The following is a 288,358-nucleotide window of genomic DNA, read 5'->3' as shown; positions in this document are numbered from 1 at the left end:
TACAGATAAAAGCATGCCATGTTTATATTCTGTTTTATATAAATAATGTAGAATTAAAATTCTTCCTTCTTCAGAAAAGGTTTAGAAGATTAACCATAGATTTCAGAATGAGACAATTGTATTTGATTGCAGAAAATCTTTGTTCAGTTTAACAGCAAGAAAAGAGTTGACACTCAGTGCCAAGGAGATAATTTTAATTACTGTGAGTTCTTGAATTGTATGTATTTGGTTGGGGGTGGGGTTGTAATTCTTATACTTCAGTATTCTGTAACTGATATTATGTCAAATCCTCTTCACAAACAACAATCTTTGACATGTCTTGGTAAAATGATTTAGTAGTTGATTTAAATGATGGAACAAAACCAAACAGCAAGGGTGTAAGATTTATATGTTGTTCTAAATCCTGAAACATGCACATTTGTTTATCTATTTATAAATTGTGCTTTTTGCCTACCAGGTGCCTGGAGAAAATAGGACAATTTCAGAATAAATTATAATACAACCAAGAAATGCATGATGAAATCCTCATCACAAATAAGAAAATGAAAAACAGGATTAAATTTGTCAAGTTACATACTGGAGGCATTTCACACATTAAAGTAAACAAGAAAACAATCTTATTTTCTTTCTTTCTGGTCCCAAGTCCCTCCAGCCCGATCCCGAAGGGGCCACCGGGAGAGGCTGCCCAAGGCAGTGATAGCGCTCACCTGTCCGCAGACAGGGAGGGAGGCAACGGCAGTGCTGCTTCCCTGGCCGGCAGGTCCAGTGGAAAGAGCCCAAAGCCTCCCGTGGCCCCTTCAGGGTCGGGCTGGAGGGACTTGGGAAGGAAGCCAAGCTCGGGTTGGCCCAGCTCTTTCACTTGGCAGGTGGCCACGCACCCATGACTCGCTTTCCCGGCTCTGCCCAGCCTGCCCAGCTCCGGTGTGGCCCTGGCGGGATGAGTGGAGGGCCCAGCAGGGAGGCGCTCGCTGCCTTGGTCAGAGCTCCACCACCAGGTGGGAGGGCCCGCCTGTCTGCTGCACTGGCCTCTTTGCGCTTTGCCCGGCTCCAGGCAGGGATGAGTGCTTCTCCTGGGGTGAGCCAATCCTGTGCTGTGGCCCTAAGAGATTCACCTCCCCACATGGGGTTGGGCTGCCCTCTTGGGCAGGGGAGGCTTTGCCATACTGGTAGTAGGGCGTCATTTTTAAAAGAATGGGCTTTGCCTTCGAACAATGCCCGGGAAGGCGGCAACAGGAGCGCCTGAAGCCGAGTGTCTCCACTGGGTTCCAGTTGCAGGGAGGAGCCCTGGCTGGCCCTGCATGACTGCGCCAAATGCTGCATGGCTGTGCCAAATGCCACGGCATTGCTCCAAATGCTGCAGCAGCATGGGGAGAAGGGAAAGCAACGGTGGTGGAAGGTCTCCTGATACAAAGTGCCCCACCAACGCCGAGGTCAATACAGGCAGCACCATATCCAGGTGTGCAACAAAAGTACTTCCTAACAGTAAGCCCCCTGCCATTCCACCCCCATTTCGCATGTTTTAATATAGGCCTTAATTTGGGAGGAGGGGCTTAATTTCATTTCATGCCTATAAAACATGCTGGGACTTCCTATTGGGGAGTCCGTATTGTTGGAGAAACATGGTATATGTGTGTGTGTGTGTGTGTGTGTGTGTGTGTGTATACACACACACACACACACACACACATATATGAACACCAAACTGAACACCACAGCAGCAGAATAATCAGAGAAGCCATAGAGATAGAAAAACGCCCACACAGCATGAATAAAAGAGATGACACCTCCGCTTACCAGCCATTTGGAAACCCGCCCTCATGAACAGACGAGTACCCAACATGATAAATGACACCAGACCCACACCCATGAGGGCCACACAAGATGCCACCACCACACTTCCACGTAAAAATCAGACTCACACCCACACAGAAGATGAGACACGACCACAGACCAGAAGCCGCACTGCAGCTGCATCACTACCCACTTCAAACTCCTCTGAACCATACATGAAGCGAACTGACCCCCACCATGAAGATGTGGCACGACCACGAACTCGAAGCCAAACGAACACAGACCCAGACCCCAAACTCAAAGCCATATTAAAAACCCAAAATGCTACATCACAGCCACCCGCTCAGGACATCACATCAGAAAACTCAAGAAATTACACCTCAAGAACTCAAGAAGTCACAACACAGCAAATGACCCAGGATATCACAGCACAAGACCAAGGATACCACAGCAATAAATCTCACAAGGTCATCACACAACCCATTACCCAAGCTGTTACTACACAGGAGGCTAATCGAAAGAGATCAAAACACAAACGACCCAGGAGATTACAACGCAAGACCCAGGATACCACAACAAAAGAACTCACAAGCCCATCACACAACCCATTACCCAAGCCGTTAAAACACAAGAGGCTAACGACCCAGGAGATGACAGCACAAGATCCAGGATATCTCTACAACAAAAGGCCATTACACAGCCCATTATACCAACATCAACTCCATCAACCAATCAAGAGGCTGCAGCACAGCCAACCAGCCCAGCACACCATCCCCACCACTTGTATATAAAGAGAGATGGCAGCTCCAGTCACACACTGCTTGCACTGGCACTAAGCCGAAAGCACCAGCCTGAAGATGGCGAGTGAGACCTCGCCGAAACGTTGCCTAGATACTTTGAATCTTACGCGGAGAAAACCCGAATAACCAAAGATATATATATATATATATATATATATATATATATATATATATATATATATATATATATATATATATATATATATATATATATATGGTGTTCGGCTTAGTTGAGTATTTTCCACGTCATTGTAGTTGTTCTTTTAAAGTTGTAGCAACGTTTCAGCAGAATCTCATCAGAATCTCATCAGCTGAAACGTTGCTACAACTTTAAAAGAACAACTACAATGACGTGGAAAATACCCGAACCAAGCCGAACACCATACATGTAAGTACCTAAAACTTAAGAAAACAAATATATATATATATATATATATATATATATATATATATATATATATATATATATATATATATATATATATATCCAGTATATTATTTATAATTGATGGATTGGAAATAATTTTTCAAGAATGTATTCATGAAGATCAATAGGTTTTTATATAAAATACAATTAAACAACAATCTTAGAAATGGACTAGACATTTTGGAATATTTGGAGCAACATAATGAAAAAACTAGCCACACTGATTTTCTTAGACACAGAGATTATCTTTGACAATTTGAACTTGGCTTTCTGATTCAAAGTTTTAGAAGATAAAACTTTATAAAGTAGGTAAGATCAATTTGTACTTCATAGATTAAACCAAAAGTGTTTACAAATAAATATATTTGATATTTTATTTCTGAACCAAAATAAGCTGAATATTAATGAATAGAGAAAAAATCTTTAAATAGAAATTATTAGTGATCCTTTTTATTTTTATGTTATGCCTGCATTATTTATTGAAATAACAAAATTTGTTATCTCAGTATGCATTGAGCAATATAATATACTTACTGATTGATGGAATGTGGACTTGCTTTATTCCTGCCTGCACAAATACTAAAAATTTTTTAAAAAGCGCTATTACCAAAGGCCATCAATCAGAAATAAATCAGGATAATTTCCAGTGGGTAATTTCATAAATTGAATATCTACCTGGATACAAGCCTCTCCATATTAAGATTAAAGGACCAAGAAAGACCAAGAAAAACTAGTTTCTTTCATATGAAACCATCATGAGATACAAATATGAACAAATGATTTTTTTTTATGTACAATAGATTATAAATTGTTTGGATTTTTGAATGGATCTGTCTTACAGAGTTCTCCTTAAAAGACAAAAAATATGATTAAACTGATGAGCTTCTCCAGGATTCCAAGCTAAATGCATAATATTTTCTTCTGGTTTTATGCTCCTAACACAGTCCTCTGAAAATATTGGAGAGACAATGACTGCCCCAAAATTGTCCTGAGCTTCCATGACCAAAGTTGAATTTGAGCCTAATTAACCTTAGCCACCTTTGTAATTCTCCCTGCTCAAAGATATTTAGGAGCATGAGAGAGAATATGAAGGTAAATTATTGAGACTACAGATGGTGGCCCTTTCTTGAAAACTGCAGAGAATTCTTATTTTCTTTACTTTTATTAGTAATGTCAGTAAGTGTTACTGAAGGTAATCAGGTACAGATATTAAGCTGAATGCACAAGCCAACTTGAATGCAACAGTAATACTGATTTGCTTTACCTGATGGGAAAACCTATTCCAGTGTGAGACTAAAGACATGTAGGGTCTCACGATCAGATATAACATGACAATCATGTGGCACCAGATTTGAATTTTTATGCATTATATTAGTGCAGAAGTGACAGAACTATATACTGAAATTGTGAAGTTTTTCTTGCTCCTTCCTACAAACAATCCTGTTTTCTTTCATTTAAGAAAGAAAAGAATTTTAGGAGTAAAGATAGACGGGGGAAAAGAATATTTCTTAGGAACCTTTATCTGAATACCTTGTGATTTGTTAGAAAATGTTTTCTTAGCTTATTATGTTTCCTTTTTTCCACAATAGTAACAACCTTGTTCACTCTCCATCAGCCAACTTCTGATGGCCCACTGTCACTCCAAATGCTTCTTTTTAATGAATTTACATTTTTTCTCATATTAAGAAAGGCCAGAGATTACCTGTGCTTCATGGTTTACCTTCAGAGTTATCTCTTCTTCCCTAGAAATTTGCCCTGGAATTAGCTATCATATCATATTATAAAAGGAGTTGTTAGGTTATTTTGTCTGTGAGAGGTTAGCTCCAATAGTCTTATCATGCATTCCCTTCGTCAGACAAAATTCCCACTGACATCAAAAGACCAAAGCGTGCATGATTAAGCTGTATATATAACTAAAGTCCAAATTCACCTTGGTTCCCAGCTTCATTTACACACAAGATGAAAGTAAGCAAGTGATTATATGTTCTCAGATAATTGCACACATTATTACTCTTCAGTGTGAAACAAAGCTTCTTTATAAACAGAAGGTTTATCACTGCCAAAGGTCTCCTTTAAAGCTTTCAGCTGACCAATTTCACAGGCTGCTTTTAAAAAAGTTGTCTTTTTGCTGACCCAAAACTCCTTCACTCAAATTTAATTACCCTCAACTGAAAAGCTACACAATCAAATAATTTATGATGCAGAAATAATTATATATATAATGATTTCATAAAAATACTGATTTATTTAGTTTTTTGCCTTTCCTCTCTGCATATTTGCAGTCTACCAATGTCACAGATCATTGAATTCAGAGATGGAATAAATAGTCAGCCACTCAGTAATATACATATCAGTTTGAACATTGGCATTGCTTTTGTTTGTTTATTTTTTTCTTTGAGGAAGGTAAAATCTTTCAACATTCTTTGGACTTCACAATGTGTGTTCATGTTATATTTGTTAGGCTTTGTTTATGGGTCATGCCCTCAGGGGCCAGGTTGCCATGAAGGATTTGGGTTTGCATCATTATTATGTGTATTCCAAGTTCCACATCATTCCATGATCCTTTTTCACTGCAAGTAATTCCATATCTGTTTTCCCAACCACTTGCCTCAACATAGACATTCAGCTTTCTTTCATGTATGTATTTTATGCAATTTTTGAACTGAAAAATATTTTGAAAGTGATGCTAGACTAGAGCAATGTTTGCAAAAAACACCCATGTTCATAATGCCTGAAGGTTTTCTAGTAACTGGTCCTATGTTCCAGGAAAAGGTTCTGTGGGATTTGTTTCCATTCAGATTCACTAACAACTACCTATCTATGAATGAAGTGGGGATGTTGGCAAATCTCTGTTCAGACATTTTATCACACTGAAACACTGGAGACAGTGGTGATCAGAAATCACCACTAGAAGACTTTGGGTGATCAAAGAACATGACAGAGAATATAAGTCCTACTATTTTATCCCTCAACATCAGCTTGCAAAAGTGAATTGTAAAGCCTTTCTACAACTATGAACAAATTTTGTGATAGGCTAGATATTACATCAACTCCATGACTTTCTTTAGCATGTCTAGTCCAGAAACTGATGATATATGCCATCATTTGCTAGTACATACATCTCATGAAAAATAACAATTGCTGTCCTCAATGGTCATCTAGTGCCTGTTCAAAGTTACAACAGCATTGAAAAAAATGACTTTGACAATTTTTCACACTCGTGACCATTCCTGTGGTCACATGATCAAAATTTGGATGCTTGACAACAGACTCATATTTATGATGGTTGCAGTGTTCTGGGGTCATGTGGTCACCTTTTGTAACCTCCTGGCAAGTCAGTGGGGAAGTGAGATTCACTTAACAATCATATTACTAACTTAACAACTGCATTGATTCACTTAACAGCTGTGGCAAGAAAGGTCATAACATGGGACAAAGCTCACTTAATAAATGTCTCATTTAGCCACAGAAATTTTGGGCTCAAAAGTGAATTAAGTACTGACTCACAGTACATAATACGGCAGCATATGCAATAAAGCAATTTGAAATAAAATATATTTTAATAATTTTAATAATGGTCCTCATTCTCTTTAAATAAGGAGCATTATCAAAATTGTTAAAACATATTCAATTACAATAAAAATTTCAATTTGTTTTATTGTTTATGTTGCTGTATTATGTACCAACTCACAGTACATAATAAACCGATGTATGTGTTAAATACATAAATAATATTTTCTTTTACCTTTTTTTAAAGTATAGGTTTACTTTTTGTTATCTTGAGTAACTCTGTAAATTATGAGTCAGTTGATGCTGTGCTAGATTTCATTCTAGTGGTTCACAGTTTTTTACTTGAAAATAAATTCAAACTACTGTAAGTTTCTTCAATATCTTTTGTATTCATTCATTGCTTCTACCATGATTGTGTTGATAAAATCAGTAGTTAAAATTGGAGGGCAGAGTACTCTGTTGTGAACTTAAGTTCCTCCTGGGAGAAATATTTCAAATAAATGTAGTTAATCATCTTTATTATTGTCATTATCATCACCATCATGAATAGTAGAGTGCATTGACAGCTATCCATGACAATTGATTGCTTGCCAATATTAACTTTGGCAAATGTTAACTTTCATCTCGTTATCACCATTCAGTCTCTGCAACAAATTCATTTTATGCACCTAACTGAGAAACTGTCTAACACACATAAGATTAATCCTGACATTAGATTTTGAGACCTGAGTTCCCCTATTTGCTGCTTGACAAAAAACAGGGGGGAGGTTGTTTCAGAGATCCCTAAATAATTTGACCTGGTATTAGTTGCTATTCCACCCAGATAACAAAATATAAATACCACCCTGAATCAGAAATCTACACAACAGTCTCATTTTCCCATACTTTACCTTCCAGTAGACAGAGAACCAGAACAGAAGATAATTATATTGGCTTCAAACACTATCTTTACAAGTTGCATTAAATATTTTTAGACTACACTCCAATCATAAGCAACCCTATAATAGATCTCCTTAAGTCTTCAATAGAATCTCAGTGGTCTCATCTCATGCTCACTTTTCTTCTAAGTGGAAAACAGTTTGAAGAAGCATTGTACTAATTAGAAGAATGGGAATGGTTTCATGGATATGCTTCATGTTGACAGGAACAAAGATGGATGCTCAATGCATATTCAAGGAGAGAAAAAGTATTACAATTTACCTCATATTAACTGGACCCTTAACAAATGTACAACTGAACAAACACATGCAACCTTATACAATGCTGTTACAAATCTGGGACTAGAACAACTAGTAACCAACAACACTAGACTTAACAACTGCCTCGATCTGCAATAGTTTGAATTCAATTTATGGAATACAAATTACAGAACCCTTTTCCAACAGTGACCACAACATGATAGACTTTTGCTTCAACATACATCCACACAAAAATCATCACAATGATGTAATCCCCAATTATAACTTCAAAATAGGCAACTATGGTCTTATAAACAACGATCTCTCATCCCTTGATTGGCAATTTCTATTCACTGGATGCAATAGTGTAGAAGACCATTACAACATATTTTTACTTGAAGTCAAAAGAGTCATCAAACTATATGTACCATTAACAACTCCCAAAATCAGAAAAAACAAATTACCCATAACAATAAGGAAGCTTCAATCCAAAAAGAAATCACTTTGGTGGAAAAACAAATCTGGTCACATTGCCAACTTCAAAAGCCAATACAAAAATTTATGCCACCAGATAAAAACTGAATGCACCAATCATCACATTAAACAAGAAGAAAACCTTCTATGCACCAATTCCACCCGTGCTTTCTACAATTTTGTAAACAACAAACTAAAAGACTCGAGATCCATCCCATCCCTGAAAGGACCTAATGGTAAAGACTGTAAGTGCAGTAATATCAACAAACCAGGGCATGTATCATAAATCATTCTATTATAAGAGAAGGATGATAAAGAACAATGAAATCTGGAATTTCCTAGCCGAACCACAGACAACTACAATGATCTAATACATATCGATTTTACAGAAGACAATGTTGAAAAAGCACTACGCAATCTAAAACCATCTCTATCTATTGGACCGGATGGAATATGTGCCTACTTCTTAAAAAAGCTATCCACTGCCATAGCCTAAGCATAATCTTTGAAAAATCTTTCAGGACCAGCTCCTTGTTTAACCTATGGTCACAAGCCACGGTCATCCCCATATTCAATAAGGGAGACCCCAGCCTAGTTGAAAATTACAGACCAATCTCCTTATGCTGCGTCACCTGTAAAGTCATGGAATCAATTATTAACCAATCCATCATCCTCCACTTAGAGACTAACAACCTACTTTCCAATAAACAATTTGGTTCCAGAAAAAAAACTATCCTGTAATCTGCAACTCTTACACTGCAAAAACATATAGACTACACAACTCGATCAGGGCAAAGCAATAGACGCAATCTACATAGACTTCTGTAAAGCCTTTGATTCAGTGGTACACAACAAACTACTCCTAAAAATAAAATCTTATGGTATCTCTGGACACCGGCCTAACTGGGTAGAAGCATTCCTGTCAAACAGACAACAAATGGTCAAAATTGGGAGTGTCCTATCAAATTCTATACCTGTCAACAGTGGTGTCCCCCAAGGCAGTGTTCTAGGACCAACTCTCTTCATACTCTACATAAATGACCTCTGTGATCATATTAAGAGCAACTGTGTGCTCTTCACTGATGATGTAAAGCTATTCAACACCACTGCTACCCTTCAAAAAGACCTTGACTATGTATCAGAATGGTCAAGCAAATGGAAACTTCAAATCTCAACAAATAAATGCTCTGTCCTACATATTGGCAAAAAAAATCAGAAAATAAAATACAGGCTGAATAGTCAAGACCTTGTTGATGATCCAAACTCTGTCAAGGATCTTGGAGTACTCATCTCTAATGATCTAAGTGCTGGAGCCCACTGTAACTACATAGCCAAAAAGGTGTTAAGAGTTGTTAACCTAATCTTACATAGCTTTTTCTCTGGTAATATTACACTAATAACTATCCATCCAAAACATTTGCTAGACCAATACTCGAATACAGCTCATCAGTCTGGAACCCACATTACGTATCTGATATTAACACAGTTGAGAAAGTCCAGAAATATTTAACAAGAAGAGTTATCCACTCCTCTACTCATTGCAGAATACCTTATGCCACCAGACTTGAAATTCTAGACCTAGAAAACCTAGAACTATGCTGCCTTCAGTCCGATCTAAGTATAGTATATAAAATCATACATTGCAATGTCCTACCTGTCAATGAATACTTCAGTTTCAACCATAACAATACAAGAGCAAACAATAGATACAAACTCAAGATTAATTGCACCAAACTTGATTGTAGGAAATACGACTTCAGCAACAGAGTGGTCAATGTCTGGTATACTCTACCTTACTCTGTGGTTTCTTCCCCAAACCCCAAAAACTTTAACCTTAGACTGTCTACTATTGACCTCACCCCTTTCCTAAGAGGTCTGTAGGGGGCGTGCATAAGCGCACCAATGTGCCTACCGTCCCTGTCCTATTGTTTCTTTTATTTTTTATTTTTCTTATATGTATCCATGTTTTCATAACTATGTTTTTACTTATACCTATTAACTTGTAAGCAATTGACAAAAATAAATAAAAAATAAATAAATTAGAATGCTATTGTTTTCAAAAACTATGATAGTATAGCATTAATGATTCACAGATTGCTCAGTACCATATGCCCTGCAAATCAGCTACAAATAATGCTTTAAATATTCATTCAAGAAGGGATTTATTTATTTATGTGCCTTTTTGTTTGATTAGTCCTTGCAGTTTTCTTGGGCTTGGTTTTTCAGAAGTGGTTTACCATTGCCTCATTCCTAGGGCTGAGAGAAAAGTACTGGCCGAGGATCACTTAGGCTTCATAGTTTCTAGCCTGATGCCTTAACCATTGCACCAAACTAGGTTTGAACTAGTTATACTCCTTCAATAATGTTGCATGAGACCATTAACATATTTTTCTGTAATCAACTTGGATTGTGGTCAAATTAATGAATACAGACAGATAGATATTAATAAAAGAGAATATTTGTAGCTCAGGGTTGAAATGAGGTCCTTGGTATCTTCTGAACTTGGTTGTTTTCTTGCAAGCATTTCATTGCTCAAACTAGGTTGCATTATCAGCATTAGTGATGTTAGTACTAACACTGATGATATGTTACCAGGTTTGGATAATCTCAAGAAAACAACTAGATACACATACACACATGCACACACATATTCAAAGGCCTGATAAACAAATGCTAGACTCAATGCAGGTATTTAAATGATTTTGTTACTAATGTGTTGCAAGGGTGAATATTGTACTGCTTTCAGTGATCTGGTTGTATGTATTTGGCTCTGGTTCAAGAAACCAGAATTTGAGGATTCCAATCAGAAACATCTATTAAGAATCCAACTGTATTGTTCACCCAAAACCCAAGAGGAATTGCTGTGTATAAAAATGGATCTCAAACTGTGGGGGCAGATCCTTTTTGGAGCTAATATGCATCTGCATCCCATTCTTTAGGGTGGAGATGCTGTGGAGACCTGGAAAGCATTTTATATGCTTTCAGATGTGTAACCAAATTTATATTATGTTCTGGCATATATGAGGTTAGGCGATCTTTTCAAGATGTCTGTCACGTATTGCAGACCAGCTCAGCAAATCACAAAGACAACAACTGATTCTGAAGAGAAGCAACATATTCTAAAAGAGGCTCATCAAACCATATAGAATAAACTCAGGAGGGTTATTACCAAACAAGTTTTAATATAAACTTAATAACAAATTTGTAAGGAACAGTCAAGATACAAAGGTGATATCACTTATTACTTAAGAGTATGAATGAGAATTACTTAAAAGTTAACAGTCCAAGCCATGATTACTTTGCTTGAAGTTTGTTGTGGTCAGAATGCTGAAATAGACATCAAGTTATATTGATCATACTAAAGGAGGCAATCTCCATTATCCTATGCCTCACTTAGGTGTATTATGTGCTTGTTTGTTTGTTTTCAAAAATAAAGGGAGGGAATAGAAGGAGATCTTTAGAAAGTAAACCTCTCTCTATACCATCTTTAATGTTATTGTATCTCCAAAATAATCTTTCAGAACATCACTCTGAAAATTGATAATGTCATTTCTTGGAGCAGTTGAGGATTTAAAGTAAGGGATAGAAAAGATTATACAGTATATATTATATTGAAAAAAAGATCTGATATGAGAAATAATACAGATCTACCAGTAGCAATAGCACTTGGACTTATATACCACTTTACAGCGCTTTAGCTCTATTTTTCCTTAGCTGTCAACATAAAATATTCTTTTTGGTTGATAACTCTTAGATCTTACAACATCTTGTAAGTCCCTCATGGTAGAAGAAATGTTGTTACTAAAAATAATAGTTTTATGACAGAGCTGACATTTTTCACTGAATCCTGGCCTATTATTTAGTTATAGCATTACATGAAATGGATTTAATCATTTCATCTTGATTTTTAAAGCACAAGAGTCTGTTGTATTAGCTAATAATAACAATCTCTGATATGCTTCTGATGCAATATTGAATATGAACAAATACATTGACAGCTTCTGTTTACCTGCACCCCTACATCCAATTTTGCAAGTTGTGATTGGCCAATATATTATAGTAAATCTCATAGTAGCTCCCTCTGAAATAATCTATCTAGCTGATGAATCATTAATTGATTGATTGATTGATTGATTGATTCATTCATTCATTAACTATAGCCACCCATCTCAGCCAAGTGATTGTCTGATTGTCTATAATTAGATAATACATTAGATATTTCTTTTTTTAAAAAAAAATCCGCACATCTTAAATCTATCAAAATTGAGAAACAGTTCTCTAAAATTTTAGATAACTTTCCATGTAGGATAACTTTTAGCTATTTTTAGCTATCTGCTCTATTTTGAATTAGCCAGGAAAACTGCAGCCCATGATTTGTACAAACATGAACTCCCAGAATTTCTACATATTATGGAGAAAAGCCCAAGCATGCATACTAATTTAATGTGTATAAATTCTTTTAAAGATGAAACACAGACCTGGTTATTTTGTAACAAAAAAAACCATCTGTATACAAAGAACTGCCTTCTGAGTTGGTTTTGGATGCCTTTTAAACTGTTGGGAAGATTTCAAACAGGAAGGTTTCAACAGTCACCGTCTATTCTACTCACATCCCAGTTTGTTACACTTGGTAGTTGCGAGAGGGACAACATAGCATGCTGAGTTGAGGTGATAAAATTCTACTTTTTAAGTTGGGCTTTATTGAGTAACATCTAGAGCGGATTGTATACACCAAAAGGGGGTATATGTTCATGTTTAGAATGCAATTAGGATGTGTTTATCATTTCATGTGACTAGCAGTGTGGCTGGTATTAATTATGCAGCCCTTCTTGCATTTCCATAGGCAAACCTCAACAATCATAGAAAAAGGGCATTGTCTACTTGTTAGTGAAATAATTAGAACAGAATTTGGCACGCCCAGTTCCCCAGGGATGGGATGGGGAGGGGAGAAAACTCATGGCTCACGCTCTGTCATAACTCCATGCCAACCAAATGCCAAAACACAGACAAATATACAAAATGTTCCATAGGGGGGAATTTGAAACCCTTTGTTGGAATGGTGCACATTAGCTGATTAACAGCAAAGTTCTGTGAAAACAGCATCTTTGTCCAAGCTGCAGGCTGTCTCTTTCTTTTCTTTTTCTTTTTTGCTTTCTTTGAAAATGTTCAGGATCTTGTAAAATGAGCCACAACCGACCATTATGAGCAAGTGAAATTGACAGACATCTGGATCTCCCACAAGAAGGAATCCAGGCCTGCATTCTCAAGGTTATCCTATTTGGGAAGAAAATGCTTTGTTTTGACTGAGTTAGATTTACCCAAGTTGGATAACTTCTAGAATCGACAGGCAGTAACAGAAGATTTGCAGTTCAACACATTGGGAATGGAACGCCAGATTGTGGAGAGAGGCTGATTGACGTTAGTCCTTGAGATTGAAATGGCACCTGTTGTTAAAGGTAGAATTAGAGATCCTAAAATTTAAGTAGTCACAGTCCATATCAGAATCCTTTCTTCTCATCATTTTTTCCCTCCAAGTGGCTACCACTGATGACATCATCAATATTAAATTTCTTTTTTCAAAACTGTGGAATAGCTCACTCATTTCACTTAAAACAAAAATAGTAAGCTGATGGTTTCCAAGATATTCCTGAATAACACACTGGATACAGGGGTGGGTTTCAAATTTTTTAGCAACGGGCTCTCTGCCCTAATGACTGGCTCAGTGGGCATGGCTGTGTGGGCATGGCTAGGTGGTCATGTGATCAGGTGGTCATGTGATCCAGTGGGCACGACTAGGTGGTCATGTGACTGGATGGGTGTGGCCAACTCAACGTCGCTTCTTTACCCTAATTACCCCAAAAAGATATATACCAAAAAGTTGTCTATTATTTTGTGCATTTAAGACTTCTATAAAAGACTGGGTGAAACCAGGCTTAATAGCAGTGACTGTGAGAGGGATCTTGGGGATTTAGTGGAGTTTCTGGTGAGTTACATGATTCTTATTATTTGGGAATTAATCCACTCGGAGGCTATTGGCTATGTTATCTGATTTTCTCAATGGCTCTCCCTCGCAAGGGTTGAGTGGATTGTTTATCTAGCTTGCAATATTTTTACAAGGTGTGAAATGCTCTTGGATGAATGCCTATTAAGCCTGTTAAGAGCTTTCCCTTGCTACTTGTCTTCCTCTGGTTATAGGGGTCTCTCTGAGTCCCGCAGAGTCTTAGCTAGGGGCTCTCCCAAGCCACACCCACCCAGTTGGACACATCCACCCAGTCAGCCATGCCTGTCCAGCCCCACAAGGTCAACCATAGTCCTGATGTGGCCCTCAATGAAATTGAGTTTGACACCCCTGAACTATAAGAACAATGCATATTCCCTGTCTTTTCCTGCATTCAATGCTAATTACTAACATACCACAGTTATGAAAGAAACAATCTAATCTACAAAACCAACTGTAACCATTGCAACCCATTCTACATGGGACAAATATCACATCAATTAAAAACCAGAAGCCACGAACACCGGTTGACAGTCAAAACACCACAATCCCAAATCCTTAATCTCTATCCACACTGACACCAAACATCACTAGTTTGACTGAAGCAACGCAAAAATAATCTGCCACACTACCATCCACCAGACTCCCACATTCATCAAAGCCTGGCATTCCACAAGCAATTCCATCAAAAACACATTGATCTACAACCAGCCTACAAACCCCTTAGAATCCAAATCAATCACACAGCCAACCAGAGAAGCACCGACCCTCAACCAACCCACGCAACCCCCTTCCCACCAGTTTACCTCCCAATGACCTTGACCTGATGTAACCTCCCTATCATAACTCCCATCCTAAGACTTTTTGATGACTCACACCTGATCCATCACAAGACCATTACTTGACATACCCATACCTGAAGCCCTTATAAACAGAAGAACACTGACATCCCCTAAACTCTACTGAAGATGTTACCTAGCCTGGTAACAAAATGTTTGGAAACCAACCCATAAGCTCGGAGAATGAACCTTCATTTTCAGTTATGGTATAAGTTAATCTTATGGTGATCGTATTATTCTATATTATCTGGTTATACATCAGTGCTGGTATAATGCAACAACATGTATGGGGGGTTTCAAATCACATTTGCCACATATTAGAAAGCAAACCCCACTCCCTTTTAGCCCTGATTATGTTATTTAGTTGGGTAATGAAGTGTTTGCAAGAAAAAAAGAATCAAGCTCAGAGAGCAGCAAGAACACTGCAATTCAACCCTGAGTCTTTTATTGACAATACATATTGTTTGATGGTGCAACATTTTTTAAATAACTGATAGAGAAAGAGGAAATTATCAAGTTCTGGAGAACAAATTGGAGTAATAAAAAAGTCAGCAGAAGTATTTGTCTTTGTAACAATCATCCCACAATACAATTTTCCTTATAAGGATTTTTACAGGCCATGACCCATTTAAATTTAACATTTTGTATATTTTAGCTGACAAGAAACTAGAGCAAGGTATAAAATAACAAAACTACATTTTGTCTATAATAAATGGTGCTTTTATTGGAAAGAAAGTACCGTTTCTTCTGCTAGCATTTATATATTTAGTATGAATGTATGTATAATTTTTGCATTAAACTTATGACTAGCCTTTAATTATTTCCCATCACTTTACTCAGTAAATCCGGTGACATTAGGTCAAAATGTTAAAAGTCTCTTCTATTATTCTTTCTGATATTTATATTTTCAGAAGCTTCCATATTTCTGTGTAGAGTATGTTAATGTAAAACCATAGGACTGAATCCAAAGTTGAGCACATGGAAAATGTCACCATTTAATTTTGGTTGATTCTATATTTCCACATCTAATTACCATTTGATCTGGACTGTGTATACGGCATGAAAGAGTGGTGAAGTTTTTCAGATGGTGAAGAGCCCACAGGAACTGGACGTAGAGAAGAAAATATATATATATCCATGGTCTCTTGGCAAAACTTTGGATGCAATCTGTAATAATGAATTTTGTGGGGGGGTGGGTTTCAACGTGCAGATTGTCTAGTATAGCTTATGCTGACAGATTTTTGATATGATGCTGTGGATATGATTCTAGATTTTACTACAGCTTTACAGAAGTTGTAGTAGAAAACTTCCAGTATCTCCAGACATGAAATATCAATGTTTTCTTATCTCAGGAAATATCTAGAATCTAGAAATCTAGAAATAGACCCACAGAAGATGAAATACAACTTTTACTTAGAGTGGCTATAATAACATAATCTTGACCAACTGATTTTTTATTTTTTTTTTGCTTTTTGATCCTTTTTATAACCATGTGAATGAGGGATGTCTCTGTCTGAAACATTTATGTCCTAGACTTAATCTATGTTTTCCTTCTTATTTTATTATTTATTTTATTTATTTATTTGATTTGTCAATCGCTTACAAGGTAATAGATATAAGTATAAACATGAGTAAGAATACAGGAAGTAGGTAAGAATAAATGGGGACAATAGTACAGGAACGGTAGGCATGATGGTGAACTTATGCATGCTTCTTAGGAATGGGGTAAGGTCAAGAGTGGTTAGTTTGAGGTTAAAGGAGTGAGGGTTAGGGGATGTAACTACAGAGTCAGGTAGTGCATTTCAGGTGTTGACCACTCTGTTGCTGGAGTCATACTTTCTGCAATCAAGTTTGAAGCGGTTTACATTGAGTTTGTATCTGTTGTGTGCTCTTGTATTGTTGTGATTGAAGCTGAAGTAGTCATTGACTGGTAGGACTTTGTAGCAGATAATTTTGTGTACTACGCTTAAGTCTAACCATAGGCGGCGTAGTTCAAAGTTGTCCAAGCCCAAAATCTCAAGCCTGGTGATATAAGGTATTCTGTTGCGAGCAGAGGAGTGTAGTACTCTTCTCGTGAAATACTTCTGGACTCGCTCAATTGTATTAATGTCTGATATGCAGTGCAGATTCCAAACTGATGAGCTGTATTCTTATCAGCCTCCATCCCCCTCCTTTTTTATATAAATAAATGTTTTTTATACTTTGCAATTTTGAAGATGAGTGGACTTCAACTCTCAAAAGGTTAAGAAACACTGGTCTATAAGATCTCTCTGATACAAGGTAATAATCCAATGACAGAAATCTTCCAGTTTTTTAATCCACAGTAATGCTCCTTATCCACTTACCATCATTCCAGTTGCTAAATTGCAGTTGGTATCGAGGGAAAACACATTCCCAGGACAATAAATGGAAGCACCTCTAGATTCATTATATGATGGTGTTAGAATGATGTATATGCTGCCTTGATGGCCAGGTGATTTTGGATTATTCTTTTTTACAGCAAGATCTCCAAGTAAATTATAAAAGTTTCAGAGGTTATGAACTAGAGGAACTGAAAAGTCATTTGCCTCATTTTCTTATGATTGACTCATTTACTCCAATTGTTTTTACAATGGCTGTTTTTAAAATTTTGAGCCTTTAAAAAACTCATAAGATACAATTATTTCCTAAGTTCGCAAATTATAGAAATGGCATTATGGTCCTGAAACTGATAATAGTCATGGTAAGAAAAATCAATTGGAAATTTTATTTTGCCTATGTATGATGAATAACAGTGTCACTTCTTAAGTATTAATAAAAAGATGCCAAGTTCTTATAACTGAACTTCTAACTATCACCTTCAATGTCTATTAATCACATATGACCAATAGCCTGAACACTCAGTAAACCAAACATATTATGCTTATGAAGCATGCAGGCTAAAAGTTTAACTCAACTACAACCAGATTATTTTTATGGATCCCTCAACTGATGAAGTCAATCATGGAACTATCAACCAATGACCATTAGACTTCCTAGTTTAAGTTCTATTGGAAACAGTGTGTGGTTGTTTACTATTTACCTTTTTCAGAATCCAGACTACAAGATTCAATATGTCTAACACAATGTGTTTTATTAAATGGAATGTTATATAAACCAACCATTATAATATGGTCATTCAAAAGAATTGTATCTAGCCTAGTAGATCCATGCTAATGTGTAATGAAGAGAAGAGTTATGCAATTCCACTTCATCAATTCAATTAGCATAGAGTTCAATTATAAGTTTGTTAAGAGGCTTATAAATCTGGTCCAGTCTGAGTGGGTGATTGAGGATATATTTAATTGTATAACATCTACATAATCATATGTGGATTCAAACTTTCCCTATACGCAGTGCTTTTTTTTCTTTCATTCCCATTCTCAGTTAGTCTCACTATTGATATTAGAATCAAATCAAGGAATAATGACATCAAGAGATAATTTGCATTATCATCAAATGCACCCTCAAACTTCTTTTGCTATTCAAATAGGATTCTGTTACATTATGAGCATGATGGGAGCAGACACATATTTAAATGAATAGATTCCTATCCTTTATTATGTATTAATTCAACTAAATTTCTTTGAATAAGTTAGTTGGTGTAATTTTTGAGGTTTATAGAATGATACAAATGGTTAAAGAGATAATTACTTTAATAAAATGTCTTGAAGAACATACTGTGGGAAGCTCCTTTGTAAATATTAGAAAAGATCATATCAAAAAGTCTCATTACTTGAGACTTTCAAGAAGATATTGGACTGTCATTTGACAGAAATGGTGTAGCGTCTCCCTCTTGGTGGGCAGGTTGGACAAGATGACCTACAAGATCCCTTCCAACTCTGATTATCTGTTATCTGTTAGATATATTTATGCAGAACTGAAGACCTGTTTTGCTTTAATTTTATGCATGTGATATCAGTTAAAAGTGCAGGGTTTAGAATATGATATGTTTTTACTTCAATGCAAATAGACCTCCATTTGAGAATTTTATCAGAAAATTTTAACTCTTGTCCAATGCTACTATATCCACATGTGGATAAACTACGTGCCTTTCTGTGCAAAAATGTGTTTCCTTAGATCAGCCTTCGCTAAGATCAATATACGGTGGAGGGGGAGTAAACCTTCATTCTACACTTTGCAATCATAAAATAAACCAAAAGTCATCAAAGTTGAAAAAGACTGAAAACTGAGGTAGAAAACTTTTTCCAGATTCAAGAAAACTTTGGAAATTGGAAGTCATCTGGCACCACAGCATTTATATCAACATCAGTGGTGTTCTGTTGGCAGATTCTAATCCATTTTGTCAATCCTGTAATAAGAGATGCTATATAAACGGAGAACCCATGATGAAAATTCCATGCACAAGAGATTCTCTTAAAGAGTATATACTAGTACATTAAAGTAACCTTTCTTTACTTCACTGTAAGTGAAGAGGGAAAGAAATACTGACATTTGTCCTAAATGCCTGCTTTTCTAGATTTGATTATGCAATTATGGTTAGAATTCTGCTTCATAACACATTAAGCAAATTTACGTTTTGTTGGAAACCATGGAGCTTAGAAGTGGTTTAGAAGAGAGTAAACAGACTAGGTTTTCACAAGGAATGGGTATTTCTAAGTAACAGGAGAGGAACCACATTCTGATGGAAACTCACTCCTCCAACATTTTTTATTATGAAGCCACATAAAATTAGGGCCGAAACACTAACAAATTTACAAAGTGCTCTTCATTGAGAAACTTGAAACTCTTCGTTGTTATGTAGTGTGCTGTTTCAAAGTAAGAAACAGACATGACAAAAAGCCTCTTCTAAGCTGTTTGTCTCAATTTCTATACCACCTTTTGATGATTAATCACACATAAACTAGCTGATGTAGTATCTGTATGTTCCAATAAATGTACAGGAAACAACAATAAAATGAACAGTGTGTGTGTTTGTATGTGTGTTGTATATGTGTATGGATGTCTTCATTTGTATGTATCAGTCATACATACACAAATGAAGACATCCATACACAGATACATATACACTACATAGAAAATAAAACATACTGGGTCTGAATTAAAAAAATGAACCCGAGAAGAAAATAAATGAACCTGAGAAGAAAATATTCTTAAAAGTCCATTTGAACTTCCTTAGGAACTATTCCCTGCATTAGGAGCACCGCGGTTATTATTTTTATTTCTCTTTTTCTCACCCACTTCTGTGATTCTTTGCTAGTCTTTGGCTAATTTGAATACAGTATGTGGTACGTTTTAGGGGGCGTGCATAAGCGCACAAACGTGCCTACCGTCCCTGTCCTATTGTTTCTCTTTTTTTTCTTATTTGTATCCATTTCATGTATTTATAACCATGTTTATACTTATACCTGTTATCTAATAATCGTTTAACAAAATACATAAATAAAATGTTTTAGCTATTCTTCGCAGTAAGTCTCTTGATATGTCCTGATGTTCTTTGTAATAAGTCTCTTCATGTATCCTGAACTTAGAAGCAAACGACACGTTACACTCACTATGCACTATTACATGATATCTAAAATCTTGGACTTGAACCAGGAAAGGCCAAATTTAAATCTGTTCTCAGCTACAAAAACTCACTGGGGTGATTTTGGATCAGTCATGCTTATAGTGCTTACAAATTTGTGGGATATCCATATGTATGTCACCTTAACTTCTCCCCCAAAAAAAGCTTATTAAAACTTTTGTTTAGTTTCTTATTTATGATCAAAGATCAACATTGCTGTATGGTAAAAATAAATACAACATTAAATACTGTAGGATAAAAATAGACTAGTTAATAATATCATAATTAATACAATAGTTTTAGCCTTGGTCGGCCACACTTCTGTTGTTTCAGCCTGATTAGTAAGTCCTGAAAAAGGCAGCTATAAAACATTGTCATCCTGGAGTACCTAGGTCTTCTTTGTAGTTGTAGAATGGCCTTTCACCTAAAGTCCATATAGTGTAAAAAAAAATCTGGCTCTTAGATCTATGTGGAGATGATCTGCTCCCTGATAGTATCATTTGATCTTTGATTATGATGAACGAGTTTCCTCCTCATGATGCACTGCATTTACATATTATTGCTATTTGGTGCTTGTTCTTTCTTTTTTATTCTTATGCTGTTATTTAACCTTGATGCATAACTTGCTTAGAGTTACTTCAAGGAATAAATGATTAAAAAATAAAGTTCAGTAAACTGGAACTAACAATTTTGGCATTACAGCCAGCTTCTCCTTGCAACAGTTATCAGCGGGCAGTACTCATCAGACTTCTTGGATATTCCAGGAAAGCATGACATTAGCAGGAAATAAATATTATCCTCACAGGCTGATCCAGCTGGATAGCTAATGGCGGCTGTATTATACCAGAAGAGCCAATGGAAGAATGCAACATATGGAACTGAGACTGTTGGTCCTTTCAAACTAGAAAAGAGTTGGTCTTACAGAGAGATATTCTATGTTCCCACAGAACTCTAGATGTATCTAGGCCAGGGCTGTCAAACTCCTGGCCCGCAGGCTGGATGTGTAATGTGCTGGCCATGCCCACACCCGGTTTAACAAAGGGGGAAAACGTACTGATACATCACATGATGCCACCGTGATGATGTGAGTTTGACACCCCTGATGTAGACCATGAAAGCTTATTAAAATCTGACCTTCTTGACAAATGTTTTAATTAGAAGAAAAAAATTCTGAAGAAAGACTTTCCTGAAGCACATAGGACATTTAAAAATGTCTTTATTTTATTTATTATATTGTTATATTTTGGCTTCTCTTACACACACATAAAATTTCTTTTCTTGAAAATGAAATTTGGTGCATTAATATCCTGATCCAATGTCAAATCTATCCATGCAATTATTTCAGATATGGATACTCATTTGTTGACAGTAAGGATACTCATTGAATGAAATAATTGGAAGGTACCTTGCAGATCATGTAGTTTAACTCCCTACACAGCAGTGCTGGAATTGATTACTACAGCATTCCCAAAATATGAACACCCCCCGATACTAGCAGTTGTAGAGTAAGGAAAATGTCTGATCTGTTAGTGATAAAGGGAGAAAACACGCCTAAACCCCATAACAAGAATAAGACATGTTCAAACAAAATGTTCAAATGTTCAGGCAAAAACATCCATAATTCACATCAGTATAAAGGGGGTGGGGAGGAGGTAAAGCATTGTCAGAGTCACTTACTATAGCCAATATTAATAAAAAATAGTTTCAGCCTTTATGTGGAGCTGATTTCTTGATTTGGTGTATATCATAGATGTCAAACTCGCCATGACACATTGCGTTGTTTTTTCCCTTTGTGGAGCTGGGGTGAGCGTGGCCTGCACATGATACATTTAGTCTGTGAGCTGCCAGTCTGATACCCCTGATGTATATAATACCACTGACAGGTGAGAACGAGGCCCCCACATTAGCTAACAAAATGGCCTGTTCAATTATTAAAAATTATGTTTAAAACTGTTAAGATTCTCCCTTGAAAATACACAAACACATAAAGTATATCATGATATTTTTCTAAGGGCTTACTAATTGTTCTGTGATTATTTTTGTTCTAAATCTGTCTGCCATCATCCCATTATTTCTCTTTTTATTAGGGATTTTAGTATTTTTAATTTGGTAAATAATATTCCCTTTTTTCTTGTACACCCAGACTCCTGTGCGAATTGGTCCTCTAGTGCCTGCCTTTTCCTTAACCTTTTAGGGATTTTTCTTCTTCATTTGGCCCCAGGCCTTTCCTTCGCTTTCCTAGATGTTTGCATACATGGGTGCCTTTCACCTCCTCCCCTTTGATATTGGCACAGCCCCCACATTTTTCTTTGTCTCTCCTTCATAGTACTCGATGATGCTGCAATAATCAGAGAACAGGTTGTTCTTTGATAGTTCAGCTTCACAAAAATACCAAACAGTAACATTCCTACATTTTAACTTAGCAATGTCAAAAATGATAGAAAGGGAAGAGAAGCTTCTGTACTGTAGATTTGGTGGTAGAAGATCAAAGGGACCATGTCTTATCCTGCCTATGCAGAAGCTAAAGGAGTGCCAGGGTCAAGGCTGAATGAAGCAAAAGCTTCTATGGTTAAGGTTTTTTCATTTACTTAAGGGTTCATGTTGGATCACCTGCAAGATTATTAAACGAAAGAGCAGTAACTGCCAACTAGCAGTGAACAAAGTAGTTCAACGGGAAATGGCTGGTAGTTCAGCAGGAAACAGCTGTACAGCATAATGGGCAGCCAGAGGAAGGAGCAGACCATTGTAGGTACTGCAGTCAATCAGAGTTCAAAGAAGAACAAGGTGCACAAGATCATCTATTCTGAAGACCTTCAGATGGGTCAAGTCAGAAAACAGCCATTTAATTTGAAAGCTGAAAAAGATGGTTTTGGGGTACTTTTGCATTGAGCTCAGAGTAGAAAGACAATGTATAGTTCTTCCTACACTCAGGAACTGATGAGCATCTTGTTCTAAATCTATCCCACTTTTGGCTGGGGTTGAAATGTCATTGTCTATAAATTCACACAACTTCACAGATGTCACAGATAAATTTATGTTGATCACAAAATTCCTGGGTGTTCCATGGAAAGCAACTTACAAATTACCAAGAATATCTTAAATGGAACCAACAGTCTATGCTTTTTAAAGTGAAATAGTACAATTTTAGACTTTGTATTACTCTGTACTCTCATTCAGTTGAAAACAAACACAGAAAAAGACAATGATATATGATTATTTTGTAACTAAGGTTAATGGTACTTTTTCAGCACTTTCACTACAAAGAAAGTTAATTAAAAATACAAAGCACTTTTTCTGCCTTCTTTTTCTCTCCAATACAATCAGACTTTTTCCCAAAAAAATAATTAATAGATTCTGCCTATTTATATATTTTCTCCATTGGTTAGGAGACTAGGACATGAAGCAAATACAGCTCTACTACAGAGACTGTACTTTAACTCAGCAATCCCTCATCTTTCTGACTCAGCGGACTGGCAGATGCCGTGGGGTTAGAGGGGATAGTTTTGCGCACACATTTGTGCCGCTTTAACAAATGCAGCTTTGTGTGCATGCATGCACACACTCATCCACCACTTCCATGGCCCAGTTCCAAATGGGCTGAAGACAGGCACTGGGCCACAGAACAGGGGCTGGGGACCTCTGTTTTAACATTACTTTTACTGTCATCAGTGAAAAGAATTCATTGATGTGATGATTTCAAAATTGCTCCATGTGCAATTAACTGTCTCACTCTTTTTAAAAGGCCCAATCACTGTTTAAGCACAGTAGTTAGCCTATATAAGTGCTTTGATTTATTGTTCAAAGTGGTAAAAATCTTTATTCAACACATTATCAACTCTACACTTGACCTATCAAATGGTATCTAATCTTTTACACTGTTAAGCAATAGTATGGAAATCCTGTTCATATTTCACATTGTTTTAAAAGGATCTAGATTGAAGCCTCCAATCTTATGTACATCTGAAGATAAATGTTGTGGCAGTGTCCCAAACATCAGAGAAACAAAAAATGAAACCTTTTAGAACAAATATTGATATGATTTTAGGGTATTGTTCAACTGTTTGGAATCTCCACCATATATCTGACATCAATACAATTGTGAGGGTTCAGAAGTACTTCGCAAAAAAAGTCTTGTACTCTTCTGTACACGTTAGAATTCCTTATGCTACTAGGCTCAAAATTCTTGCTTTGGATAACTTAAAACTGTGTCACTTGCAGTCAGACCTAAGTATTGCATTCAAAATTATACATAGTAATATTTTACCTGTAAATGACTTTTTCTTTTAATTGCAATAATATGCACGTGAACAATTGCTTTAAATTCAATTTAATTTGTTCTAAACTTGACTGTAAAAATATGATTTCTGTAATAGAGTTGTCAATTTGGTTTCAGAAAAAACTATCCTGCAATCTGCAACTCTTACACTGCAAAAACGTATGGACTACACAACTCGATCAGGGCAAGGCAATAGATGCAATCTACATAGACTTCTGTAAAGCCTTTGATTCATGACAAACTACTCATAAAACTAAAATCTTATGGTATCTCTGGACACCTGCATAACTGGATAGAAGCATTCCCATCAAACAGACAACAAATGGTCAAAATTGGGAGTGTCCTATCAAATTCTGTACCTGTCAACAGTGATGTCTCCCAAGGCAGTGTTCTAAGCCCAACTCTCTTCATACTCTACATAAATGACCTCTGTGATCATATTAAGAGTATCGTCCTCTTCGCTGACGATGTAAAGCTATCCAACACCACAGACAATACTGCTATCCTTCAAAAAGACCTCGACTATGTATCAGAATGGTCAAACAAATGGCAATTTCAAATCTCAACAAACAAATGCTCTGTCTTACATATTGGCAAAAAAAATCAGAAAATATAATACAGGCTGAATAGTCAAGACTTTGTTAATGATCCAAACTCTGTCAAGGACCTTGGAGTACTCATCTCTAATAATCTAAGTGCTAGAGCCCACTGTAACTACATAGCCAAAAAGGCATTAAGAGTTGTTAACCTAATCTTACGTAGCTTTTTCTCTGGTAATATTACACTACTAACTAGAGCATACAAAACATTTGCTAAACCAATACTCGAATACAGCTCATCCGTCTGAAACCCACATTATGTATCTGATATTAACACAGTAGAGAAAGTCCAGAAATATTTAACAAGAAGAGTTATCCACTCCTCTACTCGTTGCAGAATACCTTATGCCACCAGACTTGAAATTCTAGACCTAGAAAACCTAGAACCACGCTGCCTTCTGTCCGATCTAAGTATAGTGTATAAAATCATACATTACAATATCCTACCTATCAATGAATACTTCAGCTTCAACCATAACAATACAAGAGAAAACAATAGATACAAACTCAAGATTAATTGCACCAAACTTGATTGCAGGAAATACGACTTCAGCAACAGAATGATCAATGTCTGGAACATTGATCAATGTCTGGAACACTCTACCTGACTCTGTGGTTTCTTCCTCAAACCCCCAAAACTTTAACTTTAGACTGTCTACTATTGACCTCACCCCTTTCCTAAGAGGTCTGTAGCGGGTGTGCATAAGTGCACCAACGTGCCTACCGTCCCTGTCCTATTGTTTCTTTTATTTTTCTTTTATGTATCCATGTATTCATAACTATGTTTTACTTATACCTATTATCTTGTAAGCAATTGACAAACCAAATAAATAATAAATAAATAAATAAATAAGTCTGAAATGCTATACCTGATTCAGTTGTCTCAGCAACAAATTTTCAGTTTCAGTCACAAGTGGACTTCTGTGATCCTTACTTCATACTTAAGTGCTCAGTAGAGGGGGCGTGCATGAGTGCACTAATGTGCTTATCATCCTTGTCATTGTATTTTTATTCTCTTATTCTCTTTCTCATTTTCGTTTGACATATTCTAATAAATAATGATCACCAGACTTTCCTCAGACAGTTGGATTTCTTCAGCACCAATGTATTTTTATAAGCTTATCTTTATTTTCATACAAAATATTGGGGGAGGGGGGTTAGTTAGAACAGAGAGTGAAATCTAACTCTTGATTTAGAACATCTTTGACAGTATAGCTAGGAGGGGTTCTATAGAATATACATATACCTGTATTTCAAACTACTTGGTCCAGCTGAACCCAATGAAACTATTGTAGGGGTAGACATAAGCCCAATTTCAGTATAAAGCAGAGAAAATGTTTTAAGAGCATATTTTATGAGTATATTTTACAGGCTGCTTTTTTCTTTCTCTTTTGATCCATACTTGCTGTTTTGTGTCAGTGGCATTACATTATAGGATAGTCTCCATGAATAGTCCCCAGCCCCAAACCCCCCCAACCCCCCCAAAAAGCCCCCCCCCCCCCCCCCCCCCCCCCCCCCCCCCCCCCCCCCCCCCCCCCCCCCCGCCCCGCCCCCCCCCCCCCCCCCCCCCCCCCCCCCCCCCCCCCCCCCCCCCCCCCCCCCCCCCCCCCCCCCCCCCCCCCCCCCCCCCCCCCCCCCCCCCCCCCCCCCCCCCCCCCCCCCCCCCCCCCCCCCCCCCCCCCCCCCCCCCTAATCATTCTTCAGTACAGAAACTAAATGGGCATGTAATAGAAAACAATGGCTCTGTAGGTTTCAAAGAACACTGCATTTGTAATAAATATTTCTGAGTCGCTTCAGTAGCACAGAGTACATTCTAGTGTTCCATCTACTGACCCATAACAATGACTTTGAAGCTCATGGAAAATGGTAGCAATGAATCAAAAGTATTTGTATATTATCGTCATACTGGATCTAGTCATGCTGCTTTCTCCCCCTTCAGACATTAATGTGCATTACTCAGTTACTGTATAAATGGTAAGTATTCTGGTTTATTCTAATCCATTAGCATGTGTAGTGTTGCATTTTAAAGGTGGCAACAACAACAACAACAAATACTTAGGAGAACCATCTGTTGATATTGTTGTTATTCTATTTGAAGACAGCAATCCTTACTTCAGAACATCACAAAGATTTCCACAGGATAAAACATTCTCCAGCTTAATTACTGGAATCTTCAAAGAACATTAAAAGTGCCCAACAAAAGCAGACACACCCTTTTGAAAAGACACAGATGTCTCCTTAAAGTAAAAGCACATTATTAACTTAGAAGTACAAATTCTGAAATAAAAAAAAAGAATAGACAAGATGGGCATGTAATAGAAAACAATGGCTCTGTAAGTTTCAAAGAACACTGCCTTGAAATACTTCCTTGAAAAAATATTGCTAACGTGCACACATACTCTTCTCTCTATAATTTCCACAGAGATCAATGATGAATACGCTAGCCATGCACAGTAGTTTCACTGTTAAAGTAGACATAACTATTAAAAGTAGATGTACAATAATTTTCTGAAACTATCAATAGAAAAGTTTTCTGAGGAAGCTACTCCTCATATCTCAGGGCTGTCAAACCCATGTCCAGTTTAGCGAGGGAAAAAAAATCCAGATATATCAGATGATGTTGGCAGAATGATGTGAGTTTGACACCCATGCTCTATCTGATCATTTTTGGATCTCTTTGGCATATTAACTTTATATATCTTTGTGCAGAGAGTAAAGAATATCACTTTGTCAAAAATTGTAGGAAATGAGCAGGCAGAACTGGGGGCATAGTAAAGAAATTTAGTGTTGAAATTCAAGTCAGCAGATTCATGTCGGGCACAAAGAATCAGGACTTTTCATAAGGTTTCAGCGTAGAAAATTTATTTAAGCCTGGTCACAAGAATCTGGTCAATAAAGTTCAATGCTAAATTGGTATCAGATAAGGGTCAATGGAATTCCGGAGAAATTGGACTTGGAGCACCTATGGGAATGCAATAACTCTAAACCAATGGCATGCTAAACTCCACCACCACCACCACCACAAGTCTGCCTGCTCTTCTCCTACAGAAAAACTTCACTTAAGTTCTAGGAAACAAGATAATATTTGGAAGATAATAGGCTCAAGCTTTTGAGTTAAAAGATAGATAGATAGATCAGACTTTTAAGATTCTTTCTCAATTAAATATAGTTCTTGTCTTCCTGCAGAGATTTAATCTACCTAAAGATGTAATCTACCTAGGCTAACACTTTGGCAGATGACCATGTATCAATATAATTATTTGTGGATATGTTTATAAGAGAAATTTAAGAAAAAATATTACTTTATCCATCATTCCAAAAGAATTATCTGAAGTTGGAACTCTCATTTAAAAAAAACACACAAAAAAACCTTAAATGAATATTTTTTTCAAGTTGAGTTTAATTCCTTAAAATAGCCATAGAATTTTCTTGGATATGTTACAGAGATGGTTGAGTGTTGCCTTCTTCAAGTGAAATGTAGTCACTTTTTCATTTGTATGGAAAACATTTATTCATAAAACTTAATTTTAATTATGTAAACTTGAATTCTAAATATGTAATTAAGTTCAAGCTAATCATAAAATAAGCTTCATATTTGTTTGCAGTATCCCATCATCTTTAGCTTATATTAAAAGATCATTTGGGTTAGCCTTTAAATTAAATGTCAACAGTTACCCAGCAAGTTGTGTAACAGTTCAATTCCATATTATATAGCAACTAACCACTAACTTCTAAATAGAATAAAAGTATTTCTATGTGGACTGCCAATATATATAAAGCATTTGGCAAGACGGTCACATACATATTTAATTTTGTATAAAAAGATTGTCACTCAGTCTTAGCACTTTTGGTACAATTCTTTACAACCTAACCTCTTGCCATCACACAATATTTATTCTTTAAGCACTGGATTTTCAATTTATGCTGCTAGAGAAGGACTTTATCTTAATGTGCACTGATAATAACTTTATTGCACCATGGATTTCAAGGTTAGTTCCAGCCCAGGCCTTTAAAAAAATTAAATGAAATTCCAATCTTTTTTCTAAACTTCAAATTTTTGTATTTGGTTCCTATCCAGGTGGTATGCCTATCAGTGTTCCAAAAAATGCACCCAATGAAAGCAGAAATCTGAGGCTGGTAGGTTCCTCAAAGAACAAATTATTGGATACATCATATTGGCACAACTGGTGAAAACCGACTCTGAAAGTTCACGCAGTTTTCACCTAAATAAAAAGTGAAAATTCCCCCTTACCCCCAGGTCATCAGTCACATTGTCCAATAGTGGGGCTGGCAGGTTGCTTAGTTACTCCACTCCTCTTCTCTGCCACCTGTTGGAATGACCTTAGTTACCACAAGAAAACTTTTTATTTTGACGGCAAAGCTGAGCTATCTAATTTCCCCCCTCCCTTTCTCCCCCTCTGCCTTGTGGTAACCATGAAGTTTCAAAGATGGCCTCAGCCAGGTACACTTCCGGGTTGACAATATAATGTAAGCAAAGCTAGGAGATCACCATTGGCAGAACTGCTTTTCTATAGTTCATCTTTTCTATAGTTTTCTCTTGAAAAATCTAAGGGCATGTGAATAATGAATTATATATTACTTGTCATTAAAAATGCAAGAACATTGTTGTTTCATGGTGGCTATCCTGATATATCTGAAGAGCTATACAAGATGAAGAAGTCATCAGCATTCTTCCAGGGTCCTAGATTTAAAAAAATGGTTTAGACTAGAAGGATGTAGACTTTAGCTGGATATCACCCCCTGGGGTAGATTAGATGATTTCTAGAATCTCTTCACACACTTATATTTTAGGATTCTATGATTCCTTCCTATGGTCTCACCTGACACATGAAAGGCCCTGAAACATATACAACCAAGTTTTCATAGTTAATTTCAGACAAGCATTTCAAATGTTAAGTGCAATCTCAGACTCAGATAATCAGAGTTGGAAGAGACCTTGTAGGTCATCTAGTCCAACCCCCCGTCCAAGCGGGAGACGCTACACCATTTCTGACAAATGGCAGTCCAATCTCTTCTTGAAAGTCTCAAGTGATGGCGCTCCCACAACTTCTGAGGGCAAGCTGTTCCATTGGTTGATTGTTCTTACTGTCAGAAAGTTTCTTCTTATTTTCAGGTTAAATCTCTCCTTGTTCAGTTTCCAGTTTCATAAGACAGATTCTAACATCTGTCTTTGATGGCCTTGGATAGCCTTCCTTAAGGAAGTATTCTTTCCCTTTACATTTTTTTTTCAGAATGTTCATACTGTGTAATAATTCCAACAAATATAGTAAATTACTAAATTTAGAAATACTAGTGATGTAGGGCACACCATCTTGGACAACCCCTACACTTTTCATAGACCCAGTTGAATCCATGTTTTATCCCAGTTCACATACTACCTGGATCAATGCTCCATGAGCCCCACTATATTAAGACTGTGCTTAAGAAAATTGGTAGAAATGAATGGTCATTGGAATGGGATGAATCACAAAATTAAAGAGACCTAAGAAGTCATCAAGTCCAACTTCCTGTACACTGCAGGATTCATTTTCCCATAGTCAGTAAATGAAAGCTTTGGGCTACATTGGAGTAACTTATTTTCAAGACATGGAAAATAATTTTGAGAGAGTTACTTTCTCTCAGTTGTATGGGGATAAAATTGGCAAAAGTGGTTAGAGTGACACTATAGCCTTTATTGGAGGTGATATTTTATACATGTTGTTATAAACTCTGTCTTCTCTATTACAATAATGTTTTTATATTTTTAATATTGTAGTGTTTTAAATGAAGCTAACCCCTTAAAATCTATCTGAAAAAGATCTGATTCCTTTGGTGAGTCTCCTCTACAATCTCACTCAGCCACTTCCATGAACCTGATTCTGGCCCCTCCTTGAACCAGAAAGTAGCATTAAAAAACCAACACCAGATAGATCCATCTTGGTTTGCCAACTAGTCTTTTTACTTATTTATATTTCAGTTTTCTTAACCGCTCATTTTCCTCAGAGATGTCTTTGACATTCTCAACAAAGTCTTTCAAATATGTTAAAAAGTACAGTTGCTATTAATTGCAGATAAGACTACAGCTAGATAGCAGTTTCCAGCTAGCATTAACATGGATTGTACTATCTGAGGATTTCAGATACATATGAAAGAGAAGTTGACAAAACTTACATTCCTAGAAGGTCCTTCAATTAAATCAACTGCTTGCTTCTCTATACCCCAATATATGCGAGTACAAGAAAACTGTAACATGAGACTTAGAAAGGTTAAGAAACTGTGAAACACTGAAAGAGCTAAATAACCATCAGTCCTGTTCTTTTCAAATGGTTCCACAGATTTATTGTTTGTGTATTTAATGTATCCAGTAGTGCATAAGCTCACACAGTCTTTGGTACTAGAAACAGATAAGTGAATGGATAGTTTATATTGCTAGTGACTCAGACTACCCTCCTACTGTTCAAAATTCAAGAAAAAACACTTTTCAGTAGAATTATGGCTTTGTATTCACGCAGTGACTATGCATTATAGATTTTATGTGTCAGCGAAGTCTACTGTTGAATCCCGTTGACTTCCTTGTAGTTAACAGTACTACCAGGCAGTGAAGTCCTGCCAAAAGATTCAACAGCTTTTTTTCTTCTTTCAATAGTGAAATATCAAGAAGCATCCCAAGATGAAACCAATAAAAAGATTCCTAGTAAAGAAATGCAAAGTAAGAGAAGGCATTAGAAGTCTAGGCTAAGGGCAGAGAAACAATTCAACAATTCCTGACCCAGACCAAATAATTTTTTAGCAAACAATGTCAATTTACAAAATAATTCACTTTACAACTGCCATGATTTGCTTAACAGCCATGACGAAAAAAATTGTAAAATCAGGCATGACTGACTTAACATCACCTTGCTGGGCAATGATTATGGTCATAGGTCAAAGACTATCTGTACTGTATAGTTCAGCGATATGCTACTGTGTCTAATATTTGAAAGATGTGTGCATATTTCTTTATCAACATTCCTTCACTAATTTAAAGATAAACACGCCCAGTCTTGAGACTGTAATTCTTACCTCTTTGCTTATTTCTAAAATTGAGTAGTAAATTCAAGAGGATAAGCATTGTCAGAGGACATATATTTCTGAATCTGCATAAAAACTATAGAACTTTTGCGGGGAACTCTGAAGTATAGTTGGGGATTTCAATATTACAAGACTAGGTTTGGCTTAGGATGTAACATAGAAAAGATTGTGTGATTTTGTTTTGGATGCACAGTGATAATTCCAGTGGGTTTGGACATAGATTTCACTAGATGGTGCTATTAAAAAGATTTTTTCCCAAAGTGAAAAAACAGTTCTGGAAGATCTTTTTTCAAAAAAACAAAAAAACAGAATTAGAATTTTTTTAAAAAATATTTAAAAGAGTCTTCCATGTTTCTTCACATGGCAGTTAGAAGATATAGATATATTCATATATATATGAAGCCAAAGACCCAGAGTGTTTCCATTGTTATTTTCTTTGGGTTTTAATTAAAATATATCTACATTTTTTCATTCTTTCTACTATAGCACATTTTTCAAATCGTTGTTGAAAGACTGCCCTTCCTTTATTCAGAAAGGTTTTCTATTTACTTAACCTTTTAGGGTATTACTTTAAATAATCTTTCAAAGACAAGTATTAAATCAGAAGAATATTTTTTTTCGCAATGGTCTGTCTAGTAATGTACTATGGTCCTTCTGTGCTCTTCCTATGGGCCATTCTACCTACACTTTAGGGAAAGAAATCATGGCAAATAGTTAAAGCTCTCATTCACAAACCATCTATCATTACAACAGGCCTTGTTGGAGCCCATGGGACTATATTCCATGCCATGTGGTTATAGATGTCTGTGTTGCTCTCACACTCCTCACCTTTTAATTAAAGTCTCTCTGTCAGAAAGAGAGAAATAAAAGGGGTCCTATTTGTCACAGGAAATTTTACAGCACTAACAAAGGGATTCCCAGTCACAAACTGCCAAGAAAGAAACCCAATCTTGGTTACATTTTATTAAAGTAACTTTACCCTGTTGACATTCGCTTTTGTCCTTATAAAACTTCCCAAATGCCTTCAAGACTGAAGAAAGTAGAAAAGCTAAGCATGGAAATATCTGGGGAGATGGAATGCGGTTTGCCACTTTGCTATAAATGCAGCTTCAGGTCAGATTCTAATAAAGCTAATCCTAGTGACCAATACATTTAAACTAGCTGGAATGTGACAACTATAAGACATTAAAGCCACAATATGCATGACATCATCCAAATAAAAGCTGCTTCTAGTTATAACATAAAAGGCTGAACGTATCTCAGTGTGCTATCCAGATATGTTTACAGTCTACCTCCTGGCGTTTTATAGAATATTTTGAGGTACAAAATTGGTGTTAAATATATCAGCCAGGCTTTTCTCCTTTCCCTGAATGGAAAAAAACCACGGAAAATATTACGCTGCAGGCATAGTGACTGTAACTTAAATTTGCATTTATTCTTACTGATTTCAAAAGTAAATGTGTGCATGGCAGTACATGTAGTGTTTTTCCACATATATGCATGCCTGTGTATCTTTATGTCACGTAGTGGAACCAGTCTTGGAATCTTGTTTAATCTGAGTATAATTCCAGTCCAGAATCAGAATCCTTCAATCTCAGCAGAAAAACACAACAGCCCCAGAAAAGTCATGAAATATAATAAACCTCCTCACTTCAGACCTTCAGACTCGGCTTTCATGCTACATTTGGAATCACATTAATAAAAATATGAAGTACTCGGGCGCTCCATTGGAAACCTGAGTGGCTTTTAATTTAAAACAAGAACCCCCACAGTCTATGATGACAGAAAAGTCTTAAAATGGAATATGGTGAATTCCACATGAAACATACTGAAGTCATTTGCATTAGAAAACTAAAGTTCCAATCTCCAGATTATTTTGCAGGGCGTTGTTGAATACCATCTTTTTCCACCCTCCTTCTTGCCTTGTTTAAAATATTTCCATTATTTTCTGTAAAGATGGTTAGCCTTTGAATTAACTGTCCTAATTCCTGAATGAATCTAAAGAGTTGTGCTTTTTAGTCTTGTCTTCAATAATTTCAGCAGCTTCAGGATAGGATTGTCTGTTCCATGTTTTTATATATACAAAGCTGGTTTGCTTTTCTGGATTACTATGTAAATCAGCATGCCATTACCATTTCATTTTGGTACTTTATCATGTTTTTGTATTGACTCAAAACTTACCAGAAGTATATAAAATATGTATTTTAAAACACCCTTAAAATATATCTTTATAGTACAATATGCTTAAAAGGTTTACTTTTAGTGTCAAAGATATAAAATCGGTGCTTTTTAAAACACTATGTTATTATTGACATATAAATCAGACAAAATAGACTAAGAAATACAGAACTGGTTCAAATTATTTGCCCTTTCTGTACAAATATTACAAGAAGAATTTGAAAGCATTGGTTCTTACCCAAAAACCAGGTATTCAGCAATTCACTTTTGAAAACAGAAGAAAATAGTCTAAATTCTAAAGAGCTTCAAAAGAGTTTCAGAAATGTTTGAAAGGTGTCAACCAGCTACAAAAAGCAATAATTTCAAACTGAATATACATCCCAAAGATTAAAACCCCATAAATAAAATTAGACCTAGTCATATCAGTTTTTGTGGGTCGGTTGATTTGCTGAAAGACATAAGTCAATGCAACTCCAACTCAAGCTCTATCTAATCAGGAAATATTTCATAAGATAAACTAAGAAACCTGGGTCACAAATAATAGATGCCAAATAGATTTATCATCCAAGTTATCTTTTCAAAATTTAATATATCTCACTCATAAGTTGCAATAATGAAAAATGTGTATTCTACAATTGGGAATACAAAGAGAATGAGATTGTGTGTGAAAGAGTGAGTGTATGTGTGTGAGAGAGAAAGAGTGAGTGAGAGAGAGAAGAGGGAAGGGAGGGGGAGCAAGAGAAGGAGAAAGAGGGGAAGAGACAGAGAGAGATGGATGCCAGCAGTAAGCTGTTTTTGAACCAATGCATAAAAAAAGAAGGAAAAAATATATATTTTCCCAAAATATATGAACTTTTGGTCTGTTATTCTGCTTAACTCTTTTCAAGGAGAAGCAAGGGAATACAACAGGGAGTGGCGAGAATTGTAGAGAAAAGGAATATATGAATCAATGAATGTTTGGTCTTCACTATTCAGTTTGGTCGCTTATTTGCTCCTTTTTGCTTGGCTAGATGCCACTAGGTTAGATTTAATTCTTGTGACCATAAGAATCAATCATACTGTGGTGTCTCCATGGCATATATTTTGAATTTGTGTTGAGATACAAATCAAATAAACAAACAATATGTAGTTGGAAAAAAAGAGAAAGAACAAAAGCAAGCCATATTTTGCTTCATATTTTAGATCAAACTGTTGATACCTTAAAAAATTAATACATGCCTACACAAACACTTTGGGCATTTCAGTAACATTTATGAATTTCCTTGATGGATAGCAGGCTGCCTGTCATTAAGTTATTTGCTCTGTTTTAAGTGGTTCTGCACTTATTTCAACAAGCATCAAATGGTGGCTTATTAAAATGTGTTATTACACATAACAATAACACATGTATTCCTTTTATATTGTATTTAATAATTTTTCTTTATTTCTACTTTATTTTATATTGTTATATAATCCCAGTATATTAGAAGAAAAACCAACAAGGCTGGAACAAATTTCAAAAACTGTGAATATTGTTCTCTGTCTGGATTTGTAACTTTCCACATAATAAAAGGAATTTTTAAAATGAGGAAAAAAATTGTAGTATACAAATATCAAAGGAAAAATTTTTGTATAGTTCTCCAAATAACCAACATTGCATGTTACTTTCCGACCCAATTCATTTTTGTTTTTCCATTCAGTGAATTAAATATTTAACAATTCATCTACAAATTTATATTATTCTTTTATATCACCTATTTCTTCCTGTGTCAGCTATTCCTTTTAAAATTAAAAACATTTTAAACATCTGTAAAATGAATAGGAATGAGAAAAGAAAGACTAATTTTATTTTCTGAGTTCTCATTTGTGGTAACAATTAAATTAAAACAAAGAATGGGGTATTAACTATTAAAAGTAAAAACAATTCATCACTAATGCAACAGAACTTTGCAATAAACTGCTTTTAAAAGTGAATAAAGTCCAGCATAGAAAAGTAAAATAAAAAAGAAACAAAGTATCTCTGCATCTATTATGTATTTTTGTTGCTCAGTATAAATATAAGGTTTTTAGCTCAGAATTAATAGCAGCATATAGTCAGTGTACATTTAAAAAACAATTTCTGTGACCCAAACAGACTACAAAGCCAAGCTTTATTTCCAAGTGAAGTTTTATTTAGTGTCAAAAAGAGGCAATTGATTGTTTACTGCTTTGATTTTGTTATTAGGGTTTAAAGCTCTAGAGTAACATTGCTTCCAATTAAATGACAAAATTGTGCACAAAACAGGCCTCTCAGCAAAAATTCTGGACTGTGCAGGCAATTTCTAAGAAGCAATTGAAACAGTTCATTTCAACCATGCTGCTTCTGTGTATGCTGTACAGGCAACACAAATCCTGTCCAGAAAAAGAAAAAGACAAGACTCAGCTACAGATAACTAAGTAGGGTTAATTTATATTTAGCCTTTATTGGTTGCTGATTATTTAAGTGATAGCAAAGCATGAAATAGATCCAATTACTGAACAGCCAACCTGCTTCCCAACTTCCTTCTCCAATACAGGATACCCTGGAATGAATGCAGGAATTGAATTATCTAGTAACAGAAGCTTCTTCTGTCATTTGGAATGTCACGGTCTACCTGGTGTCACATTTCCAAGAAATAAATGGAAGTGAACAATTATCCTTTCCAAATTGCTTCCCAAAATCTTTCCTTGCCATGAGAACCAGCCAAGGCCATCCATCTATAGCACAGCCATCTTAGTTAGGTATCTCCCAATGCAAAAATCTTCATTTTCAACCATCTAATTCTTGGCAGGCAAAGGATATTTAGGGAAGAGGTGGTATTCAGCAGGTTCTGACCAGTTCTGGAGAACCAGTAGAGGAAATTTTGAGTAGTTCGGAGAACCAGCAAATACCATCTCTGACCGGCCCCGCCACATCTATTCTCTACCTCCCGAGTCCCAGCTGATTGGCTGGGTCTTCTTTTGTTGGCCTGCACAGAAGTATGGAGCTGGAAAGCAGGTTAATGGGGTGGGAATGGAGATTTTACAGTATCCTTCCCCTGCCACGCCCACCAAGCCATGCCATGCCCACCAAGGCATGCCCACAGAACCAGTAGTAAAAAAAAATTGAATCCCACCACTGATTTGGCACAGGTAAGCTGAAACCCAGAACATCTTGCTCTATAGAGGAGATGGTACTGTGGACAGCATAAGAAGGGAATTTTCAGCTCCAACTGGGTACTGGAGTATCTCGCTAATAAATCACTCTACTCACAATTGATATGGTGAAGTTTATTATAGCAATTCCAGTGCTGATAAGCAAAAATGGTATTTCCCGATTAAAGTCAGCGCTGAGAGTGTCTGCCTCTCAGTGTCTTTTATGCTGTGCTCTAATCCCTCCCAGCTAACAACCTAACATCCGCTGCTGCATTATCTACTCCCGTGCCTCTTCTCCATGCCTATTTGTCACCGCCTAATCTTTATTTACAGTCCTTTGTCTCCCCGTGCTATCTATCCCTTCTGTATCCTTACCTACCTCCCATTTCCTTCCCATCTATCTAAATCAGGATCATAACCCCAAATCCCCACATTGTGGTTTACATCAACACGCGTCCCGGAAATAAGCCTGATGACTGATTAGCATCCATGTGCTTCTCAGCTGTCTAGCAAGGCTAATGTCCATGGCATTACAACGAACATAGTTCCGGGCGGCTCCCATCTCAACAATTCAGCATAAATGACAGTCTTCCACACGTCCATCAGTCCCGCAGTCCCAGTGATATGTCGGGTTCTGAGTGAATGCCAGACGTGAATAATTTCCCAGAGCCCAACAGGAATGACGTTTGTGCACATGAAAAAGGTCTTCAAAGGAACAAGACTGCAGCCTGAAACTTTGTTTCCTTTTGCATTCAGCCTTTTAAAAAATACAAATTGTTACCATAATTCAAATAATGAACCAAACCCATCACAACTTTAAGAACTTCTTAAAAGTTATAATGAAGGTACAAAAGTAAAGAATAAAGAATCCAGAGTCTATTCTATTGTTAAGTTAAAGAAAGGAAAGGATAAATATTAAAAAGTCAAGTGTCCCTTCAGATGAGCTGGATTCCTTATGATTGAACATTTGTGTAATCTGCATCATGACAATGTGGAAGTGGTTTTCCACTGATCTTTGATCTTTGTTTTACTGCTCAGACTAGCACACAGGCCATGGATTTCTTGTCCCATACAGGTATTAAGAGTCAAGTGCCAGGTTGGTGTAATCATTAAGGCATCAGACCAGAGAGAATGTCAATTCTAGTCCTGCCTTAAGCACAGATCTAATCATTAGTCAGCCCTAGAAAGAGACAATGGCAAACCACTTTGGAAATCCTATCAAGAAAACTGCATGGATTTTTTCAGGCAATCGCCAGAAAATAACACTGGCTCGAAGGCACCTCTCCCCCCCAAAAAGGAGATTATTCTCCCATCTAAGTATTAAGTGCAGCATAACCTACTTAGCTTTTCTGAATCCAGCCAAGGTTAATTACGCATCTCTGAAACAATGGAGTTTTATTTTCCTCAGGTTGAAATTCTGAAATAATATGGATTCAGATTTTTGCATGTCTTTTTTTCTGATCCAGTTTATTTGGGTTGGTCCGCTCATTCTTCACCTTGGAACAATCTAAAAAGATTAGAATAAGGAACCAGGCTTGCTTCCTTCAAGTCACTGTAAATGCTCCTTGGAGAAGAAGGCCTTGTCTGGGTTCAGAAATTAGGAAGCCAAAAATCATCCTGGCAGAGGACCATGGGAAACAATTTTAGAAATGCTGCCTGGGAAACTACATAAATATCTCTATAAAGCTTAGCTCAAAAGAAACCTTACCTTCTCCTGTCAGCAACTTTCCATTGCTATTATATCATTACATCTCATGTTGTAGCAGGATCTACTGTGTTTCCCTGATAATAAAACTGAGTCTTGTGTTGATTTTTTGCTTCAAAATGCATTAGGGTTTACTTCCCAGTTAGGTCTTATTTTCACATTTTGGTACTAAATGCATCCATCTGGCTGACAATCAGGGGTGGGATTCTACCAGTTTGCACCTATTCACTAGAACTGGTTGTTAACATTCTAAGCAGTTTGGAGAACTGGTTGTTAGAAGAAATTACTGGCCTGATCCTGTAAGGAAAGCAGGAAGGAAACATTCTGGTGTTGCTTACAGAAACTGCCTCTCCATTAAACCTTATGACATTCTTGGTAGGACTAGACTTCCTGTCTCAGGAACGTCTCTGGAGTTTTTCCCCCTCCTTTGCTGGTACTTTGCTTGTGTGGAGTGACCATTCAAAGTTACAATGACACTGAAAAAAGTGGCTTATGGCTTATTTTCACACTTACGACTGTTGCAGCATCCCCACAGTCATGAGAGGCCAGGCGAGGAGATGCGTGCCTCAATGTGAGTGATATTGAGTTGGCCAAGCCCAGCCAGTAACATGACCACCAAGCCATGTCCACCCAGTCACGACCACCAAGCCACGCCCACCAACTAAGCCATGCTTACAGAACTGGCTGTTTAAAATTTTGAATCCCACCCCTGCTGACGATCTTAATTGGGTCTTATTTTCAGGAAAATACAGTACTTCAGTCATAATTCATCTGTATGAAAAGTAGTTACTTTACACCATTTTTCAGCTAGGAAATTCTGGTGGAACACATTGTTTGCCCAATCACTAGTCAAAGAACAATCCAAAAATAGTGAAGAAAGAAGTTGAAGAGTACCAGTCAATTCCATAAAATTTTCTCGTTTCCCTTCATGCAGCTTCAGTGACTTTCAGTCAAGTGAACCCAGGATTCTCCCCAGATTACAACTGTGCATTTAGCTATAGCAATTTTTCAATTCTCCTTTTTCACACTTCTCTGCTACTCAAATGATTCTCTTACATTGAGCAGTGTGCACACTACTTTCTGCTGTTTCATTCAGGTATGCCTTTTTTTAAAGCCATCATTGTATTTCTCCTTCAGTTGGTTTTTATCCTGTCTCTCTCTTTCAACCAACCGGTTTTTACTGAGCTACTTTGGGTTTTCTCATTTAGCTTTTCTTAATAGTCTTTTCTTCTTGCAAACCTCAGGATTTTCCCAAACGTGTTGATTTATCTGTTGAGGTGAATGAGACTGTTAAATTTACTATCAAAAACATGCATAGGAATAATTCTATTATGCTACAATTCTACTCTGGATTGTCCTGGATCTAACTGGTCCCTCTGTATTGTCTTTAGCTTTCTACTACCAGGCTTTAGATAAAGTTTGTTTTTATTAGCAATGGCTTCCCTTTCAAAATAATTTGCTACCTTTGGCTTCTTGTCCTGAGAAAGCTGGGAAATCAGCAGATCTTAAATCTTAATGCTAAGAATTATATTCTAAGCATTGCGATTTGCATCCTTTACACAAACAACATGTTCTTTCTTTTAAAGATGGAGATAGAAATAGATCGTTTATGCTTATCTGTTCTTTACAAATAGGCCATGAAATGTTCAAAGCATAAAAAAGGAAATATGACTTTGCCTTTAGCTGTTTAGAATGAGCCCAACTGCCATGAAATCTGAAACTCTCCAGAGTACCTTACATGTGCAAGCTACTATCTTATTAGCTATTTCATGGTGAAAATAAAAAGTTGCCTTCAGACACATTGTTGTATTAAAGGCAGGTCATTTGGATAATCTGTAAACCCCATTTAGCAGAATACACAGGAAGGTCCCCAAAAGGAGCCTAATTTGCTTGCTACATTTGGAATGCAGTGAGGTGACTCCAATTAACTTCTGAAGAAAAAGGGAATGCCTTTAAGCAGGATCTGAACCCAGCAGCATCTGCAGGTGGAATTAAAAAAAAAACAAGATGTGGATTCTGGCATCTTTCTGTCCCTTTCTAGAGCATAAAATAGGTGAGCTTTGTTTAAGGATGGTGGACAGCTTTAGCTTTTCTTTACCTTTGTTGCTTTTCCCACTGGGACTTTAAGGCAACCAAAGGAACATTGGACCAATTACAAAGGGAAAGCACTGATAGCATCTGAATGGAAGAAGTTGCAGCCAAGAGAATGAAGCAACTTTCAGGATAAAGTGCAATTTAGCAAGTGACTGGTTGGAAGACCAGGCATGGAGTCTAGCAAAGCTAGAGCAGAAGAAATGAAAGAGAAAACAGAGCTCAGAAACTTCTCTACTCCAGTATATCATATATGTTAAGTAGTAAGTTAAGGAATAAGTACATTTGTTAAGCTTTTGGTATAATAAAAGCCTCCAGAGAAACATAGAGAAGTAGCAATAGCATTTTTGTTAGTGGTCAATGCCGTTGTCCAAAAGAACTTTGATTACAGTGCCCACATTGCCATCTTGGCCATTTCTCCAGTGGTGGGATTCAAAAAAATTTACTATTGGTTCAGTGGGCGTGGCTTGGTGTGCATGGCTTGGCTTGATGGGCATGGCTCGGTGGGATATGGAAGAGGAAGGAAACTGCAAAATCTCTATTCCCACTCCACTCCAGGGGAAAGATACTGTAAAATCTTAATTCTCTCTCCTCTCCTGGGAGAAGGTTACTGCAAAATCCCATTCCCTCCCCACCCCACTAACCTGATTTCCAGCTCTGTTCTCCTGTGCAGAGCAACAAAAGAAAACCCAGCTGATCAGCTGGGACTCAGGAGGCAGAGAAAGATGGGGGCATGGTCAGTCAGAGGTGGTATTTGCCAGTGCTCCAAACTACTCAAAATTCTCACTATCAGTTCTCCAGATCTGTTCAGAAGCTGCTGAATACCACTTCTGGATTCCTCCCATAGATAACATGACTGGATTTCAGGGCTGACATCTACAACTCACAAATAAGGAAGTATAAATGCCATTCAAGAGCAAAATATAATGACGATTAAACAAGTGGAGATAATAATATGATAAAATATGACAAGGTCTTACACGGTCATTAAAAAAATAAAACCTCTGTTCACTCATTGTATGAAGTCACTGTACAGCTTTTGCTCACACTTCATACAGCATGTATGAACACAGGTATAATATAATAACCCTGTAATTAATAAGAATTAACTAGGTTAATGGGAATTATGTATTTGGGACCACTATAAAGATGTCACCTGACCTAGTAAATTTATCAATTTCTCCCACAGAAGTCCACTCTTGCCCATGGTTAAATGAAGTCTACTGGTGAGTCTTGACATTCCCACCTAAACCCAGTCAAAATTTAGACATTATGTTTTTTTCATTCAGTGTTTTCAAACTTATCAACTTCAAAATGTGTGAGCTTCAACTCTCATAATTTTCCAGTTAAACCTGGGAATAGAAGTCAACACAAAGTTGTCTTAAGTTGAAGTCTTAAAGTTGTCAAGTTTGAAAAAGAAGAGACACAATGCACATCACTTGGTTTAATCAACCCCTTCTCTGAAGAGCACACAGACATGCTCTTGCCCATCAAGTGTCACCTAAATCAGCACATACACACTTCTACACAAGTACAAACTCCCCTATAAAACAACCCAACTCTACCCTATTGCAGGCAGTAATCATTGTAGTCAGTAGCAGACAGCAGACTCTTTGTCTGCTTGGCCAGTGGGAAAGAGGTGGTCCTGTTATGTCATGAAAACTTACCAATATTGAATAGATATAAGAGTTCATTAGCTACAAGTCATTTTAAGAGGATCAAGATTCTGTATTCCTAAAATGGTAGTGTCTGTGGTTCCATACAGGTAAGGAAATATAAATAATTCAGGGTTAAACTTGTATGAAAAGCCAAAGTGTTTCATTCCAGGAAGCATGACTCACAGGAAGAACTGGTCACACTTCCTGGAATGACTTGGGAGAGCATTGTATTGTCATACGTGCAAAAATATATATATATACAGGTTTCTCTTCTTTGTTCCTCTTAGAAACATCCATTTGGGTGTCATTCTTCACGTTTTTCCTATTCCTTAACAGATGCAATTATCCTGAAGCAACATAATTACTTCTGGATCCTCATCAAACACATAATATATGTTAATAATTCTGTGCTTATTTAGAAATAACTCCAGGGAACTTACCCTGAAGTAAGTATGTACAAGATTTCAACCAAAATCATTTTGAATCACTGTAATTTCATAGAAAGGTTCTTCCCACATCCATTAGGCCCATGCAAACACATTCTTGTAATATTAGAATTCCTAGGTTTGTGGTTTAGCTTTCAGGTCGTGCTTTGCTCCAAAATTGCTTGATATTTTTTTTAACATTACAGTGTTGTTGAAAGATTTGTGGAACAGGATCATGTTATTCAAAGCCTGTTTGAACAAACCTTTTTTATTACTCTACTACCTTATTGTTAAGAACCAAGTAATTTTCTTTTTTAAAAAAAATGCTTGTGTATGTAAGATTCAGTGCCTTTGGTAGGCTTGTACAGTCTTGTCAGTTCATTTCATGCTGGATGAGAGAAACTACTTCATATGCTACATTATTGATTTGTGATTTTCCTTAACAGCTATACTTAAATTCTACCCTTATTGGCATATTTGATTCTGTATCAGTGGAATAATTGTTTTCCTCTCAATTTTAGAGGCTTAGAGAGCTGAAGTTGCAAGTTCCTGGAGTTAATTCATAATCTCCTAATTCACTTTATCATTGCTGGTGCTGCTGTTAAACAATACATTTTTAAAAAAGATTAAGGGGGCTCAATAGATGAGCAATACATCTTAACTGCTGCTCTTTTGGACAAGCAAACCATAAATTTCCACTACTATCAAGTATATCCAGTAGTATCCTCAATGTATTGCATATATCCCCAGCTTGCTGGGATATGGACAGGAGGGCCAGAGAGGCTAACATGTACAGAATAGTGTGAGAATTTGGGATTAAGTTGGGCTTTAGTGGCACTTGTTATTGACAAAATTCACTTGTACCATCCTTAACAACTGTATATGGCACAGAAATAAGAAACAAAAAGCAAAGGAATATCAAGTACACCTTTGCATGTGCTTCATTGACTACACACAAGCCTTCAACGGTGTTGACCATAACAAGTTCTGAAACTGCTGGAAAAATCACCACACCACATCCAGCTCATTAGTCATTGCATTCTTATCAGTCAGCTACTGTAAGAATGGAATATGGAAACATAAAAAGGTTCAGAATTGAAAAAGGCACTTGACAAGGTTCTGTTCTGTCACATACTATTCAACATGTATACAGAAATAGTCATAAGAAATGCACATTTGGAGGTATCTACTATTGGGGCAGTGGTGCAATTCAACTGGTGTTAACAATCGGTTTAGTGAATGCATGCTTTGCGCGCTCTATGTTTAAAAAAGTCAATTTTCAACTGAAACCTTCTACTGCAGCCCAGGTGACTGAAACAGCTGAGGTACAGAAAACTGCTCTGCTGCATGAATCAGCTGTGCTAAAAAAACAAAGAAATAAAGCACAGCAAAGAGCAGGGGAAGGTGGCAAAGCCAAACATTCAATGGAACTACTGGTTCGCCCGAACCAGTCCAAGCCAGTAGAATCCCACCCCTGCATTGGGGTTAAAATCGGTGGTAGGAATATCAACAACCTCCAATATGCAAATGATATAACATTACTCACAGAAAGTAAGAAGGCTCTGGAGTGGTTAATCCTGAGAGGCAAACTTGGACTGCACTTTAACATCAAGAAAACAAAGATAATGACAACTGCCAAGAACACACAGGTTAGAGTGGAGGTCGACAATGAGACCATCAAAACAGTAAAGAAATTCATCTTCCTGGGCTCTAAAATCAACCAAAATGGTGAATGTTGTTGTGAGATCAGAAGGCGTATATCACTTGGAAGAACTGAATGAATAACATCTGGAAGAGTAAAGACATCAGAAATCATATGATGAAAGGGTTTAGTGATAGACACAAGTGCTAGGGTTGTCCAGCTTCATGTGCTAGATGAAGTCTCTGAATGATTTCCAATGCTTCTTCCCATATTTCTTTCAACCTGGGCAAAATTACCCTTATGAATTAAGTTTTCTCTTGACTTATTGGCTTTTTCCAGCTTGCTTGCTTGCTTGCTTGCTTGCTTGTTTGTTTATCTATCTCCTTCTCTTTCATTCTTTCTCAGCTTCTCTATAAATTCTCTTAACAGTAGCCAAGTAGAAACTTATAGGAAAACTACAAATATAGGACCTTGTATTCTGCAAAAGTTGGCACTAGAGGCACACTGCCTTAATACTAGAGCTGGTATCCAGTCATCCTGACTAGATATTCATCAGACATTTGAAAATAATCAAAATAATCTGTAATCTTTATCCAAGCTAATAGCTACCCTTCTTTCAAAGGTAATACATTCTGTCTTTTTAATATATTATAAATGAAGGGATATTACTAGAAATACAACTTTTTGTATATCATGAATTATTGTATATATTTTCCCATTCCTTCTTACTTCTGGTGAAGCAAAAATTCCCAGAGGTTATAAACTTTTCTTATCAGGCCTTTGTCAGCATAATAGATTCGAGTGGTCTTTCTATAAAATAACTGTTGCTTCATAAGAGTATTCTATAGAAACATATTCAGAAAGAGACAGGTGATTACACCTTTACTTCATACAATTTTGCCTAACTGTCAGAAATAGTTAAATTGATTTTGTGTTACTTTCCCACCAAAATGAAATCAACACTTTTCTTTAAAAGTTGTACACATACTGTATAGTTATTTCTCTGGATCCAAAAAAGGACATGGAGTATGTCCTAATGGTTTTGGACTCCCCAAAGTCCTTGCTGCATCCTATGCTGGTTGATGAATATTGAAATGTTAAACCGGTTGTATATTTATTATTATTTTTGCTTTTGGTGTAGCAGCCCTCATCCAGCCACTGTACTGGAACCTTGTTAACTGTGCCAAATGAAATGGAGAACATCATTTTTATTTTTTTTAAACCTTCTAAATTAACTTTGCTTTTCAACATATATGTTAAATTACACTTCAGGAAGCTTATTTCAGCTTTTTAGATGAATATTTATAAGGATTTCTACGGGGTATAAAACCCATTTATCAGATATAATATTGAGGTACCCTGTATAGCTTAGGGATAATGCCACCTTTGTAATATACTAGTAAGCTCAAGGGTTTAATTTCTATATTGCATTGGATAAAGTATTTTCTTTTTTATTGGTCAATTAGCTGATTAAAGATACAGACCAAACATTCAATCTATCTTTATGGAATGCATAGTATTTAATTTCATTAGCATGATCCCTCCATTTGGAGAGAGAGGCAGTTAACAAAACCTTTTTCACATTAATTTCTGCATGAAAAATACACTAGTTTTTGCTAGAGATACCATATATTTGAAGAAGTTACTCCTGGTGAAAGGAATTTTGATTTCTGCTGCCCTTCTTGCTGGCCAAGGATTAATCTACATAACATATTTCCATTTCTTTTACCTGGATATAGTTTAGTATTTATTTGAAACGGAAGTAATTCTTTTCAACAAACTAGGAACCACTGAGATAGTGAAGGCCTCCAGGAATTCTTGTTTTTCAGATTCTAATGTGTCTCTCTTTCCTGCTTTGACATGTTATTTCTGCAGTGTTAAAATCTCAATGACTTAATCATGTAGACTTTTATAGATAAGGGAAATAGAAGCCATAGAAAATCAGTTGCAATGCATAGAAGTTGATGGTTTTTTTTTTTTAAAAAAAAATGAGCTTGTTGCCTTAGCCATTAGATAAACTGCTACCCAAATCTCATGTGTCCTAAATTTCTATAACACAAACCAGGTTGCCTAGTAAAATAGGGTTTAACCCAGTGCCCCTCATTTCTTAATGGCCCCTTAGGGAACAACAAATTGAAGCTACATAATTTTGAGCAAGGGAGTTCTATGGCATTGCAAACATGTTGGAAAATTCACTTGGGACTAAAAAGACTGGATGGAACTGAATGAGAGAATTGACTGCTATTTTGCCAAATTACATTTCTGTTATTTACCTGGCTTTCAGATTGAAGTAACCAAGCAGATTTTTTTTAAAAAAAGAGGCACAACATGCAAAATGATTTTCATCCTCTTATTCCTTTAAAAAAATAGAATGATGCTCATTATGATAATGAGTAATAAAACTAATCCTTTTGTTCAGCCACTAGATGCATGCTTTAAAAATAAATAAATTCAGAAAACAGATTTTTGAGGAATATAAACATTTTATTTGCTGAATTAAGTTTTTATATATTCAGCCTTGAAGTAGGATTTAAGCTTTTATACACTTTTGGAGGGGTAGTAACTGCTGTTCTTCTTGCTTCCACTTCTTCATTTATAAGTCAAAATCTTATTCTTTCTCAGCATTGTGTACCTTAAGCTTTAGCTTTGTGCTCTTTGAACTATGCCAAAACAAGTGTTTCATAATACAATACCTTTTAAAAATGTGAAGTTATTTTTTTTTTGTTTACTTTAATATGCTGTTAAGAAGGAACAAGAGCTGACCTTCTAGCCACAAGGAAGTAGTTCTTCTTCCTGTAATCTTAATACAATAAAAGGAACAATGTGTGACTATTTTCCACATGCATTAGATGCAAATCATTATAATTTCAAACAATAAACTACCTCTATGTTTTGAGGTTGCCTATTAAATTAGTCACTAGAGGCAACTTAGTTTGTTTCCCTCTGTAGCACTGGGGAATCTAATAGCTTAGGTCCTGGCAATTGGGAACATGTAGATGATTATATCCTGGTACGTACTTAAGGTTAAAGTCCAAAAACCAGTAAAACAAAAAACTGTTTTCTATTCATATTTAGCTAGAAACACCCAAACAGAGGTGGACCACCCACAGACTGACACTTAAAAGACTGCAAAGTGTTGAATTTGCTGAAAGTCAGTTATGGAAATCAAGTTGTCAACAATCTGTTCAAAACTAAAAATACACACGTTATATATGTACCTAACTGATGCTAAAAAAAAAAGTAACCAGTGACCAAGACAGAGATATATGGTCAGTGCAACTTAGTTCTGTGTATCCTTTTCTTCATCCTATTTCAAAACTTCCCCTCAGAGCAGCATACACTATTCTTCTACTAGGGAGGTTTCAAACCCCTAAATAAGAAGCAAAAATTGGATTTGAAGAACATTTGTTATGCATGTACAATTCTGTGCAAAAGTGTAGGCTGTTGGGCAAAAATGCTGTAAATTAAGAATATTGTCAGAAATAGAAGTGTTAATAATTCATCCTATCAATTAATAGACCCTTAAAATGGAAGGTAAATGAACAGAAGAGAAATTTAAACTAAATCAATATTTGGTGTGACCACCCTTTGCAGAGTTTTTGAAGGAACTTGGCAAGGTTCCTTCAAGGTTGTTCCAAACATCTTGGAAAATTAACCACAGGTTTTTAGTGGATGTAGGTGCCTCAAATCCTTCTGTCTCTTCTTTTAACACCAAACAGTCTTGATGATGTTGATATTAGGGCTCTGTGGGGGACCAAACTATCACTTCCAGGACTTCTTCTTGTTCTTTATGCTGAAGATAGTTCTTAATGACATTGACTGTATGTTTGGGGATGCTGTGCTGCTGCAGAATACATTTGGGGACAATCACACACTTCCCTGATGGTAAGACAAGATGGGTAAGTCTCTGCCTGTATTTCTCAGCATTGAGGACACCAGTGATCCTGACCAGATCTGACCATTTGCAGAAATGCAGCCCCAAATTTGCAAGTAACCTCCACTATGCTTCACTGTTGCCTGCAGACACTCATTATTGTACCTTTCTCCATCCCTTCAGCAAACAAACTACCTCCTGCTATAACCAAATATTTCAAATTTTGACTCGTCAGTCCAGAGCACCTGCTGTCATTTCTCTGCACCCAAATTCCTATGTTTTCATGCATATTTGTGTCGTTTAGTCTTGTTTTAATGTCAGAGGTACGGCTTTTTGGTTATAATTCTTTCATGAAGACCATTTCTGGCCAGACTTCTCTGGACAGTAGATCAGTGTTCTTGGTTTCTGCAGTTTGTGCTTATGGCACTGCAGGACATCTTCCAGTGTCGAAGGGAAGTAGGCATGATGTGTCTCTCATCTGCTACAAGTTTCCTCTGTTGATCACTGCATCAACCATATTGCTCATTTTTGTTTTTGTTTTGCTTCTTCAAAAGAGCTTGACCAGCATATCTTGAAACCTCAATCTCCTTTGAAATCTTTGCCTGGTTGAGACCTCATTGATGCAGTATAACTATCCTATTGTTCCTGTTCTCAATTCTTCCTGTTCTCAGTGACCTGTGACATGAAATTGTATTCTACAACCTCACCTAGCAGAGCTGTTTCCCAGTTTTAAGTCTCCCACACAATTGTGTCTTTTTCAGTCAATGATTGTGTTTCAACCTATATATGAAATTGACAATCATTCGCACCTGTTTGGTATAATTGATTAATAATACACCTGACTCTGATCCTACAAAATCTCTGACTTTGTGCATTAATTAATTATAAGAATTATAATTATATAAGAATTAATGCAGTTTTGAAGGCAAAGGATGGTTACAACTAATATTGATTTTATTTGGAATTCTCTTCTGTTCATTTACATTCCATTTTGTTAATTGATGAAAATAAATTATTAACACCTCTATTTCTGAAAATGTTCTTAATTTACAGCATTTTTGCACAACTGCTTATTCCTTTTGCACAAACTGTACAACTGCTTAACACTTTTAACACTTTTACATACAACACAAAAGAGAGTGTTGTACAATACATAAAGTACAGACTAAGTGCCCCTTGGCATCAGGTTACATCTTGAAACATGGAAATGAAAATAGGGAGATTTCCTTGACTTTACAAGTCTATGCCATAATTTGAAAAGAGGCACCAAAACCAGAATGAGTTATGCTAAATTTATCCCAACCAGAACTTTCCTGAATCATCAGGAGTTTAGAGGTAGATCAAAAATAAACAAACATGGAAGCAGAGAGAAAATAAAACACATGCAGACTTCCAAATTATATTTTAAAAAAAATGTTTCAAAAAAAATTGATGGCAGAAGAAAATCATCATAGTATTTATATTTTTCTCTCGTTTTGTGGAAAGATTGAATGAAAATATGGGGCAGGAAAAAAGACTGTCCTCTTCAAGTATATACAATAATGTTAACATTCTTTATGACTGCTTAGCAGGAAAACTGAAAGCAGTCTATTACTCAAATCACAGATTTCCTACAAACCTTTAGATAGGAATTTTCTATCAAAAGGTTTGAATAGATTCAATAGATGTACAGGTGCACAGTGATTTAAACATGAGATATCTACCTTCAGGCACTTCATTTTTAATTTTTAATTTTTTTTTTTGTTCTTAATGATTTGTAGTGCTATAGTGTGAATCCGATTTCCTCTTATATTTCTCCTTCCTGTTCTGGAAAATGTATGTCCATTTATAGCATATGTCGCCACTTCTCATTTTATAAACAACTAGGGAGTGAATTCTTCAGAGGAAGATAAACACAAGGCAATTTCAGAATTGTGTGATTCTACAACTGAAACTCTTGGTAGAGAGTTTGTTTTGCCTTAGGTTGAGACATTGGCAAATGCTCCATGAGTTCTGTTCCTTAGCTACTTTTCCCTTCAAGGGCCCATAGATTATGTGAAAGTAGCATTCAAAACTTCAGGGCTTTGGGAGATAGGTTCCATGGATATGATATGGGTTATCCAAAGAATATTGTGAATATACTGCAGCCCCTATTGAGATTCATTTGCTTATATTAGAGTAACTTTAAAGTAAACTAGGCAGAGAAATCCTCCTGCATTAATCTGATACAAGACAACTTGTTTTAGAGTATCTTTCAAATGAGACACTATTTTCAGAAAATTGTTAAATATGGACAGTGGTTTATTTGAGTTATGATACACTCAAGTGTATATGTGTATCTGGGAAAGTCTCTCACACATACATATATAGAGCCATGGTGGTGCAGTGGTTAGAACGCAATATGATAGTCTAACTCTGCCAACTCCCAGCAATTCAATCCTGACTGGCTCAAGATTGATTCATGCTTCAATCCTTCAAAAGATTCAGATTGTTGGAGGCAATATGCTGACGCTTTAAACCACTTAGAGATGACTGTAAAGCACCATGAAGTGGTATATAAATCTAAGTGCTATTGCTATTCTTATATTTGTCTATAGATTGGTCTACAGATTCCTTGGCTTGTCAAGCTTCCTTCTGATCCTTCCCTTGGAAATTTTCAATAAGCACTTTACTCTTAGCCATTACTTGAGAAACTATTGAAAAATTATTTCTTCTCCCGGAGAACTTTAAACAAAATATTCACCCAATTTGTATCCCACAATTTTTTGAAGAGAGTTTAAGAATAATTGTTATTGTTATTATTTATTTATTTAAATTGGTTGCAGCTGCCCACTCCTAATACCCTGGATGGCTTACAAATATGAAAAGACATTTGAACCCTTATTTAGTTTATATATAATTCTAGCAGTTTTGGTAAAAAAAAAAAAAAACCTGTAAGGTAAGTTGTATTTAGTTATTTACTATCTATTTCTAGATTTTGTATTTTAATTTATTTTAGTTTGGCCTCAAAATAAAATAATAACTTTACAAATAAGTTATTATTCTCATGCTTTCAAAATACAATCACTCTAAATCCAATTTTATGTAACTTCCCTTTTAGAAAAAGCAGAATGCCATAATGTCAGGATAGAAATGAAATCTATGGAACCACAAGCAGGAAGATTTTTCTACACTAAAAGCTGTATTGCCCTTTGGGTAGTGAGTTAGTTGGGGTTACACATAAAAAGAAAAGACTCAAGACAAAATTGAATTTAACCAAACACAATCTTTAAATTTAACTGAATTATATATGATTATTCTTCATGATTTTTCAACTTTGCTGTTTTAGGCAGCAATTTTGGGGGTGGTGCTGGGAGCTGCCCCCATATATTTTGTTCATTTCTGTGTTGCACTCAGGTTGGTGGTCCATTGCTTCTACTAAAACAAATTGCAAAGAAAGCAGGCAAAAACAAATAAGAGTTGACATTTTCAAAAATATTCCTGGTGCTTCCTTGGTTGGGCTCGTCCAGTTTCTTCCAAGAAAAGGTTGTACCAGTTGTACCATAGAAATAATAGATAGTTTGGCTCTAAATCTGGATTTTACCACTCTTCTACATTTAAACTGAAGCTTTTTCTCCAATTTTCACCAATTCTGGAGAAATGAAGGAGAGCTGTCTTTCTTTTGTTGGCTTGAAAACATTTTTCCATGCGATCTGGTTCTAATAAATCAAAATCCCTAATTATGTGCACCAATATAAATGTCAGCAAATGCAAGCACAATCTGAGATGTTTCTGAAAGCTCAGAAAGTAATGGGGGGATTCTTAGACATAAACAACCAAAAGATAGGAAAGCTTAATTAATAGCTTAATTTATAAATGGCATTGTAGCATAGGCTGCAAAAAGCTTGCCAACAGTATACAAGTGTTCAAGATTCTATAGTACTCTTTTCCTCACAACAATATCCCTGTGAGGTGAGTTGGGCTGACAAAGTGATCGGCCCAAATCATCTAAAGGAATAAAGACTAGGAGAAGGCAACTAATTTTGCTTCTTTTTTCCCCAAAATAGCAAGGAAATGTAATTATCTGGTTTCTCTGTCATGGCCCCCCTCTCTAACAGCAGTCCACCAGAACAGTTCTCGTTAAAAGTGTTCCCACTTTTGGGTTTCATCCCACACCTGGCATTTTGTTTTGTTTTATATGTTTTAATATAGCATTATATTTTATAAGCCAGTGATCTCCAACCTTTTGGGCACCAAGGACCAATGAAGAGAGGTTCTTCCATGGACAGGAGGGGATGTGGTTTTGCATGCTGGATGGGGCTTCGCTATTTTGTGTAGCCTGGTTTCTGGTATCCTGAAGACAAGTGCTGATCCAGGGACCAGGGGTTGGGGACACCTGTTGTAAGCCATATTCAGACTGTATTAAATTCAATAGATCCTTAGAAAAGACTCGATGGACAAAATGCAAATGCAGGTTAAACATCTGGGTGACTGTGCAACCAACAATAATAAGTCTAAATGTCGAAACAGAAAGGTACGCACTATATTTTCAGGATAGGATACCATCTTCAAACCTTGGGCCAAGCCGCAATGGGATAATGTTTAATGTAATGGGAAATGGAACTATGAGTTTATGTATGGCGTGACTTAAAGTTCTATTAAAATGATGTTGTTGTGCTTAAATCTGGAAGGCTAATTGTATATGTCCGGCTTTAGAAAATTGATGGCAACCATCTCAGGGATTAGATGACAGAAAACTATTAGAAAACAGAGGGTTCAGGGTGGGATTCTACCAGTTCGCATCTATTCTCTAGAACTGGTTGTTAACATTCTAAGAAGTTTGGAGAACTGGTTGTTAGAAGAAATTACTGGCCTAATCCTGTAAGGAAGACAGGAAGGAAACATTCTGGTGTTGCTTTACAGAAACTTCCTCTCCATTAACCCTTTTTACATTCTTGGCAGGACTAGACTTCCTGTCTCAGGAACGCCTCTGGAATTGTTCCCCCCTCCTTTGCTGGTACTTTGCTTGTATGGAGTGACCATTCAAAGTTACAATGGCACTGAAAAAAGTGACTTATGACCATTTTTCACATTTACGACTATTGCAGCATCCCCACAGTCATGACAGGCCAGGTGAGGAGATGTGTGCCTCGATGTGAGTGATATTGAGTTGGCCACACCCAGCCAATAACATTACCACCAAGCCATGTCCACCCAGTCACATGACTACCAAGCCACGCCCACCACCTAAGCCATGCTCACAGAACCGGTTGTTAAAAAAATTGAATCACATCCCTGGGTATGTGTCATGGGCCCAACCTGAGGCAGGTATCATTCCCACTAAATTTGGCCCTAAAAGAATACTCTATCCTAAAATAATAAGTTTGGAAAATAAATATTGTTTTTGCCTATGAATGAGATCAATGGTGGAAGAGCAACATTGCAGGCAGAAATCTTAGGGCCACTTTACCTTTACCTTTTTTTTTTTTACATATATAATATTGCAGATGATGGTTCTTTGCATATAGTACTTTGGGCTATAATAGTACAGCTCATTGTTTTAGCTACACAGCTAAACTACATTAATAGATTTGGGCTATTATAAATCATACAGCATTGAAATTTTATCCAAAAGGTAGGTATATAAAAATAAAAATAAAAAGAGCAATCTTAAGACTACTCCAGCTTCTCTGAATTCCTGTGCTGATTCATCTAGATCTAATTACTGAGCAGGAAACCATTTCTAAAATAAAATATTTTTCATTAAAATAGGATTATAGGAAGGATAAAATTGAACAGTTAATGCTAAAAATACATTTAAAGCTTTGTGTTATGATTTCATGGTGGCTTTTGAATGATATATAAGGTTAGATATGACACTCTGTACAGCTTTATAATATCCATCTGGCAATCATTTGTCCCGAAAGTACCCATTCCCCGCTCCTTATAGAGAGACATAAAAAGGAATAATAAAACTAAAATTATTAGGGAGGTGGCTGCTGTTAATTAGCTCACATGTCTGTTATGCATACTTCCTAGCCATTCTCCAAGAAGGAGCTTTGCTTTGCTTTTTAAAATATTTTTAAAATTATACAAATATAAATAGCATCCTCCTTTAGTATATTTTCACAGCTATTAAACCTTAGGAGCCTGAAATTTTCAATAGTCTTTCATTACAAAGCCTGGTTTTATTTATTTATTTTTATCCCACCTTTATTCTTCTTCTAAATAACTCGAGGTGGCAAATACACCTAATATTCCTTCCTCCTCTAATTTTCTCCACAATGACAGACCTGTGAGCTGGGCTGAGCTGAGAGAGAATGACTGGCCCAAGATCACACACCTGGCTTTCACAGGTAAGTGAATCTAGCACTCACAGTCTCCTGGTTTTCCATGTTCAGATCTTAAGTAGGTTACAATTTTAACCAGATCATTGAGTTTCTGTTTCACAGGTTACAGAAATTCAACTTTTCCAATCTTATAAATCTTAGATGCCCTGCAAATATATTGAATTTCAGTCCCAGTTTGTCAATAACTCTGGTAGCAGAAGATATTAGGTTCACAGTCAAATACCTGTAGGAGATAACAATTTGGAAAGGCTGGTTTTCTTTGTCATTCAGAGGCATTGATGTTATTAATACATTTTCCCCTTAAAAGTTGGCATCTTACAAAACTGCCCTGTTCTTGAAGCCCATGTCTCTGATTCTCCCCAACCAGCCATATTATTGAATTGGGTAGGGAAGATGTTATCTCTCAACTTAATAGCCTGTTAACAATGACATGCAAATTTCAAGGGACAGAGAATAAAACCTGGCCAGAATGCAATGTACTCCTAGACAAACCAATCAAGATGTATTGGAAAGTCAACATTTTACAAAGCACATTTTGTTTTAGAATTCATATAGACTGAGGAATTGCATATAATGTATGTGCTTCTGTAAATATAGTTGAAAGGGTTGAAAGAAAAATAATGCCTTTGATTTCTAAAATCAAAACTGAACATCTTTTGAGTGCTGAATTAGTAGTGCTGAATTTAGTCACATAATTTAGCATCCCATTGGATTGCCTGATACTATTATACTTTAGGTCATTTTGCCCTGGATAGCTGCCATGTATAAAGTTGGTTTTTTTCTTCTGTATTTCAACTTTGATAATACTCATGATTCTTAAATTCATTACACATTGTGCTTTTCCTAAAATTTTCCTGGCTGAAGTAGATATTCTTTCTCTGCATAAAATAGCAAGTCTTCCAACTAAATTTTCTTTGTGAATGAACAACTGCAAGTAGTAAAGGCAATCGAAAAATAATGAAAGAATATGTCCACAGGAATCTAGCCTGCCCAAAATAAAATCAAGCCAATACTCTATCTAGTGGAATACAGGTAGTCCTCAATTTACGAGCACAATTGAGATTAAACAAGACATTTGTTAAGTGAATTTTGCTCTATTTTATTACCTTTCTTACCACAGTTGTTAAAGGAATCACTGCAGTTGTTAAATTAGTAACACAGATGTTAAGTGAATCTGGCTTCCCCATTGACTTTGCTTGTCAGAAGATCACATGATCCCAAGACAGTGCAACGTCATAAATGCATGACCGTTGCCAAGCATCTGAATTTTGATTATATGACCACGGGGATGCTACAACAGTCATGTGAAAAATGGTCATAAGTTCAGTGCCGTGGTACCTTTCAACCTAGTTGATACCTGAATGGTTTTAAGTCGATATACCTCTATATAGATAAACTGGAAGAAATGATGCAAAATCAGTTAAAGCTAGAGAAGAAAAAAAATCAATTCTGAAAGGAGAAGACACAAGAAAGAAACTCAAAATAACCCTGCCCTAGTCTGTTTGGTATAAAACAGAACAGAGTGAAATTCTGGCAGGCTTTCAATATTCTGTGATTATACCATACAGCAGTAAAATAGTCTTTCTGCTCTGTCTGTTTCTGACACAATGGTTCAGTAACTTCTGGATGGCCACAGATTTTCCTTTTCCTGTGCTAAAAGCTTTAATCTATCCCTCAATTGAAAGCAAAAAGGTAGAATTGACCCATAAGATCAGTTGAATGTAATAGCCAAGGTTAACTGGCTTTACTATTGAACTTCAGTTAACTGGGGGGAAAGTCATTCAAAAGTTTTTATACTTTCTTTTCCATTCCTGCTTCCAAAAGACTGTGGTGGATATAAAAGAGGGGATCATGCTGCGAAGCAATGTGTTTCTCTTATATAAATGCTACAGAAGGGTTGCTGAGTATATGAAGTGGAAAGCTGGAGGTTTTCAGAAGCTCTCTGGGTCTGTCCCCAAATCTTGCTTTGGGCTGGTGGCTGAATAATTTTCACTCTCATCTAAATTCCAGGCACATCTCACTTGGACTCCTCCTTTTCTCAGTTTGGTGCCTGAGACAGATAAGAGTTCTTTGCTGCATTTCTGATAATTAAAAGTAAATAATGGACATAATTACAATGAGGGTATCTCCTGGCTGAATAGCCCAAACTTGTGTGGCTAAAGGTTTTTGCCCATTTTCACAGAGGTGGTATTCAGCAGGTTCTGACCAGTTCTGGAGAACCAGTAGCAGAAATTTTGAATAGTTCAGAGAACCAGCAAACACCAACCTCTGACTGGCCCCACCCCCATGTATTCTCTGCCTCTTGAGTCCCAGCTGATTGGCTGGGTCTTCCTTTGTTGCCCTGCACAGGAGAATGGAGCTGGAAAGCAGGTTAGTGGGGTGGGGAGGGAATGGCGATTTTACAGTAACCTTCCCCAGGAGTGGGGAAGGAATGAGAATTTTGCAGTTAACTTCCTCTGGAATGGGGAGGAAATAGAGATTTTACACTATTCTTCCCCTGGAGTGGGGTGGGAATGGAGTTTTTGCAGTCTCCTTCCCCTGCCACGCCCACCAAGCTACAGCCACCAAGCCATGGCACACCCACCAAACCATGCCCACAGAACCGGTAGTAAAAAAAAATTGCATCCCACCACTGCACTTTCACTCTTTGGAGATAGATCAATCTCACCAGATATAAACAAAATCAAAATTAGAAATGATCAAGAAAAAAAAAAGAAAAAAGAAAATGTAAAAACATCTTTTGAATGTGAAATATTCAAAAGGCAAAAGAAAATGCAATAACGTGAGTACAGTAAATCACATAATGTATTTTGGCTGGTACAAACAGACCTGGCCATAAACAGAAACAAGGTAGAAAGTTCCAAATTTATTTTACAGATTAGGAGATTTCTCTGATGATAAATGTTTTCTTGAAAAAAAATTAGAATAGGGAGCTGAAATTTAAGCATCCACTTCTTTAAATTATGCAATAGCTCAGGCACATACACAGAAATATAAATCAAGAGCCTAGCAAAAGATTTTTACTTTTCTACTGAAATAGCATTTTTCAAAGCACTTCTTCTACTTCATTTACCTGGAACTTTTCCAAGTTCCTGTTTAATTAGAGGCCATTTAGGAGATGGTGAAGTCACATTTTTGTTCAGATTTCTCTTTGGGCTTCTTTCCAATTCATTTAACTTTTGTTTCCTACTAAACCAAGTGTATTTATTATTTATTTATTCAGTTTCTATATCTGCCTATCTCAAACCAAGTTATTCAATATTTTCTATCTATAGCATGGAAATTTAACTCAGTATGTTACCAAGAGCTATATCCTCACTTGCTAAAGCAGCCTGTTCTCTAATATCAAAGTTGGTAAGGAGGCATTAATTATAATGAAACAATGGACCAGCCTATGCTTCAAAATATTCCATAAAGTACCCATTAATACAAACTAACATCTCTTACATCATAGATATTTGTTATTAAGGGTTGGTAGATCATTGTAACAATGTTCTGTTATAATTTGACAATGCAGAAATCTTACATAATTTGAATATATATATATATATATATATTCTGAGGTTCTCTGTGATCCTCCTGTTTGGCTTCGTGTTCGTGGTCGTGCCGCATCTTCATGGTGGGCGTCAGTTAGCTTCATGTATGGGTTGGAGGGGTTTGAAGTGGGTAGTGATGTAGAAGCCACACCGCAGCTGCATGATGCGGCACGACCACGAACGCGAAGCCAAACAGGAGGATCACAGCTTACCAGCTCAAATCCCCCAGCAACTAACCTGAGCACAACCAAGCCCCCACCTGAACAGAACACACCCCCAGCCAATCAGAACACAGCCAAACCCCCAACCAATCAGAACACAGCCAAACCCCCAACCAATGAGAACACACCCCCAGCCAATCAGAACACAGCCAAGCCCCCACCCAATCAAGTCACACCCCCACTAGCAGTTAAAAGGAAGAAGCAGCTTCAAGCTCACATTACTCTGAGAAGCACAGAGCCAAAGACACAAGCCTGAAGATGATGAATGAGACTTCATCGAAATGTCGCCTAGATACTTCCAATTTTACGCGGGAGAAAACCCGAATAACCAAAGATATATATATATTCTGAGGTTTTCATGGGTATTTGTATGTGGATCTTTGGTTATTCGGGTTTTCTCCCGCGTAAAATTGGAAGTATTTTGCCGACGTTTCGATGAAATCTCATTCGTCATCTTCAGGCTTGTGTCTTTGGGTTTGTGCTTCTTGGAGTAATGTGAGCTTGCAGCTGTTTTTTCCTTTGAACTGATGAACACTATACAGAAGCCTGATGATGGCAGATGAGATTCTGCCGAAACGTTGCTACAACTTTAAAAGCACAACTACAATGACGTGGGAAAATACAGTTTTAATTGAACTTTTATACATTTGATATCATATTTCCTTATTTTTTAAAAAAGGCAAATAAATACCTAATAGAAGGGTAGCTACTTAAGAAACTATGTATATCAGTGGATATAAATGCATGAAAATATAAAAATGCATATGAATATATATGCATGTTTGTCAATTTCACACGCTGATGAGGAAATTGGTCTAAATAAATTTACAAAAATTAGAAACAGTGCAAAACTAAAATGGACAGACTTACCCATCCTAAAATAGTATACAATGTGTTAAGCATTTTATAGTCTGATGCAAATAATTATCCAGATTTTTTATCAATATCAATTGATTTTCCCTCTTCTACTTTTATTTTTCCTTTTAGTAAACTCAGAAAACAATACCATTGTTTTCAATACTATTGAAAACAATCAGAACATTCCAGAAAGCCTCATGCCAAAATCCATTCTTTAAGTATGTGCTTTAAGGACCTGATTTTCAAACATGGCAATTTTAAGATGTGTGGAGTTCAGCTCCCAGAATTCCCCAGCCTAAAGTTCACATATCTTTGTCAGTGTTCCAATGAATGACATCTTAAAGTTGCCAAGTTTGAAAAAAACTGACTTTAAAGCATTGAAAATGCTGATACCAATGTAGTGAAACACAAAAAAAGGACCTTCCCAATGTGTAGTTATATAAAAAGGTCTTCTGGGCATCCAGGTCCAAAGTTCAAATTGGCTAAGACCAAGCAAAACTCTAAAGGGATGGGGATTAATTAGGTTGTTTTCATACCCAGGCAACTTTTCAGTGAGTTATTTGCCAAGCTTTTTCTGTATTCTCTTTTGTCACATTACTTTGGTTGTCTGCTTTCTCCATTACTGGACAAATCAAGCCTGTGTCTTTGATGGCTTACTTTGCTGAAGGTTTAAAAGGAATTACAGACTGAAGGAGGGCTGAGCTCCATTTGAAATCCACAGAGAAAAGACGCCAAATGTTTATATAACCACAGAGTCTTAAACAAATTTGTAGTTCAGCCATAGTACAATCATTGCTTATACAAACAGTGTTATTATTTTGTCAGATAAACCGCCCCTCTAATAGTGTACTTAATCTGTTCACATTACATGCTCTGAGACAATTAGAGTCTGTTCTTCTGTCAGTCCCCAGAATAATGTATAGTTGAATGGTTAATTATTCCTACTCCAGTCAGAGAGTCTTCAAAAATAAGGCACAGTCTTAATAGAAGCCATTTCCTCCTTATTATATTACCAAAGGTCAGGAAAATGGAGCAATGCTGGCCAAATTCCAGGATATGGGGTACATTTTGACTATGTACACCGAATGAGACAAGACATGATGGCAATAACAATAAATCAGAACTACTTCAACAGATCTTACTTTTCTGGGAATGGGGCTTATTTCCTGGTACATGTACTCAGGATAATATTAATACCAAATAACACACTGCCTATATACTTGAAGCCCTCATTTAATATTATTTTCTGACTTATCTCTCAAAGGTAATTCACTTTTATTATCCCAATCTTACAGATGGGAGCACAGAAATATCCATACAGATGTGTCAGAGCAATTCCCAATGCATGTCCCTGGCTTACATAATATATAGTGTAAGCCACATACTGCATATCAATTGCTTCAGATGCCTCCAGTTCTGTTCAATTGATAATTTGATAATGTTTTTTAATAGGAACTTGACTTATGATTCCAGATATAAATGTTATCCCTACATTTTCATTAAGCAAATTGTTTAAATTTAAGGGCAAATAAGATGAATGAACGCCAAAAGAACTGAAAGATGAAGAAAAATTACTGAGAAAAATGTCACGGCTATCAATATGCTTAGGTGAACTCTGAAGGAGTACAGAAGTTCTGTTTTATCCTATTCAAATCTTCACTTGAATGTGTCAGACTCCCACTGGGGGGATAATGGAACACATACTAGACTTGCCCCTCTCTCTTTTTGACCTCCCCACCTTCACTGAAGAGGTCTGAGAGAGAGTATTTACTTGACAATAGGCAGTTTTTGCACAATATGGAATCTGGCATTATTAGAATCTTAGAGCTCAAGCCCTATTCTCTGCCCAGTTTGAAGTCTTCCATGCATTCAGAAGAATGTCCCAACAAGGTTTTTATAAAGGCAGGAAAAGGGGGAGATGAAAACAGACTAATGAAAATGATGTATGATTAGCAGTCTCCATGAAATGCTAACTATTCATTGGAAAAAGAACAATGGTAAAATAAGAAGCAGGAGTGAATGAGTTTCTTAAACCACTTATATTTTGCTTATCTTGGAAATGTAGAAGCTGGCTGGCCGGTGGGCTGAAACTTTGGGCATGAATACTTCTGTAAGACAATAAACATACTGTATACTACAACATGCTGTAGTTCTGTATTAAACTACTATACTACAAAAATATGTTTCATTACAAATTTAACACATGAGGAATTATGCCCTTGTGACTTCCTTCCTTCCTTCCTTCCTTCCTTCCTTCCTTCCTTCCTTCCTTCCTTCCTTCCTTCCAATGAATATGCAGACTTATGCCTTTAACAATGTCTGATTTAATTAGAGTGGGCCCTGCCCTGCCCTGCCCCAGGCAAGTATAACTTATATTAAGCTGGCCAAGTTAAAGGAAGTCCTTATTTTCTTCAGTGAAAATGCAGGAGTACAGGATATCTCCAAAACTGACTTTTGAGTTACATAAAGCATATGCCGTTCCCACAAATGAATGTTTAAAAAAACAGATGTCAAATCTATACAAGGGAATTCTTAGTCAAATTTAATTCAAACATAGCCAATTTATCAAATATTGAATGAGAGGCTTATACAGTATTTTGCTTAGAACACTTTTCTATGTGCCTTTTTAAAAAAGTGTTTCTGAATCATCCAGAATTTTGCTTCCTTGGAGTTGCTTGGCATCAAATACTCCCTTCCTCTGCTGATCTGATTAGGTCAAATTACACGCTTCTTACTGCCCCTACAAGAAAATGCAGTTAGCCTACAATTAAATGTAAGATGGTTAAAATGCTAAGATCTGCCTTCCCGTAAAAGTCTTACTTTTTTTTTCCTTTCCCCTTTTAAATTGCTATTTTTTTAGGCTCCTTTCCAGCAACTAGGCCCCTGTAACAAGTCAAGACAGTGAACCTACCTTCCAGTTAGAATTGCTCTCTGGCCATTTTTAGCATTTTTGACAGCTTGCTGAATGTACAATATTGGCCCTTGTAAGGAGACTGAATGGGAAATGGCTGTGATGTCATTCAAATTTATATAATACTAGCATTAATAAGCAAAGTTTTGATGCAGCCAGTAGCAAGCGATACCGCAACTAGATTATGATTTAGTGAACATAGATCATAGGCTAGTTGCAAAAAAAAAGGCAAAGAAATTGAAAATTTTAGTTGAAAGTTGAACCTCTTTATTATCCTGAAGCTAGAAAAAGTAAAGGACTAGACTTTTGGGGAAAAGATCTCTTTGTTCAATATGATTAGATTTAATGTATTCAGTTATCAGTTACAGGAAGAACAGCTCATAGGGAACTGCTTTTAATGTCAGATAATATTCCAGAACTGGTGTTTTTTGTGGAATGTATAGCATGACTATATGTCAGAATTACTGCTTTTGTCTTGAAGGAAGAAGATCAAGATAGAAGTGCAACAAGATACACATGAAAAAAAAACAGGGCTTTGATCATATTGTCACACTTGCCATCTTGGTCTTTCTCCACCCACCTGCCCTCATTACATACCCTGAAGTAAACAGTCCAGCTAATGTGGAATATGTCTGTTGGAATTTATGACATTTTTTTCATTAGCATTAGCTCTCCCTGGTATTAAATATCAGCAGATGCAAAGCAAAATCTCATTAAAATTCAAACTGGTTCACTTTCTCAAAACTATATGACTATCTATAGGGTACCACTGCAGAGTTTTCATTAAAAGTTATATAAAAGGGGAGGAAAGTTAAAAAATAAGTTTGAAATTAGATTGCGTAAATAAAATTGCAAATAAGATTGCTATATAGACTTTGCTGATGTTTTGAGACTTCGGATGAAGCCTTCTAAACTTAATTCAGTATCAAGGTTTTAATCATGTGTTTTTTCCAGAGTACATGGAAAGTAACAGAACATCAAGTTTGAAGAGAATTATAAAGGATGTGTCATATCGCAGATTTTAAACATCATACTACAAACCTATAGCCAAATTTTAAGTTGATACAAACCTACACAAATTATCACATCCCTATATGTTACTTCTCCTAAGCGCTGGTGGTCTCCTTTTCTAATACGATTCTAATTTTCACCCCATTTTTCCTTGTCCTTCCTATTCAGATCATACATCCCATTTCAAAATACTAACCATATTTCTCTGAATCTATTTTTCTCCCTCTTCCCTCATTGTAAAGCAAAACACAATCTCAATACAGTATAAAATATAAGAAGGGATAATGTTCTGTAATTTTTCCTTCCTTTAATCTTTACACATGCATTTCAATCTGGTGTTTTTTCCAAACCAAAGAATATTTGATACAGCAGTGTGGTCTTGTGGTGAAGAAAACATTGGTGCTGTTGTTGATTGTTCCAGAAAATAGTAAGTTATTGTGACAATTCTCAGTTGGATACTATATCTCCTTGCTATGAAGCTAAGCAGACCGATTTAGACATATTCAGTGGGTGAATATCTTCCTTTTGAACCATTCTCTCTCTCACTATCTCTATCTCTCTATGTATCTATCATCTATCTCTCTCTATATCATCTATCTCTCTAATGTGTGTGTGTGTGTGTGTGTGTGTGTGTGTGTATGTATGTCTTCAAAATATATGTATATATGTATGCCTTCAAATATGTATATATGTATGCCTTCAAAACAGACAGAAAAATAGCAGCCATCCTCAGAAACCCCAAAGACAAAATTGACCTGGAAAACCAAGGCATATACAAAGTCCCCTGTGCATCATGCCCGGCCACATACATTGGACAGACCAATAGAAGAATAAGCACCAGCCTGGATGAACACAAAAATGCAGTCAAAAAGCTGGAACACACTTCCTCACTAGTCCAACACATGGAAGCCACAGGTCATAGAATCAACTTCAATGGCACCAAAACCCTAGCCACTATAGAAAATCCCAGCCACAGAATCATCAGAGAAGCCATAGAGATTGAAAAAAGACCAGAAAGCATGAACAGAAGAGATGATTCCACCAGGCTGTCAATCATTTGGAAGCCTGCACTCACAAACAAAAAAATCTCCACACCACAAGCCAGGCAAACACCTGGGCACAAACAGATCCCCCCCTGATACCTCCAGCTCAAACACACCCCAACCAGGCACCCAGATGAAACCCAGCTTCCTAACTAATGATAGCCGTCCATTTACCCGAAGCCAAGCTGCACTAAAGACCTCCATTAAAGTAACACAATGCTGCCAGCCAATCAAGATACAAAAAGAGCCAAAAAAACAGACAGAAGATATTAGAAGCAGAACACAGCAAACTCCAAGACCAATAAACACAGACCAAGACTCTCAACCAATCAGGATGAAGAAAAAACCATTCTGGCACAGCAATAGGCTGCCCCAAATTTAAATCTGAAACCACTGTAAAAGTCTAACTCACAGACGAACACTATACAAAAGCCTGATGATGGCAGATGAGATTCTGCTGAAACGTTGCTACAACTTTAAAAGCACCACTACTATGACGTGGGAAAATACCCGAACAAAGCTGAATGCCATACATGTAAGTACCCGCGAAAACTTAAAAAAACAAATATCAAACCTCTACGGGGAGGGATTAAACAGCCAGATCAAAACCTATGAGAAACTGGAAATTAAAAGAGCAGGAATACTATGTGACCTCCAATTCCTACGCAGCAATACTACACCAACCTGCTTCAAATTAACATTTCATCAAAGCACAGCAGCCACTAAACGTATCCTGAAAAAAACTGAAATGGCTCTACTAAGGAACGAGCTCCACAGTAAGAGATTCCAATTAGATCAGTTAAACAAAGATTTGCTAGCACTACACCTGGAATTGAGCAGCAAAATCCACCCTCTACTTTGGGACAAGATAAAACAACTCACAACTTGGAGAGCTGAATCTGCAAGCACTTACAAACAGGAAAAGCTCTTGAAAAAATTAAAGAAATTAGAACATGACAAGAAAACCCCCAACAACTCACAACAACACCTGAAACAATTAGTGTACAATGTTTCCAACAGAGAACTCACCAAAACAGAAACAGAAGTCCTAACCAAAGGATTCAACTATGCTATAGCACCCAAAAAAATCCCCACAGAATCCATCATATGTGCAGTAGAATCCAGCCTAACTAAATTAAATACAGATGAAGCTGATAAAATAAGACACCAAGTTACCAACATCCTATGCACAAGCAAACCACCCAAAAGCAACTTGCAGCAAAATGAAATTAAAGCGCTACAAACCCTGAAAAGAGACAGCAGCATAATCATCCTCCCAGCAGATAAAGGGAATGCCACTGTAGTAATGGACAGAAAAGACTATGAAACAAAATTGACAGACCTACTCCAAGACTCCACATACAAACCCATAAACACAGACCCAACCACATATCTGGAAAAATTAACCAAGAAGAAAATTATAACCAGCCACATAAGCAAAGAGATCCAACACACGATCATACCCAGAGAGAAATCTTCCAGATGCCCCAAACTATACGGCCTCCCAAAAATACACAAAGAAGGGATACCTCTCAGACCCATAGTCAGCTCCGGAGGAGCACCACTACAAAACCTAGCTAAACACCTAGCAAAAGAGCTACAGCCCCATGCTGAAACAGCAGCTTCTCATGTACAAAACTCATACCACTTCTTGGAAATGATCAAAGATCTACACGTGGAGCAAGAAGATCTGCTTGTAAGTTTTGACGTGGTTTCACTATTCACTCAAGTCCCGATAAAAGAGACCCTTGAAATCATCAAAAATAAATACCAACCAGCTGAACACCTCATGGAACTAACAGAACACTGCTTAACCAACACATATTTCATATACAAAGGACAAAGATACAAACAAATAGAAGGAGCCCCCATGGGATCACCACTGTCACCTGTCATTGCAAACCTGTTCATGGAAGAATTCGAATCCAGAGCCCTGGCCAATGCCATCCTCAAACCCAAACTATGGTTAAGATACATCGATGACACATTCGTGATTTGGCCCCATGGACAAGAAAACCTAAACAATTTCCTAACACACCTCAACAGCGCACACCCCAAAATCAAGTTCACCATGGAAACAGAAACAAACAAACAACTACCATTCCTAGATGTACTAATCTACAAAAAACAGATGGCACACTAGGACACACCATATACCAGAAGAAAACACACACCAACCGCTACCTCAACGCCCAATCCCACCACCACCCAGCACAGATAAACTCCGTGGCTAAAACACTAATTACTAGAACCAAACGCCTGGCAGACAAGACACACATTAAGACTGAACTATGCACCCTGACTAAAATATTGACAGCCAACGGCTTCCACAAAAGCAAAATCACCAACTTGATCCACAAAAACACACTGAGACATAATAGAGACCCAGAAGATGAATAGACCCATGCAACAGCTGTCCTGCCCTACATAAGAGGCACTACAGACAAAATTAGTAAGATACTATACAGACACCACATCAAGACTGCCTTCAAAACAGACAGAAAAATAGCAGCCATCCTCAGAAACCCCAAAGACAAAATTGACCTGGAAAACCAAGGCATATACAAAGTCCCCTGTGCATCATGCCCGGCCACATACATTGGACAGACCAATAGAAGAATAAACACCCGCCTGGATGAACACAAAAATGCAGTCAAAAAGCTGGAACACACTTCCTCACTAGTCCAACACATGGAAGCCACAGGTCATAGAATCAACTTCAATGGCACCAAAACCCTAGCCACTATAGAAAATCCCAGCCACAGAATCATCAGAGGAGCCATAGAGATTGAAAAAAGGACAGAAAGCATGAATAGAAGAGATGATTCCACCAGGCTGTCAATCATTTGGAAGCCTGCACTCACAAACAAAAAAATCTCCACACCACAAGCCAGGCAAACACCTGGGCACAGACAGATCCCCCCTGATACCTCCAGCTCAAACACACCCCAACCAGGCACCCAGATGAAACCCAGCTTCCTAACTAATGATAGCCGTCCATTTACCCGAAGCCAAGCTGCACTAAAGGCCTCCAATAAAGTAACACAATGTTGCCAGCCAATCAAGATACAAAAAGAGCCAAAAAAACAGACAGAAGATATTAGAAGCAGAACACAGCAAACTCCAAGACCAATAAACACAGACCAAGACTCTCAACCAATCAGGATGAAGAAAAAACCATTCTGGCACAGCAATAGGCTGCCCCAAATTTAAATCTGAAACCACTGTAAAAGTCTAACTCACAGACGAACACTATACAAAAGCCTGATGATGGCAGATGAGATTCTGCTGAAACGTTGCTACAACTTTAAAAGCACCACTACTATGACGTGGGAAAATACCCGAACAAACTGAGGTTCTCGCAGGTATTTGTATGTGGATCTTTGGTTATTTGGGTTTTCTCCCACGTAAGATTGGAAGTATCTAGACAACGTTTCGATGAAGTCTCATTCATCATCTTCAGGCTTCGGCTCTGTGCTTGAGAAGCACAGAGTCAAAGACACAAGCCTGAAGATGATGAATGAGACTTCATCGAAACGTTGCCTAGATATTTCCAATCTTACACGGGAGAAAACCCGAATAACCAAAGATCCATATATATACCTCTATGGGGTGGCTTAGCCCCCAAACCAGCCGGCTCGGGGAGCTCCAGCGGCGAGCACGGATCGAAGCCTCGGAGAGACGAGGTTTCGGTCTGTCACCGAAGAAGCTCAAACCGGAAGTTCAAGTTTTTTAGTTACTTTTTCATCACTACCTGTCACAATTTTATATAAGTTGGTCAACTTATCATAGATGCCTTCTGTTTTAATATCTTTATCAAATCTAGATTGTATTTGCAAATATGAAAACCAATTCATTTTTACACCTTGTTCTTCCAACGCTTGCATAGATTTAAGTTCACCCTTTTCATTCAATATCTCACCATATCTAACTGTTTGTTCCTTTTTATAGATTATTGGATAAGAAAAAGCTTCAGTAGTAGATAACCATAGTGGAATTTTTAGATAATATTGCTTTTTTATCTTCTCCCAGTTTAAAAACAATGCTTCTTGAATATAATGTCTTCTAAAATACCTCTGTGTTTTAGTTCCCTTATACCAGAGGAAAGCATCTCACCCTAACAGCAAGTCATGTCCTTCTAAATTCAAAAGTCTAGTATTCCTTAGTGATATCCACTCCTTTACCCACATCAAACTCGTCGCCTGGTAATATAATTCCCAATTGGGCAAAGCAAATCCTCCTCCTATAGTATTTTAAGGACAGAATATTTGGATTGGGTATTCTTTAATAATGTCATACTTGGACCCATATTGTTTTCCTTATTCTCTTCATATTTTATTGCTCAAAGTAAATAACTACAATTTTATTGCAATAACTATTTGTGACCCAATACTCATTAACTATGAACCAGAACTATTACTTTAATGTGATTTACTCCCAAATAATAGGACAAACCTATTTATATATGCAAAGAACCCTGGGATGGTAATTAAAACATGGAGTGATACTTTTTGATGGAGTATTTTTGTGAGTTTCAAGAAATCAATACCTGCCTTTGCAGATCTAAGTTTCTTTGGCAGCTCTTGCTGTCACCTACTGATCTATTCCTCCTTCACTTTTTCAAACACTGAAAGGTAAATAAGATCTACAAGAGGTCCTGCAAAGGTAGGAATTGCAAAGGTTGTTAGATTCTGACACTTTCTTCAGCTGGCTACTGGAAGTGTTTTATGACATTTTGTATTATGTCATAAAATGCTTTATGATAATTATGTCACAAAATATTTTATAAAATTTGCCAAATTTCAATTCTACAGGAGTCGTGGGTCCCAGATTTTAGACACATTCTGTAAGTCAGCCCATTTGAAATACCTTGACTTAAAGGTTTTTCCCTATGATGATGAGTTTTAGTAGTATATATATTGCATTCTTTTCATTCCCTGCCATGCTGCCCTGAGATATCTCAGAATATGGATACCAAACTATGGTATCCAACTCCAATTCAGTTCTCATTTCAAAAATAGATTTCATTTCTGTGCTTATCATTTTTAAACATGTGGATATATGAAGAAAGCCAGTCCTTGGAGAAGTGGGAATGAGTTAGCAAGATAGAAACATATCAGTTACATTGCCATAGCAGTTTTGATAACAGAACTGAAAGCATATTGAAAACCGAGAACTCCAAGGTTGTCTTGATTGGAACGCATTCCTTCTCCAATATGTTTCTATCTTGCAAACATGTTCCACTCCTCCAAGAAATTGTTTTCTTCACAGAGAGAAGGGGACTTCTTTTGACATTAAGGAGAAGTTTCAATAACTGAGGCAGGGGTGAAGCATTATCCTATCATGGGGAAAAGCAAGAATTCTTCCATGTATTGCTCAGTCTCAATCCTGATTTCCATCCTTAACCACACTTGCTATTTACTTTTTTTAAAAAAAAAACAGTGATTTTTTTTTGTTAAATTTGTCTTGTTGTATAGTATATCATTCCTTCACTGAATCATTTAGAAAAAGCAATGGAGGAAGGCTATTGAGTATGGCCAACATACATGATTGAAAGAGGAAGCATCAGGGATGTCTTTTTTTGCATTCTTTCATCTAGATTGTTTTCTTAAAGTGATTGTTTTTATATGTATTAATGCCAAGTTGTTTTCGTTCTTCTAAATATACTTTAAAATGGATGTTGTAACTTAACCGTTGCTTTGCATTACAAGTGCAATGTCTGCAAAACATCTACTGGGTTTTTTTTCCTATTATTGTTATTATTTTCTGTGTTTCGGCACCAGTGTGTCTGTGCTGAATGTTGTATCTGTTTGCCAGATTTGAAAATGACTTAAAGTGATTAGTTTATTTTGCATTGCGTCTGCAAAAAATTAATTGGCCTTATGGAACTGCTGAAGAAAATGTGCATATATATATATGTGTGTGTGTGTGTGTGTGTGTGTGTGTGTGTATGTATATGTATATGTATATGTATATGTGTGTATGTGTGTATACATATGTATATGTATGTATATGTATAAGTATATATATATATGTATGTATATATATGTGTATGAATGTATGTATGTGTGTGTGTGTGTGTGTATATATATATATATATATATTTGTTTTCTTAGGTTTTCGCGGGTACTTACCTGTATGGCCTTCAGCTTTGTTCGGGTATTTTCCCACGTCATTATAGTTGTGCTTTTAAAGTTGTAGCAACGTTTCAGCAGAATCTCATCTGCCATCATCAGGCTTCTGTATTGTGTCCGTTTGTGAGTCAGACTTTTACAGTGGTTTCAGATTTAAATTTGGGGCAGCCTATTGCTGTGCAATAGGCAAACACCTGGGCACAAACAGATCCCCCCTGATACCTCCAGCTCAAACACATCCCAACCAGGCACCCAGATGAAACCCAGCTTCCTAACTAATGATAGCCATCCATTTACCCGAAGCCAAGCTGCACTAAAGACCTCCAATAAAGTAACACAATGCTGCCAGCCAATCAAGATACAACAAGAGCCAAAAAACAGACAGAAGATATTAGAGACACCAATCAAGCAGAACACAGCAAACTCCGAGACCAATAAACACAGACCAAGACTCCCAACCAATCAGGATGAAGAAAAAACCATTATGGCACAGCAATAGGCTGCCCCAAATTTAAATCTGAAACCACTGTAAAAGTCTGACTCACAGACGGACACAATAGAGAAGCCTGATGATGGCAGATGAGATTCTGCTGAAACGTTGCTACAACTTTAAAAGCACAACTATAATGACGTGGGAAAATACCCGAACAAAGCTGAAGGCCATATATATGTATATGTATATGTATATGTATATGTATATGTGTATATGTGTATATATGTGTGTGTGTGTGTGTGTGTGCATATGTATTGTACATAACCATCAAGTATTTTCTTTTGGGTATAAGCTTATTTATGTGGAATAGAAAGACAAAAGAAGCAATGGTAAACCAAAGAAATAAAAGGTTTGCAATAATAGAAAGTGGGGGACCTAATTGACAGCATCATTACCAATTATAATTTTTCATGTCTTTCTAACCATATAAGATCTTACTTCTATTACCTCCAGAGGTGGGATTGTACCACTTTGGACCAGTTCAGTCGAACTGGTAGTTCTGGTGATCATTTGGCCCTGCCCTTTTCCTGTGCTTTATTTCCTTGTTTTTGAGCATAGCTGATTCGTGCGGCAGAGCAGTTTGCTGCACATCAGCTGTTTTACTAATTGGGGCTGCAGCAGAAGTTTAGTGTTACAGTTAAAAATGGTCTTTTCTAAATGCTGTGCACAAAGCATGTGGTTTTTGAACTGGTTGTTACACCGGTTGAATCGCACCACTGACTACCTCCATAGATCACTTCATAGATTGACATTTGTTGCTTAATCCTCTTATCTCTATGTCTGAGAATCTCATTAATTCCATCAATTGACCATTTTCTCAATTATCCCATTCTTCTCAATCCAATCACTCTCATATAACTGTTTTACAGGTTGATCCTCATTCATTCATTCATTCATTCATTCATTCATTCTGTAAAGCCAACCATATCAACACATTTCTTTCATACTGGTTACTTCATTTTTTGTATTCAATCCACATTTTTTTTATCACTCATTTATTCTTGACCCTAACACATATACGGAGTATTAACATTTAATATTTCAGTGCAAGTTTTTGCATCCTTTCAGTTAGAATTTTGCAAACACCTTCTCGAACACAAATCTGTAGTTTTTCATTCAGTATTGCTCTCTGCTCTTTTGCATAGGGCAATAATAACAATTATCTTTCAGTGACAGACATAGATGCAGTCTTCATAGATGTTAAACCTATTCCATTATAAAAACACACATACATGCAATATTAATATTTTTCCAGTTGCAGCATTTATAGTCAGCTCTGTTTTTCAGCATTTATTTACTTAATATTTTTCTAACCCAGCATAACCCCCCCCACCCACCCCCACCCCAAAAAAACACCACTGTGATTGTGGGAAGTTATACAAAGCAATACAAACATAAAAACCAAAATATAAATAATAGAAAACTTAATTATAAACCTGAAATAAGATTCCGAATGAATTCCTGTAACACATGACATAATACAAACACTGGAGCTGAAAACATGCTGAAGCAAAAGCACATTAATTTGTTTCTAAAAGAGTGACAACTTTAAGGTTTTATGTATCTTTGAGGAAAGAGAAGATCTGCCACCTAATCCACAGCCATGTTCTTCTCTCAGTTGTATCCTTAGAGGCTCTCTCTAAATGGTGAAATTGGATGGGTAGCTACATTCTGTACAGCATTGATTGATATAGTGTAATGTTGCACTGTTATACAAGGTATATAACTTTTCATATTTTTTATTTGGATGTTAACGTTTGCAGTATTTCAATTCCACTCTTTCACAAATCATTATAATATCATAGAGGTCTCTAAAATACTGCTAGCACTCCTGTGCTTCCATTTCTTTCCAAATATTTTTATTTTTAATTCTATTCAGTCTGCTGGAGGCACATTCTTTAGTCTTTTCTCCCTACCATCAAAACATCTTTAAAAAAAACCATTAAAATCACTCCACATTTTCTTGTCCTTTTTAATGTTAACTAATTCTTGATATTTTTACTACATTCTTCACAGTTATTTTCATCTCTGTAAATATTATACAATATTTTTCAGTCTCATTCTTTGCAGAAATAATTTCTCTTACATATATTTTCCACATCCACAGCCATTTTATTGTTCTACCAAGAACAATTTTTCATATTCCCCATTAGCAAAATTCTTCACAATTCCATGACACTTGTTAACATAATTATTTTCCCCCCTGTTCCAAGCAGTTTACACATTTACTTTCTATTCCATCCATTAAAGATCAATCTGCCTTCTAATATTTTTCTTATATAACATTCCATATTCAGAACATGTACAATGCTTATATATTTTACTAATTGTTTCAGTCTTTCATTATAAACAATAAAATCAATAATCTTCCTAGATTTATGTTCAAATACTGTATTTAAAACAACGAAGCATTTGGTAAACAGATATTCACCAATCATAATTGTCATTTATTCTTGGGTCTTCAAATGGTCCATGCATACACACGTTTGCACTTTCTCATCTTGTTTTCACCCATTTGTTCATGTCACCTAATGGAACTCCATCCCCACCCCCAGACACATACAAACTACATGCCTTTAGAATGTTGCACTTTTTTGCCATTAACTGGAGTTTAACATGGAACTGTCACCAACTAAGAATTGCTACTTCATAAGCACCCCTAATACTGAAATGATGCAATTTATTCATTTGACATAATTCAACTTATATCTTCATTCTCTACATGTATTCATAAACAACACCCCTCAAAATTACAACCAACAAGTTATTTTCATCCTTATAACAAGAGTTTGATAATTTCTTGTTAGATTTTAATAAATTTAACCAAAGTTTAATATATTCTATACGTATTTAATTTTAATTTTGAAAGAAAAAGCAGCTTGTTGGGCTGGATGAGAAATTTATTAGTGTAAGTATGACTGCTGGGAATTAGGAAATACCTAACATACTAGGAAATTAAAAAAAGACAAAAAAACCCACTAGATGGTAATAACAAACTAATACCATTCTTTCACCAAGAAATGTATATATATATATATATATATTCGTAGATTTTCATGGGTACAGGTATGTAGGTCTAGGTGTGTTCGGGTCTTTTTCCATGTAAGATTAAGAGTATCTTGGCGATGTTTTGGCGAGGTCCCACTCGCCATCCTCAGGCTGGTGCTTTCGGCTTCGTACCAGTGCAAGCAGTGTGTGATTGGAGCTGCTGTCTCTCTATAAATACTGGTGGAGGGGTGGGACTGGTGTGCTGGGCTGGTTGGCTGCACTGCTGCCTCTTGATTAGTTGATGGAGTTGATGTTGGTATAATGGGCTGTGTGATGGCCTTGTGAGTTTTGTTGTGGAGATATCCTAGATCTTGTGCTGTAATCTCCTGGGTCGTTTGTTTTGTAGTGATCCTCTGAGACTAATGGAAAAGAGATCAAAATACAAATGACCCAGGAGATTACAACACAGGACCCAGGATACCACAACAAAAGAACTTGAAAGCCCATCACGCAACCCATTACCCAAGCCGTTAAAACATGAGAGGCTAATGGAAAAAAGATCACTACAAAACAAAACGAGACATATATACATATGTATATATATATACATACATATATATATACAGAAGCCTGATGATGGCAGATGAGATTCTGCTGAAACGTTGCTACAACTTTAAAAGAACTACAATGACGTGGGAAAATACCCGAACCAAGCCGAACACCATACATGTAAGTACCCGCGAAAACTTAAGAAAACATATATATACACACATATACATATACATACACACACACACACACACACACACACACACGTGTGTGTGTGTGTGTGTGTGTGGTATTCAGCTTTGCTCAGGTATTTTCCTACGTCATTATAGTAGTGCTTTTAAAGTTGTAGCAACGTTTCAGCAGAATCTCATCTGACATCATCAATAGAAGAATAAGTACCCACCTGGATGAGCACAAAAATGCAGTAAAAAACCTGGAACACACTTCCTCACTAGTCCAACACATGAAATCTACAGGTTATAGCATTGACTTCAATGGCACCAAAACCCTAGCCACTATAGAAAACCCCAGCTACAGAATTATCAGAGAAGCCATAGATATTGAAAAAAGACCTGAAAGCATGAATAGAAGAGATGACTCCACCAGACTGTCAATTATCTGGAAGCCTGCACTCACAAACAAAAAAATCTCCACACCACAAGCCAGGCAAACACCTGGACCCCCCCCCGATACCTCCAGCTCAAACACACCCCAACCAGACACCCAGATGAAACCTAGTTTCCTAATAAATGATAGCCGTCCATTTACTCGGAGCCAAGCCACACTAAAAGCCTCCAATACAGGAAACACAATGTTGCAGCCAATCAAGACCAAACAAAGCTACAAAACAGACAGAAGATATTAGAAACACCAATCAAGCAGGACACAGCAAACTCCAAGACCAATAAACACAGACCAAGACTTCCAACCAATCAGGATGAAGAAAAAACCATTCTGGCACAGCAGTAGGCTAGCACCAAATTTAAAAAAGAAACGGCTGTGAAAGTCTGACTCACAGACAAACACAATACAGAAGCCTGATGATGGCAGATGAGATTCTGCCGAAACATTTATTTATTTATTTATTTGATTTGTCAATTGTTTACAAGATAATAAGTACAAGTGTATACATAGTTGTGAATATATGAAATGGGTACATATAAGAAAAATAAAAGAATAAGAGAAACAATAGGACAGGGACGGTAGGCACGTTGGTGCGCTTATGCACGCCCCTACAGACCTCTTAGGAAAGGGGTGAGGTCAATAGTAGACAGTCTAAGGTTAAAGTTTTTGGGGTTTGGGGAAGAGACTACAGAGTCGGGTAGAGTATTCCAGACATTGACCACTCTATTGCTGAAGTCGTATTTCCTGCAATCAAGTTTGGTGCGGTTTACTTTGAGTTTGTATCTGTTGTGTGCTCTTGTGTTGTTATGGTTAAAGCTGAAGTATTCATTGACAGGTAGGACATTGCAATGTATGATTTTATATACCATGCTTAAGTCGGACCGAAGACGGCGTAATTCGAGGTTTTTCTAGTTTTAGAATTTCGAGTCTGGTGGCATAAGGTATTCTACAACGGGTAGAAGAGTGGAGAACTCTTCTTGTGAAATACTTCTGGACTTTCTCAATTGTGTTAATATCACATATGTGATAAGGATTCCAGACTGCTACAACTTTAAAAGCACAACTATAATGACATGGGAAAATACCCGAACAAAGCTGAATACCATATATTTTTATATGGTATATATATACTGTATATATATGGTTTCAAATATGAACAAATATGAACAAAGTTGAATACCATACATACATACATACATATATACATATATACATATACGTGAACAAAGCTGAATGTCATATCAGTGGGTACATAAGTATATATATATAAAACTTAAGAATGAATATATATATATATATTCTTAAGTTTTCAGCGGTACTTACATGTATGGCCTTCATTGTTAGATATTTCCCACGTCATAGTAGTGGTGCTTTTAAAGTTGTAGCACAGCGTTTCAGCAGAATCTCATCTGCCATTATCAGGCAATACAAAAGCCTGATGATGGCAGATGAGATTCTGCTGAAACATTGCTACAACTTTAAAAGCACCACTACTATGACGTGGGAAAATACCCGAACAAAGCTGAATTGAAAATCTCAATCTATGTATTTTATTAAGTTTGGTACTTTCTCTAGTTGGATTACAATGTCTTCAAGAATAACAAGCATCTTTTTAATTATTTTTGATCAAGGCATGAAGAAAATGCTATGGCTACATATTGTATTTAGCTACCTTTTGTCTAATGTATTTCTACAGCTCTATTAACTAGCAGCAATTGTCCATAGTACTGTAAATTACATAAATTAGTTAATCCTTACTAGCTAATTTCTGACTTTATTTTTAAACAGAGCAGATGAGATACTAGGACTTCTCCAGCCTTCAGCTTCCCAAATGTTTAAAAAGCAGACCTCTGTTAACATATGAAAGGTCATACTGTCCAGAAAAGATAGGATGTATTTTTCAATATTTTCTGATTGTGTGGGCTCCTTCTACATATGTGAAGACACTTTGATTGTTTGATTGATTTTTATTCATTTTAGAAAATTTATATAGCCGCCTACTTGCTCACAACAACTTTAAGCAGCTTACAGAAGATAAAAACATAATGTAGAAAAAATAAAATAATAATAATAAAATAATAATTTCTCACCCCTAACTCTTTGGCCACAGCACACACTCAAACCAGCCATTTAATGGGTTCCATCCCATTTCTGGGTTCCCCAAACCCGCTGACAAAACCACATCTTCAGGACTTACAAAAAAGTGTCAGAGTGGATCTCAGTCTAATTTCTAGAAGGATAATGTTTCTTTTTAGTTTTAATCTTTATGTGCTTTGTCTCTAAACTAATGATGTATCTCAAAATACTGTATAGTATTGGGTCAAAATGTTTATGAAGTATTTTTGACTAAGATTTCTAACAAAACTCAGTCCTGACTATTTCTATCCTTGATCATCATTTCAATCCCTATTAATCATGTGGAATATATCTGAGGTATGGATCTGGCCACTGAGTGTAATTGAAGAAATCAATTTTCTTTTGATGTTAACTAAAGAATATTTACTATAAAGTGTTACAGAATTAATTTCTTTTCTAAACGTTAACATTTAGTTACTAATGATGAACCTGGAAAAATGACAAATTTTATAACAAAATCTTAATATTAGTTGTGCAATCAATGCAACAATATTAAAAATGGGGTAAATTTTTTTCAGGGATATTTTTGCCTATTTTCCACCAGTCCTAACTTTTGGATTATGCAAGCATTAAAGATGCTTCACTAGATCAGTATAAATTTAGCCTTTGACACAATTAGCCTCTTTGGTAGATAGACTAATTAGACTCAGGGCATTGTCCTAGCTGCCAATTCACTTTGCTGTTGGTGAGGATCTACACCTGGGGGGATTTTTTTGAGGTTGTTCAACCAAGCAGATTACATTCATCAAAAAGAAAGAAAGAAAGAAAAAGGAAAGGAACATAAATTGTTCACTCATACTGTTAAGCCAACCATATCCTTGCTAAAACAAGAACAATGGGTACTAGTGTTAATGTACTCTTTACTTTTTCCATCCCCTCTATTTTCATCTTATTTCTAAATCTATAAGGATAATTGATTTTAAAAATATGGCATTCACAATCGTTGGAATCAGTTCACATCTTGATAGATGTTAACTCTTCAATGATGGTGAAAAGTTTTATTTTATTTTTTATGTATTTATTTTTGTCATATTAGATAACAGATGTAGGTATAATCATGATTATTAATACATGAAATGGCAATGAAAATGAATATTTTGTTGTTCCTTTTTTTTTCATTTTCACAGGAAATTTGTCCTCTGTCCTGCGCAGTTACTTCTTTCCAAGAGCAAGCAGCATGATTTAAATAAAGGTGAGTGCACAGGGAATGCAGAGAGAGTTAAACAAAAACCACTTTTATTATTTCTTCTGAAAGCCCAATCCTGCTCACTAGCTCAGAAGATCTGTCCATTGATCCTGTTCACTTCTGGTGGTCTTCTCCTGCAGATTCTTCCTCCACCTATTTCTTCATATACACTAAATCTTCAGGCCATCCTATCCCATAACAACTTCAGGAACTCCAAACTATTTCTTTGTCCAGTGTTTAACACTTCTACCCTTTTTTCTTTTTTGTGATGCAAATGGGGTTGATCCAGATGTTTTAATCAGACATAAAGTTTCTTTTTGGTCTAAGACAGTGACACTCAGCTACTTTTGACACACAGGGGAAAAAAAACTCTTTAAGACCATTATATCTTTCTAGGTTCCTAAGACAACTCTCCAGCATAGGATATAGTGATCATATATAATTTCAGTAGTTTTAGAGGGATATTAGACAAATGCATGAGGATGAAGACTAATAATAGAAAGAATAGATGAATAAATCTACTAAGCAGTGCTGCTGCCTTGTTTGATAATATCAAGCCAAACTGAAAATCAAAGCCACAAACTATGCCTTTCTTAAAATTATGTATTCTTATTTATTTAAACAGTTAAAATGCAGAACAGGCATTTTAGAAAGTTACATAATAGAGTTGGAAAATAAACCCACCTTTCCAAGTAGTACAATCATAGCCTTGGGTCCCCATGTGAATATATCAATGTTTATTCCAAAGGGTGTTGCAGTTGAAGATGCTAGCCTCTTACTAAAAATAAAATATAATAAGATTTCCCCCTTTTTAGCCAAGTAGCACACACCTATATAAGCATCTGCCTGCAGCAATGTATATATATATTATATAAAAAAACCCTGCCAGGAACATGTTAATGGATATGGAAGAAATAAATGATCTGTCACAGGCGAAGATGAAAGGAATGGAAAGAGTGAATTTCTAAAATCATCACTAAAATACTTTTGATGGAGTTCAGTTCTCAACTTTCCCAATCCCTTCCTTCAGTTTCCCCTCCTGAGCCCATTCTATCTTTTGAAACAATTGTACAATTCAAAATTAATGTGTACATTAATATGCACATAATTCAGAGATCTCTTGCTCATGAATATGTGTAGCAATGCTTTCTTTCTGTGCCAGGATGTATTACAGCCAGGTATATTGTTTTGGATTTATTTGGAATGAGAACAAACAGAACCAATAATGTGAGTCATTGAAAGAAAATTTTCAGACATGAAAACAAATATCTGCTTCTTAATTACTATGTTCTAGTCATTTTTTTAAACATTTGTATTATTACTTGTATTACTGTTTCATAAACATCTACAAAACATGACTATGCAGGTGGTTTCATTGTTGTGTAACTATGATAAATGCAGCTTTGTTTAGCAGATTTTAATCTAAACTAGACGATGAAAGGTCAAAGAAAATTTCAGCCATAGATTTATTGGATGGGAAAAATCACTTTCCTGAGAATAAGCAGTACTTGAGGATATTGTGAAGGAAATTTTCTTGAAATTAAGTCCAGTTGCATTCAATGGAATATATTTCTGAGTTCAGACATGCATCAGATTTCTTTATTTAGTTCACAATTGATGGGGCCATTTGCATGATATGACTGCCTTGAGAAGATTATCATCACCTTGACATGGTAGGAAAGAGTCATTATGAGGATTATGCCATCAGAATTGTGAACCATTGGTAGGAATACCATTGTCAATATAGTCTACAAGGAACACCTTTATTAATCACTAAAGTTCCCTTATAAACTTCTTACTGAAAAAGTGTGGTTGTTATTTATGGTTTGATAAGTAGAAAGGATAGATTATGGAGAGAAGGAAATAATGTTGTAACTTTAGAGAAACAGAGTAAAATATAGATATACCTGTTACTGTTGTTAAGATTGGAAGCCACTTTGTTGTATTTTCTTTTCTTTTCTTCTCTATTTATTTCTTTGCACTTTTCTTCTCATTACATTTCTTTATTTCCTTCTGTAGTGGAGGGGGGAGACAATAAGAGGAAGAGGTTTTTGCAGGAAGAGGGGGAGACAGAGGGAGTGCAAGAGGAGGAAGGAGAGGTTTTTCTGGGGGAAAAGTCGGAAGGTAAGGAGAGGAAGGGGTACCTGGAAAAAAGGAGGCCTGAGAGGATCGGAAAAGACGCTTAAGGGGCAAATGGAGAAAGAAGCCTGGGGAAATGGAGAGGGAGTGAAGGCAAAGGGAGAATAAGAGAGGCTTCTGTGGAGCAAGCAGAGGAATCTACAAAGGAGCAGGGGTAGTGAAAGGAGAGCCCAGCAGGCAATTCAAGAAAGAGAGAGAGGGGGGAGAGAGAGAGAGAGGAGAGAGGGGGAACGAGGGAGGGAGGGAAGAAAGGACGACCAGCCATATGAATACCATTTCATCATGTGAGCCAACTGCTGGGAAAAGACTGACCATCGCAACACTACAAGACCCAGGCCAGTAGAGGTGCCTGACTGAGGGACCAGTGTGGACCGGCAACCATACCAAGAGGTCCTGGAGAACCCAGACTCCAGCAACCTTTCGGGGGGTAGCACTGCACTTCTTTCAAAATGTGTGTTTTTATTTTATTTTATTAATATTACAGCAAAGGAAGAGGAAGTCAAGACACGTGCTAGTAGTACTTGGTAGAGCAGCCACAGAAACCTTGCAAAAAATATTAAGATGCTGTGATGTATTTATATCTACACAGTTTAGAATAATTGAAAGGAGCAGTATTCCCTGTGACACTCTATGGAGGTGAAAGTTGGACTTTGAGGAAGGATAGGAAGAATATTGATGCTTGTAAACTTTGATATTTAAGAAGATTCTTCCGAATATTATTGACAGCCAAGAAAACAACAAATGGATCAGCAAACAAATCAACTTAGAGTTCTCATTCAAGGCACAAATTAAGGCTTAGATTTATGCTTGTGGAAACAGCTGCCTGACAGATAGCTGATTAACTGGGGTCACCAAAGGCACATTTCCAGATGACCATGAAAAGGTAGCAAACAGATACAGAAAACTCAAACTCTTTGCTGACAATGGTAACTGAATGATTGCAGTCCAAATCTGATAGCTCTAAATTAAGACTGCCTTCCTAGAATGTGTTTGGAAGCTATGTAATGAAACTCGGTGAAGTTATCCATCACTGTATTGAATCATGTTCTTCAGAAGAGAATTAAGAGTTCCAATGTGACTTAAAATGTATGTTTCACAGAAAGGAGAGATTTAGTAAATAACTTTGATATAAACACTCATATGCACATGCAACTACAGTGATGTAGAATTTAATTTGTTCAAGAAACTCAGACTGAAAACTCAATATTTTAATGATTTTTAAAACTGTGGATAGTTGAATGCTATAAGAAATAACCCCATAATTTACAGTTTACATCTGGAGAAAGAAATTCCAATTGTTTCCTTCTTTAGTTTTACAGGGGGGATGAAAATTAATTTGATCTTCATGACAGAAGTGAAATACTAATTCAGATATGCCATTTGAAAGCTGTACTCCAAATATAGTTTAAGGGATTAAATATCTTGTCTAGATATAAATGACTGAGTAATAAAAACTTGATTAATATTCAGTTGTTTGCACATTTACACAAATGAGGTCAGAGTTCTTCAGTTTGCACTTTTAGAATTTTTATGCATTAGAATAAAATGCTAAATTAATACTTTATTACTTAAATTCAATCAGGATGGGTCCTGGCTTTACCATTTGCCATTTCTCAATAATTCATATATCTTTTCTATATTTCCCCCTAACCCTCCCCACCTATCACTGATTTAAAGCAAGCCAAAGTGATTGATGCCAAAATAGAAACAAAATTCTTACACAAATCCGCAAATTGCATGACCATATGGTACCTAATTGTTTTTTGCTTTAGATTGCTACTTGCAAATTTGCAGCTGCTGTTATAAATGAAAGAATGGTGTACAAGAATGGTTGTTGGTACAAAAAATATTGCTTCACAAAAAATGATGGCTCCTGAAGAAACAAAATGCAACAAAAAATGAACATTCATTTATTTGTCTTACTGCTAATTACCCTTTATTTCACTCTTATCTGGAAGGTTTGCATCTAGTGTCGGGACACTGGATCACTTTATACTGAAGACATTCTCCACAAATTTAAAAGAAAAATTTATCTAGCCAAGACATGGAACAATATAGAAATTCTGGACTGAAAATACATCTGATTTCATCTTGTTTTTCTAGCTGCAATTTATACTCCCAGGAAGGAAATTAAAAATATACGAGCTTAACTAATCACTCGAAAACAAAGTGCTCCTTTCTTATTTGTTCCTTTCTTGCAATTGCAATGAACAAGGCATTGGAAAAGCTCACATCCTTCATTCACACTTGCAGCCAAAATAATGTGTTTTGTTCTAATGTTACCTGTTGGGAAAGTAATTGGGTTTTCCCTTTTTAAAATTTATGATCTCTTGGAAAGAGAGATTTAGATTGTGGAAATGATAATCATGCTCATGTATGTTTTCCAGCTCCTGTTTTCTCCTCTTATGTTTGAAAGCATGGCATCTATCCAGCAACACCTGTACTTCATTCTTTCCTAGGAACAATCCAATCTGGGTACAAGCCATGACCTGGGAATTCTTCCATGTTCTCCCATGTGTTGCCCCTAAGTATGAAATCCTAAGTAACAAAGAATGCACTGTTGGAAGGGGTTCAAATGGGAAAGTCTTATTTTTCTACATCTACATTTTTTTTCTACATCTACATCTTCCTATATTCTGTATCTTCCTGCCAGCAGAGCAGAAGAGGATGATGTCTGAACTGCTAAAAAAGAGGCAGGGAAGGTGAGAGGAGGCAGTTTACAACCCATCTCAGCCACACCCAGGTTAAGGAGATGGGCCAGAATGCTATCGGTGCTCACAGTGTGATCAGACTAAGGATAGTTCCAAGTCAATTTGAAAGCATTAGCGTGGTTCACACATAATGTAGTTTGTTTGCTTTGGTCTTAGTATAGTGTGAACCCAACCACTATGTTTGTACATTATGATTTAGTGTGTTGTATGAAGCAAACCAACTATGACTAGACAATGCGTGAACCAGCGTGAACCAGCAACCCTAATCCAAAAGAAATTCAAAAAGTAATTCTTGTGATTTTGAGGTAGCACAGATAAATCTAGTCTCATGTTAGCTCAGGTGAGTCACAGCTGTTTCAGTTATTCACATCTCAGAAAATATCACCACTTCAAGCTCCAAACAAATCTAAATAAGCTTCTTTATAACTACACTGGTAGATTTTACTACCTTATTTACTTAAGTAATCTTCTCTGTACTTTGGGTGTCTTATCCCACATCATCATACAAGCTTTGTACTCAGGGGTGGGATTCAAATTTTTTAACAACCGGTTCTGTGGGCATGGCTTAGGTGGTGGGCGTGGCTTGGTGGTCATGTGACTGGGTGGACATGGCTTGGTGTCATGTTATTGTCTGGGTGTGGCCAACTCAATATCACTCACATCAAGGCACGCATCTCCTCGCCTGGCCTCTCATGACTGTGGGGATATTGCAACAGCCGTAAGTGTGAAAAATGGTCATAAGTCACTTTTTTCAGTGTAATTGTAACTTTGAATGGTCACTCCACACAAGCAAAGTACCAGCAAAGGAGGGGAAAAAACTCCAGAGACGTTCCTGAGACAGGAAGTCTAGCCCTGCCAAGAATGTAATAAGGGTTAACTGAAAGGCAGTTTCTGTAAGCAACACCAGAATGTTTTCTGCCTGTCTTCCTTACAAGATTAGGCCAGTAATTTCTTCTAACAACCGGTTCTCCAAACTGCTTAGAATGTTAACAACCGGTTCTAGCGAATAGGTGCGAACTGGTAGAATCCCACCCCTGTTTGTACTAGAGAAAAAAGACAGTATTCTAAAGTTTAAACATATGCTTCGGTAGACATCATGTCTATTCTAATTTTGTACTTTATATAGATTTAGAGATGAGTAGGAATAAACTGGTTGACAGGTCAGTCTATCTGTCTGCCTGCCTGTCTGTCTGTCCGTCCATCTGTCTACTAATGTAATACGCTGCTCTAAGTTTGATAAAAAAAATTGATTAAAAAATTGATTCCCTGAAATTTTAAGAAATTGCAAGGAAGAAAAGAAAACCCATTAGCAGCCCCACCCCCTCACTTTTGGACATTTCATATAGAACTGTCTGGCTTCTCTGGAGCATGTAGAGAAATCTGATGAATGTTACAGTTGTTTTGCAGACTGGAAGTGATTGCGTTATTAATATTATCCAGGAGTGAGCAGTGATAAACTTTGGCATGGCTACAAACAGAAAAGCTGGGAAGAATGACACAGTTCTATAGAATATATCTGCCGCTCAAGAAAACCCACATGAACTTACAAAGCACTTTGATCAAATAAACTTCACCCTTTGCAGACTAAAAATATGTTTGAGACCACATGTGCGTGTGCACACAATACATACATACATACATACATACATACATACATACATACATACCATACACACACATTGTGCATATGTATTATATGGCAAAATGATAAAATGAAATAGTTTTGCTGAATAAATCTCTATTTGAAGTTTAATCCATCTTAATAAATGAGTTGCAGTTACCATCTTGAATTTATCTTCATATAATTTCCTGCCATTATTATCTCAAGATTTTGACAATTTATTTGAACAACATAGAACATAGAAGTAAAACAAAGAGGGTGGCCTTTTAGGTGTTATTTTACTTTAACCTGAAATGTGATAGGAATACATTATTTTCTGTGTTTCCCATGGTGCAAATTAGTATGTAAAATGAATAATTACCGACATCCTGTTGTTTTTTTAAAAAATTAAAAAGTAGTATAATTTTTTTGTATTTTAACTTTTTTTTCAAATAAAATAAAAATCTAATAAATTCTTTGGTTTATGAAATTCTTTGGTTTTACCTCACCGAAATGACCCACCTATTTCCCCCCCCCCAATCAAATGGATGCAGAAGCAGATAAAGATAGTATGATTTAATCTATCAATTATTAAATTGGGGGGTTGGTTCTTGATATGGAATTTAGCATCATAGCCGATCTTGGTAATATATATAGGAACTTAAATTCTCTTTGCCTTAAGATATATTTTCTCCAAATTGGGTCAGCAGAGTCAGAATATTTGATTTGGCATTTTCAATATTTTTGCTTCTTAAATTTAGCCCATCCAGGGATAATCAACATCAGGAGATGTCATTAAATTTCTCCCATATTCCTCAGTCAGCAAGTTAGCTAGCCATATGCAGCCTTAAGTAAACTCCATGCATTAGCTTATGTAATTCAGACAATTTTGGTAAGAATAACCAAACTGGACAACTGTTACACAATACATATGAAATCTGTTACTGGTGGAATCTGTGCACATTTATTTTGGGGGAGAAAAGTTCAATAGGATTCCAACATACAGATTTTTTTTTAAAATCTCCAATTGAAACTTCTTGCTGGTCCACAAAAATGTGTGCGTGTGGAAGAAAAACTTCTTAATCAGGCACCTAATTTCTGGAATATCACTCTGAAGTAGTGTGGTTTTTTTTTTACATTTTAATAAGCATGGGCAGGCTTCTGGGAAAATATAAATGGCTAGGAATAAGAAAGACTTGTATGCATTGAAGGAAAGGATTCTATGCTTCCAAGGAGCTAAATCAGGAATAAGAATGCTATAAAAGCAACAAAGCAGTATAGCAGCACATAGATCAGGGGTGTCAAACTCAATTTCATTGAAGGCTGTATCGGGGTTGCGTTTGACCTTGGACAATCAGGGTGACTGTAGCCAGGGTGGGTGTGGCCAACTCTATGTTGGGGTTTTCCCCAAACCCCAAAAACTTTAACCTTAGACTGTCTACAATTGACCTCACCCCTTTCCTAAGAGGTCTGTAGGGGGCGTGCATAAGCACACCAACGTGCCTACCGTCCCTGTCCTATTGTTTCTTTTTATTTTTCTTAGATGTATCCATGTATTCATAACTATGTTTTTACTTATACCTATTATCTTGTAAGCAATTGACAAATAAATAAAACATAAACATGTCACTTGTATCAGGGTTGCCTGAGGTAGCCCAAGCACTCTGCCAGCGAAAACAGGCTCCCAAGCTTCATTTTCAGCTGTGATGGCTTCCTGCAACCCTGTGCCAGTGAAAACAGAGCTTGGGAGGCCACCACCTCCATTTTCATTGGCAGAGGTACCATCGTAAGTCCTTCGCTATTTCTAGGGCAGCCTGATGGGCCAGATTTAAGCACCCCATGGGCCAGATCCAGGCCGCGGGCCTTGAGTTTGACACCCCGACATAGATTAACATTTATAAAACGAATATATTTTAATAAACAATCCTAATTGGCCTGTTCATTTAAGCCAGTGTAAGTCCATCATGGCTCAAGTGGTTAAGATGCTGACAGTCTGGGTTCACGATTCAAGCACCATGCAGTGGAGTGAGTTACCGTTACTTTTCCAGCTCCTACCCACCTAGCAGTTTGAAGGCATGCAAATGTGAGCAGATAAATAAGTACCACTTTGGTGGGAAAAGTAACATGACCACAGAAATGTCTATGGACAACTTGACTAAAACAGAAATGAGCGCCAGCCCTTAAAGCTACACACAACTGAGCAGGGGAACCTTTTATCTCTACCTTTAAGTTCTAATGAATGCACTGATTCAATGTTGTGAAACAATATGAATAACATTTTTTTTTATTAAGTTATGAAACATTAACATATAAGATCAGGTCACCAAGTACATGAATTTCAGGAGTTTCAGGAAGACTCACACTTGATACAATAAGTCTGAATTAGCTGTCCAGGAAACAAGAAGCAGACAAACCTCTTAATCTTACTGAAATAAGTCAAATCATATTAGCTTCCCCCAAAAGTATACACTAAGAATATTGATGTAAGCAAAGAGAAACATTGGGACAAATTAAGTTGGATGTATATCAAACTCTTGTTGACCCATTGTCCATTTCAGGTGAAACCAGAAACTCATACAGCTGCACATATTAAAGTCTTTCCCCCTCAGCTGTCTAGTTTTGTGCACATTCTGTGGAAACCAATGTCATTTATTTGTTTATTTCTTAAATTTATTTGAGGAGCACCAGTGCTAGATACGGACTCTTGACATATGTCTGGCTGTGACCTTTCTATGTCATACAACTAAAACAAGATGAATACTGATAGGAAAGAAGTCCAGTTAGTGTTTGTCTTTTCCAGTCTGAAAAGGAAGTTACCAAAGAATTCATATTTTAGGATTATTTTATGGCAAAATGATCTGGATTCTTGGTCATTCCAGATATGCTACTTCAGAGGAAAGTCTTGTATTGCTAACAAAGTTATAGGAGAGAGCTTACAGCTACTTTGCACATTTCCAAAAGCAATCCCATTTAAAAAACCATTAACCAGACCAGACATATATCTGCCAAAGCAACAATGCAAAGAAAAAAAGGATTTTCATCAATCTGTGCATCCTTCACAAAAGAGGGCACTTATCAGAAAAACTTGAATGAGCTTTTGACACCTGAAAAAGCTTCAAGGCAACTGAAAGATTCAAATTATTTTTTATAAATACTATATTTAGTGGGATGTTAGTTGTGTCTAAACTCAGTTCCACCCATTTTAAAGTCTGTCCTGAATTTGGATGTATGACTAAGTGTGTAATCAAGTACTGCTATCCATTCACTTATTAGTTATTATTTTAACCTACAGTCATTTTGCAGGTAGTCCTCATTTCATGTTGATTTGTTCAGTGACCATTCAAAGTTATGACAATGCTGAATGACAGAGAGTAATAACAGATCCTTGTATTTGTGGCTTTGCAGTAACCCCATGGTCACACAATTGTGATTTGTGTGTTTGGCAATCAACTCGCAATTATGATGGTGCAGTATCCATGGTGATATGATCGCCATTTGCAACCTTCACTCAATAACTCTGAGCAGGGTGCAAATTTAATAAATAATAACATGTGACAAGAAAACATTGTCAAAAGGTCTTTCACCATCAGACAGTTTTTAAGTAAAGATAGCATTGTCTTTCTTCACAACAACACAAAGGAATGCATACCCATATAGGTTCTCTTCACATTTAATGTCTGGTGATTCAGAAAGCTAAAACTAGATCTGAGAAAGAGTTTTGCAATTTCAAAGAAAAACACATTTTAGCCTATGAACAGTATAAGGTCTACAGCAGGAGGGTGTTTGCTTCCTTTTGTGTTTATTGCATAAGCTATAAAACACAACCTGTCAGACTAAATGAAGGTCTCCCATTGTCCTGGGGAAACATTCTTTTGCTGCTTTCCGGCTTAAAGAAAGCATGATATAGATTAAAGCATACACTGTAAGAAAAGCTGGATTCATAAAACAAATTGGAGAAGTGCAATGACTACTACATGAAATTAAAGCCTACATTAGATAATATTTTATTTCAAATTACAGTCACCCATTGTGAACATTTGTCAGTCCTGCAGTCACACACTTTGTGTACCATTATATCTAGACAGAGGTTCATTTGGCTGGGACACTGTAGGGGAATTTACAACTCTATCTAACCCCAGCCTGTCTTTCGATCTTCCCTTGTTCCATCATAATATTTATCTTAATTTGCACATATGCTTTATTTCCTTTGTGAGGTTCCTTGTGTGCCTTTTTAAAAATATATTAAATTTAATTGTTGCAGGAAACGCTTTAGGCCTGTCTTTCAGAACCAGGATGGTTTCTGCATCAATAAGTCACCACTGGCTCATTAAAAACAAAGGCATTTATAATATGATTGCCTAAAAAATAAGAGGCACTAAGCAGATCAAAGGAGAAGGTAGCAGTCTGTTTTAAAAGGGCTCCTGTGGATACATTCTGTCAATTTGTTTTGCGGAAACAATTCTGATCAGAGCATTTTTAGAAAGCATCACGCAGAAGCAAGTGACTGAGCACATGACAGGATCTTAAACAAGGTGAATAACTATTGCAGGAATGAAAACCACCAGACCACAGGCCATTGGGAACTGGATATTTAGTGATACCGAAAACACAGAGACCAGAATCCACATTTCTAATAGTAATAATACTCCACCCTCCACCCCAAAAAAGAGAGAGGTATGTTTGATGTATTTACTGTCTACAGCAGGAATAGGGAATTACAATCTGTGAACTTCAACTCTCAAAATTCATGAGGCAGCATGGCTGACTCAGGAATTCTGGGAATTGAAGTCCATGGGTCATTAAAGGGGCCATAGTTCCCCATCCTTGGTCTACAGAGAACCCCTATGCACCCAAGAAGTTAAAATGTGTATATCTGTCTATAGCAGTGTTTCTCAACTTTAGCAGCTTGTAGAGGTGTGGACTTCAAGTCCCAGAAGTCCTTCGAAGTATTCTGGGAGTTAAAATCCACAAAACTTAATGTTGCCAAATTGAGAAACATTGTTGACTCATATCAATTGAACTTCTTTTACTTTTTGATATGAAATATTTTGCTGTGCCTAGAGCCTTTTTTGCACTCCTTCTGAAAAAGAAAACTGGTATAGACTTCACTTGTGTTTTGGGCACATTTTTTCTTCATTCTCTCCAGTGGTGGAATTCAAATTATTTTACTTCCGGTTCTGTGGGCATGGCTTGGTGGGCATGGCAGGGGAAGGATACTGTAAAATCTCCAGTCAGAGGTGGTATTTGGCGGTTCTCCAAACTACTCAAAATTTCCACTACCAGTTCTCCAGAACTGGTCAGAACCTGCTGAATACCACCTCTGATTGTCTCTGTCTCTTCTAGCTTCATCTTACATGAAGAATTTTTTTTGAAAGATTTGAAAGATTGAAAGTTCTGTAAACTTTCAATTGGCCTAATAACAATATTTACCATGCAGGTGCTATCATTCTGCATTTATTTCACACATTTATGTGGATTATTCTTTCTGTAGTAGAAATAGAATCTCCACAATTCAGCTGTATAATATTGAGCTGGACATCTTTGCAAGAGTTTTGAGATTTGTTTTTCTTTTAAAGGAAAAAGCAATTTAGAAATGTTGAAATAAATAAATAACCCTGAAAGACTTGGAGGGCTGCTTATTTTCAAGCTATAGTGCTGTTCTTCATGAGCCTGAAGGTGTAAATAATCTGAAGCTGAGTTTACTCAATTGCTTCTGTTGACGTTTATTTGAAAGATCAAACGTGGTTGTGATCTTGATCTATCCCTCATTAATAATATCCTACACTACATGAAAAAGTCCTGCCACTTGAAGCCTATTTTTGTACAATGGTGTCTGCTAAAAAAAGGATAGGATAAAACTATATGAGCAGCATGGCCTGAATGCCATATAGTACTATCATTATGTTTGATAATGCTCTTCTCAATTTATATGATCTAAACTTGAAAAATCTGTAAGCTATGATCAGCATATACTCTGTAACACTGGTAGAAAAAGCCTCTGCTATTTCAAAAACCTTTGGTCAAGGTTCCTTTTAAGATAAAATATTTGACGAGGAGATTTCCTTAGTCTAATCTTTTCCAAAAGTACATTTTCATAGTACACTTTCTTTCCTATCCTTGATTCTGGCTAGGATTAATTGAAGCTGTACTCTTCAATATCTAAAGGGCAAAAGTTGAGGAAAAACTCTTGAAGCAGACGTAGTAGGAGCTTAAAAGCAACCTTTAAAGTGTTGTTTCTTTAAAAATAATAATCCAGTGAGTTCATGCTGTTGGACACTTTGGAGAATCCTGCTCACTTTCTCATACCTAGGATTAACTAAAGCAAAATAACATTTTGCTGTAGTGTAGCAATAATAAATGTTTTAGAATAAACCATATTTCATACTGAATAAATTACCCATCCCACAGCAAAGTAAGCCATAAATCATTTTGCCATGATTTAAAGCAAGTAGAAAATACTTCATGAATTTGGAGTTGTTCAAAATTAGGGCAAGAGATCAGAAAACTGAAAGCTCTGCAGACTGAGCAGTAGCTGTCATCTAGCGTCAGTCAATGAACGTTACTGTTGACAGGCATCTTACTGTCTGATTTTGAATTTTTTTAACTTTTTTAAAGATAACATACAGATCACTTCTGATGTTCTCATTTGTCTGGAAAGTCCACATTGGTTGCAGCACTTAGAGAGGCCTCTTTGTGGGTTCGGCATTTACCACACTGAAATTTTTATTTTCTGTGTGGTCAGAAAAGGAAGGGAACCAATCCTCTAAGATTCCCCTATGTGCTTCCTTTTAAAATGATGCTTCTCCACAGAAAATATTTTCAGTGTGGGCGAAACCATCTCCATTGCACATAAGCAATTCCAAACAACCTTGAACTTTGTTTTTCAAAAGGGTGCCACCGTGAAAGATCTTTCACTCCTATTCCAGTGACAGGAGCTTACGCCTCATGCAAACTCTGGTTTCAGTGTCTCTTAAGTATTTGTCTTTAGCTAACCACAAAGGCTCATGGAATTCCTGTAATTTTCCATGTTCCTGGAGCTCAATATGCTTTCAATTATTTTTCTGGCAGAGTTGAAGAAAGGGGTTTTTGATAGTCTAAGGTCCTTATGTCAGGAACATATAAATGTGTCTTTTAGATTGATAGGACTGCCTCATTCTTACTGACAGCTTGTAGTCATTTTAAAATAGAAAGTCAGGCCTTCTTCTGACAGTATGCCACTTATTCTGGTATGCACGCTCAATATTTCTGAGATCCTTTTTCCATCTTCCATGGAGGGAGTCAACATGAGTTAAAATGGGACTAAATCTTATTTATTCTTGAGCCATAGGATATAAGACAAAGGAGATCATATAATAATGAGAAAAGTCACAAAAGAGTTGAGTGATATTCTTATGAACTCCAATTAAGTGAAGGATGAGCCTATTGAAACCAATATCAGGAAGAACATTTAAAATATATATGTAAGCTGCTAGTCTGATAATTGTGATACAAGATTAAAGGCTGTTTCTTTCAGAATATAATATACTCTATACATTGCATAGATGCTTGAATATTCTAGCCTTTTGGTTCCTATTAAATTTCTGATTTGAAACTTTTATGTCTAGCATTTGGTCAGCTTTTAGATCACACATGCCTCACAATTTATTTTTAGATAAATATAACATAAAGGCTATATATTCACCATCATTTAAAGTCAAAGTATTTGATAAACCTGGATTCTGATGTTCCAGAATCAATCAATTCTCTTTCCAGTTGACCAATAAGGGAATTCAAAATTATTATTCCCAACTTCTATAGCTCCCAGAGTTTAATAAATAAATAAATAAATAATAAAAAAAACCTTGCCCTCACTCCATACAATAGAGAAATATTGATTTTCAAATGTACCCGCATAACAGAGATAGGCACGTCCTGGGCTGATCCATCCTTGGTAAAAGTGTAGGAAGTCCAAGGGAATGCCAGTGTGATGGGTGTGAAGACTTCCTCTGTATTTATGTGTGAAAGTCTACACAGTGTGAGAGAGAGAGAGAGAGACAGAGATACACATACACACACACACACACACGTGTGTGTGTGTGTGAGTGTGTGGTGTGTGTCCCACATTATTTTAAAGAATAAGCCTGAGAACAGCATCCATACATTGTATTTTTCTGTGACAAACCACCACAAACTGCCTATAACCTTAATGTTGTACATTCTGTCCCAAATGCTGAAGAACAAGAAGCCTCTGTGTGAAACATCCTTCAGATATTTATCAAAGATCACATTAAAAAAGAAAAATCAACAAAGGCATTAAATAAAGCCAATCCTACGTCCTCTCACTTCTCTCAGAACTATTCCTCCCTTTCAGCCTCTTTCATTTCCCTTATTTTGTCCTGCTATGCAAAAAAGAGAATTTCAGTATCCACATTAGTAGAAAAGCAGAATCTCTATGAAAACACTGAAAGTAAAGAATATCTTAGAAATAAAAAGCACCTTGATTGGTTTGCAATCTTATGCTCAAGGAAGAATCAGAGCAGCTGACGTAAGGGACTTCCGAGACTTAACACAAAAAAGAAGGAACTGCAAAGTGGATTAAAAAAATAATCTAACTGTTTGGATTATTATGCTCCCAAATACAAAAAAAGAGCTTGAAGAATTGCTTTCAGGTATCATGTTTACTAAAATTGCTTTCCTGTATCATGTTTACTGAAATGCGCAGTTATTATCACCTACTCTAGGTAACTGGAGATAGACTGAGGAGTCTGTAACATTAGAATTATTGATGGAACAGTGAGTGAAATGCAGAACATAGATGTGTTCTGATACACAGGTGCATGCAGGCATCCATCCTGCAGACTGATTATACTCTTAAGTGCACAATGTGGATGTCTCTGCCTTAAGTATCAAGATTAGAGTAGTTTGTTAAGCATAAAAACAAGTCAATGCTACATCTATTTTATTTTCCATTTGAGGAGTCTCAGGTCTATTTCCATTTAAAAAAAACCAATTTAATAATACCAATTTCGTAACATCTGTTTTGCTCATCTATAAAGAACAAAAAGGGTATTTGATTCAAACATCTTCTAAGCCAAATATGGGAGCTTTTTAATTATCATTATGTTTTTCGGAGGAGGAGGAGGAGGAGGAGGAGGAGGAGGAGGAGGAGGAGAAGTAGGAGAAGGAAGAGGAGGAGGAACAAGAGGAGGAGGAAGAGAAGGAGGAGGAGGAGGAGGTGGTGGTGGTGGTGGAGGAGGAGGAGGAGGAGGAGGAGGAGGAGGAGGAGAAATGATTCCATATCTTGCATATATTTTTCCTTATGCATTCCTAATTTAGCTTACTTAATCAAAGATGTTACTCAGTGATACAAATACAGAATTTGGATCATATGTGCAGAAAGATAATTGGTCCTAAACCTTTGCAACCTATCTCTAATAAGGTCATCTAGTTACTTCATCACTACAGCCAAACTAGAAATATCCAAGTGATTGAATACTATAGTTTGAGTCCTTTTTAAAGCTTCTTATAATTTTCTATTTTATGACAAACTCAGAGCTGTTTTTTGCATTATAAATGCCAAATCCTGTATTACTATGTCAGACAAAATTAACTGAATTTGACCATGCTTTCTTTGTCTACTTGCAATTCCCCCTTCACAAAAATGCATTGTTTTTACTGTATCCAGATCATTCTCAACAATTTAGACTTAACTACAATTATAAATTTATAATGTGACTCAATTTGACACAACACAGAAGTTCTATCAAAGTATGAGGATGGCTCAATCTCCGACCACTTTTGAATGTGCTCCTACATTGTGCACGATTGAAAAAGGCCAGTTTTTTTTATCCCATGTGATACTTGTGAATATGCTCGGAATTGTCATTTAAACTCTGGAATTGGTTGGACCAGCTGGCTTACCCAAAAAATATATTGAGCTACCTCTCTTATACATGATCACAGTTTTTCTTTGGAACAATAAAGTGATCAATGCAAAGAAGAGAAGGAAACAGCATGGTGAGAGTAGGCTCTGTATGAAATTTTATTTTGTTTCTATTGTAAAAGTAACAAAAGTATTTATTTATTTAATTTATACTCAGTTTCAATATCGGGATGCTTGACAATATAAGAGTTATGAAAAGAAAACAAATAAACAAGGCATTTATGGTAACATTAATACAAAACAACCTAAAGAATAAAAATATGCAACATAAAATGGCCACCGAAATACCCCAGAACAGCAAAAATAAAAAGCAAAAGATGGTGGAATTAGCAAAAATTACAAGTGTGCAGGGGTGGGCTGCTGGGGGTTTGCAGGGGTTCGGGAGAACCCCTAGTTAAGATTCTGTGCAGTTTGGAGAATCCCCAAATCCCACTCCTGGCTGGTCCCGCCCATCCAACCTTCCCCTCCCAGAGTCCCTACATGGCCTGTTTTGGATGCAGGTAAGTGCAGGACTCAGGGAGGGCAAAAAATGGATTTCTTGGAAGTTCAGAAAGGGCAGAAATATTCTCGTTTCTGGTTTCCAGAGAGCCTCCGGAGGAAGGGCAAAAATGCTCCCTCACCATGGTGCAGATGGCCAACTAGGCCACACTCACCATTGCTACTCCCACCCAGCAACTGGGCAGAGAATCCTTTGCTAAAATTTTTGTAGCCCATCCCTGTCCAGATGCCAAGCCCAAAAGGGCTTTATAGGTTAAAAAAACAGCCCTTGTACCCAGAACTGCAATAGAGGGACTGGCCCAATGTCCCCCCGCCTCCCAGTTGGCTTTCACTCCTGGGCAAGCATAATAGTGGAATGTAAATTGCAACCCACAACTCTTTCATTCCAATGGCTGCAAAATATCCAAATAGGTTTTTAGTGTTAAGGAAATTTAAAGAACAGGGACAGATTGTTACTGTTTCTCAACTAATTTTGAAAAAGATTGGGCACAAGCCCTTGAAACGAATGAGGCATCAATAGAACATTGCTTCTGATAAGAAATTGTGCCTCTTCCAAGTGATATATTATGTTTCCATTTGCTACTCAATCATTCCAGCCTATCAGTTAATTCAGATGCTTTCTTAAAGGAATATTCACTGGCATTTCAAAGTTGAAAGACTGTTTAATTATTCACGCTCCAATTTGGAAGCTGGCTCACCTATATCCAATGTAGCTAATGGAGTGGTTGAAATCACTGAAATTATAAATGTACCTCTGAGAGAAACCTGAGCCAAGCAAAGGATATGATCCTAGAAGGATAAGGAATAAAAACCATTCTTGGTTTCAAATATGTCTTGGATAAAAAAAAAATCATGCCACACTAGCCTTCTACATTTTTTGGAGAGTATTAATATGGATGTGGAAGGAGGTTTATTTATGACAGATTTGTTAAAAAAAAATTAGACAGATTTAGGAGATATCAAATCTGCCTTCAACGTTGTTGAAGCAAACTAAACAATGGGGGATAACAGGCAAAGAGACAAGACTAGTTAAAGAGCAGAAAACAGACCCCTAGAATAAATAAATGGGACTTGCACTGGAGAATTTTACAAAGTGTACAAATGGAATTTTACGAAGTGTACAAAGTGTACAAATGGAATTGTGTACAAACTGGAATTAAGGAGAAACTTCCTAACAGTGAGGACAATTAACCAAAGGAACAGCTTGCCTTCAGAAGTTGTAGGTGCTTCATCACTGGAGGTTTTTAAGAAGAGACTGGGCAGTCACTTGTCTGAAATGGTATAGGATCTCCTGCTTCAGCAGGGGGCTGGACTAGAAGACCTCCAAGGTCCCTTCCTTCCAGCTCTATTCTGATTCTGATTCTATGGTCCATTCCACAGAACTGTCTTGAGCTATGAGTTTGAGATAAAAATTACATGTGTGAATTAAAACAAGAAGTAACAGAAAAGAGCTTTTAAAAAAAATTCTAAGAGTTGTTCAACATGAACATACCTAACTGATGCCCAGTGGGGTAAACACTTCAACACTACATATGTGCTGATGGGGACTCTCTGGTTGACGCATATTTTATTGATCAGGAAAAAAGACAATTAGGGTGGGACCAAAGAAAACAATCAATTTTTTTTTAAATCAAGATGGCAAAGTTCATTCAACTGGTTTGTTTGCCACTGAACATCCTTTTTTGTTTCTTCACAGGCTGTGTGATGCAAGCTTTCCAACCGTCTATCTCAGGGGTGTCAAGGTTGATTTCACTGAGGCCACATCAGGGTAGTGTTTGACCTCAGGAGGCTGGAGTCGGGGTGGGCAGGGTGGGGTGGCCAACTCGACATCATTTGTCTTGAGATGCCTGTGGTGGCCTGAGAAGGAGAAAATGGGCTCCCGAGCTCCATTTTCAGCTGCAACGGTCTCCTGCAACCCTCTGCCAGCAAAAACAAAGCTCGGAAGGGACCGCAAGTCAGTCCTTTGCTGTTTGAGAGTGGCCCAGTGGCCCAGATCTAAGCGCCCTACAGACTGGACCTGGCCCATGGGCCTTGAGTTTGACACCCCTGATCTATCTGTATGACTCAATGTGACTGTATGACTATGTGACCTTTGCTTTCCTCTCTTTCCTGTCATCTTTAAGTTACACAATAGGCACATTTCTAATGTGTTTCTATGTAGTTGAAGGATCCACAGTTATGAACAATATGGGGCAATCTATCCCATATTGCATTGCATAGTAGTCTGTTTATATGTTGTGAGTTTAATACATAAGTCTTCATTGTATCATCTAATGGTTAGTTGGTATTCATGGATGCACTTTGCTAGTATTTTGTCTGTCTAAGTAGCGGCTACATAGTGTTTTCACTGAAGAAAACAATACCCCTAATCAAGGAATTACCAAGGAGAAAACCATAACCTCCCCCCCCCAAATGTGACAAAGCAAGCTGCCATATAGAAACAAGGAGAATTCACATTCACTTGTACTGATGATGATATCTAGTTGGGTAATGAAATATCTGCAAGCAAACAACCAAGTACAAAGAGCACTAAAGACTCCACAGTTTAACCCTGAGTTACTTATACATTCTTCTAAGAATCTAGTAAGCCTTAACAGCTGTTAAGAGTGTGTAGCTATTTGTTAGTCTGGAAGTTAAAAGTTGGAGAAGACATTTCATCACTAAGTGAAGTGCCATGCTTCACTGGTTACCACTGATTCTTTTTTGTATGATGCACTGAAATTAATTACATGGCCTGTACAGGGAATTAAACTAGAAAAATAATTTAAAAGACATGTTTTGGAACACAGTGAAGAACTATGTGCCCAAAAATGACAGACAAAGAAAGAGACAATGCTTGGGTGGGGAGCTATGTTGTACAGAACTTCAGAATCCTGGAAGACTAACAAAAAAAATTAAAGATGTGAGACATCAAGCCAAAATGAACTTTTTAAAAGAGAATTCTCCACTGGGGATATGCAGTGTTGCACATTTAAAGATAAAAGGTGCTTCAGGACACAAGAGGTGCTCATATAGCAGCTGTAGGTAATTTCTCAAAGCAGAACTTTCTTTTCTAAGGAATCTAAAATTGTGTTACATTTCTGTTTCTGACAGGAACAGTATTTTACGAAAGGGAATAGCTCAACAATTGAAGCTAGTAGAAGTAAAAAAAATATATAGAATGGGAGTAATAGGCACTCAAACCCTATTGCTTTGTTCTCAGATGAAAATGACACTGAGAAAGGAAGGATGGGAAAAGTTAACTTGCTAGTTTCATCTGTTTTGGATAAAATTAACATGTCCATTTCCCCCATTATTTCTTTCTCGATGTACCTCTCCTCTGAGAACACCTATTGGGCATCTTACTTAGATAAAAAATAATTAAAATTAATTAAATAACAAAATAACAGCATTGGAAGGGACCTTGGAGGTCTTCTAATCCAATCTCCTGATCAAGCAGGACACTATACCATTCAGACAAAGGGTTGTCCAATCTCTTCTTTAAAACATCCAGTGTTGGAGCATTCACAACTTCTGGAGGCAAGTTGTTCCACTGTAATTGTTCTAACTATCAGGACATTTATCCTTAGTTCTAGGTTGGTTCTCTCCTTGATTAGTTTCCATCCACTGTTTCTTGTCCTTTCTTGTCCTTAAAGTCCTTTCATATATATTTAGGTATTATTCAGTTCTGCATGCCAACTTGCAGAAATGAATAATACCTATACAATAGGTTAGCTACATAGATACTATATTATACCAAGCAACATTGTTTAGCTATCCTCTGGGGGAGGGGGAAGGAGTCTGCCTATTGAGATGGGGTGGACCGGTTGCTTTTGTGATGTGGAGACAACTGGTCCTTAACTCCAATAAGATCAAGGAGCTTATAGTGGACGATAGAAGGAATAGATCAGGCATCCAGCCCTTGCTTATCAATGGAGACCAAGTGGAGCAAGTAGACAGTTTTAAGTTTCCGGGTGTTATCATAAAAGAGGACCTGCCCTGGGGCACTCACAATGCCTCACTGGTCAAAAGAGCCCAGCAGAAATTATACTACCTGAGACTTCTCATTTTTAAAAAGTAATTATCTTTCCTAAGAGGTCTGTAGGGGGGCGTGCATAAGCGCACCAACGTGCCTACCGTCCCTGTCCTATTGTTTCTCTTATTCTTTTATTTTTCTTATATGTACCCATTTCATGTATCCACAACTATGTATACACTTATACTTACTATCTTGTAAACAATTGGCAAATCAAATAAATAAATAAAATAAAATAAAAATAACAACTGAATGAAAAACTGCTGACCTTCTACTGCTGCACCATAGAGAGTATTTTAACTTACTGCACTTGTGTATGATTTGCCAATTGCACAGTGGCAGGTAGGACAGCACCCCATAGGGTTAATGTCATTGCCCAGAAGATCATTGGCTGCCCTCTCCCCTCTTTGGAAGAGCTTTATAGCTCCCGCTGCCTTAAGAAAGCTCAAAACATTCTTAAAGATCCATCTCATCCTGGGAACCCTTTTTTTGAACTCTTACCATCTGCCTGATGGTACAGGATAATAAAAACAAGGACAAATAGGCTGCAAAACAGCTTCTATCCCAGGGCAGTAACTGTGTTGAATTGTACTGTATAGTGCAATATTAATGCAATATTGGGTTTTCAATTAAATTGTATAGTATGTGAAGGATGTCTTTGTGTTTTATTTTTATAGTTATAATGTACACTGAAGATGGCATTTTATTTCATTGTACGAGGTGCAATGACAATAAAGTAAACTAAACACTGAATACGAAATACTATATTTATGGAGATTCTCAGTCATCCAGGTCATGGTTGTTCCAAAGGTGTTTTTTCAATATAGCTAAACAATCCAAAAAGTGTTTTTTCAAGAGGCAACTGGACTTTCTGGTTTTCTTTGAAGATGTTTCACTTCTCATCTAAGAAGCTTCTTGAGCTGAAGAAGCTTCTTGGATAAGAAGCAAAATGTCTTCAAAGAAAAACCAGAAAGTCCAGTTGCCTCTTGAAAAAACACCTTTGGGATTGTTTAGCTATATTGTTCAACAGTATCTGCACTGACGCTTAAGCTTCTTATAGCTTCCTGTTAGATGATTTCTGGGTTCAGAAATCCATTGCTATTGCTTGAAATCTAGACATCATCCAAATAATCAGGCTATAGAAGAATGTTATTGAAGAAAGGAAAATTAAGTAAAAATGAATCCACATTGATTCAGTGATTTTTCTTTTTCTTCTTTTTTTAAGGGAATGAAAAGTTCTATTGATTCTTAAAACAGTAGTAGCAAAAGACCTTTCATAATGAAACTATTCGAAATTACAACAGCAGAAAGCAACTCTCCAGCTTATGTATAAACATAATAGTTTAGTTTGGAGTTGGGAGGTTTTTGTTCCTCCAACCCTGATATTTTCAAACAGCATACCCCCTGCCAAGATGTTACATTTTTTCCTCTTTTTAAAATAAGCAGTGAGGGCAACGGCATGATGAACAAATTTCATTTCTTCTGAGCAGTTTTTTCCATCTTTAATAGTGCTTCCAGCAGGCCAGATGGCACCAGCACAATTGCTAGTAAGTCAATACATCTGGCCACATTCCTGAAATGACAAATCTGATGGATAGAACTCCCGCTCCTATACAAAGCCTCTTTTCAGCATGCTCTCCCTGGTACACGCCTGCTCAAAGCAAAACCTAATGTATGAAAAACAAAATAAAAACTGGATTATTTCACCAGCCACTGCTAGCATTTAATTTATTCTTGTTGTTATTATTATTATTATATTTCTGTATTGCAGTACAGATTAGTCAACGCTAAATGCAAAAAAAATATCTCCAAATGACTCCAAACTGGCCTTTATAATAAGGATTGCTTTCATTAACTAAAAGGAAATCATCTGTGAAATAGGAGCGGTGAGAAATTCATTTTACCTTTCAGCCTTGATGATTTTCACCACACAAATTATGAATTAGACTTCATACAGACATATGGGGACTAAGCTTTCAGGCAGTATAACAGGGGTTTATGCTGGTAAGGATTAGATAAATGCCTGCAGAGACATAAGGAATCCATTGATTAATAAGCATCATTTGCATTTTTAGGGCATATGATTTGTATTCATAAAAAGGTTGGCACTAACAGTTACTGACCTGGATTTTGAGAATTGCTTTCATCCATAAGGATCTTTCTAAACTTTAAGACTTTCTTTTTGACCATTTGCTACAGAAAATATATTGTGGGCAGGCCCTATTCATAATTAGCGCATTCACAAAGGAGACACACGACATCATAAGGCAAGTTTTGCCCCCCTTGTAAGTGGATGTAATATGCATAATTTGTATTATTACAAAGCACATCCCAACAGCTTGTAATACATTCCTCTGGCTGGGTTCTCTTTTTAGAGGGTCTACAAAGTGACTATGAATATCCCATGCTTATGTAGTTTATGTTAAGAGAGAGTTATTTGATGTTGTATTGATGTTACCATTGACCTTGTTTTGCATTATTATTGCTGCATTATATAAACTTTATAATAAGATTGTATTGTTTAAATAAATATTTATCTGTTGCAAGTTACTTTGAATGATGTAGAAAAGTCGTATCTGCATAAACACACACACAGCTTGATAACATCCTTATGTTCTTCCCATTTGTAAGAAATGTTCACATTGTACTCCTTGTGATCTCAAGACAGCTTTTGGTATAGGGTGAATTCCTTTACAAATATGTAAAGGAATATGTAAAGGAAATATGTAACAAAGTTTATTATATAGAAGCAGGCATTTCATAGAGATTTCTCCATTTAATATAATGTCAATTTAGGGCTTTAAATTTTTCCCTTTAAAAAATATGAATTGTCATTGTCATCAGAACAGCCCTAAAAACATGCCAGGAAAGTCTACTGAAACTCAAGTATCAGTTCAAGCTCTTACAGAGCAAAATAATAGAATTTCCACAAACATACTTCAAAGCTAAACTGCAGCATTTTTTTCCACCATGTTTATTACCTAACAGTGCCTTTGGGGCTTATATTTCGTTTTGCAGCATGCCAGTTTCCTCTTTCCTAATTTCCCATTTATTTACTTTTTTATTAGATTTCTTTTTAAATCAGCTTGAATAAAAAGCATGGCTGATACCAAGGAAAGTATCCAGAAATTTGTTGATTAGCCATGGGCTCCAGGTTGCCTGTCTCCAATCCAGTCCAGGAGTACATTGACCAATTCTATTCAAACTATTGAACAATTATCTTACAAACTTACAAATGCTGGGCATTTTTAAATAAAATGCAGCAATTGGAACCCACAAACACACACACAAATACATGATCCACCTGTAATTTTTCTGTTGGTGCCAGACAATATCATTTTTAAAAATTTTAGGCCAGTAAATTGCAGTGGATGCAATACTGTTGAAGACCATTACAACATATTTTTACTTGAAGTCAAAAGAGTCATCAAACTATATGTACCAACAACAACTCCCAAAACAAAACAAAAAGCAGATTACCCATAACAATAAGGAAACTTCAATCCAAAAGAGATCACTCTGGCGGAAAAACAAATCTGGTCACGTTGCCAATTTCAAAAGCGATACAAAAATTTATGCCACCAGATAAAGACCCAATGCACCAATTATCACATTAAACAAGAGGAAAACCTTCTAAGCACCAATTTCACCGATGCTTTTTACAATTTTGTAAACAACAAACTAAAAGACTCAAGGTCTATCCCACCCTTGATAGGACCTGATGGTAAAGACTGCAACGACGACACCACTAAAGCCAACATCTTTAACACATTCTTCAGCTCAGTATTTGTAAACAGCAATGGATCATGCCCAGTATTTTCTAGCCGTACCACAGATAACAACAATGATCTAATACATAGCGATTTTACAGAAGACAATGTTGAAAAAGCACTACGCAATCTAAAACCATCTCTATCTATTGGACCTGATGGAATATGTGCCTACTTCTTAAAAAAGCTATCCACTGCCATAGCCAAACCTCTAAGCATAATCTTTGAAAATCTTTGGGACCAGCTCCTTGCCTAACCTATGGTCACAAGCCACAGTCATCCCCATCTTCAAAAAGGGAGACCCAAGCCTAGTTGAAAATTACAGACCAATCTCCTTATGCTGCGTCACCTGTAAAGTCATGGAATCAATTATTAACCAATCCATCATCCTCCACTTAGAGACAAATAACCTACTCTCCAATAAACAATTTGGTTTCAGAAAAAAACTATCCTGTAATCTGCAACTCTTACACTGCAAAAACATATGGACGACACAACTCGACCAGGGCAAAGCAATAGACGCAATCTACATAGACTTCTGTAAAGCCTTTGATTCAGTGGTACACGACAAACTACTCCTAAAAATAAAATCCTATGGTATCTCTGGACAACTGAATAACTGGATAGAAGCATTCCTGTCAAACAGACAACAAATGGTCAAAATTGGGAGCGTCCTATCAAATTCTGTACCTGTCAATAGTGGTGTCCCCAAGGCAGTGTTCTAGGACCAACTCTCTTCATACTCTACATAAATGACCTCTGTGATCATATTAAGAGCAATTGCGTTCTTTTCGCTGATGATGTAAAGCTGTTCAATACCACAGACAATACTGCTACCCTACAAAAGATCTTGACTATGTATCAGAATGGTCAAACAAATGGCAACTTCAAATCTCAACAAATAAATGCTCTGTCTTACATATTGGCAAAAAAATCAGAAAATAAAATACAAGCTGAATAGTCAAGATCTTGTTGATGACCCAAGCTCTGTAAAGGACCTTGGAATACTCACCTCTAATGATCTAAGTGCTAGAGCCCACTGCAACTACATAGCCAAAAAGGCATTAAGAGTTGTTAACCTAATCCTACGTAGCTTTTTTCTCTGGTAATATCACACTACTAACCAGAGCATACAAAACATTTGCTAGACCAATACTCGAATACAGTTCATCAGTCTAGAACCCACATTACGTATCTGATATTAGCACAATTGAGAAAGTCCAGAAATATTTCACAAGAAGAGTTCTCCACTCCTCTACTCGTTGTAGAATACCTTATGCCACCAGACTTGAAATTCTAGAACTAGAAAACCTTGAATTATGCCGTCTTCGGTCTGATTTAAGCATGGTATATAAAATCATACATTGCAATGTCCTACCTGTCAATGAATACTTCAGCTTCAACCATAACAACACAAGAGCACACAATAGATACAAACTCAAAGTTAACCGCACCAAACTTGATTGCAGGAAATACGACTTCAGCAATAGAGTGGTCAATGTCTGGAATACTCTACCCGATTCTGTAGTTTTTTCCCCAAACTCCAAAAACTTTAACCTTAGACTGTCTACTATTGACCTCACCCCTTTCCTAAGAGGTCTGTAGGGGGCGTGCATAAGCGCACCAACGTGCCTACCGTCCCTGTCCTATTGTTTCTCTTATTCTTCTTTTATTTTTCTTATATGTACCCATTTCATGTATTCACAACTATGTATACACTTATACTTATTATCTTGTAAACAATTGGCAAATCAAATAAATAAATAAATAAAAAAAATTGACTGTTAATTTCCTAACACATACTTTGTTACACATAGTAGAAGTGCATATTAACAACAAGTGAAATACATAATGTGCACACACAATGTGTTTACACTGACAAGTACTTGAATGGATAATTATAAAATTTCAAGCAGAGAAAAGTGTGCTCTTAAATTTACCCCCCAAATGGTTTTATTCCAGAATATTTCTCTCTATTGAATTATTGACAAACTGAGACACAAAACTTGCCAATTTAATATTAATCAAACAAATTGTATTGTAGACCACTTAGAGTCATCTCAAACAGCAAGTTGGACAGCATATAAATTTAATAAATATTCAACTCAATAAATAATTGAATTATTTAATAATAAAAATGCAAACTAATATCCTACATGTGCCTTAAAGGAAAAAACATTTCTGAAAAAATATAGACATATAGATAGAGATAGATAGATAGATAGAGATAGATATAGACAATATTAAGAACCACCAGCTCTTGAATTCTTTAGTAACATGGTTATCAAATAACCTATCAAGAAGATAAATAATGAGAATACAAATGGATCCAATTTTACCCTTCTCAGTTTCTTACTATCTTACCAGGTAGTATTAAATCTTTGACTTGTTGTACTTCGCAACCTTTTAATGAATGACATTTAATTTTGCAATATAACATTTTTGGGCACTTAATAAGGACCATCCTGACAATTTTTCTGCTTATCTCTAGCTGTCATCCCGTTCACTTCCTTACTCTGGGCAACCAAGGGAATACTGTAGTATGAAAAAAAAAAGGGTTAATATTAATCCATGAGAAGAGAATGGTGCTGAAAAGCAATAGTGACCATTGCAATGGCTGTCTCAATTCATTGAGTATTCCTTTAGTTAGGAGTTCAACAATATAACATATTGTTTCCTGAAAAACAATGCAGGAAATTATCTAAGTACTTTCAGAAATTCACATAGTTCCTGGGTTGGACCATTTTGATCTGTCCTTGGCAGACATCAGCCTAAGAGTGATCAAATGTGTCTGTAATAAGAAAGCCACATAGGGTTTTTCCACTTTCAACTCATCAATTCTTTGCCTCTAGAACCCAAAGACTAGCATGTGGTTTGTAGCATTTCTGAGGTCAAAAACTAGCTGAGACAGGTCTCTGGAGAACACAAAATCTTAAGCTTCTCAAACTAGTGCAACCTCAGAAGCTTTTAAATATTGGAATTGTAACAAGGCAGCTGGATGCTTACAACTGATGACCTTAGGTATAATTTTCTATTGTCATAATAATGAGTGGAGTGAGAGTAAGAACATTAGAGATTAACAATTGTTTGGGAAGTTGGGAACAAATTAATCACCAATATTTGCATTCTCCCATTGATCCCTTGGCAAAGGTTTATGGTGATCTTTTTGTGTTCTCAGTGTTTCAAGAATGGAAGAAATAAAAAGTTGTTCTCCAATTGATTTGGAGGGATTAGGGAGTAGAAAGGGTGATGATGTGGGAATATTTCTGGACAATTTCCCCATGATTTCAAGGAAGATAAATAATATATTTAAAATAACAAAAAAAAAAATCAAGAATGGATAGAGAGCTCAGAGAATTGATCCAGTTCTAAATTTGTATTCCCCGAGGAGTTCTAGTGGTTAAGGCACCAGGCTAGAAATCTAGAGACTGAGTTCTAGTTCCACCTTAGCCATGAAAGACAGGTGAGTGACCTTGGACCAGTGAACTCACCTCACACTGGTTGTTGTGAGAAAAAGAAAAAGAGGAAGGTATATTGTATATTTTCACCACCTTAAGTTATTTGTAAAAATAATAAACATGAGATACAAATAAATAAATAAATAAATAAAAGGTGAAGGTGAAGTCAATAAATGTAAGATCATCAAGTCCTTGATGTAAATTCAGGGATGGATCCATAGCAGTGTTTCTCAACTTTTGTAGCTTGAAGATGTGTGGACTTCAACTCCTATAATTCCTCAGCTGGCCTGAGAAATACTGGTCTGTACTATAGAGCAAGGGTCTTCAAACTTGGCAAGTTTAAGACTTGTGGACTTCAACTTCCAGAATTCCTGAGCTAACATGACTGGAGGAGGAATTCTGGGAGTTGAAGTCCACAAGTCTTAAAACTGTCAAGTTTGAAGACCCCTGCTATAGAGTGAAGACTGGTGCTTTCAAACTTTGGCCTTAGAAACCATCAGTTTTTCTATCTTTTCTATCTTAGCCAGCCTTCTTAGTAATTACTGTGCCCCCATTCATCTTCTAGAGAGATTGTTGTCTTTCACCTTATGTTGTTCAAATACAGATTGGTATTGGTAATTGGTAAAATTTATCATTCCTTTTTTAAAAAGAAAATGTTGGAGATGTAATAAACAGGATGTACCGTTGTTCCATGTTCAATGGCAATTGTTGCAAACCCCAGCAATTTTGGAAAAATTATATACATTGGAATGAAAGAAACTCTAAAAACTGAATTTTTTTCCATTTGCCATCTTTCCATTAATTATAATCACATCTCACATTTCTACAAAATACACCAAGTTAGTGTATATTTAAAAAAGCTGCATTAACACTTAACACTTGGATAATCTGTTAAACAAAGATAAATTACTTATTGATTAGATAGAAATTACTGGCTTTTTTCCACTTTGTACCTCATACTACTGTGCTGATTGCTGCCATTGATATTTGTACATTCATTTGATTTTAACAATGCTCTACAGTTCTAAAATGATTTACGATATTTAACTATGTAAACCGATACTGCAGTTTTACATACTTTATTCCATTTTATCCAACTAGATGATACTTGTAAATCTCATGTCATGCGTGGCTTTATGTTTCTCCTTGTTTTTTGTCTGTGTGTGTTTCTTTTTGAATGTTTAATTCAAACAAACAGAATTAAAGAGAGAAATGCAGGATCCAGACACAGCACTCTGCATTCTATTTATATATTTGTTCTTAAGGGGCTGTGCATATACTTTTTTTCTTTTCCTAAAACTGCTGCACACAGCATTAAAAAATGAAGAAAGAAACCAAACCAATTGAAAATAATATCATTCTGAAGAAGGATATGCTTCCTCCTGTCTTCCCCACATCTCCCCTTACAATTAAAGAGACATTACTATGAAACTGTGCCAGAAAGCCAGCAGACAGAATTTGGATCTATTTATGCACTTCCCTGGAAAAATCTGTTCAGACCACATGAATTTTAACAGTTAATTGACCTCATCGAAGAACACCAGTGAGGAACAGATGCAGTATTCCTATTTATTTCATTTGCTTGTTTGCTGAATGTGCTAGATTTCCATTCCACTGCTTAAAAAAGATGGAAGAAAATGGGTGACTTACAGTATTTCTATCTGGTCCTTCTTCTTTTTCCCTGTTCATAAAGAAAGTGTCATGTGTGATGACATTTCTACCTACACTGAGAATTATATTAAAACATTAGAATCAGCCAAGGTCCAATGCCAGTAATGTAATACTGTCCTCGTGCAAGAAAAAGTTTGTATTTTTCTGTAGCTTTCTTGTAGGAAGATGGGCACAAAGGAGAAAATGGTGATTATGCATGGATTTTGTCACTTGGTTTTTCCATCACTTTCTCAAATTCTGGTGTGAGAAATATCAAGAAATAAAGTCTTTATGGAACACATTTTCATAAGGTCGCTTTTTGGATATTGACTATATTTTATAGCCCCTTATAATGCTGGCATAAGTGCTCTGGTAGATAATTTAAAAAGAAAAGATCTAAAAGGTATGATGATATGGGTAACCATCCCCCTGCCTTACATACACACACACACACACCACACATACCCCAACGAACAAAGTTCCATGCATATAATTATTTTTAATGTTTGGCGACATTCCATCTTCATTTATAGGATGGTCATGTTGATGTCACACACACACACACACACACTGAAAAAAAACCTTGGATCAATCTACTCAAAGAACAAAAGACCACATTGGGTTTACATATCTATTTTCAAGGACTAAGCTATATATTTAGATGCATATTTTGACATAAGTACAGAGATATTTCTACTGGAGAACTTTCTACAATGATTAGATATGGAAAAGTACATTTAATTCAGTGCAAATGGGGAATTTCAAAGTTCTTTGTCTTCCTATGTGGGAATTCTTAAAGCAGATTTGCAATGTATAATTGTTCATTAAATGACCATTGTCTATAGACTAATCCTAGACGAACTGCTGTCCTCCATAAACTATACTGATTGTATTTAAAATGTTATATGAACATTTGCTATTTGCTGAATGCTATCTTTCCAATGAAAATCATTTTTGGGGATTCCCATTAAATGGATTTGCTCTCTTAAAATCTTATTTTACCTTCCTTAGCTCTTTATGTGTCACTGCTATCCCTTCACATAAATATAAATGAAAATCTAACAGATTTTGCACACCTTAAATTGGCCTTGAATAATGTTGAAGTAACAATTTAACATCTGTACAGTTGTGACAGGGTAGGGATGACATGAAGGCACTGTCGTGGGCATATTGCAGAAAAACATTGCCATAGAATGTGCAGTTAAGATAATGATGCCACAAGAACAACATGCACACAATAATTTAATCACACAGAAAACCACCCGCACTTATTTTTGCATCTGATGCAAGTACACAAGTGCAGACATTTGAATTAGGTGTTATCATCACATAAGTGCCACCATTCGCTGTCACTCTATCCACCACTTTTAAACATATAAACATGTTTATGCTTTGAGTAGATACAATCTAATCAAAGAGAAATCATACTTCCTGTATCTTTGTTCATTCAAAATGGTTTTAAAGCATGAAGCATATTAAAGACGAATATTAGATGTAAGGAAAGAAGGAGGAAGTACCTTAACGTGGGCAAAACATAACTCTGTATTTACTAGTATTTATTGCTTGATTTGCAATAAATAATAGAGATTGTTCAATAAAATCAGAAACAGAATCCTCCTGCCCATATTGATTGTATTAGGAAATTGAATTATGCAGAAGAAATTAAGAATTCTGTTTAATTTTTCTATTTACATATTCTTCTGAATTGGAAATTCTTGAATTTTTAAATCATTTTTAAATCATACACTGGGCTTTGGGTCATGAATTTGAGAAATAAAATAAAGCAAAGCTGATCTTCCAAAGCTAAAAATATCTTCACCCCAATCTAATACACATCTAATAACTTTTGTTTTTTTTTTCCTTTAAATAGTTCTCCTTTCATTCTTTCCTTACTCCCAGTTGTCAGACAAGTGACTTTTTGCACCCCACAGATAGGGTTCAAAAGATATATTTGACAAGTTGCTTGTTTTGGGTAGGGAGGGGTAGACAGCCCCCAGTTACACAGATGTAACAACCAATCATATGATTTTGAATGTGGGCTACTAGGGCTCCTCATTCACAACTGCGAAGATAAAAACACCACCATTGATTTTAAAGGCTTTGGTTTATTTGTAATAGAAGGTGTTACTGCCCTTAGAGAGACATTCATCAAATAAAGGCAACATATAACTTTCCCATTACCTAGGTGCGGCTTAAAACCAACACTATATAGTTTGCAATAACAACAACAACAAAAAAGCTACCACACAGCTTGCAACCTGGCTCTCATGCCCATTAAAACTCAATCTAAATACAATGTAGGTTATCATTCCAGCATTTATAATGCACCATTCAATTTTTCATGAACTCATAAATGATTTTTGCGGCACATGGCAAGAGAAACCTGAAAAGGGGCAATGTGTTGCCTTAAGATAGTTCTGTGCTTCAAGATAAGCTAAGTAGCAAACAAAGAGCACTTTAAGAACAGGCTGGCTTACTGATAACTGACTTGAATGAGAATATGAGTTTGGATATTTATAACAAGTGTCTTTCTTGATTTATCTCAGTAGTGTGCAGGTTCTAACTGATTTTGTTCATAAAGCAGGAATTCATCAGACAGAAGAGAGTATATTTAGATAGGAAAATGGGGGAGGGATGAAGCATTCACAGTTAAAGCATTTTGCAGTGAAAGGGATCGTTAGATGGAAAATCTGAGTTATCAGATCATTTCTATAGTCCTGTATCTAGTTACATGTGAAGCAAAATGTATAGTACATAAAGCTATAGCAAGAGTGCTGAATAACACCTATGAGCATCTCTTTTCATTTTGGTTGTGCTTTTGTAATGCAAAGATGTTGTAATGTATTAAAATCAGGATGGTTGCAGATTCCTCACCCTTCTGCACAGGACTGTAGGAAAGCAAGAAATCAATTATCCTTGACAATCATAAGTTTTTCCAGTTTAAAGAGTTTAAGAAGGTAACAGACTAGCTCAATAACTATGTATTTTTAATCACACTAGCAGGTTTTTAATAAGCATTTACTGCAAAATACTTTTTAAAAGACCAATAAGCAAGCTCCTGAAGTCTATACATGTTTAGTTAGGATAGATAATTGCTTGAATGGAGCGTTGGATTTCAGAGCATGTACAGAGTCACTACCAAGAAAATTGATCTGAAATTAAGTATCCTTGGCTTGATGCTTGGAAGCTATTGATATTCTGAGATGAAAAGTTATACAAAATACTTTACAAAGCTAGTTAAGTTAAAATAATATTTAAAAAAATACTGGTGTGGTGCTTTACCAATTCATAGAAAATTGTATTTATTAAAACTGGATAGCTGAGTCAGATAACAGTTCCAAAATTTAAAAAGGCCTTATTCTTGCCCTGATTTAATGCCCTCCCAATAGCTGTTACTGAAGGAATATACTGAAAAATTCATTTTGAACAGAGACAGTGTCCAATGAATGAAGGAATAATTGAAACAATGATACATCTTGTTTTGTATTGTTCCCTATGAGCAGACACTTGCCAGAAATTATGATCACTATTCCTTTCTAAGTAAGCATCCTGGTTGTCCATGGGTGTTTATCTTTTATTATCAGATCAATCTGGTTTAACTTCTTTGACCATAGCCAAGTCCTATAGTTCTATAGTCTGTTGTAATACTGCATATTTCTAATCCTTCTTAGATATTTTAGAACAATGTTTTTTTCTTTCTATCTTAATCAGTTGTGATATTCTTGTTTTATTTGCTAGTCAAGGAACAAATAAAATGTGTTAAAATTTAATAAGTGATTTTCTGATATGAAAATTAATACTTTTATTAATCTGTATTGTGAGGGGATAAAACAGACAATCAAAAATTTATTTGCTTCCATTTTTTATTTATTTTATTTATTTATTTTGATTTGTCAATTACTTACAAGATAATAGGTATAAGTATAAACATAGATATGAATACATGGATACATATAAGAAAGATAAAAGAAACAATAGGACAGGGACGGTAGGCACATTGGTGCACTTATGCACACCCCCTTACAGACCTCTTAGGAAAGGGGTTAGGTCAATAGTAGACAGTCTAAGGTTAAAGTTTTTGGGGTTTGGGGAAGAAACCACAGAGTCAGGTAGAGTATTCCAGACATTGACCACTCTGTTGCTGAAGTCATATTTCCTGCAATCAAGTTTGGTGCAGTTAACCATGAGTTTGTATCTATTGTATGCTCTTGTATTGTTATGGTTGAAGCTGAAGTGTTCATTGACAGGTAGGACATTGCAATATTTTATATACTATACTTAGATCGGACCGAAGGCAGCGTAGTTCTAGCTTTTCTGGGTCTAGAATTTCAAGTCTGGTGGCATAAGGTATTCTGCAATGAGTAGAGGAGTGGAAAACTCTTCTTGTGTAATATTTCTGGACTTTCTCAACTGTGCTAATATCAGATACGTAATGTGGGTTCCAGACTGATGAGCTGTATTCGAGTACTGGTCTAGCAAATGTTTTTTATGCTCTAGTTAGTAGAGTGATATTACCAGAGAAAAAGCTACACAGGATTAGGTTTACAACTCTTAATGCCTTTTTGGCTATGTAATTACAGTGGGCTCTAGCACTTAGATCATTAGAGATGAGTATTCCAAGGTCCTTGACAAAGTTTGGGTCATCAACAAGGTCTTGACTATTCAGCTTGTATTTTATTTTCTGATTTTTTTTGCCAATATGTAAGACAGAGCGTTTATTTGTTGAGATTTGAAGTTGCCATTTGTTTGACCATTCTGATACATAGTTGAAGTCTTTTTGAAGGGTAGCAGAATTATCTGTGGTGTTGAATAGCTTTACATCATCAGCGAAGAGAACACAATTGCTCTTAATATGAGGTCATTTATGTAGAGTATGTACCATTCTTGAGTTCTATGATTCCAGGAACTGCATGAAAATGGATTTAATTTAGTGCATAGCAATATAAGAGAAGCCCTTTAATTACGTAATTACAACAATATTGTTTTTTAAAGCTGTATCTTAAAGATTTCTCCAGGAGTTGTATTCTTCATGCATTTACATGTTCTTTGGGACTACAGATAGTACTACAGATGAAATTAAAGAAATTAGTCCCCTAGCCAACTTCCAGAAAATTGAACCTTCTAATGAATATTTGGAAAATTTTGCAATAAATTCCATATAAAGAGATATAAAAAATGGAAGAATAATCCATCTCAAAGCATTGAAGAAGCACACAAGAAAATTATATTCATTACACTTCCAGCAGTCATAAATCGGATAGAAAAATATATGAGACTATTTTAATAAAGTAAAATGAAATTAGGGATATCACGTAGAAAAATTTGATTAGATAACAAGCAAGACTTAAAAGGAATGTCATACTTCAGAAGGCTGGTGGAACTCATGGATGAGATCCAGCAGCTATGGGAAAAGACTTTTGATCCATTCAACAAAATGAATCTAAATTCAGTTTGTCCCCAAAGTTTAAGAGTAAGCAAAAGTCCCACCCCCCATTTTACCACTCTGACATGTTCATGGTACAATTCTGCTAGCTTCCCCTGGGTTTAATAAGACTGACAATCAGGTAAATAAATGTAAGGTTACAGGATTAACTACCAGTAGTCAAAGACAGCCTTTGTTTAGAACAAGAAGATATAATTACATGCAGGTTTTCAAGAATTATTCCATCAATCTCCATATATTTTTGTTGCAATACAAGTAGAGTATCTAAATGAAATAATTCCTTCTTAATTTTAGCCAGTTGACTATTAAGCACAAAAACAAACAAGTATTAGCAATGTGCTGATGGACTTTTTCCCCATCTCTTGCAAATTATTTGGGCTTTTTCAAGCAATGTTAAATGCTACTGGAAATCTCCCTTGCCTGAAACATGTGCATTCTTTTTCTATCTTTATTTTTTTTAATTTTAATTTTAAAAGTCTATTCGGATAATAGTCAAAATCTTTTCTTTATTACTTGTGCACCAAATGGATTCACAATTATTTAGATAAGCATGTTAAAGTTTTACTTTCACTCCTACCACTGTTTCCTATATTTTCTTCTACTTTGGTCCAAGTATAAGAATTGGACTTGCAGTCACTCCAGTTTTATAGGTTATCTTTGCATATGCAATGTTTACATATTAAACATGTATTCTCAAAGATCATTAGCTCAGCAATAGTTAAAAGTGAACCATACTTAAATTCTTTTTAAGAAGGAGGGAAATTATTTCATGCAGTCTAAGAACTAGACATAATAAAATATATCTGAACATTCATGCAGCTATTTCATAATACCATTGCCATCATAACATTTAATGTTTTTTCCAATATTTATAGCCTCCTTGCTAGAAGGATCTCAGGGTATGTAATAATTTATAAGCTACCCCAGATAAAAACTAGAATAAAATAAAAATAAATATTACTTTGAATATTAACATAGCAGTAAGACAACACAATAATGAACACATTCTTATGAGAGACAAAATATTAACCATTCTGAGCTTGTTAAATTTCACCTTGCATCCAAAGCAAAAGTGTTGGTGCCAACCCGTTGTTCAAAAGCTAGGATGATATTGTATAGAGACACTTTCACAAATTCAATGGATTTCCTTTTTCTTTTCAAATCCAACAAATGAATGCATATAAAACAAAGTATTAATTACAGGTAGTGTCAACCGTCCCATTCATTGATACAGCAAAGGAGACTCCCGGAACATCTTTTACCAAGAATATAACTTTACTGAAAATCCTCATGTGGGGACAGAAGTAGAAAAGCCAATTCTAACTTTTACATAAACTTTGCCCTTTATCCTAGTCCTCCCACTGTCCACTGTCTAGCCCACGGCTGTCCAACTCCCGGCCCACGTCACATGCTGGCCATGCCCAGTTTAGCAAAGGGGAAAAAAGTCCTGATATGTCATGTGACGCCTTCATGACGACATGAATTTGACATCCCTAATCTAGCCAATCGGTTACACTCGCGTTGTTTTGGGAATGGTCTCCTCAAACTTTTCCAGCCAATGACCTTGGGAAACTGGATCGGTCTCAGGCTCCAGGTCAGCACATTTTCATTCCTTTAATTTCCCCCTTACATTCCAATGCCTTCCATACCTCCTCCCATTGCTAATGTCTGGTTGCAAGCAGGGTTTGCATAGCAAGCTGATTATAATAGGTAGTCTTTGGAGTTCAGGGACCATTCAAAATTATGATTGTGCTGGATGTGGGCAACTAATGACCATTCCTCCTAGTTGCAGCTGTTGCAATGTCCTCATGATCATTCGATCCTGATTTCAGTCCGTGGTGTTCAAGTGGTGCTCTAGTTCTTTTGGGATTGTACTCAAGATGCTTATTGGTATTACCTTTGCTTTCTTACCCTGCAATCAATGTACATCTGTTTGCAGATCTTTGTATTTTGATATCTTCCCCAGTTCTTTCTCTTCTATTATGCTGTTTTCAGATTGTTAAATGTGAGGTGATTAATTGTTTGAATTTTAAAATCCCATAGCACTTTAACTTCCTAATTTTCTATTTGTTTATTTTGCGGTCCTATCAATTCTTGTTTGCAAGCAAATGGTATTTCTCAAAGATATATTCCAATGCACCATTGTCGCTACTTTGCTGTTTGTAATCAGTCTTTGTGATCTTCTTGGAGGAGCTAACCAGGTGGTCCACTTTTTTGCAGAAGTACCATTTGTTCTTAAGGCCTAGTCTTATGCAGGCATAATTATCCCCTCTCTTCTGTTCTTCAATTTTCATGATCTTAGCCATTGCCAGGTCTTGATGTTATCTGCTTTGCCTGATATTTTTTTTAATGTACTGGCCATGTAATACTTTGCTTTGCTCAGTCCCCTTTCTGTTCTTGGTTTCATCTTTCTCATAGGTCAGCTTAGTCTTCTTTAGTCTTCTTTTGTAAGAATTCATTATACACTAGCTTTGGTGCATCTTCTTCACCATCCTTCAGATATTCTTCCAGTGCCCCTTTTTTTCTTCATGTGTCCAGTGCAGTTGCAACATTCCATCCACCTATTTTCATTGGTAAGTAGCATTTGTCAACATTGCTGCATGGATGAACAGCATGATTCATTGTCATTATTTTCTTGGTCTTCCTATCCAGGAATTTTAGATCTGCTTCAAAAAGCCACCAAGTTCTATGTTTTTTTTCGGCAATGAATCAACAAAGCTACCTGGATGGAAATAATTTCCCTGCCATTTGAACAGACAAAAAACATATTGAGGGTGAAAGTACACACATTTTTTTTTAAAAAAAAAAAATCATCATCAGCAAATAAAAACCTACATGTCTTCTAAACTGACCAATGTCTTTGACATGCATGCACATTCCTTAAATGGATTAGAACTATTCCACATTCCTGAGCAGATAACTGATATGATCAGGCTGACATACATACTTATTTCCTTTATACAAGTAAATGCATTTTGCATATTAGTTAACTAGTGGTTTAGGAAAATAATAGACTATTGTTAGTGGAACTTGACTATTAAGATATAGTCCCTATCTACTTACTAGTGACTAAGTGTATTGATTTTAAATGGGTATACTTTGATTACAAGTATAAATAAAATCAATGTTCCTAAATAGTAGCATGGAAGGGAATTCTGTACGATGTTTGGTACTCATTTTTAAACTTATGATTTTGAGGCCTTTTGGTTAACCAGGCTTAGCTATTATTTGTTGGAAAAGGAACTAAAAATAAAACAACTTTTCTTCCTCTACCTTTTGTCTAGAAATGCCAAATAAATCTGTCCAAGTCCTATCAGAATCAAAATTTTAAAAATACAGGGCTTTTTGTGTTTTTTAGCTTGCTCATTATCTGAGTCTGGGTCAAAGAATTTAGGGCATGCATTCTTCTGCAGCTCCCATAGTACCCTATTGCTTGTTTATGGTATCTGTCAGATTGGTGTTCAAGATATTCTCTATTGAAGACTATTTGCCAGCTACCACCAATACAATGGACACACATGAGAATAATTGAAGGTGTAAAGGTCCTTATTTTCATCTCTCCAGGGCTATGATTACTTCCTATTAGCCATGTCACTAGAATGAGCAATAGAATAATTGTAATACTCTCTGTTCCCTGGGCAGGAGGAGGCTACAGTGAGTTACAAATGACATATGCAAAAATTTCTAGGTTTAATTTATGAATAAGCAATTAAATGTGTTAGCTAAACTGAAATCCCTCCAATTCTCCAGAGGTGTAAGTGCCAATAAAGTCACTTGGGATTGTGGTTGCATGAGAAGCCAATTTAAAATACGGCATGTGCGGTCTCAGCTTTCTCCCAGCTCATTACAGCCCCATAGTTGCCAAAATAGCATTTTATATGTAAATTTATATGTCGGTTTAGTTAAAACATCTCTGGTCATCTAAAAATAAAACCTTTCCTTCATTTGCACTTGTATATGTTGTTTAATAATGTCCAACTCTTGGGACACATCCTGTGGTATACAATTTTATGTTTCCAATAATTCACTAAGTTTTTAAGGCTGGGAATCTTGATGAAGAATTGTAAGCAGATTGTCCAAATTATAGTGTGATAATCTGAGCATTCAAAGCTTTTCAGAGTATTTTGTCAGTAATTTTCAAGTTTGCATAAGGAAACAATGAACAGCAATAGAAAAGTTAACCCTTTTAACTCTACAGTTATTGGAGAAATATGGACACATTTTAATTACAGAAACTTTTATATAGAAACCATTTTCCAACCACCTGCAAAAATGAAGGTGTGGCTATCTTAGTGAAGAATGCCAGTCTGGGATTAACAGATAGGAGATTTTCCAAGTTTTTATAAAGGGCCAATTTGAATCTCTTGACATGTTTGACTCTTTTTGTGTTTTAAATGTGACAATTTAATAGAGGTTATCAATGGCTCCCAAGTAGTCCAACTGTTTACAGAGTCTGTAGTTATGATGTTTTTTTAGAGGGCAGGGAACAAGGAATTTGAAAGGGAGAAAAATTATGGGTGATGCTCAGGAATAAAACTAACCTCATTTCCTGCCAAAGCTTCGCCAAGCTCTTCTGCCTCTTAGTAGACTGCTTTTACTGACTATTTTAATACCCTGTTTCTCCAACAATACGGCCTCCCCCAATAGGAAGCCCCAGCATGTTTTATAGGCATGAAATGAAATTAAGCCCCTCCTCCCAAATTAAGGCCTATATTAAAACATGCGAAATGGGGGGAATGGTGGGGGGGCTTGCCGTTAGGAAGTACTTTTGTTGCACACCCGGATATGGTGCTGCCTGCGTTGACCCCGATACGAAGTGCCCCACCAACGCCGAGGTCAACATCCAAGCCATTGCCACTTGCCCACCCAAAGATGCAAGGGGGGGAATTAAGTCACCCCGAAAAGACAGCCTAGCCATTTTTCAGGGCTCAAAAAAATAAGACCCGGCCTTATTATATGAGAAAATAGGTATCAATTTAATAGGTATTATGTCAACAATGATGCACTTGGCCAAGCTCCTTGGAAATCATTACTATTAAGGAGGCTACCAAGTAATAAATAGAGTTGGTATTGTGAAACAACAGCCATGTTTGCTTCTGATATTTGGCTTTTTAAACTTTCTGTGAAAATTGTACAATGGAATGCTATGCACATTTACTTGAAAGTAACTCTCACTTGGTCACTACAATTTAATGTCAGCATGCAATGGTTGCTGTATCAAATTTTCAGTATTATTTACGTTGTCCATGGTTCACCTAATATCAAACACAAAAAAGATATCAGTTTACATAAACTCAGGTCTGCAGAAATGACCATGAAGAAACCAGAAGACAAAATAATCTCATGTGTCATGCTGAAAAATAAGAATATAAACACACACCAACACACTCAAACACTTAAAAGGGATGTGCAGTGCTGCAGATCTAAAAACAAAAATGAATCTGGAGAATGTGAAAGCTTGAATTCTCTGTCTGCCAGTTGAACCAAATGCATCCAGTACAATCTGAGGTACTTTTTGCTTCAAATCCAATCTTGATTTAATATTTAAAGTTTAATATTCAGATCTTCCTTTCTTTCACTGTAAGCTTCTCTCACTTTCTGTATGTAGAAATACTTCTCTTTTCTTTGGCCTTTAAAAATATTTTTCCAAGCAGTCAGGCATGCTATGAAGGAAACTACATTTTCATATCTCTGGTTGATCTCAAAGCAGTCAACAAAGCATTTATAGATACTTGGAGAAATTGGGATGCTGGATACAACTACAATTTTGCCCTACAGCACACAGAGGGTTTTTTTGTTTAATGTTTGAAGGGAATGGAAAAGAAAGAACAGCTTTGCAAGCAAGAAGGACTGAAAAAGGCAAAGAGGATGGAGAGAAAAGACAACACAAGAGAAAAGCAGAGAAATAATTTGTCACAATGACCACAAGAGACTGTTGATACTAGGATGATGAATTCCAGGAGTGTATACAATATTATTAATTTTCAAGAGCATTACATTTGTGTGATGATTTCTACATTTTAAATGCTTTTATGCATTTAATAAATTGCATCACAATTTATTTCTCATGGTGTTGCACAAGTTGAAAATAAACTTTATACATTTAAAAGTAAACAAAATATATTGAGTAATTAAATATGAACAGTTATTGAGTAAAGTGAAAACATATTAAAATCAATGACACAGGATAGTGGAACGGTATGTCCAGTTAAATCATGATATTAACCTAATATTAACTTGTACCTAAACAGATATAAGAATCAAAAAGACTTTATGTCTAAAATGCCATTCATCTCTAATGACAAAGTGCTCAGAGTAGGCACCACTACAGAAAAGAAATACTCCAGGCTGAAGTCAAAGGATGATGGCACAGATTGGCAGAGTTCTATGGGGAATAGCTCATAGCTATTCTGGTTTCACGTTGTTGATATGAACACTTGGTAATATCAAAACCTTACAGAAGGCCCAATAACAAATCAACCAATTCAGTTTTTTCAACCATAATGTTATGTGCCAATGGCTATCCCAGTGTTTTTCAAACTTGGCAACTTTAAGATGTGTGAACCTCAACTTTCAGAATTTTAGGAGTTGAAGGCCACATATCTTAAAGTTGTCAAGCTTGCAGAACACTAAACAAACAGTGAATTGCAGTAATAAGTACCAAACATGGTTTACCACTCACAAACTATGCATACTCAGGAATGGCCAAATCTAACATATTGACAATTATGGCTTTATGAGCATCCCTAGCCTCATTTTCTTTCATATTGGAATAACAACAATATTTGAGACTAATAAACTGTTTTCTACTTCTGGGACTCACCCCGTCTTATAATGAACTGCAAATAAGATAAATCTAGCCATTTTAAGGGGTAGCAGCAATTATCTGGGTAATGCACTTGCCTTTAAGGACAAATGTTATGCCACTGTATATGTTTATACAATTCAAAATGGTGGATAAAACTTTCACACAGCATCTTAGTCTAATATTGCCATGTCAATACACTGGCATCTAATGCCATTCATGAGTGATTCAAGTTCGATTATTTAGTAAATATTATAGATTTTTCTTGCATATCATGACCAACGTGTATCTATACACAAACACAAACACAAACACACACACACACACACACACACACACACACACACCATTGGAGATGAAAGCACATTTAGAATTTTAAGGGCACAAGGTAGAATAGCTGCCATGTGGGAGACGTGCCTAGTCACAAAATACTTTGCTTTGCAGCATGCCAAACCCATTTGCCTGTTGACAGCAGCCTTCCTTTCACTAATCTGCTTTGAACAATTCCTTGTACGATTGTGTCTAGAAGCTTGCTCACCAGGTCTGAGTGTGCCTTGGCATACACTAGTATGTTATGGTTATGAAGTTCAAAAGAACAACAGCTGGTATTCATATAGTGGAAAAATTGGTAGAGTTTTCTTCAGTTTTATTGCCCACATCTGGGTCAGCCAGAGAAATCTTTTCAGGCAATTAGATAGCAGTTTCACCTATCTGGGTCAGAGAGAGAAATTGGTCTTTGAAAATTGCTATGCTTCAAGGGGCCAAAATATTTTGCAAAGGAAATTATTTGTACAGAATATATCTACAGCACCTGTTGCTCTTGAACAGAATTCTTGTTCATAATCAGCAACTAGCATAATTCAAATTTTAATGTAGCATCATCAACTTGCTGATCACCTGACTTATTTTTTCTTCTATGATATTCCCCCATATTATTTTCTACAAAAATAAAAGTTACAGGTTATCCCTGCCATCCACTAGAAAGTTAAACAATTCAGACTGTGCGGTATAAACTATATTTCTAGCTATTGAGACTTAACAGAAGTTAGCATCCAAGGAACTAGGCAAATACCGTGTTTCTCCAACAATACGGCCTCCACCAATAGGAAGACCCAGCATGTTTTCTAGGCATAAAATCAAATTAAGCCCCTCCCCCCAAATTTAGGCCTAGTTTAAAACATGCAAAATAGGGGGAAGGGTGGGGGGACTTGCCATTTGGAGTGCCGTTGGAGCTACCACCGCCATTTGGAGTGCCCTTGGAGCTGCCTCTGCCGTTTGGAGCTGCCTCTGCCGTTTGGAGCCACCGGCGCCATTTGGAGCTGCCTCTGCCATTTGGAGCCGCCGCCGCCGTTTGGAGCTGCCTCTGCCGTTTGGAGCTGCTGCCGCCGTTTGGAGCCGCCGCCGCCGTTTGAAGCTGCCGCTTCCGCGTTTGGAGCACTACCGCTGTTTGGAGCACCACCGCCACTCCAAACACGGCGGCAGCTCCAAACACGGAAGCAGCAGCTCCAAACATGACGGCGGCACTCCAAACGGCGCCGGCGGCTCCAACGGCAGAGGCAGCTCCAAACACGGAAGCGGAGCCACCGCCGCCGTTTGGAGCTGCCGCCGCTGTTTGGAGTACCATTGGAGCTGCCTCTGCCGTTTGGAGCTGCCTCTGCCGTTTGAAGCTGCCGCTTCCGCGTTTGGAGCACTACCGCTGTTTGGAGCACCACCGCCACTCCAAACACGGCAGCAGCTCCAAACACGGAAGCAGCAGCTCCAAACGTGACGGCGGCAGCTCCAAACGGCGGCGGTGGCTCCGCTTCCGTGTTTGGAGCTGCCTCTGCCGTTTGGAGCTGCCGGCGCCGTTTGGAGTGCCGCCGTCACGTTTGGAGCTGCTGCTTCCGTGTTTGGAGCTGCCGCCGTGTTTGGAGTGGCGGTGGTGCTCCAAACAGCGATAGTGCTCCAAACGCGGAAGCGGCAGCTTCAAACGGCGGCGGTGGCTCCAAACGGCGGCAGCAGCTCCAAACGGCAGAGGCAGCTCCAAACGGCAGAGGCAGCTCCAATGGTACTCCAAACAGCGGCGGCAGCTCCAAATGGCGGCGGTGGCTCCGCTTCCGTGTTTGGAGCTGCCTCTGCCGTTTGGAGCCGCCGCCGCGTTGGAGTGCGCCGTCACGTTGGAGCTGCCGCTCCGTGTTTGGAGTGGCGGTGGTGCTTCAAACAGCGGTAGTGCTCCAAACGCGGAAGCGGCAGCTTCAACGGCGGTGGCGGCTCCAAACGGCAGAGGCAGCTCCAAACGGCAGAGGCAGCTCCAAACGGCGGCAGCAGCTCCAACGGCACTCCAAACGGCAGCGGAATGGGCAGAAGGGAAAGCAACAGAGGCAGGTGCCAAAGGTCTTGGGTCTGCAGCAAAGGTGTTTGGTGGGAGTAGGGAGCTCTCTGCGCTTCACCATGATCGCCCCTTAGGAGCAGCTGGTGGCGAGGCTGCCCGCGGGGCGCTCTAGATGAGGATGAAAGGGAGGAAATTAAGTTACCCCCGAAAAGACGGCCTAGCCGTTTTTTCGGGGCTCAAAAAAAAATAAGGCCCGGCCTTATTATGTGAGAAACACGGTAGTTCCAATGCCTTAAATGCAAAGTTTGCTTCTTCGTTCACCAATTCTAAAAATCATTTTCTTAAGACGTTCCAAAGGTTATTTTTTCAAGAGGCAACTGGACTTTTTGTTTTTTCTTTGAATACATTTTGCTTCTCATCCAAGAAGACATTTTGCTTCTCATCTTCGTTGAAGAAGCTTCTTCAATGTACCAAGCAACAGTGTTTAGCTATGTCTATGGAGTTTCTCAGTCATCCAGGTCATGGTTGTCCCAAAGGTGCCTTTCTCAAAATGCAACTGGACTTTCTGGTTTTTCTTTGAAGTCATTTTTATTCTCATCCAAGAAGCTTCTTCAGCTCTGACTAAATGGTGGGAATGGAAGGATTTATATAAGGAGTATGAATCATTCCATTTCCCACCATCCAGTCAGAGATGAAAAGCTTCTTGGAAGAAGCAAGCATGTGGAGAATAAAGTGGAAGACTGTCTGCTTTCATGTTGTTTATTGAATTTATTTAATAGACTTCTACCTGCACCAGAAAGTTACTGTAAGATTTAAAACTCAATTTAAACACTTACAGTGCAAAAACAGAACCATAAAAAAACTTTAAAGTACCAAACATAATATATTGGACGGAAAAGCCAAAGAATTTAGGGGGTAAAATGTTCCAGATTTGTGAACTGACATTCTTATTTATTCCTTCATAGATTCCAAACAAATGGGCATATCGTCATCTCTGACAAAACTTTTCCCTGACTACTACATCCATTACACTTGAAGAGAATATGGTCCCCACCATCTAGAAGCTGAATGATATTGCCACACATAGTGTGATGCTACCTTTCATAAAGAATAAGATGGCTTGCCTGTTTTCAATGGGGTTGCTGACAGAAAAAAGTATATGCTTTTCTACATTTGGCTTAACTGTATCATTTTTATTTCCTTCTCAAGTACTGAAATTTATCCTTCAGAGTTAAGCCCCTTCATACTTTTCTAAACCCACAATAGTTTGAGAGAAATCTGATTATTCTTTGAGCCATTTCTTGTTTATTGTGGAGATATTTGAGTACTGCCTTACAATTATTTAGAAGTAAATTAAAATCAAGCTTTTTTAGTAAAGTATCTTGTTGTTAGTTACAAGAAAGTTATTTCTGGATCTCATTTTGCTGCTGGAATTTTGTGGAACATGTCCTGGCTGACCATTTGTTTAAACAAGTTTATGAAATGGGTTTTTTATTTTAGTTATTGGTTTTAAAATGGTTTCATTGCTACTGAAATTTCTGATCGTCTGAAATTCCATCAATGGACAGAAAACTTGCAAGCTAGGAAGTAATCAATATATGTAGTCATAAACTTACAACCATAATTGTGACCATAATTTCCTTTTCTAAGGCAGTTGTTAAATGAGTTCCGCCTGATTTTATGACTTTTTTTGCCATGGTTGTTAAATGAATCATTATCACATAGTCATTCAGCAAATCTAGCTTCTCCCATTGACTTTGCTTGTTAAAAGCCAGTTGAGAAGGTCACAAATAAGGGGCTCCATAATGAGTCAGTGAAATATGCTTTCCTTGAACACCAGTTCTGATTTCTTTTTAAATAAATGAAATATATATTTTTAATGCTTTCAAACCATCATGGGGAAAAAAGATAATTTTTTGCCTAAGGCATTTCTGGAATCTTGGGCCATAATTGAAACAAGCTCTAACTTAAAAGAATATCCCAAAGTTCCTTTAAAAATAAATAACTTTTCCTTTTGCACTTTTTGCAGTATCACCACCTTCTCTTCTTTCTTTCTTTTTATCCAAGAACTATGGTAACAGTAATAGTTCAGTCATATTAAATTTCTCTATTGCTTTATATAGCTTTCTAAGGGCTCCACATTTAAAACTTATCAAACCAACCATCAACTACCTTCTCTTACTTTCTTCTTAGTTACAGCTCATTTATGCCAGGTATGTAGCAGATCTGGCCAAATCCTGCTTTGGAGATATTCTGTGTTTTTTAAGTAGGTGGAGGTGAATTTGGACATCAATTTTGTGAATGAGTTGGCCCGTCACTGAGTAGAGAAATAAGCTGTACAAACAAACAATGTACATAAGCTATTATTTCTGTTTTCAAGGATGTCACTTTTTGAAGTGTTGCCATCAAAGCTAAATATTGTCAGTCCAGATAGTTTATGTATAATTAAACACATTAAAGAGTTAATACTGTGCATATTAATTGTACACACCATTGACAGAACATACCTCAGCCTATGAAGCAATTAAAAAAAATAGGAAAGAAATGGTGGGGACTTTTTTTAGCCACTTATAGTGGCTTTTTTCTAATATGTCAAAGTGGCCAATTTATTATTTATTTTTATATTGTTGCTTTATTATTTTTCACAAATAACTCAAAGATAACTAACATATCCAACATACCTTTCTTCTATTATCCCAACAGCAACCTTGTGAAGTTGGTTGGGCTGAAAGAGAATGTCTGGCCCAAAGTCTCTCAGCTGCCTTTCATGGCTGAAGTGGGGCTTCAACTCATGGTCTCTTGCTTTCTAGCTCAGTACCTTAACCACTTGACCAAACTTGTCTTCCAGTCTGCCTCAAATGTTTTGTAAGATAGGTTGGAGAGAGAGGGAGGAGAGGGAGGTCTTAAAGTCACTCCTATTGGAGCAACCTCCCAGTCTAGTACCATAACCACTGCACCACACAGTCAGTCTTCACCCATATTGATGCTGAAAATAGACTGTTCAGCTACAGGAATTCAAGGATGCAACTCTTGAGATAATTGTTCTATTACCAATATCAGAAAACTCTTTTAAAAGAAGAAAAACAATTGAACTGTGTCAATCATTGCTCTTTGTTCCATTGTGTTACTTTTCTTCCTCTCTCTCTCTCTCTCTTAAATCCAGAAATAGTGCTGAGTGTTCTCTAACCATTGCTTTTTTCTTGTTAATTGTGGCTTTGTAGTTATAAATTAGTGGATGTTTTTGTGGGGGTAGCAATCTACCTGGACAAGTTGTGCTTTAAAAGTACATCTCTCAAACCAAATCTGTTCTCAGGACAAGATAATGCTAAATCATTTGACAGTCTTAAGTATATTTACTCCAACACCCGTGTGGTCATTTCACGGGCTGGCATTGAGCTTACATTCCCAAATGTAATATTTACTTTCCAGTTTATACATCTCTGTGGCAACAAAGTGTGTGGAAGACGTACTATATTCTACCGAATATAGATATAAAATATTAAACTATGCCAGAAATAAATGTCTAGACAAAATAGTCCATCTCGGTCACTGGCTTCTCCAAAATATAAAAGTGGTTCTTGGCAGCTTAAAGTCTTTCTGTAAGATTTTTCTTTTTCTTTTAATGCCACCACACTTTCCAAAAGTAGGGGCATCTGTAAAAAAAAAAAAAAAAAAAAACCTTCCAGCTCTTTCATAAATCCATCAATATAAAATAATAATAGTTATTTCTGGAGTAACATGGTATGAAATATCACATCACATATAGCACTTAAGATGGCATTGTATTATTTTGATATACTATGCCAAATAAAGCTTGATTTTTGCCAATTCCATAATTTACCACTAACATTTTCATTACATTAATTTCCATAACCAATTCATTTCCTTATTATGCAAAAGTCACCCAAAATAGCTTGCCAACAGCCAGCACTCTGCCTATTGTGTCCAGGTTTTTAACATTCTAATCAATTACCCAGTAACCATGGGTAATAAAATATTATAGCCAATTTATAATAACTAATCAGGGAGTAGATGTATTCTGGGAAAAGCGGGTTCCCTTTCCCCCCATTTTTTTAAAGCATACATTTCTGTGAGGTAATCTAAAAAAAAGAATAATTTATAGAAATTGTAAGTGTGGTGGAACTTTTAAGATTGTTATGGTAGTTAGTAAATATACTGCGCAAGACTTAGAAACATTACAAGAATGCCAAATTTAGCTACTGTATAGCAAGCCACTAGAGAATGGGCACATTAAATCTTACTCATAGCTATTATTTCCTAATCATAGTTATAGACCACTCATAATTAGCATTTCTTAATGATAGTTAAACTATATAGAGACCTCCAGTGAATTCTACCTAGCTTACTTAATTTTCTGCTTGTTGTTTGTTTCCTAATACTGTACAATAATGAAAATATATCCAAAACATAAAAGAATATTCTAATGGTGGGTATCTTGGGGAAAGATTTTGATATATATTTGTGTTATGGAAGAATCTGGAAGTGGAGAAAGATGTTCAGGAAATATCAACACACATGCTGATGTTCTATGAATCTAAATCAAATCATAAAAATATATAATGTCCATTCTGCAGACACTGTAGGGTTGCATTGTATTGGCACTGTTGGTTAGAAAGCACCAACCACGTGTGTTGCAATTAAAGAACTTTAAAATATAAGAAAAGATTGTGGTACCCAATGCAGACATCCACCAACCACCATAAATGGACTTGCTGATGCAATCTAACATAGTTTGGAGTTTATTTGTGCATCCCATAAAATAATCCAAATTTGAAATCACTGTTTAAAATATAAGTTAAAAAAAACCTAAAGTGAATGAAATATATTTTGTAATGTTAACATTAATGCCTGTGGAAAACTTCTAATTGTTAATGCAAAAGGAAATAACCTTTTATATATCCCTGTCCCTCCTTTGTTAAACAAGTCAGTTTGAATTTCATTCATATTACACGGTTATACCCATCTAAAATTGTCTCAAGTGTGAAAACATAATGTTTTAATTCTGAAAAGCATGTTACAGGAATCTAATATTTCTGGCTAGACACCAATGTTTAAGACTGGATAAGTGGAATTATTTGTAATGATTTGTAATAAATAGATATAAAATAACCGTCCAGAAAGATATTCCAATGAAGTTCCAAAATTGCCATTTGCAACTTTCTCAATTTTGTTACTTTAATATGAAGATACTAGCTGGATGCCCGTGCTTTGCAATGAAACTATGTGATCGGGTATGCAGGAGCCCAGGCTTTCCTTCTTCCCTTCCTCCTTTCCTTTCCTCCAGGCAACTGGCAGTTGGAACAGAGTTCTTTTTCAGGTGGGGAAGGGAGAGTAGAACTCCTTAGCATCAGAGCATGTTAATTACTGTATTAAGAAATACTAATGATCTAATGGTCATTTCGAAAAATCCTTTCTTAGCGAGCACCTAGAAGCCAACACATGCCAAATTTCGAGTTTGTAGGCTTTACGGTTCTGGAGATTTTGTAAGGCTGCGTGAGTTGTCTTTTGCTTTTATATATATAGATTTTAAAAAAACAGTGCTACATCAAAACAGCCAGAAACCAGTGTTAGATATTTAGTGCAGGTAGTCCTCGACTTACAACAGTTCATTCGAAGTTACAACAGCACAGAAAAAGTGACTGATGACAATTTTTCACACTTATGACTGTTGCAGCATCCCCAGTCATGTGACCAAATTCTAATGCTTGGCAACTGACTCATATTTATGAGGTTACAGAGTCCCCGGGATGCCCTTTTGCGACTTTCTGACAACCAAAGTCAGAACCAGATTCATCATGTTACTACTTAACAACTGCAGTGATTCACTTAACAACTGTGGCAAGAAAGGTCATAAAACAGGGTAAATTTCATTTAACAAATGTCTCACTTGACAACAGAAATTTTGGGCTCAATTGTGGTCGTAAGTCAAGGACTACCAGTAGTTTCTAGTCAAATGCATGACTTGAGGACACTTTAAAATTGTAGCACATTTTAGACAAGTTAGAATACATTCTTATTTTAAGTATTTCTAAATTTTGTTCGGTGCCTGTATGTGTTCATCCCATTAAACAATTACCTAGATATAAATTGGGAAAACTTGTGAAGAATGCTTTTCTAAATGGTTATGTTTCTGCCTTGTTCTTTAGGAGTTATGATGTGTAGGAGTCACAATCTTGAAAGGTAACAATGCAGGAACTCAAGAAAGAAAAAGATACTTTGTTGATAAAGGACACATTTTTATTTTTGAGAGTTTTGGTTTTAGTTAAAGCAAGAGACTCTCATTCAACATTTGAAACCCAAGTTAATCAGAACTTCAATTTCCAGAATTAGTTATATACTGTAAATATTTCTCTCTTTTAAAAAATTGACAACTAGTAACTTTTGAGCAATATATCTACTAGTTCTTTGTGCTGTCTGCATAGAAATGCCATTTAAATTACAACATAACACAACCCTATAAAAGATTAATTGTTTTGTACATTACCAATTAATTAATAAATTAATGATATACCATTTTCCCTGAAAGTAAAATATTTTTTCACCTTTGGATTTGAAGGAAAGAGGATGGAGCAGGGAGGAGGAGGAGGTGGTGTGGAGAAGGATTGGAAAGAATATGCAAGAAAAGTAGTTACAAATAGCTGTTTCTTAAAAAAAAAAAAAAAAGATTCATTTCCTTGAAGTGGGAGATGCATTTTTAAATCAATACAAAAAATAGTTCATTGTAAATATATAATATATATTTGTACATATTTGATTATATTTACATACATCCAGCACTTATATATTGCATTTGTGCTCTGTAAGTGTGTGTCAACATATATTTTCTCAAAATATTACAAAATAAACAAAGAAGGCTGGTCTGAAGTTTGCCTCAAGTCCAACTTGTCCTTTGACTTTAGAAAGGCTGTTTTGGCTTCAGGGCCAAAGAGCTAACTTGCTAATGGGTTTCCACAAATGACCCATGAAAATTCTTCTCTTCATAATATTGGGTGACGTCCCAAGCTATTGCTTTTTTTTTCTCCAATAATTGGGCCACTTTTTCCCAATTTTGGTTTTTCTTTGGTCCTTATATTTCTTATGTACAAGAAAATCTTGTGTGTCTAAAGCAAGAGACTCTTTCTCACATGGTAGATAGACGTTCTGGTTTCATTCCTTTGTGGAACAGCAGAAGTTCTTTTCATGTTTTGATACTTCCATTTATATGTTGGTACTTAGGGAGGCAAGGTTCATAAGACATGGGATCGGAAGAAAAAACAGAATCGTCCCCTGAAGAACAGGAACTCCTGGTATCTGGATAGCTAGGTGAATACTGTTCCAGTGGTCCACTAAGGTCTAGGTATTCCTGAAATGAAAAATAAACAAGCAAGTCAATCTGTATTGCCTGAAGATGGTACCATGCTTCATACAGTTTAATAGACACATGCAAAGTAAAAACAAGCAAGTGGAGACCTTTCACATGATACTAGTCACAAGTGTCTCTTCTTTACAATGTACATCCCCTTTATGAAAATTACTGGATGACCTGCTTATTATCTCAAGGCTTAGGCTGGTAGAGACTACCTAAACCTACATAAAGCTGCTTAAGCCCAAAAAGACGGCTACATGAGCTTTGCAAAAGTATTCACCATTAAGTTCAAATTAGTTGGGAAGAAGAAAAGAAGGAGATCCTTCTTTGCAGAAATCCATCCTACAAAATGTGCTGTAAACTGTCACCCTCATTAACTTTTAAGTGAGTTTAAACAGCTTTTTAAGCTGTTCTTACATAGATACTATATTAGAGGGTTTTAATTTTATGTTGATTTTTTAAAAAATGTAACAGGGAATTGCTTAGGTGGGCTTTGGTCTTAATAAGCTTTTATTAAATGCATTTATAAATAAACAATACACTGGTCTCACAGGAACAGTATGGAGGTAAGAGAACGGCGAAGGAGAAAGGTTCCATTCTCAATTACCATTGGAAGAATGGGATAAAAATAAAATAGCAACTCCTCATAAAGCCAAGTATTTTCAGGGAGATATGAAAAAGGAAAACCAAAACAACAGCAAAAGGACTTCTGAGGCATATGTACTGTATATGTTCCAACATCAACTTCAACCATGCTATTTGAAACACATACACTAACCACATCAAACAAAACCTTTTGCCATGATAAAAAAAATAAAACAAATTTTCACCCTACAGAGAACTATTTTTGTCCAACACATGGAAATGATTTACAGAAAGAAAGATCATTTCATTCAATTAAACTGACTGTTTTATAATACCTTGACATTTCAATGAGGGTAAATGAGCTGCAGTACAATGTACTTTTTTGTGTGTTTTGTTTTTGCTACATGAATAATTGTGAGACCCAATCAACTGAGCCATTCTTTTAAGCAAGCATCAATGAAATCAGCCAAAATCACGCAAAGAATTGAGCGTTCCTCGAAAAAGCCATTTAAAAAAAAGGATGCAAAGGAACATCTTACTGCAAGAATAGTGCCCACTGCATTTCTATGAAAGCAAAACCAGCCATTGGATCAACCAAACTGAAAGCTAGATTAAAACATTTCTAGAAATAACAGTTCTGGCAGGAGAATAAAGTTATTTTTCTCCTTGAATTGCTTCTTCTCTTTCAACTTCTGCAGAACAGCTGTTTTCATTTAAATGCAATCGTTTCATTTGCTAAAACATATTTTGGTTCTGGGATGAGAAAAAAACAATTGTATAAAGCTAGGTTTTCAAGCACTTTTCCTATCCACCATTAGAAAAGTCAAAATAGTTAAGACGGTAATGATAAATTCACTGTAAAATAAATAAGACCAAAACTCATAGCAAAAAAGAAATTGTACTGAACTTTTGATTACTTCCGTATCTTATAAGCATTTTTTTTTTTCATGTCTGGTGTCTGTTATCTCTATGTTATCCAGAGACAAGATGCATCTCATCAGAACATGCAGCATGGTTAAACTGTGGCGCCTCTTGCCATCAATGGCAAAGCTCTCATTGACTTCAAAGAAGTCATAATTTTCTCATATAAATTGGAATGACGGCTTTGAGAAATAAGATGGAGCAGGACACCTTTGGCACAAATGGAAGGAGGAGGAAGCTATTAGAAGAAGATTGCATGCATGTGATTTCAGCAGATTCAACGGATTTATGCGGTCAATACAGGGCTAGAGCTAATTTATGCAATAACTCTTACTCAGTTTCAACACTTGAGGTAGCCATTGGCATAGGCTCGAAGATGTAATTTTTACTGTCACATTCCAGAATATCTTTCCCTTGTTATTATCCAAATGTATTCTACTTTCAAATAGCTTCCAAAAACTCTTGGAAAAAAACCATACTTCAAATTAAATGTAAGTTTCAGAACTTGTATATCTTAGCCATAACATATCCCTCCCTATTTTTTTCCCATTTAAAATTCTGGTACAATATTCAGACTCCTAGGTATATTATGTACAAATACTAAATTTCTAGTGTATCATCCTGTGTTAGCAAAACTAAAGAAGTAGAGCAGAACTAATAAGATTAGGTTTGATTCTAGATTATTTGTTTGTATGTCCATGTGCATGTGTGTACATATACTTGTCTGGGAAAGAGGTTTAGGGTTAGGGCTAAGATTAGCAAATAGACATTGACATGCTTTCTAGATTATACACATCAGTCAATGTTGATAGTATTCCAAAATTAGAAGATCCAGATTATTGCAGCATAACCATCTAGACGCTAGAGTCAAGTTTTATTATCATTATCATTAGGCAAGGATTCTTCAATGTGTCTATTTGACTCTGCAAAGTTTAGAAAGCACAGTAAAAGATAAAAGGGTTCCTTTAACTCATCATCAATGCATTATTTGAGTGATATAAGAGACAGCTCAATTAATTTTATTGGGACCTTGAAAGAGAATGTATTTGCAATTTAAATGAATCCATTCTGTCTGCCATTTATACAACCCTGCTGTTTCCCATTTGTATAAGAAACAAATTAAAATAGTAAACTTGGGAAGAAGTTACAAATAAGCCTTTAAAGGTCCATCATTCCATCCCCAAATATATGTCTTGGCCAATTATCTTATCTTACACCTTGTAGGTTACTTTATTCTACTCAGGGATGGAGAACCATGCCCCTTTTATGACTGCTAGCTCAGGAATTCTGGGAGCTGAAGTCCACAAGTCTTAAAGTTGCCAAGTTTGGGGACCCCCGAAGATTACCTCAACAACTCATATTGTCATTCTTTACTTAATGTTTAAGGAGCAACTATTTTACTCACCTCATTAGTTGTAAGTGTGAGGATACGATCTAAATCTTCCACAAGCTGTTTAAAAGTAGGTCTCTGTGAAGGCACTGCATGCCAACAATCTCTCATCATCATGTAGCTGTGGAAACCAGCATTTTATGAAGTTAATTAATGTCACTATGGCAAATTCATAATATCTCACTGCTGTTCAGCAAGAAGTCAGGATGTATTCACATTTTACATGTCTTTAAATATTTTGCTCTTTAAGAAAACATGTTTGTGGTCCAGAGGATTGGAGATGAATTTATAACTAGGCAACATAATTCAGTATGTTTAAATATCATTTTTAGACAATTAGTTGAATTTGCAATTAGAAATTCTATCAGAAGAAAATATATTTGTGGACCACTTTTAAGGGTGAATGTGATGTTTTTGTAATTTGATGCCATGATTTTTCCGCTTACATTAAAAACAAGGTAAAAGAACAGCAGGAAACTCTTCTTTCCAATGCTCATTTAACAACTATGAGAGCATCCTGTCCTTCAGAAACCAGTGCAGAATTTTAAAAATGTATTCCCCTAAATTCCTAACTCACAGATTTGATGGAGAATTTAATCTGATGGAGAATAGATGGAGAAAACCCATTTGTGCTCAGTTCCAGGTAAGTTATACTGGCTCTCATTCCCTATTTATGTTTGTCCTTACTGGTGTTATTATTAGACTCTAGAACAGTGATCCCCAACCTTTTTTATGCCGCGGCCTGGTACCGGCATCAGCTGGCGCCGCGTGCCCGGCACCGGCATCAACTGGGCGCCGCCATCTTTTTGCGAAAAAGTGCTTCCGGTGACCTCACCGGAAGCACTTTTTCGTCAAAAGATGGCGGGCGCAGCTTTCGGTGAGCTTTTTTCGGTAGAAATGGCTTTCTACCGGAAAGCTCACCGAGCAAGCGCTATGCCGCCATCTTTTTGATGAAAAAGTGCTTCCGGTGAGCTTTCTGCCCGGAAAGCTCACCGGAAGCACTTTTTATCAAAAGATGGCGGCCCAGCAACCAGCAGCCCAGTAAGACTTGTTCCGCGGACCGGTACCGGTCCGAGGACCGGCGGTTGGGGACCCCTGCTCTAGAGCAATGATTTGTATAGGGAAAAAAAGATGGATCTCCAATTGTTGTTGAATTACAAGTTCCATTATATCTGTTGCTTGGCTACAGAAGCTGGAGCTATTGGGAATTGGATCCCTCCCTGGCTGTCAAAATCTTCCTTTGCCTAAAATAAATATTATGCAAAAAAATCATTAGACTTGAAAGAGGTGAGCCTTACTGAACAAGTCTTTCTAATTCATACTCTCCTGTTTAATGTTTATATTTTAAAAAGAAATTATAAAAAGAAGTGAGGTTATCAACACTGATCCCATCAATTCCAAACCCCGAATTGTGTATTAGTACGGGGGAACGGAACAGTAAATCGTCTAACTTTGCTCTCTGCTCCTCGTGTGTGATCATTATTTCCACCCTCTAGATAAATGAAAATTAAATTAAATGGGCATTGAATATCCCATTAATGGCATTCCACTGGAGGTAATCCTAATGCTGCACTAAAGAGAAAAGGCTATTCTAATTGTCTGGAAATCTGTCCAGATTGTACTATAATTCCAACATAAGTAGAAGATAGAAAGCTTATTGCTGATTATATGAGAAATCTGCGAACCATATGCTAGGACTGCAGAGGTTCAAGGAAAGCAATCTGAGGGGGTTATATCCATGTGAGTTAGGTAAAAGCTTTAAATGCTTTTCAAATGCTTTTCTGGTCCTGAACAATTATTTATTTAAACAAAATAAACTCTTGCCTAATTCAAGCTAGATAATGATTTCTGATTGTTTTTTCCTTCCTAAAAAGACTTTGCTTTCATGTACAGAGCAATCTCAATTTAGTGGGTGTTAATGCAACGGACTTCAGATGCAACAGATAACATTCCCATTAATGTTTTATCTCATTTCTGTAAAGACATCTTTTATACAAATGACTTAAAATAGCACAAATGGTATCACTCTGGGTGATGTTTTCAAATTTAAGATCTTGGAGGATCTTGGAAATAAAGGACAGACTTCTTCCAAATGTGTTAAATTAAGGTTTTGCTCTATCAAAAAAGTGGAGCCAGAGAAAAAAGCAACAAAAGAAAGCAACATAAACCTACTCCATGACAGTTAGTCCTCGGTTTACAACCATAATGGAGCCCAAGATTTCTGTTCCTAAGCGAGGCATTTGTTAAGTGAGTGTTGCCCCATTTTGAGACCTTTCTTGCCACAGTTGTTAAGTGAATCACTTATGAGTTAGTCATCAAGTGTCCTGAATATTGATCACATGACCATAGAATGCTGCAATGATTGTAAGTGTGAAAAATAGCAATAGCATTTAGACTTATATATCACTTCATAGGGCTTTACAGCCCTCTCTAAGCGGTTTTCTTAGACTTATATACTGCTTCATATTTATGATGATTGCAGTGTCCAGGGGTGAGGTGACCCCCTTTTGCGACTTTATGATAAGCAAAGCCAATTGAGAAACCAGATTCACTTAACAACCATGTTACTAACAACAGCAATGATCCACTTAACAACTGTGGCAAGAAAGTTTGAAAAAAAAAGGGGGGGGGGGGAAACTCACTTAAGAAATGTCTCACTTAAAAACAGTGCTGTTGGGTTAACTTCTGGTCATAAGTTGAAGACTACTTATATTTCCTGCATTAATAGTGAAGTGCACAACTGGATGCTGTTTGGATGACAATCCCCATTTGAGAATTATAAACAAATATTTTTATAGTCATGATGAAATAGTTATTAATACTTCCTATCAACTATTGCTAGTTACGTTTTTAATCCATTTGAGTAATTGCAGGAGAGAATGTGAATTGTGTCCTGGTATTCCAGACACTGTTTTCATGACGCATTTACTTAAGGAATAAAAGGACAAAAAGTGAATGAAATCACAAATGCATGTTAATCCATTCTATGTATATATGTCCAAAGAGCTCTTACAGTTCATTGGTGCAATTGGCAGGTTTGTCCATTCTGTGTCCTTCTTTAAGCAATTTGAAAAGCTCTTCCACTGGAATTCCTGGGTATGGTGACCCACCTAAAGTGAAGATCTCCCACATTAGGACACCAAATGACCACCTGAAAAAATTAAAAAAGGGAATAAAACTGGTGGCCCGCAGGCCAGAGGTGTCACATGCAGGCCACGCCCACCCCAGCTCCGCAAAGGGGAAAAACTTCATGAAATGTCACATGACAACGTGATGTGGCAAATTTGACACCCATGTAATAAAGTGTGTGTGAATCAGACCAGTGCAGAATTTTACCCTATAATTAAATCTCCACATGTAATCAAACATGCAGTATAGCCTGAACATAACCAAATTTAGAAACACAATTAAAATGTAGAATGTATAGTGTTCCTAAAATAATGTAATACGTAATCCAGCCTATGCAATAGATGTGCCTAAACCCTACAAAATTATTTACAGTTGAAAATTAAAGAGTTACAATTTAAAAAACAACAACAAAGGAATGGTTTTGTTGAGATTGGTTCAAAATATTAAACTGTGCAGAAGTTTTTATCATGGTCCAACCAGAATGGGAGAAGTTCTCCTGCCTAAATGAAACCCAGAACAGTTTTTTGTTGACCTGGAACCTCTATAACTACAGTATAACTCAGACTCATGTACTCCATTCTTTGAGGATTGTTGAGAAAGGGGTGGTCTTCCAGCTCGAGGTGGATGCATTTGAATAAAATTGATAATCAGGTTCCATTTTGGTTGGGATTTCGTCTGGAGTATGGATTAGCTGACATTCTTGATGGGATTGTATTATCAACTGGGTGGTCTTGAGTGCACTATTTATTTCACATGTTGATGACACCCAAATCTATTTCTCCTATTGAATAATACAATTGGTATCCATGAACATTATCTAAATGTAATGGATGAGAATGGATGAGACAGAACAAGCTGAAATTAGATTAAAAAAGAACAGGTTTGCAGATTGAAAATGCTCCTGGATTTCTGTCCTGGATTTCAGGTGTCAGCTGTGATGAGGAATGTGTTTACCTAAGTAAAGCTAATATGCTAACTAAAGCTCTTTCTGAGCTGGTTGGGCCAGAGCATTGGCTAACCATATCTTGCTACAATCCAACTCAACTATTGCAGTGTATTTTACATGTGGCTATCCCTGAAAAGTATAGTTGCAACTGGTAACAAATTCCAGAGACAGAGTGTTATCCAGTGCAAGGACAAAGATCACATTATGTTTACATTAAAAAATCCTGCCAATTATCTCTTAGATAAAATCTAAGACATTGATAGTGAATTTAAATAGCTTGGGGATCTGATTATCTGCACTTTTTGTTATGAATTTGCCAGTTTACTTCAATGATCAGGAGATCAATTTTTGAAGATGCTGCCGTTGCCAGAAGCTCAGCTGTCTGGAGCATGCGAGAAGGCTGTCTCCAGTAGAATTCTAATATTATGGAACACTCCTCCATATGTTCACCTTTCTCTCCATTCATCTTTCCCTCTTCCAGTATTTAGGAAATTGTTTTTATTATTTTAAACTGTCATGAAAGTTTCTATAAAGAGAAATCTGGGATATAAGCTTAATAATAATAATATGAAAAAATGACCAGGATGAAAAAGAATAATTAGTTATATGGATCAGATGCTTAGGCTATGGCCTCATCCCATAGTTCTTTTGGCAATCCTTAGAGAAATATATAAAAATATTGTTTTCTGACAAATGTCATCTTGTACTGCACAATTCAAGATATAGGACGCCCAAAATTACTTAGTTGAGAATATACTGCAAGTCAAACAATTTAAAACAATGCCTGGGCAGTGTGCACTAAAAAGTGGTTTAGTGGAAGAAACCTGTACTTCTGAGAAGAAGTCAGATCATTCATATGCTCTGAAGCTAACCAAATTAGTAACAGAGCAATGTCTAAGACCATTTTTTTTAAAAAAAATACTTGGGAAATGAAACAGCAATCAAGAGTTTCAGAAAAGCCAGGAAGGAGAAACCTACTTAGAATAATATTGCTGAAAGAAAGAGTCCACACATCAGGAATGAAATTGAAAATATTCATTGTTTTCTTTGGCTTTTCAGTCTAATGCGTTAAAGCCTTTTCTTATTCATTAAAGACAGGGAAAAAAACCTTACTAAATTTCCCCAAGTATAGTATAAATATGTCCAACTTGTGCTATAGTAATTAATTTCCCATGATAGTCTGAAAGTTGAAAGGAAAAGTTATATGAGATATAATTAAATCAGTTTAATGTGTGTTTTATTATATGTAATTCCATTTCATTGGAGGAAGCTGTAAATTCATTTGAAGAAGATAAAAGAAGATAAGATAAGATATAAGATAAAATTACTTACACATCACTTTGATGTGTGTAAACTCTATCAAATAGTGCTTCTGGTGCCATCCACTTTACAGGCAGTCGACCCTGGGCATTTAATAAGAAAAAAAAGATTAACAAATGAATTAACAAATAGTGCCGCACATGGTGAATGTCAGCAGGTTGGCAAAGATTCATTTAAACTACACCAAAAAGAAGGGAGATGCCAAAGCAACTTTGTATGCAACTTTGTATGCAAAAATAAAGTCTCTCTTTACTAAATCTTGTGACTCATTCATAGTTTTGTGAACAGAGTTGTAAAGAATTCACATCTGAAACAGACAATAGAGCTTCAGATTCAACAGCAACTACAAAATATCTGCATCTTTCCTTGTAGAGATGGGTGGGCTCAGGAATATACTCTTCTGTGCTCAGGAGGTGTCATGGAAGTGATAACAGGATATCAGGAAACAGGACAACTCCTTTAAGAAGCTGAGGACAGGTACAGAGAAAGTGCTTGTGCTGGGTCCAAAATAGTTTTGCCAGCTTTGGATCTGAGCACTGCACATCTTTATCTTATGATTGTTAATTTCTATGGACCTGGAATTCAACACTAAAACACCCAGGATTGAAAAGAAGAGAAGATAAAAGCTCATTATCTTTTATTATCTCTTGTATAATATTCTAAACTTTCCAAAGAATTCATACAATCCAGAAGGATTTTATTTGACCATATATCCAGAAATAAGTAAAATGGACTGCAGGCATTTGCAAATGTTTTTTCACTGACAGAATCTTCTCTTATTTAATTATTGAAATTATAAAAAACCCAAATGACTCCAGATCTAGCCAATGTCACTCATTCACAGCAGTCCTAGAGCTGAAGACAGTCCATAGATGGATAACCACCCACAGGGAAAATGTAAATGATTCGGAGTATTCATTCAGAGATTTCTCTAGAAAAATACAGTAATTTTCTAATATTATTCATACAGACAGTTTTCATACCGTCAACCTCGATGGCTTTAGGAATGTAGCTTTAATCAAATATATCTTTAAAAAAGGCTCATATAAGCAGCTGTCTGTGATAAGGACAGCTTATCGTATTCATAAAGCTAAAGAGGTTGACAGTATGAAAACTGTCTGTATGAATTCGATATAAATGAAGACGTTGTATACTTTAACCAGGAGAATGACTAGAACAATACCAAGATTCCAGGAAGCCCAACTGAAACATGGCTAATCAGAAATATTTACAGTACTAAAATCAAATGTTACATAAAGAATGTGTCCCACAAAATCATCCACTGAATGACCTCCACAAAGTATGTGTGTATAAGTCCACAATTCTCTCTATCTCAAACAGACCCACAAACTGAGAGTGAAATAATGTTCTACAGTTTTAACAGATACTATAAAAAAAGAGCGACTAAAATTTATCCCTTATAAAGCATCGTGTAACATGTACTCTTTCAGGCTATGTAAGCAGATAACCTTCCCTTCCTAGTAAAAAGGAGTTAGGAATCTTTACACACTTGCCTATTATTTTCATTCTTTGATTAAAAGTTAGGCTGCTGTACAAAAAGCCCATTAAGAATGCATTTGCCTTACTTAAATGCACTGGAAAAAGATAGTGGATCAAGTGATAAGACTGCCATTCACTTACATTAGTAGTCTTTTTATAATAATCTATATTGTTGATGTCTCTAGCTAACCCAAAGTCAGCTATCTTCATGACATTATTTTCAGTAACCAAAACATTCCTCGCTGCTAAATCTCGATGGATGCACTGCAAAAGAATACAATAAAATGAGATACGAAGAAATGAGAAACCCATCTGTAACATGATTCTCAGTTGTTTTTTTTAAATGTCATTGTTTGAAACAGATACTTACATGAGACATTTACACCAATGTAAAAAAACCATTTCAGGTAATTAAAATACAAGATATTCCACATGATTCAAAAGATTGAGGACACATTAATTTATATATACTTATATTTGCTTTTTGCCCAACCCATCCACAAACAATAAGGATTGTCTTGATGGAGCAAACAAATAAACATCAGTAATACACTGGGAAAAGAGAAAGATCTTTAGGAAACTCTGTTTTAAGAGATTGCTAGAAAAATAAAATTAAATATGGGGAAATAGAAGATATACTGATGTTTATTCCTGGGTTCTACATTCAAGAAATCATTTAGAAACTAGGTTTACATTTATCTATTTTTATTCAACCTTTTTTTTACTTGTGATTATCTAAATTTTATATTTACAAAAATTAATTTAAGATTTTGACAATCTTGTTCCAAACGTCTTCCAGATCTTTGACACTTGATTGCAAAGCAAATGGAACCTACAGATTACTACTCTGCTCGTCTGTTAGTTTGCAGGTTAACAGAACTACACAATTATGTATGCTGTGATTCTTTTTAATGTATGTCAAAATGTTCAATTTAAATAAATACAAAATGAAGTTTATAATATTTGAAACTAGCCTAGCTATTTGGGTGAAGAAAAGCCACTCTTGACTTAATTTATTTTTCTCTACTACATGTAGAGCTACAATATATCTTATGTAACTGGAACGGAAATTAAGAGTTTTTAAAATACAGAATAAGCAAAGAATCAAATGTTAACCATTTAAAATATAGGGAGCCTGATTTTTTTTTTAAAAAAAAAAATCAGTATTAACAGGATATAAAAAATGAATTCAGTCTTAATTTTGCCATGAATCCAGATTTCTCTGTGTTACGTAGCTTGCAGTTCTTGGCCTTTTAAAATTAAGCTGACCTACTATTTTTATACATTATGCTTTGCATTTTCAGGTTTCCAAACCACGATAAACTATTCATTTGTTCTATTCATCTCCAGGGCTTATTGTTGAGCATAGAACAAATGAATCCTAATAAAGCATCTTTAGAATATAATGGCAAGAGCTGAATTCAGAACCAAGAAGCAAAAATGTATGGCCATGTGGCCAGGTGTAAGGAATAATGTAATGGTCCAATATCTACTCCCAGTAATTGTTTGAAACTGAAACACACTCTTATGCCAATAAAGCTGTTGTGAGTTGAAATTCAATTGCAAAATTATACTGTCACTAAAATAAGCAGTTTAAAAAAGAGGTTTATAAACTTATCCGATCTAACTCTCAGATTGAGGCAAAGTTTCTTTTATACTTAAACAATATCTTCCAGGAGGTATTTTAATCATTTCAAAGCTTCCCAGTAAAATATTTATATCCTTAAAAGTATTCCAATCATATACGTCAAATGTTCTGAAAGCAGTTTTCTTAAAAGTCAGTCTAAATTCTTTGGCTACTTAAAACCTGTTGATTTTATCTTCTGCCACTGAAACGCAGTACTATTGTACATGGAGATATAACATAATTAGTTTCTGTTGTTGTAATGTGAGCATTAAAAAAAAAGCGACCAAACTCTTCCTGGGGGAAGAAAATTTTGCTGGATTGATACATGCTATACTAAGAAATTCAAGAAATCTGTACTGTAAGAGAAGAAACTACTTCTAAGCCAGGGGTGTCAAACTCGATTTCATTGAGGGCCACATCAGGGTTATGTCTGACCTCATGGGGCCGGGGTGGGCATGGCCAGAGTGGGCATGGCCAGCTCGACATCACTTGTGTCAGGGGCGCCTATGGTGGCCCAAGCACTCTGCCAGTGAAAACGGGCTTCACAAGCTCCATTTTAGGCTGCAACGGCCTCCTGTAACCCTTTGCCAGTGAAAATGGAGCTAGCAAGAGCTGTGTGTGGCCCTTCCAAGCACTGTTTTCATTGGCAGAGATACCAGGGGCTGGTCCTTCGCTGTTTCCAGGGCAACCCTGCGGGCCAGATCTAAGCAACCTGTGGACCTGATCTGGCCCATGGGCCTTGAGTTTGACACCCCTGACATAGATTAACACCTATAAAAATGTTGAGAATATCGTGGGCAGCTAAAACAAGCTGAAGGATCATCAAACAAAGAACCCAGAATTCTCACTCAAGGTACAAGGGACTAAGCTCAAATTATCCTAATTCAGACACAATATGCTCTCGGGGAAAAGCTCCAATGCTGGAAAAGGTGGGAGGAAAGGAAGGAAAGGATGACCAGCAACAAGATGGATGGACACAGTTATGGTTGGGAGACTTGAAAGGACAGATTAGGAACAGGTCATCTTGGAGAAAATCTATTTATGTGGTCACTAAGAATCCAAAAGCAACTTGATGGTATATAATCAATCCATACATACATCAATCAATTGCATAAAGATAAGAATTACTGAAACAATTAAACAAAGTGCTTGGACAGCAGAAGATAAATGTTAGCCCTGCTGTTTCAATTATTGTTACTTATAATAATGGGACACAACCCCTTTCTAAGCATGTCTCCAGAATTTAGAAGCAAACAGCTTTATTATCACTATATTTCTTACATTTCCGGATATTTTCAAATTCATAGTCATATCTTAATTCATTTATAGTATAGTCTTTAATTTTCAAACGTGGATAATCTAATGCCTCAAAATGGAAATTAATCTTTATATAATATTTATTACAATAGTTATAAGCTTCTAGCAAGTTCTAAAAATAAATTGAAACATAAAATCACCGAACTGGTAGTTACACTGGTTGGATCCCACTCCTGGAGAGCATGCTAGAAACCAGGAGACTGTGTGAAAGCTATCTTTGGGCCAATGACTCTGTCTCAGCCCAAGGAAGCAGGCAATGGCAAACCACTTCTGACATATTTGAGGCGAGGGGTATGGATATGGGCATGTTTTTAAAATAGTATTGGATTGCTAAATGTCCAAAAGTAATAGAATGAACAAATACACAGACATCTTAATGTATGAAGTACCAGCATGATCAGTCTTTCATTCTCATTTTGGAGATTTATTGTGATTATATACTGTGATTATGTTCTCACAGACCTATCGCAACCGCATAAATATAATCAGTTCTTTTGTTACATATAAGTTTTGTATAAGAAAGGGCTGGGACTCTTTTGTATCATATGCTGATCTTGTTCTTTAAATGTAAAAGAGTGCTCTTTCAGGCTGGAAAATAACATCCTTACGTGACAGTACCAAACTGCAACGGAAAAACTTTTTTTAAAAAAAAACAGCACTGGCTTACCTTTTGTGATGCTAAATATTCCATTCCTCTTGCCAACTGGTATGTACACGAGACTAAGTCTTTGAATGTCATCTGTTCTTCAGGAACCCTGTTAATATCAAATGAATATTCCATTCCTGGTGGACGCCGGGCTCGCAAATATTCTCGCAAATTCCCTTTGGAAGCATATTCGACAAGCACATATAGAGGTCCTTTAGAATAAGCAAATGTACAGCATGAGGAGATATTGTTGTGATTCATACTCAGAATATCAATTCAAAATATTTATAATACAACCACCCCAACATACACAAAAAAGGCAAACCAGTTCTATTAAAAAAATATTTTTTTGTGCTTCACTATTATATCATCTAGATCACGGGGTTCAAACTCACGGTGTCACGTTGCCATCACGTGACGTATTGTGACATTTCCCCCCTTCGCAGAACTGGGGTGGGTATGGCCTGCCCGTGACACATCCAGCCTGCAGGCCACCAGTTTGACACCCCTGATCTAGATCATGATATACATAGTGAAAGATATACATTTATCATTAGGATTCAAGTGTTATTGAAAAATTGGGGGGAAATGTAATCCTTGCATTTTCTTCTCATGGAAAGTAGAGGTTAAGATATTGGAAAATGAATCGAAAAGCAAAGCAAAGCAAAATTATTCCCCTGTGTATCTCTCTTCCTCTTCCCCCCTCTCTCTCTTAAAACAGAGTCTTTATGCAAACTATCCATACTAGTTGTACAGTTCAGAATACCACATAAGTACTGTGCTTGCTCTCCTGCAACTTTCCCACAGACTCTAGAAAACTAGAATAGGAAAATCCATCAATGGAGTGAGAGCAGTTAATAATCTTTCCAACTTCTGAATTGGAGGGAATTAAATTGCAAAGGCAGCAAAAGAAGGGTGGAGAGATGTAATAATATCCCTAATACTGTAATACAGTTATGCAGCAGAATTAATGATGTGAAAAGCGACATCTATGTCCAAGCACACTATTTCTGAGTTTTGTTTTACTTTTCAAGTAAAGTATAAGTATGCTATTCATTGGAGTCTCTCTACTGGCCTTTGGACTGACATTTTCATTTAGCCTATGCGGAATGAAAATAAAAAAAGTTGCATGTTGCACAATCAAATGATATTGTTTCAGCACTTTTAGATTGCAAGATCCAAATGACACTCACCATCCTGAGTGCATGCCCCCAGAAGATTGATGATATTTTTGTGTTTCCCAATCATCTTCATCATCTCCATCTCAGACACCAGGTCAGACAAATCTTTCTCTGTGGCGTCATCTATGCAAGACAGAACAAGTGCCATGCAGTTTTAAACAATGCATGAACTCAACTCACTTTTCCATTAACTGATATATTGAACGGATCATCCAGCTAATAAAATGGCAGTTCTGCAGTGATTTATACTGGCCAACCTCTTAGATGAGCTAAAAGTAGCTTGTTTTCTTTCCAAGGAAATTAAACTATGTTCTAGTAGGTATTCTTTCTCCTTTGATTTGTTTTTGCTCCAAAGATCCAGGAGGGAAATCCAAGCAATCTTCTTTCATATTATAAGAGTAACCAGACATACATTTAGATTACAAATAGCTGATTGTGTATCTGTATAGTCATAAATGCATAATAACAGAGTAAGATTTAAATGCATTTCTATGAGCCATAAGAATGGATTCTATTAAACCATAGTAACTTATTGTAAAGTTGCCTTGGCTTTGAAAGGATCTCCTTTACTGTATATCTTATTTTATATATCTAATTAGAAGTAAACTCAACTGAGATCAGAGAAACTGTGGATGGGATTGTAATCTTGGTGTTATACAAGAAACATACCAGATATCATTAGCAATAAATCCATTTTATTATCTTCAGTGTTTAAAGCTTTGTATAAGCATATCACACACACACACACACACACACACACACACACACTGTTTTAGAAAACTTGTATCTGAGAAAGTATGGGCCTATCATCCATGTTTGTAGAGGAGTGTCATTCATCAGTAAAGCTTCACATATATTAAGACGAAATCTGAGGATCTCTCATCACCACACTTTTATGTGCTTTCTTTATAAACTTTTGTTCTTTTTGTTTGTTTGTTTCAAAAAGTGTTGGATAATGTCAAAAATGCATTTTGCTATGGATTAATAAACTTAATGTTCAATAAACCAATGACAGCATACAGCAATGGGATTAATTAGCCATGAATGTTTTTGTTTTGTTTGTGATTTGTGTGTGTGTGTGTGTGTGTGTGTGTGTGTGTGTGTGTGTGCCTTTGAATTAGTCTTTTAAGATTTTCTTGGCAGCATTTTCCAGAAGCGGTTTGCCATTGCTTTCTTCTTAAGGCTGAAAGAGAGTAGAACTCACTGTTTCCTGCTTTCCAGCCAGGTGTCTTGATTACTACACCAATAGGCTCTCTTTGTAAATAGCCACTACTAAAATTAAATATGTTGCCAAATACACTGATTTATTAGGAAAACTGCTGAAGTCTACAGTGAATTAAATGAATTTTGGGCTTCAGAGACGATGAAAGAAACATGATTTGCAGAACTTGTCACTTGATTCTTTACCTTTCAACATTTTCACTGCAACAGTAACTGCTTCTTTTGGCCGGTCTTTGTCGATGCCCATTGCTTCTGCCATGACAACTTGACCAAAGCATCCTTCCCCAAGAGGCTTCCCTAGCGTCAACCTGGGATGTAAATCAAGGATTAGCATAAAGCATCTGATGAACAGTTGAAATCGGTGAAATACAAGAGTGAAACATAAAAGAACCTTTCAGCAAATCATTTTGACTTGGACATTTTTTACAAAGAACTAACAAGGGTATTAAAATACATCCAGACGTTTGGGCACGTTCCTCCATTCAGCTTTTGAAGTACTGATTCTGTGTGTAATTAATACTTATTGGCAACACTTTCTCATACACTTGGAAGTACCAAAACAGGATTTTATAGCTTGCTTGAATGCTGAAAAATGTCACTGTGATTCCGTACCTTAAAGCACAGAACGTTTTGTCCCAAACTCAGGAATATAACTATGGGTTATGGAATGTCAATAGATCAAATGACTATTCAAAGCTTGAAATATTTTTTTATATATTCTTATGGAACAGACAATAATACCAACTGTTGGTATGTTTTCCAATCAGTGTGAATGCACAATGTTTCCTTTCATATAAAATTAAATGTCCATGGCATAAAACCACAGTTAAGGTAAACGTTCTTTAAAAAGAAAGTTTTAACTGAAAAAGCTTTTAATTTAATCATGTTAATATTAATGAACACTTTAATATATCTGTTAGGAAATGTTTGCTACTTCGACAATAGACAAAGACTAAAGGGTTGTATGCTTAGCTGAGATCATGCTGTGCTTGTTCTGAAACTAAAATTGAATTTAAGATCTTGGCAGAAAGCAAACATTTGCATTGGAAAATGACTAATTTATGTGTTCTTGTACTTCTTATATGAGTTTAAACAATGTTGTCTTTGTGCGCCTACAGCCCCCCTATCTAATAAACCTCAGTTTAAAGAGCTTCTTTCATTACAAATCTGGTCCACCCGTATTTATGCTGAATGCTGTTTTAAGTGTTTAATGCTTTAAGATTTTCCGCATTAATGTTTCCCCTCAGGGAAAGGCTGACAGAGTTATGCATACAACCCCCACTATTGACTAGAATCTTGCAGGTGGCAAGTGAAATGTATGGCACTAGCTTTCATTCACCTAATTACGAGTGTTTCCATAAATATACATGAAATACAAAAAAGCAAACTATTCAGGGATAAATTTTAAAAACAAGTTTGAAGTTTTTTAAAAAATAAGGTGGATTATAAAAACTGGATTACGTAAATCCAAAAGGTTTAACTTTGGTTAAGAATGAGGGCCAACCAGGGTTTGGTTTGAGGTCAGGACTGCAGTTTCTTCATTTATAATATACAACAGAAAAAGGGGGGAAATCCCTGTGTCAGTGTTCCAATTAACAAACTCCAAACCAATAAACTCCGACAGGCATTTTCTCAAAAGTTCCATTTTATTGGAGTAGTCATATTGGTACATCTGGGAAAACCTGAATCTGAGAGTCCTGGGTTTTTCCTTCCCAATAGAAATTCAAAGATCCATCCCCTGCACCCATCAGTCCATCATATGGTCCAATCATCATCTGTCCCAACTGGAGACATCCCTCCAACCACTCCTTTCCCAGGTGCAGGCTTGTCCTTGACTCTGAAGAATGTTATATCTAAACTTCCATCTCTTTCTAAAACCCCTCCTCCCAAATTCCCAGGCACTAAAATGTGGCAGTGTGGAAGATTCTAAGTAAAATATGGCTTCCAAAGCTGACACCCTCTATACCAGGGGTTGTCAACCTTTTTATACCTACCGCCCACTTTTGTATCTCTGTTAGTAGCAAAATTTTCTCTAACGCCCACTGATTCCACAGTAATGGTGATTTATAAAGTAGGAGACAAAACCCCTACCGCCCACCATGAAAGCTGGAACGCCCACTAGTGGGCGGTAGGGACCAGGTTGACTACCACTGCTGTATACTGTGACCAGTTTATTGGCCTGCTGTACTATAGCATTAGGAAATAAAATTATTCTGAATGAAGGATGCTAGAACTGAAAGAGTGAAAGATCATTTTCTTTCATAATGACTTACTTATCTCTTGGGAACTCCCATTTTGGATCTTCTGGTAGTTCATATTCAGAAACTCCAGCCAACATGGGAGCATCAGCATTGGAAGAAAGACGGGTAGTAATTCTCACCAATGGTGTATTGGAGTTCATCGAAGAGCTTGATTCTGCAGAGACCTGTTATTTGAATACAAGATGCAAAAAGGAGATGTAATCTGGGCCCAACTGTTGCAAACTGGCACTAAAAAGGAGGACAGCCAGCTCACAAGTACTAGTTGGTTTCTGAAAAGGAGTAGATGCACTCCACCCAATTGTAATGTCCTGGTGGGAATCTTACTGTTAAAATACTACTTTTAATTAACTTCCTATTAAATTAATCATAGATCCGGACTTCCCTTACTGAATTCTGAATGGATGTTCATATTATTTACTAACTATATTTGTAACAATCCTTCTTCCTTATTGTCCCAAAATGTATTTTTAAAAGATGCTGTGATTATCCTCCTCCTCCCCTCTTCCTGGTACTCCTTCTTCTTTTTTAAAAGAGAAAATAAAAGTTCAGCAGACTAACTTTTCTATCCATTCATACCATTTTAAAAATTTGTTCACACTTACTAAATTTGAACAAGAGATTTGTCAATAATTTACAAGAGAGTTACACTTTATGAATGTGACATGGATAAATTAATCCATTTCCATATTATCAGATGTAAATAATTAATTTTGTATTTATTTATTTAGGATTATTTTATTTTTACAAATCACTTAAGACTGCAAACATATCCAACACACCTTTCTCCTCCTATTGTGCCCACAACAACAACCCTGTGGGATAGGTTGAGCTGAGATAGAGTGATTGGGCCAAGTCACCCAGCTAAGCGGACTAGAATTCATGGTTTCCCACTTTATAGCCTAGTGCCTCTATCACGATGTAACTTCAGTTGGATCATCTATTTATATTTGTGATTATATGCAGATGCATACTTATTCATTCTTACTCTCATGCACACAAAAATAAGTGGGGGGAAAAGTTCAGACCATCCCTGCCTCCATTATTCAATATGAAACATTCAACCAAAGCCAAAGAAAGAAAAAAGAGTTTTCTTAAGCATTATTGGATTATGACCCTGCAAAGCTGCCATTCAAAATATGGGGGGGGGGGGGAATCATTTTTTTTACAATATAATTTGAGAATTATTCTGGAATATAAAGCTTCACTGAATGTTTTATATTTCTGATCTGATATGACTGTTAGATGAACAGATTTTTTTATTCCCAAAATTTAGTGTTCATTTACGAGCTGTTTAACTAACAGTATTTATTTTATAAACATGTAATATAGTTTGAAACCGAAGCTGAAAGCATCAGCCTGAAGATGGTGAGTGGGACCTCATCAAAACATTGCCAAGATACTCTCAATCGTACACGGGAAAAGACCCAAACACGCCAAGACCTGCATACCTCTACCCATGAAAATCTATGAGAAAATATATATAGCCTGATGATAGCAGATGAGATTCTGCTGAAATGTTGCTACAACTTTAAAAGCACAACTATAATGACATGGGAAAATACCTGAACAAAGCTGAATACCATACATATAAATTCCCGCGAAAACTTAAGAAAACATATATATATATATGTTTATTATATGTAATTATTAAAAGAACAGAGCAAAGATAACCTGTAGGAACCCATGTCCCCCAAATACCTCTTCTGGTGTCTCAGTTTCCTTATTCCAGCTGACACGATACTAAGTGAAACTAGAACATGCTGTTAAATACAGCAGTGGTTTCTAGTTTGATCCTGCTTGACAAGAATCTCTCTGGGGCCCACAGAGATTCCATAGAAATTCAAAGATATATGAAAAAGATAAGAGTTCAGTACTTTATTTTGAATAGTGCCATCTGCCTAGAAGAAAAATGATTGGTATATCTGCCCAGAGTCAACCTGTTGAGGTGACTGGCCATAGAATTCAAATAAAAACAAACAAATATACACATAAATAAAGAAGACCTGGGGCAAGACAGGACAGTCTCAAGAGACATCAGGGAAACCTCACCTGATGCTTTGTGCTTTAGAATCAATAACTAATTGTTCCCCTATCCACACATATTTAAGTATGTTAATCACACATTTATTTGATTAGCTCATCATGCATGTGTTATGTATCCCTGCTTGCCAGTGGCAAATGCTGTGCTTTGTGAGATGGTTTTGTCCACCATTCTTTCTTTTTTGGGAAGAAGGAGGGAGGGGGAATAAATAGCTCTTCCAAGGCTGCTATTTAGTTAGATGTCTTAGATGTTGAAATATTTATAATTGCTCATCATTTCTAATTATTGTGGAATCATGGAGGGGAGGGTGAGAGAAAAAGCAGATTGTGATGGAAACTGGTAGTAAAGTTAAAACAAATTTAGCCTAGGGTCATGTGAGAAATGATAGAAGACAGCTTGATGTAAAATATGCTGTTACTAAACAACAGGGATAATCAAATAAGAAAACAAAGGGGAGATTATTTTAATATGAATCCAAACTTGCCAAAAAGTTATGCTCACATTAATTTGACCAAAACAAGACCAGTGCTACCCTCAGTGAAATGACAGAACAGTTGTTCAGGCTACTACAGAAAAACATTTAAATTTTTAAAAAATATTTTCTTGCATAAATAAAAAACAAGGACGTGGGAAATTAGCCACCAATTATTTTGGTAAAGCTGCAACACAATTTTAAATGTTTATTAGATCTGCTGTGTTGTCTTCCATGTACAAATGTGTGAGATATGATAAAAGCAAAGCATTGTGTTGCAAAAGAAAAGGTAAAAAAGATGAAAAAGCAAATCAATAGTTTGGGATAACTGGTGTTGAGAAGGATTAAGCTTCTGGTGAACCATGGCCTAACTATAATATAATATTTTCTCCGTTATCTAGGTTAGGTCATCTAGATGTTTTTGTTTGAGTCCATTGAGTCCATTCCAATGATTTCCTTGTATCCAGGATTCAGATTACTATCTTTAAGAAGGCTGAAAAGGAAAGTTTTGTTTAACTGAAAGCAAGACATTCAATTTTTCATGTGTTTGCTTATATACACAAATATGAGTAAAGATAAAGTGGTACCTCATTACTCATCATTTATTGGTTCCAGGAGGTAGTGGTACCTCATAAAGTGGTACCTCATTACTCATCATTTATTGGTTCCATTACATTATTTCCATAAGAAATAATGTAATGAGTCACAAGGCAGCCAACACTGACAAGTTGTGGCTTCTGTATTGAGTACCAAACAAATGATGATGTTCTGACCAAGGCTTCCTAAACCGTAATTACGCACACACTTATTTTAAAAACAAGACTTATTTTATTGCAACGCTGGGAATTGTTTTCATTCCCAGCTGGAATTAATCTCAAACAGTCCCCCAAGATAAGCACCCACCTTTCTTTTCTGTGAAGCGCTGCCAATAACAGAAGTATCAAATGAACAGAAGTATCAAATGAACTAGAAAAAAAGCCAATAAAAGAACAAAGATCTTCAAGAATGAATCTGAACCGAATAAACTACTTTGCTTCCTGCAAAGGTTTCGTCATCTTTGCCTGAGCTTTATACCTTATGTGAGGGGCAATCATTCCCGAGTCGCCCCTTTTGCTTCAACTGCTCTTGCCTTCTAGCAGCTCTGCGCACACGCGCACTGGGAACAGGGTCCCCTGGGTCCTCCATCTTGCTGCTGCCAAACTCTGAAGGCTCCGGAAGCAGTAGCCCACTCCCAGATGGTCCTGGCCCCATCTCTGGATTGGACACAGGACCCTCATCCGAGTCCTCTCCAGACTCCCTGATTGGTCCCCATTCTTCCCCACTGTCCTATTCTGCTGCCGTCTGCACCAGCTGACGGCGAACCACAACAGGTGAGTACCAGGACAAATTTGTGAGTCAAAATGCACTGAATACCAAATTCTATGAGCTTCAAAACAGTTGAAACAATGGGTGAATACAAGAAGGTCTGGTTATTTAAAAGGTGCCATAATCCTTCTATTGAAACTTTAACATTTAAAAGTAGGATTCATGCATATAAAGAAATAACACATTCAATTAAAATATTTAAAATATTATGTTAATTTTTTATTTCATATTAGTTTCAATGGCAAGATGATGATCATGTAAATGAGAAGTGATTTAATCATAATAGTTAATAAAGATTTTGATAAACTGATTTCCACTGATGAGTTAATGCTACATGTAAAATCATAAATGATGGATATCCCTAAATATCGTATGGGAAATGTAATTTAATATCACAAACATGACATGATCTGGCACTTCAAAAATGCCATTTATAGTAACAGCATAAAATAGCATTAGAATCTATATCAACACACACATCATAAATTTCTATTTCTTTTAAAGATTCTTCTTTATCAGCGCACAAACACACACACACACAAAACACACACACACAAAGACACAATTTCACATTTGCAAATCTCTTTATCTCTCTATAGTATAACTCAGACATAAGGAACAAAAACATTTTCAGGAAGCAGAAACCACATTCCATCATGTGGGACATACTACTATATCGAGATGCTTTAGCAAAGCATAATTATTCCTGTTCAGATGAAGACTCTTCCCCCTCTCTTTGTTCTGTTCCTCTGGAATTTGTATCCAAAATAAAAAATAAAAAAATCTAAATTTATGCTGATTTTCTTCTCCTCCTGAGCTAAATCTTTTCTATTTACTGTAGTTCAGTAAATATTTCTTTTTCCCCTAGAAACTTAATCTCTCTTTCTCAACATCACTCATTTCTGTCCTGACATTAAATAACTTACAACACTGAAAATCAGTTCTCTTAATTGAATTTATGGACTCAAAATGGGTTTCTGAAAATTATTCACTTCCTCAATGTAAATTCCTTGGTTCAAAGTTTTAAGCAAAACAACTTTCCTTTATGTTTATATCCTGGATGAACCCTGTCTCAGAGCTTATGCAAAGAAATGACCTATTATCCTAAATCACGACTACATTTTTGTGATTTAAACATGATTTAAATGTTTGGAATCAGACTTTGCTGTGACTTCCCCAGAAACTTTGAATTTATAGAACTACTGGATTTTTAGCCAATAAATACTTCCAGAATTGGAATTCTTTTGACGCCAAACAATCTGCTGGCTTAAGGGAAGGGAAATAGGTTTTCATAGCTCTTTATCTACTTTCTGTTACCTGTCTGCGCAAAGGAATGCGCTTTGTCAGTTTGTGCACTGCGGGTTGACTGCTGAAGTCTGATTTCTTGGTTGTAGATCTCATGCGGCACACAACGACGACCACCACCATACAGACAATGATGAAAACTCCTGAGCAGTAGATGGATATCTCCACGTAGTCTGGGTATGTTGGATAGGGTCTGTTTGTGACTGAAGCTACAGTGCAAGTGTGAAGGGGGAACAGGTGGGATAACAAATTAGGAGGCAGCAAAAGGTCAAGCTGAAGAGAAAATGAGCATTTACATAGATGGACCTCAAGTACAGGTTGTCCTCGACTTACAATGATTCATTTAGTGACCGTTCAATGTTACAACAGCCCTGGAAAAAGTGGTTGATGACCGTTTTTCAGAACTACAACCTTTGCAACATCCCCATGGTCACATGATCAACATTCAGATGCTTGGCAACTGGTTCATATTTAATGACCATTGCTATGTCCTAAGGTCATGTGATCATCTTTGTGGCCTTCTGAGAAGCAAAATCAATGGGGAAGTCAGATTCATTTAACAACCGGGTTACTAACTTAACAGTCGAAGTGATTTGCTTAACAACTGAGGCAAGAAAGGTCATAAAATGTGGCAAAACACACTTAACAAATGTCTCACTTAACAACAGAAATTTTGCGCTCAATTGCAGTTGTAAGTCGAGAACTACCTGTACTACTGCACCAAGTTTATAGGACACCAAATGCCTAATATTTCCACAGTGTGGACCCAACTTAAAGGAGAGGACATTTTAACATTTCAGGGCTTAGGACATCTAATATTTTACAATGTGACTGAAGCTGATTTTTCTTTATTAAATGACCGTTTCAAGATAACTTGTGAATATGATCACTGTCGGGGTTATTAGCCAGCCTATTTATCTTTGAAATTAAGACTACATATTATTGGAATTATGTGTGTGATCACCTTTTCTTCTTACTCTATTAAAGGCAAGCAAGCACATAATTCATTCCAGATGAATCAACATTTATCCCCATCTCCCAGTATTTGGCCTGCAGCAAATGACAGGTTCAGTAAAATAATTTTAAGGAACATTGTAGTTAACTCTGTGGGCCACCTGAACACACAATGAAAGCCAAACAAGGACTGAAAGCTAGTGGAAAAGGAAGGCTTGTGAGAGAACAAAGCATAACAAAGATTAGGCATCAACTAGCTTGGACTTCTGTACTTCTATTGAAAGTTGGCAGGAACTGTATATCAAGTATTTTGAATTAAGTTTTTCTCATTCAGGAATACTGCCAAATTGTGTTCAATACCAAACATTCATCAATTTTATCTTCCTATGCATCTCACATGGGAGTAAGTCCAGTTAACAAGGTGATATAAATCCCTAAGAGATAAACATAGGATCATAGCTTTTAATGTCAGAAGGAACAGAGCATACAATTTTTAGATCCTTTGAAAACTATAGCTATTAAAGCATTGCCATGAAAATCCAATAAAGTTATTCGCTTTAATGGCATTTAAGAGAATGTTAAGAGCACCTAAAATACAGTATTATATTCAAACATTTTGGCAGAGCAACTCATAAAATCTAATATAAGGCCAACAGAACCAGCTGAACAAATTATTATTTTAATAATTATTTTTTAAAAAACATATCTTTTATTCCCGAAGCTTCTGTTTTCTATAATTTTTACAAGTACGATCTATTGTCCCATCTGAATAATGATAAGAGTATACCGTGAACATAGTTGGATATATTTGCCCAAGTAACAAATGCAGCAAATATAAAGCTTTTAAATTTGTAATGATTGACAATTTCAAAAAATGATTTCAGCACTTGTCTCCAATTAGCTCACAATCTTTGAATTGTGCATAGATATATAGATTCAGCATAAATATACATATCTAGGTAGGCAAGTATATAAGTAAGTTTATCAAGGGGAGATTGTGCTCATATTACTGGACAATTACAATTCTAGTTTATAGTTACCATTTACCAATGTTTATTTTGCAGATCAAACTTTTCCAAACAGGTATATTTGTGATGTGTTTAATAGCAACTTTCAATATTCCCAGCTATCACTGGCTACACTTCCAAGGGATAACCAATTTTATATCCAATTGTTTTGGATAGAATAATGATTTGCTGATATCTATGTGATTAAAATAAATTATGCAAGATTAAAAATAAATAAATTCCTGAGAATGCAGTGACTTTTGAGTTTATAAATTTTTGGATATTTTTTCCCCCACTTTTTATTTGCATCTGTGAAAAAAACACTATTGGGATACATCAGTTTATGTTATATGTACCTAATCTCTTTTTTGGTAAAACAGTAGTAACTGCAAGTACAACTGGTCAGTATAAAAGCAATGCATATTAGAAGCTAATCTTCCATATCATCTTATGTTAATGTTCCTTCATATAAATTGATCAAGTTGTGCTTGAGCAGTTGCAAATAGGGAAGTAATCTGGCAAACAGAAGCAACAGCCACTTTAAATCATAACCACCTGTTTAGTAATGGATGCAGCTTGGAGCTTCAAAAGGTAATAAGTTAAAAATATAGCAATGTGGGCTTTTCTTACATTAAGAGGAGATAAAAAACCTGGAAATCTTGAGAAAAAATTACAGCTATGTACAGTACAAGTGTAAACTATATGCTTTAGCAATGCATGCATGCAGATATCTTTATATAAAACTTTAAACAAAAACGCACACAAACACACAGAGCAGCAAATTATAAACTACAAGTTTCAACAATTTAATATATGGTTCTGTAATAATAACAAAATAAGGAAATAGGTTAAAGGGTTACAAAGCAAGCAGTTTTTATTCATCTAAATGTCCATTATTTTCTAATGGACATTTTCAGCTAGAAAAGCAAATTACTGTGCACTTCTGTTCAAAACAGAAGCAACATCATTGCAAGCAAGACAAGACACATTTTTCAAACAAGCAAATTACAGATAGTCCTCGACTTAAAACAGTTCATTTAGTGACTGTTCAAAGTTACAACGGCACTGAAAAGAGTGACTTATGACCATTTTTCACACTTATGACCACTGCAGCACCCCAATAGTTATGTCATTTACATTTAGATGCTTGACAATTGACTCATATTTATGATGGTTTCAGTGTTCAGGAGTCATTTTACGACCTTCTGAACAAGTAAAGCCAATGGTATTCAATTGCAATAAGATTCCCTTAACAATCACGCTACTAATTTAACAACTGCAATGATTCACATAACAAATATGGCAAGAAAAATCAATGGAACAAATTCACTTAACAATTTTTTCACTTAACAACATAAATTTTGGGCCTCTATTGTGATCTTAAATTGAGGACTACCTGTAGTAGCCCATTTGCTTAGAGGATGCAGCATTTCAACAGCACACCAAATCGATTATAAAGTTATAAAAACACCGCTTCTGTGTTCGCTCTCCAGTACATCAAATTCTCATGGATACATATCCCAATTCATTGGCATTAACTGCTTTTCAAAAGTGGTCCTTCAAATTTCCCCTCTGACTTGCTTTTAAAATCTAAACTTCGCAAAGAACCATAAACTAGAAACGTTTATGATTGTCCATAAAGTATTCGTCCTTTTTTTAATGGGAAGTGGAGTAAAATAGTTAGCATTATTGAAATAAATTCCAAAAGCACCCCAGTCCATAATTTTGGAGTCATTGAATTTTATTTTATTTTAATTGTTTTTGGAAAGGAATTGTTTTTGAAAAGCCCTTGTTGAGACAGAAGCCGTGTTATTTAGTAGCAATCAACCATGAAGCAGGAAAAGAAAGAAAACCATGGGAAGATAGCAGTATATACCTGGCAGGACGGTCAACCATGCAGAATGAAAGGATATCCCAATAGAATTACCCGCCAAGCATGTATATTCCCCAGCATCCTCAAAAGTTACATTCCGTATATAGAGAACCTCAATTTCTTTGTCCGTGGTGTTAACACCGGCAGCCTAGGAAAAAAATGGAGGCAAGAGAAAAGCTAGACATTTTAGGAAATTGTTGTGGATGGGAAATGGGACCACGGGAACTTGGCACTTCCAAAGAAGCAAAATTTCACTGCCGTGGGGAGATCCCATCCACAAATCCTCAACCAAAAGGCAATTACCAACAGATCCCAGCACACCTTAGAGAGGAATAAATCATGGATACCCTTCACCAAACCTACAGTCACCACCTAAGTATGCATGCAATCAAAGAAACATGGAAAAATTTGACCACAAACCATTTTGAGCTTTTAAAAATGACACAGAAACATAAAATGCACAAAAGAAAAATACTTTTTTAAAAAAGATTCTCCTTCAAATTAAAGAGGAATATCAGAAACATAGACAGAAGAGTTGAAAATTAAGAGATAATAGTATCAAAAGGAAGTATGTTCATTATACTTTTGATAGAGGCCAAATAGTTATTTTAAAAAAATTTCTCAGGCAAAATCATTAAATGTTATGCTAGTAGATAACAGAACAGAGCAACAATGTCTCAAATAATCATGAGAAGCCAATCTAAGACTGTTTGGTGTGCCTACACTATGTCCATTATTATAGTAAACATGTACAAATCAGTGGTCACTAAAATGATCTTACTGATACGGACACCAAGTACAGTGAAATACAATGCCATTTTTCATACTAAATCTACTCTATTGTTCAATGTTTCAAGGTAAACAATAGGATTATTTAAAGAGCAAAATAAAGTATCTCAAAATAAACAATGTTCTAAAACAGTCAACACAGTAGCTTTACTGTTATATTGTACATATGGCATGAACAATGGAATTAACAATGGAGGATTAATGTCCATTGACCACCAGAAAAAGATGCTTTTACATAGCTACCAAGTATGTCACTTTATTAAGAAGAGCCACATGATAATATACAGCTCAAGTATTGAAGTGTGATAATAAAGATTATAGTCACCACTAGATTTCCAGGAAAATAGTTTACACAGAACTGAATCTACAGGAATTAAGATCTGACCTGATACCATGGAGAAAAAGTCTGTTGTATGCTACCCACATGATTACTCTTTAGTCTTTAAGTTTATCCCAAATACTAATTGTGACCAATACTATAGTTATAGTCACCATATATTCTTGGAAAAGATAAAGGACAAATCTGAAAAAAAATGGGAAATATGAAAGAGATTTGTGAGGATAAAAAAGGTTTGTGTTTATAATGTTGCTTTACAAAGAAAAATTCAAGAGCAAAACCAAGAAAATAAATAATTAAATTAAAGAAATCTGAGGGACAGCTTCCTGAAACAAAGTTCTGTCCCTTTAAAATAAAGGACATACGGTCCCTGTAAATATAGGAGGTGTGCTAGACGCACAGTGAAAGAATGAAACTAAGGGAAAGTGAAAGGTTAGAATACTTCAGAGCAAGCTGAGAAAAATATATATGGACAAAAATATTCAAACGCTTCAAAGAAAAATACAAAAGGGTTCAGAAGCAGACACAATTAAAAATACATGTATACTGTTTGTGGGAATTTTTCCATGGCTACTGGAGTAAAACCAGTTGCATCTTCAAGACAGGATTATAAATGCACCAAGGTCATAGAAGTTATCCTAGAAGCTGCCTGCAGAATCCCAAAGCACCACTTTTTCCAGCTTCTACATCCAGCTTTCTTTAACAGACATTTTTTACCTTTATCCAACTGAACCATAAGCCAGGCAGACTGGTTGGCCTCCCCTATATAATTGGAGACCTTACAAATATATTCTCCAGCATCCTCCTCTGTCACATTGTACAGTTTCAGCACTTCAGCATTGGAACTATTTATCCCCGAATGCTAGAACAGACCAATAACACAGGAGAACAATGTAACTGCTACCCCAAATGTAGACACCATCATGGTCCCGCCACCAAAATACTGAAGATGTCTTCAATTAGCATATGAGTAGATAAATATTATACTTATTTTATTTTTTTAAAAAACAAGAATGGAATGGAAAAACTCCTGAGTAGACCAACTATTGAGTGGTGCCAACTCCTTAGATTCCAGGATCTTATTATTTCATAGCAGAACAATATTTTGTAAGGAAATCAGTGGCTGCCAACTTCAAAGTTCATTGCCCAGTAGAAGTTTCACAACTGGGTGGTGAAAAATTGACATTTCAGCATCTCTGACATTCGGTAAAACCAGCACTGCCAACATTCTTTGGCAACAAATATGACCATTTCAGAAGGCCCTTCGGCTTGAATATTAAAGGCAAAGTATAGTTTTATTTATTTATTTTGAATATTCTTTGCAAAAAAAATAATCATACCAAGAAAAGGATATGGCAATTCTCTTAATAAATAATGAGATCTGAAAAATAAATCATTTTGCTAGTAAACAAAAGGATTTCTAGATCAGTGTTTTTCAATCTTGGCAACTTTAAGTTGTATGGACTTCAGTTCCCAGAATTTCCTAACCAGTATGCCTGTCCATACATCTTAAAGTTGTTGAGGTTGAAAAACAGTGTTGTGTAGAGCAGGGGTCCCCAACCACTGGGCCACGGACCGGTACCGGTCCGTGGAGCACTCTGTACCGGGCCACAAAGAAAATAAAAATAAAAATAAATGGTGGCTTTCTTCGCCTTCGGTGAATGCTGCTGGGATCAGGGATCAAGGACACAAATGAAAGAAGGGGAGGGAGGAAGCAACCAAAGCCTGTCCTGCTCTCTGGCTCAGCGGCTTCGGTTTCCTCCCGCCTCGTTCCTCTCTCAGTCGCTCTCTCGCTCCTCCACCAGCCCAGGAAGAAACTGCTTCAAAGAAGCCGGGGGTGGCTTTTCCTGTCGGCGCAGCTCCTCCGAAGCGCCCGTTCACCCCCACCCCGCCCGCCCGCGGTTCAATCCAGTGCTCCGTTCTGCCTGCCTTCGTTTGTTTCGGAGCAGCTTCGGCTGAGAATAATAACTATTCGCCTCTTTTTATCAGCCGAAGCTTCTCCGAAACAACCAGAAATGAAGGCAGGCAGGCAGGCATGCAGAACGGAGCACTGGATTGAACCGCGTGCGGGCGGGTGGGGTGGGGGTGAACGGGCGCTTCGGAGGAGCTGCGGCGACAGGAAAAGCCACCACCCCCCGGCTTCTTTGAAGCAGTTTCTTCCTGGGCTGGATGTTAGAGGTCCATCGTAGCTCTGAATGATCCCTAAACAAGGACTACAGGAGCTTCCTAGGGAAAACACACTGACTAAATGCTCCTCATTCAATTCCTGTTTTCACCAAACAGAGATAAGAGAAACATCTGCATGAAATTTTGTAGCTACACAGCTGGGCAAGACCTAGAACTAGAAAGACTGCAGTCAGGTGTCTTTAATGCTAGTTGTAGGGTAAACATAAAGTTTTGGGAATGGAAAATAGAATCTCTCCCCCCCCCGGTCCTTGAAAAAGTGTTTCTGCTTGAAACTGGTCCCTGGTACAAAAAAGGTTGGGGACCACTGGTGTAGAGGATAAATTGCCAAACAAATGTTTGGTTTTATTTCTGTCAAGAGTATTGTAAATCACCAGATTACGTCGAACGATAACTCTGTGGGCACCAGCTTATTTTCACACCAGCAAAATGAAAAGGTTCTAGTTCATTCAAATGAATTTGATCCCTTGGTTCCATTTCATGATAACGTTTGTAAAATAATTGTCTCAAACATGTACAATAAAGATAATAATAAACTTACCTTTAAAACTTCCAAATGTGGTAGTCCATCTGGTCCATATTTACTTCCATTCTTTTCTACATGTTTTATCCATTGGATATGAGGCTGGGCATCACTGTAGACTTTGCAGACAAACTCAGCATCACTCCCAACAACTGCAGAGGTATTGGCTGGTAGACCAGCTTGCAGGATAGGCCTGTGTGGTGATCGCTCTATCAAGAATGGGATGAGTGGAGGGGAGATACAAAAGAAAGAAACAAGCATACAAAGATGTAGAATTAATCAATGTTGCCAAGATAAGTGTTAGTGAACATGATACAACTTTTGACTGACTTCATATCACAACCAAATAGAGCAAAAGCGGGTATTCAACAGGGTATTCAAAAATTACAGTTAGACTACTATCGAAACATTATCCTTAAAGCAGAGGTGGTATTCAGCAGGTTCTGATCACTTCTGGAGAACCAGTAATGGAAATTTTGAATAGTTCGGAGAACCGGCAAATACCACCTCTGACTGCCCCCACCCCCCACATATATTTCTGCCTCCTGAGTCCCAGCTGATCAGCTGGGTCTTCTTTGTTATCTGCACAGGAGAACGGAGCTGGAAAGCAGGTTAGTGGGGTGGGGAAGATATGGGATTTTGCAGTAACCTTCCCCTGGAGTGGGATCGGAATGGAGATTTTATAGTATCCTTCCTATGTCATGCCCACCAAGCCACACCACACTCACCAAGCCACTCCCACAGAACAAGTAGTAAAAACTTTTGAATCCCACAACTACCTTAAAGGATAATGTAGAGCAAAAATGTATAGCAAAATTCATCAATTACAAAATTTTTAGTGACTGAGACTTGCTTTAATGCCCTTTACCAATGATAATATATTTACCACTTATTAAATAAAAATGAAAGATTTTAATATGCATTAAGTAGTATTTAACTTATCTAAAGTTCTACATTTGAAATCAATGCAGACATTGATAAATGCATCAATACAACATATAAAATGATAGATGGATGGAAGGATGGATGGAAGGATGGATGGAATGGATGGATGGAAGGAAGGAAGGAAGGAAGGAAGGAAGGAAGGAAGGAAGGAAGGAAGGAAGGAAGGAAGACTAATGTCAATATGTTAATAGTTTTAAGGTAAATATGATGAATTAATGGTAATCAAGGATCCTGCTGAGTACAGAATAGACAAGTATAGGATCATTTCAAATCTATCACAATAAAACAAAATTATCTGTATAGTCCATGCTAGTTTTAGTCAATCTGGGATAATTCTGCATTGCAGAATTCTGCATGTTTCAGTTTCAGAACTAAAAGACATCAGGTTACGGAAATCTTTTCTTTTTTCCATTTCTTGTTATGATGTAGTTATAAACCTTGATACATCACTTCAATATAGTGATGCTTATAAATATTAATTGGATATTATTAACATTCTATTATTTTATTTATTTATTTATTACATTTATATTTAGATTATTGAAAATAAAATGTTCTATCAATATTAACTACAATTTAGAATGTCAACATTATAAGCATAAAATTGACTTTTTCATCCAAAGTTGAGTTAACACTGTAGAACTGCTGCAAAATGCATCAAAATATTTTATAAACACACACATAGACACACAAAATTTAACAAGGATCAAAATGCTCAAAAATAAAAAATTCATGTTTTACAATTTAAAATGTTAGTTTAGAAAAATCTTTTCTAAGAATCTTGGGTATTCTTCAGTTAGACTGCTTTCGCAAGGCAGCTGCACAAAAGTCATTACATGCCCTTAACTTATTGTACAATACAGTATTCTAAGTCATGGAGGAGTGCTATTATTCCAAAAAAACCCAAATATTCTTATTATTACTTCTTTGTGGTATTATCAGGCCAGCATATGGTTTTGCAAATCTCAAAACACATGACATCATCCTGTGGTTTGGAGCTACAAAGACTTGGTACCTAAGGTAAAAGGAATAGATTATTCACACCCATCTTCTAGTGTCACAATATGATATATGTTGGTGTTTTTCCAAGACACTTTTTTGGGAGAACACCAAACTCCTTTTTTGAATCTAGATTTCTCTTTTCTTTTCTTTCTTTCTTTCTTTCTTTCTTTCTTTCTTTCTTTCTTTCTTTCTTTCTTTCTTTCTTTCTTTCTTTCTTTCTTTCTTTCTTTCTTTCTTTCTTTCTTCTTGTTATCTAGCTATCTTTCTTTTCCTTCCTTCCTTAGCAACAAAAATTTGGGACTCATTTGTTGTCGAAAGTTGGGACTACCACTAGTCAAAACAATATGCCAAAACTGCCAAATAGTAAATATGTTCTTTCAGAGAGGACCCTCTTGTTCATTGGGAAGAAAAATGATTCCATATATATTTAATTCTCTAAATACACACACACACACACACACACACACCAGGGATTTTTTTAATGGAAACAATTATGCCTAAAACTTTTGACTGCGAAGTACACCTCGTAAGTTGAAATTGTAATATTCTTACAATAAAAGATCCCGTCCTAGTTTTTTTTCTAAAAATCTGATTGTGGCAGTCTGTAAAAATGAAAATATTTATTAACGGTACACGTATTTAACAGAAAAATTTAAATAGTGTACAAATGCCAAATGTTATAAAATCTTCGGGGAAGTCCCTCAAAAGTAGAATCTTGAGTTTAAATAGAAAGCAACAGTGCTGCCAAACAATGAAATCTTTCATATAGTGGGCTCATCACGAATGCCCTCCCGGGAATGTATTTGCTGATACAGCAGCAATGGCACTGCAGTACAAAGCAGCTGTCTTCTTTAACTTGTGCCCCTTGCAAAGCTTGTTTTTAAATGATTTCACAGCTATATGTGGAATTGTGCTTAGGTCTTAACTCTGTGGAAGCAGAATTTCATGCCGGGCATGAAATTCATGACTTCTTAAAAGAATCCCCATTAAATATTAAGCTCGGTTCTTGCCCTCAAGGATTCAAAGGCAAATCCTAAAGCCCATAAGCAATGAGTGTGAAATCTCAGATACAATTGGAAAGAAGACAGGAGCAGGGAATGGAAGACAAAATGGGCTAATCCTGCTGTTTCATATGTAATGTATTAATGCATTTTGTATCTGTTGGTTTTCAGTAGGTATTTCCAGGATAGACTGAATTTGTTTAGGGAGAGGACAAGGAGCATTAAAAGAAGCTGCACAAAACATTCCATGCTTATTTGCAACATTTCTGCCTTTCTTAATCAGCAAGCTGTCCTAAACACAAAGCAGGTTCAATAATATCCATAGAATACAATGGGGTGAAAAGAAATAGATAAAATCAAAACCATGTAAGGGTGAGAGATTAAACCAGAGACCAGTCAGGAAACAATTAATCCTTTAGCAACTATAATTGAGACTGGCATTTGGTCAATAAGCAAAGCGGTCACTACTAACTCTTGACTATGCTTAGGATTTTACTTCAGGCCCGCAAAGATCATAAATGCAAGGACTGATCAAAAAGTTACTTTTTTCATGATTGCAATGACTGTGAACGATCACTAAATTGGCGATTGCTAAATGAGGACTCCCAGTAGGTCCAAAACAGGAGTCAAATCACACAACTCCTGCATGAAATGATACATGAGAAGAGCTCCTAGATCTACTTCCACTGTTGGCTTTGAACAAATACCAGAAATGGAAAGGCATACTTCCAAATTTTGCAGATATAATTCATGTTTTACCTTTCTAATGTTCTGCTTCATCAGCTGTAGAAGTAGATGATATAAAAACAGAGTGGAAATTGCAGTGTAAGGTATACATTACTATTTCTACAGTGGTGGAAATAATGTATAAAATTTCCCAACTTTTATAAATAAGCTCCAATTTCATAACTCTTATCCTTCTTTGGTTAGAAAAACAACAAGCCTGACCCTTCTTTAACAGCATTCCACCTTCCCAAAAATATTACAATTGTCTACAGTACAAAAATGAAACCCTAGAGAATATTATTTAAAGGGTTCTTAGAAAGTCAGCAGGCCTCATGTTTCATTTACCCACATCAGGGTTTGATTCTTTTAGTGACCTTACTTCTTGCCCTTAAATAAAGAAGAAAAATAAAGAAGGGGGGGTGGGAATCTTCCCGTATCTTAAGGATACCCTCCCCAACCTTTGTGTTAACTTTGACATAGACTTAACTTTTAGTTACACATACCAATATAACTGAAATATTACAGCTGATTTAATGTTGAGTTCTTTGAATCTAAACTGTATTAATCACAAAAATATTTACATAAATGAAGCACTGGGTGTGCATGGCTAAAAGTAAACACAAATCTTTAGCATGCAAATTGTTAAGTTCTTCGAAATATTCACCTAACAATAACTAACTCCAATCTGACTAAAGAATAACTCTTTCATGCTCACCTGCTACAATACAAGAAGTGTCAGGTTTTCTTCATAATGTTCCCAAATATAGGTTTACTTAGCTATCATCAAGCATTAAATGCACATGACAATGTGATAATGTGACAACAAATGGTAATGACCAACATGAAACCAATCAATACTTGTTATAGATAGCTTCTTAAAAAGGTGATCTCAACATACTCAGCAACAGTATGTTTGCTGTTATTTCTTTTCAGATGATTCTCAACATGCCATGAAAGCTGGGACATCATAGAATGATAGGCTCCTAGCAAAACCTCTTGGTCACATACAATATCAAGCTCAGAAAATCAGGAGTCCAGGAAGATCAAATGAATATAGTGTATGCTAAAGTTGTCTGTAAAACTCTGAACAACAAACGATCAAAGCAAATTGGCAGCAGATAAGAATCAACTAATCTAGATGGCTGGCCATTGATGTCCTGTGGCCATAAAGGGATTCGAGACTTGTGACACGTTTGACCCTTCACTCAGGCTCAGTCTGATCAACTCCTACATACAATTCAATTGGATTGAATGGACTGTGTAAATTGAACATTTAGGATACATTAGAAAAAAATAGAGAGACAAAAGAATTTCTCAACATAAGAAGGGACCCTGTCAAAGCAAGGACTCTAAGCATACACAGGAGCTCTGTGAACATGAACACATAAAAACACACATACACACACATACTCATGCATGTGAGTCGATGCATACACAATGTTTTCACGCATTTCAAAAAGATAGCAAAGATCTGTGGTAGATCTAAGGTAGAGGTATGCCAGGCAATCCACTTCACACTTTCTTTCAATGTGTACAGTTAGTTTCTTAACTTGTCCCCACATAAGTGTCTTTCTTCCTTGGGTTTCCCAGAGTTTTGGAAAGTTTTCACACATAAGCAACACATTCTTTGTAGTGCAAAAAAAGTCTATACTGTATACCACTGGTGTGCTATATGACTAGTTTCGTCCAGCACATTTTTTTATGTAAGACACTACAGACTTGATGCTTACCCATGTTTAATTGTTTCTCTTTTGCCTTCATGCACAATATGGCAGCAGCATATCTCTTCTAATAAAGAAAATGGCTGTTTGGTTTGTTTTGAACAAGGATAACAGCAAAATACAATATACAAACTAAAATGCCATACTACTAATTACTCTACGGATATAATCTAGCAGTCATTGATTAATGTAGTGGTGTTTATTAGAACTGGTGTGTGTGTGTGTGTGTGTGTATACAAACACATATACACAAAAATGGTGATAGAATCAACAGTCTCTGTTTAAGTAAGAAAAATGACTAGGAATCAAATTTTACATTTCTTTAATGTATTACTAGTTGATTCCTGAGTACTACAACATCTGCATATGAACATTTTTCTAATCCTAATATTGGCCATAGGATCAAAACTGTTGGTTTAATTGGTAGCCGTGAATATTTGCCAATAATCCAAAATTCTCAAGATGCTTGTATCCATATATATCATTAACACAGAGAAATTTAACAATGATTTATGAACATCAGTACTATGTTAAAATAAATTCAAATAAATAAAATAGTAAATAGTAATTCAACTTGCTCAATAATAGCAATTGCATTTATACTTATATACTGCTTCACAGTGCTTTATAGCGGTTACAGAGTCAACATACTGCCCCAACAGTCTGGGTCCTATGAATATGAATATGAATAGGTAAAGTTGATTTTTCAAATGCTTCTTTGGTAGTAAACAAGTATAAGCAATACGTTCATGCTAATAAAATATGCTTGGGGCTGTATCAGGAAATAAATGAAAAATTAGTAAAACAGGCTTTAATTTTACATAATATAAGTCTAAAATATCTCCAATATAAATACTGTATAACTAATGAAACTTTTGGCTTTATTATGCACAAAAAAATAGTATAGTATAATAAAATAAAATTTAAATCATATTTCAACCAATATTCTGAGAACCATATCATAAATCAAAATGTTAAAGGTAAAATGCTATTTCCCTTATAATCAGTTCCTTAAAACACATTTTTCTTGTTACGGCAAGAAAATAGGAGTTAAATTCTTACTAGATTGCAGACCAAGGGGCAGTTCCAATCTTTTTGTTAATAGCTTTTAAGAATCATGTCAACATTAAACATACCATATCTGGACTTTGAGCAACTGGACACCTTTTCTATATGGCAGCAAAGTTGATCAAAGTTACTGCAGTGATATCTGGTATGCCTAGTTAAGATATTGTGAAAAGACTGGCTCTACTTAAGACAGAATAGCAAAAGACCACAGCTGTTAACATTTGAGGCCACGTATCTCATTGTAGGTCCTTCTTATTAACAAAACCAAGAAGAAACTGAGTTAAAATATACAGCCAAGGCTGGCTCCTTGCATTGGTTTATCTCACAATTTTAAGGGAAGAAACACTGGACAAGAACTGATAGAGAACTTATTAATTTGCAGCATGACCTTTCCCCAGAAAAAGGAAAGCTCCTTCCTTCATGACTTATGGCATATGATTTCTTCAACAAGGAGCTTAAATTCAAATTAACTCAATTGCCAAACCTTTGATAATTAGTTGAGCTTTCTGTCCACATTATTTAAAGGGTAAATTAAGTGTAGTGAATAGAGTCAATCATGGCACTAAATCATGGTTTGTTTTAACTATACATTTGTTAAATAAATTACAATTGTATGGTCCAAAGCATGACGACTTATTTAAAAAAAAGACAGCTCACTTCATCAGATGCCTGGTTGATTTATTCAAGTGCTATGCTAATAAATTACATTCTGATTTGCAGTAATATATGAATTAGTATGTTACTTATCTAGAGAAAAATATAGTTCCCACACAGTGAAGGATTGTCAATTTTTATAGTAATAACTTACTTCTTGTACTTTATAACAGAAGATAACAAAAACAAATTTTCCAGTAATCCCAGCAGTCTAATAGTAACAATAAATTTTTTATGCCCATATATAAGAATGATGGCTAATATGGGGCCCTTTCAGTTCTTATTCCATTAACATGGCCAAGTTGATTGGGTACCTGAATTCAACAATATCATGAGGACCACACATTTCCACATCCTATTTAAAGGATTATCTGGCTTTTAATTGTATCTTTGACTGTCCACCTTTTTGGGCAATTCCATCAAGAACACTTTTTCTATCTGGTTTTTCCATGCAAATAAGAGCTGCACATTAGACTCTAAGTTATTTCCTAAAATGTAGCTAAATCGTTAATAGTCAACCAATATCCTCACTACTCAACATTCTTTCCAGCTAGCAAATGGATTCATCACCAAACAGAATGTACTTTATTAAAAAATAATGGTTATAGCACAAAATTAAGTATGACAATCAATTGTAAAAATATTCAACTTCATCCAGGACAACAATGTTAGCATTACTTAGTCATTAAAGAAACTTCTGTGCAATTCAATTCATACATTTATTGGTTTCATCACTTGTACAATTCTTGGCAGCATTCAGGAATCTGTACCTTTGCAAAACAGTCAGTTATGTTAACTATGGTCTTAATTATTGTCTTTAAATCTACCAAATTATTTTATTTTATTTTCATCAGCCATTAACCTAAATCCACATTCATTTTAAAATGACTGAATTTAAAGGAACCCATATCCATGACTTGTGACAGCATTTTACCTTTAACATTTTGATTTAGATATGGTTCTCAGAATATGGGTTGAAATATGATTTAAATTTTATTTTATTATACTATACTATTTTTGTGCAGAATAAAGCCAAAAGTTTCATTAGTTATACAGTATTTATATTGGAGATATTTTAGACTTCTATTATGTAAAATTAAAGCCTGTCTTACTAATTTTTCATTTATTTCCTGATACAGTCCCAATTCTCATTTTTGAAGCACAGACTAAGGCAACATACCTAAATCAGGGGTAGGCATTTTTAATAAAACATTTATTGCAATCCACTATGATACAATCTTTAAGGATGGTGAAACACTATAGCTTTGTTTTAACACTGATGAAAAATTATTGCAAGGAGCTGATTGACAACAACCGTTTTATAGTTCAGAAGGTTTATGAGCTAGTACTTCAGTCAAATGTGCAACAGATATTTTATAGAAGCACTTGCTGTATCTGCAAAGATTTTAATAATAACATAATTCCAATTTAGTAAAGCAATACAGAAGTGGAGTTTTAAATAGAGCTTCCTTTTCCCCATTTTAGTCTAAGATCATTATGAATGTGGGAAGTGAAAGTAGTTCTAAACCTAATCTAGACAACCTTTTATGATGTTCTATTAAAAGACTATGTGATTTGGACACTGGATTCAGTTCCTTAGCCTATATGTTGTCACAATTACATTAATTAACTGAATTAAAAGTTGCCTTTGCCTATGGTGCTTATTTTACAAGGATGTAGGGGGAAAGGCAACTTGTTGTACCTAAAATTACATTTAGAATTTAAGAGCATATGATGGATGCAAATACAGGATAGATGCAATGCAAGACTTCTATTTTTAAAATGGCTTCCAAAGTGGGCATATCTAATGACAAAACATCCATTTATCAGAAGACAAAGTAGCTTAACTGGATGTTCTCTAACATCCCAGTGGGATCTTCCTGGGCCCAAACATCCTGTCACAATAAACTTGATGATAAAAAGATGGTGTTTGGTTTTCATCATGCGTTTTCTAAAATTAAAATCAATAGGTCAGATTTCTGCAGGTATCAAATGAGTCTTCAATGGGCATATTGTTACAGATAGCCCTCAAAATACAACACACATTTAGTGTCCATTCAAGGTTACAATGACACTGAAAAACTTATCACTGTTTTTCATACTTACAACCATTGCAGCAGTAAATGGACACATGATCAATATTTAGACCAGGGGTGTCAAACTCGCATCATCACAGTGGTGTCACATGATGTATCACAACTTTTTTCCCCTTTGCTAAACAGGGCGTGTGCGTGGCCAGCCCATCACATATCCAGACCGCAGGCCATGAGTTTGACAGCCCCGATTTAGACAATTGGCAAGTGACTCATATTTATGACATTTGTCATATGTCCTAGAGTTGTGTGGTTATCTTTTGCAATCTTCTGACAAGCAAAGTCAATGGAGAAGCCAGATTTACCGGTACTTAACAACTGTGTGTTGCAGTCATATCTCTAAGCACAATCATGCCTGTTCCTATCTTTGACCATCATTGCTATAGATGTGCAAGTTAGGACTTTTTCTTTTTGTTCTGTTTCATATTTCACATGAAGTAAAACGTGTAATACTTTTAAATATGGAAAATATAACTTGGAAGAAAACCCATATTACACCATAGTCATGCAGATAAGTAAGGACCTTGTTGGTACTGCTTAAAGCACCTAAGGTTTTCAGAAATCAAATGAGCTTTTTATGAGTATTTTTCTTGTGTATCTATTATTATCTGCCTAGTAATAGCTTTCCACAAATGCAAAATACAGGTAATCTTTGACTTACATCCAGTTGTTTAGCAACTGCTCAAAGTTAGGACGGACTTTTAAAAAGCACAGACAGAAGGACAACTCCAGCACTTGGCTAGAGAATGGAAGTTAAGTCGTGTAAATCTGAGCTCCTTTTTTTCCAGCACACCATTGAATTTCCCTTCCATGCATGGAAAAGGCAACTCCTCAGTAGACTAGAGAATGAAAACTTAGATCACAAAAATCTATGCTTCCTTGGACTTCCCTTCTATGCAGGAAGAGGAGCTGCCTGTCATCCTTCGGCAGGCAGCTCTTTCACTTAAGCCTGCTTACAACTGCATAGCCAGTTAACAACTGCAACTTGAAGAGCCAGGGTTGTGGTTGTTGACCAAAGCAGTCATGTAGGTATCTTTCTTACTAACCACTTTGTTCAATGACTCAAATTCAGGTCTCAGTTGTAGTTATAAGTTGAAGACAACTTGTATGTTGCAAATTTACTTTCCAATTTTTCAAAAACAAGGTCAAAAGTAAGGCTAAATTGGTCATATTAGAAAGGCACCATATTTGAGAAGATTGATCTACCATGTCACCAAGCCAGCACTATATCAAAAAACCAGCAAGAATGTATGAAGTAAACATGAGAATATTCCCACCGAAAGGGTATAACTAAATTTTTAACAACTCAGATTCCTTTAAAGACAAATTCTGTATGCAAAAGTGATGCATTAAACAAAGGTCAAGATTTCCCACCAATCATTATTATTCAGATGGAGTTGTAATAAGCTGGTAAAGCAAAGACTAATTTCCACAATATATTCTGAATAGCAGTTCACCAAATAAACATCAAAATGCATTCCTTATTAGTGAGCGCATTAAAGAGATTTAAGAAATAGAATTAATCACCAGCCAGTCAGAAACTGGCAGAAGATGACAGGAATGTTCTTGTTTTAAAGTGCTTGCTTGTCATATCTGGCTGATGCTCTTAATACCAATCTGCCCTTTGTGAAGCGGGTGGCGGAGAAAAAGCCCAATACCAAAGCTATCGTTATACTGCCATGGTATGCATTTTATCAGCTAGAGGAAAAAGGGATTTCTTGCTGGGGAAAAAGAAGTTGTAACGTCTATCCTACTAATCTTCAAGTTAACCAATGGGATCCCTAATATGGCACAGGCAAAACCAAAGCTTTAGAACTTCTGAGGGAGCAAAAATCTTCATCCTTTTGGGTGAGGAAAATGTGAAACAAAACAATGAATAGTGTGACTTAAGCTTTTTGAAGATCAGGTTTTTGAAAAAGGATAAAACAGAACTAGTCTGGAATGTAAAATGAAAGACCGAATTTCTCCCATACAAAGCTGAAACTTAGGAGAAAAAAGTAAATATCACAACTTGCTTGCTTAGAAGACCGGCTATTGGGAATGTTCAGACATGAACATCAGGCAACTCAACTCAAAGAAAACCTAGGCTTTGCATAGTATCACTGAATCAGCTTCCGACTGCATCAGAATCGATAATGCTAAAATACCAGGTCTGTTAAAATAATCAGATTGTGCCATGATGTAGCACTAGGTGAAATCATAGCCTGAAATACATTTTTGGTTTTATATAGCTGGCATTTACGGATAGTCCTAATTATGTTGTGCCAGTCCCAATTATGATAATTGGGACTGGCACAACACAGTCATAAAGCATTTTGTCATATGACGATGACAACTTAACAATATCCATTCATACAATTCCAGTTGTGGTCATTAGGGAAATCTTGTGTGGTCATTAGACATACTGTCATGTAATCATTATTTGCCACCTACTACTGGCTTCCCCTTTGACTTTGCTTCTGGGAAGCCAGCAGTGAAGTTCGCAAAAAGCTATTCCATGACCATGGGAGGCTGCAACTATCATAAATGAAAGCTGGTAGCTAAACAACCAAATTGTGATCATGTGACTGCAGGGATGTTGTGACAACCACAATTCTGAAAACTGGTTGAAAGTCGCCTCATTCACCACTGTCTTACTTTGAATGGTCACTGAACAAATGATCATTAATCAAGGACTATCTACATTCCCAGGCTGATACATGAACATTTCTTCTCTAGAGCTTTAATCTGTATTAAAATATATAAAACAAACTAAATGAATACATGCTAAGTATTTGAGCAGTGCCATGAAGAAAAGGGGGTTAGCCCACTCTCCAATGCACCTGAAGACAGGAGAAGAAGCAATGGAGAGTAATTAATCAAGGAGAGATTCAATTTAGAACTAAGAAATTAATTTCTTGACAGTTAATCATACAATTAATCAGAGGAATGGCTTGCCTTCAGAAGTTGTGGGTGTTCTGTCACTTGAGATTTTTAAGAAGATATTGGATAGTCATTTGTCTGAAATTGTATAAAGTCTCCCGTTTGATCAGGAGGTTGGAATAGAAGACCTCCAAGGTCCCTTCCAACTCTGTTATTCTGTTCTGTTATTACAAGAACCATTTATTATACTAAATTAAATAATTTAGAACCATTTATTATACTAAATTAAATAATAAGTCCAACTAATTCTTGTTTACTGGGATTGTCTGAACAACTTCCCTAAGTTTTCAGACAGAAATCTCAGTCCTGCCTAATCACCAGGATACCACAAGTTGACGCTGAATTCAAATTCCCATTATGTTTTATTAAGGTTTTTTTTTAAGAGTGGTGCCAATAAATTCTAATATCAGAGTATCAGGATATCCTTTTGCTATCTCAACATTTTTACAAAAACCTGGAAAATTCACAACTCCTCCCCATATGCTCAACTTTGCACACAAGCTTTGCACAGTTCTTAATCCCTAAAGTACACATTTTTAAATGTTCTCAGCTTCCAAGAAAAAGTCATAAAGTAATAATACACTGGAAAGTATAAATGAGTACCAGACCGTTTCATATTCACTTCAGCATTCAAGCAGGGAGCAGCAGCACTTCACTCTCCAAGATGAGTTGGTGATATTAAGCAAGAAAAAAAAATTGGCCTTACAGCTGATTGTCAGCTCTGTACAGAGTTGCTGCCATGTTGGCTAGAACTCTGCAGTAGGCAATTGTGCTGTGATCATCTCTTTGCTTAAGTCATCAGCGCAATCAGATGTGAGAGGCCACTCAGCTCTCCTCACATGATAGGCTGAGAAAGCAAAAGAAACCTGAACAAAGCTACAAGGCTCTTTCCTTCTGCAGAAAAAAGCAAGGGCATTTCTACACATGAGAATCTGCGCCAATTCAAAAGCAGTTCCAGACCTGACTGATTTCACAATATTGGCTGAGTTTGCAGCTCGGCTAGTTTCTGCTTCAGTTGCAGTGCGCAACCCAAATTGCACAGATCCATTGTTGTTGTACCAACAAAGTCCCGCAAAGCTCAACAAGGAATTTTTGCTTTACTTTGTGTGTGGAATAAGCAGGAGGAAACTCTGGAATGGAAATTGTAACTACATGGAAGTGTTTATATGACACATTATTGTTCCTCAAAAGTATGCATTTTATTTAGAAGTAGAAGTCTCAAATTCATGGATTAGAGACCGACAGGCGTGCAGGCAGCACTGCGGGAGAGGAATAGCAGGGTGCCCCAATATAGCAGGGTCCCTAGCATGATTTCCTAGGTTTTGCTCTTGGACAAGTCCTCATAGTTTTCTTGGCAAGATTTCATAAGTGGTTTGCCATTGCTGCCTTCCTGGGGCTGACAAAAGTGACTGGCCCAAGATCACCCGGATGTCTTCATTCATCTCCCTTTTTCTGGCCTGATTTCTTAACCACTGCACCAAACCTCCTCTCAATATTTATGTAGTTGGATACATGTGCAAAATACATTAATACATTTTTAATGAACTCTGGATTTAGGGGTTTGGGCAAGAAGGGAAAGTAGGAGATACTGGTGAGAGAAGAAATTGGTTATTAGAAAAATAGAGAAAATTTACGAGAAACTGGAGCGTAAGAGCTAAATTAGAGACCCTGTGATCCAAAAGTGTAATCTTAAAAATGTCAAACCACTATTCCTCCAACAAATAAAAACACCTGGATTCCCCACCTTCAGTTTAGACAAGCCTTTGATAAACTATGACATGCAGCAAAGCCACAGCCTCTGCTTCTAATTATTTGTCTACATTCTCTCTCTCTCTCTCTGTCTCTCTCTCTCTCTCTCTCTCTCAGCATTTTAATGTGCGTTGTCAAAAGCCTATGCCAGGTGTGAAGTCCACAGTCAGGCTTTGAAAGAAAGAACATTTCTTCGTTCTCCCATTATCCAAACACCTAGAGGCAAGCGCCAATGTGGATGGATAGATAAATGCCTGGATACCTGCCTGCTTTCTCTGCCAGCCCAACCCCCTGTCTCAGCATGTCCACCTTTCCAGTAAGGTAAGTATGTCAGGTTTATTCTTGCTTCTGTAAAGAGTTAGTCAACAAGAGCAAATCACTCTGCCAGAAGTCAAGTCTCAACAGGCTAGACTGTATGTAACTCTTTAACCCAAGCTGCTTTTACATTTTTGGATCAACAAAGATACATTTCTATCCTGCAACCAATATTTCTTTTAAAAACCCAAGTCAGATCAAATTAGACTAACATTTTGTGAAAGCCCCAAATTAATATAATGAATAATAGAAATCTAAATAAGGAACAGAATTAGGGGAAGGGTTTACTGTAAAGAACCAGGCAATTAATACCAAGAAGTATATTTAAAGGAAGTAAATAGTTTCATTTCAAAAAATAAGTAGAAGTACGCATCTAATTATTAAGCCTCCATTCATGTGCAGTTTGGAAGAAATGTTTCGGACCCACGCAAATGCAAATAGAGTATATGTCTCTAGCATTCATTAAACAGAATACATTTCTTTTTTTTAAGCAAGACTGAAAAAAAAGGTGTTGGCATTTTAACACAAGAAATATCTTTCAGGTTTGCATGGAAATCTTTAAAAAGTGAGCAACTTCAAAAAAAAATACAGGAAAATGTTGTACTTGTATGCAGTTCAAAGCAATTTTTGCAAATTGTTTTTGAAATATGTGTACTTCTACCAGGTAGGTATTTTAAATTAACTTTAATATGATCTTGCTCCATTCACTCATTTCCACAGAACAGGAACATTACAGTTTTATTTAAAGGATACATTACATTTCTACATCCCCCACACAAATATTTCCATCTAAGTTGAAAAGCAGCTTGTGTTTTGGAAACTCAGGGTTCAGCAGCCAATGCTGCAGGCTCCCCTTTCTCCTTCCCACTGTTCAATATTCAGCTAACCGGAATCTCCTGTTCTATCCTGAGTTTGCTCCGATTCCTTTTTATCTTCTCTTCACCAGTTTCTCTGCTTTTTCTTTGCTAAACTAGGCTTATAAGATATCTGAACAGGCAAAGGAGGGCTTGGACAATTGGAAAGGAGGGCAAATGGGAGGAAAAGCGGGATACACTGACTGTTTAAATTTCTTGGAAGCCATGACAAGCTTTACAACAGAACAACTGCTCTCTCTCTCTCTCTCTCTCACACACACACACACACACACACACCCCTAGGCCTACAAGTATATAAAATTACTTTTTTCCAGCAGCAGGATTGTTTTTTTCAACTGAAATATTTTCCAACAAATCTTTTATTTTGAAGAGCATGTGCTAGCAAAGATGTAGAATTGATGCTGACACATTTTTCAACTTTCACCATAGAAACATATGATAAGTTATGTGATCAATAGACCACACAATCACAAATTTGAAATGGTTGGATTGAAGCCAAGTGCTGGAAATAGGAAATAAAAAATGTAAATATAGATAGTTGAGTACGTTGATAGACAAGGGGAGGGGAGAAGCAAACAATTTACAATTGTCATAATACACAAAAGTTTGAATGACTACTCTTGTAATAACAATCCAAAGAAAAAATCTCAAGACACTCCAAACTCCAGACATTATTTGTTTTTAAGGTTATGCCTGATGAATACAGGACAATAGAACAAAAAGGAGACCATGTCTTCCTTTTGCCTGATGTCTGGTAACCCCATGCTATATCTAGAACAACCAGGCTTGTTTTCAGCAAAGGCAGCCCCACATATATTCCGAGTAAACTTCTTGGAATGGATTTGGTGTGTGTCCTTTGTTCTTCTATATTTTTAATATAACATTTTTCTCCATTTCCTTGATGGTTTTCTACTGAATCCTCATTCTGGTATGCATATTCCTGTTCTTTCTTATTCATTAATACATTATGTTCATAAGAAGGTTCTATGAATATTTAACAACAAAAACAAAATTTTAGAAGTGAACTATAACCATGGAGCATCTCAAGGTTTCACCAGGCTCCTGGAACCTCTGGGCCTGATGACATAGCCCGGTCTTGAGGGACTTCCAAAACATTAACAAAGATGGAGCTAACTTCAGTTTAGAAGGGAGAATATTCCAGAGGTCAGATGCCATGGCAGAGTAGGAACATCTTCTGTGACCTGCCAACTATAGTTGCATAGCCCACAGGACCCAGAGCATCCCTTCTTTGCCAGATCTGATAGGCAGATCTTTTAGGGAAGAGATGGTCCCTCAGATATCTTACCATGCTCTTATTGGTATGCCATGCTTTTAAAAAAAATATTGGAAAAATCAGCAACAGAAGTGCTTGTCCCTCCCTGTGGTCTTTCAAATACTAACATAGTCAAAGATAAATAATGTTAGAGTAGATGTTTAGCAACACCTAAGGGGGGCAAGGGGCAAAATTACTTGCTTGCTTACATAAAGAGAATCCTGCATTCTTGCTGATTAAAAGAGCTGTGGGCTATCGTGCAGAAGAAAACATTGGAACACTGGCCCTAAATGTTCTAAAAACAGAACATTTAATGGTTTGTAAGAGATATTAAATGTTCCGTTTTTAGAGCAGACTGGAGTAATTTATCCATATAAACTTCTGTCTTACATGCCACTGTACTCTGTGGTGAAATGAACCATAATATCAAAATCAAGCAACCATCAAGTTATCATAGCTTTCCCACGAAGTTGAATAAGAACTGAACATCCCATTTTTGTCCAGTCATTATAACAAACTATGGTTACCAAAGAGTGTGGGAAGTAATTTACTCCTGACTGATTTTTCAGGATCTTTCCAAGAGATAAATGATACAGAGTTTATAAAGACTAATCCAAGCTATATAGAATGTCTAATTAAAACAAATACATCAAACTATTCTCATAAACTCAATTTCCTGAATTATTTCCATTCCAACAAAATGTGGATTCAGGCAAAGTTTCATGTGATGTACATAAAATGGGGGTTGGCAGGGAAAACAATGAAGTAAAACAAATATGTATTCAGCAGATCTGGTAGCATGTGTCTTATTCAATGAAGAAATGGTATCATGAGGAAAATTCATTACATCTTTTTGGAAAAGTACTAACTGCAATAAAATTCATCAAGCAAAGTTTGTCATGCAGGTTAGCAACAAGAAGACATTTATATGGTCCAATTTTTTTGAAGAAAGGAATTTTTCCCACTAGTTAGAAATCATGTTTTTATTAATCTTTTCTTTCAAAATGTGTATATGTTTTAACAAATTCACCAGCTGATTCTTTTAGTTTCATCTCTTATGGTACTACTTTAAAAAATAAATCAGAGTGGTTGTATGCATATTTAACTTATTTGACATTTCTCAAAATCTCAGGGTAAATAATTCTTTGGACAGCCTTTTTGTCTCCAAAGACAGTATTTGGTAAGTCACATAGTTAGGTGAGGTTAAATCAACTCACATTAACATAAGTTTTCAAATTCTAAGTATACATTTTCACATAGTACTTTCTTTAGCCTGCAAAATGAAATGGGAACATCTATTGCATAGAAATCTTCAGTATTTGCAACAGATTGGCCATTGGGGCCTACATGACTCTATAAAAATCTGTGGCAATGCTCATCTGACAGGATACAAAATGGCCAAATTAAAGTGGAAACTGGATCAAATTATTTGGACGTGCATAGCAAAGCAAGCTGACATGTAAACCTTGGCATGTCATAACTTCCATTACTGCAGTCCCACCTTGAAAGTTAAACTGGTGCCAGAACTTTAGTTGAACAACAAATATATGCAACATGAAATGAACTGGTAAAGGTAAACAAGAAGCAAATGTTAGCAATACTCTATGTATCCAATATATCAAACCAAGACAAATTTTAAAACAAGACTTCCTCCAAAAGCAAAGTTGGTACCTCCAGGTGTTTTGGATCAAGCCCAACACTTTACATCAGGCTCTAAACAAAATATTTTTTCTAACTGGAAATAACGATGACTGGCAACAACACAGTTTTGTCTAGCAAGAACCAGACTTTTTTTAAAACAGAATCCACCTCTACTCTTGAGATAGCCAGAATAGAAAGAATTAATGCCTACACATCTCTAAATGTTTTTAAATGCCAGAATAGCTCCAAGTGAAACATACTCTAGTAAAGCTGGGTAAATACAAAAGTTTATACAAAAAAAGGAACTGAGATTCTGGACTACACAGATCTCATTTTTTTTCTAAATTACATTGCATGCGTTGGCTAAAATTTGCTTCTTATTTCTGTAACCACAACAAAAGATTACCACAAATTTGTTGGATTTTTAATTGCTAGGCAAATTCAGCTGATTTATGCCTCTCAAATAATGTGCAAATTGGAACACAGTTCTGTGGATGAAGTTTTACCACAGAGAATTCTGTATGTTGATCTATATTAAGGATTGCTTTTTTAAATATTTGCCTTCTTTTTTTACAAAAATTAAGAACTTCAAGCAGCACCTGCCACACAAATTGTAGAGACCCAAGGCTCAACCCAACAGCTTATAACAGGAAATGATCCTACTCCACTATTGTACCAAACAATGCACCACATTTGATGGGGCGTGGAGGGAAGGATAGTTGTATAATTTGTTAATAAAATCCCTACTCATAAAGTACACTGATGCCAGTTAGGTTGATATCTTTGCTCTCAGTAATATTTACAGGACTTTCAACTTTGCATGCAACATGCAACAAAAGTGCAGGTAGTCCATGACTTACAACCACAATCAAGACTGGAACTGCGAAGTCATGCAGTCATTATTTGAGTTATGTCCTTTTTGTCAGGGCCATTAAGCAAATAAAAATATCCGGCTTCCCCCATTGACTTTGCTTGTTGAAGTAAGTTGGAAAAAAAATCACAAATGGCAATCACATGACTTCAGGATGCTGCAATCAATTTCTTTGTATGCCAGGTGTTAAACACCAACATTTTGAACATGTGACCTTAAGAAAGCTATGGCAGTTGTGAAAGGATCAGTTGTACGTCACTTTTTTCAGCATTACTGGAACTTTGAATGATTGTTAAATAAATGGTGAATACTCAATACTCAAGGACTACCTGTAGTGTTGAGTTTTACTTCACTGAACACTTCTATAAGGATTCTGCCCCGTCATGCCCCTGTCAGAATCTGATTCCGAGAGGGAGGCCAAGCAGCTGACAGTGAGTTGGGAGTATGGCTCCGTTGACTGTGGAATAAACTGGGGAAGGGCACAGTCCAGCTGGGCAGAGCAGGGGAGAGGTAGAGCAAGACAGAGGGAGTTCGGAGGAAGACCCAGGCCCACCCCTTCTTCATCCTAGAGCATGCAGGGAGGAATAGAGAAGGGATCAACATGACTTGCATGGCTTATGGGGGAAGAAAGGACCCTGATTCCTTTCATTAGCTGCAGCTGGGAACACAAGAGTTTAAAAAGGAAAACTGCACAGCAACTTGTTGGAAGCAAATCGCGAGTTATCTGTTATTGTCGAGGCTTATCAATTCCTTATCCTGCCCTGTCATATTAATTGCCGCAGCATGGTTTGTGTGGATTTTTATTTACAGTTTGTATGTACTTTGTTTTTGGACTGAATTTCCACCACTTAAAGACTGTTCTCAGGACTGTTCTTCCCCAGCCGAAGGTAACCTGGACGTTGGGGGCAAAGTTGGAAGTATTAAAAGGACTCTTTTTACATATGTGACTGTGTTGCCTTTGTGCCATGCCCCGGGTCATCACAGCCCCCTTCCTGAGACTAGAACCCAAAGTCCTCCACCCTGATCTTCATATGTACTCCCAATGAAACTTTATGTTAATTATTGGTATACACAGAAGATGAAAGAGTGAAGCTTTCAAAAGTTACTACAAAATAATAATGTCTACTGTCAACTTAGCCCTTGGTCTATATCTGGCAAGAGAATGGCTGGAAAAAAATTCAGATTCTCTGATATCATAAGGGATTTTGCTGTAGCAAGAAGCAATAAGAAAAAATAGAATTATACACTGCCGTATTTGAATACTGTTCTTTATTCTTAATATCAAAGAGGTTTGTTCTGAAAAGCAGCTAATTCATTTGAAAAATAAAACAAAATAAAAATAAAAAAGAGGCACTATTCAGCTGTTGAATATTTTTAATAGAAACAGCTTAACCAGAAACAAAACCAAAAAATGTATCAGAAGCAACATAAATGTGGTGTGTATGTCATTTGATGCTCATCTGACAGTCATTATAAATAAATAAAAAGGCATGTAGAAGGAAGATGAAAGTGTAACTAAACAATAGCAACAGTATAAGCTTTAAGCTAAACCATGTAGCAACAGTATAAGCTTTAAGCTAAACCATGTAACATAGATCATCAACCCCTAAACTAGTGGGTTGCTAAGATATGATTTTTGCAAATTAATTAAATTGTCTGTTCATTTCCAAAAGTAAAATTGTTGCAGTATTTGAAATGGATGCTAGTTACTGTGTTTTGGCATAATATTCTATAATTTCTCTGTCTATTTGGTTGCAAAGCTATGCCAAAATCCACCAAATGACCAGTTGGATATATCTCCCTTTCTGGAAAAGTTTAGCATATAGTATTACAAATAATAATGATGATTTTAACCACATATTGCATGCTGTTCTATGCTAAAGGTAAAATTATCAGCCGCATGACCTTTACATTAAACTAAAACTTTGACGATAAAAAGAAAGCTGTTTCAGATGATTACAAAGAAGAATGACACCTCAATATGTATCAAAATATGGTTTTTATTCCATAATCCATAAAATATTTGCAAGGCCAAGGCCAGCCTCTAGTGTATTTATTTCTGACTGTAGGCCAATTTTTGAGTAATATATAATCACCACACAGCAACCCATAATTATATTGTTGGTTGTTTAGTATGTATGATGGAAAATTCACCCAAAAAAACCTCTACACACTTTTCCCTGAATCTATTACCTAAGTACTATCTACACATGTGTTTAGTTAATTTTTGTAACATTAAATTAATTTTATAATCTATGTCAGTCTGGATTTAGTTAACAGTATACACACTGGCGGGATAGCAGTAGGAAGGCCATTTTTAAAAAAGAATTGCTAGGCCTATGGATGTTTATGGTGGGAAGGAAAGATATCTAGACATTACAGAATGTTAGGTTTGTGAAATTATATTCAGTGGCTTAAAAACCTACTTTCAATGTAACTCTATACATTGAAAATATCTGATTAAAAAATTCTGATTTTACCATGTTAGTTTAGCAGGTAATGCCAGATTTTTTACAATGTTTATAACCATAACATCATTTCAGAGTGTTATGGTAATGTCATATAATACATAAATGTAACCAGATAGCATGGTTCATAAGACAGGTCTGTCATAAAGTAAAGTAAAAAATAGGTTCAGGATTAGGTAATACCCTAGGAGAGCTTAGACAGATGCACATTGGTTCCTGGTACTTGATGATGGAACAGGATGATGGAACCTGGGGAATTCTGGGAGTTGCCCACATGTCTTCAAGTGGCCAAGATTGAAAAACATTGATATAATTGAAACCAAACAAAAAGAGACATGTCTAGTTTTGCAGGATAGAAATTGTATGATGGAGAGGAACTATGTTCCTGTGCCCACATTATTTATTTACTTATTTATATCCCTCCTTTATTATTTCTATAAATACTTCATAGTCCTTTCTTCTCCTATTTTCCCCACAACAACAACCCTATCAAGTGCGTTGGGCTCTGGCCTTCAAAAGACACACAAGGTTTGCAAATGAAAATAAGTCAATTTCTGGATAGAGAAAGGAAGGGAAAGGGACAAGAGCAACAACACAGACCTTGTGATGCCAGCTTCACATACATCGACCAGTGATCATGATGGAAAATCCTCTCTTTACTGTTTACTTTTATTATTTTATATTAAAGCAACAGACATAGCAATAAATGACATCACTCTCATTACCATTCCACTCATTCACTCGATTCACTGAAATTTTTTTGCCAAGAAAAATAAGAGGCCAAATATTCTTGAATGCAAGGCATTGAAAAACCTCAAAGACCAAGAAGAGGCAAGGGGCTTCACATAAATATTTACCTGAGTTACACTAAATAAGTGAAAAGTTTTAAAAAGTAAAACAGGACACTCTGTAACATCTTTAGAAATAGTTTTATCTCTTTCATATGTATACCTACACTCTTCTTAAAGTGTTCCCCAAAAGAGGAAAACCATTCTTTGGAAACAGTTGTATATATTCCATGTGTTTCCTTCTCCCCTAGCTTTTGGAAACACACCTGGCCATATAATGAATATAATTTAGCTGTGCTTTCTCAACAGCTGGTATGTTCAGTACAGAGTCACATGGAATGCCATTTACCATAATTCCTGGAAGCCACTGGAACTGCACCTTCAATAAACATTGTTAAACAGGTGCTCAAACAACAATGATCAAGTTATCTTAATTTTTAAAAAAAACTGAGGGGAAAAAAAGAGTACTGAAATTTCTACAAAATCCTATACTTCCTTAGAATACTTATTCTGGTCCTCCCTCCAGAATAAGCAAATTGATTAAAATGAATTTTGCATTCTGGCAGAGAAATATTAGTAAAATATCCACCGTATATATGTTGAATGCTAATTGTGTTTTATATCCACCGTTTGGGTATCGCAGTAGGAGTATGCCAAGGAAAGCAGATTGGCAGATTAGCATTTTACAGAGTATATGTAGAATAAAATCAAGAGAGGAAGGAACTTTAGCCAATATTTGTGACCTAAATGGCCTAAAATATTATGTAACTAAGAAGAAAAATCTGGCAACTGAAGAAAAAGAACTGTCTAGATTGTCTAGGAGGAAGGTATACATTAGGTTTATAGGTATAGTGTTTTATATTGCTATTTCCTATACCCATGTGTAGAAAAAATAGATATAATAAAGTCAGAAAACTATAAACAAAGTATAGAATCAATAATGACCAGGGGTTTAATATTCTGATTCTCATAATAAAGTAATTTCTAAATATCTCCTGGAGTAAAAGTTTCACAATAATCAATTTTAAAATGTTATTGTAGGCTAGGATTCAGAGACCATGGTGCCTACTGCTACACTGAAGTAATCAGGCCAGGGTGCCATATGGAGATGTTGTTGCAAGATGCAGGCAGCCTGAAAGAACAAGGAACTGCACCGATGGCACACAGCCTGAGAGGAGAGGCCACTACAAAAGGGAAACACCGCTGGAGCACAGAAAAAGGGAAGTTACAAATGGGACAGAGTGGAAAACAAGTGACTCAATTGTGCTCATATGTGTGAAAGGACATGAAGGCCATAAAGATGCAACACAAGTATAAAACAAGGAAAAAGACCTTCAGTTGCAGGGTGTGGGTTGCAGGGCTCCATTTAAAAGAAGTAGAACCAGGAAGAAAGTGGCAGAAGTGGAGATCCAGACCTGACTTCTTTCAACACCTAGACTCTCTATACCCAACAGTAGCCATAGAGGCATGGTGCTTATGATGTGTGTTTGTCTGTCTGTCTGTCTGTGTCTTGATATTTGTTGGAAATTGCTTAGTTTGTTTTACAATTTACATAAAAGCTCATGAGTACTCTGAATGAAAGAATGCATCTTTCCCCCAAAATAGGCACTTGAAGTAGAAAATAATTATATAATAATAATAATTTGGTAATTATAATTCTTTTTAAAATGTTATATTTAATTCAGCTAAGGCTAATAACAATTTTAAGAAATAAGAATTCCAGTTTACAAGATGATAAAGTGAGAACAGTGAATTATAGAGCTATGACAGACGTGGGCCTGGTCCATTTATTAGTTTTATTGTGGATTAACTGTGCTGAAATTATGACAGAAAAGTGCTTATTCTTCAGATGGTTTTTAATTTAGCCCAGAATTATATATATATAGCTTTTAAATGATTGATATCTTGTTTTCCAGGCATTAGTAAGCTGCTTTTAATTAAAATGATGTTAATTAAAATGATGGAGTTAAACAATTCTACTATTTCCAAAGTGTTCTCATTACTATTTTTATATTTACTTCTATCTAAGTACTTATGAGGGACTATGTTCCAGTCTTGTCTTCACATTTTCTAAATTCAAAATTACTAAGAATTTTTTTTTTTTTGAAAACATTAATCCTTCTTAGTACTATAAATATATCCAGAAATAATACATCAACTTCTAGGGCATCTTTAATAAACATGTGATATATTTCAGCCTAATTTAAAACTTCTTTCATATTAAACTCATAATTTTGTAGTACTAAATGTTAACTCTTCTAAATCCAAAACCTGGTTTCTTATCCAAGAATCTTTTATGAATTTACTCTTAAAATGTGTTGTATCTCCCACAAAAAATTAGAGCTGTGTTTCCTGTATTAAATTGATATTTTGTTCGGCTTATATAATTTTCAGAAAAAAATGTGTTTTAATAAAATTAATATTTTTACCCAAAATGATAAATCTTAATAAAATGCTGGGGGACAAAACCCACATGTAAACAAAAAGGGACAGATTCTCCTTAGGTGAAAGGATTGTGAACCCCAAATTCTATTTCCTTTATTATAGAAAGTACAAGCAACTGAATTTGGTAAACCTGTTAAGCAATTAACTACTTAATTACCTAGTTGGAGACTACCTGAACAAGTCCCTGCAGTTTTTCTGGCAAGGTTTTTCAGAAGTGATTTGCCATTGCCTCCTTCCTAGAGCTGAGGAAAAGTGATTATCTCAAAGTTACTCAACTGGCTTTGTGCCTAAAGCAGGACTAAAAGTCATGGTCCCCTAGTTTCTAGTCTGATGCTTTAATGACTGTATCAAAGTACATAATCAATGACAGATGGAGGGAGGGAGAGAGGGGGGGGGGAGAGAGAGCGCATTGTTAGTCAATTAAAGCCTTTATAGATTTTGTGCTACACATTAACAAAATTAGATTCCAAAAGTAAACCATTTTAAGATATATTATAGCCACTGTACATTACTTACCAACAACATCAAGGTGATATGTGTGATTGATGGATCCATGGATATTCTCAACAATACAAGTATAATTTCCTTTGTCTGATGGGACAACACTCTCCATTATAAGACTCCAGTGCTGATTCCGTACCTAACAGAATTTTTTAAAAAAGAAAAATATTTTAAAGAACATCAATTTTCGATTTCTGCTTATTAAGAAGAAGACTATGCTTGCCTACTGCAAGGCCATTAAAAAGTCTTTTTTTAATCAACTCTGGGGTTAGGGTTACAAATTCATGCTACTGATAAAAATGATGTATATTGTGGAACAGTACTATTATTCAAATGGCACAATTTCATACTTAACCAACATTCAGCAATAATACACATTCCTTCCTACCAATTAATCCATTAAATTGGCATTTACTGTAATAATTATGACTAGATCTTCCTCTATACAGAAAACAAAGCAGCATATAAAAAATCTTGCATTTCTGGAAAATAACTGATCCAGAATCCAGTTTCTCAACATCTAATTTTCTCTGGAACAAGTTTTGGGGGGTTATTTCTGTTTTGAATAAAACAGCCATCAGTCAAGTAATCTCCAATGCATAAAGGGTTCCCAAAAGTGCTCATAAAAAATCATGGATCATCCTCCAGTGTGTACTGACTTCAATATAAGGTCAAGATTCAGAGCAAACACAAATATTAAATTTCTGCTTCTTTTCCAACCCAAGTTATTTCTATTAGCCACTATTTTTCCTGTAATATAATTTTTAAAACCGTCTTCTTTTACATATATGCCGCTGGAACTTAGTTATAATATAATTCTAAGCATAAAATCTTTGAAGCTTGAAGATTCTGAAAAGAGATGTTCTATTTTATTTTCATATCTTTTTTTCACACTTATGAATATAATAATGACCCTTTACTCAGACACTGAATAAAAGTTCATGATTGTTTTCATAACAAAATCCTGGGTTTACTTTATACATTTTAGCTTCTTATTAAGCACCAGGAAATAGTCAGTGAGCAATCAAAGGTTTGGTTTTTAATAAGCACTGTTGCTGCAGTATGTCTATCTTTCCTTCTATGACTCAGATTGTACAAATGTAAAGTAAATAGTTAGAGTATACATACAGTCAAGTAAGAAAGATATAAGATATAAGGAGCTCATAAACCATGCATATCTTCTTTCTATATGAAATTTAAGCCAAGTCACTTCAGGGGAATTCTCTTGTGCAGTGTAGTGCATTCACTATGTATAGTGAATCTGGATGGAGTAGGTGAATTGGATACATGCAGCATTATACATAGGATGAAACACTAGTGACAGAACTTGATACACTCAACTCCCTGCTGCAGCAACTGAGAATAATGAAGGAATAGGCAAGGCTATGCTTTCAAAAGCAAGAAAAGAAATAAGCACTAACAATAGCAGATCAGGGGTGTCAAACTTGATCCCATTGTGGGCCATATCAGAATTTTGTTTGCCCTTGGGGACGGGAGAAGGCATGGCCTAGCTGTCATAGTGGATTCCTCAATGGGTCATTCCTTGCCGTCTCTGGGATGGAACTGTGGGACAACTCTGGGCCTATTGTGGGTCAAATCTGGCCCACGAGCTGTATGTTTGATACGTCTGACTTAGATTTGTGTCACATTACTTTACATCCCTCTTTAAGCGGGTTACAGAATCAGCATATTGCTCCAAACAATCTGGGTCCTCATTTCACCAACTTCAGAAGGATGGAAGGCTGAGTCAACCTTGAGCTGCTCAGGATTGAACTCCTGACAGTGAGCTGAATTAGCCTGCAATATTGCAGTCTAACCACTGCACCACCACACTCCTCAAGCTTACTCTATGCACTAAATCCAAATATCCTGCCACAAAAGCTATAGCGGCATAAGTATACTTGAAAATATTTCAGGTGAGTGCCAACTATTTCAAACTACGTTTTCAAGTTATTGGTAGTTTTTACATACTGGGATGCCATACATTATACTTTCATAATCAGTGTGCATAATCAGTCTAAGAGGCAGGTTTGATGCAATCTGACACCATTATTATTGCTTCCATGCACACTCCAAAAAGCCAAAATTTACAAGAAGCGAATACAATCATGATACTTAACAGAAAAACAGAATAACAGAGATGGAAGGACTTTGGCGGTCTTCTAATCTATCCCCTGCTCAGGCAAGAAACCCTGACACAATTAATATGAGTGCATATTAATGAATACTCATGAACTTCATTGTTTTCCTCATTTATCCAATGTTACCAGATTCATTTGTTCAAACTATATATGTTAAAAATCTTATTTTGCATAAGTATTTTTAAAACCTCTCTACCACTTTGTCCAAAAATTAAGCTTTATATTTAAGAATTTGGAAGCTTTAACCCCAGGAAATTCCAAAATTATATTGATCACTTATGCAAGTCAATAAGAGTAAGATATGCAATTTTTATAGAAATTTTTGAAAGCTAGTACAGTATATTCATTTCATACTTTAATGTAATATTCTTTGCATTTCAATGTATGCTTGCAAGAAAATTAACAGATATACCTTTATATATATATCATAATAACTTCTAATAATATTCATTCTATAATTTTGGTTGCATATGTGTATCCTTGCCCACATCACTGCATGTTGTATAAACCAAATGCAAATTAATTTAAGTTTCACAGATCTAATATTTTCACAAAGCTTGTTGCTCAATATCTATAAATCTTCTTTCAATATAGTAATGTTTGATTTGATGTATGAAGCATTTCTAAAGCATTCTCACTGGTTCTATTTCCATAATACATTTAGTCTTTATAACTAAAACAAAAGAGTTTGATTATATGAAATTCCTTCTGAGTAGCTTAAGTTTCTCCCTATTTTAATTGAGCACATCAAGGGAGTTGTTGACTGCAATGCTGATTATTTCCTACTTCTCCCAATATAAATATGAAGCCATAGACAGACCTCATGAAACAGAGCCTTGCTCTTCATCTTTAAGACTGTTTCAAGAAGTACAGTTTGACCAGGAATGCTACATAAATGCTCTACATAAATAAGTTACTAATCAGAAAGTCATTCATAAATTATAATACATGTCCCATCAGAATAAGGAAGTAAAAATTAATAACTTCAGAAAAAAAATCATAATTCAAATGTTATATAAGTTTGTTTTCCCTGGCCTTGATATGGAATTTACAATTTAGTGCCCTCCAGTTGTTTTCAATAATTCAATTTTGAGCTGTTGTCCATATTACTAAAATAGACAAAGTTCACCTAGGCATCCCAAAATTTCTATGGTTGGATTACTCAAAATATATATGACTAAAGAGAGATCTGAATTGTGATCCAAACACAATATTTTATCAGCAGCAGCTAAACATATCTAGTCACATTTTGCACACCTACTTCAGGGACTACAGAATAGTGCCAAAATGCATTTTCTCCTGTAGGTTAGTTTTTAAATAACTAACACCCAAGACAAATCTGATTTCTTTGCTGTATCTAGTATAAAAATAAGAAAACACAGGCTGGGGCCTGTGCAAGAGAATATTCCAAGGTTTGGAAGGATAATGTTATTGCTTCCCTTGTGCATAACATGGATTTCTGGTTGAGGGAGAAAACTGAGAGTGCTCAGTAAGATTGATACTTTATCTCTACTTTGATTCACAACTTAAACCTACCTCTAATGTACCTGATATTCATTTTCCTTCAAAATGTGTATGATGCCCGTAAAGAAATTACATTTATAATTTTCCAAGTTAGTCATCTTATTGTCAAGATAAAACCTTAACAAGATATATCTTTTTTTTTTCACTGACAGGAATGTTAGTACAGAGCCAAGCTGTTAATCAGTTAATCAATCCTCAACTATAACAAGGTCAGCCTTTCACTAAGATTAAACAGCATTAATTCTACTTTTAATCCTTCTGCACTACTTTCTTTTTAAAAGTTCAGTTTATTAAATGCTTTGTGATATTAGAGTGGAAGTCAAAATAGTCTGGTGCTCATAGAAAATATGGGTGTCATTGACTAGGAGTTCAATCTCTCCTTAGCATAAATACTAAATGTGGATGGTACAAACTGCAATCTGAAAAAAAATCCTCAAAATGTGATAGATGATTGATGAGATAGAGAGGGAGAGAGAGGGAAAGAAAGAGAATTTTCATACATTGTTGAAAACAATAGACTCAGTGTCATGTGCTGATCACAGGTGTCAAATTTGATCACGTCACATGACATATTGAGACGTATCAAGCCTTTTTTTTTTTTTTTTGACTTTGCAGAGCCGGGGTAGGCGTGGCCTGTGCGTGATGCATCTGGCCCGTGGGCCGCCAGTTTTACACTCCTGTTGTAGACACTCCTCATTTAGCAATCTTCTTTAGCAACTATTCACAAATACAATAGAATAATAATTATTTATGACCAATGGGTTTATTTACAACCAAATTTATTGTGCCTGATAACAAAAGCCTTCATTGTGAAACTAATTAAAGTCTGGTTAGTTTCAGGTAGTAACACCAACTGGCTAGAGGGTTCTAAATCAACTAATTAAGGTCAGGGAATTTTTAGGGACTCCATATGTTGGGAAGAGAAGCAGTCAGGAAGTGATAGCAAACTATCCACCTGTGAAGAAGGAAAAAAAACCTAAGGGGACAGATCAGGCATAGGACACTATATGAGAAAACTTATTTCAATGACATGGCAGCAACTAATGATCTGTCTCTGTCTCCCTCCCTCCCTCTGTTATGTATTCACTTATTGCTTCCAATTTAAGGAACAGATTGCAATAGCTAAGAAAGCTTAATCCAAAAGGTGGGGGACCAAATTATCCATTATTTATATCACAAAAGTTTATTTATCAATGTGTTTTAAAAAGACAAGGGACCTGTTTTCAAATTCAAATATATAGGCTCCAAAAAATACCTTTTATAGTTAGACATTGCTTCACCAAATGTTAAGGAAATGTTTCGGATGTTTCAGACAAGAATGAAGAGCTTGACCAAAGGAAGGAAGCCTCAGAGGAAGAATACCAGCAGCACACCAGATAGGTGTGTAAGACAGAGAAAATAAGGCAGATAGCTGGACATAACCTGGTCATGTTAGGGTCTTCATAAATGCTGTGAGGTTTTAAGAAGTCTTATAAACTAAATTCTGTTTTAATATTTACATATAACCCATTTCAATATTCTGTTCCTGGGATCTAACATTAATATCATCCTCTTCATTATTCTTTTGTAGTACTCTAATACATGCCTATTAAATAAAAAAATTATAGTGTGTATAGAATTAAGAATACATACATATTATAAAAAGAGGAATGAAATCTTTTAAGGCTGAGAGATGTATATGAATCAGCTGGAGACAAGACTATGAGCAGCAGGACAATTAGCCTATTTACAAAGCCAACAATATTGTATCACACTGTGACATTTGCCCTCTGCCTGACAGACTGGAAGAATAGACAAATGTTTTAATTAACAGAGGAAAAGGTGGGAGGGAGAGGAGGATACTCTGATCCCCTTATCTGATTTTGACAAGTCCTGAGTTCAGTACATCTTGGTATACTGAGCAAGATTATGTTAGAATAACTACAACTTCAGACAATACAACTTGTTCAGCTAGCTAGAATACATACATTTTTCATTTGTCAAATATTGCATCGTATTGCCAGGGAACTTCTCAACATTCCTCCTTATTATTCGCCTTTATCTGACTCCAAGATATGCCAGAGCTTAATAATTAGGATAAAGTCAGCCCAGTTTTCCTAGAAAAGTGCATATTACAGTTGCACAAAACAGACCAAACAAGATTTGCAAGGTCAATTTTAACTAGACTTTCTAAAAAAAAAAAAAAAAATCCTAGTTCTAATTTCAATCCTTGTTTTCAATTTCTAATTTAAACCTAATCTTGAAAAAGTGACATTAGGTAAAGTACAGATAGTCTTCGACTTACAACAGTTCATTGAGCAACCATTCAAAGTTACAATGGCATTAAAATACATGACATACGGACGTTTTTCACATTTATGACCATTGCAGCATCCCCATTATCATGTAATCCAAGTTCAGTCACTTGGCAACTGAGTCATATTTATGACGGTTGCAATATCCCGGGGTTATGTGATCTCCTTTTGTGACCTTCTGACAAGCAAAGTCCATGGGGAAGCTAGATTCACTTAACAATCATGTTACTAATTTAACAACTGCAGTGATTCACTTAACAACTGTGGCAAGAAAGAATGGGACAAGACTCACTTAACAAATGTCTCACTTAATAGAAATTTGGGGCTCAATTGTGTTCGTAAATTGAGGACTTTTTGTAATGCTATATCATGGTAAGAATCAGGAAAACTGTGGAGTTGGCACATTCTTCTCCTATCTCTCTACCTAGATCAGGGGTGTCAAACTGGCAGCCCGCGGGCCGGATGTCTCACGTGCAGGCCACGCCCACCCCAGCTCCACGAACGGGAAAAACATTACAAAACATCACGTGATGGCAACGTGACGTGGTGAGTTTGACACCCGTGACCAAGATTAAGATCAAACTAGGTTACATAGCATTGTCATGAGGATTGATCAAAGCAAACAAAGATAAAATTTTACTCCTGGTAAAGTGATGTTTTGTACTATTGTGAGCACAGGCTTGTGTGTGTGATTGTAGCGATGAAACTTCAGAATGAGATATATTTTTTTACACAGAGAACTGTTTGAATAAAAGGGTCTTACAGGTATACTGTAGATAGGCTAAAATGATGTTAGGTTCTCCCTCTCTCCACTAATAAATCCAACTGAATTTAAGGAGACTTAGTGACAATATATAGGATTATACTATTTGTCACATATATTGTATACACATTTTTATCACGTTTCATCTCTTTGTCTTGGATTTAATAAGTAACTTTTTGCCCAGGAACAACATGAAAGATTACTAGAACTACAATCAAGCAGTGCAGTATACATAAAAAGAATCTTCTGCAAAGGCTGACTGTGGGAATATTATTCCTTTCTACAAAGTAAGATCAATTACTATGTGGCTCTTACAAATATTTATCTACATATTGAAAACTATCAGGTTATTTATCCAAGCTAAAGTTTAGCAGGCAAAAAGGATTGTGGTAATGTAACTTATCGAAACACAGCTGTGGAAACAAACACCCTTTTTAATACCTCAGTAGAAACTGATAGACCGAATTTACTTTCTTGGAGGTGAGAAAGTAGAAAGATTAGTTCACTTTTAGTTCTGTATATTATCTTGTTAAGTAGATTGGGGGGAGGGGGAGGGAGAGGAAGGAGCCTAGAAATTCTCCAACAGACATGCGATGGTGTGGGCAGAACTGCACACTTCAACTTGGGGGGAAAAAAGAAAGCAACAGTTCAATTCCTTTGAAATACGACCTCAGCATGTATTCTTGGAAAACTTAAGAGTTTCCAAATGTTTAAAGAACAGGCAGTCACTCTCTGCAGAAAAATTAATACTTCCCTGTAGCAGTCATTTATATTTTTCATTCTGAAATAGCAAAGTAATCAAACAAACAACAAACAAAAAACCAAATAAATAAAGATATCGTTATGAGGCCACCGTATTTTAAAGGATGGTGCCTTTTAGAGGGACTTTCACAACTAAACTAAACAAGGGAATTATAAGAAAGTTTTCCTATAGCTTATTTGACAAAACAAAAAGCTGAATATGCAAGAGAAGAATAGGGGGAAATAATGAAGTAGCAAACACAAGAGTAAGTAGATTGTAATATCAATAAATCATTGTAACTTCAGATGCACTGTATCTTTTTATAGGCATTATAAATACATGGTTTATATGGTTTATAAATACATTTCTAGAAAAGTCACACACCTATAAAACATGGAGTACTCATTACCTTTTCTTTCCATAATTCCTTGTTTTGTTGACTATGCCCCAGAAAAATATTGTTCATTCTTTACATGCTTATACATATGGAAATGTATATAAGCATATATAGCTAAATTTTGTATAACATACAGCTCCTAAGAATTGAGGCAATTTATAAGTTAAAAATAAAATGCATATAGTTAAAACATAGTATGATGTTTCCACATTATTCAGAAGAATGTTATCTTCTAAAGTTTAAGAATATTCATATCCATTTGAAAGCAATATATATATATATGACTGTAATCAACTTTTGCTGATAAGAATCAATCAAGGGGCACATTCAGTATATATTGTATATCATTGCATCCCCCTTCTTGAAGAAAAACATCTGCTCAATTTTCTTTCTTAAAAATGAAACATTCATTAGAAGTAAGGATCAATAAGTCTAACTCCCTTAATTGTTTGCATTTAGCCTGTTATCTCCAAGACAAGTGGCTAACAATGAATGGTAAACAATTCATTTATGCTTTGAAAACACAGAAGCTGTTGCCAGGTGCCCTCTCACACTTTATGATGTAAGCAAATGTAAACAGATAAATTTCTATTTCATTAATTCACATTCATGTGGAACATTTGCACACCTTGGAAAAGCTGTAGAAAATCTGGCCATGGTGGGGGGTGGGGGGAAGGATGGCTAAGCCTATCTTCTTTTACATTTGCAACTGGCAAATTTGAGAGTTTCTTCATATATTGTAGGAGCCTATGCTTTAATATGGAAACCATGGAAGTCACTAAATAACTGAAATGACTAGCTATTGTAAGTTTATCAACTGATACAATATATTTATGTACTTGGCATATAATGAGAATCCTTAAGCAGTTGAGTTTCAAAAATCCTTTACCAGATCTATGGATTTTCACAACTTCTGCTCTTATTAATATCTGCATGTGAAAGGATAAGGAAATAATTATACCCTGACAATGCAGGAAAAAAAGGTAGAGATTTCTTGGCAGTTAACCAAAAGAAACCAAGCTTCAGGACAAGGCAAATTAAAAGGACAAAGCATAAGAGCAATGAAACCATACTCAAGGAAAAGGCTAAATGATGTAACTTAGTAGTTTAGTACAGGGGTCCTGAACCCCTGGTCCATGGACCAGAACTGTTTTGCCGTATGCTAGAAACCGGACTGTGCAAACAAGTGATGCACCATCCGTGGAATGCAGGCAGCACACAAAACCATTCCCCCTTCGGTCTGCAGAAAAATCTCTCTCCACGGAACCAGTCCCTGGTGTTCAAAAGGTTGGGTGCCAGTGGTTTAGCAACTGAACAACCAGAGCAACAGAATCGAACAAAAAGCTGATATGTATATCTTAGGAAGCAAGCTAAACTGAAATTAGATTATTTGTCTTGGTATAAGTCAGGTAAAAATATGCCTTAGAGAGCAGGGTCCCCAATGACTTTGGACCGGTACCGGCCGTGGAGCACTCTTTTACCGGCCGCAAAGAAAAAAAAAAAAAAAATGGCGTTTCTTCGCCTTCGTTGAATGCTGCTGGGATTGGGGATCAAGGACACAAATGAAAGAAGGGGAGGGAGGAAGCAACCGAAGCCTGTCCTGCTCTCTGGCTCAGCTCTCTCAGTCGCTTTCTCGCTCCTCCACCAGCCCAGGAAGAAACTGCTTCAAAGAAGCGGGGGGTGCTTTTCCTGTCACGCAGCTTCCCGAAGCGCCCCGTTCCTCCCCACCGTCGCCTGTTCCCACAGTGCTCGTTCTGCCTGCCTGCCTGTCTGGTTGTTTGGGAGCAGCTTCGGCTGAGAATAATAACTATTAGCCTTTTATCAGCCGAAGCTGCTCCCAAAAACAAGAAGGCAGGCAGGCAGGCAGGTAGAACGGAGCACTGTGGGATTGAACGCGAGCGGCGGGCGGGCGGGTGGGGGTGAACGGGCGCTCGGGAAGCTGTGGCGACAGGAAAAGCCACCCCCCGGCTTCTTGGGCTGCTGGAGGAGCGATAGAGTGACTGAGAGAGGAACGAGGCAGACACCTGAGGGAGGGAGGGAGGTAGACACCTGAGGGATGGGGCTGAGGGAGGCAGGGCCGAGGCACTCCCTGAACTTGGTGGTTTGCTGGCAGACGTTTATTACCCGACTAGGTAACAACATCAGATGTTACCTAGTCAGGTAATGAAACGTCTGCAAGCAAACTACCAAACTCGGATTCTCTCCCCCCGTCCTTGAAAAATGTTTCTGCTTGAAACCGGTCCCTGGTACAAAAAAGGTTGGGGACCACTGCCTTAGAGAGCATATGTCATGAATGACTATTTATTTATTTGCTTGCTAGTTTTGGCCACAGACCAAACAGTAGACTTTGTCCAATCCCCTTTCAAACTTCTGACATAGTTGCCCTATCCCCAGCATAGATGAAGAACTTATATGTGGTCCAGATTTAGCTGCCTTCCTCTCTTCACTGTCACAATCCACATCTCCTATGATACACACAAACTTATAGTTTCAAGACATCTATGTGTCCTTATGGACCACCACTTAAGTGTGAATCAGCAGTGTGGTGCAACTGCCAAAAAAGCCAACACAATCCTGTGTTGCATCATCATAGGGATAGTATCAAGATCAAGGGAAGTGATAGTACCACACTTTCTCATACTGGTGAGGCCGCAAATGGAGTTCTGGATCCAGTTCTGTCACCACAATAGAAAAAAGGTGGTGAGGTCCTAGAAAGAGGGCAGAGAAGAACAGCAAAGATGATAAGAGGTATGGAGTCTAAATCACATGATGAACAACGAAAGGAACTAGGTATATCTATGGAAATTCTCAGTCATCCAGGTCATAGTTGTCCCAAAGGAGCTTTTTCAAGAGGCAACTGGATTTTCTTGTTTTATTTTGAAGATGTTTCACTTCTCAACCAAGAAGCTTCTTCAGATCTAGGTATGTTTATTTTAGCACAGAGAAGACAAACATGAGGAAGACATAATAGCAATATAGACGGTTGGACTAAAAGACCTGTAAGGTCCATTCCAACCATATAATTCTATATCATTCCAAGCACAAAAGATCCAGGCAGACGAATAAACTAAGTTAGCAACTCTTCCATACCTACAGGTTCAACTAAATTCTCAACTCCAACCCCAATTTCAGCTCAGGAACACACCCAGTTATCACCCCCAAATAGGGCTTCTTCTAAGATATAGCATGCCTCATCGTTACCCTTTCCAATAACAGTTCATTGCCTAAGACTCCATCAAGCCATTTACAGGAACCAGACATTTCTTCTAATATCAGAAGAACAAAAAGAGCTTCCAAATCAGTTTCAGGCTCTGTTCACAATTCCGTTCCTCTGCAGAAGCAGCCAGCAGACTAATTTCAGCAGGTATCACATGAAACTGTCCTGCAAACATACAGCCAACATCAGCCAGCCAAGACGCATAGTATTGAGTCAATTTGGTAGTTGGTTCTCCTGAGCATTGATTAGTTAGCAAGGAAGCAATTGTTTCATTTTCAATCATTTTCAATCATGTCATAGGTATGTATAGTATCACAACATGCATACAAGAGGTTTGGGCTTCCATTGAAATAATACAAAGCTGTTTTCATCCTTTGCCTCCCTCTTGACCCCATGCACAGCCTGTGTAACTAAAAAAGATTTCTAGGCACATTCTTTGCTTTTTTTTCCCCTTTATGCAGGCAATATGAAAGCAGTGGAAGAAAAGCAATTTCACTAAATACTTTTTTAAAATCCTGACCTCAGTTTAACCCTGCATTTTCTTGACAGTGTAGCTAATTTTTCTAATCAGTAACTCAGAAATTAAAGAGAGACGACTAATCTGATGGTATGAAAATTTCAGGCAAGTATTTTAAGTAATTGTGATTACTTTCCCTTAAAAACTTTGTTTCCCTCATCTATTTCACAGACCATAAAATTCATTAAAATAGTTTTCCTGCTCTTTTATTGTGTGCTATAATCACCAAACTCTACATTTTTGCTCTACTCCAAATTGAAATATTCCTGGTTGCCATACTCAAAAGTACAAACTGTTAACAACACTTTCTTGAATGCTACTGCCAAGTTCTATTTTATTTCCTTTTTGCTTTATCACTAAACTCTTAAAAAACAGAAAGTCACTAGTTACAATCGATTTAGAATTTTGATAGTTTGGCTTTACAAAATCTGTAAACAGAAAACAAGAACAACACTCCAGGTGAAGGCACACAACATCTATTACATAAATGACAACTCCCCAAAATGTAACTACAAATGTAACTACATTAGCAGCCAAGAGAGACTAGTCAACAATGAAATGTGAGATCTGAGTTCAATTACAAGCACAACAAAAAGAAATACAGTGAACAAATTCAGCCATTTACTGAATCAAAATTATGGTCCATCTAACTGCCTGCACTGACTGGCAATAACTCTTATATTTTAAAATTGGTCATTCCTATTCCTGCTACCAGGATTAATATTAGCAGGAACATTAGTATTTATTAAATTTACATGCTGCTCAATCCCCAGAAGCTCTGGGGGAGGTTACACATGATCAGAAATCAATACACATACACAATATGCACGGACATGCGCACGCGCACACACACACTGGCATAAGATACAACAGATTCTATGTGAATAACACAGGAGAGACAATATATCAGCCAATATATTCCTTTTCTTCTACCAGACACTCTGTCCTATTTCCAGATAACCATCTGCAAAACAAATTATCTACTCCAAGGACAAGCTGAATTTCCAACAAATTTATCTGAGCTTCACAGAGATCCCAGACATAGTCATTAAAAGTAAAGTGATTGGTGGTTGCAGTGCATTGTGTGGCTGCTCATATGGTTCTATGGTTCTCATGTGGTTCTATGATTGGCCAGAAGAATTATAGCAGCCATTTTGTAAATACTCATAATAGGCTCTCTATATTCCAACATGCCCCCCAAAAGTGGAGATGCCATGTACTAGGACAATACAGAGCGAAAGTGGAGATGCCATGTACTAGGACAATACAGAGCATGTATGTGATCACTGGATATTGCCCTTCTTTCAAGGACAGCTAAATACCAATGGGTGTACCATAGATAATTTCTTTGGAACACACAGAGGCAACCCTGACTGCTCTTTAGAAGGCCAGATCCTGAACTTGGAACTCAAATACTTTGGCCACCTAATGAGAAGGAAGGACTCACTGGAGAAGAGCCTAATGCTGGGAAAGATTGAGGGCAATAGAAGAAGGAGACGATAGAGAATGAGGTGGCTGGATGGAGTCACTGAAGCAGTAGGCATGAGCTTAAATGGACTCCAGAAGATGGTAGAGGACAGGAAGGCCTGGAGGAATGTTGTCCATGGGGTCGTTATGTGTCGGACATGACTTCGCAACCAACAACAACAATCAATCAATCAATAGGTATGCAGAACATAAAATAATAACATTTGATCAGGTTACATGGTATGGAATTTGAGTTTCCATCAAACTGCAATGTTTTATGCATCAATATTTCACTTCATATATTTCATGAGACATAAACAGGTGAAAATCCCCCTTGAGAACACCCAAAATTGCCAGGCTTCATCAGACAGACTTAAAGGCAGACCAAAAATTTAGGATTTGCATATATATGATGAGCCAGTTCAGTTGTGAATTATGCAAATTACACAAAGCCAACACAAGAGGAAACAATAAAAATTTCCTGGCCATCATATTCTCATTATTCTCTTCTATAGCTATGAAAAGTGTCTTAAAAACTACTGTCATAAACAAACCTCTTACCTTATATCCACCAATCCGGTGCTCTTGCTTAAATTCTTTCCCATTTTTTAACCATCTCATGGTTGGTAGGGGATTTCCTGCAGCTGGACAACGGAATTTGACTGTGTTAGCTGCTGGAACAGCATGTAAGCGCTTCTCCATTTTGTCAGTGTGTGTCCAGATAGGTCCTTCTGCTTTAAAAAATGAAGAGTAGAGAGAAAAGAGAAAAAAATTACTCAATTTCTATAAGAATGTAAATTCCAGGCCAGAAACTTCCCAAATAGGTGACATTCCAATGAGACCCCACATGATACTTTAAGAAGTCACACTGATGTTTTACCCTGTTAATTTATGTTATCTCTGACAACTCATATAAGATATTGAATACCTCAGAAATTTCAGTGTGTACCTAGACAAAAATCTAGCCAATGTCAGGTAAATTATTACTTATGATTCATGCCTTAGGGCACTTAAAACACAGTTCAAGAATGAAACTTTTTAAAAATCTATCATATTTAAACTTAAATTAAACAAAAATTCCCTTAAAACCAGGATATTACATTAAAACAGAATCTACAACATTTCTTTTGAAACATTGGCCTTAATTGTTATTGAATCCATCATCTTCTGAATAACCACATTGTAGATTGTTCTGCAAAGCTGTTATTTAATTAACTAGTTTTGATTGCCAAAGTTCTGTATGACTTGGTACCCAGCTGCCTGTGAGACTGTTTATTTTAAACCGATCCTACTCATATAGTGGACTCATGCTGAATGAGCATAGTGTAGAATTCTTATTTCCAAGAGATTCAGGAGAGAGCAATAGAGAAGTGTTTTTCTGTTACTACACCCACCCTCTTGGAGTATGTTTCTACTGGAAATCTGGGTGGCACCATTATGCCTAAATTTTAGAAAGACCTTGAAAATAAAAACATTTGGAAAGGTGTTCAAAAGGTATTATTTACATTAGAATGTATATGTATATTAGTTATATGATTATTCAATTCTATGGTTTGATATAGGACTTACACAATTGTAATAGTTTTACATTGATACATTATTCATTATTATTTTAATTGTACACACACAATGAAGCATGATAGTACAGAATTATATAAACACATGCATACAATATGTTACTTCAGATAATGTATTTTTAAAAGTGCCATAGTAAAAAAGAATTGTATGACTAAAGTTCTTAATTTTTAAAAAATAATCTGAGCCTTTTTTTCAGACCAACACAAGGCAACCCAATCCAACCCCTTCCTGGTTAGCTGTAACTTCACAGTGTACAGAGATGGTCTTTCCACTTCCTACACAATCTAGTCAGAACTAATTCTGAGCCAGAGTTTGTGGACTGTAGAGAAGAAACAAACATATCCTATTATAAAGCTTCTTAAACACCACAACTTAATCCTAGGAAAAATAATTACTGTAGTAATTAATTACTAAGTAATGTTTACTCCATGGTAGTCCCCAAATTAAAGTATGCTCTCTTAGCAGCTTCTTTCATGTCACTTTGGTTCCTGATGAAGCTTCTTTAAAATTCCATATTTTCAATATCTTGTTTTGGTCTTTGTATATTTATATTGCTTTTTCTGATTCTGCATCATTATAGGTAGCTCTAAATTGCAATAAGATTTTTTTTTTAGTTTTACCCCGCCTTTCTAAGTAACCCAACGTGGAATGTTATTTGATACTTCAAAAACAATTCTGAGAATATCACTAAGAATTTGAGCAATCTAGGCAGTATGAAAGAAAGGAAGAGATAGGAAAGAACTTGTTTTCCATTTTATATATGATTTCTGTCAACATAATTTCAGGAATGAACTTAATGAGCTTCATTTAATGTTCCTGTTTTTACAAAATAAATTCAATTAACTCAGATAAATACTAGGATGTACCCGAAAACTACATTCATGCCTGGTAAAAATGACTTTTGTCCTATACTGCCCTTTATTACGTTTGGGTGGGGTGGGGTAAGAATGTATATGCAAATTTAATTAATACAGGGAAAGTTAACATGCCAAGGAGTTGGAAAGTCTTATCCCAGAATATTTATCCACCCACATAGCAATTTTCCCTTGTGCTTACTTATTTTCAATGCCATGCTCAATATCGTTATTTGAAAGAGTGGATCTCTCTCCCTCTCTCTCTCTGCATATGTGTGCACATAAAGCAATTATACACTTTTCAAAGGAGTTACATTATTCCAAGTAATAAGGGCGTAGGATACCTAAATGAATCGTATCTTGTCTTACCTTACTACTTATTTTTCAAATCAGAACCAAAAGCATTTGTATGTATCTTATGGTGGAAACATGTTTGGGATGTCAAAGCCTCTCAAGATCCCTTCATTATTGTAATTTTTCCATTCATCAATTTTAATTAGTTTATCAGAATATAAAATTCAAAGGAAAATTAAAATAAATTAAAATATATGGAAATGAAAAGAGAAGGAGAGAAAGTGTAAGGGAAAAGGGAAAAAAGAGAGAAAAGCGTTGACTTCTAACTCCTTTCTGTGTAGTAGAATAAAATAACATTACAACTACAACTTTTTACTTTTATATAATAATACGGACTAGCAATTTATTGTAACAACAAACCTATCTAACAGGAAAAAACTAAAGTAGTATTATAACTTTTGACAAAGTTATATTATTAAATGTCAAGACATTGATGGTGGACTGCAAATGCAAACAGCCTCAGAATTAGAGACTTTAATATATGTGGGAGGGAAGTGCAAAGAATCTACGCATTGACAAAATTTCCATTTTCCATTTATAAAACACACTTGTTGGATCTACATGTATACTAAGTCAATACATTACAACATCCTAGGCTCTTGAGAAGAACTCAGTGCGAATGGCAGCCAAAACCAGCTAAAGCTAAACTGGCAGCTGTGATTTCACATTGTTGTGCAAATAGTAATTTAACTCAATCATAATTACTACTAATTTTCATTATCTTTCCTGGGCTGTTATTACTATATTCTTAGTCTTTTCCTCCAGATAAGAGAAATCTGATTAGCTATATATTAATGCCATGACTATAATTAGTTCTATTCATTCGTTTCACTATTGAAAAAAATAAAACTAAAATGTGTTTAACAGCAGATCTATTTAATTATTTTACAATAGATGCTTCCGGAAATAAATCAATTGACATGGAATTTCTTAAGACGAGAGGGGCTCAGAAACATAACCATTCTTCTTTCAATTTCCCCCCCCCCCAGCTTCCTTTATTAGCATAGAAGAACATAACAACTAAATCTTTCCAACCCTCAGTTACAGCTGTTTCTGAATCCACTAACACACATTGGGAATCTTCCCTTCAGCCACAAAGCAAAATAAAAACACAGCTGGTGAAGTGTTCACAGCTACAAACTCTTTAACAAGCTGACCAATCAAAGAAAACATCTAAAAAAAAATTAAGCACTCTAAACATTGTGCGTGATTGCTTTTGTTTCAGGGTAGAGCCTTTAGAACTAATTAGTTAGAAAAATCAGTCAGCATTTCATCGTGCTGTTCTGTGCTGTTCCTCCTTAAAACCGCAAACTTAAGAAAATACTTCATTAATTTGAAAGGCGTATAAAAGAAAGAAACCTTAAAATAGACATTACAACTAAATTGCAATATTGCTGCAAAGAAATTTAGGCAACCAAAATAAATCAGTTAAGTCTGTAACATACACAAAACAAACAACCTCACTCATCCAGCAACAATCTTACAGAATACCTATCCATAATGAATACATATTTTGGCCCTGAAAACAGTATGTTCCACAAAACAGTTTAAACAAATAACATTGTTGGAGGAAAGTCCAAAATCTGGATAAAGGATAAATTGTTCCTAAAGAGAATCAGCATTAAGTACAGGAACTCATACGGCTGCTAGGTTCACTTTGGCCTTGAAATGGACATGATTTATTAACTGCTATGCAATACTGTACAATATTAGCAATCTATATTTTATCGACAACAAGTATGGTGTACTCTTGTCTCCCAAGTTCTAGTTAGCCTTGAAACATATTGGCATCATGATTTCTAGACTTCTTTCATAACTATAGTAAATGTATTTGTCTAGTGTAGGTAAGTAAATGACTTGGGTAGCATTAGATAACTTTTGGAAAAATGACCATCACTAAAACTGATTTCTTCTAGCCACAAGAAGATTATGAGTTTTCAAGGTAAAACATGAAGCGTTTGATATGCATTGCAAATTTTCAATAATTAGTACCATTGCATTATAATATCATCTATCACAATTACCCTCAACCTAGTCCCTATTAGCTGTGATCAAATTACTAATAATACTGGTGAGATTTATTGCATCTTACATAAAATGCCTGTCAAAGCATATACAGTATAAAATCCAATAATGTACCTATGTTTGACATTCAAATTCAAATTTGATATGGATTTGAACGAACAGCAAATGTTCCTATTAGCTGCATTGAATAGCCAAGACATGTATTTGCCTTTATGTTTCTTAATAAAAAGCATTTTGTCAAAATAGAAAAGTTATAAAAATCATATGCAGGATAATGGTTGGCTTAACCCACCTATTCTTCTCTCATAGGTAAGAAACAGCTCATATACGCAAACCCAGACTGACATTCTGTACACATGGCTATCTAACAAATATTTTCAAAAGTGATATTTGAAATCACCTTTGTTCGTGTTTATGTTTATACCTATACTTGTTAACTTGTACATGTTTGACATGAGAGACTGACATTCTGTACACATGGCTATCTAACAAATATTTTCAAAAGTGATATTTGAAATCACCTTTGTTCGTGTTTATGTTTATACCTATACTTGTTATCTTGTACATGTTTGACAAACAAATAAAATAAAAAATAAATCTATCCAGTTATCTATCCACACATATGCACACACAAGTACACATATGTAAATGTATACTAAAATAGCGATTGCAGTTAGATTTATATAGTGCTTTACAGCCCTCTCTTGAATGGCTTACAAATGTCAGCATATTGTCCCCACAATCTGGCTCCTCATTTTATCAACCTTGGAAGGATGTAAGGCTGATTCAACCTTCAACCAGTTCAACTCAAACTCCTGGTGTGTGGGCAGAGTTAGCCTACAATACTGCTAACCACTGTGCCACTATGTTTTAAATATACTTTATCTATGTTTATACTCACACATACTCACTAAACTGTCCCAGGTTAATGTAACAGAACAAATGTTATATATTATGTAGGATAATGCTATATGATTTCCCTCCCCAGGAAAAAGACCGTATTTTATCTTGGACTGAAATTGCATGTCCATTCTCCAAAAAGTAGTTGCTGAAGTTGAACTAAAACTAGATTGGATTCATTCATTTAAATTTACCTTTAATTAAATATAGCCACTATATTTATGATTATTATATAGTTTCTCTTTTGATTTATTAAAAATACAATCTGATAGCAATGTTTAGTTTCAAATTGTTTTGATACTGTTCTGTGTTGACAGATAAGGTAATCATTCTCTGTCTGGACTGTCAACTTTCTTGTTAAAGTTGTTGCCATTAGGCCAAACAGTCATTAGGAAAAATATAGCTTTTTGTTCATAATACTTTATCCTTTAAAGATGTTTGCTTTTATTATAAGTTATTGCCATGTTATAAGAAATAAATAGGTAGATATTCAAATAAATGTACAGGGAGAAATATGCTAACTTATATCCATGCCACAAATACTAGAAATATTTTTAAAATAAGAGGGATAAACTGTTGCTAATTAAAGCTCATGCATTTTACAGCCACAGAGTAAGGAAACTACTGTAAAACAAAACCTCATCTTCACAAAATTCGAGTTGGGAACTTTGGATACAAGAATGAATAAAGGTAGCCAGAACATAGTATTTCAACACGTATCTTCCAAACTTTAACTATTGAATTTACTTACTGATTGGGTTGCTGTCATTCACAAAATCCTCAGAAGCATCATTGTCATCTTCATCATCTCCAGATGAAAGAACATCTGAAGTTTAAAAATTATTTTTAAAATCATTCATCTGCTAGATACTGTAAGCAAGCATGTATTTTTCTGCAGTCTGGATATTAAGAACAATATATATGTGAGAGATATTTCTGAAAAAAGCAATAACACTTAGACTTATATATTGCTTCATATTGCTTTACAGCTGTCTCGAAGCAGCATATTGCCCCCAACAATCTGGGTCCTCATTTTACTGACCTCCAAAGGATGGAAAGCTGAGTCAACCTTGAGCGAGTGAAAAATAGCTAAAGCAAGTCTTACTTAATCAACATTATCATCATCATCCTTGGGAAGGATTGGATAAGTAGATCAAAATGTCAAATCCAGGCTAAACATCTGGCTGACTATGCAACCAACCATAATAATGCAGGTTGTAAGTCAGTGAAGCTAAGTTTGTGCTTCAGAACATCCATAAGTATGCACCATTGTCCTCTCCATGTACAGACTGCATACACATAGATCATGAATCAAAATCTTAAACAAAATATTACCTTGTTTATTCTTTTTTTAATACAAACAAAATAAAATGGATTTAAGAAACTCATATATTTTAAAGAGTAGATCTCTACTACATACTGAATATAAAATAACATAAAATAGTTTTATTATTACTGAAAACACAAAAGCATACATTCAAATAGTTTGTGTTATTACTATAATACACATATACTCTATGTATGTATATCTATGTATATCTATTTGTTAATGGAACATCAACTGATTTAAACATCCAACTTTCTTTTGATGTGACTTTAGGACTGTTTCTGGGATGAGCCCCACTGAATATAATTCTGCATAGATAGATGTATACATCTTAGGTGGCTCTATTAATCACTATTTTTAATTTCCAGTTTATATTCCAGATCTATAGAAACCCTTTTTGAAAAAAAAGTGACTCAGAACACAAAGGAATGCATATAAAAGGCTTCGCTGTGAATCATTAAGGCAGCTGTGTCACTTTTTTAGACTTCAAAATATACTCCTGGATATTTCTGCATGCAGAGAAAGAGATGGGTGTGAAAACACACGTGAGGAGACAGCAGAAATAGTATGCCTCTGAAATGAGTCATGGTTGCTCTGAAAAAGTGATGCTGTGTACACACTAACACACATTTTAAGTACCTCTTTTGAAGGATTTCATAGTTTCAATTTAAACAGACAAGCTGCTAAGTAATAAACACATACATACAAGCTGCTTATGCAGGTAATCCTTCAGCTATGGCCATAATCGAACCTAGCAATTACAATTGTAAGTCGGCTACCATGTGATTGAATCCAATTTTATGATCTTTTTCATGGCAATTGTTAAGAAAATGTGGCCATCATTAATTGAACACAGCAGTCATTAAGCAAACCTATTTTTATTATGCACCAATATCTGCTAGAAACCAGAAGTATATGCCTGTTTCTGACAAAAACCATCATAAAACATGGTCATGATGGAATGCTGCAAACAGTCATAAATTCAGGCCAGTTGCCAAACAAAATGCAGTCATATGACTAGGAAGGCAACTTTGGAACTTTGAAACCTGGTTATAAATCACTTTGGGGAAGAATACTCCCTTGTAACTTCCAATGGTCAATAAGTAACTGTCATAAGTTGAGAACTATCTGTATTTCCCAGAGTAATCAGTAATTTTATACTTTCTGTGTAGTGGCAACTCAGCAGTCAATGAAACATTCCTCAATTTACTCCAATATTGAAGAAATATCTTTTTAATTTTAGTTCCTTGAATACCTCATGCTGCCATCTTTCATCAAAACTGACGCTAAGCCAGGTTGGTTTGAGAAGTTAAAAAAATTACATAACACCACAACCACCATTTTTGGGTACAAAAGAAAAAACATCATTGTCATCAGATGAATATTTGGGGGAGGACAGTTGAAAATCCCCTGTCATGTTAAAGCCTATTTGATTTTCACATTGAAGGGATACAGAAAAGGCCATCAAGGAAATCACCCAAAAAGCTAGATCAGGTGGATAATGAAAGAGTGACTAGAATGTTATGTGGCCTGTTTTATTTTACCCTAGAAAAAAATAAAGTTGTTATCTCCATACCTAATTAATTTAGACAAGCTGTTTGAATACATTGGAAAATGTCTCTCAAGAAGCTTACCTGTGACATTTATAATGAAGTAGAAAGTTTCACTGTCTGCAATCCTAACAGTGCAAGCATAAAGGCCAGAATCTCTGGGTGTCGTATCTTTAATCCACAGAGTTTCCCCAGTAATGACTGTTCGATTATTGGGCACCAAACGTTTTCCATCTTTAGTCCAAGTGATGGTGGTGGCCTCTTTCACTTGACAGCGCAATGTCAACGTTTCTCCCGGAAGTACAGAACGTACATCAGGCTGAGATATTTGATATTTGGTGGGTGGCTCTGCTAAAGTGAAATATAGGCAGGCACAGAAGGGAAGGGAAGCAACAGAAGTGGGAAACAAAATGTCCAACAATGATCAGTGAAGGAATTTGATCCAGTATGTGCAGATTCTAAAACAATCATCATCATCATCATTTCTGTCAGCTGCCATTTTAATAATATTGAGCCAAGCTAGAAACACTGATAAAATGTGCTTTATCATTGATAGTTGATAAGAAGAGCAACATGCCATCCTAAAAGGTCTGGGATAAAATTAGATTTGAAAGAGAAGTGGATACACTTCTCAGGGTTGGCCAGGACAATTAAAGGGCAGGCTGTGATGAAAAGAGGACGACTCTTTCTCACACAAGCATCCTAGTAAAAGAACTTTCAAAATTTAAGATTTTGCCATTCAGTTAAAGATACTGTAAGATGCTGAATGTAGATACATTCAGCATCAAGTAGAACCAAGAGCTTTCTTGGTTCTATGTCTAATTGACTATAAGATTTATTTCTATAGATCTCTTTAGTATATCTAATTGATTACAAGATCTGTAGCATGATATGGAAATAGGAAAGATCTCTTACAACTTCTTCTGAAGCACAAGCCTACAGCCAAGATACATTTTCTCTAACTCTTAAATATTGTAGTTTGCATGACCTATGGATTTCATCTACAGTATTTCTCAGGCATGTGTGCGTTTGCAGGGGAGATAGGAAGGTCAGGTAGGGCTGTGACCAGCAATGCCATGCATATCATGACATCCTCACAAAAATGATGCAAATTCTGCAAAGTGCACAAATAACATTATCTGGATTGTTTACATCATGACACCATGACACATGCACACAATGGCACAGTGGCGTCTATCAGATGTTTGTGGTCACAGCTCTGAGCCATATTATTGAAGTTGTCCTGTATGCATGATTTAGCTTGTTTCAGCAACATTAGCGCTTTAATGAGACTTTTGAGAATAGGCAGCAGCTAAATGTTGGTTAATAAATACCGTAAATGTTTCTTTATGTATTACTTAATTCTATTTATTTATTTTGTGACATTATCTAATGCTCACAGCCAGCCCACATAGCAGCATATTCGGTTGGCCAAAAATACAATGTGGGAAAGCAGGAATAAGTCTGTTGGCTCACTAACTTCATCATGAACTGAAAACAAATGGTCACAATGGGGAACCTCCTCTGTTCGAGATGTATGAAATCATTTCTCTAAATCACTGGATGCCTCCCTAACTTGTGATTAGGACTACTGCTGTTCACTGAGATAGGCAGAACCAATTCACTCGTCTTTATTCTCCTTCATGTTATAACTGATCTGAATGGCTGAGCTCCAGTCATCGCTTTCCACCAATCACTAATAAAACAACACAGCTGTAAACTGTCTGCAGGTGTAAAGATGATGTAGAAGAACATAATAAATGTCCAAGCCCACAAAACTAGTGGCTAACCCTGATCCACAATCTCCGTAAATTAGCACTGTAAAAAACAATGATTATTTTTCTATGGCAAAAATATCTTCTTTTAGCTGCTCCTCACTAAAGCAATACAATTCTTTTACTTTCAAGTCATAAGATGGGTGGCTGATATTACTAAATACTTTGCAACTTAATCTAAATAATCTTGCTATACAAAGAGCAATAGTTTCCACATATGGTTTTAAAAAATGATTCTCAATATTCAATAGCTCAAAAATTTTTGACTAAAAAGTCCTCAATGAATGTTAATATATTGCATTAACTAATGTGGAGAGGCAATTATAGATTCCATTAATCTATTATGACATTTTGCTTTAATAGGATTAGGAAGGAAGGAAGGAAGGAAGGAAGGAAGGAAGGAAAAGGGAATGAGAAGGAGGAAGAGAAGGAAACAGGAAGAAGGAAGGAAGGAAGGAAGGAAGGAAGGAAGGAAGGAAGGAAGGAAGGAAGGAAGGAAGGAAGGAAGGAAAGGGAATGAGAAGGAGGAAGAGAAGGAAACAGGAAGAAGGAAGGAAGGAAGGAAGGAAGGAAGGAAGGAAGGAAGGAAGGAAGGAAGGAAGGAAGGAAGGAAGGAAGGAAGGAAACATCTCAAATGGCAAATTGATTGCTTTCTGCTGTATACTTTATATTGGTAAAAAGATTAAAAGGGTTTTTTTAATTGCCCAAAATCTATAATTAGTTTAGGTTTTCTGATATTTAAACATAAGTAAGCCTAGCTTACTTTCTGAAATACCCATTGCAACATCACAAACCAAGCTTTGTCCTTTCATATTTGCATTGTGACATTGTCTGAGAATACATAAGGGAGAATATACCACAATGTCACAATGGAAATTTCTGCACTTGCCTCCCCTTCTACTCACTCATAACACAAATGATACTTTATATAACCTTTGGGGCAGTAGATTTATTGGCTTTAGATTTAATCAACAGCTCACAGAACTTTGTAAATGAACTAAATCTAAGATTTATTTAAACCATAACTCTGTGAAATATTTAAATCTCAGCTAAGATTTCATGTTAATGAAGGATTTTCAATCAGAAACTAACTGCTTTAAGAACCTAGTTAGCAAACCAGGGATATGTACTTTAAAGAGATCACATTTGTGTATCAAAATGGTAGCAAGAAAGATGGAGATGATGCATGAAATAGTATTTTGACAGTCACTGTCAATGAATGACAAAATTTACAGTCATAGCAGGGAGATCAAATCCCCACCCCCATTATATCAAAAAAAACCTGTGTGGGGCTTTGACTTTGATGACCAGGGATGTGTTTTCCAAAATGAATTGTGTTCTACTGAATACTTTTAAGACCTATAAAACTCAATGTTGTTATAAATGGAGGGGGAATGCTAATGGTTTTGTTTTTTTAAAGAAAAGGGCTTAGAATGACGTAAAGGCACAGTAGAGTTTGAAGGGAAAAAAAGAATTTATAGTGCAAAATGTTTTTGTTCTGTCTTCCATCCAGTCAGATTATCCTCAAGGATATTCCATTTCATTGCCTCCCAATCTTCACTGGAGTATTTTCTCACCCACTCCTTTCTTTTGAATTTCAAAGTTTTTCCTTAGTATTATTTTCATTTTTAAAAATTTGTTTTAAATTATGTTTCTTCAAAGCTTTCTGATTCCTTCTTCCAGTGCCTGAATGATGAGGTCATATTGGCTATACAAGCATCAACCCTTACGCTTAAACCTTAGAAATAGTAAGAATAATTGTTTTAGCATGAGAAACATAAAATATTAAGAACAGTCGTGACATAACTGTTTGTTTTGCCAGATTCCAACCTAGAAGCAGCTAAAGCCTGTCACTTTTTATAAGCTTTGCCTATAAAACTTCTCTCAGCACCGCTTTTGACCATGTGCCCAGACCAAAAAAAGTGCAGGTGAGATAGTGCAGCATTATCCTGCCCCTTTCTTTCAGGAAAAATCCTCTAGGTTTAAATACTGATGAGATCCAGGAAACCTGGAAATCATATTACTCTACAGATTTAACCCATCTCCCTCTGTGGTGCTTTGGCTAAACTTGTACATACTTTTTAATACTTACATGAAATTTAGCACTAAAGCAATGAACTCAGCCATATAGTGCCTGGCTGCCTGTTCTTTCCAGCAACAACCATATGGCCTTCCAGCCAGACCTGGCAGGGACCATTTCAATCCATGTGACATGCATGATTTCCCAGAGACTCTTCTCATGATCTATGTTTATTAAGAAGATCAGTCGCTTTGAACTTGATATGTTTCTTTTTTCTTTTTCCCCTAAAAGGGGAGACTGACTTTCCAACCTGCTGTGCCCTCAATTACTGGTTAAAATACTGCAAAACAGCAGAGACAAACCTAGAATGAACCACTTGTTCTCCACTACAGAGCCACTTGTTATTCCCCTCAGGAATACAGCGACAGCAGTATAAATATGCAGTACAGGTAGTCCTTGACTTACAACAGTTCATTTATTGACCATTCAAAGTTATAACAGCACTGAAAAAGTGACATATGACCTCTTTTCACAGTTATGACTGTTTTTCACACATATGACCATTGCAGCATTCGCCATGGTCATGTGATCAAAATTCTGATGCTTGGTAATTGACTCATATTAATGATGGTTGCCATGTCCTGTGGTTACACGATCCCCTTTTGTAACCTTCTGACCAGTAAAGCCCATAGGAAAGCTAGATTCACTTAACAACCATGTTACTTAATTGAACAACTGCAGAGATTCACTTAACAATTGTAGCAAGGAAGATGGTAAAATGGGCAAACCTCACTTAACAAATTTGTCACAGAAATTTTGGGCTCAGTTGTAGTGATAATTCAAGGCCTACCTGTAATAATTTATCTGATATTGTCCATACCAGATCCTGGTATGCAGCAATAGTTTCTGTCATCTCTTGAAAATATACAGGTATAGTCCTCAACTTACGACCACAGTTGAGCCCAAAATTTATGTTGTTAAGTGAGAAATTTGTAAAGTGAGTTTTGTCCTATTTTGCGACTTTTCTTGCCACGTTTGTTAAGTGAATCACTGAAGTTGTCAAATTAATCACCCGGTTGATAAGTGAATCTGGTTTCCCCATTGTCTTCGCTTTTCAGAAGCTCACAAAAGGGGATCGCAGGACTCTGGGACACCAAAAGCTTCATAAATATGAACCAGCAGTCAAGCATCAGAATGTAAATCACATGACCATGGGGATGCTGCCCTGATCATAAATGTGAAAAATGGCCATAAGTCACTTTTTTTCAGTGTCATTGTAACTTCAAGCAGTCACTAACTGAACTGTTATAAACTGAGGGCTACTTGTACTGAAAACAGCCAGTTCCAAAGAGTCAAAATCACCTGTATGCACTCCTGGTTTTCATATTTCCTATTATCTGAGATGATAACCAAAAATGGAGATCACTTCCTCTTTACCAGTCCCTTGAATAATGTAGGAAATGCAGCAAATATGCCCTGAGCTTATTTCCTCCCTGCTCTAGGAACAGAGTTATGAATTGGGGCTTCTACCGTCCCACAATACATGATCCCTATGGAATAAATTCCAAAATTTGGATTAAAAGAACAAATTGTAAGCCTGCTTTTTGCCCCAATATCTTAGTTCTGTCTCAAGGATAGTTCTTTTTTCTCTTTTAAGCCATCATTCTTGACTCATTTATTTATTTGTTTGTTTGTTTGTTTGTTGATTGATTGATTGAATTTATACAGCCTCCCCTTCATCAGAAATGACTCTGGGTGGTATACAACAACCAATATTTAATGAATTCACAGCTTATATAAATGCCCTTATAACTTGCATTATAGTTTTAAGAGAGAGATTAAAAGGAAAAAAAATCCTGTCTTCAGGCTTATAGTGGAAAAACAACAACAACACAACAATCCTTCAGTACTAGTTCATAGTAAGCCGGATGCTTGCTTAATATTATTGGGACCTTTAGTTAGTTCGGGGGGGGGGGCGCTCTCTGAAACATTGTAAATTTCAAATAGTTAGTGTAAGTTAGATGGATAGCATGAGACTTTCTTGCATCAGTGCCATTCTGGGGATGTCCAATATTGTCCTGGAAGTCAATTCATCACTAGCTCACCTGACAAGTTGTGTAACTTATTTCTCATGCTTATCAATTCAAGCTGAGACACAACATGGCCAATATCAAAACATTATTCAAGAATAAGTCTTGTTCTTCCAGCAAGAAGACTGCTCAGCCAATCTGCAACCCAATTTGTAAAAAATTAAAAAGGGATACATCGATTAAACAAGAAAGCAGTTATTATATGCAGGGAGAAAAGCTGGTACTTATTTACTTTACCTTCACTAACTTAGCCTTTGTGAGTTTGCATGTGCAGTTGTTTTGTTATATTCCACGGATGGGTGGCAACAATACAAATGTAAACAAAAAGCCTGTTTGATTTTGTGGAAGTTTTGGAAATAAGAGCAGTGGTAAAAGAAAGTTCTTGAGGAAAGGATTTTGTAAGATATGCAAACAACATGCTCTTTTTTTCTTTTCCAGATTTTCAAAAAAATAAACAATTTGGGTCCATATTTTGTTCAACATCCAGCTTCAAGCTGTAATTCTATACACTGTCCTGGGCATAAGTACAACTGAACTTGGAAGACAAACATGGATTTGCAGCGCAAAACTCAGTAGCTGCTTCTTTAAAAAAAAAAAAAACTGGCAAGAAATATATCCTTGCAACTACAACATTTGAAAGATGTAGACACGACAGCAAAATTCTTGATGCATCAGAATTCTGGCTGCTGTGGCTTTACTGTTAGGATGGCTATTAAAAATAAATAATCTGAGTACATCCTTCTTCTAGTATGGCTACCAACACAGAGAGCAAAATAACATGCTTTCTTTGTATCTTACTTTGCATATTATTAATTATTTCAGTAACATATAACATTAATATATAATATGACACTTCAAAACTCATTATACATAGGTGAGACTTTCTGTATGATTAACTTTTCCACCTCTGCTGACGATACTCTGTAAAACTATCATGAAGTTTGTGTCCAGAATACTTTTAACCAGTTTTTTTTATTATTATTATAGTAAAGTAAAGAAATATAAAGTTTTAAACTCATCAACAAAATATAAAATGTATATTCTATGTATATAAAAGATAAAAGACAAACAAAGGCTACTTCATTAATTATGGTTCTAGTTATGCTATAGTTAAAACAAAGAGCAAAAGTCCCAGCATCTGATAGGAGACCATCTAAATCCAAAAATACAAATATAAGGGAAAAAGCCAACTCTTCTGTTATTTAAAAAAAATGAATATGCGTTTGATATATTTATTCCAGGTGTTCAAGATTTCTCATTTATAGTACTCATTTATAGTAAAAAATAAAAATATATAAATGTGAACCAAGAAGCAAACAATGTTGCTTCATGTTAAAATACACCTGAAAAAAATGCTTTTCTGAACCAGAAACAAAATTTGGTGGGCATGTCATCCACCAAACATGCTGTACTACTTTGAATAGAGATTTCAGCCTTATGGATTTCTCTCCACAGTTCAACTTAGCCAAATCATACATCAGAGAGAGTGAAAGGCTACAATCAAAACATATCAGCCTACATTTTTATGGGACTGCACAGGTTGCCTGTATGCTTTGCTATCTAATCTGGGCAAGAGTACAAATAAAATAGGCCCAGACACAGGGGCCCATATATATTGGCAAAGAAAAAATGTCTGAAGTAGATGAAACTCTGTACGATGTGGACAAATTCTCGTCCCAATGCCAGAATGCATGATTATCTAATGAAATCTCTTGGCAGGAGATTCCAGACAAACAAAAGGAAGGTTTTAATTATCCAGAATGTCGTTAAATTATGGAATTTGTTGCCAGAGGGAACATTTCCACACTAGAGGTAGTATGATGATGTCCCTGACTTGAGTTCAACTTATGGTGACTACCTAAATATATCCATACAATTTTCTTAGTCACAGTATGAAAAAGTTGCATGCAGGTTGAACTACCCTGATTTCTATCTTAGGGTTGAACTTTGTGTTCAGCACGCAAGTCACATAGCAGAGAGAAGAAAATGCTTATAGAGTGCAGTTCAGGCTACAGTATAGTCTTGAGACTTCCTGAGAATTTGTTTGTTGGTTTATTGCATTTATATAGCCACTTAATACAAAGAATATAAAATCAAGTTTCTTTTCAACTGCTAATCAGGCTTGCCTTTCTTAGCTTCCCGAATTTGGGCAGGATTTCCAGTTGCTGCCATCTGCTACTTGTTTAAATGATGAATATACATGTCTCCCAAGAGCTAAAAAGAATATTCTGAGCAGCCCCTTCCTTCCATGATATTCTGTAACTATAAGCCTATGAAAGTGGTTGAGCAAATGGATAGAATAAATTGCCCAGAATCCCCTACTACAGCAGCCCCCAACCTCTTGGGCAATGGGACCGGTTCCATGGAAAGAGGGACTGGAAGAGGTGTTGTTTCACATGCTCCCTGCACTTGTTTGTGCATCCCGGTTTTTGGCATGCCGTGGCCGAGTACCAGTCCACAAACCAGGGTTGGGATTCCTGCCCTATTAATTTCCATAGATAATGGTGAATTTGACATTGCATCCCATAAATAATAAAACAATACAATTAAAATCCTAATATAAAAGGATCTGCAATAATGCAAGAAAGGACCCATTTCTAAAATACTCTAAAGGTCACCTGTCATTTGGGCTATTTCTCAACACTGGAAGTGGTCCTACTTCCAAAAATAACACAAATTAAAAGTACTCCTTGACTTATGACCACTATTGAGCCCAACATTTCTGTTGCTAAGTGAGACATTTGTTCAATGAATTTTGCCTCATTTTATGGACTTTTCCTGCCATTGTTGTTAAGTGAATCATTACTGTTGGTAAGTTAGTAACACAGTTGTTGAATGAATCTGGCTTCCCATTGACTTTGCTTGTCACAAGGTCGCAAAAGCTGATCACATGGCCTTGGGACACAGCAATGGTCATAAATATGAGTCAATTGCCAAGCATCTGAATTTTGATCACATGACTATGGGGATGCTGCAACAGTCATAAGTGTGAAAAACGGTCATAACTCACTTTTTTCAGTGCCGTTGTAACTTCGAATGGTCACTAAGTGAACTGTTGTAATTTGAGGACTACCTGTAGTTGGACAAAAGAATGGAGAGGGAAGAGGGAAGAAATGTGCATAGAGTTTTGAGACATCTCCCTTCCACTCATCATCATCTGTCCTCTAATCTATTGATCTGTCTACTAGAAAACTATTAGACAGGTTTGCTCATCTTTCTGTCACCTCAACTTGAGGTAGAATCCAGTCAGTTTAACCTAAACTAGCAGTTTAACTGCTAAATCAGTTCAATAAATGCTGAAGAAAATGTTTCATATATGAATTTGGGACAGAACCATCAGTATGTAAGACTTTTTTCCCCAGAGTTAAATCATGGGACAACCTGTTTAACAATGTATCTACTATATATCAGAATATAAGGCAACTTAGAAATTCCAACAATTCTACTCAAAAGAGTTTTAAGATGGCAAAAGTTGCCTGTTTTCACCTGATCTTTCAATGAAAAGGGCTAGATATCTCCATCTCATGAAGAATCTGTTCCCTGTTTTGATAATAGATATCACTTTTATCAACATGAGAAGCTCTTACTACATTTTTCCCAGTTTAAATTGATTAGCAGTATCCCCCTTTTTTATCAGACAAGTCTACAGGAAAGACTTCTGAACACATTATTCATAAAAGAACTAGGGGTCTTCCTATCAGGGTGTACAAACAGCTCACTTAATGAGCAAATGAGACTTGGCGGATCCTAAGATCAAGGATTCTATGCCTCTAATTTATCCTGCAGCCTAAATCAAAATGGACTGTAGGCCAAAAGACCAGAGAGACAGACATGTCCCCGTAGCCTTAATCAACCAATGGGACCCGGACAGGTGCCACCCTGACTGAAGATTGGGAATGAGGCATTTGTACACCAAAACAAACCAATCAGAAGAAAACCTAAGACACTATTTTGAAACTGGAACAGCAAAAGGCAGGGCTAGGTTGCCTCAACAGTGAACTGTGGATGAAACACAAGTGTATTTATTATAAGACATGTCCTATAAAAAGGTAGTAGGGCATCTCCACACCATGTTAGCAGAAGAACCCTCTGAGCAAAAGCTGATAACCTAAGAAAGAGGACGGGCAGAGGCTGGTAGTTACAAAACAGGTATTATTTAACATATATGAAAATATTTTTTCCAGTAATCTGACTCACTACAGCTAGTTCCAGTATAAATACATTAAAAATGCTCAGGCTTGTTCCTTAGTAATGGTATCAAATTAGGGAATTTGTAGTTAAAAGCAGCCTTCGTTCAATTTATCTAAAGCCTCGCAAGTTACTACTTGCCCTGCAAAAATGGCTCGTTATGATTAGGTGAAAATAGTTTTCGCTATTGAGTCTATTTTACTTTAGCTAAACTAGTTTTAGCTAAACTGAGTCTATTATTAATTTATTTGATTGGTGGATATGAAAATAACCAATTTATCTTATAGTTCTAATAACTATTACAGAAATAATAAATAAGTCATTCCTGTCCCTTTGCATTAAGAATACAGAGTAGAATAGAACTATATTTTCACTTTAAATGTACACTAATCAGCACACATTACAATGCAATTTCATTGCATTCAGCTCTCAAAAAATAAAGATTATACATACCCACACATACACATATATGACACAGGAAAAAAATCATACTCTAGTTGGAATATTATATATATATACATGGCAAAAAAAAAAAAAAAGAATCCTGCAAATTTACAAGGCGGATGGCATAAGGAACAAAGCTGTTACACAATCTAATAGTCCCGCTATAAATGCTTCGAAACCACCTCTCAGAACGGAGCAACAGAAACAGACCATGAAGTGTGTATGTGGGGTATCTAACAATGCTTCAAGCTCTAAGCACATAGCACTTATAAGCAGGGGTGGGATTCTACCAGTTCTGTCCGGCTGTGTAGAACCAGTAGCTCTGAAGAGCAGCAGACATAGAATCGGTTCTATATCTGCTGCTGTTTTGGCCCGTCCACCCGCCCGGGCTCTTACCTGACCTTTATTTCCTGCTTTTTCAACTTCAGCTGCTTTGCGTGGCACAGCTGCGGTTGAAATAGCAGGAAAAAAGCTGCGCAACCACGCGCAGTGCTGCTCAGCTGTCCAGGCAGCAAGCTGATGATGTTTCTCACATGCACGCAGCACATGTCAGGTGCACGCAAAACATAAATCACCGAACCGGTAGTTACACAGGTCAGATCCCACCCCTGTTTATAAGCAATATCCTGAATAATGGGAAGCGAGCTTCCTATAATCTTCTCCACTGTTCTCACCACTCTCTGTATGGACTTTCTCTCTGAGGTACTACCACCAAACCAAACAGTGATTCAGTTTGTTAAAATGATCTCAACCATGCTTCTGTAAAAAGTGGCCAGAACAGGAGAAAGATGTACTCTCCTCATCCAATGTAGGAAATGTAAACACTGTTAAAGGAATGTAACCTGTATTTGTGGGTGTTTATACGTATGTGTGTATCCTTGAACAGTGACGCTCAATGCTAATTTACTCAGACAGAAGTTCCTTTAAGTTTAATGTTGCTATTCCCAAGTATGTGAATACAGAACCATGGCCTTTATTGTACTTTTCTGAAATGTTGTTCAATACATCAATGTAAGTACAAGGAAGTATTTTAATTAATTGGCTTTGGGACAAGTTGGATGCTTTCCAATAATCACAGAAATAGTATCATGGCATTGTTTCAAGATCAGAAAGAAAAATTGCCTACAATCTTTTAACATTTTCAAAACAACAGTTTCCTGGATATTCTATTCTATTAGCAATATATAAATTGCACAAGTAATTTCTTTGCAAAAAGCATTTCCGAATAAAATATTTAACATTTTTGAAGTTAAATGAAAAATTAAAAATGGAAGGAAATTAAAATGGTTTTTAGCAAACTTGGAAAACCAATGTCTAGAAAATATTGTAATAATGCACACATTATTGTACTACTTTAATTCTCTCTTGCTAAGTTTTGGATTTGCTACAGCTTCTCTTAAAGCATTGTCTTGCTAGAATTTTCGTGGAAAGCATATTTTCAGTATCTGTAGCTTAAATTTACCTGCAAATCATTACTGAAAGCTAACACCACATTTCCAAACTTCAATAAACAATTTTATTTAAAAAAATAATAATTCATTTTCCTGATTTTAAAAATATCTCTTTTTATGACCGTAATGAGGAGTTCACAGCAGATATTTTTTGTGTGTGCACCTTACAAGAGAAATATGTGCGGCTATCTAGGATTGAACTCTCGACCTTTCGAGTGGGAGGTTAGCATCTTCACCATAGGCCACCACATTTTCATGATTAATCTATAGGAAAACATAAAAACTCATGACAATCCTACGGGATCAATGAGGCAAATGAGGACACATGTAATGATGTCATATTTTAAATGCTATAATATAATATATATACTTGCATCCGATGACACAAATATGTAATTAGGGTATATGTATAATGGTGTCATTATGCAAATGCCATCATTGTGGTATCACCACAGTTTATTACCAACTGCTGCGAAGAATGAAGAATTATGAGTCAATAAGATATAAGGACCACATGGAATAAAATGCACATTTGTACAGTTAGACATATCTGTTGTCTCTATGAACAGAATTTTGAATATCAATAAAGGAAAATATGTGTAGCTCAGGGTTGAAATGTGTGGTCCTTGGTGTTCTCTGAGCTTGGCTGTTTTCTTGCTGATGTTTATTATCCAAAACTAGGTAACATCATCTGATATTACCCAAACTAGGTAACATCATCTAAGCTCAGAGAGCACCAAGGAACATTCATTTTAAATATCCATCCATGCAGATAATCTTCAAGTTGGCTACTTTTTACTTATTTTTATTTGCGTCTTTCAGAAAACACAGATCATGTTAGGAAACGTAGAAATCATGCTTTCTTATTACAAAGTATATATATTTCCCTAACAAAAGAACCAAAAAATCTCCCTGTTTTATACCACTGCTTTACCCAGTGCAATGACATTGGGAATTAAGAAACCTATCTGAAATGACCAAAGGATAAAATGAGAAGGATGGTCTAACAATTCTACTAGCAAGCCCTGCAAGCTATATTTTTCAGACACATGCTTTCAAACCTACCATATCAATGATAACTAGATGAAAAGGAGAGGAGTCAAAAATAAAATTTCTACTAGGTTAAATACACTTACCTTACCATTAGTTCCCAAAATTTATTTTATTTTTATTTATTTATTTATTTTGTCAAAAGCTTACAATAGAATTAAAATAAACATAAGTTTAAATATAAGAAATAGGAATTTCCCAATATAAAGGAGTCCCAAATTCAGTGATCTCACTACAAGCACCCAAAACTGAGAAAGTGAAATATAGAACTGGGTGATGTTATTGGCTTTCAGTTAGGTTCTATTTTTTACCATGCCTAGAGATGTCTGGATAGAAATCTGGGACTTCAGTATACCCCACATTCATCTATCGCTGAATTATAAACAAAAAAAAATCAAAGGAAATTATATCCAGAATTCGTTCTTCAATTATATTTATATGCTGCCTCACAACGTTAGATTCATTAGTTGGCCTATGATAAACAAATTTTAAAAGCAGTATTGATTGGGTGGGGGAAACAGTCTGACATTGTATAATTTAAAAAGCAAAAAACATAAATACAAGAAAAATAAAACTGATAGTTCTATTTAAAAAAAGATTGATTTTACAGATAGCAAGGGATCTAAATCAGGGCTGCCAAACTCACAGCCCACAGGCCAGATGCATCAAGTGCTGGCCATACCCACGCCCAGGTTAGTGAAGGGGGAGGTCATGTGACATCACTGTGAGAGTTTGACACTCCTGATCTAAATGAAGAAAAGGTTTGATAGTAATGCTGGAAAAATGTGTAGCATCCACAAAAGCTTCAATGAGAAGCTATCACTCAATAATTTTCCCATTAGCAAAATTCTCCCTGACGGTCAGCTAACATTTCCTTCAGAATACTAAGGTGCAATGAAATTAATTTCCTGTAATCATCATTGAAACTTAGCAACTAAAAAAAGGAAGTGAAAAATGGAAAAAGAGAGACAGATGCTTCCCATTGTAACAGGGTTTGAGGAGTACACAACTGAGTCCTCAAAATCCGGTAATTTAGTATCTTCAATCTCTTCAGGAAAAAAAAAGATCTTTCAAAATATTTACTTTTAAAGCCCGATGGTTAATTGGTTTCAGTTCTTCAGTATAACAATTCAGATCCACTCTTTGCCTATATTCACTTCTAGAGCATTCATAATAAAACAAGACATGCTGGATTATGGCCAATTAACTTTTGGGTGCTTTGGTTCAGAGTACATAAACCTATTACTTCTTTGAAATTAGTCAATACTCAATCTAAAGCTAAGTGCTTAAGGTGTCCCAGGGGGAGTGGATTTTAAATGACATTTTAACAAAATGAAAGAATTCAAAATAGTGTTTGTATTATTTAAAAACCAAGGGATAGTTAGCCTGAACATCAGCGGTAAAGAGAAAAGGAAGCTAAATGCCAGAGACCAAATTAACTAGCTCAGCAGGTTTCCTTACAGACAACATGGGTGAGAAAAGGTCATCAGTGAGCTTGCTATTTATCAACTATATGTACAAACTAATTATTCAGTTCAACTCAGCTGCCTTTCAACCTGGGACCTCAGTAAAACCTGCCATCATTAAGGTTTAACTTCATTAGTATTCTCTGAATGGCAAGAATGTGGCTCAAATTTAAGACACTCTTCCCAAGTCACAAGGCACATAACACTGCTAGACAATAGTGATGAAATAATTTATACATACATACATCTTTGGCGTTTAGTCATGCCAACCACATGACCATGGAATTGTCATCAGACAGCGCTGGTTTACACACATACATACTTTGTGTGTGTGTGTGTGTGTATGTGTGTGTGTATACACATGTGTGTGTATATACATATATACATACATACATATAACTGTAGCTAAGATTTCATTAAGAAAAAAAAGACACTAAAAGGCAATTTTCCTAATCATAAACCTGCCAAAAATCAAAATTTAGCCTCTGTAATCTGATCAACAGTGATCGCATCTAATACCAAAAATTATAAAATTTAAAATGTGGGTTCAGAAAGACTAATGCTTCCCGCAAAAGAGAAACAAAGAACTGGAATCTCTGGCCTCTATTCTATCCCTAGACAGCAATATTAGGCCTAAGTTCAATGGCGATGCTAGCCAACTTTCTATTTAAAATATGTCTGTATATATCAAAAGTATAAAATACAAGAAAAATATACAGGATGACAAACTACAATAGTAAGAAGAGGGGGTAGAACTCTGACTGGATTTTATTGAGAATAACTTGTTATTTTATTTGTTTTCTAATTTATTAAATTTACACACCCACATATCACACACACACACACACACACACACACACACACACACATATATATATATATATATATATGGAGAACTTTTCACTTTTTATCTTCCAGAATAACATTATGAGTGCTTGATTTGAGAATAGTGACTGATACCCAATTGAGTAAATATTTGATCCTAAGCCTTCTGAATGCTTGTTCAACTGCTTTAATCGTTTTAGAAAATACTGGAACTCAGAACTGAGTAGGAAAAGTTATAGAAATTACTAATATAATAAAGGTAAAGGTTTATCCTGTCCAGCCATGTTCATGTTCAACTCTAGGGCAGTGCTCATCTCCGTTTCTTAGTTGAGGGAGCCAGCTTGTCTGAAGACATGTCCATGGTCATGTGGATAGCGTGTCTATATGCCAAACTGTACAGAACGCTGTTACCAGCCCACCAAAGTGGTACTTATTTATCTACTCACATTTTCATGCTTTCAAACTGCATGCAGGAGTGGAGAGGAACTGGCAAATAATGGGAGCTTACACCATCATGCAGCAGTTGGGGCTCGAACCTGGCTTCTGAGCTTTCCAACTCTTTAACTGCTGACTCCAACTCTTCAATGCACCCCAATATTGTCCAATAATAATATTTAGTACAATATCTTATGTTGAACTAAAGAACTAGAATATTTTGTATTTTACAGTAGGAAAGAATCAATATTAGGGTCTTGCCATCTACACCTTGAGCTGAGAAAACCTAATACTTACCATGATGTACTTGCTACATTCTTCCTCTACAGTTCAGCTACAAGTAACTTGTTAGACATCATAGTGTAACATTGTATCAAATGAATTAATGACATAAAATTATTTCTACTTATTTTCCAATCCACAAAATATGAATGTAACACGCATTTAGTTACAACATCCGGGAAAATTCTGACAAGTTATTTGCATAACATATTTTGCTTTATCATCTGCACAAAGTTGTCTGGCAAGTTGACTATTGGGGGAAAATAGATTAAACTGATTAAGTATGTAATTTAAAAGAAAAATATGATTATTGGTATACTAATCAAATCAACAGGAAATAAAATAAAAGTTACAACTGGGAATTTGTAAACTACATATAACCAGTCTCGGCAATTATTTGTGCTACCCACAGAACGCTCTTGAACAATGAGCAATCTGTGATGAAGGGTATGTGGACTACACCTAGCAACACACTCAACTCTACACAATGCAGTGGCATGCTCCCAACAAACATGGACCAGAGTGCAAACATGATTGATCAGGTGCATGCTAGCAGTGCCCGAGGGCTGCTCTTAAAACAAGATTCCATCAATGTCTAATCTATGCAAACAAAGAAAGACAGAAGACAAGCAAACACAGAATGGATAAGGTGATTCAAATTCTCCCAGAGTATCTTTAGCCGTGATGGGTTTGATATACCACAATATCTGCAATTTTAGTGAATTGATTAGATTCTATAAATCATTCCTGAATGAAAATATATATTTAGCCACATATTCTAATCTCCCAAGTTTTCTCAGAACTCTAGAGATGTGTTTAAACTCAAGCTGAAAAGAGTGCTTGCAATTCTTTTAATCTTGGGTATATTTGCACTTTTCTTAATTGACTTTAAGTTAAAATTCTATTTTAAAAATCCTGGCATAAGTGAAGTTCACAGGAGCTTTTCCGTGATTGTAATAGGTTTGTTTAGAATAGCAAATACTAAACATTCAATTTCACTTATTGTATTTTGAATTTACAATTCAAGTACAATTCCAAAATGAGTTAGTTTATTTAACCTCTTAAACACTCACTAACTAAATTATGTGTTGTATTAACAGTTATATATTAATTGTTAACCCATATTTTTACAATATGGGTTTTTTGAGTTTGTTTTGATCACAGAGCTTTTGATATTGTTTATTGCTCATATTGTTTTTGACTCTCTTGTAGTTATACAATGTTTCAAACCACTGATTAGTATAAAACTTTCAGAGCTTTGGGAGTTGAATGAACTCTAATATATGCAATAAATAGTAAGTAAAAAAATAAGAAAGATATAATGATGCTAAATGGGTATAACTGTTTATTAGATAAAAGTGCATGCAATTCCAATATAATCTTAGGAGAATTACAATACTGTGACTATTCAAATTCAATCTTCTGTAAAATTCTATTTCTTCTGGCATGAACCCATGCATCCTTGGATTAATCACCAGATTTCACCATTAATTCTTTTAATAAATTAGCTGCTTTATAATAATACTGAGTCTGAAACTGCAATCTTACACAAATATATGGTTTAAGAAATGCTGAAAGGTCTTTCAGTTTCCCCAGCATATAAATATATTTTTTTCATCAGGTTATTACATTAAAAACCCCAAATGGCAATAATAAAAGAGCAGCATTATGTATATTAAAATAGAACCATGTATGCATATGTCTACATGCATACAGTATAATGTATTAAGTAATAAAACATTGGGCTATGGGGCTTGACTCCACCTGTGTATGTGCTTCATTTGATATGTGTGCGTGCGTGCATGCGTGTGTGTGTGTGTGTGTGTGTGTGTGTGTAATAAAACAAGCTCTCTTCTACAAAATGCCATTATCATTGCCTCTCCCCCAATAACTCCATCACATCTGCCACATAAACATTCTTATTATCCCATTGCACACATTCACTTTTTTTCTCCTCCAGTAATTCTTCATTGTCCCAATCTCAAATGGTTTTCTATATGCAAATATAAGTTCTGCCCCAGGAAAAGAAGCAGATGTTTTCTCAGTAACTCCATATGTTTGTAAGATCTCAATTTGGCACTATCTACTCCAGAGGCAATGTACTTTGAAAACACACTCTCTGAACAGAAGATAAATCTTTCCTGAAATCACATTAATAGTATAATCCTACTCTGATGCCAACAAATGGTTCTCTTATTTGCTAAAATAGTTAGTCGTATTTTATAATATCATGCATTCTGCTTTAAAGGTGGCAAGGATGCATAGGAACAGTTCATGAATAAATAATGCTATACAATCAAGAATATGAAGAACTATATGCCTCCCCCCCCCAAAAAAAAAAAAAAAAACCTGGACACACACATTTGGAAATGTATTTGTAGATATGGAACTAGAGATTGAGCTAGAGTTAGAGAGAGTACTGGCTAGCTGGATGCTAGGCCTCACAGTGGCAGAAAGAAGCCAGAACATATAATTGATTTATGCTCAGGTGCATGCAGAAAGAGTGGCTTCTCCAACCATACTTAAGACTGTTCTCCTCCCAAAGATTGGTAGGTACATCTGTATTAAGGTTTATTGGTTGTACACTGCCTAGATGGGTCATCTCCAGTGGTGGTATTCGACCGGTTCTGCTCGGTTCTGGAGAGCCGGTAGGAGCCATAAGCAGCAGAGACCAAACCAGTTCTCTCCACTGCTCTGCTGGCACCTGCCCACCTGGGCTTCCATACTCACCTTTATCCGCTGAATTTGAAGCGCAGCTGCTTTGCGCGGCACAGAGTAGCGCCGCGTGGCAGCTGCTGAAGCGACCAGGATTGTGCAGGCTTGCAGGAGGTAAATTAGAATACCTCTGTGCCTGCACAAACGCTTCTGCACTTGCACAAAGTGCACGTTTGGTGCGCGCATGCACGCAAAATGTGCACGCACACAAAGCGCACCCACCAAGCCACGCCCACTGAACCGGTGGCAAAAACATTTTAATCCCACCACTGGTCATCTCTAGGTGAGATGGGCACATATAAGTTTAATAAATAAAATAAATAAATGTAATAAAATAAACAAACAAACAAGGTCTTTGATCAATATGCGTATGTAGGCATACATACATACTTAGGAGTTGGTTAGAAGATGGGTGGGTATATAAATGTTTTAAATAAATAAAAAGTGTGTGTAATGTATGTGTATGCACAAACACGCACAAAAGGTATGTTAAAGATGGCAATCAAAAATAAGTCAGAGAGGAAGAAAGGAGGGGAGGAAGAGTTTTGAAGGAATCAACAAAAGAAATCAGACATGAAGAAGCTTCTTGGATGAGAACTGAAATGTCTTCAAAGGAAAACAAGGTCGAGTTGCCTTTTGAAAAAGCACCTTTGTGACAACCATGACCTGAATGACTGAGAATGTCCACAGACATATAATGAAATATAGCGTTGTGGATCAATATTGTCTTGTCTTGCTCTTGTAGCACGAGGCTGTGCTACATGATGGGTAATAGTGACTTCATAGGGATGTACCTTTGGTGATAAAAGTCAGTCTCCAAGGCCTATGTAGCCTTGGTGCTAAAGCAACGTTGCCATGCTGTATCAAGAATCTTTTCCTTCAGCAATTTTTTTTGGCTTGGCCATATTCCATCTTGTGTATTGCTTCATTAGAAAAGCCAAGGTTGCCAGTTTTTCTATTTGTAATGGATATTTTCCAGGTAAATTGGAAGCTATTTCTGTTAATGAGGAATGTCAAGCTGCTGGATTAAGGAATAATCTTAGCCAATAATTAAAAATAACCATACGGATCCTGACTTCTATCCTTGTAATTCCTTTCTCTAGTTTTAATACTGAATTAAATACACATCTAGGAACTTGCATGATCTTAAGAACTTGAGACAGTACCCTTTTGGGTGCGGTTATGGTAGTGAATCCCATATAATAGTTGTGCCACAGCTTTTGCCTCAAAACATTTTAGTGCAACCGAAATATAATGGACACCTTTAATGAGATAAAAGAACAATACACCTGTTTCACTCTTCTGAACAACTTATAATATGAGCCAAGTGTAGGTCCCTCCATACCAAAAAATGAAAAGTAACTCCAAGTAATTAAAGCATTTGACCTATTAAATATTATTGCCATTGCTATACTGATGATAAATATTAGATCCTTTGTTAAAGGTCAGAACTTGGAGGATTTGGGGGTAATTTATCAGTATTTCTTTTTTTAATTCACAATATTAAGCAAAGCAAATTCTCTTTGCATCTTTGTCACAGTTCATGACATAATAAGCATGTTGTCAGCATATAGGAGGACTAAAAAGCCTCTATAAACTAATTTTGGTGGGTAAAAATTACCTTCATTGAGATGATGTGTAACAGAGTTTAGGAGTGGAAAGGAGTAATAGAGCAGGGATACAGCTTTGCTTTACTCCTCATGCTGTTAAAATTTGAGTTGGTTAGCTACCCTTGGGGATCACATGTTACCTTCAGGTTTGTATTGTTACCAAGAAGATTAGTAAAAGTAATTCTGTATCTATGTTGGTAGATAGCAATTCGTTCCAAAATAATTCTCTCAATATGGAGTCAAATGCAGATTTGAAATCCACAAAAGCTGCCTAAAGATCCAATTGGATCCAAAGGTATATTACAATTAGCAGGAGTTGTGGGATTATCACTTGGTCCTAGTAGATCTTCTAGTCTGTTCTTCAGACAGGATATTATTGTTTTCAATCCAATCATAAAACTTCTCAATTAGATGTCTGGCATAGATTTTTATCCTTTTCCAAAGGACATCAGAATAATTCTACACACCTTTTGCTACATTAATTCATGTAAGTTTCACTATTTTTCCCACTGTGATATATAGCTGATATATATAAGGAAACATATACACAGCAGTATTAAATGCTAGGAACAGTAAACGTGAAGAAATGAATGAGGATTCTGAAGGCTGCCAGATTGCAGGAAGCAGGAAACAACCCTGAGGAAGAGCTGTGGCTAAATGGAAAAGCACAGGCTTTGGATACAAAAGTCCAAACCTTCATTGGAAAAACAGCTCTACCTCAAGATGTGGAGATTTGCAATAATCTCCATGCGAGCAACTATGAGATTCACCTGATAATATCATCTTACATTTGTAAACCACTACAAGGCAAATGACATAAAAACATAGTAAACCTTCACTCTCATAAAAAGTCAACAAAAAGACACTGGTTTTATTGGGGTAGTGCATAATTTCTATACTATAGTATATATTTTTCTAGAAAAGCACTTAAACGACTATGAAAATTATGTAATTCTTAATGTCAAGGAAGCCTAATTTTATATATGAGGAGAAAAAGCTCCAATCATACTTGTATTCTAACAAACTGAGCAAAAAAGAAGTGGGGGGGGGGGAAGAGCCAAGAAATGTTATGATATGCAGAGGCCTCACCTTCTGCATAAAACATCTGGGAAAAGACACATTTCATAAACATTACCCTGACAAGATTGTTTAACAGGTCAGTTAATATAAATGTGTTAGCTCATTGTACTACAAGATAACATCTATATTAAAAATGCACCGATCCCCTGAGAGGCTCAGAAGATTTGGAGGTGTAGGAGCATTGATTATACACAGAATAATAAAAACATATGTGCATTCAATAAATACACTATAATCAAAAACATCATCTTAACATTCCATAAATACTACAGTTTGGGGAACACAAGAAAACAGAACAATTGTCAAAATGTGAGTTTGGAATTATTAAGGCCATAAAAATCTTTCTTCGTAGAAAATATTACAACAATATCAAGTATTGTCAGTCATCCATATTTTTTTGGCAGGCCCAAGCCTGGAGATTTTGTTTAGATTTCAGCAGAACTTTGTGGGCATGTGCACCACAGGCTTTTTCTGTGGCTTTGAAGGAATAAGAAAAACTTGCTAGAAAGCCAGCAGAAAGATCATTTTCCATGGGCCAAATGTGGCCCCATCAGTCTGGTTTTGTTCTTAGCTGAAGACTGTGCAACATAGCAGCTATTTTATGTCCAAGGGAAACAAGTAACAGTAGTCCACAGAATGTTCAAATGAAAACCTCAATAGTTATAAACCATTCTACATGAGGATCTTTGTATGCCTTTTTCTTGGGGTATAAATTTTTCTCACCACAAAGTTCCTCCCACTGCATTTTCTGGGCCTTAGACAAACAGAATAAGGGGTTTAAAAGAAGGCTAAGTCAACAAAGAAATCCTCAACTATTGTGAAAATGGCAAAGATATTCTGTGGAAAAAAATCTTCTTTAGTAATATTCAGCATCAATAGTGGTAAAATAGAATTTATAACCATTTTGAATCATGGGTTCCCTTTTATTAAACTAAACACATTAATTTGGAGAAAAGGTAAACCAAAATAAATAGGACTTCCCTCTCTTCCAAATAAGAATTTTTTAATATGCAAAATTTAATATTATTGTTAGAAAATTATATATAAGCTAAGCATATTGTAAAATACTGGACAGAATCCAACATGCATGATTATTACAGTTGAGAAATCTTTCTTGCTTTTTGAAAGACATGACAAATGCTTTGTTTTAGAATGAATTCCTTAGAAAATAATTTATAAATGTGATCGATCACATAATTTAAAATTAATCATCAGTTAAAAAAAGACTTATTTAGGTTAGACAAAACAAACAGTAGATAAGGAGATAAAAGTAATAATTAAAGATTTGAATTAGTAATAATTATTACTAATTCAAATCTCCTTAACCAAAAAGTTATCAAGGTTTCTTAAGGTAGAAGTATCTGCAGGTTTGAAAGTGCCAGCATGAAGAATTGTCACAAATATTAGTCCCGGGCATTACATCTACCGTTAACGTTCATTTGAATTATTCTTCTGTATATCTCCTGTCTTGGATCCCTAATCATACTGGTGAAACTCAAAGAGGTATATATAGGTATAGATATAGTCACAGTTCATTTCCTCAAAATTAACTAACAATGATGATGACACATTTCAGCAAAAATAGAAGGATCCAATCTGGGTCATTCACTGGAACCAGAGGTTTTGTCTTTCAAGTTTTTGGACTGGAGCCCCTCCATTCTGCCAGAGAGAAATTTCCTGAAGATGGGCTCCAGTGTGAATCTAAAAGCTTGGAAGACAAAACCTCTGGTCCCGGTGACCAACTCAGATTGGACTCTGCAGTATTATCCTTGGACACATATATTCGGCTTCATTCATAGTTAACTTTTCCATAACTGATCGTCTTTGAAAAACATCACCTTGGGAGCTGGAGATATATAGCTACTTCTGTATGATCTGAATGTCCTATGCCTGATCATGTTCAAAAGAAAACAGAAAAGTAGACTTACCTCCAGGTTCTGATGTAGTCTCTTCACCAACTAGACTGTCTGATGGCCGAGCCAAGGAAAATCCAGCCATGGTGATCATCACCAGGCAGATACGGCAATATGAATCCCAACTGAACATTTTCTCAGTGCCAGTCTGTGGTTGTCTTCCATAACTCCATGTGGACTTTAATCCCATCTGACCTCTTCTAAACAAACATGGGCTGAAAGCAGCACTTAAGCGTTGGTAAATGTCTTTTTATGCCCAGCTTCTACCAATTATCCTAAAGAGAAAAGGAGAAAATGTGAGCTAAGATCGTCACCAAATGACAACATTACATTCTTATAAATATGTATCCCAATATGTATCTTTAATCATCATCAGCTTAAGCAACTACTGTCCTAATTTTGTTTGAAGTCATGAAATGAGATAGAAATATATGTAGCAAGAGCAAAACAGAGCAATAAATACAGTAATTCAAGAAGTATCAATTTATGGTAGTATTGACTAAGATAGTCTTCTCTTCCCAAAGGTCCTCAGTCCATCAAAAATTTCAGCAAATTACACATAATAAAACTTCTGCCTAATTTTGAATTAAGAAAGATAGCTACAATTGTCAAAAACCATATTATATTGATAAAGGCAAGGGCAAACCTGGGACATTTGAATTTAAATTCTATCTCCCATAATGAATCACTGAGCCAAGGTTAAGCCATCATAATAACATATGCTACAGAACTTTACAGATTTTATTGAAATATTAAATTCAACAAATATTGGGGGAAGGGGAATAAAACTTCCCCTACAGATAGGTAGCAAATACACCATTGTATCAGTGGGATGGGTGACATAAAAATTTAATTAATAAATCGCTTTAGCCTGGCCTTTTCTACTGATATGCTAGCTTTCTATCTGTGGTGAAATTATGGATGTTGGTTTAAAGAGTTAACCATCTTCATCCTACAATAATACAGTTTATAAACACTGTAATCTACTAAAATTACTTTTATGCTTGGTTTCTGTAAAGTGGAAATATAGGTAATCTTCCTATGAAATAATGTAAACACCATAATAGTACTTAGTGCTTCCAATTTTCAATATTAACTGAAAGTATCTGAAAATATATGCTCTAGAGGTACAAAGCAATCCTATATCCTATATGCAGATATCTTTGGAACCAAGGACCTTTATTCTCAGTGATTGCAAATTACTAGATTAATGAAATATATTAACAAATATATTACATCCATAATCACTCGTGGCACTTCTATATTCTTATCAGTTTATTCATTTTTTTCAGGTCTTTATGGAGAATTTGAACGCTCCTGTCTGAATAATCTGGAAATATGTTACACTTGATAATAAAGTAAGGAAAGGTGTTCACCCATAGTGTTTAAGAAGGCACGGAAAAGCATTCAGTTTATTGTTTGGTGATTATTGTTGCGATTAATTTTTAGCCATTTCTGTTACGTTTAAGCAATGAGCAAATGATATACTGGTCAGTGGGATGCTTCTTTTATGTTCATATTTTACTTTACACAATCCATACTCTTTTGATTGGAAGATACCAACATGACTGAAAATAACTAAACAGAAACAAGCAATATAAAGTACTAGCAGTGATTGCTGGGCTAGAAGATGGTCCCTAGATAAGGGAAATAAGTGGAATGTGTACTTTCACTACATGTTAAAAGTTCTGTGTGCTTTTAGATAACCAATCAGATGGCCAGATGGCAACACTTAGCAGACCTTAGCTGTGTAAAAAGGCAAACCACAGTTAGACCTGTTTAGCATCTCTCTGGAAGACCAATAATAAATGCAAGCCTATAGGCTATTTGAGTAAATAAATAAGACAATGGCAAGCCAATTATGTATTTAACAAGAAATCTCTATACTTATATTCATTAAAAATCTACTTTATGTTGTGGTTATGCACTAGCTAGAAACCAGAAGATTGTTCTTATTCCACTTTAGGCATGAAGTCAACGAGATGACTTTCAGCCATTCACTATTTCTCAGCCCTAGGTATGAGGCAATGGCAAACCACTTCTGAAAACTTGCCGAGAAAACTGCAGGGATTTGTTGCACCAAAACAAAAAAAAGGAAACAAAATCCATTAAATCATCAAAAGTCAAGCTGAAAGAGATCTGATTTTACTAAGGTTTTTTTTTTCCTGACATAGTAATTTTTCAATTTTTGATTGTTGCTTAAAATACAGTATCTTTTTTTTTTAAAAAAAAGAATTTTGTATTAAGCAAATAATATAATTGTCGACATGCACAGGCTTATCATGTTTCATTTTGCAAAATTACTGCATTCTATTTTTGCACTGTACAGCCCTTCTGTGATTGGCTGGAGGCCAAGAATCAATTAGAGCATTCTCTCTTTATCAAGGTGCATGCCTTCATACACTGCAAGATAAAAGATAGAGAAACTCCATGCTCAGTTCAGGGACCGGTGGCCTTACTTGGTTGGAAGTATATAATAAAGTGTCCTTTCAGGCAATTACTCTCTGCAAAATTATCTGAGGATTCTGCTCTGGAGCAAGTTATTACATGACAGACTGTTTCTTGAGGTCATGATTTGTGGGCAGGAATGTCCATTTGTATATACAAGGAGTAGTCCTGAAATCAGGAATTCAGGATTAGCCACAATGATGTTATAACTATTCTTGTTCAACAAGGTAGATGCTGCCCTGACCATACAAGGGATGAAGTCCCTGCCTAGCAGGTCTTTATTTCCATTTAAGTATGGCGAGTCAGGATGACTGGAGAAGTATAGAGGGATTGTTCTACCCCAAGGGTCTTCAAACTTGACAGCTTTAAGACTTGTGGACTTCAACTCCCAGAATTCCTAAGCTAACATGACTGGAGGAGGAATTCTGGGAGTTGAAGTCCACAAGTCTTAAAGCTGTCGAGTTTGAAGACCCCTGTTTAAATCTACTCCCATGCCAGCAGAATGGAAGAAAGACCAGATGACAAAAAAGCTGGTAAACTCAATCCCTTGATTGTGACCCTTCGTCCTTGAACTCAGTGTTTGAACTTAGATACTTCTTTACACCTCAGTCCTTGCCTGCATATAGAAATCAAAATACAGGTAGTCCTTCATTTATGACCACAATTGAGCCCAACATTTCTGTTGATAAGTGAGTCATTTGTTAAATAAGTTTTGTCCCATTTTACGACCATTCCTGCCACAGTGGTTAAGTGAATTGTTGCAGTTCAGATGGTTGCAAAGGGGGATCATATGACCCAGGACACTGAAACTGTCATAAATATGAGCCAGTTGCCAAGCGTCTGAATTTTGATTATGTGACTGTGGAGATGCTGCAACAATCATAAGTGGAAAAATGGTCATAAGTCACTTTTTCAGTGAGGTCACTAAACAAAATGTAGTAAGTCGAAGACTACTTGTATTGGTCTAACCAAGAAGACAATCATAAATATTATTTGAGGTGATGCATATAATGGGCTCAGAAAACAGAATTAATATTGGACTAAAGCAACATCAAATCTTTACTTAGCCATTAAGTTATTTGGCCATAGACTTTCAAGATAATCTTCCTCTCAGTTGCATTGCAATTAACATCTTCTCATTAACAGCATTCCATATATATACATATACATATACATACACATAATGCTACCAGGAATATTAAAGTATTTTCTCCAGGTTTTCAGGTTCATTCATTCATTCACTCACTAAATTCTTTTTCATCTTGCTTCTTTTTTCTCTTTCAATAATTTTTACACTACAAATGAGACACACTTGTAAAATAATTCTGGGCACAAAAGGAAAGCATTCAAGTATCATGGGGCTTTCATCAATTACATACACGGGAATAGAAAAAAGAACAAAGAAATAGAAACAAAATCTTGTTGAGGTTTGTCACACATTGGTCAAAATTGTATTATCAGGTTGTTGTTGTTTTTCAACTCTTCCCCAACTTGATGTCCACAAATATATTGAATGGTGTTGCCTAAAAACCCCATTTATTTACTTTGGCTACAGATGATAAGAGTTTTAATTGCAAAGGTACCTGATTGGGGGGAAAGTATGTTATATTCTCAAAGGAAGGAAAACATTCAGTCTTGATTGTCTAAAGTAGATCTGAATACTGCAAGTAGAACATCATAATTCAGAAACAGTACCAGCATTCCATTCTTCATGTTATCTTTTCCAATAATATGCTTGAGTAAACAGAGATAGGACAAGATTCTTTTTTCATGAACTTTTCTTATTTATTTATTCATTTATTTATTTTATATCAATCCTTTGTTATGGCTATAAATAACTCAGAATGTTGAACATACCTAAGACTCTTTCCGCCTCCTATGCTGTGAGGTGGTTGAGCTGAAAGAGAATGACTGGCCCAAAGTCACCCAACTGGCTCTCATGGCTAAGCTGGGACTAGAACTCAAGTCTTCTTTCTAGCCTGGGGAGACTGAATCAGTCTGTCCAGTCATAAAGTTTCTCTAAGCATAAAGAAACTTAGGAAACTCGTATTGTACCACAAAAAAGGATATAGGAAATAATTTAACCTCTGTAGTTGTATATTGCTTATAGACAACAATTGACATGCAGAGTCGAGTTCTATGTAAAAATCTTCTAAGCATTTCCAGCACCTGCAATCTTTGGCATCACCTTGCTAAGAAGAAACAAGGTATTGAGTGGAAATCAAGAGTGCCAGTTGTTGCAAAAATGAGTGTCCTATATTATATGTTCTGTAGAACTTGAGAGGTGGATGAGTTTACTTTGCATAGGTCAGACCTTACCTTAAGTACTTTGTCCAGTTCTGGGCATACTGAAGGGCTTGAAATGAACTTGGACAAATTCAGGGAATGCAATGAGGAACAAAGAATGCAATAATCAAGGCACCCATATCCTATAAAGAGAAGTACTGAAGGAATTAGGCATGTTTAGCTTTGAGAAGAGGGAAGGGTAATTAATGGCTGCATATGGTACCTGCCTTAAATACTTGTCAAAACAGAAAAAATGGAGTCTGGTATAAACGGAAGAAATAACTCTAATAGAATAGCATTCTTCAAGTTCCTGGAAATATAGAAGAAAGACAACACCTTTTCCCTAACATACATGCAGACACAGTGAAGAATGGATTTAAATTATAGATAAGCAGATTCTGTTTGAATGCTAGAAACCTCCTATCAATTAGAGCAATTTGTTGAAACAAGGTTGGAGAGCCATCTGTTGGGGATACTTTGATTTGGATTGCTGTCCAGAACACGGGGTGAGGACTTGTTGGTCTAAACCAGGGGTGTCCAACCTTGGCAACTTTAAGACTTGTGGACTTCAACTCCCAGAATTCCTCAGCCAGCAAAGCTGGCTGAGGAATTCTGGGAGTTGAAGTCCACAAGTCTTAAAGTTGCCAAGGTTGGACACCCCTGGTCTAAACAGTCCTTTCCAACTATGGATTCTAAAAACATCCCTTAGCAGACCCAGTATCAACTAAGACAAGGGCTGATGAACCCAATTTCAATGATTCTTTTTCTCTTAACGAAAGCAGCTTTTTGCTCTCCCAGGCACTGGAAGCAATTATGCCTTCTTAAATTCATACCAAAGTCAGTTTTAACTACATTACTCTTCTTCTAACACACATTAGTATTCTCCCTCCCAATTTATGGAACTCCACCCTCACCTCCTAAAGCAGATGGGCCTATCTTGAAGAAGGCACACAGGTGAAAAAACAAAAGCAAACTACTTATCCATCCCACTTTGCTGGCACTGCTACGAAATGATCTTATAGTGAGACCGCCTTTTCTGAGTCATTACGGACCCCATCTCAATGTTTGGAATACAGCCTCAGCATGCTTTTTTGGCCCTCACAATTCTGGCTTCCTGACTACAATAGCATAATCCCTTTTGGAGTCTCAGGCTGAGCAAAAGCCTCACATGGTGTTTATTTTTCCCTCTGAAAGGGAACTCCAATTCTCCTCTCAGCCGTATACTGGGCGGAGTTGTCAAGCCACCCATGATTGATGGCTCACCTTGCCACCCCGCTCATCAAGTCAATTTTCACCTCCTCACATACCTGCCCAAAGTGTCCTTCCAAAGTGACAAGCAATGAAGGGGAAAAAACAGCCCAGGGTTGGGAGACATACAGGATTTCTTCAAGCTGTAAGCTCTGCATTTTTTTCTTTCTTTCTTTAAACACGCACACACACACACACACACACACACAGACAAGCAAACAAGTACTACTTGTTCTAGATTGGCAGTAATTAAATTGAAGCCAAAGTAGTCATTTTAATCCCATCCCATTGTTATGTGTGTGATGTTTATCAGTCCCCAGAGTGGTTGGAATTTGTTGCCGGTATGTTGTCTAAATCAATATGCCAGCCTGTCTATCCTATTGGGCATTAAGTATGCAATAAAATATGTGCATTGATGTATCAGTGCCCCCATAACCAATTAACTGGGTAGCAATCAATTGATGGCACACTGGAGCAGATTCCCAAGGGAGACCAGGGCCCCCTTCTGTCTTTCTGCCTTATAATCTTCAAAGTGATCAACTATTAAACATTAATTCTGGAAGGTTATTTGGGAAAACAGCCCAGCAGCCTCAATGGTTTTGCATTGTCCAAATTCTTTTCAGTCACTTTCCCACCTCCACCAGCAGGACCAGCCTGGTGTCTCCCAAGACCTCTATGGATCAGAGAAAGAAATCTGCATTTTAATTGACATTCCAAAAGAGTACTGGGGCTGCTTATTGCAGCCTATTCAAACCAAACAGGCTTTTCAAATGAAAATGAGTAAAGGCAAGTAGAAGATTTACAGGGATTTGTACAAGAAAGACAATGAGGTTTGAAATGTTGAAGGGTGCTTCATACCAACCAAACAATGGGGGCATTATTTGAAAGGACATTTTTATATATTAAAATATCAGCAATTGAATTGGGTGTGAGAGGCTCCTTCTTTCTCTCCTTCTCTCCCTATCTCTCTCCTTCCCTCCTTTTCTCTTTCTCTTCTTCCCTCCCTCCTTATCTCTCTCTATCCTTCCCTCCTTCTCTCTCTTTCTCTCATTCCCTATCTCTCTCTCCTTCTCTCTCCCTTCCCTCCTTCTCTCTTTCTTTCCTTCTCTCACTCCCTACCTCTCCCTCCTTTCCCTCTCTCTCTCTCTCTCTCTCTCTCTCTCCTTAAATTCTAAACCCTGAAATCGCAAGAGACCTAAAATAGTAAAGATCCTCAAGGATCAATTCTTCTACGTTTGGTTTGCATTAGTACTACAGCAAGTTTCTACTAAGCCCGTGTAAATCTTTGCTTTTTGATACACATACTGCTGTATAGCATTCACTAAAGGATTCCATGTGTTATCATTTTTCCCAGCTGGGTCTGTCTTTGGCGCAATAAGTAAAAGAATTTGCAAACATGTAGGTATGACATATGCCGAGCTCATGTAACTTGATGCAGCCACTTGTTCCTCTGAAGCCACAGCCACGTCTTCCTCTGAAATCCCTTCTCTTCAAATCAAAGTCCCTTAAACATTATGCCAAGCAAATTGGAGCTCTACAATTCAGATCCTGTTTCAACCATGATAATTGGCAACATATTTGTTGTTTTTTTTTAACTACAACATGCCGTGCATATTTCATTATCTGGAACCGTCATCGGAGGGTCTTCAGCATTTTAAAAACACAATGCTGGAACTAAAATATTCTTCCAGGGAGAACTTGAGATTCTGTCCCTTAAGGCAAACTCATAAATTGGGGGCAGGGGAGAACTTGGCATAGGCTAAAATGTTTAGTTGTGCTTCCAACAGTTCTCTGTTAAACCAGTGTTGGAAAGAGTTATAGAAAGTTAATTAAGCCTGTTGTAGTAATTAAGGTATTGCTACAACAGGTTTGGGGCTTGGAAGAGGGGAACACTTTTAACATTATAGAAATCAGGAACTCACATTAATAGGGTTTTTCAGATTCAAAGGCTGCTAAGAAGGCGGAAAGACAGGAATTTTGCCTCCATCCTGAAAAACCAGAGAACCAGGATAGATTCTATGTCGATATCTGCTAATACAGGCACCGGGGAGGCAGCGTAGAGCGCGCAGCCCAGACCCTGAGTCCTATTCCCGTCTTGTTGACTGTTCCCCTCTTCCAAGCCCAAAACCTGTTGTAGTAATACCTTAATTATTACAACAGGCTTAAATTAACAAAATACGCCTGGCGATTTTTCTTTTAATTTCCTCGGAAACTCTTCCACGTAAAGCACCTCCATCGTGAAATCTCGCGCGTGACAAGCGTCGTTTAGAAAAGGGATAGAAGTAAGTTTACTAGGCGGGGGGAAGAGGAAGAAGGAACCTGCCAGAAACCGCAGGCGGCTCCTCCAAGGAAGCAGCCCCTCCACTCCATTCACGTCAGACGGATCATAACTGGGGGGGGGGGGGGGTGCCAGCTCAACCCACCCAAGGACTCCTGCCTGGGTAGGTAGAGCTGTACCTGGTTTAACCAATTTCATCCACCTAAGCGATAGAACTCGCTTTAAAACACACTCACACACCCACACAAACTTGCCAAACTTTGGAACGACCTCGCTCCGGATGCCCACCCACCCACTTCTTCTCTCCCTGCCCCGGGAAGAAAAAAGCACAACTATGTACCGTCTTGCAAATCCTGTGACCGGCAACCGCACGTTTGCAAATCCCCCCCCCCTTTTCCCAAGCGCAAAGTTAATTGTTGGAAAGCGGGGCGCGGGGAGCTTTAGCAAGAAAGAGGTGGAGGGGTCCGTGCTCTTTGCGAGCTTGGAAAGCGGGGGATTACGCTGGTCTTTGGCCAGCCGATTCGCCCCCCACACACACACACGCACTCCCCTCCTCTTTTCTCCGCCTCCCTTCCTCGGCCGCTGTGCGCCTCTCATCTACAAGCCAAGCCCGGTCCAATTACCTAAGATTGAAAAGGCTCCGACGAAGCGATCGGCTGGATTCCCTTGCCCGGGCGTGTGTACCGGGCGGAGAGACGAAGACAAGGCTGTCCGGAGGAGGAAAGGGAGACAGAAACAATCTTTGCAAAAAAATAAACATAAAACATAAAAAATAAAATAAAACTCACAATAAATCGACTTTATTCCACGCTCGGGCGCTCAAAGACGTCGGTCCGAAGTCCTAACAAACCCGGGCGGGGGGACTCGGCGGCGACCACCTCCATCCCCGCGCCTCAAACCCTTTCCACTCTTTTCTTCGCCCCTCTCCAAAAGACGGCGGAGGAGGGGGAGTTGGGGTAGAAGCGTTCAGTTAAAAAAAAAAGACGAGGGGAAAAAAAGGAATTAAACTTAAAATAGTAACGAGAGAGAGAAACGAAATTCAGAGTATTCCCCCCCCTCAAAAAAAAAATCCAACACTTTTTTTGTGTGTTTTTTTCCTCGCTTCACTCCAGGATCCAGATGGAGAAAGACGACGGCAGTTCCCAAAACTTTTCTCTCCCTCTCTTTTCCAAAAAAAAGCAGGACGTAATAGAGATGTTTCGAGTCCCGATCATTCGGGATCCATTCAGAATCCTCTCGCCGCCAAACTCCAAAGCTTTATCAACTCTACAACAAACCCCTTTTTCTGCCTCCCCTCCCCTCCTTCGCTTGGTCACTCCCCCGAAGTTGAAACCCGAGCCGTTTCCTGGACGGTTCTTCTGCCAATCACCGAGCGGGGCAGCAATTCCCCTTACGCGCTTCATATAGGTTGGAGAGAGAAGTGGGGTTCGCCTCCCGCTTTCTCCCCGCAACTTTAAAGGCGTGCGCGCCGGGGTGAAAACGCCTCCAAGCGGCACCGCAGAAACAGCCTTGGAAGAGAAAAAGATTTTTTTTTCTTTTTTTCTACTCCCGCAGACACACGCCCCAAATTTTTGCCGATTCTTAAACCGCCTAACTAAACTCTGTGGTGGGAGATGGAGAAAGTGAAGCAGTCAATATTTTATCCTACTTGGAATAACACGGAATAATTTCGATGATTTGTCTAGTGGGGATTCTCAGACAACCAGCCCCCCCCCCCCAAAAAAAAGGCAATTGGGCTTTGTTTTGCCTCGAAGACCTTTCGCTTCTCATCCAAGAAGTTTCTTCGGTTCTGACTGAAGAAGCTTCTTCGATGAGACATTCAGTCAGAACCAAAGAAGCTTCTTCGATGAGAGGTGAAATGTCTTTGAGGAAAAACAAAATCCAGCTGCCTTTTGGAGAGAGAGAGGGAAAAAAAAGCACCTTTGGGACAATTTGCACGTTGGTGCATAAGCGCACCAACGTGCCTACCGTCCCTGTCCTATTGTTTCTCTTATTCTTTTATTTTTCTTATATGTAACCATTTCATGTATTCACAACTATGTATACATTTATACTTATTATCTTGTAAACAATTGGCAAATCAAATAAATAAATAAATAAATAAATAAATAAAATAAATAAATAAATTTCAGTGATTCTGCTTCCATTTTTGGGGGTGGTTTAAGACAAGCAAGGGATGTTTGCAAGAGTAGTCAGTCTGGATATTAATTTCCCATGAACAAGACAAGAACTTTAACAGTCAAATATTAGACAATATTCTATATGTCAGTCATATACAAGTGATAAATGAAGGACTAGTCTGTCATAGGAACTGAAAAAAATTGAAATCAGTCTTGCTTTCTGCCATTTTAGGCAGCTTCATTATTACCTGTATTATGTATACTAAACAACTCAAAAAGAGGGCTGTGAAAATATCTACAGATCCCTCACATCCTGGACAAACTGTTTCAACTCCTACCCTCAAAACGACACTATAGGGCACTGCACACCAGAACAACTAGACACAAGGACAGTTTTTTCCCCAAACACTATCACTCTGCTAAACAAATAATTCCCTCAACACTGTCCAACTATTTACAAAGTCTGCACTACTATTACTATTAATCTTCTCATCACTCCTTATCGCCCATCCCCTCCCACTTGTGATTGTAGGACTGTAACTTTGTTGCTTGTATCCGTACGATTTATATTGACTGTTTCCTAGTATGATTTGATTGTTGATTGTACCCTATGATTATTAAGTGTTGTATCTTATGATTCTTGACTCTTGATGAATGTATCTTTTCTTTTCTTTTATGTACGCTGAGAGCATTTGCACCGAGACAAATTCCTTGTGTGTCCAATCTCACTTGGCCAATAAAGAATTCTTTTCTGTTCTGTTCTATTCTATTCCTAAACCAAGATAAAATATTTTTATTCTATAAATGACCTAGAAAGAGTAGAACCATGAAAAACATGATATTCCCTGGGACGCTTTGTATGTTTGAAGGCTTTGAAGAAATGGGATAGGGAGAGTATGGACACCTTTGAATTTCGGTGATGGAAAAGAGAATACCATGGAGGAAAAACAGGATAATTGAACAAATCAACTTCGAGTTTTCATTCAAAGCACAAATGACCAGGCAAAAAATATCCTACTATAGAGGCATTAGGTTAAGATCTAGTTCTGAGAAGGCTTTCATCCTGGAAAAAATGGAAGGGAAGAAAAGAAGAGAATGACCAGCAGCAAGTTGGATGGACACAGCTACAATGGCGATGAGTGCCCTGATAGAAGATCTGAAAGACTGGGTTAGAGACAAAAAGTCATGGAGAAAATCTCTGTGGCAACTAAGAGAACAATAATAATTTGTTGGCACATAATAACATCAATAATCAATAATACAATCAATCACATAATCAATAAAAATTATATAAATATTTACATAAAGCAAACTAAACCCTGTCACCAGGTAGAATTCTTAGCTATCTATTCTCCCACATTAGTTCTACAGGTTTTTTTAATGGAAAGATAGATATGCAAGAGGAAACAAAATTCTTATACGGATTGTTACATCAACAAAATCTTGCAAGTCTGAAATACCCCTCCCACCTCTTACTTTTATTCTCCAAAAAGCTAGGCAAGTCTTTTTTGATATGCTTTCTCTAGCCCACACACCACCACTACTCTCCTTCAGGTTCATATTTTGTTATTAGATCTTTGCCTAGGCTGCAGATCTTCCTCTGTCTCCCAAGGTCATTCTCACATACCATTACAGATTATTTTCATACTTTTCCTCTAGAACAGGGGTGTCAAACTCAAGGCCTACAGTCCTGTGATATGCTTAGATCTGGCCTGTGGGGCCACCTTGAAAACAGGGAAGGACCAGCCCTCAGTGCCTCTGCCAGGCTCCATTTTTAGCCACAATGGCTTCCTATAGCCCTCTGTCAGTGAAAATGGAGCTTGACAGACCAGGCACAGCCCACCAGCTTCGTTTTCACTGGGAGACACTGCAGTAAGCCATCACAGCCAAAATCAGAGCCTGGTGGGACTGCACATGACTCCTCCGATCTCCATTTTTGCTGGCAGAGAACTACAGGAGTGACATCAAGCTGGCCATGCCTACTCCAGCCATGCCTACCCCAACCACACCCACCCGATCCCCTGAGGTCAAAGACAGTCCTGATGTGTGAAATCGAGGTTGAAACCCCTGCTCTAGAGAATGATGAGGTTGTCAGCTCCCCATTAGCTCCCAACTCATCTTGAATCCTCCTGAATTTCATCCCTCTTCTAAAATAAAAAAGCAAACAGATATATATCTTGTCACTTTCCCCAGGGTTTCCAATCATGTTGAAGATGGCTTTGTATTCTTCCAAATATAGTCTGGTTTTGTGAAGACTATCTGTTTCCCTTATTGCATAAGAGCTAATTATCTTTTGAAAAAAAAAAAACACTCTCCATGATTGAAAAAAAAATCCACACTGGCTGGCTAATAGAGGAAAGGAAAGAGCATTTAGTGATTTCTGCCTGGTAGCTTGAAACTGCCTCCAATTATTTTGGAGGCAAAACTAGTAGCCTTATAGAAGGGGTCTCAATTCCATGTTTTGGGAAGACAGTCTGATCTGAACCCTTTTTAATAAGTGGCAATAGGAAGCACAAAGGTCACTGAAGACATATTAGGGGAGATGTTCCATCTTTTCTAAGTTTTCCTTTGTCTGATTCTGTCTGCAACAAAGTGAGACGAGAGAAAGGGACCAGAAAAAAAATCAGGGGACTTCCGGTTTGTTGGCTTCACGAGCGGCAGGGATTTGCGAAGCTGCGCGATCCCTGCCGCGCTAGCTGTTTTGGGGCTCCGACCCAGACGGGTACGGAGCTAGGCTGCCCTGCAGGGGCAGCTGAAGGTAGGGGGGATCCGGAGAAGGGTTTGGGGGTTTTGAAGACCCCCTCCCCGGCCGGCAGAACCCCCTTTTCCCAGGATGGTGCAGCGGCGGTCCGTAATGGCCGCCACAAAGAAGCTGGCAGCCGGGTAAGAATGCGCAGGAGGAAGTGGAGAAAGTGCTTGAAAGGAGAAAGTTTTTCTTGGCTCCTAGGACTCTAAGACATATTTAACAAAATTCCTGAAAAGTATGACTTTCTGAATGATACCTTCGAGAAGAGGAAAAAAAGCGGCAGTTTAATGGTGCTGAAAGGATAGCTTACCCTCTTTTTCTACGGAATAAAAAGTGAATATTAAGAAATCTATTTTTTTTTAGGTGAAAACTGGCTTTAAGCGATGAGTGGGAAAAGAGAGGACTAAAAAAAAATATTTGTATGCTAAGACTTTGTTGGAGGAGATGCCTTAAGGATTGAAAGACTAAAATATATTGCAATAAGATTTTAAGAAACAGATTTGGACTTTCTTTTTCTCCGATTGATACTACCCTAGGAGGAGAGAGTGGGAACTCTGTCTTGGTTTGGACTGACTGATAGCTTTGGGATTGTCTTATTTTTCCTTTGGAATATTCTGACTGTTGTAAGAGAAAAGAAAAGAAAAGATTTATAATGGCTCCTTCTATTGAGGAACTGAGAAAAGATTATGAGCAAGCAAAAAAAATGGTAAAGCTGGTTTGAAAGAAGCCTTCCTTTTTTTAGAAATGGCGCTTATTAACTATCAACAAACATTGCAGCAGATGAAGACAGCAGAAGAAGAAGAAGGAGAGGAAACCATCTTTAATAAATCTCAGAACTCGACCAAGAGGGAAGGAAGAGGGAAGAGAAGAGAAATAAAGGACTTAAGATTTAAAAAACATTTAAGAAAGGGAAAAACAAGGTGCAAAATCAATATAAGGATGGTAAACAAAAGGGAAGAGGAATACGACAGAGAAGGGAAGCCAGTAAGGCAGAGGCTAGAAGAAGGGGGGGTAGAAAGGTTTGTTGGGAGAAGAAAGAAAGGGAAAAGGTGGAGAAAAGCTACAAAGTTTTGAAATTAAATGGGAAAAAAGGAATTTTGTTTAGGGATAAAGGATAAGTATAATTTCTTCAAAGAGATTTTGCAAGGTACATAAGATGATATGGTAGTATTGTATTAGAAATAGAAAACTTAAATGGCTTAAGAGTTGATAAGAGATTAAAATGTTGAAATGTTAATAATGATTGGTTTTAAAATATAATATGAGGGGAGATTTAGAATATTGAGCTTTAATTAAAGAGTTTAATAAGATTATGGGATTGATGTTATTATAAAATTTTCATTATAGTATTTGTTTTTAATATTTAGATCTATTGTTTAACTATGTATTTAATTATTTTGGATGTATTATTCAGTTAGAATGTACCAAGCAAAATCGGATTGGGTATTCTAAAGATTAATTTGATTAATTTAGTCGGGAGATAGAAAGGCATCATACTCTGATTAGTGATTTCAGGAGAAATTTCTTTTTTTTTTATAAGGAATGAGACAAAGGTACAATAAAGAATGGACAAAAGATACAAATATAATGACTCAAATTAAGATGATTAATTAAGATAGAATTAAAAAGAGTGAAATATGGGGAGAAGTTAATATAGAAGATTTAGAATGGTAAATAAAATAAGTAATGATATGTAAGATGAGTATGAATACAGTTGAAGTCCATGAAGAAAGAAATACCTGGGTCCAAGTTACTTTCCAAAAAGATCTTTTTTATGTTTTGTGTGTTGTGTATATATGTTTTTTTTGGGGGGGGAGAATTAATGAAACCTTGCAGAAATATAGAATGAGAATAATGGTAACTAAGTCAGAAAGAAATAGATGAAATAATAATAATAAAATGGAATAAGAGTAAAGAGAAAGAAAGAGAAAATGGATAAGAGGTTTTTGTATGTTTATATGGAAATGGTTTAAAACAGAATTATAGTTTATCTGACTTGTTAAATTTATAATGGAAAAAGGTTTAAATATGTAATGGATAATGACGACTTGTGTGTTTTGAAAAAAATTAATAAAACTTGTTTAAAAAAAAAAAAGAAAAAAAATCAGGGAAAATAAACGTTTTCTTTTTTCTCTCTCCACATTGCTAAAATATTAGCAGAGATAAAATATGAATGCACAACAGTATCAGTAATGTTAACATAAATATGTCCAAAACTGCAGGAGTCAAAAATGTTCTCTTCCAGTGGTGGGATTCAGATAGTTCATACTAGCTCGGGCAAACCGATTGTTAAATTACCCACTACCACTATCAAAGTGGATCTGGGCACTGCTTTGCACTGCAATAGAGAAACAGGCAATGGAGTGACCAGCACGAAGGAAGGAGGAGGCCACTTTCCCTCTTTCTTCTCCCTGTTCCTCCTCCTCACCTCATGCTGGCCACTCCATTTCCTATTTCTCCATTGCAGCGCAATATTCAGGATCCACTTTGATAATGGGGGGGAGGGAATAATTTAACAACCAGTTCACCCAGGATCAGGTTGGCCATTGCAGGAGGCTCGTCCCGCATGTGTGGCAATGCTGGAGGATAGGGATGGGCCACGCCTCCCATGACAGCCCACCTGACCCTGGGCAAACTGGTTGTAAAATTATTGGAATCCCACCACTGTAAATCTGCTCATTGCATGTTCAAATGCTACATGGACTGGCAACACAAAGTGTTCTGACTGTTCTTCTCCATCTGACAGCAATATAGGGGGTAGAAGCCTGATTGGTATTCATATTTTTATTTCCCCAAACTAAAGAGGAACAGCTGGGGTTGGGTAAGTTCTGGAGAAATTGCCGATTTTCTTCAGTAATTCTTGTTTATGTGCCTGATTCACTGTATCTCACGCCCAACATTATTGACTTTCTATTCATTTCTATCCTGTCTAGGAAAAACAGCAATGAACTCCAGAACAGATATGCACAACATTCAAAAAAAACTGTACAAGGAAGGCATTGGGACAACAATGGATTTATGTGGATAGCACTGTTTAAAAACCGAAGAGTAGCTGTATAAAAGAAATTCAGATTTTTAATATGGAAAGCCAAAAAGAATTTTGCTCTGATAAATTATTATCAGAGCAAATGTCATGTAAATCAATGCAATATTTTATGAATATACAAAACACATTTGCTTTTTATTTTAAAAAAGAAGACAATTAACATTTTATTTTACCAGATGTTGATGATTTATTTATTTCTAGATTGTGCTGAAAAGATTTTAGCTAAATATAAATAGAGAATTTATTATAGAGATTGTGTTTATATCTTCATCTTAGGCAGTGTACAAAGGCTAAAATAATTGTTTTCATTTGTGAATTAATAGAAAACCCATGCAGTTTCAAATAGCTAAAAAAATTGTACCAACTTTTAATGGTGAAGGCCCTTCTGGACCACGAGTGGCATTGGATGAGAAAAAATTTAATATAATATTGCACTAATAATTAATTATAGAGTCTCAAGTTCAACTGAGAGGGCTTTTAAAAATGAAAGAACAAGAGCAGATAGTCATATCAAGCATGAAAGGTCCATAGGAGAAAAAAGTTTAAATTCTAGTTCAAGCCTCCTTGACCTCCCTCATTGTTTGAATTGGCAGAAGCTTAATGGCAGACAGTACAGCAACTACAATATTCATATACACTATGGATCTTCCCAACGAATGGTCTATTACTGCAGTTTGTTCCAGGCTGTAGCATCTCAATCATCTTCAAAGGCAATCCCACTTAAGCGTGCATTATGGTAATTCAGTTGCAAGGAGATAAGGATGTGAGTTACTGAAATCGGGGCATTCTGGTCCAGTTAGACTTCAATAGATTCACCACTGAAGGTCTGCAACATACTTCCTGCCCATTGCCTCCATTTGCAATTGCCTCCCTCTTGGGAGAGGATGACCTTATCAAGAGCTACCACCAGAGAAAACATAAACTGATGAACTTTACTAATGTATAGTAAACGCCATCTTCTTAGATTTGGGTTTCCACCCATCTAGATTTTAATAGGCTCCAGACATCTACAACATTTCCAGTTCAGTCAACTACAGTGTACTAAGTGTCTCCAACTGCCAAAGCTTTCAGAAGAATACCGTGAACAATGTTTGTTTTAAGCCATTGATAGATTCTAGACAACCAGCAGGGACATCCTTCTTGTGCCCAATTCAAACTTGAATAATATCATCCAACACAGCAACATTACTGTCCTATGACCATGCCCAAACATTGACTGAATATTTCCTAAGACAAAGTGGATCTTTTCAAAACAGTAGGTGCAGGAGTTATCTTTTTTCAAGACAGGATGTACGATCTCCTCTTTCACAAAAGTATTGCCTTCCCTCAAATAAAGATCTATCATTTCACAAATGCAACCACAAACACACCTTACCCTGCTTCCCGAAGGAGCCCACAAGACATGAATCTTACCGACAGACAGAGGAGCCCATTCTGTTGAGGGCCTATTCTTAGTGTGCAATCCTAAGAAGATTCTCGTTCGCCTACAGCTACACTCAGCTCTTACTATTCCTCCCTTCCACCAGTACTGATCAACATATGCAAGGCATCAAGTTCAGAAAACATGTTTCACAATCATGGGTTCAAATCAGTTTCACCTCCCATTCTTATGAACTATAAATCAACAAAAATGTGTGACTCATTTGTTTCAAAATGTAGAATGAACAATTCTCAATCAAAAGAATCCAACTCTTAATTAGAGAAGAGGAAAAAAATAAGAGTAGATTGAGGAAGACGAACTAGGGTTAGAACAAGAGTGGATCCATTTAGTCTGTCTTAACATAAAATATGAAATTTGACTTTTCAGGGGCTACCAATGGTTCAGGTTGGGCTTGGGCTTTTCCTTAGAACTTTGGGATGAGGCGGGGAAACAAATTGATTGTTATTCTTTCAAAATGTGAAATTCAGCTAATATTGAGAATTATCTCTATTTATAGGCAAAGCACCGAAGTTCCTTGCAGGGCCCCTCACAAGGAGAGATCAATGGCATCAAAATGAGGAGTGTGAGTAGGTGATAAAGCCCCAGCTTTTTAAATATATGACACATACTTCACAGATATGTAAAAAGGGGTGTAGTTTTGATTGCCTGGTTACACCCACCATTTTGATGTCGATCCTTCCTTGCAGATGACTGGCAGGCACAAAGAATCAGATCTATCTGTGTAGGCTGCAGCATAAGCAATTGATTGATACATAAGAATCTGGTCAATTAATGGTCAGCACTAAATTGGTGCTAGATCACGGGTGTCAAACTCATGGCATCACATTGTTGTCACATGATGTATCAGGTCTTTTCCCCCCTTCACTAAACTGGGGGTGAGGGTGGCCAGTGCATGACGCATACAGCCCACAGGCCACAAGTTTGACACCTCTGCGCCAGATAAATGTCAATAGAATTCAAGTGGGGCTGGACTTGAATCTTTTGGGGCAGCGCAAAGACTCTAAACTGATGACATGTTTTATCACATTGCTCTGCCTGCTTTTCGGCTATAATGACCCTCATACATGGAAAACATGGTCAGGCAATTTTTCAGAAAGCAGTAATAATGTGCTGCTATTCCAGGTTGAGTAAGCATAAATAGGAAAAGCCTTATTTATACATTCAATCAAAGGCATGGAGAGGCCCAGCTCTAATTAGGTGCCCTTCCTGCTCGTGATTTTCTGTGTTCTTGACCTTCACTTATTCCCCCCCCTTTTTTTTTTTACTAAAGTCCAGATTGCATTGCTGACCTTAATATTGTTTTATATATTTTCTTTACAAACTTGAATTAAATGGAAATAAAATAGTGAAGCAGAATTTGTGCCTATTACTCGAACAATTTGCATTAAAGTAAATCTTTTTAAAAAATGCCTAAGTCACACAAGCTAACATTTAAAACAGATGCAAAAAAGAAATGGGATAAGGGAAGGGAAGACAATTTAAAAGAAAGCGGAAAACAATACTGTCCTTATGAAATTTATCTATTTTTTATTTTTTTTTACCCTTACATGTTTTGATTGCATGGAGAGCTGTAAGATATACGTTCCCCTTAGATTGCCACATGAATGTTTAGTATTTGGAAACAGAATGTACTCATCTGAACCTGTACACACTCATAAGAATATGAGAAATTCTCATATTAATAATCATGAAGAATGAAGAAAAGCAGTTAACCTGCAGGGGATAATATGAAGCCAATTCATATTCCAGGGTAGTAATATGGCAGCCATTAACTCTTGACTTCTTCCCATCCTGATCTGAAATGTTTGCCAGTTAACAGTCCCATGAGCTGAAAAATCAAAATCACATAAACATGGCTGTTCCAAACAGGAGCTGTTTTCCATTAGGAATAATTACATCGTTTGCTTTGCTGAAATGGTTCATCTTTTAGAACAATAGTAAAATACAAGTTAGTGACTCTCTTGCTGCTTCTAATGCATTGGCATTGCTTATTACCTTGACTGGCTTATTACCTTGACTGTCCAGCAGCAAAGTTGAATGAATGGGAAATAAAATGAACATAAGTGGGAAGATTACAAATACCTTGGATGGCTTGATTTTTCAGAAAATATTTCTTGTTCAAAAGAAATGAAAGGAAATATTATTATTTTTTTTAAAAAGCCCTCATAATCTTGTCACTACCAATTTAAATTCTACTCTTGTTTAAAAGCTATTCTTTGATTAAAATCCCAGCAATGCACTCTAAATATCATTAGATCCCATAGAAAGTCTTGTGTAAATACTGCAATATAAATGATGAAAATGTCAATATTGGTCAAGGATCAAGTAGAATAAACTAAACTTAGTTTTTATTTTATTTTATTTTGTCAAGCGATTATTAGATAACAGTATAAGTATAAACATGATTATGAATACATGAAATGGATACGAATAAGAAAAAAAGAAACAATAGGACAGGGACGGTAGGCACATTGGTGTGCTTATGTACGCCCCCTACAGACCTCTTAGGAAAGGGGTGAGGTCAATAGTAGACAGTCTAAGGTTAAAGTTTTTGGGGTTTGGGGAAGAAACTATAGAGTCAGGTAGAGTATTCCAGACATTGACCACTCTGTTGCTAAAGTTGTATTTCCTGCAATCAAGTTTAGTGTGGTTTACCTTGAGTTTGTATCTATTGTGTACTCTTGTATTGTTATGGTTGAAGCTGAAGTATTAATTGACAGGTAGGACTTTGCAATATATAATTTTATGTATTATACTTAGATCGAACCGAAAGCGGCGTAGTTCTAGGTTGTCTAGGTCTAAAATTTCAGGTCTGGTGGCATAAGGTATTCTGCTACAAGTAGAGGAGGAGTGGAGAACTCTTCTTGTGAAATATTTCTGGACTTTCTCAACTGTGCTAATATCAGATACGTAATGTGGGTTCCAGACTGATGAGCTGCATTTGAGTATTGGTCTAGCAAATGTTTTGTATGCTCTAGTTAGTAGAGTGATATTACCAGAGAAAAAGCTATGCAGGATTAGGTTAACAACTCTTTTTTTAAAAAACTTTTATTGGTTTTTAAAATGAACATAGACAAACAAAACATAAAAACATCAAGCCATCTTCCGTATTCTTCCATCGTCATAAGTATAGATCAATTTCACTGGGATAATATCTTTAATGTATAAAGCCACTCCTCTTTTCTTGCATTGTGTCAAAGAAGTAAATATTTTCCCTAACTTTGGCTGTATCAACAATTGTTCATGTTGCTTTTGATATGTACTTCTTGTAGGCAGATTATATCAAATTTTAATTTCTCTAATTTATGGAAAGTTTTCCTTCTTTTAACAGCTGAGTTAAGTCCATTTATATTAATTGTAATCAGTTTTTTCTCTTCCATGGTTATATTTTGTAGTTAGGTTTAGCAGCTCTCGTAGATCTTAGTTCATGTTCTTCTTTGGCTTCCAGCTTTCCACCTACTGCACCTTCTTCTTTTTCAATCGCCATTTGGCAGTCCTCTTGGAATTCAATTAGTGAGATTTCTTTTTCTGCCTCTTCCTCTTTTCCTCCAAAAAATTCTGTGTAAAATGATTCAGTTTTCTCAATTGAGTCAATTCTATGTCTCTGTTCTTGCCATGTGAACATTAAACCTTCTGGAATCAGCCATCTATAATTCACCTCTTTTTTAAGTAACATTTTGGTCAGAAATCGGTATTCTCTTCTCATCTATCTCACTCTTCTGGGTACTTGTTTCAGAACCACAATCTCCTTATCTTTATATTTCAATGTTTTCTCTCTTGCCACTTGCAATATTTGCGTTTTAATGGCTTTCTTTGTAAATATAATGTGAACTTCTCTGGGTAAGCTATTTCTCATTGCATATCTTGTGAAGACTCGATAAACCTTATCTATTCCATCCATCATCTTCTCTTTAGTTATTTCCAAAGCTTCAGCCAAAATTTCTATCATTATCTCAGCTAGGTTTTGTCCCTTTTCTTCCTCTGTGTTTTAGAATCTGAGATAAAATTCTGATCTGTCCATCTCCCATCTCAGCATCCCACTTTTATCTTGTTCAACCACAGTTAATCTGCTATCAATGTCTCCAATCTTCTTATCTCTTTGTTTATCTTCTTCTTCAATTTTTTGGAATCTCTCATCATACTTCAACATCATTTGTTGAATGTTCTCCACTTTTTCATCAGTTTTCCCTGTTCTTTGTTCAGTGTTCTCTGTTCTCTTTTCAATATTCTCTGTTCTTATTTGTATATTTTGAATTCCTTGCATAATCATCTGCAGGGTCACTTTTTCTTTTCTTTTTCTTGCTGTAACATTGTCTGTATTGAACGTTGTCCTCCAGATGGTGAAGAGGAAGAAGTAGAAGTTGAGGAACCAGGGGCTGTTAGTTTCCTACTCATTTCAGACAATTCAAAATCTTCAGGTTCTTCTAGACCTTAATCCACTTGTGAAATAACCAATTGCAATTCCAAATAAAAATAGTGGGAAAAAAGAAACCTAATAATAATAATAATAATAATAATAATAATAATAATAATAATAATAATAATAATAATAATAATAATAATAATTTCTTCAGGTTCTTGTATACCTTAATCCAATCGATTGATTAGATAGCAGTAAAAACTCAAAAATGGAAGAAAAGAGCATAAACACACACAAAAAAGAAAAAATTGTTAAATCCTGAAAAAGGCGGAAAAGTAAAAGGTAAAAAACTAAAAAGGAGAAAAGAAAAGTTCTTCAGGTTCTTCAACACCTTAATTCAATTAAGAGGTCTCAAGTATAAAAGGATGCATAAGAAAAAAAAGAAAGTCACAAAAATAAAAAAACACCAATATGTAAGGTAAATAGAAAAAAAAATACAAGGGAGGGAGAGAGAAAAAAGAAAAGAGACTACTCCCTTTAAAAAAAAAAAAAGGCGGGAACTTTTCCTTTAAAATAAAATGCAAACATAAAAATTTGACTTCAAAAGACAAAAGGAAAGACAAAAATCAAGTTCCAAAAGGCCAAAAATCCAAATAGTTATTACGAAAAGTAAACTAGTAAGGAGGGGGTTTGTTAAAGTAAGAAATAGCACAGCTTAAACAAAAAGATAAAAAGAGCACACTGCACTTTGTTAAATTGTCCAAGGCTTTTGTTAAGATTTATAACTCTCTTCTCCAGAATCTTATCACCTTTATTTTTCTATAAGCTTCAATACCAGACTTCAGCTGTTGATAGAAACCCAGAAGAGCACCTGCAGTAATACTCTCCTATGCTCTTCCCTCTATCTTATCAAACAGGCAATGTCCTTGAAAAGAAGTCTCAGTTCTTTCTCAGCTTTGTCTGGTTAAGAAAAAGAAATAAAATATTTCCAAGCCTCTAGTTGGCAGTGTTACAGAGTTTCTTTTGCTTTCACTTTCCCCCTCCTTTTCCAAACAAAATATAATGAAAATTAATTAAAAGGGGAAAAAGATATTTAAAAAGATAACTAAAAGGGAGTCTCTAGCCTAAAATATTATAAAATCAAAAAGAAGAGAAAGAAGAAGTGGAAGAAGAAAAAAAACCAATTCCAGTTTCAAAATATAAAATCATATGTAGAAAATCCAGCAATAAGAAAAAATAAATAAAAGTATTACTTTGATATTCCTGTTTAAAATCGCCGCTTAATCGCTTCTGTCAAAGAAAAAGTTCTCACCAAACCGGCACACTTTCTCTTTCCGTTCTCTTTCATTTCGGAGCTGTCCCAACTTCAGCAGCTTTAATGGTTGCCTCTTTGCTGCTGGCAAAAAGAGCTTCTCCTGGATCTACCAGGGACTTTGCAGTATCCCTGGGATCGACAAGATGCGCTCTTTGCATTCACCATCTCTTCGGGACAGTTTAGGTCCAGGAGCAAAGATATCAGCAGCGATCTCAGACCTCCAAGATCGCGTGCCGTATCATCGCGACGCCAGCTCTGCCCTCTCCAGGTTTACAACTCTTAATGCCTTTTTGGCGATGTAGTTACAGTGGGCTCTAGCACTTAGATCATTTGAGATGAGTACTCCAAGGTCCTTGACAAAGTTTGGGTCATCAACAAGGTCTTGACTATTCAGCTTGTATTTTATTTTCTGCTTTTTTTTGCCAATATGTAAGACAGAGCGTTTATTTGTTGAGATTTGAAGTTGCCATTTGTTTGATCATTCTGACCCATAGTCGAGGTCTTTTTGAAGGGTAGCAGTATTGTCGGTGGTGTTGAATAGCTTTACATCATCAGCGAAAAGAACGCAGTTGCTCTTAATATGATCACAGAGGTCATTTATGTAGAGTATGAAGAGAGTTGGTCCTAGAATGCTGCCTTGGGGGACACCACTGTTTACAGGTACAGAATTTGATAGGATGTTCCCAATTTTGACCATTTGTTGTCTGTTTGACAGGAATGCTTCTATCCAGTTATGCAGGTGTCCAGACATATCATAAGATTTTAATTTTAGGAGTAGTTTGTCGTGTACCACTGAATCAAAGGTTTTACAGAAGTCTATGTAAATTGCGTCAATTGCTTTGCCCTGATCGAGTTGTGTAGTCCATATGTTTTTGCAGTGTAAGAGTTGCAGATTACAGGATAGTTTTTTTTTCTGAAACCAAATTGTTTATTAGAGAGTAGGTTGTTTGTTTCTAAGTGGAGGATAATGGATTGGTTAATAGTTGATTCCATGACTTTACAGATGATGCAGCATAAAGAGATTGGTCTGTAATTTTCAACTAGGCTGGGTCTCCCTTTTTGAAGATGAGGATGACCGTGGCTAGTAACCATAGGTTTGGCAAGGAGCTGGTCCTGAAAGATTTTTTCAAAGGTTATGCTTAGAGGTTTGGCTATGGCAGTGGATAGCTTTTTTAAGAAGTAGGCACATATTCGGTCCAGTCCAATAGATAGAGATGGTTTTAGATTGCATAGTGCTTTTTCAACGTTGTCTTCTGTAAAAGTTAGTACAAATGTACATTTTCTATCATATATTAAAAAATAACACTCTTAACAAAACTTATTCTTTCTTGTTTTAGTTCACTTATGAGGGATAGCATATACTTTAATATAATTACATTATTATAATTAAAACAAACTTACTTTGCTTATAATTGAACTAAAGCTAAGATTCTCTGTCTTTGGTTTTCTATTCTTGCAGTTGTGATATTTTTTTAAAAAAATATTAAATACACGTTTATGATTTGAAACTTTACAACCCTTTTCATAGAAATTGCTCTTCTGCAGTTTTATAACAATATCTTTGTACCTGTTAAGTGCATTTTCTAATTTAGAAATTGACCTGTGAGGAACAAGATACCAATTTCAACTTCAAACATCTCTTTTCTTACTCCTTAAAAACATTGTTAAAGCATTCTCAGCTTAAAATAAATGCAAGAAGAAATAGTAACTTTTCTCAGTTCAATTTGTTTGCCTCTTTCCAAAATGAAATATTCCATAAAAGATGATAAAATATATTCTTTCTCTACCATGACATCTAAAAACAATTTTCTCTGTTGATCAATAGCACCTATTCATTGAAATGAGCTGGTTTTCAGGTTAGATCACCACAAGCCTCTCAATTGGAAGAAAAGCAGAAACAGATTTGTTATACACACAAACACATACACACTGTTGTCATATTTAAACTTCCAGTGATCTCAGAAAACTTTTTCTGCCATTGCTGAATAAAAGAATAACCTCTTTGCATTTCTTTAATCACCACCATCATCATCATTCTCAACTTCTTCTAAAAAGTGGCCACAATCCTTTTTTGTCTGTCCTCCTGCACATGAATGGCGTGGCTAATAAGCCTATTAATGAGGTTCCACAGTAGAGTGTGAATGGGTAAATAAGCCCAATCTGTTGAGGTTCAGCAGCAAGGGCAGTAAAGCCATCAAGAGCTAAAGGGGACAGTTTGAACTGAAACAGGGACAACAGTTCTTGGTTTCCAGCCAAAGAAAGGACAGACAAAGCATGTATTCAAAAACCTTCCACCCCCAGCTGAGCAGTATTATCTTTTTGCTTCTTCCCCCTTTCTAAAATGTCTTGAGTAGCTGCTTAAGCAGCTCCCTGAGACATCTTTCCCCCCCCACAATCTGGTAATGATACATCAATATAGAATAAGGGAAATTAGGATCTGAATACTTCTTTGCACCCTAACCTTCAAAAGGAAAAAAAAAAAAGAAAGCACATTGCATCTCAGCATGTGGATTGAAATGGAAAGAGGCAGAGACTGGAAGAAAACTCATCTTCCTTCTCCATACATTTTTACATCCATAGATTTGCTAAGTCAATGAATTTGCCTCTTTCCTTCCTTCCTTCCTTTATAACATAGAAGATCCTGCCAAAGCAGGATTGAATATTAACTTTACGCCCACACAAACATGATAAGGAAATTGTACATCCGTAACCCCAACATGAAACCCAGAGCCCTAGAGTTTCCAAACTGGGTGTCAAATTGGTACCTGTCCATTCATACTGGATTTATTTTAAATCTTTCTGCTGGAATTCATGAGTAGACCCACGCAATGATAATTTTGAAGAATCTACTGTATATATTGCCATTGCAATATATAATTAGCTTGAAGGATGACATTCTTGTAGGCAAAAGTACTATTGCAACTATGACAAAGATGCCATTTGTCAGCCGATGGATTCAAGCAACAAAAGAGCATATTTATTTCTAGTGATGCAATTACCTTATCTACCTACTTACTTATCTCTATATACAACTGCTCGTACAAATGCAAATATGCACAACCTAGTAGAAATCTGGTTCTAAAAACTGTCACTCTAGATAAAATAAAGGCTGCAGTACTTTAAAAAACAGTGTTTTCAATTTGCACATAATAAAGAGATTAAGCTACCTTCCTTTGTAAATGGCATGAAAGTTTACTAAAAAGAGTATATCTTAGTATATCTCAGGGCTATTATGGTTTAATTATGATTTGTTGAATAAATCAGAATTGCCTGGGATTATGGAATACACTTTGCTTTAATTCATAGTTTACAATAGTTCATAGTTATAATTCATAGTTATCTAACTATGATAGATAACTTGCCACAATAAGACAAAAAGAAATAAATCACATTAAGGTTTAGTTTAGCATGTTAAATGGGTTCAGTCTAAAAGTGATAGCCAGAACTGGGTACACGTGACATCTGACAGCTATTTTAAATTCCACAAAATTCACTGGGGACAAGTTTACACAATCAGCGTTTAAGGTCATCACAGCTCACAAACATCTGAGACTGCTACTTTGTAAAAATTAATCTACAAAAAAGCCTTTGTATTGTAAATGTTTTCTTTTGAAATAAATGTAGTTAATATAGTTAAAATGTTTGCTTTTCCCCCCTCCTAGAGAGTTTTGGACAACCATAAGGAATTCTTAGCAGCAAATTCTTGGCATTTCATAAGAAAGAGTCATGCCCTGATTGTACAATAGATTTGTGAGGCATGCAGAATGTTTACATCAGCTTACATTAATTGTTCTTTTTTCCAGTAGCTGCAAATGGCAATTCGCCCAGCACAGAATCCAGCAACAGTAGTCCACTGATAACATCAATACAATCAAGATTACAGAAGAGGTTTGGGTCCATGCCAAAGCCTGATATTAAAAGATTCCCAGTTCTGGCATCTTTCAATTCAGGAGGAAACTATGGCCAAGTGGACTTACTTTTCAACTCTGGTTGAATGGATAAAGAAAAAGATTGGTATATTGGAGGGAAATCAATAAAAGACTTATCAAATTACACAGCACTCAAGTTCTTGCCAAACATCTTTTTCTGTGACTTAAATTTTAGATTGCTAAATGGTAACTGGATTATGGGAATAGCCTTTGAATATTCTACGTGGCAAAAATCTGCAGGAAAATCACTGTATCCTATAAAATCTTTAGATCTTGAAAACTACATAGACACAATGTTTTGGTGTCTTTTAAATTTAAAATGTATTTTGTAAATTTAGTAAGCCTACTGGAGGCTTTACACACCTCTTAATATTTCATCTTCCACCAAAAAAAAAAAAAAAAAAAAAGAGGGAGGAAATCATGCCATTTTTATTTAGGATCTCCAACTGTATTTCAACAGTGCAGCTAAGAGAGGTCTGTGGTCCAAAAACAGGAGGATGAAAAACTATGTGTGATTCTTTAAGTTGTCCACTGTTTTTCTTTTGAATGTGTTATGTTAGTTTCTCATTTAGCACAATGAAAATACCCATGCTGCATAGCCTGTAACTTTATTTTTTCCTAGATTGGACTAAACCATTTGGCATGAGAATATAACATCATGTAACCATTTCCAAAGGTTCTGATGAATCCAGTGGTGGTTCCATTTTTTCCCCCTACCAGTTCTATGCACACACAGGGCTCAAAACTGACCTCTGTCAATGCTGGTAAGCTGAGCTGTTTTTTTAGTTCAGCTGAGGTGCGGTAAATCGCTCTGCCACGCAAATCAGCTGAACTAAAAAAAACAAGGGAGTATAGGAGAGGTAACGGTGGGGGCAGGTGGGCAGGGCCAGTCAGAGGTGGTATTTGCCGGTTCTCCAAACTACTCAAAATTTCTGCTACTGGTATGCCAGAACCGGTCTGAATCAGCTGAATACCACCTCTGGATGAATCAATTTGTAAAGAAAGATCCATTTGTATGAAATGAAAGTGTGATCAATCTGCAACACAAAACATTTAGAAACTGAATACTGGCATTCGTTGAGTATCAGCTGCAATTATTTAAAAAAAAATGAAAGTCAGATAAGCTGTCATCATTTTTTTCTGTTAAAAGTTAGTTGAACCAATTTTGAGTAAATGTTTCATATATGTTAAATTTAAGAGAATGGAAGTCTAATAGGCATTCCCTTTTGTAAATTGTTACTATGCTAGAATATTAATATAGCCACAGAACCCCTAGGTTCATCACATTTACAAAAAAACAAGCAACCTGAATACAACGCACTCCCCATGCATGCTTCATCATGTGTGACAATTGCACATTTCTGTATGTTTGAGGACAGCAGCATTTACAGAAAGAGGTCAAAATAATCAAAATAGCAGACACAACTGAAATCTCTGCCTATTTTTCACATGCATGAAGTACTAACATACATTTTAAAAGAGAAGGATTTTGATGGTGTGAATATGCCCAATCACCTTAAATTTTGTCCCTCTGTTTTGACAACCTGTTTGCAGTTCTAATGTCCTCCCCCCCTCCTTTTTTTCTTCATCTATCAATGTTGACTTCTGATGACTGCCTCAACAAGTCCTTGCAGTTTGCTTGGCAGGATTTCCAAACTGGTTTACCGTTGCTTGCTTCTTAGGGCTAAGAGAGAGTGACTGGCCCAAGATCATACAGCCGGCATTGTGCCTAAGGTTGGATTAATACTCGGGTGCTCCTAGTTCCTAGCCTGATGGTTTATCCACCACACCAAACTGGCTCTGCCGATATGGACTCCAATTCATTCATACACCCTTATCTTATGTACCACCCAAACAATAAGAAAATTGCTAACCAAAACCATGATTTTAAGCTGGATTCGTGTTCCCCAAATACTTTGCTATAAAATCAGTGATGAAGGGTAACTCTTTTGCTAGAAGCAAATATTGAATCTATAACAGAGTTTCTCATTTTTAAATGGTTTATAAACACCAAACAAGGGGATGTAATGGCTCAGCAGTTAAAGACACTGAGCTTAAGAAATGTTTTATTCTAAATATGGGAGAAAATAAGGGAACAACATTATATGAAGATACCAGCCAGGCTATCTACGATGGAGGTGTTTACATATCCAAATGTTTTTAAAACAGGAAATATTGTTAGATATAAAGATGTTCTAAATGAAAGGGGTGAACTCAAAACAAAACAAGAACTAAATGAACAAGGGATTGATACGAATTGGTACTCATGTATGCAAATACATTCTAGATATGAAAAAGATGCCAAAGCAAAGGGGTTTTATAATGAATTTACAGAATTAGATAAAATCCTAACAGGAACAGAAGAAAAGATGATTAAGAAATTGTATAGCTGTTTACAGGAGTGAAATTAGAAGAAGAACAAGTGAAGGAGATGATGATAGCTTGGGGGAAAAACTTTGGCTATGGGATAGAATTAAATAAATGGCAGAAACTATGGGATAGAAATTATAAACTAACAATGTCAACAGCACATAAAGAAAATCTGTATAAGATGTTTTACAGATGGTATTTTGCACCAGAAAGATTGACAAAAATGTTTAAAGACAAATCAACTAATTGCTGGAAATGTCACCAGACACCAAGAACATATTATCGTATGTGGTGGACATGTACAGAAGCTAAAAGATATTGGACAAAAATACATATATGGTTGGAAAAGATAATAAAACAACACATAGACTTAAAACCTGAAATATTTTTACTGGGGATTTTACCCAAAAACTATAGTAAAGAAAAAATATATTTAATCATACATATATTAACAGCAGCTAGAATTGTATTTGCTCAAAATTGGAAAAATGAATAGATTCCGATAGAGGAAGAGGTGATTATGAAAATATTGGAATGTGCAGAAATGAATAGATTAACATTGGCAATTAAAGAACAAGAAGAAGCATAATATTAGATGATATGGGATTTATTTTATAAATGGTTGGAAAATAAAGTAAGAAGTTAAATGAATATTGTTATAATGATAAGGTATATAAGGTTGAGTAGTTTTTAATATGAATGTAATCATAGTAAGAAATGTACACTAAATATAAATATTTGCATAAGAAATATGTACCCAGGCGATACACTGTATAAATGAAAGATGGATTTGTTGTAAAATAAAATAAAAAAATATTCTAAAAAACAAACAAACCTTGAGCTTGTCAGCTGGAAAGCTGACAGCCTGGGTTTGAGACTTGAGCATCACATGATGGGTTGAGCTCCCGTTACTTGCTCCAGCTCCTGTCCACCCAAGCAGTTATAAAGCATGCAAATGAAAGTAGATAAATAGGTACCATTTCACTGGGAAGGTAACTATGTTCAGGGTGCCTTTGGTGTATAGTCATGCTAGTCACATGACCATCTTCAGATAATGCCAGCTCCTCAGCTAAGAAACAGAGATGAGCACTGGCCCCTAGAGCCAGACACAACTGGACAGAGGAAACCTTAATCATTATCTTTTCTGTATTTATGTATTTTATCAAACACATTTATTAAGATTCTGAACATTTCACAAAAAATATAAATCCATTTTCTTTAACAAAAACGCTACAGGGCTTCTAAGCTATTTCTGTTTGTTACTGTTCCAAAGCCAAAAAAAATAAATTAAACTTGTCACAATACTTTTTTTAAAATAGATTTTTTAAAAAACACACTTGATATATTGCTATTTTTCACCAATTACTATTCAGAGAAGAGAATAATAGGAAAGGGCACACTAATCATTTAGTTTTTCATTTGAGAAGCTGTTGCAGAGAAAAGGACAATTTCTTGCTTGTGAATTACATTCCCTGAAGCTTTATCTCCAGCAATCCATTTTTCCCACCTACTCAGCATGTAGAAACAAGCTGCCAATTACATTTTTAAAAAGAGAAGCTGACATAACTTTGTAAAAAATGCTTGCATCCCACAAGGGAGTGGAGAAGAATAGAGATGATAAATTCCTTTAAAGGGACAGACAGCACAATGTAAAAAGGAAAACCAGAATAGAAAAGCAAAGACGCAAAGCAAAATCAGATTAATAGTTTTCTTTTTGCTTGCTTGTTTTCTGAGATCACCACAAGCAACAGAAACTGCAAGCAGAAAAAGAATATCACTTTTCAGGCTCACAGTGAAATGGTCCTGCATTCGATTTCTGACAAGTTTAAGTCAGGTCAACAAATTGTATTTGACGATTCTAGAAAGTTTTTCAATCAGCATAGCTACTAGCTACCTTCTAAGGGAGATATCAAGGCAGGCCCAAGTTGTGCATTTTTTGCAAAGCAAAAGAAAAATTGTTTTCTAGTAATACATTGGGTTATCAATGATAGAGTTCAGGCATATTTTGATCCTTTTTGATAATGCTGCTCACAATGAACATACCCCTTTTTCATATTTTGCCCCTCCTTCCAAGCTCAACTCTTCTTTCCCTTCCTTATCCTAAAGACCATTTAATCATTTGATCATCCATCCTCTCACAATCACACCTGCATTTTTTTTCTCCCGTAGGCTAGCCAGGTTCACCTTGCAGTCTTCTTGTGATGCATCAAATTCACTACATAAAAAGCAAATACATTTTTAAAGCAAATATATTTACATTAGCAATGTCATAAGAACTGTACTTTTTCATATATGTTGTAATTGCTCATGTGTGCAAGGACAACCATCTATTTAAAAAAGGTATATTATGTAAAAATTCACTGCAAAGTGTTTCAGTATTTATAACTAGTCTAGCTCCAGTTCCAGAGGTGGCAGCAGAACAGGTTCTGACCAGTTCTGGAGACCCAGTAGCAGAAATTTTGAGTAGTTCGGAGAACCTGCAAATACCACCTCTGACTGGCCCCACCCCTATCTATTTTCTGCCTCCTGAGTCCCAGCTGATCGGCTGGGTCTTCTTTTGTTGCCCTGCATAGGAGCTGGAAAGCAGGTTAGTGGGGTGGGGAGGGAATAGGTATTTTGCAGTATCCTTCCCTTGCAATGTCCACAAAGCCACTCCTACAAAGCCACACCATGCCTACAAAGCCACAACCACAGAACCAGTAGTAAAAAAAATTGAATCCCACCATTGTCCAGTTCTAAATATTCCAGCAATCCTACTTCCTAGTCTAATAATCCAATCTTATCAGAGACCTAGCCTTCTTAACAACTGCAACCAATTTTCTTTGTCATTCAACAACAATAGCATAAACTTCCTGATTTCTGACCCCATGCCTGAGAGGTTGGCAGTTTCAAATTCAGAACTTTTAATCAATCTCCAATTGAAGAATTTGTAGGGGACCTCATTTTGATGGATTCTTAATTTTAAAAAAATACCATTTTATAGTTGCTTTATTTACAGTATTTCCTTTCACTTTATAAAGTTTGAAATTATTTTATTTTATTATTTAGTTTGAAATTATTTTTTACGCTTCCAATCTTAGAAAGATATCAAGAATAAGCCTGCTAATATTCCAAGTTGGCCTCCGTAGATGCTTAACAATAGTAGGATCCTACTGTGCCAGGGAAAACCTAGAAATTAACTAAACCAACTTTTGATTTACAAAGTCTGCACTACTATTACTATTAATCTTCTCACCACTCCTTATCACCCATCCCTTCCCACTTGTGACTGTATGACTGTAACATTGTCACTTGTATCCTTACGATTTATATTGACTGTTTCCTAGTATGACTTGATTGCTTATTGTACCCTATGACTATAATTAAATGTATGTACCTTATGTTGTACCTTGACTCTTGTTGAATGTATCTTTTCTTTATGTATACTGAGAGCATTTGCACCAAGATAAATTCCTTGTGTGTCCGATCACACTTGTCCAATAAAAGAATTCTAATTCTAATTATGACTCAAAAGGTTTTCAATCTTTCTTATAAGTGCAAATCAGTGATAAACAAATTGAGCAAGTTAAGAACTTTTGGTATTCATTACCAGCTATTATCAACTTCTTGGAGTCACCAAATAAGTGAGTTCTTGTCAAGAACAGAGTCTCCAGCAAGATTATTAAATTTGTAACCCACAAAGATAATAATTATGAACTCAAAGCAATCAAATTATTCAAAGCAAAGATTTTAAGTTTGCTGCTATATCGTATTAAAATCTGTGTCAGAAATCAAGGGCACTTCTAACTTTGGAAATGATCCAGTCTAACATTCTGAAGGCCATGTTCTGTGCTTCTTGATTAATTGTGAATGTGTCACCCTTGAGGCAAGCTGGAGCCTTTGCTGTCTTGAATTCTGGATAAAATAAATATTCTGGGCAAGCTTGGACGGGTTTACATTCATGGATAGTTATACCTCGTCCTTGAAAAAGAAAATATTTTTGGAGGGGTCTTATTACAAGCCATTCCCACTATCTATACATTTTCTGAGTCTTACATAGAGAGTTTTGGATCTTGAAGTTAAAAATATACTGTGAATTTTAGATCGATAGATGATAGATCGATAGATGATAGATAGATAGATAGATAGATAGATAGATAGATAGATAGATAGATAGATAGATAGGTCTGAACACACACATACATACATACACACACACACACACACATTTTTTTAGTGCAAAATAGTTAAATGAATAAATAATTAAATTCAACAAAGATATAGGCTTAGTTTCAGATTTTTTTAATCAACAAAAATCACTCAATTACTGTAGTTTATGATTTGTAATTAGAATTAAAGTAAAACCACATCAAGTTAGAAGAACCCCATGTTCCAAAATTGTAACCAAAGCTGCTATTACTGATAATTTCCATACCACTCAATAAGGAAAGTTCTCTGGAGGAATTAATAACTTGGTATAACAAATGGAGTGAACTTTTCTGAACTTTTTGTTTATAGTTTGTATGTTGACACAGCATCAATAGCCTTGTCTGTAAATGGAGAATTCATTTATACTGAGTGTGTGTGTGAAAAAAGACAGAGAGAGAAAGTGAAAACATTTAGGTATCTCCAAAGGATGTGGGAGAGGTTTTTGTGGTAAAGCCGTGGTCAGTGTATTGGTCTAAATTATTGATTCTTGCCCTCTGATCTATATTTAGAGAACTTCCTTGAGAGCCTTGGCTCTCCCTGTGTCAGTCCTGTTCCAGCTTTTAGACACTTTTGAACTCTTTCCTAGCATCTTCTTTTCATCTGATGCCTTGAGGTTCCTCCTGCTATGGTTTTAAAATTCAGCAAAGCTAAACTTTCAAAAGCAGGTGTACCAGAAATGCAAAGCCTATTCATAAAGCCGCTCTACCATGCTTCATGGTAGCTAAAAGCAGTTTACCTTATTTTATAGTCTAGATTTGCACCATCTAAACATGAGCATAGACATTTTTCTGTGATGCTTTCTGAGCTGACTTCTTTATTTAAAAGAAAATTCAAAATAAATATTTGAAATGACAGGAATAACTAAAAATAAAGCAGTGTATCAGTAATGAGTATTGTACTACATAACTACACATTCAAAACTATGTAACTTTCTTCATTGTAGTACATTTACTTCAGGTAGAAGATTGAAATCCTTTATCTGTATCTTTAAAAAGATCCATGTCTTAAACAGAATTCTTATGTGCTAATCTGCTCATCAGTTCAGGGACTCCTGCCTCACTTCTCATTCTTTGCTTTCTAACTTCAACACAGCCATTACTGTCCATACTTACTCAAGGTAATTCTGTATGCATCTGAGCCATAGTCATATCCTGGCAATATTTATTTTTTATTGTGCTCAGGATATTACTTTCATCTTATCCCCAACCCATGACTGCTTTAAATTTATTTGCTTTAATTTATATAGCTACTCTCCTTGCCAAAACACCTTTTTTTTTTTGTATATGACTATTGGGCAAATTGTACTTTTCTCCTTCTAGCACCACCCATGGCAGCTGCAAGGTGTGTAAAATCTGTTGGATTTGTTACATAATGATGTAATGGCATATGAAAGTGACCTTGAGGGAGGAGGGGAAGAGCTGCAGACAAGAAAAGGGAGGAGCCTGCAGTTGTTCAGTGATCAGAGAGAGGGAAATCTAGGAAGGATCCAGCCCAAGAGTCTTCAAACTTGGCAAGTTTAAGACTTGTGGATTTCAACTCCCAGAATTCTTGAGATAACATGACTGGAGGAGGAATTCTGGGAGTTGAAGTCCACAAGTCTTAAATCTGTCAAGTTTGAAATCCCCTGACCTAATCGACCAGGCTGTTGACATTGGGAAAGCAGACTTTGCAAGTTTCTGTTAATGTAGCTTTACAATGAAGTAGAATGAGCTGATCTGTTTATGTTTCCTGTCTGGTTTACTTCTAACAAATACAGAGCAGAAGCAAGAATAACAGAGTTGGAAGGGACCTTGTAGGTCATCTAGTCCAACTCCCCGCCCAAGCAGGAGACCCAAAACGATTTCTGACAGAGGGCAGCCCAGCCTCTTCTTGAAAGCATCCAATGGTGAAGCTCCCACAACTTCTGAAGGCAATGTTCCATTGGTTGATTGTTCTCACTGTCAGGAAATTTCTCCTTATTTCTAGGCTGAATCTCTCCTTTATTAGTTTTTATCTATTATTCCTTGTCTGGCCTTCAGGTGCTTTGGAAAATAGGTTGACCCCTTTCTCTCTGTGGCAGCCCCTCAAATATTGGAAGACCACTATCATGTCTCCCCTGGTCCTTCTCTTCACTAGACTAGCCATGCCCAGTTCCCGTAACCATTCTATATATGTTTTAGCCTCCAGTCCCCTAATCATCTTTGTTGCTCTTCTTTGCATTCTTTCTACTGGATCAACTGGATGCAATATTCTAGGTGTGGTCTTACTAAGATTTTATAGAGTGGTATTAGTACCTCACATGATCTTGATTTAATCCCTCTTTAATTTAGGATTGCATTGGCTTTTTTGGCTGCTGCTGCACACTGTTGGCTCATCACTGGAAGTTTTCAAGAAGAGATTGGACTGCCATTTGTCATAAATTGTGCAGTGTCTCCTGCTTGGGCGGCGGGTTGGACTAGATGATCTCCAAGATCCCTTCCAACTCTGTTATTCTGTATTCTGTATTTATAATTTTAATGTTTAATTGGTTGTCCACTAAGACTCCAAGATCACTCTCACAGTTACTGCTATTAAACTTGGTGTCTCCTGCCAACTCAAGGATGAGTAGCTAATGTTCCATCTTGACAATGGGGAAAGGCCTAAATATGGCATTTCCCCCTTGTTTGTGTGTTGCAGGACACCAAAGCTGCTGCCCCTCTGGAAATGTTTTACTAACTAAAAGTGTGTCTCTTGGGCAACCATTATAGTTCTGTTATTCTGAGAATTGTTACTCATTGAAATATTTTTAATAACTCCCCTTTATTGTGTACTAATCATTTTATGGCGATTAGCAAGTTTTCACTTATTGTAACTTTTCTTTCTCCTTGGAGATAAAAAAAAAACCCAGATTAAAGTGTACAGTAATAGACAACTTTATGTTCTTTGCGAATTGTCGAGATAAACAGAAAAACCATACTTACATTTTTGCTTCCTTCCACCACATCAAATGCAAAATGAAGAAAATGAATTGGTACATGTCTAGGCTGGATATTTCTGAAGCTCCCAACTATGTTAATTCCTGTATTTTTAGCTTGTTCTTTGACTGGGCCATTTTCATTGTGAAGTAAAGCTCCGATTTGCCCCACAGATTATTAATAGAAAAAGTTTTGCCCACTTTTCCCACTGGGTAGTTCCCAGTAAGAAAGCAATCAGTGGGTTTTCATTGCCTGCTACTCTCACACAACTGACTGGTGGAAAGCAGAACTTTGTTTTCCTACTATTAATGGCAGCAGGAAATGAGTAATATATTATTGGAAGTAAATGGAATAAAAAATTTATATAAGTCTGTGCTAGCAATCTGGGTAAGTTTCAGAGCTAAAAATGTTGCTAGCTATGCAAAAAGTTATTTAGCCACTATCACAAATCATTTAACTAGCCTGGCACAGCTATAAGCTGTGGTTTATTTATACTTTTATACATTTCATTCCCTGCTTCAGTCTTTGGGCATTCCCTCTGTTCCACTCCTAGTCCAACCACAAGGAGAAATTCCAAAGCTTTCCTTTTTAATTTCAATTACTCACAGTTTACTGCCAGAAACCTAAATTGTAATTAATTACGTCTAGATGCAATCCACAACTTAGCTTAAGACTGGCCACATTTTAAGAAGGCTAGGGTTAAGAGCAAGCTAGTCCTAGTTTAAAACTAATGGTGGCCACACAAGATGGACTTTGCAATACTAGCAATATGGTTTTTGCAGTACTGTTGTACTGTCTAACCAACATGGATTTTCTTGTATTTTAAATGTGCTTTTTTAAAAGCAAATTTAAGGTAGTTCTCAACTTACGACCACAACTGAGCCCCAAATTTAGGTAACAACGTGAGAAATTTGAGTTTTGCCCCATTTTATGACTTTTCTTGCCACATTTGTTAAGTGAATCACTGCAGTTATTAAATTAGTAATATGGTTGTTACGTGAATCTGGTTTCTCCATTGACTCTGCTTGTCAGAAGGTTGCAAAAGGTGATCACATGACCCTATGACAGTGCAACTGTCATAAATGTGAGTCAGTTGTCAAGCTTCCAAATGTAAATCATGTGACCCTGGGAATGTTACACACTTTTTCCCATGTCTTTGTAACTTGGAATGGTCACTAAGTGAACTGTTGTAAGTCGAGAACTATCTGTATTGCTAATATTTTGCCACATGCCTTAAGCTTCAAGAAGCTTCCTCTCTTTTCAAAAACCAGACTGGCAGGAGAGCATTGGATACATGGTAGAGCAGCGATCCCAAGCCTTTTGGGCACCAGGGACCCGTTCCATGGAGAGAGGTTTTTCCGCGGACCGGAGGGGGCGGGGTTTTATGTGCTGTCTGCATCTCATGGATGAGGTTTCGCTTTTTTGCATGGCCCGGTTTCTGGCATGCCAGGGCTTAGTCCACAGACCAGGAGTTGGGGACTTCTATTGTAGATAACAGTTTCATTTTTAGATGTTCTCAAACATCCATGAACAAAGCAAATATTCAAACTTACCCTTGAGAAGAGCTGAGAATGTATTTTACCAATATCTATTTTGATGTTTTTCTTTTGAAAATGGTTCTTTTAATTTTACTCACAATACAAGGCTCTTTTCTATGGGTATGCTCCCATATTATTGGATGCTTTAATTCTTGTGATGTGACTGGATAGCTGATCATTTCTAAACCAATCACCTTTGCTTTGAAGTTCTTTCTTGTGCTAACTATAAAAGTAAATGTAAGTCATTTTTACTGGTTCCCTCTTTTCCTAGAGAGATCCCACTTTATCAGAGTACTTGAATAAATTCCAACTCAGTTGCTATTGGAAAAGGTAAGCCAAGGCAGAACTTAGAGCCAGATTTGGCCATCAAAATTGACAAAATGCCAGCCAGTATCAATAGAGAACTGTGACATCTTTGATTGTCATTTCAGAGATATTTCCTTCTCTAAACATAGAATAACCATACGCAGGCAAAAAATTAGTGGGATAGTGACTTCCTGTTGACTTACCAGAGCAAGCTGCAACCTTCCCTGCCAGCTTCCCCATTACTTTCTCCCAGTGAGCTTTCCACAAGCAAAGCTTTTGCAATTCAGAAGTTTGTAGAGAGAATTGGCAATTACAATAAACTTTACAGTTCCTGCCAGCTTCCCCATTGCTGTCTGGAAAATTGTTAGAAAATTATGGAAAAGAGGATTACATTACTATGGTTAAATGTGGTGGTATGACAGAGGTACTGAAACAACCATAATACCCCTACATTTCATTCCCATGGGAATCATGAATCCCAATATTCTCTAGCTCAGGGGCGTCAATCTTGCAGCCTGCGGGCCAGATGCCTCATGTGCTGGCCCTGCCCGCCTGGTTTAGCTAAGAGGAAAAAAGTCCTGATATGTCACGTGATGACGCCATGACAGCGCAAGTTTTACACCCCTGCTCTAGCTCATTAGATTACCTTGTCTCATTTATTGTTGACTATACCTTTCACTTTTGCCCAACTGAAGGTTACAAACAAACACACATGCAAGTTTTAGTAGCATATAGCTGATAGCAACAGTTTCTACATCACGGATCCTGTCTTCACCAGAGAAAGAAAAGCAAACCTGGGAGTTAGGATGAAGGAATACATTACTTTTGTACACTGTCAGAGCCTAAATAGTTGAGAATTGTGGCTTACTAAAAGAAGCAGCCATGTTAGTGTATCTTCTTCATACCTATTTGGCTTCTGTCTAGCAAGAGAGACTAAAGAAACTGCAGATTTTTCTGTTGTAGTTTGTTTAGAAGCTGTACCATCTAGGAACTCTTTCACTTCTTCCCAAGAAGCCTTCTGTGAAGGCATGCTTTGTTGTGATACACTAACCAGCTGAAGGGAAAGGACATATTTCAAAAATCTCAGGATAGCACCTCTGAATTCATTTTAAAACTAAGGTATGTCCATAAGATTGGAATTAGTGCATTCACCTTACACAGGTTGTATCACTGAAATAACAAGGAAAGCTAGGCTGGAATGAAGAGGTTTTTTTTTTTCATTCCAGGTAATGAGAAATCCATCTCTCCAGAGCCAGCTCAACAATATTTTTTGACTTGCATCTTATGGGAATCACATGGGACTGGTTCATCCCGATCTATTCCCAAACCAGGAAATGTTCCTACATGTTAAACCTGAACCAGATAAATATCATGAGATCAGTGCTAGTAGGAACTGCCGCATAACAGACCAGATGGACCTGTGCAGCAATTATACAGAATATAGCTTGTTGTGCAATTCATTTGGTTGCCTTCTGAGTCTTGTTTAGGTAGCTAAGATGGAAAAGACAATGAAGATCAACTATTTTACAAGATAAAATCAAATGTGCAATTAATGTTTACAAGGTAGTTTGGCAGTATGCAATCCTGTCACTCAAGAGTTACTGTCCCTGTAGTTCTCCAGGAAATGTCTTTCATAATGTAGTTAAAGAACTCTTGTTTCTAATGGTGCTACTGTTGTGGTAAAGTTAGTCAGTTCTCAATCTCTGCTCATTAAAGTTTTTGAATTCTTATCCAGTTATTCTCTTTGTTGATACCCAGACCGAGTACAAAGGCAATTATGGCCTCTGGGATAAATTCCACTGTAATTCAACTATTCTGTCACACACCCTTCATAGCTGGGGCACACCCTGTGTTTGCTGGTGAGAACATAGATAACCTCTTCCAATTCTTCAAAGGGATTGCTAAATCAGACAGAACAAACATATACCAAGCGTGTGGGGGCAGATCTGATGCAGGCAATTTAGATAACCATTAGATGAATGTCCTTGCCTTATAGAGCCCAAGGCTCTGGGAATGAGGAATATGAAATAAAGCACTTTGATAAGTGTTGTATTTAATTCATCTTATCTACTAAGACCTGTCTGGATGCTAAATAATATTTTTTCCCAGTGTTACATTATAGGGGTCTAGGACAGACAAAATATTCTGCTGGAACATAATCTAAATTTAGATGCACAGTCCATGGTATATATAGTATGCTGGCCCTCTATTCCTCATATAAATGGATTTGTTGAGTTGAAAGCCTTAGGGAGCTCAGAAAACATCTACTAAGAAAAGAAGGCTTGGGAATCAAGAGTAAGAGAATTGGAAGCAGGTACCTTGATGTTATCTGTAAACAAACTGATTCTTACAGCTGGAACTACCTAAGACCGCCACCATGCTTGTATGTAGGGTACTATGCCACAGCTGCAGAAGTGGGCTTAGACTCTCAGTTCTATCTTTCTCATTTACTCTGTGAAAGAGTTCCACCCTTGACCTTCCATGCTGAACACAATTTCTGAATAAGAAAACTTACTTGCAAGCATCATATGTATGCAAGGCCTCCACTCAATCCAAATGATGGCAATATTATATATTGACAAGATTATGTGAGACCCCTGCAACTAGGTAAATGAGCCTTAGGAGAGATGACCTCCAAGGTCCCTTCCAACTCTGTTATTCCATAAGTTGAGATGAAGTTTTGCAAGATTGTGGACCTGCTTCTGCAAATTTGTATGACTATTTTCATGTGATTTATTATGCTTAGGGATCGAAATAGAGAATAATTAACAAGATCACGGTTTGCAACACATTTACATCATTATCTTATTTTGCCATGAAAATTAGTTAGTTTGCATCCATTTAATTTCAGTCTGAAATTGTGATGCTCCAAGTGATATTGATCTCTAGTTCCCATGATCCAGCATGGCCAATTATAAGGCTAAAGGGAGTTGTCGCCCCCCACCCCATTTAGAAGCCCACAAGTTCCTAAACCATTGTTTCACCTATTTTGTTAAACTGTCATTCTCAATTCTGTGCCACCAGAATCCAAGTGCAAGAATAAAAGTGTAATTAAAAACCTCTGTGAAAATTATAACCCAGGCATCCCTTTATAGTGCCACCCACATAAGCCATCTCAGATGTCAAAGCCCTTTGTAGCAACTCTATCATTATTCCCTTCTTAAGTAAAACCAGAGTTGTTGCTGATCTGATCTCAAATGATACATTGATAACAATGTATAAAGTTTTATTTTATGTTTTTAAAATTTGGAAACTTAATAAAATTTATTTTTTAAAAAAGAGAGTGTTCCATGGGTTGGGAGCCACTACCAAAAATCACCTTCCCCTTGGGAGTTTTACCAAGTGATCTCATTTCATAGGGAGTGAAAACCAGCAACATTCTCACTTAGGATAGGAGTACAGAAAGTGGTTCTGAAAATAGCTAGGAGCCAAGCATATAAGGCTTTAAAGATCAAAAACAATATTCTGAATTGTAGCCAGAAGCCTAAAGTATTGCTAGTGCTTCGTTTTAGCATCCCACTGCTGTATCAGGTGACTTTAGACCAAGCCTTAAATCATTTGAAACACAACATCTGTCACCCTTCACCACTGAAGCTCACTAGGTAATTCTGGTTCTGTCATTCTTTTTCAGTCCAATGTCTTTCAGATTACAGTGAGGTAAATTGGAGACAACAGTATGCATTGCCTTGAGCTCTTGAATGAAAAAAAAGGAACTGGCACTGATGAATGAAACCTCATTTTATATTCCAGATTGATTCCCCACAACTTGCTATGATCTAGTTTTATACTTTCAAGTGCTTGTTACTTCAGTTTTACACCTACACATGCATGTACACACAAAATCATTGTGTATTTCATCATTATTTACTTTATTTTAAAATTTTGTATATTAAAAATAATGAAGTGATTCTAGGAATAACAAACATTGGTGAGGTAAATGATGGTGAATGTGAATGTGGGAAAATATGTTCTTCACCATTAATTGACTTCACACATACTGTATTTATTTTGCAAACCAAAATCACTGAGGTCTCACATTAAGCCAAACCATATAAGCCATATTATAGCTAACCATAATGTGTGAATTCAGTCAGCAAAACTAAAATGTGCCATATCTTTACCCATATTGGAATACCTAGATAATTCTTACTTGTGAAAACCTCTGTACCACAAATCTTTCTTTCTTACTTACTTACTTATTTCTTTCCTTCTTTTCCTTTCTTTCATTCCTTCCTTCCTTCCAACCCAATCAAAACAGGCAACAGATTATTGATATTTTGTATATAAAAGAGCAATGGGACAAAGGAAAACACTTTCCTTATTGGATCATCTGCAGTTTGCAACTAATACCTGTTCATTTCTAATAACTCTCAGTATTTCCTTTGCCCATTTTCTACAGTTAAAAAGCATCAAACATCCATAGCACACAAGTTCTCTGTTGTAACTCTGATTGTTCTTTTATGCTATTTATGCCAAAACCCTGAAAATCATAGTGACCGCACAAAGTTTGACAAATCTTGCCTGCTGCTAACAAACAAATATTATTAGGTTGAAGCCAGAACAAATAGTCAATTTACTACTATTTTTGAATGATCCTAGCAGTATGTACCATCCTAAAACCAAATAAGACATGATATTGCAGATACATGATAGATACAATATGTGGAATTTACAAAGGGCTGTTGATGTATATAGCTCTATGTTCATGCTGTGCATGTGTTTATGGGTGTGCATGTCTATGTGGGGTAAATTCAAAACAATTTTTAAAGCAGATGCCTTAGCAATTAATTGAGATTGTTGCACTGAATGAAGGAGTTAAACCCTTTTTTCAGTGTCACTTCCAACTTTGCACCTCAACTTTGCAAAGCTCTCACATGCTCTGTGGTCAAAATTATGTAAAAGACTTAGCATTTTCCCCAAACAATAGCTTGGAGAGGATTTTCCTCTAGACAGAAAATGGCATGAGAATTTTTTTAAAAAAAATCCTGCCCCTTTCCTTCCCTACAACTGTTTTTAAGGTTTATAAATGCATCAAGTATCTTGATCATATTTGTATGGTGTATCACTGAATTGCATCATCAAGCTTCAAAGTATCTATCATACACCAATGTCTTTTTTGGTGTTCTTAAAACTGGTGAGGGGATGGGGGCTGAGTAAGTGTGTGAAAATTGTAATGAACTTATACATTATGTAATCAATGCACATCCAGATTTTATTGTTACTGTCTCTCAGCCTTTATCTGATGTTATGAAGTATTCTTCATTATCCAAACAAAAATAAATGAAAACCTTGAGCAAAGTACATAAAGCAGGGGTGTCAAATTCGCGGCTACGTTGTCATCTCATGACATAGCATAACTTTTCTCCCTTTGCTAAAATGGGGGTTGACGTGGCCAGCACATGACACATCTGGTCCACAGACCACAAATTTGACACCCCTGACATAAAGGGTGTACAATGTTTCATTAACATGCTTTAGAGTACAATAGAGATACCAAGTTTTGAATTTTCCCCAGCCCTTTGAAAAAGCTAATAAAATAGTTGGGTAATAGAAAAGTTTCAAAAGTTAGGGTCCAGGGATGTTCTCCAAGATGTCGAACAGTCAAGACAGCAGCTACAGTAAATGATCTAAGCTTTGCCCTGTTTATGAGTATTGCCTGTAAAAAAAAGGCAGGGCTCTGATCATTCTATGACAGCCTCTGCCTTCATTTTTTTGCCTATGTGTTCTACTGAGAGGCTTAAACTATTATGATTATTTAAAACATTGAATTATATTGTCAATGAGAATACAACATTTGATTCAATATGTCCACAGTAATGGAGTTTCAGGGTGCAAAATGAAGGACAAGCTTACATATGGGATACTAAATGTCTTATTTTAATTGTCTCACATTATTTAAGACAACTAAATAAACCACATCAAACCAACTCCTGCCCCCATACCCCAGCCACCCATTGAATGCCACAGTGTTGTCTGTATCACCAGAAGAGATGAAAAGGGAGGAATGTTTACTAGGCTATCTTCCCTGATGCTATTTCAAGTTTTCAAGTGAAGGAAGGACACAAATTAATTGCATGTGTTCTTGAAATTTATTTGCAAGATGTGCCTTGAAAAATTAGCTATGGTTAGCATACAAGACCAGTACTCTAATATGCCCTTCAATCAACAGTGATGGCATGTGGAAAAATGTTTTTTTTCAAAAGGGGGAAATGACACCTCTCCATAATCTATACAATGACACATCTCCTTTACCACTACAACTGCACAAATTCTAATTGCAGTGCAGATGTGCTTACCTGTACATTGCAACATTGCAGAGGAATGCAACTTCCGTTGACTCAAGAGCCACACCAAGTTTGCACAGCATTTTAAAAAGTGCTCTCCAAAGTGCAGTCAGGGTTATATTTTAGAGAGTTTGGTTGTTTTAATAAGTGAAATGGATGTTCTAGGTTTTGCATCAAGATTTAAAGCATCCATTTTACACCTTAAAAATCTGAATGTATAAGGCCCTCCTTGTTTTTGGTTTTATTTATTACCAGTCAGTTAAAAAGGTGACTATAAAAAAATAGGCTGGTGGGCTACAACCTTTGCACTTTTTAATAGTGGGTGGGACTCTTGTTCCTTTTTGACTACTGAAATTTCATCTTCAAAATTTTTTTGCCCAGCGCAGATGTAATCAGTGATTTAATATCCCAATGGTTACAGTGGGGGATATAAATTCATGGAGATAACTATCAAACGATGATTGATAATCCTAACACTTTTGGAAAGAAAAAAACCATGCAAACCAACTTGAATAAACCAAACACAAGCCTATCCAAATAAAAGTGGATTGCACATTTATTAGTGTGCAAAACTCATTGGTGGACAAAACTTTTTGTTGGGCAAAAAAAAAGAAAGAGTCAAATAGGTATTTTTCTAAACTTTCTGGGTTCTGGAAATAACATTGGACGTAATTAGCAGCTGGGTGGAAGCCTGCTATGAAATCCCTGTAGGCCAGAGTGAAAAATCAAAAAGCAACTCTCAAAATTCAATGGTTAACCACTTCCAAAATTCAATGGTTAACCACTTCCATCAGGAAAACTGCCATCAGGAATTCCTGTAATCAAGAAATGAGCTTGTCTTGAACACATTCTTTCCTTTCCTCTGCTCTTCTTTTTAGAGTTAGGACAGTGGTCCCTTCTTATATTTTGTGAGGTGAAGAAAGAATGGACAGAGTATGAGGCTGCAATGTATTCAAATCTAATTGCAAGAATTGGATGTCAATAAATAAATCTGTCTCCAAGCTACAGTAGTGATCTCTTTTACACAGCACTCTGGAACCATCCGTCTCTTCCAGCCAAGATAACTGATAACATAGCTACACCATTGGGAAATGTAGAGAAAAGCTAAATCTTAAGTATGGTATAATTAATTGGATAATTTATGGGTTTCCCTTTCATGAAAGGTCTTTTTAATCATATAACATGGCCATGAAAAAAAGTTTGTGAGGAGCAGAGGATTGTGAAAATAGGCTTTTAAACACCTTTTATTGCTAACTACTCTCCAAATTACAACTCTTTCCAATTGCTTCCCCTCCCCACTTATGATCTAGTCTGAAATGTTGGTCAGAGTCACTGAGCAGTTTTGTACAGAAATATTACATAAGATCAACATGCAGCACTAAAGAGGGGAAATCAGCAGTTTAAGAATCTTTTTTTTCCTGAATCCTGTTGGTCAGGACTGAACAGGATTAGCTCAGACAGTTCTACCAATCCTCATTCTATCAAAACAATACCTATTATCTCAATGCTTGATAAAGTATCCAAGAGATTACAATGAATCTCTGATCTTCGAAATGACTAAATCAGCTGCCATTTAGAAACTGGCTAGATTCTACATCAGGGATCCCTAAACTTGGTAACTTTAAGACTTGTGGACTTCAATTCTCAGAATTCTCCAACCAGCTATAATTGTAATTTGGAGCCTGTAGCTGGCTGGAGAATTCTGGGAATTGAAGTTCACAAGTCTTAAAGTTCCAAGTTTGAAGACCTCTGTTCTACATAATCATTTTCTTTAAGTTTTGAAGACTCTATTGTTTTCCAGGGATTAATCCCATCAGTTTAGGCAGATCAAACAGTATGTTCATTGACACCTTGCTTTGTCTTGGATTGGCAACTGGAAGTGCAGGCATTTGGTCAGGTCTACTAGAAGGCTGAGAAAATTATTACAAGCAACCTTAACTCTATGCTGATCCATCAACACATAACTTGGAAGACACTTTTGTGTTAAACGGCATCACGTTCACTGGCCCAAGTTTCAGAAATACATCCTAAGTCAGAACATTGTTCCAAGTGGTGAATTAAATCAAACTTCTCTTCCACTGATCTGTTGCAGAAGAAGAAAATATAGCTCATGATAAACCAGGATAGCAACCTGGGAGAAACTTTCCAGGAGAAGATTTCACCACTTCAGTCTTACAGTTGCATTTCAAATTCAGGCAAATGAGCCCAGGTTATATTTAGCAATGCCTTGCTTTAGACAAGTGGCTCAAATTGTTGAGTTATCTTCAATAGCTGGGTTCCTACAACGTACTAATCCAAAGCAGTAACCAAAGCAGCTGCCTATATTATTCACTCTATTCAAAGTATGCCAGAGTTCTGCAATTTTTTCTTTAGGCTAAACTTTATGTTTAGGCTGAACTGAAATTATAGTGCCTCCAGATCCCACCACGGAAATTCAGATAATATATTTCATAAACAAACACTAGTAAATGATAACATAAAGTCGAAATCCAAATCCATTCTAAACAGTAGACTCTCCGTTAAAAGACTTATAAAACCCACATCCTGCTTGCTTTTGGAGTGAAGCCAATCCTACAGTGGAATTAAACTATGCCATATTTTCTACAAGTAAAATAAATAATTTCTCAGGGATTCTTCTTTATAAGAAAGCCAGAAAGGTCTACTCATCAGCACATTTTAACACAGAGAGATACACAGCTCTTTTTACTCTATACACAGCTCTTTTTACTCTAAAAAAAGGAGGGGGCTATTCTAACCCCTCTAACCAACTTGTGGAATGTCTTCACTTCATTTTCACTTGCTAAAATGTCCCTCTACATAAATAGACGTAAGTTTATGGCGATAAACCCAAGCTGCAAGTCAGTTTGCATGCTTAAACAGTACATAAACTTTACTTAAAGGTGTTATTCTACAGCTACTAACTCTTCAACATTTTGGAGTATGCATAATACATTAAAAACCAAATATAGGATCACTGTCCTCCAGATGTATACTAACTGGTTGCAATCCAATGTCTGCTTATTTTTAATTTAAGAAAATAAACTAATTTTAGATCTCAACATATCTTTTAAAAACAGTAAGGTGGTCTGACCACTTAACTTGCTGTCCCAGCATAAAAAAATCATGCATAATTGGAAAGATTGACAGACAAATCCTTTACCATCTGCAACAGTGCAGGCAATCCCATTAGGAAAAAAAATTGCTAATTATTCAGAGATACAAGCCTACACAAAATTATTTTGTTTTGTTGTAGGTTTAGAATACAATTATGTTCCCTCTAGCACTTAGAATGGTGAGATCTTCTTGATATGTAACATCAATGACTTTGCAGTAAAATCCCCGGAGGGGAGAAATAGGCACATCTGAAACACTCCAACAGATAAACAAAGCCTACTCTTGCCATCTCATTTTTTCCAGGGATTTATGCAATACCTAAAGATGCATACAGTGCCCAAAATGATTTTTCTATCTCTCTTCTCTGTGTTTTATTAGGGCTGTGCTCTCAGAGCCATCTAAGAGAAGAAGAAAAATCTTCCTTCCTTTTTCATCAGCCTTTCCCATTCAGACCATTCTATAATTATTTTAAATGAAAAGACCTACTATTTAGTTTTCCGGGCAGCGTATCACCTACAGTTTTATGCAGCATAAAAAATGCATCCAGCAATTTTTTTAATCTTATATTATGCAAGCTTTCTAATTCATTAACCTCTCCTGTTCCTCAGCCAATTTATAATATTCTGGAATATTCCAGAAGCAAATCATAGTTGGCTCTCCTTTGAATAACCTGTGTCATTTAACAAGACTCTAATACTCTTAGTATTTTATTAAATCACATCAATAATGAAAATTAACTGTTGTGTGAAGACTAAAACAACTTTAAGACATCTAACAAACAAGTAGGAGAGAAAGAATATAGAAGTTGTACTCTATAAATGACACCAAAAATTCAAAAGGTTATGTATTTTTTAAAATATTAAGATTCTCACAGTCCAATTAAATTTGAATTTATAGCTGAGATAGATTCTCAGGCATCATTGTCATTAATAAACTTATAAAGTACAGCATATGCAAGTATTTTTTAGAAAAGCTCTATGATCAAGAATAGAGACACAATCATAGGAAATAACTTTCCCAAACTGTATACCAACTCTGAGTATGGAAATATTAAATAAAGCTCTCAAAAATTGTAAACCTCTCTTGATTAAATATGGCTTCTGGAAATGGGCTTCATATTTTTCTGAATGTATTAGTGTTGGCTTTTTGAAATGTAATTGCAATGCCGCAGAATTTATATGAGCACAAAAATCGGTAGACAGTGGACGTGTTTCTTTCAGCCATGGAATCTTCTTTACCATAGAGTGCATAAGATGCAATATTTGGTTTCCCAACATTAATTCTCTTGACAAGTAACTACAGATAGGACTCTTGCTGACACTTTTCAACTGCTTAGCCTCCATCTTTTAGGTTGTCTTATCTGCCCAATTGGAAGATCAGCTTTGGTTACAAACTTCAATAGGATCGGCATGGGCCAGTTGATGATACCTCAGACAAGCATTTTCTGCACCAGAAATAAAAATTTTCAGCAGTATTTATTACTTTTTTTCTTTATTATTGTAATGTGTACTAATTTTAATGTTTGTAAACAGTCCAGAATTATCTCTGTACAAGATGGGAAGAATATAAATTTAATTAATAAATACATAAATAAAGTTAACTTTAAGTTGAGCTTCTGGAATTTTTAATGGACATCTCTACATAACAGTATGGCAGCAACACATAATTATTATGCCATGGCCTTCCAGAATATTTTTGACTTCCTTGCCTCACCTTTAGGCCTGGGATTCTTTACTGGTTTCCCAGAATGGTTCACATGCATGTGCCTTGTGAGATATTTGTAAATCATATTATTACTATGCTTATCAAATGCTTAAATACATAACATTTTCCCAGTAGGAAATATGATCACAATAAAATAAATCCTTCTGCCTTTTAGGTCTACAAATTCCACTTTAAAGAAACAGTCAGTGCTCAGGGTGTGCTTGAGGAAACAACCCATTACAAGTTTTTGCCAAAGGTTACCCCAGTCATCAGATTGAAAGCTGCAGGTTTTTGCTCAGATGTGAGATGTGAAATGCTAAAAGTCTGAAGACCAGAGCTGGCAGGCTGATATATAAGGGAGGGAGCATAGACCCCAAAAACAAAATATTTTGTAAAAGAAAGACATGTTGGAAATCATCTACAGGCCCTGATGAAGGGTGGCAACTATTCCTTTGAAACAAAGGAAAAAGAAACTCAGTATTTAAACATTGGATCTTATGTAGACAGAAAACTAGAGTCTTAGGCCAGTAGATCTTCCTTGTAATTGAAAGTGGATCTTCATTGTAATTAAGTTTCCTTGGGACCTGCAATAAAATTAGTTACCTGTTCAAGTCTTATGCCTAAATTGTCTGCTAATCTCGATGTTTATATTCCTAAAGAGATATTTATTGCTATGCCCAGGAAATAGTGCCTGATGAGGACAGGAGTTCTCATTCCCCTCTCAAATTAATGATCTTTTGCTGGCTTCATTTCATAAGTCAGTAGAGGGAGTTTTCCAAGAAACAATTTTTCTCCCATTTCAAGGGATGATGAGAGATGGGAAGAAAATGTATGCCCTATAGACTGAAAATGAAAGCCTCTTCCATGGACATAAAGGATCTAATGGAAGACAAACTAGAGCAAGAGACTACACAGTACTTTAAAAGCAGAAATTAAAACACAGTACATTGCTAATGGGTATATTCAGCTTAGTGAATCATAAGTTGTGAGCATTTTAATATATTACCATAAACAAGCAACCTTTGTTTTCCTAAACTTTCTGAACAGATGGTTGCAAAGCTGTTATGTCAAAGATGGAAAATCTCAAGTCCATAGATCACAAATGGACTACCCTACCCTACCCATCCAGCACTGAGGATCTCAAATAATGGTCTTGCCTTTTCTTGAATGATATCATGCATGTATGTATGTATGTATGTATGTATGTATGTATGTATGTATGTATGTATGTATATATGTACGGTGAATGGCCTAAAGTCACAAAGTTGAGGTGAGTGACTACAAGCATTCAATAAGTAAATAAGTAAACAGATAAGTGCTTTCCTTTGCTCATTACACCAGACCTGATGGTCTTCTCAATAATTTATCTGAAATTGTATTGGACAGTGTAGGAAGTTAGCACCCACACCTCTCCTAGAAAATTGAAATATCCTAAGAAATATTAAAAAGGCAGAATATTTTCCCTAAAAAGAGTAGAAACTCAAGAGCAGAAACTTACCCCCACCTTTGTTAATGGGTGGGCCATTAAGGCCTGGGCCAGAATACTTTACATAATAAAGATCTCTAGGTAAAACTATAGCAATTGCCAAAAGCCCTTTTCAGTGCATCATCATCCAGCAAGGCTCAACCAAGCCTGGAACTCAGGACACCCTACAGAGTTGCCCGTGCATGGCCCCATGGGAGTCTGAAAACCAATCAGAATACAAGCTCTGGACTTCCGGTTTGTAGGGCTTCGGCAAGAGACAGAAATCCGTGATCGTGCACAGTTTCTGTCTGGGCTCGCCGCTGGAAGGCCCCAAGCAGCTGGTTTCAGGGCTAAGCCACCCCGTAGAGGTGGTGAAGAGGGGGGAGACCACCAGCAGGGTCGAGGAGAGCCGCATCTCTCCTCCTCAGCTGGCCATTACTCCCTTTCCCGAAGGCGGTTGCAGCGGTGGTCAGAAATGGCCACCACAAAGAAGAACTTGACCGGAAAAGAATGTGCAGGAGGAAGATAAGAAGTGAAAGTTTTGGCTGACCGGGTTAAATTGTAAAAGCAACAACTAAGGTACCCTGGAATTTAAACCTACAAAAAATAACATCGCTCCCAAAGAAGAGTCGGAAGCAGCGAAGGAAAGTGAAAAGGGAAAGGTTTGGCTTTTTTTTCCTTCTCTCTCCTTCCCTATACTGACAACTAAGAGACTTAAATAAGAAATTGGAAAAATCTGCTTTGACATCAATAGGCAATTAAGCTGAAAATAAAACAAAATGCCAAAGGGATAATAAAGATTTCTGGACATTAAAAACTTTCTTTTTCATAAGCAGGAAGGGAGAGAAAAAGAATAAGGGCAGGATCTGGAAGAGGGAGGAGACTGCCTGGAATTAAAAAGAATCTAAAGTAAAACTTCAACAAGACTTCTAAAAGATACATTTTAACTGAAACTTTGCAACTAAATAGTAATCCCAGGAAGAGAAAGTGGGAAAAAAGAGCAAAAAAGAAACAGCTTATGTGTATTTGGATTATTTGGTAATCTTTGGATTTTTGGTTATTATATTTGAATGATTAAAATCAATTGGGTGGTTGTTTAAAAATTTATACAATGGCACCACTTCTGGGTGAATTGAAAATGGAACTTAAAAAGTACAAAGAAGATGCACAAGAAGGGAAGGGTTCTTTTGACTTCGTCTTTCAATTTTTAGAAATGGAGATTTGGAACTATGAGAAACAACAAGAAAAGACAGCAAAACAAGAAGACTGGGACAAAGAAGATGTCATCTTCAATGAACAAGTAATTCTATGTGGAGAAGAAAAAGGAAAGGGGGGAAAGAGAATGGAGAATTTAAGACTTAAAAAAACAACCAAAGAAAAGAAAAATAATTTGAAAAATAAGTATAATACTGGAAAGCAACAGAAAAGGGGAATACAGAAGAGAGAAATAGAGGTAGAGAGACAAGGGGGTAAAAAGGGGAGAGAGAAGGAGGGAAGAAGGAAAGCAAAAGAAGTTACAAAGGACCGGAGCAAGATATAGAGAAACAGGACCTATTTAGAGATAATGGGTGAAAATCTAACTGAAAAAGGGATTCTGTAAAGGTACATAAGATTGTATTGTTATATTAGTAATAGAAATAACTTTAGAAAATTGGAAACAATGTATGATTAAAATGAGGGATAAAATAGTTAGTGTAATTTAGTGAAATGTTTGTGAATAAAATAAGTGAAATAAAATAAATGGGAAAATTGAATTAGGAAGGAATGGGAACATTTTAATTAGTTAATGTTTTATAAAATATAAGTGAAGGGGGGGAATTAACTATGGAAAGCTTATAATTGTTCCCATAGAAGTATGATATTTAATTGAAAAGTAATGTTAAAGATGTTAAGACTTTAATGAATATTAATATTAATGATAGAATTGAATTGGAATGGAATGTTGTTTTAATTATATACATTTATAATTTTTTTCTTTTTTTAAGAATATAGTGTGTATTTTAAGAATGTACCAAGCAGAATCCGAATGGAAGTTATGTATTATATTGAACGTTACAACTTTAGGGAAAAGATATAAAGGCGTCATACTCCAATCAGTAACTACAGGAGAAATTTTGTTTAATGAGAAAAGATAATAGATAATTGAAACAGGACAGACAAAAAATATAAATACAATGATTTGAATTGAGATGAGATAATTAAAATAAAATTGAGAAAATTAAAAGAGAGGAGAAGCTATGCAGAAAATGTGAAATAGTAATAAGATATGGAACGGAATATAAAAATGAGCATGAACCTGAATTTGTGTCTGTACGAAGAAATGTAACCCAGGATTATGCGGCTTTCAAAAAAGATGTTTTATTTGTATTTTTTTTTTCTCTTTGTGAAAACTCAAATAAAATTTACAAAAAAAAGAATACAAGCTCCAATTCAAATCCCAACAAAGGTTATAAAACCCAGACACTCTTAGCATTTCAGTCCTTCTTGATATTCTCTTCTCACCTTGAAGCATATGATCATCCTTTTCACTTTGGAGCTTCAAGCCATGTGGTCCTGCTGTCCACCATTAAACCATCTTTCCTAACAGCCTCCATGTTTCCAGTGTCATTTTCCCCACTTTGATATTTCTACCAACAACAGGATGCTTATGAAACTCTAACGGAAAATTCCTGAGAAGGAAGGAATGCACTGAAGGAATGCTACAAGAAGATAGCTTATTAATTATAACTTATTAATTATCTTATTAATTAATTAATAAAATATATAATTAATTATCTTATTAATTATAACTACAGGTAGTCCTTGACTTACGATCACAATTTAGCCCAACATTTATGTTGCTAAGTGAAACATTTGTTAAGTGGGTTTTGCCTCATTTTGTGACTTTTCTTGCCACATTTTTTAAGTGAATCACTGCAATTGTTAAGTTATTAACACTTTTGCAAGCAGATATTTAGCACAACAGCCTTACAAAGGTACCTTTCTATGTTCAGATTGCAGCTAGATGAAAAGATAACACGACAGCAGTTCTGCCCAAGTTCATTAACTATTTGTGCATTTACATTTTCAGGTTAAAGAACTGGATTAACTGTACCATCCTGAGCATATCTGAGGCTAACATCTGAGAGATGGGCGGTACCTAAATTTGATAAATAAATAAAATAAATAAAAGCATGTTAGAGCATTACATAAGCCTGCTTGGAAGATTAAAAGTGTTGAAAGAATCTTGGTGCCATTGGTGTCTGTGGTCAGGATTCTGCAAATGAAAATCTTGTCATTCTCCAGGCAGTTATGTGGATTTTATATCAAATTGCAAGGATACCTGGAAGAGATTCTCTGGGGAAAAAAATAAGGCAGGCAGGTAGGTACAAAAGCAGGTATTCCCTCAAGGGCTAATCTTAGGTCTGCTAATCCACAAGGTTTTAAAAATAAACATTAAACAACACCATTCAAATTCTTTTCAGAAAGGGCTAGAGAAGACCTCCTGGTGTCTTTACAAATGTCAACTTTGATTTAACTTTAAAAGTGCCCCCTCATTGCATGAACAGCTCTAGATTAAACCAGAATATGAATTACATAGATTACAATTACACTGCTTCATATTTATTATAGTAGTAAATTTGAATATGTTGCAGATACTTTCCAAGCTCTGCTAAAAAAAATGCTAACAATTAAGCTAGTTCCAACAAATGTTTAAAACATACAATGTATTTGCACTCCTGTGTAGTATAAGCAAACATAAAACTCAGATAAAGAGCTCTGTGAAAATCTGCATACCAGAAAACTCATAGTTATAAAAATGTACATGGATCTTATTTATCTTACCCAAAGCAATTTAGTGATACCATAATTAATGCTGAAATGTCTAATTCAATGCCAAAGAGTAGAGTTGAAAAATAAATGTATTCGCACCTACAAATACGTATTTGCATGTCCAATCAGATATATTTTCTTGTTGCATGCTGATTGAAGATTTCCCCAAAATATTATAAATAACATGAATAATAATAATAATAATAATAAGGTGTTCGACTAGTGATTTCTGATACGAAACCCAGCATAGTTATCTCGTTTGCTGTGTACACTGTCATTTTTTGTGTATAATAATAATAATAATAATAATTTTAACTGACAGAGAATGAATGTTTGCCACTATCTATGCCTTGTTTTATTTTATAGATCTTTTCAATTAGATTTTATTTCTTCTGGTGATACCCATCACTGTTTGTTCCATACACACACACACACACACACACACACACACACACACACATTTTACAGAAGGAACATTTTTAAATCCAAGCACAAAGCAAGCTAGGATGAAAATTAGGCAATGCTTTGTTCATAGTTTCTCATCTAAAGTGCTCTGTCAGCTACAGACAATTTTTCCTCTGTATCTTACCCAAGCAACAGCTTATTAAGAAATTCACATGATCCTTGCACTGCCCACATCCTTGCAAATAAAACTAAGCACAAAACAAAATGTAGCAGTATTTTGTCTTGAAAACAACCGAGTCCAAACAGAGAGGCATCAGGCAGTCCAACTCTTGCCAATAACCGTGTTGTTCCTAATAAACACGTGAGTCCTTTTTCCACTCAATCCATTCAAAGAACACAGAAAGAATTCATTGATTAAAATGCCCTCCCAGTATTCCCATATATTTAGCAGTTAAAAAAAAACACATATAAGTATAATTTGAAAAAGAATGAAGCTTTAATAGTACCTGGCCTGTATTTGTTCATGCAGTTCATGCAGAGACTTCGGGAACATGAAAATTTGCTAAAGTAGGCAAGGCAGTGATTGCATAGGTGTGTCTTACACTACTTTCTGCAAGTTGCAGCTTGACATCATTCCCCTTTTGTGTGGGTGGCATTCATACAGAGAGGCAGAGGCACAAACTTGTATCTCCGAAAATGGTATCACAAGGCAAAGTTAACCCACTGCATGCCTTGAAAGTACAAAGAGCTCAAACACATCATACGTGAGACAGAGGCTTCTCTTTTCTATAATCCGAAAAACTATGACTCATTTAATTTTCAGGGATCCATCCAACGTTTTCCCAAAGGGAATCTTTTCAATGGCAGAAGTTTATGACAGAGCAATCAGCAAGCTGGGGCTCAGGCACCTTTTATTCCAATGTTTGGATTATTATGTGGTCACCTGGATCTCACAAGCATTTAATGGTTTAACTCAGTGGTTCCCAGTTGCAATAGTGACCCAAAGGCCCATTTTTCTATCTCAAATAATGCCATTATGCACCCAAAGCCCCCAGACTTTGTGTTTTACACAAGGATATGAGCAGCAGCAGTCCCAAACTGGATCCTTGACTCACAAACAATTACAAATTATTTTGCAATTACTTCCAGGACGTGGAAAAATTATCCCCTTGGGTA

At 36.3% G+C, this 288,358-nt stretch overlaps 1 protein-coding gene across 31 annotated transcripts; it reads right to left on the bottom strand.

Moving 5' to 3' along the window:
- Nucleotides 1-130,208: 130,208 nt before the first annotated feature.
- Nucleotides 130,209-287,777, bottom strand: FGFR2 (fibroblast growth factor receptor 2). Of its 31 annotated transcripts, none has more exons than XM_087964424.1 (19): nt 240,729-241,339; nt 231,861-232,120; nt 217,397-217,459; nt 208,586-208,849; nt 206,376-206,450; nt 200,475-200,644; nt 186,867-186,990; nt 161,812-162,002; nt 159,804-159,948; nt 154,139-154,335; nt 148,956-149,107; nt 146,869-146,990; nt 145,474-145,584; nt 144,302-144,492; nt 140,832-140,954; nt 139,203-139,273; nt 136,809-136,946; nt 133,811-133,916; nt 130,209-130,896 (listed from the first exon to the last, which is right to left on the bottom strand). In XM_087964424.1, exons 2-19 carry the CDS (start codon nt 232,033-232,035, stop codon nt 130,732-130,734), a joined length of 2,583 nt encoding a protein of 860 aa, XP_087820550.1. In that variant the 5' UTR covers nt 232,036-232,120; nt 240,729-241,339; the 3' UTR covers nt 130,209-130,731. The 31 variants fall into 31 exon arrangements, with proteins under 31 accessions (XP_087820550.1, XP_087820548.1, XP_087820549.1 ...); XM_087964422.1 differs by having other exon boundaries at nt 200,475-200,647; nt 240,894-241,339; XM_087964423.1 differs by having other exon boundaries at nt 200,475-200,647; nt 240,729-241,335.
- Between the last annotated feature and the right edge of the window lie 581 nt (nt 287,778-288,358).

This window comes from Notechis scutatus, chromosome 4, assembly GCF_049901735.1.
Source record: "Notechis scutatus isolate UNSWTSFEM ecotype Mainland chromosome 4, rNotScu1.2, whole genome shotgun sequence".
Classification (NCBI taxonomy): Eukaryota; Metazoa; Chordata; class Lepidosauria; order Squamata; family Elapidae; genus Notechis; species Notechis scutatus.
The sequence above is the reverse complement of the archived record's forward strand: the minus strand, read 5'-3'. Positions and strand labels throughout refer to the sequence as shown.

Bases quoted from the DNA above. Each gene is read 5' to 3' on its own strand.
- FGFR2 (XM_087964406.1), bottom strand. From the start codon at position 232,035: ATGGGATTAAAGTCCACATGGAGTTATGGAAGACAACCACAGACTGGC. The intron at 208,850-217,396 runs GTGAGTTATGAC...TCACTTTAGCAG, and splicing joins TTACAACGGCACTGAAAAAA to AGCCACCCACCAAATATCAA. The intron at 186,991-200,474 runs GTAAGAGGTTTG...AAATTCTGTTAG, and splicing joins ACCGGATTGGTGGATATAAG to GTACGGAATCAGCACTGGAG.